This window comes from Orcinus orca, chromosome 19 (genome assembly GCF_937001465.1).
Source record: "Orcinus orca chromosome 19, mOrcOrc1.1, whole genome shotgun sequence".
Lineage (NCBI taxonomy): Eukaryota > Metazoa > Chordata > Mammalia > Artiodactyla > Delphinidae > Orcinus > Orcinus orca.
The window spans coordinates 19,718,446-19,992,819 of record NC_064577.1 but is presented as its reverse complement, the minus strand read 5'-3'; the positions used below and the strand labels follow the sequence as shown (position 1 = coordinate 19,992,819).

General features: G+C 60.2%; 7 protein-coding genes and 3 long non-coding RNA genes across 47 annotated transcripts in view; 3 read left to right on the top strand and 7 right to left on the bottom strand.

The window, feature by feature from the left end:
* The window catches only part of LOC125962093 (uncharacterized), a 5,489-nt gene extending 3,038 nt beyond the window's left edge, over positions 1-2,451 (bottom strand). Inside the window, exons 1-3 of one of the 3 annotated variants that reach the window (XR_007473500.1) lie at positions 2,364-2,451; positions 1,509-1,638; positions 1,233-1,399 (exon numbers count right to left, since the gene is read on the bottom strand). This is a non-coding gene — a long non-coding RNA (uncharacterized LOC125962093). Of the gene's footprint in view, positions 1-641; positions 668-1,232; positions 1,400-1,508; positions 2,113-2,363 lie in introns of those variants that run through there. The other 2 variants (XR_007473499.1, XR_007473498.1) reach the window with 2 other exon arrangements.
* RAI1 (retinoic acid induced 1) lies at positions 2,329-108,122 on the top strand. Of its 7 annotated transcripts, XM_049701957.1 has the most exons (7): positions 2,329-2,810; positions 35,549-35,691; positions 37,381-37,518; positions 93,862-99,364; positions 103,077-103,170; positions 106,330-106,379; positions 106,702-108,121. In XM_049701957.1, the coding sequence occupies exons 4-7, from the start codon at positions 93,878-93,880 to the stop codon at positions 106,714-106,716; spliced, it is 5,646 nt and encodes a 1,881-aa protein (XP_049557914.1). In that variant the 5' UTR covers positions 2,329-2,810; positions 35,549-35,691; positions 37,381-37,518; positions 93,862-93,877; the 3' UTR covers positions 106,717-108,121. The 7 variants fall into 7 exon arrangements, with proteins under 7 accessions (XP_049557914.1, XP_049557913.1, XP_049557917.1 ...); XM_049701956.1 differs by lacking the exon at positions 35,549-35,691; XM_049701958.1 differs by lacking the exons at positions 2,329-2,810; positions 35,549-35,691 and adding an exon at positions 35,850-35,947.
* LOC105747857 (translation initiation factor IF-2-like) lies at positions 2,874-3,494 on the bottom strand. The gene has a single exon (XM_012531932.1). The coding sequence runs from the start codon at positions 3,492-3,494 to the stop codon at positions 2,874-2,876; it is 621 nt and encodes a 206-aa protein (XP_012387386.1).
* On the bottom strand, positions 54,886-59,374 carry LOC117200305 (uncharacterized). 3 transcript variants are annotated; one of them, XR_007473493.1, is made up of 3 exons: positions 59,212-59,374; positions 57,104-57,223; positions 54,886-56,897 (listed from the first exon to the last, which is right to left on the bottom strand). It is a non-coding gene; the product is annotated as an uncharacterized LOC117200305 (long non-coding RNA). The 3 variants fall into 3 exon arrangements; XR_007473495.1 differs by having other exon boundaries at positions 54,886-56,796; XR_007473494.1 differs by having other exon boundaries at positions 54,886-56,614.
* A 671-nt stretch (positions 108,123-108,793) lies between the features above and the next one.
* On the bottom strand, positions 108,794-125,227 carry SREBF1 (sterol regulatory element binding transcription factor 1). Of its 9 annotated transcripts, XM_049701970.1 has the most exons (21): positions 124,963-125,227; positions 118,369-118,381; positions 117,902-117,945; positions 116,151-116,567; positions 115,598-115,785; positions 115,382-115,519; positions 115,080-115,301; positions 114,224-114,338; positions 113,858-114,078; positions 113,447-113,648; positions 113,148-113,326; positions 112,608-112,869; positions 112,361-112,527; positions 112,040-112,208; positions 111,506-111,614; positions 111,139-111,248; positions 110,891-111,023; positions 110,559-110,724; positions 110,000-110,200; positions 109,788-109,899; positions 108,794-109,423 (listed from the first exon to the last, which is right to left on the bottom strand). In XM_049701970.1, the coding sequence occupies exons 1-21, from the start codon at positions 125,096-125,098 to the stop codon at positions 109,194-109,196; spliced, it is 3,534 nt and encodes a 1,177-aa protein (XP_049557927.1). In that variant the 5' UTR covers positions 125,099-125,227; the 3' UTR covers positions 108,794-109,193. The 9 variants fall into 9 exon arrangements, with proteins under 9 accessions (XP_049557927.1, XP_049557921.1, XP_049557924.1 ...); XM_049701964.1 differs by having other exon boundaries at positions 117,902-123,333; positions 124,234-125,150; XM_049701967.1 differs by lacking the exons at positions 117,902-117,945; positions 118,369-118,381 and adding an exon at positions 124,234-124,410 and having other exon boundaries at positions 116,151-116,355; positions 125,008-125,147.
* A 5,378-nt stretch (positions 125,228-130,605) lies between these two features.
* On the bottom strand, positions 130,606-213,688 carry TOM1L2 (target of myb1 like 2 membrane trafficking protein). Of its 7 annotated transcripts, none has more exons than XM_049701990.1 (16): positions 213,529-213,687; positions 170,182-170,266; positions 164,478-164,556; positions 160,704-160,853; positions 156,281-156,415; positions 154,992-155,132; positions 153,210-153,326; positions 148,362-148,495; positions 146,409-146,457; positions 145,985-146,108; positions 144,509-144,626; positions 143,111-143,186; positions 141,026-141,091; positions 136,480-136,539; positions 134,904-134,940; positions 130,606-134,264 (listed from the first exon to the last, which is right to left on the bottom strand). In XM_049701990.1, the coding sequence occupies exons 1-16, from the start codon at positions 213,578-213,580 to the stop codon at positions 134,116-134,118; spliced, it is 1,572 nt and encodes a 523-aa protein (XP_049557947.1). In that variant the 5' UTR covers positions 213,581-213,687; the 3' UTR covers positions 130,606-134,115. The 7 variants fall into 7 exon arrangements, with proteins under 7 accessions (XP_049557947.1, XP_033278581.1, XP_004266822.1 ...); XM_033422690.2 differs by having other exon boundaries at positions 141,026-141,115; positions 143,114-143,186; XM_004266774.4 differs by lacking the exon at positions 141,026-141,091.
* Positions 213,689-214,123: 435 nt separating this feature from the next.
* DRC3 (dynein regulatory complex subunit 3) lies at positions 214,124-237,132 on the top strand. 4 transcript variants are annotated; one of them, XM_049701994.1, is made up of 13 exons: positions 214,125-214,441; positions 214,822-217,693; positions 220,251-220,367; positions 222,629-222,795; positions 225,307-225,453; positions 228,010-228,129; positions 228,676-228,788; positions 229,783-229,957; positions 230,752-230,883; positions 232,542-232,612; positions 233,668-233,791; positions 236,639-236,770; positions 236,943-237,132. In XM_049701994.1, exons 2-13 carry the CDS (start codon positions 217,537-217,539, stop codon positions 237,054-237,056), a joined length of 1,569 nt encoding a protein of 522 aa, XP_049557951.1. In that variant the 5' UTR covers positions 214,125-214,441; positions 214,822-217,536; the 3' UTR covers positions 237,057-237,132. The 4 variants fall into 4 exon arrangements, with proteins under 4 accessions (XP_049557950.1, XP_049557949.1, XP_033278582.2 ...); XM_049701993.1 differs by lacking the exons at positions 233,668-233,791; positions 236,639-236,770; positions 236,943-237,132 and having other exon boundaries at positions 214,124-214,441; positions 214,822-214,905; positions 217,536-217,693; positions 232,542-233,652; XM_049701992.1 differs by lacking the exons at positions 233,668-233,791; positions 236,639-236,770; positions 236,943-237,132 and having other exon boundaries at positions 214,124-214,441; positions 214,791-214,905; positions 217,536-217,693; positions 232,542-233,652.
* Positions 222,789-229,918, bottom strand: LOC125962091 (uncharacterized). Its single transcript, XR_007473496.1, has 3 exons — positions 229,783-229,918; positions 223,856-228,114; positions 222,789-223,710 (listed from the first exon to the last, which is right to left on the bottom strand). It is a non-coding gene; the product is annotated as an uncharacterized LOC125962091 (long non-coding RNA).
* Positions 237,133-237,272: 140 nt separating the features above from the next.
* On the bottom strand, positions 237,273-250,994 carry ATPAF2 (ATP synthase mitochondrial F1 complex assembly factor 2). Of its 9 annotated transcripts, none has more exons than XM_049702001.1 (9): positions 250,580-250,914; positions 244,924-244,971; positions 244,537-244,682; positions 243,444-243,541; positions 241,959-242,039; positions 240,325-240,437; positions 239,865-239,980; positions 238,336-238,469; positions 237,273-237,935 (listed from the first exon to the last, which is right to left on the bottom strand). In XM_049702001.1, the coding sequence occupies exons 1-9, from the start codon at positions 250,710-250,712 to the stop codon at positions 237,845-237,847; spliced, it is 960 nt and encodes a 319-aa protein (XP_049557958.1). In that variant the 5' UTR covers positions 250,713-250,914; the 3' UTR covers positions 237,273-237,844. The 9 variants fall into 9 exon arrangements, with proteins under 9 accessions (XP_049557958.1, XP_049557959.1, XP_049557961.1 ...); XM_049702002.1 differs by having other exon boundaries at positions 244,924-244,968; positions 250,580-250,912; XM_049702004.1 differs by lacking the exon at positions 239,865-239,980 and having other exon boundaries at positions 250,580-250,943.
* Positions 250,995-251,097: 103 nt separating this feature from the next.
* GID4 (GID complex subunit 4 homolog) lies at positions 251,098-269,625 on the top strand. Of its 3 annotated transcripts, none has more exons than XR_004481787.2 (6): positions 251,098-251,515; positions 255,550-255,609; positions 260,791-260,898; positions 262,968-263,069; positions 264,319-264,518; positions 266,775-269,625. XR_004481787.2 is itself a non-coding variant. In XM_033422704.2 (6 exons), exons 1-6 carry the CDS (start codon positions 251,327-251,329, stop codon positions 266,836-266,838), a joined length of 654 nt encoding a protein of 217 aa, XP_033278595.1. In that variant the 5' UTR covers positions 251,098-251,326; the 3' UTR covers positions 266,839-269,625. The 3 variants fall into 3 exon arrangements, 2 of the variants coding, with proteins under 2 accessions (XP_033278595.1, XP_033278596.1); XM_033422704.2 differs by having other exon boundaries at positions 264,319-264,449; XM_033422705.2 differs by lacking the exons at positions 264,319-264,518; positions 266,775-269,625 and adding an exon at positions 263,179-263,969 and having other exon boundaries at positions 262,968-263,118.
* Positions 269,626-274,374: the final 4,749 nt, after the last annotated feature.

The window sequence follows — 274,374 nt, the reverse complement described above, 5'->3', positions numbered from 1 at the left end:
CTCACAGGTCACCTCCTCCAGGAAGCCTTCCCTGAATTCCTCAACAGGACCAGGTCACGACACTTTGTGCCTGGGCTCCACAGCACGTTTTTCACAGGTAGCTCTTACATGGCAACCCAGAACCTAACCCAGTGTCTGACCCACGGTGGGCACTCAATGAATATGCATGGGAGAGGTGAAAAAGCTTGCCTGCTGTGTGACCTGGGATGAGGGACTGACCTCTCTGAGCCTCAATTCTTTCATCTGTAAAATGAGTTGTGATGAGGGAGCACTGAGAGGATGCATGGAGTGTGAGGCTGAATAACAGCTCACAAAGATATCTGGGTCCTGATCCCCAGATCCTGTGAATGTTCCCTTATGTGGTAAAAAAAAACAGGGGGTGGAGGGTCCTTGTAGGTGTGCTTAAATTAGGGTCTTGAGATGGGAGAGCCTCCTGGATTATCCAGGCGGCCCGAATGGAATCGCAAGGGTCTTATAAGAGGAGGCAAGAAGGTCAAGGGAGGAAGCAGGAGCTGTGACAACAGAAGCGATTATTTCCTGCCTTTTCTGGTTCCTGGAGGTCACCAAGGGGGCACGAGCCATGACATGCACGTGGCCTCCAGAAGCTAGAAAAGGCAGGGAACAGACTCTCCTGTTGAGGCTGATTCCGGACATCTGCCCTGCAGAACTGCAGAGAATAAAGTTGGGTTGTTTTAAGCCACTCAACGTGTGGTCATTTGTCGCAGCAGCCCTAGGAAACTCACACCCACGGAAAGCATCTGGTGCACAACGGGCCCTCAGAAAGGCAGTGGTTAGTGCCTAGACCACGCCATCTCCTTCTCCCCCGGGACACCCCCTCTTCTCACCGCCCACCGAGGTCCCTGGTGCCAGGCCTTCCCTGGGTTCTTCCCAGAGCAGGGGAGGGCAGGGAGGGCAGGAGGCTGGACACGGCAGGGGGTAGAAGCCCCTGGATGTATGGAAGCCCCGTTCCCCCTCCTCTACCTCGTGACCTAAAGCACTAACAGTGTTCATGGCCTCCAGGCTCCGAGCTCGACGCTCCACACTCCCACCTCCTTTAGTCCTCAGGAGCCCGGGAAGTAGGTGCTACTCTTACCCCCATTTTACAGATGAGGAAACCGCGACTCAGCATGTCAACTGGTTTTTCCAAAGCCTCCCAGCTGGGCCCAGAGAAGCCAGACTTAGAGACGAGGTCTGTCTCCCCCAGAACCTGTGCTTAAAGCCACGCTGCGCACCCTCTTATCCCGCTGCTGTCCGGCTCTCAAGCTCGCCCTCGGGGGTGGTGGCTGAGTTGGGTGCAGGTCTTGGGTCTCGCTTGTCACCTTAGCTTGAGACCCTGGACAGATGACTTCACTGCTCTGTGCCTCAGTTTCCTCATGAACAAAAGCGGTGGGTTTGCCTCCTGGGGGGCGAGGGGGCCGTGGGTGTCAGGATCGGATGAGAGGACGTGTAAACAGGGGGACAGTCCTCTGTCACAGAGTAAGAGCACCGTACCCACCACCTGGCCTTACCTACAGGTGAGGAGGCTGGCGTTCCCGGGACCCTGGCTCCTTGACAGCCCTCCCCTGCTCGTGGGACCAACAGACCCCAGAGGCTGGGTGGGAGCAGGAGGCCTTCTGCCTCGGCTGTGGCGAGTGGAGGCTTTGGGGCAGGAAGTCAGGCAGTCTGTAAGCTCATAATAGGTTCACTCACCCATTCATTCAGCATTCCTCTGCCCAAGCTCTGCCGATGGCACTAGAATTGCATCCAAGGTCCCCACCAGGCCCTGGTAGTGCTGAAGACCCGGGTCCTCCCTACGGCTCTGCCTGTCCCCCTGCTCTCTCCTGCCTCGGGGCCTTTGCACTTGCTCCTCCCCCTGCCAGGAACGGTCAGTTCCGTGCTCACACCCAGCTAAGTAGCCCCTGTTCTTCACTTCACTAATGACTAGCGCTCATTTGTCCCTGGAACGATCTTCCTCACGTGTGGAAGCATTTGTTTGCTGTCTGTCTCTGCCCACCAGGGTGCCAGCCCCATGACGACAGGACCACTTGTCTCTGCTGATTTTGCGTCCAGCGAGGTGCCAGTAAGTGAAGAAATCCATGCTCGGCGGCCTACTGAGCTTAGAGGTCGGAACGTTTCCCAGACTGTGAAGGGGAGGTCACGGGAGGGCTGTGGGGGGTGAGGGCGGGAGCCTGGCCCAGGGACCCGGCCAGAGCCTGGGAGCAGTTGAAGACCGGTGCCGGTCCACGTCCTCCGCCCGAGGTTCCGGCCCCGACCCCGGCCCGCGAGTGCTTGAGGGCCCCCCGGGTCCCCCCGCCAAGCCTCCTCCCCCCAGGCCCGCGGCGGGCGCTGGCCGCCAGGGGGTGCTGTCGGGGCGCGCGGCCCACCTGGCTCCCGGGCGGCGAGCGAGCGCAGCCAGGCGGCCGGGAACTTTTCTCCTCGCGCTCTCGCCGCCTTCTCCCCCCGCGCGCCGCCCGCCGCCGGCTCTTCCTGCGCGGAGGGGACCGCATTTCCCCGCGGCCCTGCGACGCCAGCAGGCCCGGCGGTGCGCAGCCAGGGCCCGGTCCCCGCGCCCCGGGCGCCGCCCCTGCCCGCGGCTGCGCTCGGAAGGCGAGGTGCGGAGCGAGGCGCGGCCGGAGCGAGAGCGCGCCGAGCAGGCCGCCCAGCCCGCAGCCCGAGCGCCGGCTCGAGGAGGGGGCGCCGAGGCCCACCCTCTTTCCTGCCTGGCTGCTGGCCGGCCGGGCCGCCGCGCCCCGACCCCCATGGCCGCCCGAGTCTCCGGGCAGCGAAGTCGCAGCGCCAGAACCCGGGCCCCCGAGTGAGCGCGCGCTGAGGTGAGCACCAAGCGGCGGGGCGGGGGGCCGCGGGGAAGTGCTTTGTGTGCGGGGGGCGCGAGGTCACCGGATGGCCGTCCGGGGAGCTGCGGGGTGCGGGCGCGAGGAACGAGGGTCGCGGGTGCGGGGGTTGTGCGCGCGGTGGCGCCGGGGGTCAGCCGAGTGCGGGTGGGGACCGGGGCGTTCGCGCGGCGCCGGGGCCGGAGGCGAGCTTTGTGAGTGCGTCCGGGTGGGGGGTGGGGAGCCGACTTCTCCGGGGGGACTCGGGGCCTGGTGGGGCCACGGCGTGGGAGCCAGGGCCTCGAGGGACGGCGAGGGCCGTGGTGGGGAGGGGTGGCGCGCGGGGCTCTCAGCGGAGCCCGCGGCGGTGCCCCCTCGCGGGCGGCGGCGCCCGGGCCTGTGCGCAGGCCGCGCGACCCGGCAGGAAGCGGCCCCGGAGGCCGGGGAGCTCCGACGCGGGCAGGCCCGGGGCGCGCGGGCCTTTCGGGGTGACGTCACAGTGGGGGCTCCGGCCACGCGAGTCCCGTGTTCCCGGACGGACGGCTGCGCACCGGCCGTGTCCCTGGCCCCGCGGCTCCGCGCCTGGGAGGCAGGGGACCCGGGAGGAGGACGCGGGGACCGGGCGCAAGGCAGTGTCGCCGAGCGCGGCGGGTGGGGGGGTGTTGCAGGACGCGGGGTTGACATTTGGAGCCTTGGTCGCCGGGGGCGGCCGAAGAGGGGCGGAGGGGAAGCGAAACACCAGACAGGCCCGAGGCCGCGGCGGCCCCAGCTTCCTGGGGCGCCCGTTTTCCCAGCGAGCTGTTTCCCTTCTTGGGTTCTGGGTCGGCCTCAAATCCACGCCAGGGGCCGGAGTGCGGCCCGAGCCGTGCCCTGGTTCGGGGAGCCCCCGACGGGCGCGGCGCTGGGGCTCCGGGCCTGAATGGAAACGGCTGTCGAGAGTAACAATGCGCTACTGGGGGGCTGGGGGAGGGGAGGCAGCGCGCCTGAATGGCGACCCGGGCCCCGGGCTTCCCAGGGTTTCCGCAGGCTCCGATCCGGGACCCGTGCGGGACCCTCACGGTTCCCTCCACCCAGAGTGCCCCCCCCCATTTGTCTTCCAACGCAGCGGCGTGTTGAGGATTCAAGGGCATTACATCTGGTTGCAATCCAGTTTCATGCCGCTGTTGGGCTGTTAAGACCTCGCGCTGACGTCAGAGCAGGGGAATTACTTCTTTTTATTTTATCTTTTTTTAGTTGTCTGCTGCCCGGGGAGGGGAGGCGGGGTGGGTTAGGCGAGTTCTGATGTGGAGGCGCCAGCGCCGTGGGAGCCCCAGGCTGGGGGCTCTGCCTCTCTCCCCACACCGCATCCTCCATTCAGACCTGGCTCTGCCTGGGGTCAGGCGCACCCTGGGTGGGGGCAGCCCTCGCTGCAGACTCAGTGGAGGCCCCTCCCGACTGACCACACAGCTGCATTTCCAGAGGCTTCCCTGGGACGTGGCCTCAGGATCTGGAAGCTGGAAAGGAATCTTCTAGTTTCCCACCCCTCCCCCTTGACAGTGAGGGCCTCAGGAGTGTCCAGAAGGGAGTCCTTAGGAAAAGTGGCCTTCTGGGTAACACAGAGGAGTGGACACAGACATTCTGGTTTGGGGGAGGCTCAGCCCCAAAACTGTGGCAAAGGCAAGAGGCTTGGAAAGGAGAATGTGTCCAGGGTTGATCCCGGCCCCAGAAGCCGAGTCTGGAGTGGGCTGAGTGTGACCTTTCCCAACAGCCAGAAGCTTCAGTAGCTTCCTAAACAGAGGGGGGGGGTCACCTGCCCCGTAACGGTCTTTCTCTCCCCGTTGACCAGGAGGCCCCTGCAGGCAGGGGCCCTGCTTATCCCTCCTTAGACTCTTTAGTCTGGACTGTGGCTTCCAAACTCTCCGCTGTGACCTATAGTAAGAAATGCATTTTAGGTCACAATTCCATTCACGCCCACTGTGTGTAACTGGAAAAAAAAGTTCAGTGACATAGCTCTTTACTCTGTTATGTACCCTGGTCTGATACTTTCTGTTCTAGTCTATTTGGTTTTTGTTGTTTTTTTAAATTGCTCTCTGTGACCCACTAAATTGATTTCACGATCCACTAATGGGTCCTACCCAGAGTTTGAAAAAACAGGCCTGGGAAATGAGTCTGCCTTCTATTCATTCAACAAACATTAACTGAGGCCCTGACAGTTTCTCTCAATTTCTTCTTTTTGAATTTCTCAGGTAAGACATGGATTTGTTCTCATTGTGAACAATGTAAATAACCCGGAAGTACGCAGAGTACAAGGGCCCCCCAGGTAACCGCAGTTAACACCTCGAATGTGGTTCGCTCTTCTCTCATGCATACGTGTATCACGTACACAAATACAGAGTTTTCTCTTACCCCGAACGAGACCGCCCCTCAGGCTCTTAGTGTCAGCTCCCTTTTCCCTCCTGTTGTCTTGGCGGGGTCACAGGTGGGGTGCTCCAGGGCAAGACTTTGGGTGACTCCTGGCTCCACCACGTCCTGAATGAGTTGTTCACCTCTCTGTGCCTCTGTGTCCCCATCTGTGCAACGGGGGTAATAACAGTACCAGCCTCAGAGGACTGTGGTGAAGCTTTGACAAGTGAGTGAGTCCACGTCAACCTGTGAAGCTGAGAACAGTACTTGTCCCGATGAATGTTAGCTGCCACTGTCACCGTTACGATCACCACCGTCTTCCCATGGCCGTCCACGTTTGCACCTCGCTGCTTTAGTAGCGCCTGTGGCTGGGCACGGATGTCCCGCCAGCGACGTGTGACTCCGCAGGCAGGCCCAGGCGGGGCCCTGCACGCCGGGCAGCGTTCCCTCGGGAGAGGCACCGGGGCTCACTGGCCCACCAGGTATTTTCCAAGGGCCCACGGTTTCGAAGTTCTGTGCTTAATGCACCTGCCTCCAAGGTCACAGCCCAGGGGTGAGAACCAGATGGTACCCAAGGGGACAAGTGGGAGCTCGCGCCAGGTCTTGGCAGGAAGCAGGGCCTCGCGTGGAAGCACTGACAGGTGTTCTGGGGACAACGTGGGAAGGAGTGGGTTGGTGTCTTTGGCGGGACTTGGTCACACGGGGAGGGGCAGAGGGGACCACGGAAGCCAGTTCCAGGATGGTGGGCAGGTAGCCTGAGTTTAGGATCCAAGGATGAGTATGTCCCAACTTGACCAGGGTTGGGGCTTTGTGGAGGTGCGGCTTCATGGCAGAGGGGGCTTGGAGCAGGTGCTTGGAGCACAGGTAGGTGATGAGGGGGCGTTCCTGGCAAAGGGAACACACCAGCGATTCTTCGGCAGCTGCAGTGGACATGGCCGGTGTCCTATGGCCAGGAGGGAGGACTTGGCTCAGAAAGAACGTGGTGGGAGAGGCTAGCTGTTGCCGCGGCCTCCTCACCGGCCTCCCTGCCTCCATCCTGCCCCCTCCCAGCATGGGCCACACTGCAGAGTGACCTTTCTCAACCACGGCAGTGACTCCCCGGGGCTCCGGCTGCGCTCTGAATCAAGGTCTGCTCCGGAGTCCCTCCCGCACCGTGCGGGCCTTTCTGGTCCTCGCCTGCTCTGGTCCCACTCAGGCCCCGTCCCCTCCTGCCACAGCCGAGCCCCCTCCCAGGACGCAACCCTGGCATGACTGCCTCTGTACGTTGGCCCAGGCTGTTCCTTCCACCTGGGCTGCCCTTCACCTTCCTCCCTGCGTCCCGAGACCCAAACAGACGTCCTGTCCCCTCCTTCTCTGACCTCCACGGCAGAACTGAGTCATCTCCCTTTGTCTACGGCTGAGGCATAGCGTTTATCACAGAATTATCGGTAATTCTGTCGGTGTCTGTCCTCCCCAGGAGGCCGGGGCATCCAGGCCCAGAGCTCGGCTGCCTCGTCGGTGCGGCCCCAGCTCCAAGGGTGAGGCCGGGGGCGCGGGGCGCTCAGAAGTCTTCCCGGCAGGAAGGGCCGGGCGAGGTGGGGTGGGGGAGCCCAGCATTGTTTCGGGGGCCCCTGTGGGATCTTGGGGCGCCAGTCAGGGGATTCTATTCATCACCCTCAGAGGAGACCGGCAAGGCCAGAGAGGGGCCCCTGCTCCTTCTGGGGGGCTGAGGAGAAACTGGCTCGTCCTGTTTCCCGGGATTGAGGCAGAGCCGTGCCCCGTGCCTGGGTGGGTCACCGGGATCCGAGACTGGAATGTGACACCAGGGTGGGTGCCAGCAGCTGGAGGTGCAGATGGGGCTCGGCTGCCAGAGGAGAGCTTTTGCTCTACTGGTTCTCGAATCTGTGTGGATAGCGTGTGTGGTGGTGGGACACCGGTGGGGCTGGTGGGAAGGAGGAGCGGGCGACGTGGGAAGGACGCCTAGTCAGGAAGGACAGAAGGACAGGCCAGGAGCACCGGGGCTCTGCTGTGACCACCCGATCGTCGCTCACCCAGCAGACACCCCCTCCCCGCCACGTTTCTTCCCCTTGGCCCTGGGCTCGCCGGCCCCGGAGATGAGATGCTCAGGGCCAGTGGACAGCAGGCGTCCAGTTTCTGCATGGTGATCGGCCTCAGGAGGAGGGGGTCCCGCAAGCCCGGAGAGGAGCCGTCAGGAGGTTTAGGGGCCCAGTGCGGGGGCTGGGGCCCCCTCAGGGTGAGGACGGGCCCCAGGCTGGGGGTCCCAAGGGAGCTGGTGCAGACTACGCCGCATTTGGCCCCCTCTCCTCCCGTCCCCTCCCTGGAGACATGCCTCAGTCCAGTCTGGGCAGCACGGCTGAGCAGGGGAGCGGCCCTGGGTTTGGAATCGGGACAGGGTTTGAGTTCCAGCTGCTGCTTCAGGAAAGTCACGCCCTCTCCGTCCCCCCTTCCCCCGTCCCCCCCCCCCACCCCAGCACATTTCCCCTCCTGTCCGAGAGGGGGCGGTAACTGCTGCATTCAGTGTGCTCTGTGATCCGGAAAGCATGGGGTCAGAAACACAGGCCAGCCCGGGTTCACATCCAGGTGCGACCGTCCTTTCAGGGGCTCCGTCTCCCCACCTTTGAAACGGGCACAGTCACAGGCCCCGAGTCGCTGGCTGCTGGCCCGTGGACACGGCAGGGACCAGTACTCCTTCTGCTGAAGGACTTTGGGGGAAGAGGTCGCTGTTATCACTCCTCCCCTAGCCTTCCCTGCGGTGACGTTGGCCAAAACCAGGAGTTTGATGCCTGTTCCTTCCCCAGCCAGGCTGAGGTGGATGGATTGCGTGTCTCTGTCACCCGGTGGGGCAGGTGAGAATTACAGTTTTCCGGCCAGTTTCTGTTTGCAAAGAGGCTTTGCCCCGGTGCTATAGGTGGACTTGGGCAGCAGTGGTGCTATAGGTGGACTTGGGCAGCAGTGTGACCACAAACTCATTCATTTCTTTGTGCATTCATTCATAAATCACATACTGAGTATCTCCCGCACACCAGGGTGCTGGGAACACAGCCGTAAACACAGACTTTTTGGCCGTGAACACCTTTCAGAGTTCAGCTGCCTGGGTTCACATTCCGGCTCTGCCGCTTGCAAACTCAGACAAGTTACTTCTTTGCCTTACTCATCTGTAAAATGGGGGAAATGGCAGAGCTTGCCTCAGGGTTGTTGGGAGAACTAGTGAGCTGTTGCAGATAAAATTCTTAAGACAGGGCCTGTTTTAATACATAGAAATACACAGAAGGTGCTCGAGGATGGTTGTTTTTTATTCCTGCCCTGAAGAATCTCAGCGCCCGCTCAGCACTGAGGGAAGACGGTCCAGCCAGGGCCTTCCGGAGACGGGTGACACCTGGGAAGGGGGTGGCAGCCCTCCAAGCCCCGCCCTCAAGCCCCGGCCCAGGCAGGCCACTGCCCCAGGTACCTCTGCAGTCAGACCTTCCGTGCGGCCCTGGGGCCAGGTATCTGCAGCAGGACCCCAGTGGGTGAGGCCTGTCCACCTGGGAAGGTCTAACTCTGCCTGCACCGGGCGGGCTTCAGACTTCGAAAAGTAATTTCAGTATCAAGGGTTGAAGCTGAACGGGTTTTCTGATTGGCATCCTCGGTTGCCAGAGGCCAGCAGACCACCTCTGGATGTGCTCAGGCAGGTTCCCCCAGCTCCCTGGGCCTCTCTTTCCTCCTTTATAGACAGCAGAAACAATAGTACCGACGTCATCGTTTCCCTTTGAAGAGGATTGAATGAGATGATGCCTGTGAAGCGCTCAGCTGTTCTTGGCACATAGCAAAGTGCTTAATGATGTTGCCTATTAGTAATAATAATTCTCAGAAAATGTAAATTAAAAACCATCTGAAAGATTTCTTCTTGGGCACTACAGCTCCTTGGAGGTGTGACGTTGTCACCCTCCCACTAGCTAATAGGACAAAGAATTGTTACAGTGATGCAGAGACGTTGAGGCCCAGACAAGCTTAGCTGCTGACGCAAAGTCACACAGGAGCCCGGGGCAGGGTGTGGAAGGGGGAGCAGAACTGGGTTTTAGTCGGGTGCTCTCTGATGCTCTGAGAGTTATTCCTGCAGCAAAATGGTAACCGGTGATCAGCTCTGATATACAGCTGAGGTCAAATGGGCCTGTATTCTGGAAGCTTCCAGTCTGATAGGGAAGATGAAATTTGTACATGATTATAAGAGGAAAAGAGGTAAAATGAAAATCACCTGTTCTGTTGGGGGCAGAAGGGAGAGTCGTGCATTCACTCATTTTGGGGGGCGGGGTGCCAGGCCTCAGAGCAGTGGTTCTCAGTTGTGGGTAATTTTGTCCCTCAGGGGACGTTAGGCACTGTCTGAAGGCATTTTTGGTTGTCTTCACTGGGTGGGGGATGCTGGCATCTAGTGGGTCGAGGCCGGGGACACCCCCCCCAACAAATTACCGGGCCCCAAATGTCAACAGTGCTGATGGGGTTTGAGCAGCCTTGCCCTGGAGAAATGGGTGACTACATGACGGCCGCCCCTCCCCTTTTGAAGCCCACAGTCGGGTAGGGGAGCGGACCTGAAAGACATGATTCATAGATGTGGATTCAGATGTGGTCGTGTTGCAGCTAAGAGGGTGCTCCTCGCAGGGGAGGCCTTGGGGGAGGGCTTCCAGGCTGGGGGCGCGGGTGCAGCCCAAGCAGAGGCAGAGAAGCAGAAAGGCAAAGGTGTGTGGTGGGAGGGGCAGACGCCTGGTGTGTGTCTGGGGTGGCAGCAGACAATGACCCGGCCTCAGGGCTTCCAGAACCGGAAGGCCGAGGACTTCTCCGCTTTGCCTGGTTTGAAGCAACTTTGTCTCCTAGCCTGCTGTGTTCTGGGGGACTGGTTGTGGGGGGGAGGAATGCTGCCCTCCGAGGGGTCCCAGCTCTGCCCCTTCTCTCATTTGCATCCATCTGATAGGTGGGAAAGAGAAGCAGGATAAAAAGAAGAGGAAGAACGATACTTTCATTTCAAACAGGGATGGGGAGATGGGAAGGAATTCGGTTTAGGGTACCTTTGAGAGGAGCACAGAAAATCCCCACCATGGCCCAAAATAGCACTAAAAACAGACGTTTTGCCAGGTCAGACTTAACCGAGTGGCTCTCTCTTGTCGAGTCCAGCAGGACGTGGACGGAGCTGGCTTTGTTCCCTTGGGGTGACATTGACCCCTGGGGCCCCCTCCCTGGCAGATTAAACAGAGAGGCCCTGGTCTCCTGGACAGGACAGGAGCCTGGGGAGCTCAGCTTGAGCGTTCCAGAGGGCCAGAGATGGTGACAGGGGGCACGCCCGGCAGCAGGGCCAGATGGGGGATGGTTCCTCTATTAAGTGTATGCCTGGCTCTCTGGCTGCCGAGAGGGATCATGGAGCAAAGCCGTCATTTAATGAGTGCCTGCTTTTGTGCTTGGCACTGGGTGGTCCTCTGTAAGCCTTATTAACCGCCTCATACAGATTATCAAGGAAACCGAAGCTCAGAGAGGTTAAGTGACCTGCATGAGGTCACACAGCGACCAAATGCGATTGGAAACCACATCTCTTGGGCGCCAAAGCCAGGCCCTGCCTGCTCCTTGCTCACTTCCTCATGGTGGTCGCTCATCCAGTCAGCAGATAATCTCTGACTGTGAAATAGTACTGTGACCTGGTGGGAAATTTTAGAGTCAGAAGTGGGCTTGAATTCTGACCGGAGCAGTTTTAGTGTCTGGAAGTTGGAGCCTCCTTTCATCTGTCAAGCGGGCGTAACCATACCTTTATCCTGGAGTTGCTGTAAGGGTTAAACTCTGCATGGAAGGGGACAGGAAGGGGAAGAGGGAGGCCCGGGGAGGTTAGGACCTGCCCTGGGCCACCCAGCGTGGCAGGGCGCAATAAAAGAGCCCTGGGTAGAAGGAACCAGGCGAGATTGTGGTATCTCTGTGCATCGGTGTTGGGTTTCTTTATTTGAACCAGGAGAGAGGGCAGCCCCACTCTGCAGGTAGAAAAGGTGGTGTGGAATGCGGGTGTTTATTTTTCTTTGCCTGTGAAAGCCTTGTTTCAGCTCAGGCCGATAGGGCTTCCCAAGACACTGCAGAGGGTGCCTGCCATGCTGAGGGGTCTGCTCAGGTGCCTGCCTAGGGTGGGCACTGAGGGGGCACCTACCAAGCCAGGCTCCCAGTGCAGCCTGTGGACCCCCAGAAAGAGTGAGGGTGGGTGAAGACCGTGAAACCGGGGCGTCGCTCTGCCTCCTTGAATTTGGCCTTCCTGGTCCCATTCATCTCCTTATCTCTGGCAGCCCCCTTGGGTTGCTGGGAAGTCAGGGGCAGCCTTCCTGATTGACAAACAAAACAGGCCTTGCTCACAAAAGGAGAGGGGAGGTTGGCTGGACCGCTCTGGCTCCCCTCCCCCTGTCCCAGCCCCTGGCTGCAGGCATCTCTCCTGCTCCACCCAGAAGACACCCTACATTCTGAGAGGCAGTGAGGGGGCTGCAAAGCCATTTTCAGTCAGATCGCCCTGGCTGGTCCCCAGTCTCCAGCAGTAAGGAGGTGGATTCTCGGAACGATGGGGTGGCCACGAGGCAGGGCTTGCTGTATGGTCGGCGCCTCCTTCCCTTCAGCAGGCTGGGAAGGCAGCTTGGAGAGGAAGCCAGGCCGGCAGGTAGCAGAGAAAGACATCGGATCCAGGGGGAGCAGCAGAGAAAGCAAACAAACAGGGCTTTGTGTGGTTGTAGATCGGCGGCTCAGAAGGGAAGCCGGCTGGTGGGAGGGGGAGGGGGAGGAGAGGAGTGCAGGCCGGGCCAGTGCTCTGGGCAGATAGGTGGCCGGACCAGCCCAGGCTGGGTGGCCACGGAGCAGGGAGTGCCACTGTGTGTGGACAGGCGTCTGGAGTCAGCCTGGCCGAGTCCCAGCCCTGCCACTTCCCTCCTTAACAGATCTGGGCTTGTTTGCCCACCTACCCGGGCAGAGCCACTCACACAGGACTGGGGAGATAAGTCATCCGGCCCGACTGGCCTGGCCTGTCGTGTGAGCCCCCACCCTATGGGGATGCAGGCCAAGAAGGGGTCAGGGTCTGCCTGGCGGGCTGCCAGCTTGGCTGGGTCTCCTGGGAGGGCACTGCGGGGGCCTGGACGGCAGCCGAGCAGAGGAGTTTGCACTGTCCAGCAGCAGATGCCTGGCGTGTGGGTGGGCAGAGGCCAGCATCTCGGGCCCCCGGCCCTGGCGCGGAACGTCTGCACTGTGGTGGAGGGGCCATCTCGGGGCCAAACCCTGGATCCTAGCGGGGCTGGCCCGCCTGTCCAGGAGCGCGCAGCTCCGCCTCGGGGAGGGCTTGGCAGGAGCGGGCAGGCCAGACACGCAGGCAGCTGCATTATCGCCTCCGGGGCCATGTCCTCTCCTCCCTGACCTCGGGAGGGCAAACGCCCGCGTTTTCTGGCCTCCCTTCGCTCCCGGCGGCGCCCCCACCGCGGCCGCGCCGGAGCCTCCGCGCGTCCGAGCGGATGAGCCCCGCTGGGGCCGAGAGCGCGACACGGGGAGGGCGGGGCGGGGCGGCCGTTGCGTCGCCATGGCAGCGACCCTCCCGGCGTGCCCCGCGCCGCCGCGGGGCGGGGCTTCCAGGCCCTGCCCCTCACCTCGCCAACCCGCGGCTTCCGGGAACCCGGGGCTGGGGGCGGGGCTTCCATGCCCCGCCCCTCATTGCCCGCGGCTTCCGGGAACCGGGGCGCGGGGCGGGGCTTCCGGGCGGTCCGCCTTCGGCCGGGTTCTGCTACCGCGTCCGGTACCGGTTGCCGGGGAGCTGCGGCCGTGAGTCCCGCGCTGCTCTGCGGGGCGGGCCTGGGGTTACCTCTGCCCCTCCCCCGCCAGCCGCCGCTCCTGTTTGGCGCCCCTTCGGTGGCCCGCTAGTCACTCCCGGGCTGCCTTCTCTCCCGGGGCACTCGCTGAGCTCTGCCCGCCCCCACCTGGCTTGGGCAGGCCGCCGGACGTGGTGCAGCCTTGGGCCTTGGAAGGAAGGGGGGCTCTGGGCGGGGGCAGTCGTCCTTGGCCTTTCCCGAGCCTCGCCCGGGGCACGCGCACCGGGAGGGTGAGAATGGGCTTCAGCAGCTGCGGGAGGGACTTGATACGGAAAAGAACTTCTCAGGCCTGAGCATTTTGTTAATAAAACCAGCAGATTATAAGCATGTTGATTTTAGAAAAACCTAAAAATACCGTAAGACAAGTAAAAATCTCCTATAATTCTACCCCCAGGACACACCATTGTCAACATTTTTTCTCTAGGCATGTGATAAACAACATATGATAAATGTAATAAATATAAAATGTGGAATCATGCAATATATTTGGTTTTCTAAGGCACTTGGTGGTTTAATACCTTTTTTTAAATCACTATACAGGGAGGACAGGTTTATTGTAGACTTTTGGAAAATAAGGCAAGTTAAAAAAAAGAAAAGCAGTTCACCCAAAGCTCCCAGTCTCCAAAGGCAGGTGCATTTGACTTTTCTTCGCACCCACCCCCACCCCCGTTCACGGGGTCTCTGTTTAAGTATGCTGCCACTCTTCCCCTGTGTCCGTCTGACATCCTGCTTTTCTCCCCTCCTGTTGTGGGACCTGCTCCTTTTTATTGAGTCTGTGAGTCTGCAGGGAACTGCAACCAGGTCTTGGGAGAGCTTCAGACAAGAGTCGGGCTGGGGGGCTGCTTCCTGACTTAGTTCGTCCTCTCCCCACCTGCCGACCCCAGGAGCCCTTCCCCACAGCCACTCACTCTGATCGGCAGCTTGGGCAGGGGCCACCCAGCCTGAACAGGTACGTTGAAGACTTGTGGCCCTCTCTGGGACCCAGGCTCCAGCCGCAAGGCCACACCGAGGTCTCAGACCTCAGCCTCATCCGGGGCCTCCTTTGCTCAGCACACTCGGACTCAAAGACCCCTTGTTGGTCCTGTGGCCCACCTTCTGCTCCCTCTCTGCCTCCTAGGGGCAGGTTTCTGCGGCCCTGGGCTCCTTAGCCTCTCCCCGGGGGTGTGTGGGCCTGGCACCAGGCACAGCCTCCCTCTGCCCAGCTGCCTCTCGAGCTACAAGCTGCCCTTGCCCCTATCCGTCCCTCCTGCCAGGCCTTCTCTTCCCCATTCCTCAACAGTTCGATTCTAACACATCCCAGCCGTGTGTGAAACAGACCTTGGAAAATCAGAGTTGCCAAAGATGGATTGGCATTTAAAAGGCATCCAAGGGTTGGGGGGAAAAGCCGGAGAGGCAAGAGAGCACAGGGCCGTGTCCCTGAGCAGTAGCAGGATTTAGTGGATGGAAAATCACAGAACACTCCCTTCCCTGGAATAACAGCCTAGGCAGAGGGGCGGCGGGTAGGGTACCAGACAGCATGCCCCACTGGCCACCACCTGCCGTCACTGCCGTGTGCTCTCCGAAGTGAAAAGATGCGGGAGGGATGTTGGGAGCCTGCAGCCAGTGGCCCTGTAAATTGTATTCTTTTAGCAAGTTTATTCATGTATAAAATATGTAAGGCCTGCTTCACCTCACCTGTAGCAAGGAGGCGGCCGGGTTGGGGCTGAGATTGATGCACTGAGCGGTTTACTTATCTGGAGCTGCCCTTCTGGGCTGGGCACTGCCTGCCATGTGGAATTTAACCAAGTGGCAAGATGGGTGTGTGTCTGTTCCTGGGCTTGGGGGCTGTGTGTATGTGGCGTGTGTCTGTCAGTCTTTGGGGGGCTCTGTACATGGAGGGTGATGGTTCTCGAGCGGTTGCTGCATCCAGGCATGTGTGTGAGTCTGTGTGTGTCGCATTGCCGAGCGTGAGCTCGTATGTGTGATGTGTGTGTGTGCCTGTGCGTGTGCGTCTCCGTTGGGAAACGAGTTAAGGGGACAGGTTTTGTGAGCGTGTCTTGGGCGCTTACATGTGCGGTGGTGTCCACGACGTGGGGGGAGGACACGTGCTCCTCTGTGTGTCTGCATTTGTGAGTGGGGCCCCACGTGTGGCTGAGTCTGTCGCGTGTATGTGCGTCCTGTTTCTGTGTGCACGTGCGGTGTGGTGCAGGACTGTACGTCAAAGGCAGAGGCAGTGCCGCCGGCTGGGTTGTGGAGCACCGGCTTACAGCCCTGGGCACTGGGAGGGATTGATGCCTGGCGCACCTGTGTTCTGTGACCCCTGTGTGGCTGGGCCTCAGGCTCCAGGAAGGACTGGCCTCGGGGACTCAAGGGAGGCTGACGCCCCTGGGCCTCTTCCAGCAGAACCGGGCCTTCCCTGCCCTGTGACTCAGAAACCAGAGGGAACTCCAGGGTCAAGGTGGTCTGGGCCCACGTTTGACTGATGGGGAAACCGAGGTCCAAGGGCACACAGCCTGTGGTGGCCATGGCATCCCGTAATGCCGGGCATGGCTCCGGCAGCACACCCCCACCCCCCACCCCCCCACCCCTCCAGGCTTAAGCTTCCGCTTCTGTGCCTGGGGGCTTGGTTCCCAGCCATGGTCCTCTTGCACAGAGGCCAAGGCACAGAGCAGGCAGGGGTTCGTCGGGGTTCACTCGGCAAGTCAAGTCCAACCTGGAGGCAGGCAGCGAGAACAGCAAGGAATGATGGGGAGACCCGGCTCTGGGGGCGACTCTGCACCGAGGCGGCGTCGCTGTCCCTCCCCTAGCTGCAGCTCCCGGCCCAGACGCGGCCCAGTGGCATTCTCCTCAGCCTCGTGACAGCCCACAGCTTCCCCCACCTCAGCAGCTAACGCGTCTGTCACTACTTTCCTAATGAGGCTGCCGAGGGCCCCCCGGGACTGATGATACCTTTGCAGGCCAGCCGGCAGCTGAGAGGGTGGGCCGGCCTCGGGTCAGGCTCGGGAGGGGCAAGCCCCTTTCCTGCCTTCAGCCCCAGCCACGAGGGCATCGAGGTCCGTCCAGGCCCCTGAGCCTGCTGCTTGGGGGCGGGGGGTGCCCGAAGGCTCTGGGGAGGCAGGAAAGCCCACACCGGCCACATTTTTCTTTGGCGCCGTGACCGTTTATAGTCACAATACTTCATCCGGCCGGTAGGTGTGTTTGCGGGCCTACTGTGTGCCGGGGCTAAAATCATCCGTCATCTGGCTGTTCGTAAGCCCTGCCCTTGGGGAGCTGTGGCCAAAGCAGGAAAGACAGTAATCAACTGAGTTGTTTGCATCGTTACGCATTCCCGTGTGGGGATGCGCCTTTGTCACGAGCCAAGACAGAGGCATGGACCAAACTTGCAGAGTTTTTCTAACAGAGAGCAGGAGTCCTGTGCCTAGGCTGGGCCACACCGGCCCCTGAAAGGCTCAGCTAGGACTTGAATGAGTCAGGGGACCGAGACCCTTGCTGTGTGGCCCCAGGCCACTGCCCACCTTCTCTGGGCTCCCTAGGGGCTAGAAGTTCCCTTACGGCTCCATCACCTCTGACTGGAACTCAGGCAGCGGTGTCTCTTTGCCCTCCCCACCAGGGCCCTCAAGACATCTAAGCCACAGCCTTGACTTGGGAATGCCAGAGGCACTGCCCCAGGGGACCCGGGAGCCTGTCTTCAGGCCCCACCTCCTTTTGCTCTCACAGAGGCTGTCCCTGGGCTGAAGGAAGCTGGGAAGAGACGCCCGAGTGTCAGGCCCAGCCCCTCTGCAGCAGAGGGAGGTATTTGTTCATTCATTCACCTGCCCACGAGTGCCTTTTTTTATTTTTGAAAATTTATTATTTTTATTTTTGGCTGCGTTGGGTGTTCGTTGCTGTGCACGGGCTCTCTCTAGTTGCAGCGAGCGGGGTGGGGCTACTCTTCGTTGCGGTGCGTGGGCTTCTTATTGCGGTGGCTTCTCTTGTTGTGGAGCACGGGCTCTAAGCGTGCGGGCTTCAGCAGTTGTGGCTCACGGGCTCAGTAGATGTGGCGCACTGGCTTAGTTGCTCCGCGGCATGTGGGATCCTCCCGGACCAGGGCTTGAACCCGTGTCCCCTGCATTGCCAGGCGGATTCCTAACGACTGCGCCACCCTGGAAGCCCCTGGACGCCTTTAATTGCCGGGCACTGTGCTGTGCATGAGACCAGATGCCACACTGGTTGTCGTCTTGCCACTTCTGGCCCCCAGACCCACGTTGAAGGCCCACCAGTGTTTGGCGGGGGAAAAAGCAAATGAGTTGCCAGGGAGCAGCCCTTGGGAGATGTGACGTCCAATCCCAGCTTACAGCTCACCTGGATCATTGCATTCTGCTTCCCTCAGGACCACGCTTGGTGGCCCTCCTCCAGCCTGACACCCAGGAGGGGTGGGATGGTACACCTCCTCCTAGCCGCGGCCCCCCCGCCTCCCTGGCGTCCTGGCTGTGTTGCCCGTGGTGATGCAGCTTCCTGGTTACGAGCCCAGCCTCAGGAGCCAGACCGCCTTGTAAATCAAGTCCCTGTCTAAGCCTCAGTTTCCTTCTCTGTCAAGTGGGGTCACAACAGTAAGGACCCACGAGCTCCTGGAGTCACAGGAGGGATTAAAGGAGAGAATTTTTAAGTGCTTAGAACTGGCTTCAGTGTTGGCTGCTGCCCTTGTGTTGAATTAATGAGCCACCTGCAGGCTGAGACCTGGGTTCCAGCTCCCTTGCTGGGGACCCTGTGTGGCACGCGCACCTCCAGGCTTGTTTCCCCAGGTGTTTCTTTGGGAGAGAGACACCTGCCGTCCCCGTTGGACCTCATCCCTCACCGTCCAAAGACCTAGTCTTGGGACCTGGACTGGGCCCCTGGGGACCTGGACCCCCACCCCGTCCCAGGCGGGGCCCCCGTGGGTGGGGCTTCACTTGGGACTCAGGTCCCGGCAGCCCTGGGGTCCCGTGGCCCGTGGAGGGTCTTCTCGTTCTTCTGCTAATGAGCTGCATTAATGCTTCGTGGCCTCGAGCACGGGTTTAATTGCTCCTGTCCGGTTGCCGGCCCGCGTGGCCTTCATTACCTGGAAGGTGCGCGGGGTCGGGGGTGGGGGGGAGGCTGGGGAGTGGGCTGGACCAAGGTGGGCTCAGGCTGCGTGCGGGTTCATGTAATTGATTCGCTGCCACCCGCCCACCCTTCCAGCGCCCGGCCAGCTCTGGCTTGGCGTTCGAGGCCCTGCGGGACCGGCTGCTGCCTGTGGCCTGGCCTCACCCTCTGGCACCCACAGTAACAACAGTGGTCGCTCACTGCATGCCAGGCACCCGGCGGGCAGTCCGTGTCACCTCTCGGAGGCCCGACACCTCCCTCTCCCACCCTCCCTGACCATCCCTGCCCCTCCCAGGCGAGCCTCTGCGCCCCAGGGGTGGTCTGGTCCCCCTGCTGGGGGTGGGGCAGCCCAGGGGGAGGGGAGTCAGTTCCTTGAGGCCGCCTGGTCTGGCTGTCCTGCCCCCGCATGGCACCTGGGGGTGGCACAGGGCTTGTGGCTGTGGTGTTGCCCTAAGCCCTCTGCCCGGGCTAGGGGCCCCGGGGTCGTGGGAGCAATGGAAACCTCCCAAAGCCTTGAGGCTTAAGGGGGTCCCTGTGGGACCTGCCTCTGCTCCTCCGCAGCCCGCCAGCTGAGCTTCGGGGGTGCGCCCCAGTTCAGGGCAGCTCACGTCCCCTTCTCCCGCTGGGTCCTTCCCTCCCACCCTCTCCTCTCCCTCGGGGGGAGGGCGAGAAGGGAAGTGGGAGCGGGAGAACTGGTCAGCGGTTTCCCCAAGCTGGCCTTCTCCTCCCTGCCCCTCCCCTTCCCTGCACCCCAGCCCCTCCGCTAGGCCCCCTCCAGCCCACCCCCTCTGGTCTGCACCACCCGTGTCTCCCGAGTGGGCTCCTGCGCCCCTCCCCCCGTGCCACCTGAGAGACAGAAGCATAAAGGGTCACGCGGTGCCCCTCTGTGGACACCGACCCCGGCCCTGGCAGGTTGGGGCTCTGCCTGCCAAGAATCCCTGTTTGGGCGGGTGGCCTTAGGAGGGAATCCCTGTACTGCAATGTGAAAAGGACCAAGTTGGGGGAAGCAGAGAGCGTCTTTGAGCCCAGACCTGGAAGGTCAGGGGAGGCTGCTAAGCCCGGCCTGGAAGGATGAGTGTGAGCTCCTCAGAGAGGCTGGGAATAGCCCTCTAGGAAGGGGGCAGTTGGAGCAAAGCCTGGTGGACGGTTCGGGGCGGGGGGTAAGGGATGAGCACGCGAAGCCCGAGCGCACAGATGGAGGTGAGGCCCGAGTCTGGAGATGTGGGCAGAGGTCTCTTTGCCACTCGACACTCTTAGTGGCTCCCTGCTGCCCAGGGGGCCAGATGTGTCCCTCTGAACTCGGGCCACCTCATCTCAGGACACAGCCTGGCCTCAGCCTGGTTCCTTCCACCAGCACAGTCCTTGGTGTTTATTGTGGGCCGACTGTGTGTGTGCAGGTGGTGGTGGGAGTGGGATGTTGGCAGTGGCTCTGTGGCTCTGGGGGCAGTTGGGCCTGCTGGGTGGGCCTCTTCTGTTTTCCTGGGGTCCTGGCACAGCTGGCCTGCAGCCAGGACTTGGCCTGCTCCATCCTGGCCCTGTGTCCTTGCAGACAGGATGGAGGTGAACGGGCAGGCTGCCAGGGGCGTCAGGTGGCATCCCAGCCGGGCGGACAGTCCTCCCTGTTTAATGAGGCGGTGGAAAGCCGGAGGGCGGTCTCCATTGGCTCTGCCCTGGCCTGTCTAGGGGAGACATGAGGCCTACACGGGTTGAGCACCTACTGTGTGCCAGGCTCTGCTTGAGGCTCGGTACCACCCACGCGGCAGATCATACTCCTGTCTCCTGGTGCAGATGGAGGCGCTGAGGCTGGCGCGGTGAGACAGCGGCCAGAGGCACTTAGCTGGGGGGCAGGTCTGTGCGCCTTCAAGCCCGTGTGTGTTTCCACGGGTCTGTGCAGCTGGACCGTGGGCTGGCGGGGAATGGGCCTGGCCGTTCGCAGCCCTGCCTCTCAGGGTGGACGGCACGTAGCAGATGCTGCACAGATGCTGTGGGCTGAGGATCGGGCTGGGGAGCTAGGCGTAGGGTTCCTAGGTGCTGGAAGGTTCTGCCGCCCCCCGCCACCCCAGCAGCTGGCGGGGCGGGGGCTTAGTGGGTAAGGGGACTCGGAGACTCCAGTCTTCCGGGCAGAGGAGGAGGCTGAGCTGAGTGAGGGCTGGCCTCACTGAGCCAGTGGCACTGCTTGGGGCGTGGATGCCGGGCGGGGTTTGGGTACGGGTGGGGGCTCTTTCTGACCTAGCTCCTGGGCACGGAACCTTTGGGAGGGACCAGGTGAGAGGAGCGCGTTCTAGTGGCAGCCAGGGCGAGAGTCTGCACCCGTAATCTTTCTGGTGTGGGACCCCTGTAGTTCAAGAAATAAGTGAATCAAGGTCTGGGGCTCAGGTTGATGGGGGGCGTGGTGGGCAAAAAAATACTAGTAACAACCATAATGGCCACAGCGTTTGTATCAGGTATCGGGTACGTCATCTGTACTCCTGCTCACAACCCCATTTTACAGATGAGGAAACGGAGGCTTGGGGAGGTTCAGGTCACAGAGCAGAGCTGGGATCTGACTCCAGGTGGGTCTTTTCTCAAACTCCACTGCTCCCTTTTCTTTTGTTCCTTGCCACTCTGCACAACCCCCACCCCCACCCCAATGTAGCTTTCTGAAGGTCACCGGCCTTGTTTTCAGAAGTCCTGACACCTTGGAGGAGAGACTTACCTCCGTCCGTCCCTCTTTGGCCTCCGCTATGGGACTGTCCCTGGGAGCAGGTGCCGACTGCTCAGCCCAGCTCCTCAGAGAGCGGCCCAGGTGGTCAGGGCTACAGGCTTGCTGGCCTGGAACTGGGGACACTACCTTAGTGGACCTGCCTGCAGGAAGGTGGAGTGTGTATCACCACCCTCACTTCTGAGGGTCCCTGGTTGAGGCTGTGGGTGCCCGCGGGCACCCAGTGCTGTCAGGGCAGTTGGGACAGTCAGGCCACAGTGGTCAGGGACTTGCAGCCTCGTCTCTGCCATGCATAGCCCCACGGGGTGACCTTGGCCCGGTCACCCCTCCCTCTGGGCCTCCATTTCTATCCGTGAAATTTGCGACCAGCATCGGGAATGTCTGGATATGGGACACGGCAGGGCAAGGAGGCTCTTTCTGGTGGGGACAGTCATCCGACCAGTGCAGTCCTTGCCCCCAGCTGGCCTTGGTGGAGGAAGCTGAGAGCCTGTGCCCAGCAGTGGGCTCCATGGGGGAGTTCGTGAGGTCCTGGAATTACCAACGTGAGTTCTGACCTCGGGGTCCCCATGTCCAAGCTGGGTGATCTCGGTGAGTCAGTCACTTCAGTGTCTGGGCTTCAGTGATCTCATCAGGAAAATGGGGCTCTTCATGGCACTGGCCTCAGAATAACGTGTGAGCATTAAGGGAAATTCCACTTTGGCCCTCAGACCAGCGTCCAGGGCACAGGAAGTACTGGATGAGTGGCCTCTGCTGTTGGTATTGGTGGTGGTGTCATCAGAGGTGTCAGTCGAGCTTTTGGTCCAAACTCCTAGTTCCCCATCCTCCCGAGCCCATGGTAGGATGAGCTTCTGGGACGGCTTGTGGTTGGTTGGGGTCATGTGACCAGGTCTGGCCAATGAGACATGTGTCCCTCCCTGGCTGGGTGTGTCACTGCCAGGGCCACCAGCCAGGCCTCTTTCCCTTGGCCCAGGTGTGACGACTTGGTGAGCAGGAACCTCCCTGCCACCCTGCCGGACCTGCAGTGTGAACGAGAAGTAAACCTTTGTTTTTTGTTGTTGTTGTTTTGTTTTAAGCCCTTGAGCTTTGGGGCTTTTGTTACAGCAACGTAGCCTAGCCCGTTCTGACTGATGCACCGTGACTGTCGTCAGCATCGTGTCCAAGCGTGCCCCCTGCCAGGTCTGTACCGGAGAACTGTGCGCCGTGGAGGAGACCTGGCAGAAAGTAGAACGTGATTGCTGACCTGTTGCCAGAGCCCTTCCACTCAGACTCTCACTCATTTATTTACCTTCTCGCTAATTGGTTCACATCATTCATTCATTTATTCAGCAGGTGTCCCTTGAGCACCTGTTCACTGGCCTGAGGGAGCCCATAGGACGGTGGGGAGCTGGAGATCGTTGTGCAGAGTGACGGTGCCCGGCCCAGAGAGGGCCAGGTCCCCTAAGGGGCTAGTGGTGGGGGCACCCTGAAAGGGCGGCGGGCAGCAGACTTGCTGAGCCGGGCAGCGGGCGCTGCTCCAGCAAAGGCTGAGGGGTGACAAGAGACCTGGGCGGTTGGGTGTGGCCAGCAGGGCTGGGGCCAGGGCACGGCCAGGCTGGAGGGAGACTTTGGCCTTTGGTGCAGTGCTCTGGGCTGAAAGATGAGGCTGAATCACGGGTAAGACAGAAGGCCAGCACTTGGAGAGGGAGACCAGGTAGGAGCCAGGCCGTGGATCTGGGTGGGCAAGGGCCGGACAGGGGTCTGAAGAGGAGAGGCAGGCACAGGGAGAGCCTGGAGGACGGCCAGTATTCCCGGGGGAGTGGTGGGTGGGTAGGGGCGCCCTGCACAGGGATGGGGAAGGTTTGGGGGGTCAATGCGGCCAGTGCCTGAGCAACACCCAGGGGTGACATCTAGGATGCAGGGTGGTCAGCGGACTGAAGGAAAAGGATGACCACCCTTCCTGCCCCAGATCCAACCACTGCTTTGGGGGTGGGCCTGGGCTGGGAGGGGTGGCACGTGTGTCTTCTCTGTGCCGTCTCAGGAGAAAAGAGAATTGAAACTGCGACAGGGGGAACGTTATAAAGATTTCACCATTCAAGTGGAGGCTCTCCTGTCTCAGAGAACAGGGTGTTGTACCCATTCCCACGCATTTACTGAGCCCCTGCCCTGTGCCGGGCGCTGTTCTGGGTGCACGTGGATGAACAGAGCAGAGATCCTGCCCTGCTGGAGCGTCTGCCCTAATGGGAGACGGTACCACAGAGGATATTAGAAGGCGATAAATGCAGCGAGGAAAAAATAGCGCAGGAGTCGGGGAGCCGTTCACAGCTTTAAATTGGGGAGTCAGGAAAGGCCTCCTGAGCAGGCGACTTGAGGGAGGTCGGTGAACCTGGGGGACATCTGGGGGGGATGGCCGTGCAAAGGCCCTGAGGCAGGAGCGTGCTGCACATGTTGCAAAAACAAGCGAAGGGACCAGTGTGACGGGTGGAGTGGGGGAGGGATTGGGAAAGGCCTCTGACCACGGCCGGACTTGGCTTTCACCCCAAGAGAGCTGCCCTGAGCTGATCTAGGAGCTCACAGGCTCCCTGGGGACTTGAGGGGCCAGCAGAGCTCAGAGAGCAGGAGAAGCTTCCCGGAGTCCTCAGGCCCTGCAACCTGATGGGCCTCAGAGGCTACTGCCCACCCCATCTCCCAGAAATGGAGGAGTGGGTACCCCGCCACCCTCGTCCCCCTCCCCCTCCAGCTTCCCTGCACCCCACTCTCTGCTCCCTTTGCCCTCCAGGATCGCTCAGCCTGCAGGCCCGGGCCCTCTCCCAGTGTATGTGACCTGGAGGAAGCAGCAGGAGTGGGGGCTGCCCTCCAGGGGGGGACCCCTTGGTGGATGTGCGTGCCCGCGGCCCGGATCGAGGGCTTGGCTCCCACGTCCTCCCGCCCGCCCCTCTGGCTGCTCTTCCTCCCGGGTGAGGCTGGGGGACCAGGTGGAATCCTGAGGTCTCGGTGCTCCTGGGCGGGATCGGCCTCGGTGGGTCACGACCTCCTACATCTTGCACGCCTGCTGTGACGTCCCCAGACAGTGCATCGTTTGTCATGCTTGAGACCCAGGGAGACTCTGTGTCCCCGTGTCCCTGAGCCCCCATCCTTCAGCGGTGGCCGTCTCTACCCACACTCTCCTTCTTGTAACCGAGGGGTTCCAGACAAGGTGAGGGACACAGAGCAATGGCCCAGAGTCTGGAGACCAGGTCCCTGTCCTGGGCTGGGCACCAGCACACTGCCCCAAGCCTGTCCTGTACGTGCTGAAATCCTCTAGCCCGGGTGGAAGCGCCCACAGCATCCCAGCTTGGCAACTGCGGGGAGCTGGGGGGTGAGTCCCGTGCCCCGCCCCCAGCTCCAGGCACAGAGGGGAGCGCACTCAGGGGCAGGGTGGGCCGGGGTGCCCCTTTTACAGGCGGGGAGACTGAGGCCCAGGGAGAAGCATCTTACAGTGGGAGCGGGGCTGCAACCCGGGGGTCTCCTGCATGGTCGGGCAGCAGCCCGGGAACCACTGCAGTGCCAACCCCTGGCCTCCACCTGTGAGGAGGACGGTCCACGTCCCAGCCTGGGTCGGGGCAGAGCTGGGAGCCCCCGTCTTGTCCTGTGTGGCTGTTCGTCTCGGTGCCCCCCATTTGGTCTCTCCCACACGCTCAGAAACCCCCCTTCTCCGCCCATAGCCTCCACTTCCCCCTCATCACCCCGGCCTCCGGGGGCCCTGCTGGTCTCCTGGCTTCCGGCTCTCGTTACCCCTGTTCCGTTGTGCCTATAGGCTGACCCTCCCTTGTCCCAGCTGGGAGCAGTGGCTGAGCACCCCTGGCTGCCCCCCAGGGTCTCTGTCCCGCACAGCCCTGGGTCTGCTCCCTGCCCCCCGTGCCCTTGCAGGCCGCTGACCTCCCTCCTCTGGGCCAGGATGTGGCCTCGAGGCCTGACCCAGGACCTGCTGGGCCTTGGGAAGGTGGGCGGGCCCCTGCCCGGGCTCCTTGCACCCTAATACCGGGTCCAGAGTCCGTGCACAGTGCCCAGGCACGTGGCCGGCAGCATTCCTCTGAGTGTCAAGGGGCCCCCAGATATGAGCCCCGGGCCGGGGCGCATGCGTGGGTGCAGCTGCGGGGGTTGGAAGCTGCTTGCTCTGGAGCCGGAGAGCAGGAGCCTCGAGGGGCAGTCCCTGGAGTCGTGCCTCGGGAGGGGGTCCTCCAGCTGGATGCTCACCCTGGACGCCAGCCCCCACGCTGTGGGCACGCTCGTGGGTGCTCCCAGCCCTTCCACGGCCCGCACAGCCTGCGTCTCACACACACACACACACAGGCGTGCCAGCTGGCCTCGGACCAGCCGGACCCCGAGGCACAGATGGACATGTGGACGAGGGCGTCGGGCTCCTGCACGTGCTTCGGTCAGAACTGGTGGCCGCAGTGAGGGCGACTCAGAGGCCAGCTTCTCACTGAGAAACAGCCACTGACTCCGGGGGGAGTCGCTCTACTGACACGCACACGCGTGCACGCACACGGAATGACGCACACAGACGCAGCCAGAGACTCACTTCCCGCTGCTGCTGTGGGGACTTTTCCTCCTGGCTTAGGCGGTGTCCCATCCCCCACCCCAGAGCTGGGCTCTGCCCAGAGACCCCCCCTCTCTCCTGGCGCCGCGGGGGAGGCCTGCCCAGCGCCCTTGGTGCAGGGGATGGGCCTTCCGCTGGAGGCCCCGCTGGTCCCGCGGCGGGCGGGCGAGGCAGGCCTGAGCCCTGTGACTGGCACAAGCTGCTCTGCCAGCTCCTCGGCCCCCGGCCTACTGAGGCTTTGCCCTCCTCGCTGTAGAGGTGGGGAGACAGAAAAGGAAGTGGAAAGAGCCTCATTGGGGACCCTGGGCACACCTCCCTCACACCCTGCCTCCTTTGTGACAGACAGCCCCCGCGGAAGCCCGTGCATCCTATAGCTGGGGACCTTCAGGGCTATCTTCTCCAGAGGCCCAGAGAGGGCAAGGGTCTTGCCCAAGGTCACACAGCAACTCCACGGCACAGCTGACCAGACTTACTCCAGAGCTCTCCTGGGGGCCCCACATGTGCATCGGAGGGGATGTGGAGGGGGAGTGGGTGGGAGGCAGAGCTGGGTTCACATGGAGCCTCTCCTCTTACCCTCCCCTGCTCCCTTCTCTTCCTCAAACGGGTTTGTTTGGAGAATGACTCACAGGAATGCAGCAAAATCCTGATGGATGAGAAGGCAGGGCCGCAGTACCCGGAAAACCTCTCCGGGGAGGCGGGACTGAGCCGTGGGGCCAGGGAGCCTGGCAATCCAGGGAGCCCTGCATGCAGTGGGGGGGAGACCGAGGCCCTGGGAGAACTCCAGGCTCTGCCCACTGTGGAGCCTGCTATCGTCAGCGTGAACGCGCACACACACATGTGCGGGCCCTACTGCAGCGGCGCATCTGGGTTCCAGCTCTCCCACCTCTTCTCTGTACCTGACCCCCTACCCCCACCCCCACCCTCCAGGGCTGTCCTGGGTTTTCCATCGCTGTGTCTCCTGCCAGCGCACAGTAGGTGGTTGGCAAGTGTGGGCACTGAGCGTGACCCCAGCCGGACTTTTCTAGGTGCGTGCACATTCCAGTAGATCCCTCAGGGCGAGGGCCGTTCACTCAGCCCCTTAACGCAGCTTCCTGCCTCCTATGTGCCCTACTGTATGCTGGGCACAGCCAGGGCCAGGGGAGGCTGGGAGGGAGAGGGTGCCCCCTAGCTCAGTCAGAGGGGGAGGTGGGGGACACCCGAGGGGGCAAGTGAGGCGGGGTCCCTTAGCAGGTGTGGGACCACGGCGAGAGCAGGCACCGGCTGCAGCAGCTGCTAGGGTGGTGGGAGCTCCGGTGCCTGGGGAGGGGCCGGGCTGTAGCTGGGATTGGGCGGGGTCGGCTGGGCCTTTGTGGGAGCCTCACCGCCTGCTGACGTCGTCGTGCGGCTGTGCGGCATGGATGACCAGATCCGAGTTTTCAGAACTCCCCTGGCAAGGTCTGGAGAGGCGCCGTGTGGCTTGCACCTCGCATGCCCACAGGCAGAGGGGCAGCTGGTTACAACGGCTCCGTAGGCGCATGGGTTTTGCGTGTGCTCCTTTACATTGCTTGTTCTATTGGAAACAACCCAAATATTCACTGAACTGCAACTCAGTGCTAGGTGCGAGCTGCCATTTTAGTGGAGAAGATGGGACAGAAAGAATGTCAGGTGATGTGTCCTGAAGAAGAAAGCAGAATTACAGGGAGTGGTGGGGAAAGTTGAGCCTAGCAGAAGCGTGTTCCAGGTGAGAGGAACAGCTGGTGCAAAGGCCCTGGGGCAGGACCATGCTTGATGGAGGCCAGCGTGCCTAGAGCAGAGGGAGCGAAGGGGAGGGTGGGAGGAGGTGAGGCAGCAGAGGTCCAATTGCACGGGACTGTGGGCCGAGGTGTAAGTGAGGTTGTAGCTCGGGTGAGGTGGGAGCCGCCACGGAGGGTTCTGAGGGCGGGTGGGCAGGTTATGATCTGACCTGAGTTTCAGCAGGCTCCCTCGGCTGCCAGAGTGCTGAAGGGGGCCGGGGTGGGCACAGGGAGGCCGGGAAGAGGTGCTGCCCTGGCCCCTAAAGACGGAGAGCAGATGAGCGGTTGACAGGGGCTGTGGTGTGGGGGAGACTGGGGTGACTGCTCATGGGTACAGGTTTCTTTCTGATGAAAATGTTCTGGAAATAAATAGTGGTGATGGTTACACAACTCTGTGCATACACCAAAAACTGCTTTAAAAGGGTGATTTTTATAGTATGTGAATCGTATCTTAATTATTTAAACTTTAGAGCACACGAGGATTTCTAACCAAAACTGATGTGTGTAGAGAAGATTGGAAGGAAGTATTAGTGGTAACTGTCCCAGGGCGAGGGGAACCTTGGCTTTTTTTCCTCTCTACTTTTGTATACTTTCCAACTTCTAAAATCAAAAGTAGGCATTTCCCTCTAAAAGTTAAGTGCCTCGTGATGTGGGGGGTGGGGGGGGCAGGTAGGGAATCGATCGGAGGGCTGGGCCCCTTCCTCCAGCCCGTTTCCGATGCCGTCGGTGGGTCTGCGGGCTTTCACGTGGCAGCTCTGGCCCCCAGCTCTGACCTTCTGGAATTCCGTGCCTGCTCACGTGGCCTCGGGCAAGTCACAGGACCAGAGGTCCCCGCGGCCCTCCCCTGGCCCTGCGTGCGAGTCGCCTGTGCGGGGCCCCCGCCCGGAGACCCCCTCGTCTGCTTGCTCGCCGTCAGCCACAGGCCGCTCACCACCTCCCCGGGCGGCAGGCTCATTCCATTCCTGGGCAGCTCTTGCCTGTGAGCAAGTTCTTCCTTATATGGAGGCGAAAGCTGTCTCTCTGTTGCTTCTCCTTCTCCTCACCTCCCTCTCTGGGCCCTGGTTTCTGGGTGCGCGGCGCGGGGCTCCCGGCGCCTCCTTGCCCTGCGCCTGGCTGCTGGGAGGCTGTGGAGGGATCTGGGGATTAGCAGCCCAGGGCGGTGTCGGTGGCCGTGCGGTTCTGGGACGAAGCGGGTCTGGGCCTCTGCCCCAGGAGCACGGCTGAGTAGGGTGACCACATGCAACATTCAGACCATCGCCATGGAACTGGAATTTGATACTCATCCCAGAGGCTGAAAACTCAGCTCTCTCCGTAGACCAGAGGGAATAACCCTCCTCAGAGATACAGCAGGCAGATCGCGCAGTGACTTCCACGTGCTAATTTCCATTCATCAACACCCCCTATTAAAGGTGAAAAAACTGAGGCTGAGAAATGCGATGGGGAGCCGCTGAGTAAGTTCTGTTGCCTCAGGTCCCGGGAGCGTGTGGACCGTGCAGGAAGCTGACCAGCAGTCGGCCTCTCCGCCCAAAGCGCAGGGGAGCAGCTGGAAACGCTGCTAGTTGTGGCTGGTTGGACTTGGCTCTCGGCCCTGTCAGCTTGTCCAGTGAAGGGTCCTCACGTCGGTTTTGGTCCTAGGTTTGGGAGGAGTCTCCTGGTCGCACACTGTGAGCTTCTTGCTAACTTTGGGAGAGACCTATTACAGCCTGGAAGCCTGCTGTCCAGCCCGTGTCCGCCCCACTCCCATCCCCCACCACTGTCATGCACAAGCCGGAGCAGACGCGTTATCCCTCTTCTCAGCTGTGGAAACCGGGCCCAGAGAGGGTGTGGCGCTGCCCAGGGACACACAGCCGGGATATGGCAGAGCTGGACTTGCTCGGGGGGCAGGTGGGGGCCTGCCTTTCCTGGTTCAGGGTGTCTGGGAGTGTGGTGACCTCAGCTCCCACTAACTCTCCTGGAGAGCCCAGCAGGGCGTCTGAAGCCAGGGTTGGACCCTTTCTTCCACACATGTGCCGGGTGGGCTGCGCTGGGCCGGGGCCTGGGCGTAACAGGTGCATAAGAGTGGCCCCTCGAGAAGCTCTGGGGACGGCGCAGCGGTTCGGGCTGGACCTGAAATCACCCAGGCCTGAACCTTGCTCCTCTGCTCCCCCAGCCCGTTTTCGCGTCTCTAAGGTGGGTTGAAGACTCCTACCTCCAAGGCTGCTGGGACGGTTCCCCGGGGAGCGCTTGGTGGAGTTGACGCCATCTCCACCCGCCACCCCTGCCCCCACCCATCACCTGGTTTCCACCGGGGAATTTGGGATGGAGCCAGACTAGGAGGCGGGGCACGAGAACCGTGATTTCCCCTCCCCTCCCCCTCCCCCATCCTCGCACACTCACACTCACGCAGCTCCCCAAACGGCCCCCGCCCACACCCTCCAGCAGTTTCTTCTCCATCCTTCCAGAGGACATTCTCTGCAGATCCAGGAGGCCCTGAATTCAGGCTTTCGATGTGAATGTCCTCGGGATTCACCTGCCCCTGGAGAAACTGGGCCCGGGCCTCCCTCATCCTGCCAGCTGGGTCAGGGGACTGGGTCCCCCTTAGGAAGAGCGCACCACAAGCAGCCTGGGGCCAGGCGGGACAAGGTCAGGAGGACTCTGGGTCCTCAGGTGCCGGGGGCTGTGGGCCAGGAGAGTCCCTGGGGGCCGCATCCCTGGAGCCACCAAGTCGAGGGAGGGCAGAGGCCCCAGGAGCTCTGAGCGGAGCTGGGAAGGGGCTGGAGGGGTCACGTGAGCCACCAGAGGTAGGGGCACCACGAGCGCTGGGGTCGGGGAGGCAGGTGTGTGTGTGTGTGTGTGTGGCGCTGTCACAGAGGAGTCTCTGCGTGTCCTCACCCTGTGCCCCTTGCACGTGCATACACGCCCTGTGTGCATCTCCTCGCCTGCATATGAGTACGTGTGTGTCTAATCAGGGGAGTGTGTGTGTGCACGTCCTGACCGCCTTGATCTGCTGTGTGAAGTGGGGGGAGTTTGGGGGAGGGAGCAACGCTCGCCCTCTTGCTGGGCTCCCTCCCAGGCGGGCAGAGGAAGCCACGGGGCCCACGGAGGGGCCGTGAGGAAGTGGAGGGCTGTCTGTTGTCGCTCCCATTGTCTGATGCCTGGGGAGCCCCTGGGCCTGGGCCGGAGGGGCTGTGTGGCCCAGCGAGAAGGGGCCGGGGGCAGGGGGCACAGTCTGCGTGTGCACACGTCTGTGTGCTGTGCCCTGGGGCCTGGCTGCGTGTGTGCGTCCAGCCTCCCCAGTCACCGCAGGCCTGAGGCCTCTGTGGCCACTGCGGGCTTCATGGTGCTTCTTCCCTGGGGGGTGAGTGGCCCTGAACTGGGCCTTTTCCCTTCTTCCTACGTGGTCCCCAGAGGAACATGTCCACAGGATGGTCACCACAGTAGGCCTCTGCCAGCATCAGGGTTGAGGCTGGGGCCGGGGTCAGAGGTCAGCCTGTGGCTAGAGACTATGGCTGGGGTCAGAAGTCCATCCCCGGCAGAGGGCAGGGGTCTGTCTGTGGCTGGGGTCGGGTCGGGATGCTGGCGCACTGACTGGGATCAAGGGTCAGTCTGTGGCTGGGCCCAGGGGTTCATCCGCACTGGTGCAGTGGACTGGTTAGGCCTCAGCCCCACTGTGGCCCCCAGCCCCTTGGTGGGCCCTGCTGGGCCCCAAGCAGGCATGTGGCTGCCAGGAGCTGCTCCCAGGGCCAAGTCAGGATCGCAGCCAGGCCAGAAGTGCTGGGAGTGGGTGGCCTTGGTCATAGCCAGGAACCGAGGTGTGCCCTCTGGTCCCAGGAGCTTTCCAGAGAACGCAGAGCGGGAGAGGCACCGGGAGACCCCTGCCCACCCTCTCCTCCAGGCTCCCTTCTTTCCTCCATTCTGCTCCCATCTCTCACCTCCTTCCTTCCCCCCTGCCCTTCATCTGCACTTCCCGTCTGTCCATCTGTCTTCCTTCCCTCTTCTTTTCCCCCCACTGATCCGCTCTCCGAATCCGGAGCCTTGCAGTCTCCAAGCTCAGGGACAGAATCCAGCATCTTCAGGTGCGCTGGGACGCTGAGAGAGGGAGGTGATGGCGGGGGCAGGGTGATGGGGCTGCACTGGCCTGGATCCCCCAGCAGAGGGAGGCTGCAGAGGCTACTGGCAGGGTGAGTGTGTGAGAGAGAGAAAGTTTGGGACCTCCAGGCCAGGTCCCACACCCAGGGAAGAGGGTCCCCTAGGAGGTGGGTGTGCCCTATCTGAGTATGAGTTATATGACCTCATCTGGTGGCCTCCCACCAGTCTAGAAAGGAAGGATGGACAGACAGATGGCAGAGGTCAAAGGTCTTACAGACCAAAGGCACAGGGAAGAAGGACTGGTCTTGGCCCGACGTTCAGCAGGCACTGTGAGTGGACCCCAGTGCAGCCAGCCCTAGGGCCACAGGCCAGCCCCGGGCAGGAGAGGTGGGCGCCACGCAGCCCTGCTCCTGCCTGGACTCCGGCAGAACCTAAATGAGGAGACCCCACACCTTCCTGCAACCTCTCCTGCTGGCCCCTGGGATGCGGGGGAGATGAACAAACTGAAAATGTGCCCACAACTTAAGGGAACTTGGGCATTTATACTCCTGATTCCCCGCCCCTGCCCCCAGCAAAAACATCAGGTTCTTTGCCCTGAGTGCACATTGTGGCCCAGTTCTCAGGAAGTGCTGGGCGTGAGGGGGTTTGGGGAGAAAAAGGAGGCGGGCGGGAGCTGTTTGCTGTCCACGTTGGCCCGCGAGGGCAGGGTGCGGGTCTGCCTTGTCCTCTGCTGTCTCCCCGGCTCCCTGACAACACCTGGCACCCGGTGGGCACTCCAGAAACGTTGGGCCAAGGAGCGATCCGTGGGGCAGGCTTGCCTGCTGGTCTGTGAGGTGGACGGGAGCCGCAGGGAGGGAGGTACGTGGGCCTCGGCTGCTGACCTGGACCCACAAGTGCGTAAAAAGGGGAAACTGAGGCTCGGAGTGGACTCAACTTGTCAGGTCACCAGAGCTGACCCAGGCGGGCACGGCTCCTGGCACATCTGCTAACAGTGGAGGCATCTGAGCGGACAGAGTGGACGTGAAGGTCACAGACCTGTCACAGGCGCAGGAGGGCTGGGGGAGCCCGCCCCACGTGCCCACCTGGCTGCCCGCAGCGGCTAATCCTGTCAGCCCCGCCTCCAAAACAAACCCAGAATTGGACGCCCTCTCGGCTCTCCCTGGTCCCCGTCCTGGCCAGGCCACCTCCCTGGCCTCCCTGTTCCTGCCCTGGCCTCACCCCTGTGAGGACCCATGGAGGTCCCTGGCCTCCTTGGCTCAGAGCGCTGCAGGGACACCTCATCTCGTGCCCCGCGAGAGCTGCAGGCCTCACAGACGTGCACAAGGGCCTGTGGGTGGCTCCTGTCCCTTCTCTGTCCCTGTTCCCTCCCACGTGCCCCATCGCACCTCCACTCCGGCCTCTGGGCCTCCTCCGCCCTCGCCGTCCCCTGTGTCTGCACAGCTCTGCCCCCGGTAGCTGCCTGCCTCACCGCCTTCATGTTTCAGGTCTGTTCTCACCTGTTTCAAGTGCCGGTTCCCTGGCCAGTGACAGGAAGACAGCATCCCCGCCCCGGGCTCCCAGCCCACTCCCCAGCTTCATTTATTTGTCACAGCACACCTCCCCTAAATGTCACAGACCACGGAACTCGCTCACTCATGCAGTTTCTTGACAGTGTCCTGATGAGGACGAAGGGGAGCTTTGTCTTGTTCCTTGCTCTGAATCCTCACGTGCAGAACGGTCCTGGAACATAGTAGGTGCTCAGTAAACATGGGCCAAGCAGTTGGGTGACGTGGGCCAGTCAGCCATCTGGACCTCAGGGACCCTGTCTCCGAAATGGGGAGGGTGGCCGAGATGAGGGAAAGATGGAAACTTGAAACTGCTGGTGCACCTCTGACCCCAGGCCTGCGCCCCTGCAGGCCAGATACCTGGTGCTGCATCCTCTCCTCGGCGAGCTGCAGCCGCCCTGAGGCCAGGAGGCCTGGGGGTCACCAGAGCAGGGCTGAGCTGGAACGAGACTTCTGGGTCTCGGTAGCACCTGCCTGGCCTGGTGTCTGGAGCGCACGTCCCTTTTCTCTGCCTCTCGTGCCCACCAGGGTGGTGCCTGGCTCACCCCTTCCCTGATGGCCTGTCAGTGAGCCCAACATCTGGCAGCCCCGCTGACCGCATTGCCTGCCTGGGGTCCCTGTTTATTATTTCACCCTGGATAGCATTTGGACACAGGCTTTGCAGGAAGGCGGCTTTGCAGACAGTGCTGGGAGAGTGAAGGGCCGCCAGTCCAAGCCCTGGCTCTCAGACTGCAGCCACGCCTCCCCAGGAAGCAGCGGCCCTTTGAGACCGTGAACACCCCACCCTGGCCCACGGGACTCTCCTGCCAGCCACGTGAGGGCATCCCCTGTTCCCGCCGAGCCTGGAGCAGGACGCACGTGGTGAGCCGTGGACTTAGACCCCTGGCCGGAGCAGGGAGCTAGCCAGCCTGGCAGCCTCCCCTCAGTGTGGACAGAAGACCCGCCGTGTGCTGGGCACGGCTGCCACAGTCCCGTGAATCCTGCTAGTAGGGTCTGATGGGACAGGCGAGGGGTTGGGGGCTGTGCAGACCTAAGTCTGGATCTTGGCACCGTCACTTCATTCATTCCTTTGCTAAGTGCACACTGAGTGCGCGCTCTGGAGACTTACAGTCAGGTGGGGATCAGCTTGTCCTGCTGTGTGTCCTTGACGAGTCCTCTGATGGCTCTGAGCCTGGCTTCTCTCAGAGATTGGCAGATCCCTTCCATGACAACACTGGTGGGAGGACCCTGGCCAGGTAGGGGGTCTCTGTCCTTTTTGGCGGGTGTGAATCTGGACCCTCAGCCACGCCCTTGTCCTCCTTTGGGATGAGCCATGGCTCACCATCTCATTCCTCCAGACTCTCAGGGCTCGTGCTGGGAATCCAGAATCCATGAAGGGCCCTAGAGTGACCTTGGATGAGTCATACCATCTGTCCTTGCCCCGCTGTTTTCTGTCCCCTCCCATTGTTCTCCAGAGGGGCCCTGTGTTCAAAGAGAAAGCCCTGGGCTGGGTCAGGCTCAGTCACCAAATACTTACTGAATGTGTGCCAAGCACCATTCCAGGCACGGAGGATACACCAGTGAGCAGACAGAAAAAATTCCTACAAAATACATATGTCAGTGAACTGTATGGTACAGTAGAAGGTGGGGAGGAGCATTCCAGGCGGAAGGACCAGCAAGTGCAAAGGCCCTGAGGTGAGAACGTGCCTGGTGAATTCAAGGAACCGCAAGGAGACAGGGGTGAGGGGCAGGGGGCGCTGATTGTGTGGGAGCTTCAGCCACTGTGAGGACTTTTTCTTCTGATCACTCTGAAACCAGGAAGGGGAGGGAGCCTGTGCCTGCCCCCCAGGGGAAGGGGGCATCCACTACCAACCTCATTCTCCCACCTGCCGCGTAGCCCGTGGGTGGCTGGAGGAGGTAGCTGAGTCAGAATGTGACAGGGACAGTCTGAGGCTGTGGGTCAGGTGGCACTAAGGCTGGGGCGGGGGTCCCAGCAGGGATTGGGACTCTTTTGTCTCATGGTGCACACAGTGGGCCTCTCCTGGCTCGCTGAGCGGCCTCGGGACTGAGTGAGCCTGGTTCCCAGGCCAGATAATTGAAGATGGAGATTAAGCAGTCTGCATGTTAGAGGTGGGGGGTGGGGCTAGAGCCCAGAGCAGGGAGAGGCTGCTCAGGGCCTGCTGGTGGGATCAGGTGCCTGCAGTCGGCATCTCTTTTTTCGGTGCGTCCTTCCCAGGTGAGTCTGGGGTCAGCCTAGAGGGTCCATTTCTGGGAGCAAAAAGGGCTGCTCTTAGCGCCGGGCGGCTGCACTCAGGACTGGGCAGGCTGTAAGATGTTCCAGGACAGTGGTTCCCAAGCCTGGCTGTGAGATGCTGATTCCCAGGCAGAGGGAACAGCCTATGAAGAGGCTTTGGGCACTTGGGTTGATGAGGTCTGGGCTAGAGACCAGGAACCTGTTTTTTTCATCCCCAGTTGACACACTACAAATGACTGTTGTGGTCACTGGGGTCCACATGGCCCCTGTGCCACCAGGACCTGGGGGCAGAGCAATCCTTCATAAGCCCCCCCCTCGAGTGCCCCCATCCCCAGCCCAGAGAAGGCCGGGCTGAGGAGGCCCTCCGGCAGTGGTGTGATGAGCTGCTGGCTACTGCCCTCACCAGGTCTCGGGGAGGGCGGGGAGAAGGCAGGGGTGGGTGTAGGATGTATGAATCCGTTAGTGGGGGGGGGGTTAGTAGGCGGGGACAGGGTTCCCCTGAATCACTGAAAAGCAAAGCCCGAGTGTGACAGGGCGTGGGGTGCACTCCTCCCTCCTGCCAGGCAAGGTGGCGGCCGAGGAGAACGGCACGGACAGATTGGCGAGCAGGAGAAAGTGGAGAGAGCCAGCTCTGACGCGTCAGGGTGATCCCTGGCGCGATAATCGGGCGGACGGACGATAGGCCGGACACGTGTATGGATGGAAGGTGGGTGGATGGAGAGAGGATGGATGAATGAATGAATGGCTGCGTGGGCGGTGCGCTGCCGGGCGAGGGGCGGGCTGCCGAGCGCTCAATCACGGCCCCGGGGCGCGGCGCCCGCCTGCTACGCTCACCCCCGCCCCCCACCTTGGCCCCGCCCGGGGCGCGTAGTTCCGCGTCCCTGGGGCTCTGGGGCCGCTGCGGCGGCGGCCCCGGGACTGGAGCGAGGAGGGGCCGCCCCTCGGCCGCGGGGGAACCGGAGGTACGGTCCCGCCTCGAGGCCCCGGCCCCGCTCTTCTTTGTCTGGGCCTGGTCCTCCGCCGTCTCCGGACCGCGACCCGCCTCTGCGGGCAGCCCTCGCCGCGCGCTTCTGGGCTGCTCCCGGCTTGGGTCCCCGCTAACCCCCAGCCCGTAGGCGTCTTCCCGGGCCGGTAGGGTCCTCCAAACCCGGTGCCTCTAGGACCGCGGGGCTGGCCAGGGCCAGGATCTCCAAGCTGCGTCTCTGGTGCGGACGGGGGTGTGGGGTGGGGGCGGGATGCGGGCCCCCGGGTCTCCGCCTTCTCTTTTCCGCCACCACTCGTCTCGCTTCGCCCCGACCCCAGCGCGGCCTGTTCGTGCCTCAAGCGCCTCTTCTGCGGCGGTGCGGTCCCCGACGCCACGCGGACCCCCCCCACCCCCTCACAAGCCAGGCCTCGGCCCTGCGCGCAGAACACTGCCCCGCCAGCCCCACACAAGGCCGCCTGCGGGCGCACCCCAGCCGTGCACGGTCCCTACAACCGCAGCCCCACGCAAACAAGCCCCCACGGAGACACGACACCCCTGAGACACACTCGAGCCCACGCAGACACAAGCCCATAAACACACAACCTCACGCAGACACGGCCCACACAGGCGCAGTCCCGCAACCGTCGATAAACAATCGCACACAAACAACCCCACGCAGGCACCGCATCACTCCGTGCCCCCGAGACCCAGAAGCACATTCGCAAGCTCGCCGCAGGCCCCCAAGCCCCGTGATATTCACACGGAAGACAGACCAGAAACACACAGCCACACTGATACACACACGGGCCCAAGCGCGCAGCCAGGAGCTCATCCACGGGCTCGTAAGTCACTGGGAAAATATTAAAGCGTTCCCTCCCTCTCTCCCTCCCCTTCCATGTCTTCGTGCGCGCGCGCGGGCGCGCGCGCACGAAGACACTTACCCCCACCCCCACCCCCCGCCCGGTCTCTAATCGCCTCGGAGCCTCCTAGCCGTTGACCCCGAGCCCCTGCGGTGAGAGCCGCGGGAGCGTCTCCCCGGCGCCCCCTCCTCCCGCTCGCTTCACCAGCTCCCGCTCCTCCCCCGCCTCCTCCTTCCCTGCCCCCTCCGCCTCCTCCCCTCCCCCGCGTCTGGGGCGCGGGCTGCGCGCAGCCAAGCCCCCTCATCGCGCGCCCCTCCTCGCGCGCGCCCCGTGCCCGCATCGCGCTCGCCGAGTGGATGCGGCCACTGGGCTGTCTCTACCTCCTGCCCCCGGTGGCCCGTGAATAATGGCTACTGAGGGCGCTCGCAGGGTCTGCTGAGAAGGAAACGCGGGGCGCTAGAGGCGCGGCGCGCGCGGGAGCGCGAGGGAGAAAGGAGCGAGCCCCGGGCCGCCGCGAGCGGCGGGCGGAGAGAAAGGAACCGTGCGAGCGCTCACATTTTTTTCTCCCAAGGATCTCATCCGGCCGCCGCGTTCTGGAAGAGACGAAGGGAGAGCGCGCGCGAGCTGAGGAGGAGGAGAGGCGGCGCGGGGAAGGGAGGCGGCGAGACGCGCAGCGCTGGCGCCCGGGAGACCCAGGAGGAACCCGCAGGTATTGTTGGCGGCGGAGCTTTGTGTCTTCGGGGGGCCGATCCGGGCGCGAGGGCTCTCGGGGCTGCCGGCGGGGGTCGCCTCCCGCCCCCGGCACCCCTCCCGCCGCGCCGCGATCTTGGCTAGAGTTGCAGATCTGCCTGTTTGGGGTTTTCCACACCGGTTGAGGAAATCGGGCTCAGAAGGAATTTCTTTTTTCTTTTTTTTGGCCGCAGTTTGGTTGTGCTGGGGATTCCTCCCTCCCCTTTTCTCCACCATACATAGGTGAGGGTCTTGGCGACAGCGCCACTGGCCTAAGGCTGGGGTCTGAGATGGCGGGGCTGGTGGCCGCGGACGGGAGGGGAGGGACGCGGGGAAGGAAGGAGTTTGCTCAAGTTCGCAATCTGCGCCCGGGAGCTGGTCAGGCGGGGAGGGGTGTCTGCGCTCCCAGTCCTGCTCCGGGCCACTGGTGGGAAACTTCCCGAGAGCGCAGCCTCCCGGGGGACTCGGCGCCCCCGACGCCTCGGGCGCTTCCTCCGGCCGCCGCGGCCCCTCCTTGCAGCCCGCGAGCGCGGAGGTCGCGCACTCCCCGCCCCCGCCTTCCTTCTCCCCCGGCGGCTTCCGGATCTGGACAGAGCGAGAGGAGCTGCTCTAAACACTTCCCCTGGAGACCCCTCCCCACTGGCCGCGATAGCTCCCCTGCCCTGCACCGCCGCCTCGCGCGCGCCCCAGTGGCCAGGTTGACAATGAAACCTCGCGCCTGTGCGGTTGCGGGGGGAGGTGGGGGGGGTCGAAGCTCGGTCTCTCCGGGGGCTGCTGACCCTGGCCAGGGAAAGGGGGAGGGGGACTCCTTAGGGGGAGGGGCTTGTTTGGGTTAGAGATGTTGACGTCGGATGGGTCGGGCGGGGTGGGGTGCGCAGTGGAGGCCCGAGGCTTGGGTTCGGGGCCCGGGTCGTGGGTTCCAGCCTCTCTCGGGCTTGGTGATTGGCTGGTGACTCCAGGCACGTCGAGGCCCCCCACCACCAGCCTCCTCCCCTCCTGTACAATGCGGGCTTCAGAGGTGAGCCCGAGGGTGGTGTGTATGTGTGTGTGTGTGTGTGTGTGTGTGTGTGTGACGGAGTGTGTGTCTCCTGCGATCCACAGCAGACGCTGCTCCTTGACCCGGAGATCCGGACCCTCGCCCCTCCCCTAGGGGCTGGGGGAGGGGAGAAGAGGGGTGGGAACTTCTCCTTTCCCGCCTGGGCCCTGCGAAGGGAGCGCTGGCCCGGAGAATTTCTGGGGACCGCAGTCCTGAAGGGGGGCTCGACTCAAAGTGGCGGCCGCAGGGTCAGCTAAGCGCTCGGATTCCTTTGCTCCTTGGGGGCGGAGGGGAGGGGTGAAAGGGGTCGGGGCTAGTTGGAATGGGAGAGGGGGTGAAGGAGAGTCCGTGGAAATCTGCCTTCGTTGGGTTCCAGGCAGCGGCGCAGGGCGCTAAGGGGGGCTCTCCCCTTTTTCTCCCGAGGGTTGGGCCCAGCAAACCCGGTCAGGGGAAGGAAATCCTTCTACTTAAGAAGGCGTTCCTGCGGGAGGGGGGCAGCTGTTCTGTGGCTCCGTCCAGGTGTGGGAAGAGTTAACCCTCCCGGGAAACCTGTCAGCCCCAACCTGGCAGGTCGCAGTGTGGACCTTTGACGTGCTGTGCTCCCGCCTGGTGGGGTGGTGCTTTACTCAGGGACCCTGGGGAGGTGGGAATCTGAGCCCAGAGAAGGTGCCCGCAGCCAGATAGCAGCTGTGTGGCCTCAAGGGAAAAGGGGTTATGCCTACTGCCTTGGGACTGTTGCTGTGGACGTGGGGTGGACGCGTTCCCCCGGTCCCCATTCCCCGGCGTTAAGCGTGGGTTTCTGACCCATAGGCTAGACTGTGAGGCCCTGGCAGCTGAGGGCAGGCCTGCCGAGGCTGCAGGAAGGCAGGACCTGGCAGGATCGATTTCTGCTCACCCGAGGGCCAGATACAGCACAGGCTCCTGGTGTAGATCCTGGGGTAGGGGCGGGGTAGGGGGGCGCGTCTTCCCTCCCCCACTGGTTTCCCTTTCCTGTAAGTGAGAGCCCATCCTGGCCATGATGAGCCGTGGGCTTTGGCCGATGGACACAGGGGTGAATGCATCAGTCATGAATGAATGAATAAATGAACGGTAGGGGAAAGTTTCTCAATTGGAGGCGTTCAGTCCTTGTTTTTTTTTTAAACGGTATCTTCAATGTATATATTTTAAAATACGACTAATAGAAAAATGTGAAAAATAGAGAAAAATAAAAAAGGTTACAGACAGCCTCGGTGGGCTGTGACAATTTTAGTATTTTGTGGTCTTTTTCCACGGTCTTCTTGACTCGGCGGTTGGTTTGTTTTTTAGAGACTTGTCGGCATTCTTTATGTTCAGACGTATATCCTGCACTTCGTTGGCGCTAACGGGAGCCTTTTCCTGTTTTGTAACCAGCTCTTCATAAACAGCGCAGCTAACATCTTCAGGCTTTTCCAATTGGATGGATGTGCCACCGTTCACTTAATATTCCCCTTTTGTTCCACGTTCTGGATGCCCCGATGAATGAGGTAGTGGATTTATTTGTGTGGAGAGCTTTTTTTGACGTTGAAAATGATTTCCTCAAAATGACACTGCTCCCACCTGCAGCGGGAGAAACGGGCTCCTCGTTTTTTCCCTGATAAGTGGAACCCTCTTCTCCTTCCTCCCCACTATCTAGAACCTTCTCTCAGAGCCGAAAGAGCCTGGGCAGTGAATCGCCTGTCTGACCTCCTTCCTTTGACACAGGAGGAAGCGTGAGCCCAGAGAGGGGAAGTGAATTCCAAGGCCACACAGCAGCCGCTGGGCCTCGTAGTGGCCGCGAATGGGCCACTGACCTGCCTTTTGGTTTCCGCATCTGGGAAGAGCCCCGAGGGGTCTTCTAGGCTGACCTTAGCCATTTCGCAGATGGGGGCACTGAGACCACAAGAGAGGAGAGGCACCTGGCTGGCCTATCATGTTGGCGGCTGGAGCACCAGACAGGCTGCCCAGACCGTGTGTGTCATGCACACTGGCTGTGGCCACGATGTCCACGGCACCTGGGGCCACCCAAGGGACCGGCCTGCCACTGGCCCGCCGTGGATTCCCTGTGGCCCCTCCACACGGCTCCCCCTTCCTCCTTGCCATCCCATTTTCCAGGAGGAAAAGCCGAGGACCCAAAGCAAGTGCAGAGAGACGGTGGGACTGCAGATGTCAGGGGACCCCAGGGGTCATGCCCCTTCCCCCAGGCCTCCGTTTACCTATCTGGAGACCTAGCTCGGGGTCTTTTCAGTGGCTGGGAGTGGGTATTGGCACAGACGGCCACTGCGGGGCAGTGGGGAAGGACCAGTGACATCTCACCCACTCCCTCTGGCTCAGCTTGACCCCAGGAGGCCCCTGGGGAGGAAGGGGAAAGAGGGAGGGGAAGAAGGAGGAGGCAGGGAGGGAAGGCTGGGAGCAAAGGCACACGGAGAAAAAGGGATTAGAAGGGGGGTAGAGGCAGAAAATGGGGAAGGAAAGGACCTGTTTAAAGTGAAAAAAGGAGAGAGGACGCCCCCGGCCCCCAGCCTCATTGGGCACCCAAAGGAGCGGCTGGGGGCAAGGCTCCCAGTGCGGGCGGGGGCTGGCCAGACCTGCATGGCCCGGAAAGGCTGGACCTTGGGGTGGGCTCGCTCAGGGCAGAGTGGGACAGCTGTTCAGGGGGCTCTGGAGATCAGGAGGACCCAGACCAGGTGGGTGGCAGGGAGGCAAGACCTGGGCGGTGGCTTCTCTGTTCGTGGGTCCCTGTGGGGCCCCCTCAGGTCCGAGGTCAGGGCCGGGGTGCATGCGGGGGCGAGGCGATTGTGGCTCGAACTCCCCACTGCAGGACAGGGGCCTTCTATCCCCCCTGTGCGCAGCCCTCCCACGAGTGTGGGTATTTGGGCCTTTCTGTGGTGTCTCTGGGCTTGGACGCCTTCTCGTGTGCTTGCATGTGCATATGTCTGTGTGTCTGATCCTGTTTGTGTGTTCTTGGGGGTCGGCGTGCCTGCCAGCCTGGGTGTGTGTGCCCATGTCTGCGTGCCTCGGGCCGTTTGTACATTCTTGGGCACGTGTGCGTGTGTGCATACCTGTGTGTGTGTGTGTGTGTGAATCTGTGTGTGTCCCCACGTGTACCGTGTCTGTGGGTCTCTGATCCCATTCGCGCATTTCCAGGGGGAGAGCGCGCCCTGGAGCTTGGGCACGTGCGTGTTTATCTGTGTGTGAGCACACACTTTCCTCCTAATGGCCCCAAGAGGGATCTAGGCACCAGGCTTTTGTGCTGCTTTCAAGGTTGCGGCTGGGGGGGTGAAGGGGGGCGGCCTTCGACTGGGAGGGGGAGGTGGGGGGAGGCAAAAGAAAATCTTAAAAGACCGTCTTCCCTCTGGTCTCCAAGGAGATCAGCCTGTGAAATGATCTGCACGTTAATTAAAAACGATTATATCCTGATTGAGCCATTTCTGCTCACATCCCCCAGCCGGAGAGAGGATGGGGCTGCGGCCAGAGATGTAGGATGGGGCGGGGTTCCACTGCAGGGCAGGGCCAACTCGAGACCCGGCCCCCAGAGTGGAGCGGACCTGGAGGTGGGGGCAGGTGGCGAGGTGTTGGGGGTACGTGTCCACGGTAGATTTGAGCTTCTCCTTTGAGTTTTGAAGGTGCCCCACTCCCAGGTGTGTTCTCTGAGGTACAAACAGCTCCATCTGGGAGGTCGAGGTTAAGAGCCACCCTCCCTCGAGTGTGGGCATTTGGGCACTTCTGTGCTGTGTCTTTGTGCTTGGGTGTGTGCCTGGGTGTCGGAGTGGCAGCCACCAGGCCCCATAGATGCCCACTCATATGCAGGGCACTGGGCCTGTTTGCGCACATCCTGCGAGTCAGCGTTTGTGGTTCCAGTTTTATAGAGAATTGGCATGCTTGAGGCCACGGAGTCAGAGGTTGGGGACCCCGTCCTCTGATCCCGAGGCCCAGACTCCCACGATGAGGGGTCCTCCCTCTGCAGGACCCCTGGGAAGCTGGGGTGCGCAAGGGCAAGCCTTGTCACGCTCACAGCACTTCTGAGCTTGTTCAGCTCTGAGGTCCGAGCTGCATGGGGTGTAGGGCTATGGTGCCCGCTCACGTGGGGAGCAGATGGCTCGCCAGCCCGGAGCAGCTCCGGTCTCAATCGTGTTGTGTTCACCAGCCTGGGCAGGGCCTGGCCAGGAACCGCTGGCCACCGAGGAACTGCACTCCTGGGTCCATTGCCACCAAGACCTTTCTGGAGAAGTCTGGGCCAGGTCACACTCTGCCTGGCCTGGTTGTCTGGCCCCCAGTCAGCCCTGTAAGCCCTGCAGTCATGGAACAAGTAGCCGTAATAACAAGAAGCCAGGAGACCCTCAGCCTGCATCCCAGAATCAGGTGTTGTCGCGGTCTGTAACTGGGAGGCGCTCGGGCGAACCGGTTCACCTCCCATTTGTGGGGACCCGACTGTCCAGAAGGTGGCCCACTGCCCTGCCCCTTGCACTGCACGCACTCGGCACCGGCCACGAGCATGGGCCTTTCATGCTTCCTCCAGCCTCAGTTGCCCCTTTGTGCTGTGGGGAGCACAGCTTTTTCCTGACTGGACTGTCGGGAAGGTAAGGAAAACCAGGTCAAGTTTGTTCAAGGGCCCGTTGCATCCGGACGCACAGAAGCTCGTTAAGCGTTTGCCTGCGCGTCTGTCCAACCAGGGCACCTGTGCGTTGCCACGGCAGGGGCCCTGGGTTTGCTGGCTTCTGGGAGGGAGATGCGCTGTTACTCCTTCGGTGCTTCCGGGGGACATTCTGGGGTTGAGGTGGCTGTCGTCTCGGTAGGAGCCTCCAGGGGACTAAGGAGTTCACTGGGCCCACCTGAAACTACATTATCAAAGGTAGAGTGTCTGGAAAAAGGGAGGGGATGTACCTGCTGGACCAGATCCCACATTCCTAGGGGGAGCTTGACCCAGGGGAGGGTTCTGGGGCCAGAAATGGTGTCATGAGGAACTAGAGGTGTCGATGGGACCAGAAAGGTCCTCTGTCCATTCCCAAGGGCAGCGCTGGGAGAGAGACAGGCAGATGTTGGCTTCTCCCACGAAAAGCCCTTCGCACTGAAGCAGGCAGAGACCCTGCCCACCCGGGCCTGCAGGGTGCCACCTTCCAGGAGCACCTTGACCCACACGGTATTGGCCTTCTTGCCTTTCCCAGGGCCAGAGAGGCCTCCTCTCTCCTCCCACAGTATCCTGCTTACACAAAGGCGTGTGGCCCAGGAGTGACCCGGGATGAGCTCGTGTCTGCACAGCGCAGGGCCCTCCAACCTGCAGGACCCACATGGCCAGCAGGCATATCTACCGAGGGTAGGGGGGCCGCGTGGTCCTCGTGGGGGGCAGCAGCTCAGCTCTGCTGGGTGGCATTTGGGGATGTGGCCCAGGTGCCGTTACCCGCCTTCTTAGGAACTGGTACTCAGGTGTTTACGTGACATCTTCTGGTTAGGGTACGTTGTCACCTAATCCGGCAACTCGCCTGTGGCCAGATTGAGACCCCAGGCCGCAATTTGCAGCCTCCTGGCTAAGTGGCTGTTCCTCAGGGGTCACTGTAACCACCCTCTGTGTCCAGCCTTGAACCTCAGTCTACCAGCCTCATGCATGTCTGCACTGTCCCCAGCCCTGTTCGCCGTCTTGGAGGTGAGGCTGTGGGAGCAGAGGGCACACCCGGGGCTGCCGGGACCCACCTGAGCGCCAGCCTGCCCCGTCCCCCTGTGTGCACAGCCGGGCGGGGCGGGCATCTGATGGGCACCGGGGTCATAGGTCAGGCTCATTTCCTTCAGATGTTTGCCGACAGCACCCTGTCCCTGTCCCAGGGGAGTCAGGGTGGGCCTCCCAGAGGAAGAAGGGCACGGGCACACCTTACAGCAAGCCTGGAGGCGGGAGAGAACCTGCAGGGCTCTGGAGGTCAGACGGTGGGAGCAGGAGAGGTAGAGGCAGGGGTGGAGGCTGAATGGAGTCTGGGCCATGACTGCTGTGAAGGCAGTGGGAAAAGAAGGGTGCTCTGGGCGGGGAGCGTGGCTGGAGCTGCGGCTTGGAGGTGGGTGCACTGGGGCTGACGAGGGAGAAGTGGGAGGACCCGGTGGGGCAGCGTGACCCTTCGGGGCCTGAGTTTGCTCCCTGAGAACGCCCGCCTCCTCTGATTGTCATTGGTGGCACGTGGACTGGACAGAACTCAGACCTGGGGTGCCACTCCAGGGCGAGGCAGGGGCCTGCGGGGCCTGCAACTGAGCCCAGCCCCCAGCCAGAGGGATTATGACATCTTGGCTGGGGAGAGAGATGGCGGGCCACGGGGACCAGTAATTAAAGCCCAGCAGATTGTAATTCCCCAGAAGGAAGTTCAGCATGGAGAGGAAGGACACCCAGGGAGGGCAGGAGGAGGGGCGGTAGGGATGGGGCAGGAGCGGGGGCAGTGGGGATGGCAGGGGGCAGAGGACTGGTACCTGGAGTCCTACTGTTCAGAGCATCCTCTCTGCAAGACCTCCTGCTGCTGGGCCCCTCAGCACTTATTTCCTGTCTTCAGACCCCCTGTGAAGGAAAGTCTCCTGTTGTCCCCATTTTACAGATGGAAAAACTGAGGCTTGGAGGAGTCAGGCACCTGTGGGTCAAGGTCCTCGGGGACAGTAAGACGCTCAGCTGGGGCGACCCAGGGCGGGCGGCGTCCCAGGCAGGGCAGGCCTTCCCACACCATCCCTCTGTCTGGGGAGGGGGCAAGGGGAGCTGGCATCGCGGCTCGCATTGCGGTGACTGGAGGAGGCCGGCCACGCAGGGCATCACCTGCTGTGACACGAGGCAGGGGCGGCCCCTCCCAGGTGTCTCCGCACCTGCCCGGGGCTCCAGTTATCTTGGGGTTTCTTGTAGCCTGAGCAGCGGGGGTGACCGATAGGGCAGAGACCCTGCCGGTGAAGGGAGCTGACCTCTGGGACTTCCTCCTCCTTCCCCGCCCCATCCTACGGGTCCCTCTGAGCCTCTCGCACTGGGGGCTTCGGCCATCACCTCCGTCTGACAGAAGAGCACCCGAGCCATCACCTAGAGAATTAAAACACTTTCTGCAGTCCTGCCCTCTCCCACTCCCCCACTTCACTCGGGGGAGAAACTTCTGTCGTGTCTGCCCTTGGCTCCCTTGTCTGAGCAGACCACCCTCCCAGGAGGGGCCAGAGACTGGGCGGGAGACCTCAGGCCAGAGGTTGTCCACTGATGATGCCTTCGGATGGGCGCTGTGTGGCCCACACAGGGTTTAAGAAATAGCAGATTTCACATAAAATTCCCACTTTTTGCTTCTCTTACAACTGGCAGGTCCTAGCACTGCAGGCAGAGCCGGGATCAGGCTGCCCACCACCTGGGCCTCTGCAGTCCCTGCTCAGTCTAGTCTCCCCCCCATGCCCCAGCTTACGCCTGAGTTCCCATCCCGGCACCCCAGCTTTCGGCACCCCAGCCTTTGCTGATCTTGGGCAGATTACGTCTTTGACGCTCATCTGTAAAACGTCACAACTGAGGAACCGATTCAAACTGGGTCTTGAAGAAATTCTCCAGCCCAAAGTAAATAAAATAAAAGGAAGGAGGGGGCTGCGTGGAGAAGAGAAGAGGTGTGGGAAGGGGCCCGGGGTGCCTGGGGAGCATTGCCGAGCTCTCCTGCCCTCACGCCTGCTGGGCAGCACCTGGACACTGCCCCCAGCCGGGCTCTGCTGGTTCCACATGTGACCGTGACTGCGACTGCTGGGTCCAGCCTCACATCCACCGTCCCGGCCTCTCTGATCGAGGGAAGAGGGTGCAGAGAGGTGAGGGACTGCCGGGTGCCACCCAGTCCAACACCCGTTCTCATCTCAGATACTGTAAAATTGGCCGCGTTTTCCCTGTGCATTTAAAAAAACGCTCTTTTGGTTAATATGTGGGAAGGATTTTGATGTTCTCGCACACAACCTTTTGCTGAAGCGACAACGTGCAATGAAAGGGTCCCGGGAGAGTCGGTGTAATTTGGGCTATGAGGGACGGAGAATACCAATGCAGATGCCTCCAGAAAGTCTGCGGCCCCGGAGCTGAGAGCCCGGGGGACACCCCACCCGCCGTCCCACGCGAGACCTCCCCCCCTGCTCTCCGTCCTGGCCCCGCAGACCACGGTCCATTCAGATTCGGCTTTTCTCTCTCCCGTTCTTTGAGTGGGGACGTGAATTCCCAGAGCGGGAGGTCTCCATGGAGAGAGGATGACTCTCTGGGACGAGAGAGATTGAGGGGGACAGATGTGGAAGCCCCCTTTCTGGGCAGGAGCTGGCCAGTGTGGTGGCAGACAAAGGGGCCTACGCCGAGGGAAATTGAAGGGCACCTCGAAGGTGTGTCGTGTCTGCCCTTGGCCCCAAAGGATCAGAAAAGGGGGCTCGGGAGGTTCCAGTTAATTGAAGCTGAGTCTAAATCGGGAGGCCTAATAAATGGTAATTATCCTCCCGTGGGAGCAGACCAGAGCTAACCGATGCCCGCAGGAGCGGAGACCGTGGATCGGGCCCCCTTCACCTCCTGCCCACCTGGAGGCTCTAAGAACGGCCGCCCCGAGGTCTGAGGGACCACCTCCTCCCTTCCCGGCTGCGGGTCCAGGGCCTGGAGGTGTACTGCATGCCTGCCTGTGTATCTGCACGTGAGGACACACGCGTGCACCTGCCGGCACGCCCGCCCTCCACCCAGATGTCTCCAGGCCCCTTCCTGCAGAACAGCTGACCCCTTACCTCTCCACGCTGTCTGGGGACAGGGAGGGGGGGCATCTCCTTGTGAAGTCTCGGTGGGACACAGGCTTCGCAACTCCAGACAGCAGTGCCGGGCCATGTGGGCAGAGGTGACTTCGTGGAGTTTCAGTTCCACCCAGAGAGGAACTTGCTGTCATTTCCCGTGGCCCGGAAGCAGCCATCCTAGTAGGTGTGCGAGCAGGTCAGGAATGCACACCCTCATCTCCCTTCTGAGCCCAGAGTCCCGGGCCGTGAATTTCCCCCGATGACACATAGCAGTTACTGAGGCCGCCCTGTCTGGTTGGAGGGCCCCAGCAGCGGCCTTCTGCCCTTCGGGGTCCCCAGACCTGCCCAGAGAGGCGGGGAGCGTGGAGGAGGGTGGGGAACGTGTGTTCTGTGCGCTTGCCCGGGTGGGGCTGCACGCGTGTGTGATTCTGAGGGGTGGGAGGGGGGGCTGTGAGTGCGGGCACCGGGGCCAGTGGACGCGTTTGTGGTGGTGGGGGGGTGCCAAGGCCCCGCCCACCCTTCCTGGGCCAGACCTTCCCACCCGGGCCCCTCACTGCCCCTGCCCCCGGGTCAGACCTGAGAGGGTCCGTGCTCCCCGCTTCCAGGGACCTCGACACCTGCCAGCCCACCTCTTACTTTATCCTTGCTCCTGGGATATGAGCAGGCCCTGCAGGTGGCCGAGAGATCCCCGGGAGATCCTGAAGGAAGTGGGTTCCTGAGTTTCTGCAGCATCTGGGCCAGAGGGGGAGACCCTTGTGGACACACCGTGAGCGTTTCCAGATGCAGACGGAATATTTCCAGCAATGGAGTGTTTTTAGAAATGAGACATGGCGTTTCTGGAGAGAGGATGAGGACGTTTCTAGAGACGATGCAAAGTTTTTCTGGAGGAGGGGCATGAAGATGGAAGGTGAAATGGGGGCATTTTGGGAACTAGAGGGCATTTTCTGGGGTGAAGATGAGGCCTTTCTGGATTCCAAACATTGTTAGAGGCGAAACATCTCTGGAAATGGACTATTTCTAGAGACAAACTATGGTACTTCTGGAAATGTGGAATGTTTTTGAAGATGATGCTGGAGTATTTCTGGACATAAAATAGGGCACTTCTGGATTTGAGGTATTTTGGAAGCTGAAATGAAACATCTCTGGAGACGGGGTGTGATATTTCTGGAAATGGAGCATTTTTGGAGCTAAGATGGAGCCTTTTTAGAGAGCGCTGGCATTTCTGGAGATGGGCTATATTTGAAGATGAGAAAGGATATTTCTGGAAATAAGATGGAACATTTCTGGAGATGGAACATTCTGGATTAAACAGAGGGTTTCTGGAGAGGAAATGGGTCATTCTCAGAGCGGGGACGTGTCTGGAGAGGGAGTTTTCTGGAGATGAGGGTGGCGTAGTTAAGGCTGGCTGTGAATGCTTCTTGAGGCGTAGATGGGGGATGGCCTTGGGGGCCCAGGAACAGCCCCACCTGCGACCCTTGCTTTGTGGGGTGGGCCCAAGGCCTGGAGGGGCGGTTCCTGCCTAGGCCCACCCCTCCCCGAGGGAGGCCGGAGCCTTCTGGTCCTGCTCCTGGGGTCCCCAGCCCCTGCCTGTGGGACCCTGGCCGCCTTGGGGCTCACTGCAGGAACAGGCAGAGGCTGAATGGTTAATTTCCCTTGATGCAGCTCCCCGGAGCCATCGGAGGCTCACTCCCCAGCCCCCCTGACAGGAGCTCCCACCCTCTCGAGCCCCCCAGCACCCCCTACTTTTGAGCAGCCCTGAGGTTGGTCTCGGTTCAGCAGAAGGGTTGCGGGGTTCAAGGCCAAAAGTGGGGGAAGGCCAGGTGCCTGCTCGGGCCCAGGCTGACCTCGGGGTCCCGGGCCACCTCCCCCCCACTCCAGGGAAGCAAATTTTGAGGACTGTCACCATTTGAGCTGGCCTGGAGCCCCGGAGTAATTATTTCTCGTCCTTAATTGAAATTTCAGCCTCAGTGATCCTGCCTCGGGAGCACGGGGCCGGCAGAGACCCCGCACCTGGTGGGGTGGGAGAGGGCAGGGAGCCCCCCCACCCCGGAAGAAGGGAGCTAAGGGGGTGCCCCACGCCCCGCATGCTGGCGGCGGGCATGGGGTGGAGGGCTGCGGTTCAGGGAGATGGGGGTCTCGGGCAATTGTGGGGACACTGCAGTTAAGGGACGGACCCTTCACCCCTCACGGTTTGGGGAAAGGTCGAGAGCTGGAGGGGGGCTGGCCTGAAGCAGGTGTGGATCCGGGGCAGCCTGTGTTGGGGGCTTCTCAGCCAGGATACCAGGGGGGCGGCCAGGGGCTCTGGTTCAGGCCGAGGCGACCACGGCCGTGGGCCCAGTTCCTGGTTCAGGGCCCGGTGAGGCTCTGGCCGGGTGGGCTGGGGCTGGGGCTGGGCAGGGGGGCGGGGCGGGCAGCGGGGGCTGGGAGCCTGTTTTCCCAGCTGCGGTCAGCTGGGCGGAGCGTCCGGTGGGCTGGGTCACCGCACACACACACATTCGCTCACTCTCCCGCTCTCTCTGCCTGGGTGGTCCCTGCCGCCCCATGGGGCCGGGGGGGCCTGTCTGCTGAAGGGGACAGAGGACCCCAGGGGCAGCAGGAAATGGGGAGAAGGGTGGGCTCCAGCAGGCCTCCTCAGGCTGGGGGCGGGGAGCGGCTCTGAGGTTCGGGGATGCAGGGGGCCCCTGGGGGTCTCAGTCTTCCCCATCTGGGAAGTGGGGTTTGTGGGTGTTCTCAGGTTGGGCTGTTAGCGTGCCGGCTTGGTGCTAGGGGTGTTTTCCTGGCACCCAGAAACGCCTGTGTGGGGGGCCCTGCACCCGGGGCGCAGGCTACGACAAGGGACGGTGGGGCCGTCCGGGGCGAGGGCGGAGGGCGCTGTGTCCTCTACGCACCCTGGAAAACCATTACGATGAGAACTGCGCGCGGCAAGGCTCACTGGAGCCCCGGCTCTAGGAGCGCACAGCCCACCTTTGGAGGCGGGTGGGTGGGCTATGGCTGCCCTCCAAGGGTGAGGGGCCAGAGATGGACGGGAAAGGACAGGCCAGCCCTGGGCGCCGGGGAAGCAAAGACGGGGGTGTTTTCGGGGCGGGGATGCGGGTGCAGACAGAACCAGGCAGCAGGGGGCCGGGCCTGGGGCCCCTCCACCTGCAGAGCTGGGCGGGCGCGCTGCCCTCTCTCAGCCCCAGACCGTCCTGCGCCTGCCCCCTCCCCTGACCTCCAGCCGCCCCCCACTGGCCTCCCCTTGCTTGGGGATTTTGAGGCTTAAGCCACCACCTGCCCTGAGCTGGGCCCCATCCTCCCTCGGGTCGGGGGCCTGGAGCCCCAGAGGCTGCCTGTGGGCTGGGTCCCAGGCGCCAGCCCAGCCAGCCGGTCTGCTGCTGGGCTGACCTCCTCACCTTGGGCCCAGAAGCAGCGCCTCCCCCGAGCTGGCGGGCTGACTCACCTCACCGCCAAGGGGGAAGGGAGCCTCCTGATGCTGCAGCCTCCCCCCCCGCCCCCCCGCAGGGATTCAGAGGCCAGGCTGAATCCCCTTCTAAGCACGTGGCCCGGGGTCCAGGCATCAGTGCTCCAGAGCACATGGGGGTTGCTCATCTACGCGGGCCAGGCCCCATGCTGCAGCCTCAGGCTTGGTGCCCTCCTGGAGCCTTGGGACCTCGACGTTGCGGGGAGTGGTGCACACACGGAATGCAGATCTTTGGCACCTGGGCCACGGCCCCTGCCTGCCCCTAGCTGCTGCCATGGCCTCCTTTTGGGAGGACCCTGGCCAGGGATCCCAGCGCCTCCTCCACCCAGAGAAACCCTGGGTACCAGGGTCAGGGACATGCCCTCTTCCTCTGAAACCTCCCAGAGGCTCTGGACCCCGCACAGCCACCCCTCCCCAGGGGAACTGGTGTCACTGTCACTCCTGTTTCTTTCCACACTCCCTCCCCGCCCCATGGGAAAGTGACTCCTCCCATCAGCCCAAGAGCTGGCCAGGTCGGGGGAGAGACCTGACACTGTGCCAGGGACTTCCTATGGTTGTCATGAAAGGCCAGCAAGCCAGGCGCGGAGAGCGAAAGAATTTGCCCCAGGCCACGGGGCAAATGTGGTCACTAGGCTGGGATCCGACCGGACTCTGCTGACAAGAGCCCTTTTAGTGGTGCTTCCCTGGACCACGCGTCTCAGGCAAGAGGTCCAGGCGGCGCGGACCTGTGGGACGCTGCTGCTGCTTTTCGTGTTCCTTTCTGACCCCCACCCTGGCGGGCCCTGGGACAGACCTCCGTCTTGGTTTTCCCCAGAACAAAGCGGTTTTGCTAGACATGCCACAGCAGAGGCTTCAGTCAGAGCAGGTGGAAGGGGACTCCATCTGCCTTTTGTTACTCAAGGAGGGAGTGAGGGGACGGATTTGCCCTTGAACAGGGAGCAGAGTGGGGAGGGGTGGGGACGTGTGGGGAGGGGGCCGGGGGCAGACGTACCTGAGACAGACACCCTGCCCCCTACTCCCACCCCCGTTGGCACCCCAAGAGTGTGGTCACCATTTTTGCATTCAGCGCACACGCCTGCGCACACACGCGCGCTCACACACACACACACAGGCGCACACGCGCGTGCGCGAGCTCTCACATGCGCACGCACACGCGCTCACACACACGTCACTCCCAGCTTTCTCCACCCAGCTCTGAGGTTCCCTGTAAACCAGGGAGGTAACCTCTGACCGGCAGAGAAAAAAGAAAAGGAAAGAGGAAGGGAGATGAGTGGAAGAAAAACCCGATCCCGGAGTTCCCTAGTTCCCAGCTCTACAGACTCGTGGGGCGGCGCGGCCACCTTCCTGTGCGGGAGGACCACCCCCGGCCCCCATTGCCCCATTAATGAGAGTTCTGCGGCAGAAGGGAAGAATCAGGGCTTTTCAGAAAGAGAGAGCCCCCTGGCGGCTTTTCGCGTGGCCGCGAGGGGCAGTCCTCGCCTCGCCTCGCCTCTGCCCTGGCTTCCTCCTGCTGTCTGGAGCTGCCACTCCTGGGTCTCCAGATGGACGAGCTCCTCTCTCAGGAGCCCAGTCCTTTATTGTTCCTGCCTTTCCCTCCAGACACCCTCAGCTTCGCGGAGGCCACGGGCGCCTTTGCATCTCAGGAAAGCAAGAGAATCCCTGAGATGATTCTCAAAAGGCTGGCACCTGGGGAGTGGGGCTCCTGCCCTGTGCCAGGGGCCAGAGGCGAGCCCCCCACCCCGTGCCCAGGTGCTGGACCTGCGGGGCCCAGGCCAAGCCATGGAAGGGGTGGGACTGGAGGGAGGGTGGGCCCAGGGGAGGTGATGGTGGGAAAGGAGGCAGACAAGCAAATCTGTTTCATTAGATGCTGCATATCTTAGGAAAGCACGTTTCAGCTCTTCTGGCTTTTGGCAAGCTGGCCCCAGCCTTTAATTTTCTAATAAAAAGGAATTATGTTTGCTGAAAAGGCAGTAACCAGCTCATGCCCGTGTCTCTCCCAGAGACCGAAGTTCCATCTTGGGCGCCTGCCGGCTTGGGGGTGGGGGGGGTGGGGGCTGGGCTCCCGTGGCCGCAGGTGACGCCGTACAGGGGCCAAGGGGCGGGGATGCAGGGGGCACACGGCAGGAGGCAGGCAGGGGCCTGTGCACCCCAGCCCGGCCCCAGGCCACAGCGCCAGGCCTACCACAGAGGCCCGGAGACTCACGGCAGACACGTGATAAATATCTGTGAATGAATCAGTGAATGAATGAATGAATGGCTGCTTACTGCCAAGGCCTGGGGTAGCTGGCAGGCAGCTCGGAGGGGCAGGTCTTTGCCTCCTGAATTAATGCCTGTGCGCACACGTGTTCCCCAGTCTGAAGTCGCCTACCCTGGAGGGCCTGCCAGGCCCACAACCCCCCACCCCGGGCACCGATTCACTGGCAACTTTGCCAAAAGTCATATCCTTTAAAAAAATAACATGCATTCATTGTTTGAAAAAAAAAAAAGACAAAACAGAAGCGTGTGAACTCATAAGTTCATGTTCCCAGAGCTCCAGGCCCAAGCCGCTGCCACCCCCCACCCGCTGACCCCGGGTCGCATCCCGTCGCCGGGAATTCTGTGCGTTTCTCATGCCTCTGGGGTTATACTCCATGGGACCCTTCCGCACGCAGTGCTCTGCAGCCCCGCGTGCCCCTGCAGTGTCCCCTGCCTACCACGTGAACGGCTTTTCTGCTGTTACAAATTCCTTCATTCCAGTCCCAGTTTTATTATTTATTATTATTATTATTGGCCTCGCTGCTCAGCTTGTGGGATCTTAGTTCCCCAACCAGGGATTGAACCCGGGTTCTCAGCAATGAAAGTGCAGAGTCCTAACCATGGGACTGCCAGGGAATTCTCCCAGTCTGGGTTTTAAACAAGGTCATATAGGCAGAACGCTCGATAAACGGTAGCCTTTGCGATTTGGAAGGAATCTGTACTCACTTCCATGCCCGAGACATTTCTCGTGTCTCTTCTGTGTGCCGGGCCCCCGGCCGACGGGGAGGCCCCTGAGCAGCGTCCAGGGGCGCAGCTGCCCCCCACCCCTTGCAGTTCATCACCGTCGGCGCCCAGGCACCACCGGCCTGGGTTATGGTACCGGCAGTGCTAGGGCAGGTGGGCGGCACATCTCACACTCGGCATTCTCTCTGGGGCCGCCCCGCATGCCGCTCGGGGCGCCAGGCTGCTGCTCGTCGGCTGGCACACTTGGGAGCAGCCTGGGGCTCGTCTGGTCGGGCGTCTGGTCAGCACACCGTCCCTGACCTTGGCCTGCCTGAACCACAGTTCCCGGGGTGGCCCTCAGGTGCCGCTGATGCCAGCCAGGGCCCCGTCCGCTCAGGAGTGCCCTGGCTGGGCAGCAGGGCAGCCAGCGGGCTTGGGGCGGGGAGGGGACATACGAATGGGAACGGGCGGTGGGACCAGTTACCCGTGTCCCCTGCACAGTTCTGGGCACACGGGGCCTAAGAGATGGCTCGCCCACGTGAGTGACCGCGCAGAGGGTGGCATTTGGACACGCCCACTGTGGGGTCCCACGTGCTGCCCGCACCCGCCCCTCCTTCTCACTGAACCAGCTTGGCTGGGGGAGACCCTGGGGCCGTTGCACACACCCCTTCATTGAGCACCTACTGTGCAGGGAACCCTCATCCTGCTGGGGAGACTGGCTGGGGCCGGAAGGGCGCCGCCTGTAGGTGCTGGGGAGGCGTCACGGGGAAGGGCCTGCTGGGAGACAGGTCGGGGCATTGTGGGGCTCAGGAAGGGCCCACGGGTCCCCTCGGGCACGTACAGACTTCAGAAGTGCAGAGGGGAGGAAGCACGGAGGGCACCTGGACCTGGATCCAGTTTGGGACCCGTGGCCCCTGGGTCCCCGCGGTTCTGCCGGGTCAGGCCCTCTGCGAGCAGCCCCTGGGAGGACAGGCGGGTGGCCTCGGGCCCTGCTCTGTTCTGAGCGACAGGAGCCACGACGGCCCGAGTGGGCCAAGCTCCGGTCCCCTGTGGGTGGGAGCCGACCTCCAGTACAGCTGTGGGCCGGCAGGCGGGTGGCCGGGGGCGGGGGGGGGCGTGGAGGTCTGGCCTCCATCCCAGGCCCCACTGCCCGGCCCCCATCCTGGGCGGGATGCCCCCTGCCAGCACCTGTCACATCTCGCGGCAGACAGCAGTAGGCGATGACCGAGCGCCAGGTGCCCCGCTGGTGCCCCTGCCCCCGCCCGCCACCCTCTGCTGCTCCCCAGAAAGACAGACCTTGGCACAAAGCGGGAAAGGGAGCGGACGCGGCCCATGGCCCATCTGGGAGCCGACGTTATTTTCTGATCCAAGGAAACATGTGTTCCTGCTTCTCCTTTCAGAGCAGAGCGGGCAGCAGCCCCAGGACCGGGAGCCCCGCCCTGCACTGGGCAGGGAGGTAGGGACCTGGGCTGAGCCCAGAGCCCCTGTTCTCTGCCCTACTCCCCCCGCCCCCCTACCGCCTGTTCTGTCTCTCCAGGGACTCCTGGCCAGGTGCTCCCGCGTCACGCCCCCCCCACCCCCCGCCAGAAGATGCCCGAGGCTGTCACTGCCGACCCCCAGGTACAGGGGCTCCTGGGGCAAACATGGTAGCCTCCCCTGGAGTGCCATATGTGTTTACTGAGGGACCCCCCTCCGCTATTTCTCACACACAGGAGCCGTGTTTTTGAAAGATATGGCTGCCAAACAAGCTGCATTTATTACATAATGATTAATTCATTGCCCCCATTTCTTATTAATCAAAGACATCCATAACTGCCTCCCCGAGCTTTGGGTGGGGGGAGATAGCCAGCGGGGCTGTGAGCTGACAGCTTCTGGCCCAGAGCAGGGCCCTGCTGGATTTGTGTCAGCGTGGCCTCGTCTGGGATAAATGCGTAGTACCCCTGAGCTTCCTAGAAGAAATGGAGACAGCTCGGGGACCCCCACCCGTTGCTTCCCTAAGCTCCTGGGGCCACCCGGGATGTTTCATCACCCCTTCTCCAGCCAGCCCTGAGCTCAGGCTGGCCACTTGGCCACCGGCTGACCTGCAGCATGGCAGAGGATGAGGGAGCGGAGTGGGCCCATCCCCATCTCTGGGAGCTGCCATCAGCGGCTGCCTGGGGAGGAGAGTGGGGGCCTGGGCCGAGGTCAGGACTGCTCCGAGCAGAGATGGACAGCAGCCTGGCAAGCTGGTCCCGAGCACGGAGGCCGAGAATCCTGGGGTCCAGGGGCATCTGAGATGCCTGTCCTCTCACCTACCAGGGGCCAGACAGAGGAGGAGGCTGAGGTTGGGCCTGTGCCATTCACCCCTTCTTGCAACTTCTTTGTCTGACACTGACTGTGGGGCCTGGCACCCACCAGGAAAGTCACAGTCATTGCTGCCCTGTGTGGTGCCGTGCCAGGGGTTGCCCAGGGAGGGAGGGACCAACAAGAAGGCACTTAAGCCAGACCAGGGGGTGTGGTCAGGGAAGGCTTCCCGGAGGAGGTGCTGCTGCAAGAAGTTGGTTGGTGTTTTTTGAGGTGGGGGGGGCTACTTTTTAAATAACTACTTCGTGCTGTTTGCCATCAGGTGCTTTTCACAGACGCTGTCGTGTTTAATTTGCACCAACAATCCTGTGAGGTAAGAAATAGCTTCCACATGTTCTCAATGAGTAAGCTACGGCTTGGAGGGGAAGTTGCTTGGCCACCTCACTCAGCCAGGTTTAGAACTCCAAGGGGTTCTTAAAAAGATGATAGAAAAGATGTAAGGGGATGGGAGGTGAGTCTGGCACGCCTGGCGGAAGAAACAGTGGATGCAGAAGCATGGCAGTGGGAGCAGCTGTGGTGCAGAGGTGTGCTGGGGTCTGGAGGAGCCTTGATGCTCTCAGCAGACAGCTGGGGAGCCGAGGCAGGTATATGAGGGCGGGAGTGACGTGGTCCCACTGCAAGTCCCTGGGGGCTCCAGCTCCTGGTCGGACCTCCCCTGGCCAGCAACCTCCTGCTTGCCCGGTGCCCGGCACGCCTCCCAGATCTGCTGTGTCTTTTTCTGCTCCTTATCTCAGGAGACAGCAGCCAGGCTGGCATGGGGCATCAGCGAAGTGCTCAACGCATCAGCCCCCAGGGACCTCCCAGACCTGCCCCCAGATCCTCCGCTGCCCGTTTCCCTGTCCAGAGGAGACTGAATAGCAGACAGCATCTGCCTGTCAGCAGAGAGTTCCCGCTCAGCCCACCCCCCCCCCCCCCACAGCCGCCTCCCCAGAGAGCCAGCAGCTCTCTTCCGCTGCTGCCTAATAGCTCTCCCGGCTGGAGACAATCCTTGATGTGCAGCCTGCGTGCACGAGCCTGAAGAGCAGCCGCCAGCCCTCCCTGCCCAGCCCTGCTCACCTCCTGAACCGACGTCCCCCACCTGCACCGCACAGGCGGCCGGCAGAGGCCTTGGCTCCCACTCTGGGTGATGTCGGGATGAAAGGGCATCCAGGAGCGTCGCAAGTGGCGTTCTCTCCCCTGCGATCCAGAGATGCCCCGAGAGGCAGTGTTATTAGTGTCGCCTTCGTTTCAAAGAGAAAACGGAGGCTCAGAACGGGGAGGTGATGAAGTCGGGCCACTTCGGCTGCATCTTTCCACCTCTGGGTTCCAGGAGTGGACCGTGTTCCCTCAGGCCGAAGGACCTCCACCCCTGCGGCCTCTCCCCTTCTCTGCCCTCTCTTTGAGACCCCATCTCAGGGAGGCCTTTCTGCCCCAGTCCCCTGCCCTGAGCACTTACTGAGGATGGCCTTTGTTGACACCTAAGCTCCAGGAGGGCATCCCCAGAGCCCCTCATGAGTATTTATTGAAGTGGTAAACGAGGAAATGGGTAAGTGGATCCCTGAGCTAGTTAGGGTAAGGCTGGTTGCAGTAACAGACAAACGCTAACGTTTCCAGAAGTTCATTCTTCACACATGAGGGCAGCAAGAGTTTCTGGCCGATGGGTTGTTTCTCCTGTGTCGAGGCCCTGCCTTCCCTTGCGGCCTGGGCTTGGTCCCCATGCCTGGGCGGGGCACCTCACCTGCCCTCACATGCCACTGGCTGGAACTCAGTTATGTGACTGTCCCCAGTTGCAGGAGAGGCTGGGAGATACAGTCCAGCTGCGGCTCCAGGGAGAGGACGTGGGTTTTGTCAACTTCATCAATGTAGTTTTCATTGCGGCCCCGTAAGACGGGGATTACTCTCAGCCCCTTTTGCACACGAGGAGACTGAGGCTCAGATGACATGTTCCGGCCAGAGCCGGCCCGAGGACCCGTGTTGTCAAGTGCTGCCCTGCCCTGCTTCCTAAAGACCACCTGTCCAGAGTGTCCTGCTGACACTCTCACCCTGTCTCAACACACCAAATGCGTGGGCATTTAAGGAGGCGGCCAGTGTGCAGAGCCGCAGGGGCTGGCTCCCCCTTTTCCTCGTCTTATGAGGGTTTGTTCTCGCCTGGGGGCGGGGTATGTCTCTCCATCATTTTAGCTGTCCATGTTTGTTGGACGGCTTCTGTTTGTTCCTAAGTCACCAGCTCTGGGCCCCTGCGGGGCTCCTGTGCACGGAGGCTAAGGCAGGACTCACCCTCCCGCACCGGGGGCAGTAGTTAGTGGTTGGTAGGCTCACGCGTGCCCACTAACCACTGGCCATCGACTTCAGGTTCTGTCTTCCCCGTCCCCTGTGATTGACAAGTGCTCTCCTGCTGGCCTTTCTGCCCCTTGGCAGCTGGCCCCTGCCTGTCACCCACGCAGAGGAAGGACAGATGCCCCCGGAGGGAAAGCTGCAGGAGGGTAATGGTCAGTGCTGTGATAGCGTCTGGATGGAGGGTAGTTCCAGGAGTGGTGCCTCACCAAGCCTGGCTTCCGGGAGGAGGTGACACTTGACACGTTGACAGGTGGGAAGGGCGTGCCAGGCACAGGGAACAGCTTAGCAGAGGCTGGCAGAGCCTGGCTCCTGGCTCTGCCTCAGCCCCAGAGCCTGGTCTGCTGCCCAGACCAGTAACCCAGGTCCTTCCCATCTGAGCTGAGGGAGTAGTCTAGTTCTAGTTGTGGAGGAGAGAAGACCTGGGAAGAGAAGAGGAAGGAGGAAGGACAGCAGGAAAGGAAGAAGAGGGGGACCTGCCGAGGTCCTGTGCTGTCACCTCTCAGGCCTGGTCGCCTCTGCTCCCTGTTCTCAGCTACACACGCGGGGCCGCCTTGCTCCCCGCCCCGTCGCACTGGCTCTTCCTCTGGCTCCAACGCCACACAGCTGATTCCTCTCCCTTTAGCCTTCCCTCGGTGTCACCTCTTGAGGAGGCCGCCAGATCACCCCGTGTAAGGCTGCGGACCCTGACATTTCCCATTCTGCTCACTCCAATCTGTGTTTTCCCCGAAGCGGCGCTTAGTCACCTCGCCCTGTAATTTGCTTACGTTTATGCTCGTTGGTTGCGTCCCTTCCGCACCCTGCCTCCCGGTATAAGCCACCCGAGGGCAGGATTTTGTTTGGAGTCTGACCTGTTCGGTGGCGGATCTCTAGCCTCTGGACACAGCAGGCTTTCAGTAAATGTTGAATTAAGGAGCGAATTCAGCCCTGGGCAAAATGTGACCCTATTTCTCGGTGGACGAGGGCGGGAGGCCGAGCGCACCGCGGGCGAGACCCCCCCACCGGCCCCCACCCCCGGCCCGCGGGCGCGTCCCCGGCTGCGTCCGGGGCGGTGCGAGGGCGCCGGTAGTCATGGTTACAGCGCCGGAGACTGTGTGGGTTTCTGGCCTTTTGTGTTCGCACGGGCCCCGCCCCCGCCTGGCCGCCGCCCCTGATTGGCCGACACGCTGCGGAGAGGCGGGGTATCCCGGGCAGGAAGTGGGCGGGGCGTGTCTCTGGCGCGCGCGGCCGGGATTAACCAGGCGCGCGCGCGCGCGCGCGCGTGTGTGTGCGCGCGGCTGGAAGGGGCGGGGCTTCCGGGACGGCCTCCGAGGGGCGTGGTTGGGGGAGTGCGCGTGGATGGCGCCCAGAACAAAGGCTGCCTCGACCTGGCTCCGTCTCTGGTCGTTTCTTCTGGTCCCCGGGGTCTGGCAGTGAGAGGCCCGACGTGGCCAGTGCCTCCTAATCCTGGTACGCGCACTTTGTGGTCCACCTCGCCAATCTGTCCCCGACCGGCCCCTTCCTGCCACAGGGCCTTTGCACGTGCATTGCCTGTTCCTGGTCTCCAAGTCCCTTATCCTGGCCAGTTCCTCACCCTTCCTCTGGAAGCTTTCCTAACAGACCACGTGCCTGCACCGCTTAGGCCGTGTCTCCCGTGTGGTTGAACCTTTAATCGTGCATCCCCCTCCCACACCAGATTGCCGTTCAGGCAGGGTCCTGCCCATGGCCTGGCACACAGTAGGTGCTCAGTTTATATTGTTGAATGAATCCATTCATTTGGCTGCCTCCAAGGCCTCCTTGGCAGGCGGAGGGCTGGACGCTGGGGCTTGGGAGAAAGGGAGACAGATGTCCCTTCACTCCCAGACACAGAAGAGCTTATGTCCAAGGCCAGACCATGGGGTGAGCATCTGGCCTGGATGCCAAGCTGGAGGAGCCTGGCTTGGCGTGTGCCCGTGGTGAATGGCCCCCTGTTCTGGCAACATGGGGAGCCGTGGGGTGGCCCCGCCTAGGAGGCACACATGGTACAGAAATGGGCTGGTGAGGGCTGTTCAGCACACCTTGGGGACAGAGACCCTGGGAGGCCCAGTGGCCCACTCACTGTGCCTGGAGTGGGAGTGACAAAACTCCACAGCCCCTGCCCCCATGGCACTCCCTGTTACACACAGATGCAGCTTTCGGGGTTTGAATGGGCTCTGGGGTACATACGTTGTTCCCCACCAACACCAAAAGCGGAAATACAATGCGAGGCAAAGCCAGCAGTAACTGTGCATAACATCAGAACTTCTGGAGCTCTGGCCGGTTTGATCGAAATCCCAGAGTTTGTACCACCAAGGATTTCTGGGCTCAGGCCACCCGCAAACTACAGATCTCAAGGGAAACAACCCAGGAATCTGCCTTTTTTCAAGCCTGTGTGGTGTTGATACTCAGAACCTTCAGTGTTTGAGAAACAGAATATCAAAGGTTTGCGTCCCCAGGCTCTACTAAGACCTGTCTAGCCCTCTCCATCCCAGACCCTGGGGCCAGATCCAGGTCTAGACTGCAGGGACTCTGCACCCTATGGGAATTGGATAAAAGCTCTGCACTCGCTTTAGAAAAACGTGCTTGTGCGTGTGTGTGCACGCACGTGCACACACACACACTTTGCATTTGATTTCAGGCTGCTCTCACACCTGAGTTCAGTGGTCTGAAAGGCTTGGGAGACCTGTTTGGGGAACCGCCTCCATGCTGACACTCACCTAAACCTAGGGCCCAAATGTACAGTTGTATAGGTTGTATACTGCACAAGAGTTCCTGGCAGAAGTCCAGCCTACACTCCACTGGACACGTTGTACAGCCTTGCACCTGGGGTATCTTTTCCTGTCTTATGCATAAGCATCATATGGCCTGCCCACAACCCCTAGCCACACTCCTGCCTCTTATATGATAACTCGGGTTAGCAGCACTAACGAAGTTGCAGAAATCATGTGTGCTATCACTGATCAGCTGGCCTTCCAGCCTTTAATAAATTCCCTTATTAAAGGCATGATGGACGACTTGACAGCCCTCATCCGCTAACGCTTGGTTCCTGGTGCTCCCAGAGTCCTGGGATTGTGTTGGGCAGTGGCTGGGGGCTGCCCACAGGCCTTGCTTGGGATAGGAAGATGGTCCAAGAAGCTGGTCTCTCAGCGGAGAGTGGGGAGAAGATGAGTATTTATTTGGTTGACATGAGTGATTCACTGGGCCCATTTTATAGATCAGGAAAACTGAGGCTTGGAGGGCTGGGCATTTGGAGTGGAGAAGCCCTGCCTGTCTGGGAAGACTTGATGAACAGAAGCTTTGCAGTGGGACAGGGAGGAGGGCAAAGACCAGGAGAGGAAGTAGCCAAAGCCACACCCCACAGCACCTCACATCACGCAGCTGATGAGTCTAAGTGACGCCACCTCGTGGAAGCCTCCTCTGATCTTTGGGCTGGTTAGAGGCTTCTGGGCTCACACAGCCTGGGCTTTTCTGTCACAGCGCTGCCACCCTGGTGTATGCACCGTATCTCCACAGCCTGGCAGCATCCAGCGCTGGGCAGTGAGCCCTAGACACGGGGCCTGGCACCTGGTGTGAAATACAGCGTTGTTGAATGAATGAGGGATCAGTGGCTGGTTAAGTGGGCTCTCGGCTCCAAGCTTTGCCTTTGGACCACCACGGGCAGAGACCTGAAGTGGGGTTGGTGAGGCTGGGAGTCCCGGGCCACAGCAGACAGGAGGGGTGCAGGCCTGGGGTGGACCTAGAGGCCAAGGGGAGTCGGCACTGGAGCCAACTCAAGGGTGAGCTGGCATTTCCTGTTTGCCGAGGCCTGGCCTGCCGGCCACCCTCACTGCCCTCCCGTCCAGCTCAGCCAGGCTGAAGGGTGGCAGGGCCTGGACAGTGACGCTCCAGGGGACAGAGGCTGCCGGACGCTGGGGCAGGGCTCTCCACCCGGGGGGTCTCTCTCCACCGGAGATCCTCAGACCCTCAGACCCTCAAGAGCGATGTCCGTCCCACGCGCAGGCTGGACACAGCCCCCTGAGGGACCCCTGCCTCTGTGGAACGAGGACCCTGAAGACATCGGGGCGCCACGACCCTTTAAGCCCCCTCCCCAGGCAGCACTCTCAGTCACCATCAGCCGGGGTCCCCCCCGCCGGGGGTGTTTCTCTGAGCCAGAAGAGGGGACGTCCCCCCGACCCTCGGCCCTGGCTCAGCCCCCCGGCCTGGGCCTGGCCTCACTGTCTCCGATCCCTGCACCCTCAGGTGTGACTGAGCCGCCGTGGCACCCGGCGCCCCGCAGAGCTGCTCCCCACACTCTTGTGTAGATAATTAGTGTGTCTCCTGGGGTGCCCCCCAGGTGGGGACCAGGTCGGATTCCCAAATGTCCCCAGCGTGTCTCCACAGGGCGTGGCTCAGAGGAGGGCCTTGCAGAGTATCTGGTGACTGAATGGCTGAGTGAACGAGCGATTCTCGCAGTTCCTGCAGGAGCCCCCCCGAGGCAGGACTTCTCTCCCAGTGGGCAGGGGGCCTGACCCCCAAAGGCCTCCTTCTTGATTTAAGTGCCCAGGGCCCTGGCAGTACCGGCAGGGGCTCTGCAGGCCCAGGGCGGCAGCCCTCCATCTGTGGCTCAGGGGGTATTCAGGGGCCTGCTGGTGGGTGTGTGTGTCCTGGTCCCATAAGTGCCCGGCTTGGGCCTGGCATAGGAGTTCCGGAATGCCCGGGCCCGGCAGTGGACAGCGGTGGGGGGGGGGGGGCGAGCCATGATTACATCCAGCACCGGCCCCTGCCTGCAGGCCGGTCAGGAGGGGCTCGGAGCACACCTGGAGAGGGGACTCACCACTTCATGCCTTTATCCACGCAACCTGCCACAAACACCCATTGAACCCCTACCGTGTGCTCTGGGCAGGGCGGTGATCAAGACAGACAAAGACCTGGTAATGAGGCAGGCGGGAGGGGGCCGGGGGGGCTACTGTGGGGTCGGAGCTGTCCTCCCAAGGCCACGGTTCTCCTGCCTGTTCGTGGGGGCGTTGTGCCCACCCGGTGAGAATGGTCCTAACTATTGTGTCATCGCCACTAGCGGCGTGCCCACAGCCCTTTAGAGTTTGTGGGCCCTCACGAGCAGCCCCAGAGGGCGGTGGCTGCGGGGCAGCGCCGGTGAGTCCACAGCAGGCTGGTGTGGAATGCTGGGCCCTGGGGCCTGGGTACACTTTGCCTGATCCCCGAAGCAGGAGATGAGGGCCCAAGGGGGGCAGGGCTCTCCCATGTGTTTGGAGCAGGGGTCGCCAGGGCTCTTGGGTGTGCAGGGCCCAAGGAGGGAGGCAAGAGGACCCTGAGCCCGACACACCCCCGTTCGTAAGTGGGAGATGCCGTGACTTATGGGGACAGCTGTCAAGGTAAGGGGTTGCGGTCTGGATATTGGGGTGCCCGGCCCAGGGTCCCGTTTCTTTGGCCCAAAGACTGGGGTCTTGGGGATCCAGGGAGGTACAGGCCTGTCTGAAGACCTCTTGGCCTGGATGGAGAGGCTGAGGAGGGTTGGGGGAGGCCGGGTGGGAAGGTCAGGGAGGGCACCCTCCTGAGGAGGGCCCCAGGGGAGGCCTCTCCTGCTTTCCTCCGCGTCCAGGCCAGCCCCTCGCGGAGGCGGTGGGACCCGGCCAGCAGCCCTGCTTCCTGCCCACACGGCCTGCTCCCCACGGAGGACTTTCCGCGCCTCGACAGCGGTGGTGCTTGCAGCCGAAGGGAAGTTGGGACTTGCATTTGTCTCCGTGGAGCCTGTAATCAGCCCTGCGCAGCCCCCCACGGGCACCACCAGCGCCGCTTCCCAGAGTCTACTTGAGATACACCTGCTCGCGCTAAGAGGAGAAGCAGGGATCCATCAGAACAACCCAGGGCGGGCGGGAGGGGCCGAGACCCTGCCTCCCCTCCTGAGGATGGGGCAGCCCCTGGGGTCCTGGCATCGGAGCCATGTGGCTCCGCCGCTTGGCCTCTGTTTCCCCGTCTGGCCAGGGTGGCGGGGGATAGGCTCCCAGCTCGTGCCTCTGGGCCTCCTCCCTTGCCCGCACCCTCTTCCCTCCCTTTCCAGAGACATTATAAATCAAACGGCTCAGAACGTAAGGCATCAAAAATTCTGAAACCTTCATCTATTATTAACGCTGACAGTAAATTCCCCCTCCAAGCGTTTTACATAGCAACTGTTACCAAGACTCGCTGGTGGGCTGCAGCTCCAGCCCACCGCATCCCACGGCTCTAGGCGGGATGACAGGATGGCGGCCGGTGCCGAGCCTCTACCCGGCCAGGCTGCCACCTGGGCATCCGCCTGGCTCTCCCCAGCGGTGGAGGGTAGGGAGCCCTTTTGGCAGGGGAAACAGTCGGCTTCCTGCTGAAAAGGGGTCCAAGCCGCTCTTGGTGAGCCTGCCAGAGGCTCCCGGCGAAGCTCAGCTCCCGACCAGGCAGAGGGAAAGGACCCCAGGCCCTTCGGAGGTGGCGCCTGTCGTCAGGGATGGGGTCCGGGGCCTTTGCTCCCCGCTGCCCTGTGGAGGAGCCCAGTGAGACAGAGGACGGGAAAAGGCTTCGGAAACTGTAAAGGGCCGTGCAGATGTTGTTTACCGACTCACCCACCTGTCAGCTAGACGTTCCTGAGTGCCTGTTTATCTGCAGGCGGTATCTGGGCACTAGGGATTTAAAACAAAGACAAAAGGCCCGGTCCCTGTCGCGTCCGGTTTGGTAGGAGACAGACGCGTCAACCCCTAATTGCATCGAGTGCAGTGATCAATGTGTGTACAGACAGACTCAGGAGGGAGCCGGGGCGTAACGGGCCTGGGGGAGGGGCCGGGATCAGGGAGCCTCTTCACAGGGTTTTGAAGGATGAATAGGGGCAGGTCTGCCTGTTCTGGACAGAGGGACCGGCGTGTGCAAAGGCCCAGGGCTGTGAGGCAGCCCCGTTGGCAGCTGGGCTGTAGGCTGATCTGTTTTGGTCGGGGAGGGGACCTGCAGGAGGGAACAGGGGTCAGAGGGTACAAGACCTTGGATACGAAGCTGGCGGTGGCGGGGGGGGAGGGCAGTGATTTCGGGACACTGAGGGGGCTGTGGAAGGTTTTAAACTGGGGAGGAGCAAAGTTGGATTTGAGTTTGCAGAAGCGCCACAGATGTTGTCTCTGGTGGCAGTGTTTCGGGACCCTGGGCTGCGGGATAGCAAACACCTATAAGCACTGGTATCAGCCCCCCTTGGCCTGGAGCGGGGAGAGCACCTGCATGGTAGAAGGCAGGGGAGGCGGCCGCTCTCTGTGAGCTATTATTATGCACTTGCTGTATGCGCAGCCCCACGCTGCACCCGTGGTCCCTTCCCTGGCGACTTTGCCATCACAGTGAGGGCCAGACCAGTACAGACCCCACGGGGGACAGCATGGGCAGGGTGGGGCCAGCAAGGGCCCAGGTGGGGGTCTGGAGAAGCGATGGGGTCACAGGGCCCACCCACGAGGAGTCGTATCACTTGCTCTCCGCTGCCTGGCAGGCAGGACACAAACGAGGACACAGACCAGGGCTCAGCCTAGCAAAGGCGTCGATTGGCAGACTTTCCCCCCTTGTGACGAATAATACATGTTCGCTGTGGGAAATTCAGCAAATAGATAGCGGCCCCAGGAGGATGACCCCGCCCCGCCCGGGATCACACCACCCAACAGCGACCTGGCCACATCTTAGGTCCAGTTGCTCCAGAACCGGGCATGGTCATACGTTTTTTAAAAACAAACGTGGTGTCCTCTTTTTCTGCATCCCCGGTGACCTGCTGTTACTGCTGAGCGAGTTGGGAACAGCTCCCCATCTCCCCATGTATCCGGGGGGAGTTTGCCAAGAGCTGAGGTCCCTGGAGCAGGCCTGGCTGATGTAGAACGGCCAGCTCTTCTTTGGGGGCTGCAGGCTGGGACTGTCCTGCTCCTGCACCCAGCGCCCAGCACGGAGGCTCGCACCTAGTAGGTGCTGTGGGAAGTGAGCCCTCCGTCCCCAAAGGTGAGTGAGCGGAAGTTGGTTGGAGCCCACAGGGATGCTGTGATTTGGATCTGGGGTTAAACTGAGCCTTGGGGTGAGATCTCTGCTTAATTACTAAGGGTGCCCAGTGACCACAGTGGAGGGAGCAGGGTGTTCAGGGTGTCCTTCCTGGAGGAGGTGGGCCGTGGGACGTTATGGAAGGACAGTAAAGCATAGGATCTGTTTGCTCGCCTAACGGATATCCACTGAGGGCCCCTTCCTGGTCAGAGCCCTGTGTGGACAGGGCTGGGGGCCCACTCAGGGTTGTGGACCCCCAGGGCTGCCAGAAACTTGGGAGAGACAGACAAGTGCCCAGGACGTGTGGGTGTGTGTTCAGAGCTATGATGGTGGAAAGGGGGACAGGGAGGGCCCAGTGACCCAGGGGGGGCTTGGCGTCTGGGCCAGAGTCACACTGACTGTCACCCAAAAGGTTGGCCCAGTCCCGTGTCCCCTGGCCTTCCAGGAGCTCCTGGATGCTGGTGCTGATGGCAGCTCAGTTGGTGCCCTGGCCCCAGGTTCCCCTGCTTTGGAGGGTGCCCCTGAGCCCAGGGCCCACTCCCAGAGTCCCACACCAACATGGGCCCCCAGCAGCCACGCAGCTTCTCAGAGTAGAGCTGGGACGCAGCTGGGGCCTGGGGACGTCCCCCAACCTGGCCGAGCCTGGGTCTCCTCAGCTATCCATGGTGGTGCAGCCCACTGGGCCCACCCTGCCTGGCCCGGGCCACCCAAGCCAGGCTGGGAAATGCTCCCGGGAGGGCCGCCACCTCCCAGCCAGAGGATTTGGGGATGGACTCAGGAAGGAGCAGTCTGGCAACAAGGCCAGGCTCTAGATGGGTGGCGATGGGGGAGTTTGGGAGGGACGCCTGGCAGACGGCCCCCTCTCTGCGGCCCCCCAGAGCCTCCTGGAACTGCGTGCTCCGGGGACCACAGCTCCTCTACTTCCTGGCTGTGTGACATTGCGCTAGTTCCTTGTCCTCTCTGTGCTCAGTCCTCATCTGTACTTTGAAAGGTTGTCTTGGGGCTGGAAGAGGTGATCCATGTGTGAACTCCTGGCGCACAGCGAGCGGATGAAAGCGGCTGCTGTCGTCCTGGCGCCCTGGGGACGGGTGGCAGAGCCCCCGCTGGTCTCTTAGAGGCTCGTGTTCAGCCTACAGCTTCGGCCTCTGGAATCACACGGCCCTGGTCCGTCCGGCAGCCACATCGCTCGCTTTCTCTGAGCACCAGCTATGTGCTGGGCACTGGGGCACCCTGGGAGGCAGACCCACAGCACGGTGGGCAGTGAGGGTGGGGGCAGGGAGGGAAACCAGGACAAACGACTGTTGGGACATCACACGAGAGCCGAGAGGAGGTGACCCTGAACGTCTGCGAGGCGAACTAGGGAGAGGCGTACCCTAAGGTGATCGCACCCAGTATGTGCAAGGGGCGGCACGAGAGAGCTGGTAGGTACAGGTAGCACTCTGTGGTTTAGCGTTGCTGGGCGTGAGGTCTGGGAGCTGGGAAGGTGGGTGGGGGTCACCCCTGGATGCCAGCCTGGAGAGATGGACCGGGAGGGGTCCGAGCAGGGGGCAGGGCTGGCAGTGAGGGAGTGGGCTCTGGAGGAGGGCCAGCAGATGCAGAGTGAGGGGAGGGAGTGCGGCCTGCGGCTGTGAGGACAGCCTGGAACCTGGAAGCAGCCGCAGCCTGGCCATTCAGCATGACAGACGGGACCCAGTGCTTACAGCTCACCGCCCATGGGGCAGACAGACGGAAGGGAGTCAACAAGTACACGAAGGATGTGACTGCAGAGGGCGGTGAGAGCTGTGGGGACCAGGAACTGGTGATCCAGGAGGAGGGAACGGCGTGCGCAAAGGCCCAGAGGTGAGGGCCCAGCACGTCCGAGGGGCCAGTGTGGCTGGAGAACGTACAGGGGAGAGGGGTGGGAATTGAAACTGGAGAGCAGTGCAGGCCGATCTCAGGGACTCGGTCTGAACCAAGGGGGAGGTCTACCCCGTGGCAGTGAGGGGGCCCCCAGCAGTCAGGAGAGCGAGCCCCCAGCACTCGCTGCCCTGTGTGGCCTTGAGCAAGTCGCCCGCCCTCTCGGAACTTCCGAATTCTCCTGTGTGGTGCTCAGAGGTCTCCATGCTGTGGCCGCTGCCATCACTTTTGCTCCCACGGACCCCTGCTCTGGGTGGGGAACTTGCAGGGCGCAGGTGGGACGGCTCGGGGGAACCAAGAGCCCCGTGGACACGGGGTCCCTGGGGCCTGTGCCTAGGCGGCCAGTGTGCACCTTGATGCGCCCAGAGTCCTGCCCACACCACCCCACCTTCGGCGCTCCTGCCACCACGACTGGAGAGTCAGCTGAGGCCCCTCTGAAACCGTGCAGCTCCGGGAGGGTCCCTGGCCACTGCTGGGAACTTGTAGCTGGGAATCCAAGGCCGTGCCGAGCTGAGATCATTTCTCACATGGCCTTAAACGGAGGCCTTTCTGGAAGAGAGATTCTTTTCCTGAGACTCCAACCAGTATCGTCTAAGATAGGCTAATGGGTGGTGCCGCCTCCCCCTGAGTGCCCCCAGATCCTGCCTTGCACCCCAATTTTCCCCAGCCACTGAGAGGCCCTCAGGGTGGCGTGGCAGCTCTTAGACACCAGAGGAGGGAGGGTGGGTTTAAGACAAGCCGTGTTCTGAGCACGCCAGCCAGCTCTGCAGGTCTGGGAGGGTCCTAGAGCTTGGCCGGGGTGTCCACAGCCTCCTGGGCCGCCCTTGGCTTTGTGATCAAGGGCAGGGGCCACCTTTGAAGTCCCACCGCAGCAGCTGGAGGCCAAGCCTGTGTGCCTTTACCCCCTGCTGGTCCTGTAGGGGACAACGGTTGCCTGACTACATGCCTGCCCTCACGGGGCCTCTGAGAGGAGCAGGCAAGGGCGGTACGGGCTGGGCTGCGTGGTCCAGAAGAGGGAGCGGCCAGCTCCACCCGAGTGCCTAGGCAGCAGGTGGCAGTCCTCCTGGGAGATGGATGGAGGCACAAAGGCCCAGGACAGGAAGGAACCAGCTGGGTCTGAACAGCTGAGATCCCAGCGTGCCTGGGGCAGAGACCCCATGGGGCTCAGGGCCAGAGTGTTTCTGTTTTGCAGAGCCAGAGAGCTCGTCAAGGACCAGGCCACAGAGAGCCTTGGAAGCCTGGTGTACAAGTCAGGACGGACAGGGTTGCTGCATAACAAGCATCCCCCAAAGCTCAGCCCCTTAAAAACAGGGTTTATCCCTCCCTGGTGCTGTGTGTTGTGACTGGACAGCGGAGGGACTGCTCACTGCAGCCACTCAAGGACCCAGGCTGACAGCAGCAGCCTTCTGAGGGCTGCACATCCCGGGGTGTGGGGGTCGGGGGAAGACAGAGGCACCTGGGCTCATGGAGCTTCTGAAAGCAACACGTCACTTTCACTCAAATTCCGTTGAGCAAGGCGGGAGCCATCCTTCCTCCTTGCGGGGGAAGCGCACACTACTATTGACCGAGGAGCAAAGCGAGTATCTGGAGGTGGGCTGACCTTGACCCAACGGGCTGATGTGGTTCCCATCCTTCATTCCGAGCAAAGTGAGGAGCCTCAGGAGGCCTTGAGTAGAGAAGGCTGAAGTCTCGATGGCTTTACTTTTTAACTGTTTATTGATCCCATGCAGAGAAGGGCATGAATCCTGAGTGAACAGCCAATGAATTGCTGCCAACTGGACACTCGTGTCTGACCAGCACGCAGGTCAGGAGAAGGCATTACCGGCCGCATGTCCCCATGTCCCCCCCAGGCCTGGCCTGCCCAGGGTCCGAGCGTCAACTTGTGAACTGCATCCGTGTGGTCTCTCGGGTCCAGCTCTCTAACTTGCGCAGGCCGCATGCAGCCGGTGTGGGTGTTTCCATCGTGCTGTCCATCCGTGCCGCCTCTGAGAACATCCCGTCCGTGTACAGCTGGAGGCTTCTATGACTGAGCCTGCGGGGAACGTTCAGGAGCACAGGGTCTGGTGCCAGTGCGTGGCACTCGCGTTGGCTGTGTGTCTCGAGGTGGGGTTGCCGTGGTCTCATGGTGTTTAAGAAGGCCCCCCTGGACTCGGCGGGGGAGGGGAGACCAAGGGAGCAACCCTGGCCAGGGCCAGGGGTCAGGCCCTCGGAATCCAGAAATGTCCCTAGCGCAGTCTTATCTCCCATGGGACTTGGAAGGTGAAGGTCACACAGAATCAGTGCCCCCCAAAATTCCGTAAAGCAAGACCAAGACGTGGGGCTGCGTGTTCAGCCCCAAATGGTGACAGCATGTGCTCACGCGCGGGCAGGGAAGGTCGGGTATCTTAACGCCTAGAACTCACCGGTGCCCGGCACACGTGTGGGGAGCGCTCCCGAGCCCGTCTGACATTCGGGGAGACCGAGACCCGCCAGGGGGTCGGCACAGGGTTTCCCGGGGCAACTGTGCTTGGCCGAGCCCCACTCTGGGCGCATGGGACGAAAGTCAGGGATCATGGCTCACAGGGTCACCTCTCGGGGTGTCATTTCTTAATAGAGGGGCCAAGGGAGGGTGATTCTTTGCCCAAACCGAAGCCACGAGTACAGGGGTTGGGCCTCGGCTGTTGGAAGACGGGACTCTTTGGGAACCTCACCTGGAGCCACCCCGGCTCTCGAGGCTGGGGGCACTGCAGCGGGGGCCATGTGCTGGGCCCGGGCGGGGAGGCCTGGCTCCCAGGCCCGGTCTGCAGCGCTGGTAGACTTGCTCGGTGGGTCCAGGGTGCTCATGCGGCCGCTGCGTGCCTAGCCCCTGTCCTGCCGTCTGAGGCCAGAGCCAGGCTCCGCTGAGATCCTCAGACCTCTGGGCCCAGGCACGGCCCTACCCCCGGGCCCTTCAGGGTTGGTTGTTTTTAGTTTTTATTTTAATAGGCGTGGCTTGGTTGTCCCTTCGGCTGGCCTCCCCCAGCCCTGTGTCTGGGTGACCCAGGTACAGGGTGGTCCCTGAGACCCCTGCTCTTGCGGAAGCGGGCCAGGCACCAGTGGGGGCATCTGGGGAAGCCGGGTGGGCCGGGGGCCGTGGCCAGTCACGAGAAGAAATGCATCTTTGTTGCGAGACACATGTAGGCCTCACAGGAAGAAGAAAAATGGGGCTTTGATGTGGGCTGCCTCTCGGCCAGCCGGGCTGGTGCGATGTCACGATGTCACTCAGGCGCGTCTGTGGCAGCTTTTATTAAGGAGCTGTCAGCTCTTCTCAGGCCGGAGACCCAGGGGGATCTCGTGGCAGGAGAAGGCTCCAAGCTGTCTGCCCAAGGCCCAGCATCCACCTCCGCGGGGCAGAGGGGGCCCAGGCGGATTCCCTGGGTACCGTGCCAGGCCCGGTGGGCTCAGTGGGGGTGACCCAGTGAGATGTGGTCCACCGCGTGGCAGGGAACTGGGAGCGGCCCCTGCTCGGGACTGGGGGGCAGGTAGAGGCGGTGCTCTGGGCAGGGTCTGCGCAGGCATCCAGCACTGTCCGGCCCCGGGCGATGAGGCTAGAAAGCGTAGCAGGGGCCACATTCGGGGCGGGGGGGAGTCTGGTCTTGTGGGTACTGCAGCGGTGGGGATCCACTGGGCTGTGAGCAGGAGAGGGTGGGGTGGTGTGCGTTCCAGGGGGGCCTCGGGGATGTGGGGGGACAGAGGGAGGTGGGGACCAGCGAGGGCCAGAGGGGAGGTCCAGCAGAGGACAGCACTGCCAGTGAACACCAGACCTGCCTCCTGACCAGCCAGGGGGGACAGCAAGACTTGCAGCGCCCGGAAGCCCTCCCGGGGCCCACGGCATCCTGAGCACTGGGACTTCCCCAGAGAGCCAGGCAGGACCCAAAGCTCTGGGTCTTGGGAAGCGTGTAAACCCCGCTCCGTATCCGTGGCAACTCTTTTAACCAGGGCTCGGTTCCACAAACCCCCTTCCTCATTCATTCCAGAAACTCCGAGCTGTTGGTCTTTTTAAAAATCTCAGCTCACTGGAGAAAATACAAAAAATAACCAAGAGTGTAGAGAAGAGAAGTCACCGCCTGGCCCTCTGATGAGTAGATGCTGATGTGGGCATCTGTGTGTCTCCCGTCGCGTTTGCGTCCTGCCCTGCACCAGATCGTGAGCGTTTGCCTGCGTCTTTGGAAACAGGCCTGTTGAGGACCGGGATCGGGTCCTGCTATGCTGTGTGATCTTGCAGGAGTCGGACATCCTCTCTGAGCCTTAGTTTCTGCATCTCTGTGGGGAGAGTTTAGGGTGGGTTCTCAAGGCTCCATTCAGAGCCGACATCAGGGGTCTCGGCGTTTCAGCGGCGTGTGGTTCGGTCAGGAGCCCTGACACCCCAGCCCCTGGAGTCTGGGCTCATCCTGTCTCCAGCAAGGGACCCTGGGCAAATCACATTGCCTCTGAACACCACCGCCCCCCACCCCACCCCCGCCCGCCGTAAGCTGTAGAGTCCATGATGGTTTTCTGACTTAATATGTACAGAACTCTTAGCACAAAGCAAGTGCTTGGTCGATAGGAACTGTCGTTACGGGTGTGACCGCTTGCCGCGGGGTGTGGCGGCTGGCCCGCTGACCTCCTCTGGGCTGCGCCGGCTTTGTGGGCCTGTGGCCCTGCGGCCAGGCGGGGTCTGCACTCAGAATGTCCCGTGCTTGGTCTCGTGCTGCTCTGTTGCCATCCGGAGATGAAGGCCTTCTGAGCAGGGTTCCCCATTTTCATTTTGCGCTGGGCCCCTCAGATTACAAAGCTTGTGCTGCTCTTAACGATAGGGTTGCTGGAAACGGGGCATAGGATGGCCTGGCCGGCACCCCGCGCGGTGCTCCGGGGCTGTGTGTCAGGCGGGGGCGGGCCAGGACGCCCCCTGCCCGGGTCACGCGGAGGCTCAGGCCGGGGGCTGCCCGCGCGGCCGTGGAACCTGCCAAGGGCAGGAGGTCTGGGTGGGAGGCGGGCGGGCCCGGGCAGGGGGGCCTGCCGAGCTGTGGCCAGACACCCTGGGAGGCGGTGGGCGACGAGGTCGGAATCGACTGAAACTGAGCCGAGCGCCCGTGAAGAGGAGGACGGGGTGCAGCGCTGGCACCCTCGCCCCGTGGTCCCCTCCCCCCCCTCCGGACGAAGGGAAGGCCCGTGCATCCCCTAGCACCCACCATGGGGTAGGGGCGGGGCCCCCGCCACCTGGCATCCGGAGGCTGGTGACAGTGCCGGGGCGCAGTCTCGGCCACCCGCACGTGAAGCACGGAAAGGAAAAGCGGAAATTAAAGGGCCGAGAAGAAATGACTGCCTGGGGCGGCGCACGTCTCCCCGGAGGAGCCGGGCATGGGGGGGTATGGGAGGGGTAGTCACTCCTTCCGCTGCCTCACCCCCGGAGGGCCGTGTGCCCAGAAAGAAAGGGGATTCGGGGGAGGCTCTGCCTTCCGACATCCCAGGTTGGCCTCTGTGAGGTGACTCTGGCCTAGTGTGGGCCCCAGGGGGACACTGCCCCATGCTGTGGTGGGGAAACGGACTCCAAGGGGCACCTCTCTGCCCCGGGGCACCCAGGAAGCCAGGGGTCCAGGCTGGGGCGACCGGGGACTCCAGGAGCTGTAGGAGCCATGGGAGGGGACCGTGGCACCCAGAGTCAAGGGAAGGGCTGCTTCCCGCTGAGGAAGTCCTTCTGCCTTGTGTTTGGGCTGCAGAGGGGGGGACGGGCGCCCCGGCAGGTGTGAGCAGGCCTGCTGGCGGGGCAGCCCCTGCTGGGGACACCCGAGGTCTGATCTCAGTGGAAGAGGGCAGGGCGTCGGCAGCCGGCTCTCCCCAGGACGCGGGGGCTGCAGAGTTCAGAGCAGCCGCTGAGGATGGGGACCCAGGTAGGTGAAGGTGATGGGGAGCCACTGAAGGCTTTGCAGCAGAGGGAGAGCGCCCTGAGCCCAGCTGGAGAGAGGCCACATGGGACAGAGGCTAGATCTGGGCTGTGGTCGTGAGGAAGGGAAGGGGGGTGCCCTGAGGACTCGGGGGCCTCCTCAGAGACAGCCCGTGGGGAGACTGGGGCAGAGGACAAGGTCTGTGGAGTGGTGCGGGGGGGCCTCGGTGCCCTGCATGCGCTGGATCTGGGGGTCTGGAGCAGAGGGAGTGGGGGGGGCGGGCTTTGTTCTCAGGAACAGCCGAGCCTGTGGGAGGGGCAAAGTTCACCGGGGAAGAGAAGCCAAAGGTTGGGCCCAAGGGAGGGCGGGCTGTGCCAGGCGCTCCAGGACCCCGGAGGGTCCCGTCTCCCAAGACCTGTGCCGAGAGGACGAGGGAGCTGGAGCCGTGGGGGGGGGGGGGGGAGGCGGCATCCAGAGGGGCTCGGCCGAGGTCCTCGTCCACCTGCCGGCGGAGGACAGCCCTTCTCCCAAAGGGCGGTGGGGCTGCCAGGCCTCAAGGACAGAGGCAGGCGGGGGCCGGGGAAGAGCTTGTGGCTGGGAGCTTAATGGCCCCGAAAAAGCCCCCATAAAACTGGAGAATTATGGGGAGACATAAACAGAGCTCTCAGGCATTAGCTGCAGGGAGACGGCTCAGCCCGGGAAGAGATGCCGGCGGCGGGGTGGATTCTCGCGTGTGCACAAAAAAGACGGAAGTTATCAAAGGAGGGAGATTAAGAAGCTGCCGCCTCCGTGCTCTGGCCGGATCTTTTCTCACGCCCCGGCTAAGGCCCCAGCCACATGCTGACCCTGGGGGCCGGCCCACGTGGCCGGGGGGCAGGGGTGGGGCCTGCCGGTGGGGCGGGGGCCCGGCCCGAGCTCGGAGGCGGCGCCAGCCCCACACCCGGTGGCGCTCACACGCCCGCCATCTTCATTTTCACCGTTGCTGCTGCTGTCTTTAGCCAGGCTCTAATGGGCTTAAATTTCACCTTAAACCATCCTCACTGTCCCCACAGATGACAGACGTCCTGCTCGCTCCGGCTCTGCAAAGCTGCCGGGCGGGTTCACCCCTCCCTCGTGTGCCCTTCGGGCCCCAGCTCGAGGCTCCCAGGGACCCTGGCCCTGTGGACGCTTACAGGTCAGGGGGACTCCCAGGGGCCTCTGGGACAGGGCCCAGGAAGGGGGGCTTCTGGGTGAGCTTTGGAGGCCCTGAGATGACACAGCACGGGGAAGCAGGGGCCCAGGATCCAGGGCCCCTCCCTGTGCCCCTCCATTTCCCAGCCCAGGCGTCATGATGTGTGGTTGCGTGGTTGCAGAGGGGACCCCGGGACCTTGGGAATGGCCTGCCATGTTTGTTTGTTCTCTAATTTTGTTTATTTTTTGCTGCGTTGGGTCTTCATTGCTGCGCGTGGGGTTTCTCTAGTTGCGGCGAGCGGGGGCTACTCTTTGTTGTGGTGTGTGCACTTCTCGTTGCGGTGGCTTCTCTTGCTGCGGAGCACGGGCTCTAGGCGCGCGGGCTTCAGTAGTTGTGGCACGCGGGCTCTAGAGCACAGGCTCAGTAGTTGTGGCGCATGGGCTTAGTTGCTCCGCGGCAGGTGGGATCTTCCCGGACCGGGGCTCGAACCCGCGTCCCTTACATTGGCAGGGGGATTCTTAATCGCTGCGCCACCAGGGAAGTCCCGCCTGCCATGTTCTTAAAAGCCTTGAGGAAATCTTATTTTGCTCAGGCTAAAAAAAAGTAGCAGTGGCTTTGCTTGGGGCTGGAATTCCACCCACCCACCCGTCTTTCCACCCACCCATCCATCCGTCCATTCACTCACTCATTCATTCAACAGGCACAAGGCCCACGACCCCCGGCTTGCTCGTGTCCATCAAAGTCCTAATTTGCCGTCCTTTTGCACCCATGAGAGAGAACACAGGGTGATCTCTAAATGCAGTTTATTTGGGAGACAATCTTTATGGCGCTGGCCTTGTGGGTAAAGGGGTAGTGGCAGGGGAGCTCTGGGGCTGTGGGGTGTTGTGTGGACCTGCGGGCCCATCCAGTTCTCGAGGGTCAGGTTTGCCTGAAAAGGAGGGGAAAGGAATAAAGATGGAGCCGCAGCAGAAGGAAGGCCAGGACGGGCTGCCTGGGGTTCCCTCTCACGTTTGCACGTGTCCTGGCCTCTGCCCCGCAGCCTTTGTCTCCGCGAGGGGCAGGTGCCCGAGGAGCCGGCTGGAGCTTATCCACCAGCCGAGCCAGCCTGAAGGGGCTGCTGCTGGAACCACCCCTTTCCCATGGGAATCTCACGCCCTTCTGGGTACCAGTGGCCCTTCCTCATATGCTGGGAGCTGCGTGCCTCCCACACCCAGACAGCAGCGCCAGGGAGGCCTCAGCCAGAGGGAGGCCGCTGCCCCCCAGGCCTCAGAATCACACGGCCTCGGCAGTGGGACAGGGAGGGAGAAGAGGCTGGTGCAGGCCTGCAGGGGAGGGGGGGGCGGAGATGGGGGTGCGGCTCTGAGCCCCTGTGCTGCGCGGCCCCCTGCGCTCGCTGGGCCTCGACGTGCGATCTGCCGCTGAAGGGCGCTGACCCGCTGGCCACTGTGAGCCAGACAGGAGCTGGTGGATGCGCGCGGGAGGGGTGGGCGCGGCAGCCCTGGGGGGCTCTGGGGAACCCCGAGTCTGTCACCCATTCTCCCCACCAGCGTTTGGAACTGCCTGCTGAGCTCTGTGGGCGCTTGTGCCTGACACTTCCAGACCCCACCACGGCCCGCAAGGTCTCACGCCACTCGGACCCGGTGAGGGCGAGCCTCCGGGAAGCCCCCTCTGAGCCCCTGCTCCCGCTCGGGTGTGATGTAGGGCCCTTCTGCCCCGCACGTGACCCCTCTGGGCTGGCCAGCGCTGCCTCGGGAACAGCCTGAAGCTTGCCCCTCCTTGGCCTGACCCACAGCCGTGAATTATAATAATAATATCATCCCTCACGGTACTTTCCTGTCACGGTGCTTCTGCCCCTCACAAGCTGTGCGACTCTGGACAAGTGCCCTAACCTCTCTGTGCCTCTGTTGCCTCATCTGTAAGAGGAGTTAAAAATACGTTGACTGCTTCCTAGAACAGGGCTCTGCACACGTAAGCATCATGTTAGAATTAGCTACGAGGGTGATGATGACAAAGCACTTTTATGTCCGTTTTCTCATTGGGTCTTTGCTCAACCCTGTGAGGTGGGCACTTATCACTTGCCCTGTCTTACGAGCGAGGAAATGGAAGCCCAGAGAGGTGGGGTGACTCACCTGAGGTCACACAGTGAGTCAGCGGCAACCTTGGGCACTCGATGCTCTTTCCAAAGACACGGGAGGCTCTGGTCTGGAAAAAACAGCCTAGAGAAGGGCGGACACAGGGGCCTTTCTGAGACCTCTTTCCATGGGCCTGGGGCTGCAGGGGCTTCCAGCCAGCCGGCCAAGTCTGTTCTGCCCAACGTGCCAGCTTGGGAACCCAGACGGCCGGGCCCTGCTCCGGCTGGCCACTGCCCGCCGGGCCTCTGCCGGCATGGCAGGCACCGCTGCTCTTGTCACCCCGAGGAGCTCCCCACCTTCTTGGCCCCAGCTCTGTAGCCAGCACTAGGACCAGTCAGGGATTTTCCTGAACTTTCCCTCTGTTACATAAAATTATAGAAATGTTTACCTTTCAGAAGTAGCAGTTTGCTTGTTGGGCCCTGCTCTGCCAGGCCCTGTCCCTTGACACATCGCCCTCTGAGGGACGGACCCCCACTCTTCCTCACAGCCGGGGAAACAGAGGCCCAGCCCCACGGCACACGGGTGGCTCAGCCGGGAACTGGCCCAGCGTTCCTGGACTGGGTCCCCATGAGCCATGCCCTCACAGCCCACAGTCGCAGGGCCCCCGGAGCCAGAGTGGCCTTTGCCTCTAAGTGTTTTGATGATCGAAGGGAAGCGCGGTGCTGGGAGAAATGGAGTGGGAAGTTCGGTGACCCACTGACCAGGAGCGGCCCCCGTGAGCCCCGGGCCCCGTTTATAAGGGCCCTGGTGGCGGCAGCTGCCTCCGCAGCTCAGGGCTTGACCCAGTCCTGGCTTGTGTGTCCCCAAGGCCGTGCACCAGGAAGCGGGAGGACGTGGCCTCTATGGGGGGTTCAGGTGGGACCTCGGTTTTCTCATCTGTAGGATGAGGGGATGACCCCTCTGCTGTCCACTTCAGGATGTGGACATCGGCTGCTGGGTTCCTCCCCTCCTGCTGCTGGCCCCTGGGCTTCTGCAGTCCAGCAGCTGGAAAGCGGCCATGCCAGATGGGAGCCCGACACCAGGCATGCTCTCCAGCCATCCTGCAGAGCCAGCCCGGAGAGCAGATATGTATCCATAGCATAAGTTTTAAATTCTCTCTCGCTCTTTTTTTTTTTTGGCTGCTTCGGGTCTTAGTTGCGGCACGCAGGATCTTTCGTTGTGGCGCGTGGGCTTAGTTGCCCCGCGGCATGTGGGATCTTAGTTCCCTGACCAGGGCTGTAACCCGTGTCCCCCTGCATTGGAAGGCGGATTCTTGACCACTGGACCACCAGGGAAGTCCCAAGTTTTAAATTCTTAAGTTGGTGTCACATGCTAACGGTAAAAAAAGAAAACTCAAATCCACTCTCCTCTTTTGTACAAATGGGGCATCTCTGCACACTTTCTACGCTGCGCTTTTCTCGCCCGACTTGAAGGCGGCACCCTATTCACACACGAAGCCCTTCCTCACTCGTATCCACTGTATGGAATTCCCCACGTGTGTTTCCCTCAGCCCCTTCACAGGGACATTTAGGGGATCTCCGGTCTTTGGCCTTTACAAACGATGCTGCAGTTAACCTGTGCAGATGACTCTGGGCCTGGCTGTAGGCAGGACTGCTGGGTCAGGAGGCACGTCTAGCTTCCATTTGGGTCCAGATTGCCAAAAAGCTCTCTAAGAGACCGTACCAGCTTACCCACACATCCCTAACTAGAGCAGGGGCAGCTGCTGGCCAGGGGAGATGCAGACGCCGCATGCATACCTGTGCTGGTGGGGCCGAAACAGGTGGTTTCCCCAGAAGAAATCCTCCAAGGTCTGGCGCGTCTGGGGGCCAGGCCGGGGAGAGCCAGAGTCCAGCCCCTGCAGGCCTGTTCCCTCCTGCGGGGTATGGTCTCTGGGCTCAGTGCTGTCATCTGTGAAACAAGAACGATCATGCGACCCAGCCCGCGGGACTGGCGTGAGGATGAAGTTTGTTGGTGAAAGTGCTTATTAGGTCAGCGCCGGGCCCGTGGGGCGGTGAGAACAGTGTGGGTGAGCCCTGTACTCCCAGGACTGCAGCCCCTGGGGTCTATGCTGGGGTCCAGATATCTTGGCCCCTCGGAAGGGGTCAGGGAAGGGGAGAGTGTTCGGGAACCATCAGGGGAAAGGGTGGGATCAGGCCTGGACTTGAAGTGACGGTGGGTTCAGCAGTGTGAGCTGCCCTTTCATCGCTGCGTCGCTGCCAGGAAACAGGGCTGAATTCAGAGCCCCGGGCTTGCCCAGGCCGCTGCAGGACCCCGGCTCTGAGACGGAGGGCTCGGGAACGCCGAGCCACAGCCTGGTCCCTGGTCCTGGACGGCCCTCCTCGGACAGGACGGGACCCGGAGCCCCTGGCTGAGCCCAGCCTCCCGGCCTCCCAGGCCGGCAGACACACTCGCCTGGGAGTTTGTTAGAATCACTCTGGACCCAGCTCAGCAGACGCCATCTCGCTAAGACACGCCCTGCAGCGTAGGACACACATGGGGACTCCAGCCAGGAAACAGTCTGTGGGCAGACCTTAACCCTCAGTCCCGGAGGCCCTCCCTCACTCTGGGGCGTTAGCCCTCCCCGGGCCCTTCCCGAGGACCCGCTCTGGCCCCCCACTTTGCTCCCCGGGAGGTAGAGATAGAGCAAGGTCCGGCCCTCGCCCCGTGGATGGCGCTGGGGCGCTGGAAGCTGCTGCCCCTCGTGAAACCTCCACCGGGCACCAAGCACAGCGTCTCCGCCAGCCTTGCGGCCCGTCCCCCCCATCAGGTGGGGTCAGAGCAGCTCCAGCTGAGGAGCCTGAGGCTCAGAGAGGTGAAGTGAGCTGCCCAAGGCCACCCAGCAGACAGTGTGCAGAGCTGTGTGGCATCAGGGCCTAGGTGTTGAGAGTCAGGGTGCGGATGGAGCGGGGGCAGTGCCCCAAGGCCACACAGCCAGCCACCTGTGAGCCATCACCATTGGCTGGCCTGGCCAGGGTGAATGTGACATCTCTCTGGAGCTCTGGTCTGGTCTTGGGAGGCGACTGCCACTCTTCCACCGCAGAGCCAGCCAGGAGGGATTCTCCTGCAGCTTTCCAGAACCAGGCTCTCTGGGTCGGGCCGAGTTAGCTGTGTATAGCTGGGAGAGGCACTTTCCCCCAGATGCTGAGGGACCCGGAAGCTGGGGTGGGGAGGGAGATCTGGAAGGGTCTGGTTTAGTTGGAGGTGAGGCCCGAGGGGGCTGGGCCTGGGAAGAGGGAAACTAGCCTTTAGCTGCAACCAGCGTGCAGAAAACGGGCAGAAAGTATGAGAAAAACAGAGTGCTGTTCAGAACGGCTGGATGCTGGACTCAGATAGCTGCCCTCACCTCATTTCTACCCTCCAGCACCTCCACGTTTCAGGGCTGTGTGGAGGAAAGTCAGCCAGGACGAGGCGGCAGCCGAAAACCAAAGGCAAATATTTTCCATCCTGAGAAGAGCGGTCCCGGGCCACCTCCAGATCAGCGCTGGTGGTGTGTTCTCCCCAAAGGCCAGTGCTTCTGGTCACCAGGCGACGTGTCTGGGGGCGCTGCCCAGGATCCACCCCGACCCTGGGAGAGGGATGTGTGCAGCAGGCCATCCATCCAAGCCACGCCTGGAAATGGAAGCTCCTTTCCCAGCAGAGGGGGCGGCGGGGAAGTCCAGAGCACAAGGTGGCCCCAGCTGTTCATCTGGCAGGGCTCCCCCCACCCAGAAGCCAGTCTGGAGATGGAGACCCCCTTTCATATCAAAATCGGAGCTGTCCGTTGTTTGGGCAACGCAAAGCTGCCAGGCCCTGCATGGAGTTGTAGTGTGTTTGTCGTAACTACAGCTACACACGTGTAAAGAGCAGTGGTACACGGCCTTGTGACGTTTATATTTGGGCGGCAGATGAGGCCCTGCCTGAGCCCATCAGTAGGGCCTGGTGCCTTGGTGGCTGGTTCTGCGGGGGAAGGGGGGGGACGTGGGTGGGGAGAAGGCAGTGTGACTTCTCTACAGCGCTTCACCACACCAAGCCCCCTGCCCCTTCTTTCTCCCAAGAAAACCAGTTTTCTGAAATTTCCGAAGGAGTGAACCAGTGCTTCACTGTCATACTTGCGCCCTGGAACAGGGAGGGGAGGGCCCCCCCTCACCCCGCCACGGCCCCTGTCCCGCTCTGCGGCTCAGTCTCCACATCTGTGAAATGAGAGGTCACGTTGCCTCCTAGAAGGGCAGTTTGAGGGTCAGAAGTACAGTCTACGAAGGCCACAGGAGGGGGCCAGGCACGCCGTGCCGCCGCTGCTGTTACACCCACTTCCACCGTCTGAGGGTTACCGAGAACTTCCAAGATCTGAGGGAGGCCCCGGGCCCTGTGTCCAGGCTGGTTGAGGGGAGAAGCCCCTGGAGAACCCCCCTCTGCCCTGCCAGGCCCTGCGTGTGCTCAGCGGGCCCCGCTCTACCCACAGACTGCCTCCCCTGCAGGCCAGGCTGGGCCTCCCAGCTGGCCCTAGGGTGTCACCAGACCAGCTGTCCTCACATCTGGATTCCACAGGCATCCCCCTGCCTCCACCCCGGCTGGCCAGGCTTCCCTCTCTGCAGCAACCCTGGCCACTGGCTGCTTCCTCGGGGTGGGGGTCTTGGGCTCCCCCACCCTTCAGCTAATCCGGGGAGAAACCTGGCCCCCGTTCCCAGATAGGCCCTTTTCTTTGCTGCCACTGGGCCAGGCAGCTCCCTCTCTTCCCAGCCCCTGCCCTCCAGTCCCCACCTCTGTTCTGCAGCGGTTTTCTCTCGCCCCCCACCTCGTTCAGGAGGGAGGTGGTCGGGGGTGGTCTGTGCCTGGGGGTCTCCCAGGATTGGGCCTGAGCAGAGTCTGCAAAATGTCAAGTGACTGAGCCAGTGGAAGCCCTCAGGGGTTCCTGGGTTCAGACGGCTCCTTTGGGGCTAAGGACAGGCTGGGGTTTGGATTGGGTGGCCTTTCGGAGAGCAGGGTAATGGGAGTGGACGTGAACTTCCTGTGCCTCAGGCCTCTGAGTTAGGGGTCGGGGTCTGAGCTGCTGGGCCTCCTGGGGAAGGGGCCGGGAGGGAGGGGCGAGGCGAGGGTGGGCCTGAGGGAGGGCAAGCCCGGGAGGAGGCCTCGGTGCGCCTTGGCCCGGCCGGCGGATCTGACTTGAAGGTGTGGGTGTGCAAGGCCGCTGCTGTGTCAACGGTGTGTGTGTTTGGAGCGGCTTAGGGAGGGGGCTGGAGATGGGGCAGGCGGCGCACCACTTGGCGCCGCCGCTGCCCGAGGGTCCGCGGGTTAGAAGCGCCAGCTTCCTCGATGACTGAAGAAGGGTGGGCGTTAAGGAGAGAAGGGCGAAATCCAGAGGGGGCTCGGCGCCCCGGCCCGGCCGCCCCGCATCTGCGGAGGGAGAGCCGAGCCGCCGAGCCGCCCAGGCGAGCGCGGAGGGAGGCGAGAGGACTAGCGCGCCGGGCTCCCCGCCCCCAGCCCAGCCGGTTCCAATATTTCGCAGAAAGGCACGCGGCTGCTAATCGGTCCTTTCCAGGCTGAGATTCCGCCGCGCTATGCCCGCGCAGAGGCGGGGGCCGCGGGCCGGGGGAGGCGCTCGGAGTCCGGAGCCGCTGAGCGAGGTGAGGAGCCCGCGTCCTCGGCTGCTGGGGGGGCGGGGGGGGTGGGAGGCGGGCGCGCAAACCCGAGAGGCTGGAATGGAAAGGGGAACAGGTTAAAAATAACCCTCTCCGGCTGGGAAGCTCGCGCGCGCTCTCTCGCCTCGTTCGGTGCCAGAGGACTCCAGGGGAGGTGGCGGCGTTGGGGAGGGCAGAGCGGGATTCCCCCTCCTCGGCGGGCGGGGTGCCCGCCTGCGCGCCGCGGCTGCACGTGTGCGGGGCCGCGCGCCCGAGCCCCCGCGCCCGGCCGGGGCGCCCCTCCCCGGGACCGGGCGCAGCTGGCGGCGGCGGCCCCGCCCGCAGCCTCGCGCGGCCGAGGGAAGCTTCGCTCCATTATTCATTATTTACGAGCGTTAATCGGTTTGAGGCGCGGGGGTGGGGGCGAGGGCGCGGTGGGGACCGAGGCACCGGGGGCCGGGGTGCGAAGGGGTGGCCGGGCGGCGGCGCCACCGTGAGAAGGGGGTCTCCGCCTGGGCCGCGGCGCTCGGGGTGCACCTCTCCGCCCGGCTTCTCTTCGCCGGCGCCGGGGCAGCGCGGGGCGCCGGGAGGGGAGTGCGGGCCTTTGATTTTGCACGTCGCCGTCTGTCCTTCGCGTCCTCGCCCTTCCCGGAGCGTGGGGAGGGGGTGCGGGTCGTACGCCCCGCCCTGCGCGCCCCTCGCGGCGGCCGCCGCGTCCCCGACGCGGCCCGGGCCTCATTTATCATCATCTTTGGTCAAGTGGAGTGTGCAAGGAACAGCTGCTTCACTCGGCTGACTTCCGAGGGCGGCTACAGCGGGAATCAGGGAGATGAATGATGGGGGCTGGAGGGGCGCAGCCCCCGGGGGTCCCAGCGCGGGCAGGAGGGAGGCGCGCGGCGTCCACCTCGCCTCCGCCTCGTGGCGAGAAGAGCGCCCCTTCCTTGCTCCCGGCGCCTACGATCGCGGGACCGCGGCCGGGGGCGCCCCAGGAGGGGCCCGCGCGCGTCTGGCGGAGCCCGAGGTCGCCGTGACCTTGCTGGGGTCAGCGGGTTGGGCGGCGGAGGCGGCGGCGCGGCGTCTTTGGTGGCGCTTTCCGGATTGGCGCAGAGGCCGGGAAACCGGGCGGGGGCGGGCGGGGGGAACACAAATAGAAGGTGAAATTTTACCTGCCCCTGAGGGAGTCCTGCGGATTTTCTCCCGGCAGCGGCAGGCGCTCTGCCTTTGTCTTACACGCCTGAAACATCTGTTGCAGGGGGGCGGCGAGGCCGCAGACGCCCCCGCACACCCCGCGCGGCTCCCCATCCTCGTTCCCATCCCCCGCTCGGCCGGCGCCCGGCTCTCGAGCCGCGTTAACCCTGCCGGCGCTGGGGCACACGCCGGCCGCCCGCGCTCCCGGGGTGCGTGGGAGCCGCGAGGGCGGGGGCGGAAGGGTTAACGGCCGAGGCGCAGACCCTGTCAGACCCGGGCCCCGCTTCGTTTCAATTACCCTAAGTAGAGGCTGAATGCGCAATTAACGGAGTCAGCTTGCCAACTGGAAAGCCGGCCCGCTTCCACGTTGAGAATACTCCACCAGCTGACTCGGACTAAGCAATTTCCTTTCCTCACTCCCTTCCTCTCTGTCTCTCCTATAACCCCCTCCCTCTTTTTCTCTCTCCTTAATAATAAAATTATACCAGGCAGTTTGCGGTGTGGCAGGCGGCCAGAAAAGCGTTTCTTTAAACGCCGCCTTCTCACAATTAGGCAGCGAGAGGATTTGACACGCCGTGGCGGCCTGACAGGCCGCTTCCTCCCCTGGGGGCTGGGAGTGGGAGGGGGCGCCGATTCCCCAGCTCCCCCAGGTGGAGGGGGGATGGGAGGGGCTGTCAGCATGCTGCAGAGAGGGAGGGGGTGTCAGAGGCAGGGAAGGGGGAGGGGAGGTTCCCGCCCGGGCTGAGGAAGGGGGCCGTTCCCTGGCCCCTGGGAAACTGGGTGTCCAGGAAGAGGATCTGGGCCCCCACTTTTGGCCTCCAGCTCAGAGTTCATTTTCTGGTGGACAGAGGGGCCATTCTGGGGCACAGAGCACAGATCTCAGCCCTGCTGGGCCTTCCGGACAAGTCACTGCCCCTCTATGGGCTTCCAGTAACCCTCTGCAAAACGAGGGGGGAGGTTTGACCTCCAATATGCTCTGCAGAAAGTGGCTGCTGGTGGCTCACTGCTCTTAGCGGCTGGCCCTGTCGGCCGGGCGGTAGGGGGGCATGCAGGCACCCCTGTCGGAAACAGGTCGGAGAGCCCACTCCAGCTCCAGCCACAGACCAGTGAGCCTCCCAGAGTGGGGGAGAGTGGCCCTTCCCCGGGAGCAGTGATGCAGGCAGCTGACAAATGGGGGTGACTTTGCAGGATTGCCAGGGGTTGGTACCATGAGGACAGTGGGCATCTGACCATTGGCTGCAGCAGCCAGGCCACCTGAGGTGGGGGAGGGGCGGTAACTGCAGCCACCGCACCTGCTCAGTCCCCCGCCCCACCTCACTCAGGCCGGTCCTCCCATGGGGCGGGCCCCCTCCTTCCAGCCTGCCCTGACCACCTCCGCTCCCGGCCCCCAGAGCCTCGTCTGTGTCTGTCTGCCTCGGGAGGGCTGGAGCCATTGCATTTTCCTGTGTCTCCTCAGCGCCCAGGTTGGCCCCTGTGCACACGTAGGCTAAGTGGAGACGGGCTTGACGAGCGAGTGGGCTCGGGCACGGAGGGCTGTGACCCGGGGGCTGTGGAGGGCAGAACATAAGCGCCATCTTCCCTTCCTGGTTGGCTGTTGGGCGTGTCCTGGCCTCCAGGCCTGCCGTCAGGGCTGTGGTGAGGGTCAGGTAACGCACCCTCACCCATCTGTTCCTCCACCCACCCATCCAGGCAGCATTTAATAGGCAGCTACTTGGGGCAGTTTCTAGGCTTCGAGCCTAGGACCCAACAGCTGAAGCCCCTGCCCTCATCAGGCTGCTTTCCAGCGAGGGATGCACAGGTGAACCGGCTCATTAGACCATTCATTACGTAATTACCACTGATGAGGGCCACCAGGGACCCAGCAACGTGGAAGGTGGGGCGGAGCTCTCAAGGAGGCTGCGGGCTCCTCTGTGGGCCTCGGGCCTTCGGCCGCCCAGCCTTTGCAGCCCCCATCGCTCTGGCCCCATGGGACCGCCGCTGCCCAGCGCCGCCCTCCCGCAGGCCCCCAGTGCTTCCCCTTTGGTTCCATCCAGAGCTTAACTGGTTCGTGCTGACCTCAGGGCTTCTCCCAGAGGCCAGGGAGAGTTCGGGGGAGGGGGCTCCTGCTGTCACTCCTTCACACCAGGCATCCCCCAGGTGCCCAACAAGGCCCTGCCTCACTGGGGCCAAGTGGCATCTGCATTTGACACCAGGAGCTTGTGAGCAAGTACAGCCAGTTCTCTTGATCTCCGGGGTGTTAAAGTTTTTACTTGGTTGATAACATTTTTTTTTAAATTTTATTGAAGTCTAGTTGATTTACAATGTTGTATTAATTTCTTTTGTACAGCAAAGTGATTCGATTATACCTATATATATTTTTCATATTCTTTTCCTTTATGGTTTATCAAGGATATGGAATCTAGTTCTCTGTGCTATACAGTAGGACCTTGTTGTTTATCCATCCTATGTATACTAGTTTGCATCTGCTAATCCCAAACTCCCACTCCATCCCTCCCCCATCTGCACTTACCCTTTGGCAACCACAAGTCTGTTCTCTACGTCTGTGAGTCTGTTTCTGTTTTGTGGACATGTTTTTTTTTTTTTTTTTTTTTTTTTTTTTTGCGGTACACGGACCTCTCACTGTTGTGGCCTCTCCCGTTGCGGAGCACAGGCTCCGGACGCGCAGGCTCAGTGGCCATGGCTCACGGGCCCAGCCGCTCCGCGGCATGTAGGATCTTCCCGGAGCGGGGCACAAACCCGTGTCCCCTGCATCGGCAGGCGGACTCTCAACCGCTGCGCCACCAGGGAAGCCCCTGTGGACATGTTCATTTGTGTCATACTGTAGATTCCACATATAAGTGATACCGTATGCTGTTCGTCTTTCTCTTTCTTGCTTAGTGTGATCATCTCTGGGTCCATCCATGTTGCTGCAGATGGCATTGTTTCATTCTTTTTCATGGCTGAGTAGTATTCCTTTGTATACATGGACCGCATCTTCTTTATTTACGTTGTTTCCATGTCTTGGCTATTGTGAATAGCGCCGCTGTGAACATAGGGGTGCGTGTGTCTTTTCGAATTATAGTTTTGTCCGGATACATGCCCAGGAGTGGGCTTGCTGGATCATATGGTAGTTCTATTTTTAGTTTTTTGAGGAACCTCCATACTGTTCGCCATAGTGGCTGCACCAACTTACATTCCCACCAACAGTGCAGGAGGGTTCCCTTTTCTCCACATCCTCTCCAGCATTTGTTATTTGTAGACTTTTTAATGGTGGCCTTTCTGACTGGTGTGAGGTGGTACCTTGTTGTTTTGATTTGCGTTTCTCTAATAACTAGTGACGTTGAGCGTCCTTTCATGTGCCTATTGGCCATCTAGCTGTATGTCTTCTTTGGAGAAATGTCTGTTTAGCTCTTCTGCCCAGATAACATTTTTTAAAGTGAGAGATTCCTCTTTCTATAAAACACGTGGAGGCTGTGGCACCCTGGGCCCCCCTTCCCACCGGCAGCAATCGGCTGGAGCACTTTACCTCCTTTCTCACCCTTCATGGGGGCGTTACCTGCCAGGCCCGAGGGAGATCATCTTTGTCAAGTGACTGAGGAGGAGCTGTGGCCACAAGCCCCTCACCCCCACCCAGATGTGCTCTGCACCTCCACTCGACCTTGTTCTGGGGATTTTCATAATGTGACATTTTATTTATTTATTTTTCAACAATTAGACTTTGGATTTTATTTATTTATTTATTGGCTGCACCGCGCAGCATGGAGGATCTTACTTAGTTCCCCGACCACGGATTGAACCTGTGCCCCCCTGCAGTGGAAGCGTGGCGTCTTAAGCACTAGACCACCAGGGAAGTCCCACGTGACATTTTTATTTATTTATTTATTTTTGGCTGCATTGGGTCTTCGCTGCTGTGCGCGGGCTCTCTCTAGTTGCGGCGCACAGGCTTCTCATTGCAGTGGCTTCTCTTGTTGCAGAGCAGGGGCTCTAGGTGCGTGGGCTTCAGGACTTGTGGCTCACGGGCTCTAGAGCGCAGGCTCGGTAGTTGTGGCGCACGGGCTTAGCTGCTCCGCGGCATGTGGGATCTTCCCGGACCAGGGATCGAACCTGTGTCCCCTGCATTGGCAGGCGGATTCTTAACCACTGCGCCACCAGGGAAGTCCCCCATGTGACATTTTAAACAATATACATTCAACAAACAGTTATTGTTCAGGGACTTGGGGATATGGCTGTGAACAAAACAGGCAAAATCCCTGCTCTTGTGGAACTTACTTCCTGAAGAGGAGAGGCAGTAATAAAGCCAGCCGGCCAGCCAGCCATATGACTTGTTACCTTGGAGAAGTGGGGGGCACGGGGGGGCGGTGGAGTGTGGGTTTCCAACAGTGTTTAGGGTCAGCCACCTGAGGTGACGTGAGCAAAGGCTTGCAGCCCAGGGGGCCAGAGGAGCCGCGTGGTACCTGAGAATGGCATTCCCAGCAGAGGAAAAGGCGGTGTAAAGGCCCTGAGGCCCCGGGAGGTGCCACACTGACCACCAGCTGGGCACCTTGGTACCTCCTCTTCCCCGGGAAGTCACGGTGGGTGGGGCACGTGGGGTGTCCAGGACAAGACTGGGGTGAGAGGTTAGGCTCTCTCCTTGCCTTCTCTGCCTCCCCTGAAAACCAGCAAACAGATCCTCTGTCACCTGCACTGTGCAGTCACCCGCGAGACCAGCGGGGCATGGGGCAGCTCCCCATGCCAGCCTCTGGACCAGCTCCTTCACCTTGAAACTGGGGGCCGCTGACCCCAGCCCTCTTAGCTGTGTGCATCCAGGACCAGCCCCATTTTCTTTTCCGCATTTGACAGAGTTGGGGAGTGGTGGATAAAATGACGTAAAAGCAACCACTGTCCACAAGAGACTGATGAGCGTGGAGCCGATAGCAGGGTGGGCCCCCCCACCCGCTAGCCTCCCCCGGAGGGCTCGTGAGTGCCAACAGCTCGGCTGCGCCGAATCCTTGCTGCCCCACACCTCACGGCGGGCAGGGGTCCGGCTGGCCATCTGCCCTCACCCCTTGGGCCGTGGGCCCCTCCGGCTCAGCTGACCCTCACATCCCAGAAACTGCACTATGGGGCAGGGGGGAGGCGGCCGGGCTGAGAGCTCTGCAGGCGGCGCCCGGATGGTGCCCAGGACAGCGGTGATGCCCGGGGCGGGGCAGCGCGTCCTCCTGGTGGGTTGACCCTGAGGGGAGGCTCTCTTTCTGGGGGCTTAGTAGGTCTTGGCTGTCTCCACCCCTGGGTCCTTGGAAGAGGCAGCGTTGGTGGGCTTCGAGGGGAGGCTTTCCAGACCCCTGGAGAGACCAGAAGCCTCTGCCCCCCCATTCACACGTCCTCCAAAGAGCCCCGGACCTCCCCCTGCCCCGCGGTCCCTAGCCTCAGCTAAGGAGCCCGGCTGTCTTCCTGCTTCTCCCCCTCTCACCCCATAACTTTTCTGAACATTCAGGACCTCCAGCCCTGCAGAGAGGGGTGTAATGGATCCTTGTGGGGTTCTCCCGTGGGTGCCCGTGAACGAGGATGGTTGTTGCCCACAGAGGGTGGTCTTGAGACGCCGTACTTTGGGGTGGGGGCTGCCTTGTTCTCTGGGATTCCTTATGCCCGGGATGGGCCCCCTCTGCCCCAAGCTGACCTCTCCTGGTGCCTGTCCCAGAGGCCTGGGGGCCCTGGGCTCTCTTGTCTTGGGGAGTCCTTGGAAACACCCCCTTCCCCCCATTTAGGCCAGGCTCTTGGGATTCAATAGCCCCCACAGAACAGCAGTAGGCCTGACTAATCGATCGTTTTCATCAAGGTGTCCCATTTAGTATTCGTCACCCACAGCACATGGGGAGCACAAGGTGGTCCCACCATTCCGTTCCTCCCGGGACACCCCATCCCCGGCCTCCTGACTCAGGTAACTTTCCCCTCCTTCCTCGTTCCCAGGCCTTGAGTGGGTTGGGTTTTAAAGTTTTTTCCCTGCAGCTGCAAATCAGAAAACCAGGTCATAAAAGAACCTTGGGTGAGTGAGTGGGATGGCCCCAGGGCCCCCGCTGGGGAACAGAAGCTTCCTCCTCGCCCCTCCCTCCCAGGTCCCTGCGGGAGCTACAGCTCCGGCCCACGCTGGGCCACTTCCCTGACCGGGGCCTGACCCTGGGGGCTAGAGAGGCTGTGGGCCCAGGGAGTTGTCTCTGAGGCTGCCCAGGGCACAGCAGGCAGCCGGGGGCCACCACTGCCCACTAGTAGATTCCCTACAGTTGGGTGGGGGCGACCCGGCTTCTGGGGCCACGCAGGTTGCAGAGGGGGCCTGGGCACCCCCATTTCCTTATCGTGCCCCAAGGGGCCTTCCTCTAAACTGGGAATTCTTGGCGAGGGCCGTCCATGCCGCTGCGGCATCCGTCACGAGGAACTGCCCTGTGGGGGGCTCACACTCAGGTCCTCGCTCCTCTGTAAAAGGGCAGAACAGTCAAAGCAGTGAGTGTGCAGACACGGGGTGGGCAGGCACCGCAGGCAAGGCTGCCCCTGCCCCCCACCCCAGCGGGTCCCGCAGTGCCTGTGCGGGGACCGCAGAGCCGTGCTCTTTGCCTGAAAACACGGCTGAGCCCTGGTTGCCCTGCTGCCGAAGGCCTTCGGGGGCTGATGGCCTCGTGCCTGGGGCCTGAGGGTGTCTGTGGGGCTCGTCACGCCCCCTTTCACGGCGTGGGGAGCAGGGAGACCCGTCGCTGAGCTAGAGGAGTACCGGGGCACGGGCGGGCCCTGCGGCCCGGCCCAGCTTTGCGCTGTTTCTGCCTGGGCCAGGGGCCCGGGCAGGCCGGCTCACAGGAGTCGCCACAGAAGCACTGACGGATCTGGAGCTCAGGACTGACTTCCTCCTCCCTTCCTTCTTTCCTCTTTTTCCTTCTTCCTTCCCTCCCAGTTTGGCTAGAACCTGAGATGTGGCCTTGACCAAGTGTCTGGGGGCGGGGGGGGGGGGGGGGGGGAGGCGGGTCTGGACCAGGAGTCGTCCTGTGAAGGTATGTTACTGGGTGCCCTCCCCTGACCCCCACCCCTTCTCCCTCTAGCAGAACAGAGGCCAGACCCCCAGCCTGCACCCCTCCGCTGCCACCTCTCCTCCCGGGTTCAGAGGTCACCATCTCTGCCCAGCGAACCTCTTTCCGCCCCCTCCTGATGCCGCCCACCCCAGCTCTCAGCCTGCCTCTCTCCTGCCTGTCCTTTTCTAGTGCTCTTGAAAACTAATCATAATCATAATAATTAATAACAACAGAGCCTGTGGCAGGCCTGAGGCAGCTTTTAAAGAGGCCGAGCCCCATCTTCTCCCGGCAGAGCTGGCGGGGGCCGGGGACCTGGTGGCTCTGAGAGGTGGCCTTTGCTCCTGCGCTCCCCTCCCCTCCCTGGGCCTGGGGTCGGAGGTGGTGCTGGGAGGCAGTTTTGCCTGCCTTCTCCACCAGCCACTGGGCTTCGCGTGTTTTAATTGAACTGTCTTGTCTTAGAGATAGATGCTTTCGCCGCGTCCAGCTGCTCCTGTGCGTTGGAAAACCCGCTGTAATACGGCTCTGCGAAATTCAAAGACGCAGCAGCTGGACTGATTAAACAGGGAAGGGGACACTGGCCAGAGCACTCTTTTTAAATAACGTTTCTGGTAACGCATTTGTAGAGAATGCAAAAAAATATTAAAAAAAAAAAAAAAGCTGTAGAAATGTTAACGATAGCCACAAGACGCTCAGCGGGAAATGAGAGCGATCTGGGTAATAAAAGCCGAAATGTAATTTGTGCGGATATGCGACGCGCAGCCTTCAGAGTGGGCCTCGGTTTGCGAATTCCGGGCTCATCAGCGAGGCCAGGGAGGGCAGAGCGCGGGGACTGCAGAGGACACTGAGCAGAGGCCTCCACCTGCCAGCTCAGGCCTGGGCCAGAGGGAGTGCCCGTGTGCACTGCCCAAGGGCAGAAGGAGCCTCCCCTCCCCCGCCGGCACCCCCCTCCCGGAGCCCCATGGGGGAGGTGCGGGCTGCCCACCTGGCGGGGAGCCGCCGCGGAACCGAGGCTGGGTCACGGCAGGCACCTCCTGTCGTGTTTGATTGCAGCTACCAGGATGGACTAAACTGGGTCAGAAGGGGGTCTCCTCCGTGTCGGGGCGCCTGTGATGAGCCAGGGAGAGTACATGGCATGGGGCTGTGACCCGTCCTGTGGGCAGGGGCCGAGCCCTCTCCAGGGTCATGGCTTCAGTCCCTGAGTCCGGGCAGCCGACTGCCAAGGGCAGGGAGGTTGGCCTGGGCTGTGCTGACAGGGTTTCTGGGGTTGCCCGGCCGCCCCAGGCTTGACCCCTCCCTGGTCAGCACCCCGCCCCACCCCCCGGCCACCGCATGAGGAGAGCATGGAGGTGGGATCTGGGTGAAGAAGGGGTGAGCTGCACCTCTTGGGGGAGGTGTGCCTGTCCCCCACCCCGTTCTCTGTGCTCCCCCCGCAGAGCCCTGGAGGCTCGTAGCCCATGGCGAGCCACCCCTTCCTCTTTGGGGTTGGGAACAGGCACTGCGAGGTTCCCTGTGCCCTCCTGGGGGCCTGGGCTGTGCAGGCGAGCATGGTGTGTGTAAACGCCGTGCCCAGGGACGCAGGCTACCGCCAGCCCTCGCCATGAGGACTCCTGAGCCTGGGGCATCCTTTCTCCTTCCTCCCTCCTCCGAGGGTCTTGGGTGGCGGCAGGACCACCATTAGCCTGGACGCTGCAGCTGGCCTGTTATGTGAATCCAGTTGTTCTGCCCTGAAGGCCCCCCCACCCCCACTCCAGGGTCACTTTCTGACCCCCGATCCTGCTTTGGGGCAGGTCGGACCCTGTGCGCGCCGGCCCCTAAAATCATAAACAGATGGGCTCTCGGCCTGGCCCTGACCCCGTGCAGGCCCCGCCCACCCAGGAGGCCCAGGGCTGCCTCTCACGTGGAGGGACCGCAGCCCTGTCCCCCATCAGCATGTGCTGCCTCTCTCCGGGCCACGTAATCTGTTTACGTGCCTACGGTATGAAAAATAGGAGGCAGGTGCCGCCGTCCTGCGTTCCTGGGAGTCGAGGAGGGGACATTTTATGCCTACAGTGGCTCGGCAGCCCCTAATCAGCGTCTGCTGGAAGGAACAGACAGATTCCAGATGGCATGGCAGTGATGGAGGAGGTGTGTGTGTGTGTGTGCGTGTGCGCGCGTGCGCGCACGCCAGGCCTCGGTGAGTGGCTTCTGGGGCAGGGCAAGCTGTCCCCAGCCCCCCGCACGCTGGGTCACGCCTGAACACTGCTGCACTGGGGCTAGCTTACCGGATCCAGCAGCCCCAGGGGACAGGGGAGCGGGAATTGCCCTGCTAAATGATTCTGAAATGGCAGGGAAGGGCTGTGGGGGAGGGAGGGGGGAGCCGGCTGGGGGAGGGGGCAGCTCCCCAGTGACCTGGCGCTGGGCAGCCGGGGCGCACCTCCCTCCTCGGTGGCCTCCCTGTACCCATCCCTGTCGGAGCGGGAATTACAGAGCACACGTCCCTGACACAGAAGTTGTCAATATGTGCACAGCTGGTGGGGAGGCTGCGGGAGAGGGCAGGGCCGGGAGGGGGGCCGGCTCTCCGAGGGAGAGGAAATGGCTCGTCTGAATCGCTCTCCCTCTGCCCCTCCCCGCCCTCCCTCTCGCCCTTTCTCTTTTCACAGATAACCAGCCCGAGTCATGCAGTCTTTTCGAGAAAGGTGTGGTTTCCATGGCAAACAACAGACCTACCAGCAGACCTCACAGGAGACATCTCGCCTGGAGAATTACCGGCAGCCGAGTCAGGCTGGGCTGAGCTGCGACCGGCAGCGTCTGCTGACCAAGGACTATTACGGCCCGCAGCCCTTCCCCAGCTACGAGGGCGGCGCCGGCACGCCCGCCACGGCGGCGCGCGCCAGCAAAGGCCTGTCCTCGCCGCAGGCCGCGCAGGGGAGGCCGTCCTTCGCGGGCTACGCCGTCCAGGACGGCAGCCCCTACCCCGGCCGCTACTCGGGGGAGGAGGGCCTGCAGGCCTGGGGGGCGCCGCAGCCACCACCCCCGCAGCCGCAACCCCTGCCAGGGGCGGTGGGCAAATATGACGAGAACCTGATGAAGAAGACAGCAGCGCCCCCCGCCCGGCAGTACCCAGAGCAGGGCGCCCAGCTGCCCTTTCGGACTCACACCCTCCACGTCCAGCAGCAGCTGTCGCAGCCCCTGGCTTACCCCAAGCTCCAAAGGCAGAAACCCCAGAACGACCTCGCCTCGCCCCTGCCCTTCCCCCCGGGCAGCCACTTCCCCCAGCAGTCCCAGTCCTTCCCCGTCTCCTCCACCTACTCCTCCACCGGCCAGGGTGGCGGGCAGGGGGCCCACTCCTACAAGAGCTGCACGGCCCCGTCCACCCAGCCCCACGACAGGCCTCTGACCGCCAACGCCGGCCTGGCCCCAGGCCAGCGGGTCCCGAGCCTTCACGCCTACCAGCCTGGGCGCCTCAGCTACGAGCCACAGAAGCAGCAGCAGCAGCAAGCCCTCCAGAGCCGCCACCACGCCCAGGAGACCCTCCACTACCAGAGCCTCACCAAGTACCAACACTACGGGCAGCAGGGCCCCGGCTACTGCCAGCCGGACGCGGCCGTCAGGACCCCGGAGCAGTACTACCAGACCTTCAGCCCCGGCTCCAGCCACTCGCCCGCTCGCTCCGTGGGCCGCTCCCCTTCCTACAGCTCCACCCCGTCGCCGCTGATGCCCAACCTGGAGAACTTTCCCTACAACCAGCAGCCGCTTGGCCCTGGAGCCTTCCCCGCCGGTCTCGCGGACCACAGCCACTTCCTGCCCCTGCTCAACCCCTCCCCGACGGACGCCGCCGGCTCCGTGGATGCCCAGGCCGCCAACTGCAAGGCCCTACAGAAGGACAAGCTTCCCGAGAGCCTGCTGTCAGACCTGAGCCTGCACAGCCTCACGGCGCTGACCTCGCAGGTGGAGAACATCTCCAACACTGTGCAGCAGCTGCTGCTCTCCAAGGCGGCCATGCCCCAGAAGAAGGGCGTCAAGAGCCTGGCGGCCCGGACCCCGGAGCAGCACAAGAGCCAGCACTGCAGCCCCGAGGGCAGCGGCTACTCGGCCGAGCCGGCGGGCACGCCGCTGTCGGAGCCGCTGAGCAGCACCCCGCAGTCCACGCACGCCGAGCCGCCCGAGGCCGACTACCTGAGCGGCTCCGAGGACCCGCTGGAGCGCAGCTTCCTCTACTGCAGCCAGGCCCGCGGCAGCCCCGCCAGGGTCCACGGCAGCTCCAAGGCCAAGCCCGAGTCCGTGTCCACCTGCTCTGTGACTTCGCCCGACGACATGTCCACCAAGTCCGATGACTCCTTCCAGAGCCTGCACGGCAGCCTGCCGCTCGACAGCTTCTCCAAGCTCGTGGCTGGCGAGCGGGACTGCCCGCGCCTGCTGCTCAGCGCCCTGGCACAGGAGGACCTGGCCTCCGAGATCCTGGGGCTGCAGGAGGCCATCAGCGAGAAGGCCGACAAGGTCTGGGCCGAGGCGCCCGGCCTGGCCAAGGACACCGGCAAGCCGCCCTTCTCGCTGGAGAACCACAGCGCCTGCTTGGACCCCATGGCCAAGGGTGCGTGGCCGCGGCCGGGGGAGCAGGACGCCCTGCCCGAGGCCCTACAGCTGGAGAAGGGCAGCGGCACCAAGGACTTCGGCCCAGGGCTGTTCGAAGATCCCTCCGTGGGCTTCGCCACCCCTGACCCCAAGAAGACAACTGGTCCCCTCTCCTTTGGTGCCAAGCCCACGCTGGGGGCCGCCGCCTCGGACCCCGCCACGGCGGCTTTCGACTGCTTTCCAGACACAACCGCCGCCAGCTCGGCGGACAGCGCCAACCCCTTCGCCTGGCCCGAGGAGAACCTGGGGGACGCCTGTCCCCGGTGGGGGCTGCACCCCAGCGAGCTCGCCAAGGGCCTGGAGCAGGGCGGGAAGGCCACCGACAGCGTTGGCCAGGAGGACGCCCGCGAGGCTTCGGCCTGCCTGGGCTTCCAGGAGGAGCAGCCCTCGGCGGAGAAGGCCGTGGTGCCCCGGGACTCCCAGCAGGAGGAGGGGGGAGGGGTGAAGGAGGAGGCGGGCGGGCTGCTGCAGTGTCCCGAGGTGGGCAAGGCCGACCGGTGGCTGGAGGACAGCCGGCACTGCTGCTCCGCCGCTGACTTCGGAGACCTCCCGTTGCTGCCGCCCGCCGGCAGGAAGGGGGACTTGGAGGCGGAGGAGTACTCGTCTCTGTGCGAGCTCCTGGGCAGCCCCGAGCAGAGGCCGGGCCTGCAGGACCCGCTGTCGCCCAAGGCCCCACTGCTGTGTGGCAAGGAGGAGGTGGAGGAGGTGCTGGACCCCAAGGCCGGCTGGGGCTCCCCGTGTGCCCTGTCTGGCGAGTCCGTCATCTTGCTGGGCCCCACCGTGGGCACCGAGTCCAAGGTGCAGAGCTGGTTCGAGTCCTCCCTCTCCCACATGAAGCCAGGGGAAGAGGGGCCCGAGGGGGCGCTGGCCCCAGGGCATTCCACCGCCCTGGCCCCGGAAGCCTCCCTGACCCAGAAGCCGAACAAGCCCGCTGTGCCCGAGGCGCCCATCGCCAAGAAGGAGCCCGTGCCTCGCGGCAAAAGCTTACGGAGCCGGCGGGTGCACCGGGGGCTGCCCGAGGCCGAGGATTCCCCGTGCAGGGCCCCGGCGCTGCCCAAAGACCTGCTGCTCCCTGAATCGTGCACGGGCCCCCCCCAGGGACAGATGGAAGGGGCGGGGGCCCCAGGCCGGGGGACCTCGGAAGGGCTCCCCAGGATGTGCACCCGCTCCTTCACGGCCCTGAGTGAGCCCCGCACGCCCGGACCCCCAGGCCTTCCCACCACCCCTGCCCCCCCAGACAAGCTGGGGGGCAAGCAGCGAGCTGCCTTCAAGTCGGGCAAGCGGGTGGGGAAGCCCTCCCCCAAGGCCGCATCCAGCCCCAGCAACCCGGCTGCCCTGCCTGTGGCCTCCGACAGCAGCCCCATGGGCTCCAAGACCAAGGAGACAGACTCGCCGGATGCACCAGGCAAAGACCAGCGCTCCATGATCCTCCGGTCCCGCACCAGGACCCAGGAGGCCTTCCACTGCAAGCGGCGGCGGGCCTCGGAGAGCCGGCTCCCCAACTGCCGCGCCGCCAAGAAGCTCCTCGCCAACAACCACCTGCCCGCCACGTTCAAGGTCGCCGGTAGCCCCCAGAAGGAGGGCAGGGCGGGCCAGCGGGCAAGGGTCCCCAAGCCTGGTGCAGGCGGCAAGCTCTCCGATCGGCCCCTCCACACCCTCAAGAGGAAGTCGGCCTTCATGGCACCTGTCCCCACCAAGAAGCGCAACCTGGTCTTACGCAGCGGCAGCACCAGCGGGGACACGAAGGAGGAGGGGGCCGAGGGCCCTCCCACCCTCTTCAAGAGGATGACGTCTCCCAAGAAGGCCAAGCCCACCAAGGGCAACGGTGAGCCCACGGCAAAGCCGCCGCCCCCGGAGACCCCTGACGCCAGCCTGAAGCTGGCCTCACGGGCGTCCGTCCAGGGGGCCATGAAGACCAAGGTGCTGCCCCCCCGGAAAGGCCGGGGCCTGAAGCTGGAGGCCATCGTGCAGAAGATCACCTCGCCCAGCCTGAAAAAGTTCGCGTGCAGAGCACCGGGGGCCCCTCCCGGGAATCCTCTGAGCCCATCCCTCCCCGAGAAGGACCGCGGGCTCAAGAGCGCAGGGGGCAGCCCGCTGGGGGCAGAAGAAGGTCTCTTAAACGTGAGCACTGGGCAGAAGTTCCCAGCAGCCTTGGGGGCCGATCCGTTATGCAGAAATCCGACCAACAGATCCTTAAAAGGCAAACTCGTGAACAATAAGAAACTGTCCTCGACCGACGGTTTCAAAACTGAGGCCTTCACATCCCCAGAGGCCCTACTGCCCGGGGGCACTGCCCTGGCACCTAAGAAGAGAAGCCGGAAAGGCAGGGCTGGAGCCCTCGGACTCCCCAAAGGCTCCCTGGAGAAGAGGCCTCATCTCGGCCCAGCTCTGCTCCTGACGGCCAGCAGCACGCAGGGGGGCAGCGAGGACAGCCCTGGCGGAGGAGGCAAGAAGCCAAAGATGGAGGAGCTGGGGCTGGCCTCCCAGCCCCCTGAGGGCCGGCCCTGCCAGCCCCAGGTGAGGGCACAGAAGCAGCCTGGCCATGCCAACTACAGCAGCTATTCCAAGCGGAAGCGCCTGACGCGGGGCCGGGCCAAGAACGCCACCACCTCACCCTGTAAGGGGCGTGCCAAGCGGCGGCGGCAGCAGCAGGTGCTGCCCCTGGATCCCGCAGAGCCTGAAATCCGCCTCAAATACATTTCCTCCTGCAAGCGGCTGCGAGCAGACAGCCGCACCCCCGCCTTCTCGCCCTTCGTGCGGGTGGAGAAGCGGGATGCGTTCACCACCGTATGCACTGTTGTCAACTCCCCCGGAGACGAGCCCAAGCCCCACAGGAAGCCTTCCTCCTCTTCATCCTCTTGCTCCTCCTCCTTGGACGCGGCCGGGGCCTCCCTAGCCACGCTCCCTGGAGGCTCCGTCCTGCAGCCTCGGCCCTCCCTGCCCCTCTCCTCCACCATGCATCTGGGGCCCGTGGTCTCCAAGGCCCTGAGTACCTCTTGCCTTGTTTGCTGCCTCTGCCAAAACCCAGCCAACTTCAAGGACCTCGGGGACCTCTGTGGGCCCTACTACCCCGGACACTGCCTCCCCAAAAAGAAGCCAAAACTCAAGGAGAAGGTGCGGCCAGAGAGCACCTACGAGGAGGCCTCGCTGCCTCTTGAGAGGACACTCAAAGGCCTCGAGTGCCCAGCTGCCGCTGCCGCCACCACCACCGCCACCACCGGGAAGCCCCCCAGGCCTGACGGCCCAGCCGATCCAGCCAAGCAGGGCTCCCTGCGCACCAGCGCCCGGGGCCTGTCCCGGCGGCTGCAGAGTTGCTACTGCTGTGACGGTCGGGGGGAAGGTGGTGAAGAGACAGCCCCAGCTGACAGGAGCCGCAAGCACGAGTGCAGCAAGGAGCCGCCGGCAGAGCCTGGCGGGGACGCACAGGAGCACTGGGTGCACGAGGCCTGCGCCGTGTGGACGGGCGGGGTCTACCTGGTGGCCGGGAAGCTCTTTGGGCTGCAGGAGGCCATGAAGGTGGCCATGGACATGGTAAGAGGCCAGCCCAGCCGGTGGGGACCTCGGGTTCTGCAGGCAGGCAGGCCATCTCTCTAATGCTACAATTTGGCCCAAACACACCACAATCACAAATGAATACGCGGGGAGCCTAGCCACAACATGGAGGCACGCTCCAGGCTGAGGCAGGACACATCTGCCCAGCCCTGCCCCAGACCTCCCACTGTGGCCCCTTACTGCCTGCTCAGCCCTGTACCCACCACGCACGCACTCGGCCCCTTCCGGCTGCAGCACGCCCCCACCCAAGCCCCCAAGCACCCTGCTCACCTCATCAGCTGAGATGCTCAGGCCCCAGAACTGCACGTCAGGGGGTTGCCTCCGTGGCCTCAGGGGCAGCGGGACCTGCGGGGAAAGAGCCTCTCCAGCACCAGGTGGCTGGACTGTGAGCCCTTAGGGGCAGGTGGTCCAGGAACCTTTCCTGCGAGGCCCTAAAACGTCCCCTGAGGAACTGCAGTCGCTGAGGGCTTGGTTTAGGGCCCAGCGCTGCCCCTTGCTGTGTGTCTCCAAGAATATAACCTAACCTCTCTGTGCCTCCGTTTCCTTATCTCTAAAGTGGGCATGATAGTCCCCTGTGGTAGGGGCCCTGAGGATTATGTGAGTTCACACCCATAAAGCTATTACAGCCATGCCTGGCCTGTCCACGTGCTCCGTGACTATCTCCTGGGGCCAGTGACAGTGGCAGCCACCTGGATGACACTAGCATGTTGTCTCAGCAGTGTGACCATTACTCCGATCACCGAGGGGACCCCCGATCCCCTCACTCCCGGGGATGGGGTGGGACTCGGCACTCTCTCCTGCAGCCTGTGCTCCTGCCCCCCTCCCCAGCCCTCGGGGCCCCACCGCCCTGTGCCCACCCCACCTGCCCACCTGTTCCCTCTGGGTACCCCCACCCCGGCACCAGCCACGCGGACAGCCCTATGCTGGGCAGGGGGGCGTTACTGGGCTGCCCACACCTCCCTGTTTCTGGCGCCTGACCCTGTCCGTGCGGGGTCCTCTAGCCCGACAGCAGCCCCAAGACCTGGAGCCCTCACCCTTCCTGCCTCCGGTCTCCTCCCCTCCCTCCTGTGTGTCTGCTTCTCTCCCTCCTCACTGCCTCCTTCCCAGCAGCCCTGAAATAGGTTCAGGTGTCTCCCGCCATTAAAAGATAATACCAAACGCTCCGATCACCAGGCCAGCTAGCGGCCACCTGTGGCCTCCTGAAAGTCTCCCCGGCTTGCTCCGCCCCACTGGGCTGCGCTGCTTCTGCACCTTGTCCAAGCACAGGGGCCAACCCCCCCTTTCCCAGGTCACCTGTTCCAGGCGCTTTGGTCTCACCTCACTGCACCAACCTCCTGTTGGCCTGGGGAGGAAGCCGGGGGGCCAAGTGGCCTTGCGGTTTCCTGGCATCACGCGGCTGTTACGTCACAGAGCCGGAGCTTGGCCCGGTCGCCCCATCTCTGCCCGCTGTGCCATCCTCCAGTAATGGTCCAGCGGCCTCCCACCCTGGGAGCATCCCTGGGAAGGTCAGAACAGGGGTGGTCACCGGCCGCCCTGCCAGAGAGGAGATCCCGGGCCAGGCGGAGCTCATTAAAGCAGCGCCCGCACCTGGAGGACACCCTGCCTGCAAAGACGGGCGGGGTCTGGGGTTTCCCAGGTCATGGTTCAGCCCCCTGCCCACTGACAAGCCCAGACCTCCGTGGGCCGCCCGTCCCCCCAAGACCCTTTCTGCCTCGGAGCTCCGTGGTAGCGTGCAGCCTTGGCGTCGGGCAGACCCCGGTTCCAATCCCAGCTCTGCCCCAAGAGCCAGTCTGTGACCCCAGCAAGTCACCGTCCTCTGTGAGCCTCGGGGCGCCGAAGCCCGTCAGCAGGGTGGGGCTGCGGGGACAGCCGGACCCCGGCCTTCACACCCATCAGCACCCTGGCTCTGCGGGAACAGAACTTCTGCACAGGCCCGGGGGCACCCCTCTTCCGTGTCCCTTCCTGGGGGCCCCTATACACCTACCCGCCCTGAGCCGTGCTGTGCCCACCTCCAGGGACCTCAGTTTCCTAGTCTGCCCAGAGGCTGCCTCTCCCCACAAACTCCCAGGCCCCCCATCACCCACCCAGGAGAACAGCTCAGAACGTGGGCGCTGGGGTCGGAAGGGCCCGAGGCCTCTCCGTACCTCCATTTCTCCACATCTAAGATGCCTGTCTCAAGGGTTTGGGGGCCTCAGTGCAGGCGGGGTGGCATGAGGCCGTCACCAGAGGAGCCCACTGTCGCTGTTTAGCCATGAAGGGCCACTTGGGCCCGGTCTGGGGGCCCACTCCTGCTCCGTCACACCTTCGCCACAGAGCCCTAGGAGGCTCAGTCCTGAGCAGAAGGAGACTGCCGTCCCGAGGCAATGGATGTTCCAGACCGACCCCCAGCCCCCACCCCAGCTCGGCTCCAGGACGCGCATGCCCAGGCACTTCTCAGGCTAGGCCCAGGGAGGGCGTGAGAAGACTCATTCCTGGCCTCCCACCTGCTGGGTGTGGGGTCCCCATCAGTCCCTGGCATGGGAAGGAGCCCACCCCTGCCCCCCACCCCGAGCAGTGAGGCACCATGACCGCCAGCCTGTGCTCCAGCAGGGTTGCTGGGCTCAAAGCCCGTCCAGCTGCTCTTGAGCTGTGTGCCCTTGGGCAAGTTACTCGGCTTTTCTGAGATCTCATCCCTCACCTGTATAAAATAAAGCGATGCTGATGCCATCGGGGTGTTCTCAAGAGGCGGCCTCCACGTGTGCCTGGTGTGTCACGAACTGCAGTTACTGGTTTCAGTGGCTTAGCCTCCGAGCGGGGGCCTGCCCCCTCCCCCTCCCAAACCTCACTCCCCTGCTGCACAGGGGGTCTGCAGGATCTGGGGACCAGCCTGTCCCTCCCCAGGCCTCAGGTTTTGCTTCCAAGGGGCTTCCTGGCATCGCCATCCTGTCCTGGCACGTCCCCCTGCAGGCAGCTGGGCCCAACCTGGGGCAGCCCCCAAGCTCAGACCACGGTTTTGGCTTTTGAGAGGCCGAGTGGGCCAGCTGCCGTGCCGGCCGGCGTAGGGTTTACATGAACCCCGCGTTCAGGCAGTGGCTGTTTCCTCCTCGTGGGTCCTGGGCAGGGTGAGCAGCCTCTCTGAGTAGAGCACCGACTCGGTCCAGTGCTTGTTCTGACCCCGGAAAGGGTAGGAAATGATACTTACCACCTCCGCCTGGAGCGGGGGCCTCAGCTTCACTGTCTGTGAAGTGGCGTCCGTGAAGCTGCCCACCCGGAGGCTGTGGGGAGGAGCTGGCGGGCGAGGGCACAGCCGGGCGGTGACTGGCCCTGTGCGTTGTCATCCGCTGGGCACACGGAGTTGCTCATTTCATCTTCACGACTGTCCCGTAAGGCAGGCGCTGTCCCCCTGTATGGAGGAGGCGGGAGGAGCGGAGTTGCTTGGCTGAGGTCGCGCGGTGCAGGGGCTGTGCAGGGGCTGAGCCGGGGCTCGCCCGGGCCTGCGGGACGCCGAGGCTTATCCACAAGATGGTTGCTTTCCCGCCCTGAGAGCTCCCCCCACCCAAGGTGCCAGGCCGGCGGCTGCCACAAAACCAACCCTGTGGACGTCCATTCTGAGCCTCCCTCCAAGCTGCCTTTCCAGGGCCCCCTGGGAGGAAGGGGTGGGGGCCAGGCCCCTCGACTGCAGACTCACCTGTCTTCCCTCTCTCCTCGCCAGACTTGTTCCAGCTGCCAGGAAGCCGGGGCCACCATCGGGTGCTGCCACAAAGGATGCATCCACACCTACCATTACCCATGTGCCAGCGATGCGGGTAAGAGCCAGCCCAAGGGGACCGAAGGTCGGGGGACGCAGGCACAGCTCCTCGAGCTGACCCCACTTGACCCGTCGGCTTCCCCCTTCTCCTGCCCCAGCAATTCTTTACCTTCTCATGTCTCTCGGCTGGGCCCTGAGCTGGGCAGTGCTGGTGACAAGGAGACACGTCCGTCCCCAGCCACCTGCTGGAGGAGGGCCCAGAAGCACAAAGTGGAAAGCTGTATGTGAGCTGCCGTTGCCGAGGGGCGCCTACAGCTCGGGAGGGTCTCGGGCCTCCAAGAGCAGGGCTACTGGGCTGGGCCTTGGGAAAAGGCTGAATAGGAGTTCACTGGGTTGGAGAAAAACGAGAAAAGATAGTTCAGTAACAAAAATTGAGTGAGATGGAAGAAGAGGAAGCTCAAGACAGACTCCCCCTGGCTCCACGGCACAGCTGTGGAAGGTTTAAGCAGGACAGTGGGCCCTGGAGTCAGGACCAGGCTCCCCTGCACCTGCCCCATTCTCTCCACTCCCCCACTCACTTGACCCGCGGGCATTTATCGAGCACCTACCATCACCAGGCAGGTGGCATACTGATGGCCTGGGCCAGAGAGCCCGGAGCCCCCAGTCCTGGTGGCATGCTTCAGGTGTGGACTGGGTGAGTCCACCACTGTCTCTGCACTCGGCTCCCCATCTATAAAGCTGAAGTTAGAGTCATTTCTTCTTTCTGCAGCCGTCTGGAGCAGGGAGTGAGATCACAAGCACGACCCGGAAAGGGCAGCCCCGGTCCGATTTGGGGGCCAGCCCCTGCAATCTCTGTCCCCCGCCCCCTGCTGCCCTGGAAGAGGGTGAGGTTATCGTGACCCTGTCGCACGACGGCAGGGCAGAGGCATCTCCTGGCAGGACCCTCGCTGCTCCCACAGCCCAGGGACCCCTCTTCCCACCTGAATGCCACTTCCTGGCATCAGCCCGCACCGAGCCGCCCCCAGGAGCACACACGGGACTGAGCAGTGACGGTTCCTTGGTGAGGGCTGAGGCGCTAGCACCTCAGGGAGGGAACGCGCTGGAGCGGGACATGGGGCCCGCTCTGGCTCCACACCCTGCCCTGAGGGCCGCGGGAACCAGATTGTAATGTGGACTCCGCCACTTCACCAGACCCCGGGCCTGACCTCCAGGAACAGGTGCCGCGGGCTGCAGCTCTTCTCCCGCAGTGATTAGGTTTGCGCCTGCGCTCTGCCAGCCCCGTGCCAGGCCTTGCACTGTCTCCAGCGGCACCTTCACAGACAGGCTGTCTTACCCGTGGCCACAGCACTGCAGGAATAGGACCAGGGGGTGACTCACTGTCTGGCCGGCTCCACGTCCTGCGCGCTGTCCTCTCCGGTGTTGCAGCTTCCCAGCCTCCTTGGGGGCTCACGTCTCAGTGGGACAGACAGGAAAACCGTGATCCTTGCCTAAAGTTACGGAGACCAGACAAGGAGAGACTGTGCTGAGAGATCCATCCTGAGTTGGGAGGGAATCCAGGAGGGCTTCTAGGAGGAGGTGACATTGAAGCCAGTCCTCAAGAGGTCAAGGGAGATGGGCAGGAGCTGGCTTGTGGTGGGACATATATACCAGGCTTAGAGCGATACAAACTGTTTCCAGTGATGTTTTTGAGGGATTCCCCATCTAGTAGGGCTCTCTGTAGGGCCGCAGAGGGCAGATGAGATGCTGGCCTGAGCAGACCTGTGACGGAGCCCTGCATTCCGGAGAGCGGGGCTGCAGGTGCAGATGGAGCCTGCGCCTCAGAGGCTTTGCACGCACAGGAAGCCGGGCCATGCTGGGAGGAGGGGGGAGAGGAAGGTGGCCAGCGTCCCCAGGTCAGTGAGCAGGCCCAAGGCAGGGCAGGCTGTGCCACTGGTGTATCAGCCACCGGACCTTCCAGGCCCAGCCTCCAGCACATCTCAGGAGGGTGTGTGTGGGCAGGCGGGCCCTGCCGCATGCCAGATTGAGCTCACCCAGGTGGCCGGCCGTACTCAGCCGGCAGCTCAGCTGAGGCTGGTGGACCCAGATGAGCTGGGGCCCCAGCTGGGCCAGCTCCTCTCTGCTCTGCATGGCCTCCCCGCTCCACCAGGTCCAGCTGGGCAGCCCCCTCTCTCCTTCACAGAGGGGCTGTGCAAGGCCGGGTGGGGGGGGCGGTTAATCCCCGCACATGCAGCTCCCTTTGGGGTTGAACTTGAGGCATCTGCCTAAAGGTTGGAGAGTTTGGCAGAGCCCGGAGGGGGTGGTGTGAGGGGAGGGGCGTGGAGGGGGTACAGTGGCCAGAGAAGGGGGCAGGACTAGTGAGCCTAGCAGCCAGAGGGGAGGGGGGCCCGGCTCCAGGCAGCAGGGGGGCACGGGGGGAACCCAGGGAGTGAGCTGGGCAGGCAGGAGCCCCCGGCAGTTACCCAGCCCCTGGTCAGCACCTTGCACCTGCCCGACCCGGGTCTGGAAGTACGGTCCTCCGTGGGGCTCTCCAGGGGTCTGGGCCGGACCCTCAGACCGCGGGACACCAGAGCTGCCCCGGCCCACTGACCCTGCACCCTTTGTTAGGCAGCCGACATTGGAGCTAGCAGAGCGAGCACCAGGCCCCAGCCCACTCTGTCAGCGGGGCCCTGGCTCCCCAAGTGCAGACACCAGGAGAGGGGCTGGGGATGGGTGACTGGCCCTGCCTCCCCACGTCCAGAGTGGCTGCTGGGGGCGGCTGAGCGTGGTGCCTCCGGAAGTGCCACCCCAGCCCCAGGTGGTCAACACACGCTCACTGCGCCCCCTGGGCGTCAAGGCCTACCTAGGGGCTGGGCCCGGACCACAGGAGGGAGTGACCAGTGCGGCCCAGCAAAGCACAGCGGGGGAGTGCGAGGGGGAGAGGGGGGAGGGCGAGGGGGAGAGGGGGGAGGGCGAGGGGGAGAGGGGGGAGGGCGAGGGGGAGAGTGGGGAGGCCTCCCCATGACCAAAGGGGGTTCCAGAGGGAGGGGAAAGGAGAGTAAAGGACAGATAGGCCAGCGGGGCTGGAGGGCTGACCGAGTTCGGACTGGGTCGGATTTCTAGCAGAGGCTGACTTATTCTTTGAAAAAAAAACCTGCAGCTGAGGGCGTTCGGGGCGGTGGGCCCCCCTCCCGGCCAGACAAGACGCCGTTCTGACCGCACGAACTTCTCTTGCTCACAGGTTGCATATTCATCGAAGAGAACTTTTCTTTGAAATGCCCCAAACATAAGGTGGGTGACCGCGAGCCTCCCCTGGAGGGGCCCAGGCTGGAGAGGAGCCCCGGCGCGGGAACGCCGGCTCCGGGCGGACCAGGCGGGGGCGGATCAGCACGGGTGGGCCCCGGGCCATTTATACAGCCCTCACGTGCGGGAGGCGGGGCCAGCCCGGGGCGGGGCGGGGCGGGGCGCGGGGACTGGCCTACGGGCAAAGCTGCAGGTGGGGCCTCGCTCTGGAGGAGCGGGCGGGGTCGGGGCCGAGGGGCGGGTCTGGAGGAGTTGACTGCTCGGCAGGTGCCCCGCAGTCAGTAACTAGCCGCGCGTCTCTTCCCCGCAGAGGCTGCCATTGTAATCCACCCCCGGCCGGAGGAGCCGCCTGATCCCGCCCGCCCGCCAGCCCGCCCGCCCGCCCGCCCGCCGACGCCGCCGACGCCGAGGAGAGGAGCCGCCGGCGCAGCCCCCGCGCCTTCGCGCTGCTTCCGGCGCGGGTCCAGAGCCGATCCTTGATCCGGAACCCGGATCTTGGATCTGGCCTCCTCGGGCGGAAACTAGTGGTCCCCGGTCGGGAAGAAAACAGGTTCTGGATCCGTCTGCTCCCGGAACCGGACGGCACAGGGCCTTCTCGCCCCCATCCCCCGGCCAGGCTTGGAGAGGGGGAGCCCGCGGAGCGGCCAGACTCCTTGGAACACCCAGGCTCCGGCGTGGGTGGGAGGCCTTTAGCCTGGGGATACGCTTCTCCCCCTGGAAGTTTCAGGACGACGTGGCACACATTCTACGTGGGTCGGTAGTGGCACGCAGCTGGGCACCCTGGGAGTGGGGTGGGGTCCGAAGAGGCCGAGGCTGGCTTCCCTCCAGGACGTGTCTCCTGGAACGAGGCTGGGGGCGGGGGGAGCCGAAGCCTGTCCGGCGCAGGAGGGGCCGTAGGCTGTGCGCCCTTCCTTCCCAGCCTTGGCCAAAACCTTTGTGCGGGTCGGGAGGGCCGGGGGCCTGGGGCCCGTGCTCAGGGGATGCGGGCTCCCCGGGCGTGGGCCGGACTGGCTCCCGCTGGCTTCTGCTCGTCTCCCTTCCAGTCCGCCCCGTCCCCGGAGCCCAGCCTGGGAGCGCAAAACTAAAAGTCGCGACCAGAGTGCACCCCCGGCAGACGCATGACCGACCCTCTGCACGACCACCGTCTCCGGGGGCCGCAGCGCCACTCGCACGGGAGCGGAGACAGCGCTAGATCCATGTACACACCTGTGTGCCCCTCTATATATATGTCACATAGAATGTATATATGTTGGGAACATGCTCGCTTCTCCCGTGTGTCGCCGCCGTGCATCGTGTGCCCCTCAGCACGGGGCCCTTGCTGGGAAGGGGGCTCCGGCGCTGCCTCCTTCCCCAAGCAGCCACCACCGCCCGGGCCAGTGCCCGCCAGTTCGTCCGCCTGTCTGTCCGTGTCCTCAGCTCTGTCCACGCTTCGATAGGCCTGATGCAGCCCCAGCCCGGGGCCGCCCTAGAAACTTCCTGTACATATGACTGTAAAACGGTGAACGTGTGTATTATATCCGGCCTCGTTATATAGTGTATATATATGTATACATATACATATATATAATATATATGAAGACTGTAAATGTTAAGACGACTAGTGTTCTTATTAGTATATTGCTTCACACTGAAGATTGTGTGTATCGAGCTGTTTCTAAAAGATGTTTATTTTCCTTAAGAGTAAAAAAAAACAGTCATTGCATTCAGAAAAAAAAAAAAGTCAATAAAGATACAACGATTGTTTTGGAATTCTGCAGCCCGTGGATTCTGACCAGATTCTGCTGGGAGAGGGGCCAGGCTCTGGGGGAGAGGTTGGAATGGAGGGGAGGGGAGGGGAGGGCTCTGGGGACCTTACTGCAGGTACAGGAAAGAAGCCCTTGCTGCCCAGCCACACCCACGTGACCTCCGGGAAGGGGACAGGGGTCAGGCAGGTGAGGCTGACACCCAGACACACAGGGAGACCCAGGTTGTAGCTCCTGCTGTCCCAACAGATCCCCAAAGACATGGAGCTGTCCTCCCATGTCATCCCGGGACCTGAAGGGGGCAGAAGCTGGGAGAGAAGCAAGGAGGCACAGCTGAGGCCATATGGACCCTAAGGGTTAGGAGATGATATAGCCCAAACGTGCGGCCCCGTGATCAGTGGGACCCAAGTCAGCTGGAGGGAATAAAGCCGGGCCTCCCAAACCGAAGGGCAGGTAGGGATGGGAAGCATTTGCCTGGGTGCTGGGGGGACTGATGGCCCAAAGGATCCCCTCTGGTTAGCACACACACCCCTCCCCAAAGGAGCAAAACCCAGATTATAAATAAGTTCATTTTTTATTCTCTGTATAAAACTTCTCAACCTATGAAAATAAAGTTTGCAAAAGGCAAAGTAACACTTGGAACCTCAGAGGCCAGGAGGCTGGCGCACCACGATCTACACTATGCACAGGTCTCCCCAGATGGGAGGGAGGCGCCGGGGGCAGGGCCCTTCGGCTCAGTGAGACGCACCCCTCTTCCCTCTGGACGGAGAGGGAAAGCCCAGGATCGGCGGCGGCGCGCGTAACAGTTGACCCCCGGCGGCGGCCAGGCCCCGGCAATCCCCCGGCCGGCCACCAGGGGCCAGCACCATCCCGGCCGCCGCTCATCGAGGGCTGGAGCGGGCTGGGGAGGCCCCAAGGTCAAGTGCGGAAGTCCCCGAGGGTCTCCAGCCCTCCAGGGACAGTGCACTCCGTGGGCGAGCCTCGGACCCCGGGTCTCCGGCGCTGCCCTCGGCCGTCGAGACAGAAACAGGGGCGCTGAGGCTGGGCCGCCAGCGGGGGTCTAGCTGGAGGTTACGGTGGTCCCGCCGCCCAGGCGCATGAGCATCTGCTGGCAGTCATGCAGCAGCCGGCGGTCACCGAGCTTCTCGAGCGTGCGTGCCGCCTCGGCCAGCATGCCCACTCGCTGCCCAGGCGCCGACAGGAAGCCGGGCGGCAGGTAGCAGGAAGCCAGGAGCAACGCCTCCGCGTGCTCCCGCCTCGTGGGCCGCGGCTCCAGCTCCGCCGCCGTGCCTGCACACATGCACAGTGGCATGTCAGGGGCGGGGCCGCGCCGGGGGTGGGGCTCGGATCCTTGCCCCGCCCCCCTGGACAACCGGCCCCACCCCAGGCTAGTCAGCACCCGCCCCCACCCGCCCCCCTCGGTCTCGGAGGAGCACGGAGCCTCGCCCCTTCCGCGCCTGCCCCTGGAGCACAGACCGCGTACCCAGTCGCGTGTCCCACAAAGGACAGTTGTCCCCACTGACTCTCAGGTTAGGCCTCCCATCAGGAAGCCACCACCAAGTCCCTCGGCCTCTGTGTGTCTCACACACAGCCTCCCTCTGCAGCCTCCACCTGGCGTGTGGCCCTTCCCACCTGGGCCAGCTGTCCTTCTCACCTCCTTTGCCGCAGGGGCCGGCCCTCCTCCTCAGGCTGCGGTCCAGGAGCTGGTGTGTCCGCGCCGGGCTGGCCCCTGCCATCAGCCGGGCAGTGGCTTCATGCAGGAACACCTGGGCAGGAGGGGCCAGGAGAGGTTCCAGCCAGGCCCCCGCTCCCTCCCGACACCTCACATACATCCCCATTGCAAGCCAGGGCCCCACGGGCACTCACCCTCCGCATGGCAGGCCGGAAACTCTGTGCCAGACGCCTCAGGCCACTCAGGTCCCTCTGGAAGCCACGGAGTTCGAGGGCAGAGGCCTGGGCCCCACTGCCCGGGCCCGGTGAGGCCTGGGAGGGTGCCGGCGGCTTCTGCCGCTGCCACAGGCTGGTGCGCGCCCCAAGGAGCAGGTCACACAAGAGCAGCTGCATGACCTGGGGTGGTGGGCAGGGCAGGGCAGGGGTCAGGGGGCTCTGGCTCTGGGAGGGAAGAGTGGGGGCCCATGGTGCCAGGGGCCGGCTCCGGGCTGCACTGCCGAGGCACTGCACCCGCCTCACACGTGCAATGCAACAGCAATGCACCGCGGGGCCGCCCGCTCTCCAGGCCCTGCCACACCGCTCACCCCAGCCGTCCTCCGGGGGTGGGGACACTGAGGCCAGAGGGGGGCAGCCACTCTCCCCTGGACCCAAACCTTAGCCCCCAGTCCTGTATCTGCAGCCCAAGGGGGACCGTCCGGGGAGTGGAAAGGCCAAGGCCCCCAAGATCCGCCAGGCCCCTGGCCCCAGCCCTCACCTTGTCAATGGAGCTGCCGGCTGGTGTAACGGCCAGGCTGTCCTGAAGGTACCCACTGGCCTTCTCACACATGGCCAGGCTGGCCGGGCCAGACTCTGCCTTCCCACGGCCCAGCAGGGCCCGGGCAGCCTTGAAGGTGTGCAGAGCCGCCCTGGGCAGGGGTCGCCTGTTGGGGCCAAGGCAGAGGTGTGACGGTCAGACCAGGCCTCAGGCCCTCGCCGAGCTTCCCCTGCCCTGGTTCTGGCTTCCCGGGAAAGAAATGACGGGACCCTAACCGCACAGAACAAAGCTGGGGGTCGGGGTGGGGGCACGAGCACGCAGCCTGCGCTCACTCGGACTCCTGCAGGGCGCGGGGCAGGTGCTCCACCAGTGGATACAGCCGCTCGGCCGCCGCCTCATCCCGCCGGAGCCAGTGGGTCACCACAGCCGTCAGCGAGGCCCACCACTTGGCCACCGGGTCTGTGCCTGCAGGAAGCAGGGCCAGAGGGGTCCCTGAAACTCAGCCACACCACACCCAAGGCCGAGCTGCTGTGGCGCTGAGCCCGAGGGCGTCACGGGGCGGGGAGGCCTGGGGGCTCACCGGCGGTGGCAGCCATGCCGGAGCCGATGGAAAAGCTGCAGGCAGGAGCCCCGGCCACGTCAGAACAGCTGTTCAGCAGCTGCAGGTACCCGAGGGCGTCGGAGAATTCCCTGTGGCAGGAGAGGACTGGCCGTCGGGACAGGTGGCAGGGGTCCTGAAGCGGACGGCCCTCCTCACCTGCCCCCACAGCACAGCCTGGCTTCCTGGCTCCTCAAAGCGCGGCCGGCCCCTGCCGGGCTGGTGGGGAAACTGAGGCCACGGTGACCCGGCTCTGGCCACCGACACGGGTCCCTGGACGTAGCCTTTCCCAAGCTCCACTGGCCGGGGGTGGGGGACCTGGCCCGCTGAGCCGCAGAGGGACACTCACCTGTCCCCATCGGCTGATCCGGGGCCGGGGCTGGGCTGGGCCAGGCAATGCAGTGCTCGCTCCAAGAGATGTTCACGGAACAGCTGAGCCACGTGGGCCAGGGGGTCCACTGTGGGGAGGAGTGGGTGAGTGGGGTGGGGGGGAAGGGCCCCACCTCCCCGCGCACAGGCGCTTCCCTGCACCTAGGACTCTTCCCTGGGCACGGGGGGGCCTGGCTCTGAGACGGATGAAAGCTGGGCGATAAATATTCTGCCTCCCCCACCCCGTGGACAGGATAACCTAGCTTGGGCACACGCCCTTCCTGACCTCCTCACAGCACAGCGGTGTTGCCTGGGAGCACCTCCCAAATCAACCACCTGCCCCCAAATCCCTCTTCCTGTTTGCCTCTGAAGAGCCCCAACTGAGACAGAGCCAGCCTGGCCTCCCCGTTCCTGCAGCCCCCGTGGCGACAATGGATGGTGGGGCAACAGACCAGGGTGGGCAGGGACAGCAGAGAGGCAGCGGACAGGGGACAGGCACAGGGTGAGAAGGCACCTGGGTCCCCGGCCACGCTGTACAGGCTGTGCCGCGGAGCGCTGCACACGGCCCAGTCACCATCCACGAAGAAACGGTGGCCCGCAGGGTGGCAGAGCCACTGCATGGCAAGAGGCACTGAGCCGCTCTGTGCCAGGGAGGCCTGGCGGGCGCTGCTCAGGAAGAAGCGCTGTGGGCGAGAGGGGCGGGCTGTCACCCCAGACCCTGGGCTGAGACCCCAGAGGGCCTGGAGCCCACCGCATAACCAGCTGCCTCTCCCGGGCAGCCCTCAGCCCAGGGAGACCTGAGCCCCGTCCCCCACCAAGCCCACCACCTACTCACTGTCAGGAAATGCAAGGCCCGGGGGAGACTGGTCTTGACCCTGAGCGCGGTGGCCACATAGATCTCAGCCAGCGTGGCCACGGACATGGCCTCCCCCGCGCACTCGGCCAGGTTCAGGGCACTCAGTGCCAGGTTGGCGGCAGCCAGGTGCCCACCCGAGTACTTCCCTGGAAAATGGGAGGGCATGAGGCTGGGCATGGCGCAGAGGTGGCGGGACGCCCTCAGGCCCAGCCCTCGCCCGCCATACCCATGGTGTGCAGCTGGTGCAGCTTGTGGTAGACGAGGGCCGCGTCGCGGGCACTGGTGCGGGCGTCCACCTGCAGGGCACCATCCCTCCGCAGGCCCCCCGCCCGGCCTGCCAGCCAGCGGCCCACCCAGAGATGCTGCAGCAGGTGGCGGATGAGGCCCCAGAGCAGGCTGCAGGCCAGGTCCAGATGGGAGGTGGGCAGGGGTCGGCCCAGGGCCCGCAGGGCCAGCCACAGCTGCTGGGCAGCCTGGGCGAAGTCCCCCTGCGGAGGAAGGTTTTCCAGGTGAGAAAGGCGGGGTCCGAGCATCCCCGGCACGTGCCACCCCTCGAGCCCCGGAGAGCCCTCCATCTTGGGCTCCCCGCCACGACCCCACCAACCCCAGCAGTGCCGGCTGGGCCCCCGGGGCTCCGTGGGGGTCTGAGGGGGAGACAGGAGTGGAGAGAACAGGGGAGATTCACGGTGTGCCCGGCACCTTCCCAGGTGCTGCTGAGGGTCCCAGCCCTGCCCGCCCTCCACACCCCCGGGGTCCGGCCGCTTACCCGGGCCAAGTCCAGGTCGGCCTGCTTGCGATGCCTCCAGAAGTGCACGGCGGGGCCCGAGTGGGGCCGCGTGACCGGCTCTCCGTAGACAAAGAGCAGCGCCAAGGAGGACAGCACCAGCAGCCCGTTCATCAGCCAGACCAGTGGGGGCAGCAGCCACGGGGCCCAGCCAAGGCCGTCTGGGGGCAGACACAGGCTGGGGACATGCCACCCAGGAAGTCCAGAGCCCCAAGCCCACTGGCCCGGGACCTACGTCCCCAAGAGTCCCCCCTCGCACTGCCCAGGCTGGCCTGTCCTACCTCTGCCCTCAGCACCCAGCATGCTGCGCCCAGGACCGTGGTAGACACTGGCGGCATCGGAGGGGCCAGCGGGACCCCGGCTGCCCAGCAGGGAGGCCAAGGGGTTGCAGGAGACACAGAGGAAGACAAGCACACACAGGGCCAGGCGGGAGCGGTCCAGCATGCCCCGGCTGTGGGGGGGCGGCAGCTGCTCTGGCTTCACCTGGCGGGGTGGGCGGGGCGGTGAGAACGGGGTGAGCACAGCCCAGAGAGCTCAGCTCAGAGGAGGAGGGATCAGCTCTGCCCCCAGCCTTACTGCGGGACTCCCGCCCAGCTCCGCGTCTCTAAAACGGGAGGTAGGACACACCCCAGTCCCGGAACTCAGAGGATGTCGCTGGATGACAGGGAGGGGACAACGACGTGCGACCCAACCTGGCTGTCCTCAAAGACTGGGCTGTCAGGCTCCGAGTCACTGCCGCTGCCACCACTGCTACTGCCCCTGCTGCCAAGGGACAGTGGGCTGCTCTGGAAGGGCGAGCCGGCGTCCGAGGGTGGCGGGCTCAGGGTGTCCACCACCTCTGGCTTCTCGCCCTCCATGGGCACGTCTGTGTGGCCTCCACTGCTGCAGGCTGACACCAGGTCCTTCAAAGATTCTGTGGGCCAGAGAGGAGCTGGGCTGGGGTGAGGGCTACACACCCTACCTCGCCCCAAATCGGAGCTGAGGGCCACGGGAAGGCCGACGAGAGGGTGAAGGGCCCTCGCAGGGTGAGCAGGCGTGGAGGGGAGGAAAGGACTCACTGCTTTTGTGGGCAGCGGTGCGCAGATTCAGGTTCTCCTGCTTGAGTCTCTGGTTGCCCTGCTGAAGGAAGCGGATGTAGTCGATGGCCTTGCGCAAGACAGCAGATTTATTCAGCTGCAGGCGGTAGGGAGGAGACACAGCACAGGTGGCCGGTCAGGCCAGACAAGTGGGCAGCTAAGCGCAAGGGGTGGGACTGCTCTGCTACACAGTTGCCTCAGGGCCTTTGCACCTGCTGTTCCTCCCTAGTAGAACCTTCCTCCCAAGTAAAATGCATACAACAGCTTACGGCTAACCGCTGTCACCATCGTTCCATCTCCATGCCTTGCCCCCTCGCCTCCTCCAGGCCTCTGTTCACATACGGCATCACCTTTGCGAGGCCTCCCCGACCACCCGATTCAGATCTGCGACTCCCACCGTCCCTCTTCCCGCCCCGTTTTCTTTCATGCCACCTGGCAAACCCCAGCACAGATCTGTCCTGTCTGCTGGCGCCCCGACACCCCGCCAGCAAACCCCAACACGGATCTGTCCTGTCTGCCGGCGCCCGGACACCCCGCCAGCAAACCCCAACACGGATCTGTCCTGTCTGCCGGCATCCCGACACCCCACCAGAACGTCAGCTGCTCAACAGAACAGCAGTCTGTCTGTTCACTGCTGAATCCCCAACACCTAAAAGAGCCCCCACCGCATGGGGCCTCCATGAAGCTCAGCTAAACAGAGCCACCAGGCCCGAGGAGTCTGGAGCCCCAGGCCTGTCTGTCCAGGTTCAGCCCCATCCTCCTCTTCCCCCCAGGTGCCTCCTCTTCCCCCCAGGTGCCTCCTTCCCCAGGGCCACCCCATCGGGGCCTCTGCCCGCACCTTGGCCTCTGTGCCCACCACCAGGTCCTTGAGCTCGACGATCTTGTCATTGATGGAAGAGCGGTAGCGTTTCTCAATGGCATTGTGGGCCGTACGCTTCTCACCTCGGCTCTGGGCCGAGCCCGGGGCCTTGCCGCCAGCTGCCAGCCGGTTGATGGGCAGCTTGTCAGCATCCACTACCAGCGGCACAGTCGCCAGGATGGTTCCGCCACTCACCAGGGTCTGTGGGGCCAGGCACGGTTAGCAGGTGGACATGCATGCATACAATACCCCCGCCCCCCCGCCCTGCCTAAGCCGCCCACCTGCAAGGGCGCTGCCTGCACAGCCATGCCAGGGGCCAGGGAGCTGATGCCTGCCGCCTTCATGGGGGCTCCCACGTCTGTTTTCACAGTCGTCAGGAGCAGCGAGTCTGCCTTGATGAAGTGGGGCTGCAGCAGGACCTAAGGACGGGAGGGGGCTCAGCTGTGGGCTGTGGGTCGGGGCCACCACCTCCCTGAGGCCGGGCCAGACCCTCTCACCGGGACCTGCTGGACCTGTGAGGTCACAGTGGTTGTTCCAGGGGCCACCGTCGGGGTGGCTGTGGCCGTCAACAGCTGCTGGGGAGCCGCACTCTGGACCTGGTTGTGCAAGGAGACGGGCGGGACCCCTGGAAGGGCAGCCAGTGGCAGGCCAGGCAGAGACTGCGCGGTGCTCCCCGGGTGGGTCCCTGCAGAGATAAAGGCAGGAGCTGCGGACACAGGCTGCCCTAACCCACTTCCAACCCGCCCTGCAGGTATTTATCACCCTGTGACCTTGAATGAGTCGTTACCCTCATGGCCTCAGGTTACTATCGGGACAGTCCCTGCCTGGAGCTCTGATGCAAGCCTGCTCGCTTCCCAGCCCAGCACCTATCTGCTGCGGACGCTGGGAGGCTGGGAAGCGGTGCTTCCTGAGAGCTGCTGGTGACGGGAGCACCTCCAGCAGCACAGCAGGGACCCGACTTCTAGAGCCTGCAAATTCCTCTACTGAGACCACAGCAGACCCTCCTCCTGGTGCTCCTGCTGTGCTCCTCCCTCCACACGCCCCCCTTACCTGTGGAGAAGCCTCCAGGAGGGCTGGGATAGCCCAACACAGGGGCAGAGCTGAACTGCGGTGGGGCTGGGGCCGGAAGACGCTGGGGCAGGAGGGCCCCCGGCAGCGGCTGGAGGGTGGTCTGGGGTGCTGGTTCCTCCTTGATAGCAGGCCCCGCGGAGAAGGCAGGCACGGAAGGGTACATCTTCAGGGGGGTGGGTGCAGGCTGGGGAGGGGACAAGGGTGGGGTTGTCGCCTTGGTCCCCCCCAGGAAGCCTTCAAGTGGGGAGCTCATCGTGGAAGGAGGTGGGGACAGGCTGCCTGGGGAGCTGGCATATGGACTGGCGGGCTCTGTGCCCCCTGCTCCACCCCCAGCGTAGGGCGGGTCGAACAGGCCCGGGAAGTCGCTGTCTTGGTTGTTGATGAGCTGAAGCATGTCTGCGGTAAGGAGGAGAAGCTGTGTGAGCAACAGGGGGCAGGTGTCACGGATTTGCACGCTCCCCCCCACCCCCACCCCACAGCGTACCTGTGGGACCAACGCCACGGAAACAGAAAGCCACCCCCAGGAGCCCCCACTCACAGACACCTGTGACATCTGGAGCTCTGCCAGGTGCGTCAAATGGCCTTGCAACACCGGACGAGCCCAGCGCCCCCCTGAGGCCCACCGACTTGCCCCAGGACCAGGCGAAGGCAGAACTGAGGCCTGGGCCCACCACTCCCGACTTCAGAGCTGCCTTCGCCAGCCCACTCCTCTGTGGGACAGACCGAGGCTTCGGGCAGAGCCAGCCGCTGGCCAAGTGTGTGCCAACCCGAGTGTCCCTGTGTGTTCTGGGCACAAGCCCAGACCCCGTCTGCAGCCAAGCAGCCTCGGGACCGGCCATTCAGGCTTCAGTCTCCCCTCGACAAAAGCAAACGCCGTCTGTCCTCTTTCCTCCTCACACAGACTGGACACACTGCCTGCCGCGGCCCCAGCCTGGCCACAGGCCCTCTTCCCCAGCTGGCGATCAGCAGCCTGGCTGGGTCAGCCTAGGGCCTTCTAACCCACTGGGGGAGCCACCCACTGGGTCAGAGTGCTCTGCAGGATCCATGTGCAAACCCTGGGAGCCCGAGGTGTACCCCAGGTCCCCAGCCTGCTAGGGCTTCCTCTCACTGGGCCTCGGTTTCCTCATCTGCACAAGACAGACGAGACCCTTTGTGGCAGGATGGCCGCACGGAGGGGAGAGTCAACGTCGCCTGAGTCCCTCCTACTGACAGGTGCCAGGCAGGAAAGTGACTGCAAGGGACCCTCCCTACGGCCTCCAGGAGAGCGAGACGGGGGTGCCAGGCTCAGCCTCCTGGTCCTCAAACAGAAACACGGGGCGGGCCCTCCAGGTTTGCGCAGGTCATGGGGCATAGAGACCTTTCACCTTCAGGACCTGCTCGCTCCCCAGGCTTCATGAGCCCCTTTGACAGATGGGGAAACTGAGGGCCAGAAAGAAAAACTGGCTGAACCCAGGGGGCCACTGTCTAGCAAGTTCAAGAAGCCCTCCAAACTAGGAGCCCCAGGAGACGGAAGGACAACCGGCCCTCCTCCCTGCGGAGCAGAGGATGTGGGAAGGCCACCCTCTCGCGCCAGACGTGGGGGTGGGGGTGACTACTGAGGTGGCGGGGGGGGGTCCGCCAGCTCCCCTGAGAGCCGGGAGCGCATATACCTCCCCTCAGGGCACCGGGGATGAGGACCCCGCGATGCAGATGGAAACTGTGATAAAGAGGTGGGGTCCTCCAAAAAATACCTTCGAACGTGCAGTCCATGGCTCCGCGGCCTGCGCCCACCGCCCTTCGGGGGGTCCAGGCGGCTGGCCTGCCGGTGTCCGCGCGCTGACTTCACCTGCGTGGCCGGCCGCGCTTTAAAGCTGCCGAGCGCGCCGCCGGTCCCGCCCCCGCTGGCTCCGCCCCCGCCGAATGGCCACGCCCCACCGAATGGCCACGCCCTCCCGGGGCCGCGGCCCGGGCATGGGGTGAGCGCGCGCGGCCAATCAGCGGCCGCGCCACCGCCTCCTGGGGCCCCGCCCCACCCCCGCGGCGCGCGGCTCGGTTTGAGCCCCGCAGGGCCGGATGGGGCCGGGGTTACTCGCGGACGCCGTCCCTCAACCCGCTCGGCGCCGACGTCCGCAGGGGTTACTGGTAATCACGTCCCCTGCTCCCACCACCTCCGAGAGCGCGGCGGAGCGGGCGTGGGGCCGGCCAGGGGTGCCCCAACTCCGCATCCAAGCCTCTGCCGCACCCAACCGCATGGACCCCTGACAACAGGTCACTGTTGGGAAACGGAGGAAGGGAAACCCCTACCCCAAAGTGCCCAGCCAGTAACAACCAGAGCTGACGCCCCACACAGACATCCCTTTGCAGAGGGGCCTGGGTCTGGGATGGGGGTCGGTGAAGGTCTCACCCCCTCCCCCACCCGACTAGCAGTCTCTGGGTGAAGCCTGATTCACTCACTTATTCACTGTAGGGCCGGGGAGTCCAAGAGGCAGCCCAATCCCTGGGACAGAAGGTGAGGAAGTCGTAGGGTGACAGGCTCTGGGGGTCTTTGGAGGGGTACCTGGGCCTATCTCCCCTTCTGTGTAAGGTCAGAGTTCCACACACACACATGAACATAGCCTGGCCAGCAGCCCAGGTTGCCAGCTCCGGCTTTTGTGGCCAAGCAGACCCCGGGCTCAGGCCAGCCTCCCAACTGTGGCCGGGCCCACCCCGGTACCCTCTCCTGGTCTCCTGCAGCCTCCGAGGGTGTTGGGGTACTGGAGAACCCCCGGCCCGGATGGCCCTCCCTCTCCAGGAGGCTAGCCGAGGTAACGCCCCCCCATCCTCCTTTGTCCGGGTCCTTCCATGGCCTTGCAGGGGGTGCCAAGGGCAACAGAATTCTCTAGCATCCTCAGCTCCGTCTCTCCTCAGCCGGTGGCTCTCACACCCTCCCTCACCCCCAAAAATCAAACAAGACACTGCCGTTGGGAAGGCTCCTCCCTCACCTCAGTACCTTGAGACTGGAAGACACTGAGGCCTGAATTCCAAGGCCCACACGCAGACACTCGCCTGTGACTCCGAAGGGCCGGGGCCAGGGCCGACCGCCCTGAGGGGTCCAGTCCTCCCAGCTCCTGACCCATCCTTCTGCCCTTCTCCCTTCTCACTCCCCTTCTCTGAGCCTTCACTCCTGGCCTCAGAGTAGGGGATTCCAGGAGGCAAGAGAGGTCCCCAGCGTGCACAATTTAAGGAAGCGCCCCCGCAGCGGGTCTGAAAGGCTGGCCCCTCCTTGGGTGAGCTGAGCACTCGGCTTCCCGCATGAGGGAAGACTCAAGGCCCACGTGGCTTCTGCATGCACTGTCTGCACACTGCACATCGGGAGACCGGAGGCTCGGGCTCGGCCTCAGTGGGCCCACCTGCCCGCCCCCAAGCCTGGCTCCTTTTGCTCTCCTTCCTCCTAGCCTGCCCTGATCCTATCAGGACCCAACAGGAAACCTGAAACCACCTCCCCCCTCCCTGGCTTGCCTTCAAACCTCCCTCTGGAGGCAGATGTGGGGCAGCCTTTTATTCTCCTGCGTGTTTATTCGGTGAGGCCATGATGCAAATCCTGGAGGGGCCCTGCACCACGAACCTACAGGAGCCCAGCTCTGACCGTCACGGGAGCCTCCGGCCCATCCAAACTGCACGAGGCCTTGCACCCTGAAGAAACCCTGCTTGCACGCTTCCTGGGACAGGGAGCTCACCACCTCCCCTACACAGCCTGGCCCACGAAGCCCAGATCTGCTTCTGTGGCAATACCTACTGCCCTTTCCTAAGTGTCTACTAAGTGTACCAGGCACTAGGGTGCTGGAACACAGCACGAAGACGTCCCTCGTGGAGCTTCTGTTCCATCTGTAACCAACTGTCTGCAAATCCAGGGAGGAACAGGGGTATGGGTGGTGATGAGCACCATGAACACACGGAGGCGGTCAGGGCAGGCCTCTCTGAGGAGGTGACATCAAGACAGCGAGGAGGCCGGTGTGGCTGGAGCAGAGGGAGTCAAGGGGGTGGGGGTCAGGGAGACAGTCAAGAGCTGGAGTTCCAACCCACGTTCGTCTCTCATCTGAGCCAAGGAGACCGTTTCTCAGGGAACGGGCAGGAAAGGGATTTGCAAGCAGGTCACAAAGTCTGCACAGCTGTGAAGAATGGCAAACGGTGCAAAGCAGCAGCCCCGTCCCAGCTCCGCCCGCTCGATGGAGGGCGCAGGGCAGTGGTGGGGAGGGGGGCTGCACCCTGCCTGCCACCCACCCTGCTGCTCTCTGAGGAGCCCGGTTGGCAGGCTCACATGTCCACAGCCGGTGAGTGTGCAGCAGGGGCACAGGCTGCCCTTTGTGTGCGCAGGGCTGCCCGGGGGTGCAAGTGGGTGCCGGCTCTTCCTGGAGTGGGACGGGCCCGGGGCTGGAGCCCCAGGGGAAGCTGGGCGTGAGCCCTCTAGACGGACGAGGTCACTAAGCCTCAGAGGGAAGCCACAGGCCCCAGGTCCCCTGGCTGCCAAGTGGACAATCTGGGACGCAAACCCAGGCCTGCCAACCCCCAAGCCCACAGCCCTCAGCCCAGCCTGCCAGGGGCAGGTGTGAGCCCCAGGGCCAGCCTGGCTCTGTCCCACCTCGCTGCCACCACTCACCCCAGGTCAGGACGTGTGTGCCGCATGGGACACGGAGGCGAGGCAGCGCGAAGGTGCAAGGAGGAGCCCCAGCACCACCTCCGCTGCGAGGCCTTCCTAACTGCCCTTAGAGGAGCCCCTAGGGCGGGGTCAAGGCCTGAGCCAGCTGGGACACGCAATCACTCAGCAAGGGGCTGAGCCAGAGGAGACCAGATCGAGGGGCGTGTGCACTGCCAGCCCCACCCCTGCTGGTCCCTGGCTGTCTGAGTCCGGTGAGCCTCACTCTCCTTGTCTGCTTTCAGAAGGCTGTGCGCTGGCCCAGCCCGTTCCCTCTGCCCCAAAGGCCCTTCCCACTATCCTGTGTCCACCTGCAAACTCCTCCTCCTCTCAAAACCTGCTCTGAGGTCACCACCTCGCACTCTCCTCTCATCAGTGCCGCTCCACATGCCGCTCCCAGTTACATGGACCAAGTGACCCTGAGCACGGCCACTGGACAGATTGGCCAGCACCAATTCCAACATCCTGTCCTGGGGTAGAGACTCCTTCCAGCAGCTGGGAAACAACCCATGGGCCTGACGCAGCGGCAATGCAGGGGGCGGTCCCGTCCTGCTGAGCAACGTTCCAGTCTAAATAGTGCTATCCACTCCTTTACATTAATTACATTTCCCCCTTCGCGGTTGCCTCACTGCAGCTGTTTTAAACCTGCAGTGGGTGTGTTGTTTCAAAGGCAGCGTGCTGCTTCAGAGCTGCCAGGCTGCTTTCTGGAAGGATAAACCCGTCTGCACTCTCCCCTGCGATGCTTCCCATTTCCTCGGAGCAGCCCCAGCACCGGGCTTTGTCGTTTTACCTACTTTTGGTCGCTTTCCTTAGTCCCCACAACTGTGTGACTGGAATCTCCCAAGTGCTTCAGTTTGCATCCCCAAGGCTGCCTGGAGGTGCTCTGCCCAGCAAAGCATCAACTATGGCTGGAGACTCGGAAACACCTGCTGTGCTCTGGCCCTCCTCCGCCAGCTAGAAATGGTCTCCAACAGGTGCTTGGCCTGGGAAGCAAGCACCGCGGGGCCTGGCCTTCCTGCTGCTGCTAACCCCCTCGGCTGCCGTACAGGCTGGGCAGCTGGGGGGCAGTGGAGGCGTCTGCTCCTTGTCTACACACTGGGTGAAGAGGTGACCATGGCATTTCTGAGGCTCTCCCCTCTCCCAACACATGTGCAGATGGGCAGCCCCACTCAGGTCCCGGGGTCAAAGGGCACATCCACAGGGCCTGCGGCTGGCAAGACACAAGGACAGAGACGCTTCCTCTGGCCGGCGCAGTCATTCTCACCTGGCCTGCGCTTATCAGCTGGGCAAAGTCCGGATCCCAGGCCCCTGCCTGGGGCTGACCAGGTCACTCAGGATGTTTGTGTCCAGTGACCATCGGGAAAGAGGGAGCTCCCGGCACGCTTCTCTCCGTGCCCCTCAGAGGCGCGAGGGCTGGAACCACCCCCATCTACAGCCTCACCTCCTGCTTTCCAGGGGAGCCGCTGCAGCCGAGAGGGCAGCAGATGGCCACGCTGGGGGGTGCCTTCTGCTTCCGGTCACCAGGCCGGGTACCAAAGGCAGGAAGAGGGATGGAGAGCGGGTCGTGTCTGGTGGAAGAGGCCTCTCCCAGGCTCTGCCGTGGGGACGAGGCGGGGGCACCGCACGGGGGCAGAACATGGCAGCGGCGTGGGGGCCTGAGGGGTGGGACCTGGAGGGACGGGAATCATCACGGAGGGCAGGCTTGGCCCACCGTACAGGTCTCGAACGCCATGCTGGGACAAGGGGACTTAGCTCGGGGCACTGGGGAGCCATGGTTGTTAGGGAGCTGAGGAGGTGTGCGCCGGGGCCAGGAGCTGGGCTGTAAGCCACCGTGAGCTTGTTTCCTAAGGAGGGCCCGTGCTTGGTGGGGCCAGGCAGACAACCGGGCATGAGAGACCGTGGGGAGAGGCCTGGGGGCAGGGTGGCCCCCGTGTGTCCTCTCCACCAGGCTGGCCTGGACCCCAGGAGGCCTGGCCCGTGCAGTTGATTCAGGTACTGGGCAGAGTGGTGGGCAAGATGCCGTAAGGCAGACACCTGGGGTGCAAAGACAGAGTGAACTTGGGGAGCCCAGCCAGAGATGACTACAGGCTGTGCGCGGGAGCCCCAGGCGCACCCGCGGGAGATGCGCGGGCCCCGACAAGCAGTCATCTCCACTGCCTCTTCTGCACTAAGCACACGTTCCAGGCCCGGTGAATTAACCAGCAGGGAGGTGAGGACTGCCCCGGAACCCACAACGATCCCAACGCTCGCGCGGGACAGCTCTCACGTGCCCTCTGCCCACGGCCACAAAGGACCCCAAAGCAAGAACCACAAGAGGAGGCCGGGAGCAGACTGACTCACCAGGAGCCACGGCGCACTGTGGCGGGGGCAGTGCCTTCGGCACAGAACCTGAGACTCCTGGTGAGAGCGCCACGCCAAGAGCTGGTCACACGACAGAGTCTGGTCGAGGCAGATGCCCGGCTGGGCGGGGCGCAAGGCCGGTCCTCAGTCTCATGAGTCAAAGGCTCTCGCCTGGGATGGGGAGGTGGCTGTGTGACCTATGACCCCTCCCCGACCCCCAGCATACCTCCATGTGGAGTAGCCTCCTGGGTCCCCTGCTCTATTGCCCACCCCCACACACACATGCACACACTTTTAGGAGCCCAGCGGTTAAGACCTTGGGCTCTGGAGCCCACAGCTTGGGTTTGAATTCTGGCTCTGCCATGCTCTGGCTGTGTGACCTGGGACAAGTCACTTAACCTCTCTGTGCCTCAAGGCCCTCATTGGGGCTGTTGGGAGGACTCAGTGGTCAGCACAGTGCCTGGCATACAGTAAGTGCTGAATGAGTCTTCTCTACTCGTTCTGTGATCATCCACTCCAACAGCTAGAGGGAACTTCCCGCACAGAACCCAAGCATGGCATTGCCCTGCCCCAACCCCTCCCCCAAGACTCCCCACTGCCTCTGGGATCCAGTCCAGCTCCCCATCCTGGACTCGAGGGCTGCCTGGCCCTCCTCTCAACCCTCGTTCCTCTCAGGGGACCTGGCGACTCTTGGGCCCTGCCAGCTGGGTTCATCTGCAAGGCTGCAGTAAGGCAGGAGTGGGTGTCCGTTTTGCTAACCCCAGAGTGGCCACAGGCACCATGGACGTGTCTATCCAGGTTGTGGGAGGTTTGGGTCCTGTGCTCTTGGCCTGTTTCCCCATCAGCCAAGTGCAACACAGCAACCTCGGAGGCAACTCAGGGCGGCTGGGATTTGCTGTCTGCACAGTGGGCAACAGCCTCCTAACTGGCCCCTGCTTCAGCGTCTCCCCCAACCCCTTCTCTGTAGAACAATCAGAGCGGTGCTTCCACAGGTGTAAGCGAGCCGGCGCAGCTGCTCCCTCCTTTCCCTGCCGACAAGGGTCCTCGGTCTGCCAACCTGCCCAGCCTCACCTGTGAATCTCCAACTCCTCGCCGTGCCCTCTGCGGCGAAGACATCCTTCCCAGCGGGTCCTGGGGCTGACTTTCAGGTCTCACCCCACCGCTCTACCGGAAGCTGTCGCCCTGCCCCGGCTCGACCACAAGGTGTAACTAAATATCCGTTTGTGGGTTTCCTTGGCGATTTTTGTGCTTCCAAGAAAAGGGGAGCCCAGGTCTGTCTGTGAACCCCTGGTGCCTAGGACGGGGCCTAGTAGATGCTCAGTAAATGTGTGCCGAACCGATGCCCGGCGCCGGCTAGGAGAACCGGACCCTGGGGGGCAGGGGCTGGAGGCGCCCGCGCGCCTGCGCAAGAGCTCCTGCGCCGAGCTGAACTCTCGGGCCGGAGGGAATGACCGAGAATAACCTCCCGCTGACGTCAAGGCCGGAGCGGGGGCGGGGCCTCGGCGATGCCCGGGTCCCAGGCTCTCGCCGCAGCCGCCTAGGGGCTGAGGACTCACTGGCCGCGGGGGGCGGACCGGGACGCCCAGAGGCGCACGTGCCCAGCGCCGAGCCTCCAAGGACCCGGAGCGGCGTGAACAGCCAGGGCGGGCGCGGGAGGCTCCGCGCGGACAGGACAGCGAGGCCCGCAGCGCTCGGCGCAGAGACGCGGGGCGCCCCGCGCGCCCCGCACGGAGCCAGCGCCAGCGCCGCGCCCCGCCCCGCTCCGCGCCCCCCGCCGCCCCGGAAGACAAAGGCCGGCGCCTCCTGCGCGCCCCACTCGCGCGGAGCCCAGTGGCCCTGACGCACCTTCGATGTCGGTCAGCAGCGCCGCGTCCAGCTCGCTCGGCTCAGCCAGCGCCTGCTCCAAGGCCGCTTCGCTGAAGTGTGGCTCCTCCATGGCGCAGTCGCCTCCTCCCAGCGGCCCGCTCGGCCCGCCGCCGCTCCGCGAGTTCGCGTCACGCCCTGGCCTCAGTGGGGCTCGGCGCCCGCGAAAAGTTCCTCGGCAACTGGGCTCCCCGGCAGCGGCTCTGCGGGGTGGGCGGGGGCGGGGAGGAGCCTTGCGGGGAGCCCCGCCCCCGGTGGACGGTCCCGCCCCACCTGGAGAGCGCGGGGCCGGCTCGGGTCTGGCCTGCACACCTACCCGGCCGGCCCCTCCATCCAAGTGACGACTGCTGCGGGGCTTCGGCAGGCCCTGGCCTCTCCAGCACCAAGCAAGGGGGCCGAGTGGAAGACCCGGACTGGGTCCGTCTCAGGTCTCTGGACTTGGGGAGGGAGGTGACCCGACAAACACTGTTCCGAGAGTTGGGTCTTTAGGAGACAGACCCGTCCAAGACCTGCTGTGTGGCCTCGGGCCAGGCAGCGGGCCCCACTCTGTGCCTCATTTACCTCAGCTGCAACGGGACTTGATGATGCCTCCGCATAGGTGGCCCGGACGTTAGTGACCATGGCTGGCTGGGCCTGTGAGATGAGCCTGACCCTCCTCAGTGTCCAGATCAGATGGGCCTCTTGAAGAGCCTGGAAGAGGCTGGAATTTCCCACCCTGACTTAATCTGGTTTGCTCCCAGATGCAGCTGTGGGAATGACAGAAGGGTTGGCCTCCACACCCAGGAGGACAGGAAGAGCCACAGAGTTCAGGAGCTAACCTGCACAAGGCCACACAGCTACTTGGGGCGGCAACAGGGCTGGGCCCCAAGGCCATCTGACTCCCATCTCCCATCCAGCTGATCCTAGGGAGAGACTCACATCTCGGTGTCTGTCCCTAGGAGCAGCTGGGATGAAGGAGCAGACTGTGCTTTAGACCTGGGCCACCTTGCCCTGGATCATGACAGGCTGGGGCCAGGTCAGAGGAGGCAACTAGGCTGGGGAGAGGGCTGGACCCTGGACCCTGCGTCCTGTGGATTGGAGGCAGAGATAGGTGGCAAGGGAGGGGTCTAATGAGGTGGATTGAGATAAACCAGAACTAACATCAGGTACTGAAAGTGGGAAAGCAGTGAGCTCCCTGTCCCTGGAGGTATGCAAGCAGAGAGGCACCCTTGGTAGGGGCAGCCAAGGAGACTTATCAAAGGCCTGGATCCCCAGGCCTCCCTAGCCCCCTGCCTCAGTGGATCCAGCCATCCCGAGTACTGCTTTGCTCAGGCTCCAGATATAGCCTGTCTGGCCACACCCTCTGACAGAGTGAAATTAGTGGCGCACTTTGGAAGGGGGTTGCCCAGGCCAAGAGAGCCCTTGGAGGCCCAAGTCCCTGAGGCTCAGCCCGGACACGCAGGGCTCTTTGTTCCCCTCCCGGAAGTGGCTGCTGTGGAAAATTACCCAGAACAGGGGTGGCCAGGACCCGGGGGCCTCCAAACCACATCTGTTCCCCAAGTGGCCCTGCTCAAAGACACCCCCCCCCACTCAGGGCCTGGCCCTCCGGATGAACTTCTGCTGGGGAACAGAGGGATCCCCTTTCTCAGCCCCCTGCATCCTGACGCCATAGACCCCTCCACCCCCCAAGTAGGAGCCAAGCACCCAGGGGGCCTTGGGAATCTGGTGGCTTCCCTGAAAATTCCAACAGCTCCTCCCGGGGAGAGGAGGGGGTGCTAAGTGAAGACTGAAGACCACCTTCTCAGAGTCAGGAAGCAGGTCAGGATTTTTGCCCACTTGCTGTGTGACCTGGAACCATTTACTTCACCTTTCTGAGTCTCTGTAAAATAAGAACACCCCTTCCTGCTGTGGGAAGGTGTATTGGAGTCACGGTCACGACAGACCTGCCTGACTGTCCTTTAGACGCGTTTACCGCATATGTAAAGAGCACACTCAGTCAATATGCACACAGAACTGCAGCAGCTCAGGAGAGAAGGTGAGGCAAGGCCCACGGAGACCTGCAGCCTGGACTCGAGCCGCCAGTTGCAGTGAAGCCTGGCTGAAGCCTCCTGTAGGGTCCAGTCGTGGGAGGGGGTAAGGATCTGCCACCAAATAGACCACACTTCGCTGCGCAGCCTGAGACCAGCCGGGCAAGCGTCCAGGGGAGGGCTGGGAAAGCAGGCTGGGGCTGCGGCTCTTTGGGGAACCTGCTCCTCTGCGAGCCCCTACCCCGACCCTCCTGGGGGCTCTGCGCTCGCACCGCGCCGCATGCCGGGGCTGCGCGCGTCCGCGTTAACTCCTTACTCCCCGGTAGGACGGCATCCCATTTCACAGGTGAGGAGAGCGAGGCCGCGGGGACGCGCGCCGGGAGCGCCGGGGGCGCCGGCCGGACGAGCCCCGCCCCGGCCCGCGGCGCAGCCAATGGGCGCGCGGCCTCGGGTGGGGTGACGCGGCGTCAGCGCCCGGCTCCCGGCGGCCGGGTCACGTGCGCCGCCTGACCGACCCGGGCGCCCCGCCCCGCCCTGTGGCCCGGCCCGGCCCAGAGCCGGCGTCCCGCCCGGTCCCCGGTCCGCGGCCCACCCGGCCCCGTGTGCCAGCTGTGAGGCCGGGCTCACTTCTGCCCTGGGCGTCCGAGAGGCGCAGGGGCATCTTCTGTGGGTTCAGAGCCGTTTGGGCAGGTGTCCAGCGCGGGCAGGGCCAAGCCATGTCCTCGCTGCCCGAGCTCAGGGATGGGTGGCGGGGCAGGCACGGGAGTTGCCAGGGCTGCCGGCACTGGGCGTAGCTTCACAGGCTACCGAGACCCCTCCCCACTCCTGGAGCCCCCTTGCCACCCACCTGCCCGTTTGTCCTTCATTCTGCAGCAGCCGAGCTGGGACCTGCCCAGCCGTGGCCGAGGCTGCACAGAGCCAGCAGGGAGCCTTGGGTTCCCCCCACCCCCGCATCAGACATAATGGAACCACATGGCCCTTGACATGGATGATTCTGGTCCTAGATGACCTTGTGTTCTCATGCCAGCTTGCCCTCTACTGTGCGCTGTGCAAGTCATTTCTAGCTCTCTCTGAGCCTCTCTGGCAGTAAACCCTCCACAGAAGAGCTGCTTGAACCCCGAGGTCTGCAGCACAGTGAGGGGTGGGCCTTACAGACATGGAGAGTGAGGCATCAGCTGACACCCATGGGCCACGTCCAAGTATACACGGGTTCTGATTTTGAGTCCACTGTCAAATGTACATTTCATCTGAAGGCTGGATCCCTGGCTTTTCTTGAAAAATGGGACAATCTGGCAACAGCAGACTACAATGGCCTGTGAGCTTCCCCAGTCCCCTCCATCCCTGGGGTCCACCCAGGCAGGGCCCTGGAGGCATTGGGTTAACTAACCACGACCCCATTTCTCATCATCCAGAGCTCAGGGACCTGCCCCAGGCCTGCAGCCCCAGGCGGGGGTGGGGAGGGAATGGCACGTCCCATGGACTCCCTGGTGCTGAGGGCCTGGACCCCCTGCACAGACCCTCTGAAGTCCACCCAGCAAGAGCTGGCAGGGGCTCCTCTGCAGCAAACGGTATTTCTGGGTGAGTCGTGCCTGTTCAAGTCCTCTTGTCTGCCCACCCAGCCCCTCAGGACCCCAAAGAGAACCTTTCCTTGCAAGAGGGGTGGTTGTAGAAAGACTACACAGGGGACATGCCTTCCATTCACAGGGATGGGGGCCCACACTTCAGAAGCCGCTCCCAGACTCCCCGGGCGCAGGGCCTCTCTCTCACTCCAACTGAGGCCCACCTGAGCTGGCGGAGGTCTGAACGTGGCCCCAGTCTCCTATCAGCAGGCATGGCAGCCCCCTCCTGAGCTGCCCTCCCAGAAGGCCTGGTGTGGGGGGCAGGGGGCGGTTCCCTTGCTGGCCATGGCGACGGAGACAGTGCTCTCCCTGCCCGCTCCTCCGCAGCCCTGGTCTGGGAGGTCCAAGGGCTGAGCTTGAGGGGGTTCTGCTGCTGATCCCAGGCAAAACGTCCGGGCCTCGGTCTTGTCACCTGCATGAGACGCGGGCAGATGTCTCCGCATTTATTCCAGGCTCACCTGGGGGCTTGATGAGTCCATCCCACTTGAGATGCATCCTTGAACCCTGGGAGGTGAAGGGATTAAAGGGCTCCCCACCTCCCCTAAGCCACCTGGAGAAGGCATAGGCCCCCCACGGCCCCTGAGCCTCAGGGAGAGGCCTGCTTCCCAGAGGACCACTGCCTGCAGCAGTGCCCAGCTCCCAGCACAGGAGAGGAGACGCGAACCCTTTTTAAAAGGGATAGGGGGCTGAGGGGGGTAACTGCTAAAGAGTAGGGGGTTCTTTTGGGGGTGATGAAGATGGTCTAAAATTGTGGTGAGGGTCGCACAACTCTGAATGTGCTAAAAACTACCTGATCATACTTTATTATTTTATTTTTTTTATAAATTTATTCATTTTTGGCTGCGTTGGGCCTTCGCTGCTGCATGTGGGCTTTTCTCTGGTTGTGGCGAGCGGGGGCGGGCTACTCTTCGTTGCAGTGCACGGGCTTCTCATGGCGGTGGCTTCTCTTATTTATTTATTTATTTATTTATTGGCTGCGTTGGGTCTTCGTTGGTGCACGCAGGCTTTTCTCTGGTTGTGGCGAGCAGGGGGCTACTCTGCTGCGGTGCGCGGGCTTCTCATGGCGGTGGCTTTTCTATTTTATTTTATTTTATTAATTAATTTATTTATTTACTGGCTGCGTTGGGTTTTCATTGCTGCACGCGGGCTTTTCTCTGGTTGTGGCGAGTGGGGGCTACTCTTTGTTGCGGTGTGCGGGCTTCTCATGGCGATGGCTTCTCTTGTTGCAGAGCACGGGCGCTAGGTGCAAGGGCTTCAGTAGTTGTGACACGTGGGCTCAGTAGTTGTGGCTTGTGGGCTCAGCAGTTGTGGCACGAGGGCTTCAGTAGTTGTGGCACACAGACTCAGTAGTTGCAGCTCACGGGCTCTAGAGCGCAGGCTCAGTAGTTGTGGCGCACGGGCTTCGTTGCTCCGCGGCATGTGGAATCTTCCCGGACCAGGGCTCCAACCCGTGTCCCCTGCATTGGCAGGCAGATTCTTAATCACTGTGCCACCAGGGAAGTCCCTAATCATACACTTTAAATGGGTGAAGCTGTCCCAGAAAAGGGGAGGAGTGGCTCTCCAATCCAGCAGCCAGCCACGCTCGGGGAGCCCAGCGGAGGGCGCTGAGGAGGTGGCTCAGGCCTGGATGCTCCTGGGACCCAGTAAGAGATGGAGGAAGAACCCCGGCCCCTGGTCTGAGCTGTCAGGCAGGCTGTGGCGGGTTTACAGCCGCTCCAACCGAAAGCCCCAAAGCAGGCGGTGCCCCAGGGTGGCCAAGCAGGGACAGGCAAGGGGTGGGAGGGGCCTTCCAGGGTAGGGGCTGCTCGAGGCCCGGGGCCGAGTGTGGTGGCGAGCTTCCCTGCCTGCTCCCTCCAGCAGGGCCCACTCCGCCGCTGCCTAGAGAAAGCAGGTGGTCGGATCTGGCTGGCCCTCCGGACAGTCACCGCCGACTTGACAGAGATCACACAGCAACAGTCTGTTTATTGTGGAGTATTTTACATGCAAGATCCCAAACTAGACAGACATGTCTGGAAGGAGAGCCAGTGGGTGGACAGACGCTCTGGTGTCGCTGACTCCCCTCTAGACGGACCGCCAGGCTGGGGGACGCCGGACCACAAACCTGAGAACCCTCACAAGTCAAGTGCAAACTCGAGGAAATAAATATCCCCCCCACCCCCCCCTTCCTCCAGGAGTGCCTGGAGAGACGCAGCGAGACTCCGGGATTGACAGCTGTTCCCAGGGTGCCCCAGGGACAGCACGGGCTGCAGCAGGGCACTGGGAGAGGCGGGGGCCCCCGGGCGTCTTCTGGGTGCACACGCTCAGCCCGGGTGGTGAAGCCGGCTCTGCCCAGGTCGGGGACGGGGGAGGGGCCCGGACCTGGCGGCAGCCAGTGCAAAGCACCGCCGCCCTCCACGGTGCTTCCCCTTCGCCAGCCCACAGCCCCCTCGGACCCTCCGGAAGGCTGGGCTGGACTGAGTTAGAAGCGTGCGGAGGCAAGCGGGGCTGTGGCAGCAGGAAGGGACGGGAAGAGCCGAGTCTGGGCGCCTGCTGCCACCAGTCCCCTCTCCCCACTGGGGCCTTGAGGGAAGGCCCAGGCCTCACGCCTCCCCAGGCCCCTTGCCCTGGACCCTGGGTAAGGAGGGGGAGGGCAGCGAGCCAAGGCAGCGTGGCCCAGGGCAGACAGCACGGTCGCTCACACTGAGGGGGCTGACAGAGAGACAGGAGGACAGACGGCCACCTTGCCCTCTGGCCCGGCCAGCAACGAGCTGCTGCAGCTCTGCGGCCCTTGTCCCGCGCGTGCTGATAAGCCAGTTGCTCACGTGTCCCCTGGGCCAGTCGGCCTGCACGGTGCCTGGGGGTCCCGGGCAGAGGCTGCTCTGGGGCAGGCTGGCCAAAGGCCCGCCGGTGCCCGGGTCGCACTGCACTTAGTGCCATTAGCTGCTGCCCACTGGCCAGAAAGGCAGGAGCAGAGGGTTAGTTTTCACATCTCAGCACACAACACAGAAAAGGTTACACACATCCCCAAGAAAATATCTTGACAAAATAAATATTTTAACCTATAATCAGGTATAATTAGTGCTTATAAGGAATCCCAGCAATAATGTAGTGTAATTAAGTACATACTGTATCTGTGATGTCTAACACTGGTGGAGAGGCTGCTGGCTCGGGGGGTCCCACTCCCCAGGGCGGAAGGCTCTGGCCAGCTTCCCTTCCCGAGCGCCGTGCCCCCCAGGCGGAAGGGAGCCAGTGGGAGGGGCCCAGGGCGCCTAGGGCTCAGGACAGGAAGGGTAGAGCAGCACCGCCCCGGGCACCTGCTTCCCAGGCCGGCCTACGGCTGGGGCAGCCTGCTGTGACCTGATGGGTGAGCAGAGGGTCAGCTCCAGCTGGGACGGCCAGCGAGGCCACCACCACCCGCCGCCCCGGCGGCCCCACCTCTCTCAGCTGTGCCTGGCTGAGCAGCTGGGGCTGGGGGGCGGCTTTGCGGGGCCTCCCTGGGCAGGTACGTCTCCACTTCACCCTCCATCGGGAGACCCCTGGGCTCCCTGCTTCGCCGGGTGGAAGGCCGGCTCCTCCCTCAGCGGACGCTGGGCCTGGCTGCTGCAGCTCCCGTTGGACTGGCCACCCGAGGCCCACTGTCCCCCGCCCCCACACAGACATGCTCCCCAGGCTGCGCCCAAGGCCCGGGGATACCAGCTAGGGTCGCCAGGGACAACCAGGCCACCCAGCCACCTTCTGTGCAGCTCAAGTCGGCCAACTTCACACGCTCAGCATCCACGCCGGCCTCGGGGCCTCGCCCTTGGAAACGCCGAGGAGAGGGGTGCAGCTGTCTGAGGGTCGGGGCTGGGCGGGGTGCAGGCAGGCTGGCCCAGCTCTGTGGTGGGGACTTCCTGAGAGCCCTCTGAGGAACTGGAGTGTGACAGCCCCAGCCGGACCCCAGGCCTCCTCTCCAGAGGAAGCTGCAGGGTGCCAAGCTGGGTGAGGGTGCCAGGCTGGGTGTGGGTCCCAGACGGGCAGCACCCCGCTTTCCCCCACACCTGCTCCTGCTGGTGCCCCGCACAGCCCTCCAGCCCCGTCCTAAACGCTCCCGCTGGAGCCCACGGCAGCACTGATCCCGGCCTGTGTCAGGCCCAGCCTCTTCTCCCTGCTTGGGCTGCCAGGTGGGAAGGGCTGACCACACCACGGGCCAGGCCCACCAGGTGGCCCTGCCAGGCCTTGCCCCGACGCCCAGGCCGCGCGTGCTGGAACGCTGATCTGGACCAGGGCTCACAGGCTGGTGGAAGCCGCGGCAGCAGTGTGTTCGCTCTTCTGGGCCACAGCACAGGGCGGCTCAGGCTGGACCGGGCTTGGGCCGAGCGGCTAGTGCCCTGCCCATGGCCCGAGATACCAGCAAGGACCCAAGACAGGAGTGGGTGTCACCAGCCCCTCCTAGGTTGGTTGGGCGCCGGGTCTGGGGTGGGAGGAGGTCAGGCTTCAGGACAGTCTGCAGGGAAGGCTGAGGCCCTGCCCAGTAGAGTGCAGGGGCCTTCGGCCACTGGGATCTCGCCTGGGATGCAACACCGCCTGCTGCTGGGCCCTGGAGGCGGAGGCGTGGAGGCTGCCGCAGACCAGGCCGAAGCACATTCACCAACGTGCAGAGCTCTCCCCAGCTGGCCAGAGCCAGCCCGCACTGTGCAGGCCCCCCCACAGGTGGGGCGGCCACAGGGCCCGTGGTGCACAGGGGCAGCTTGGAGACAGTAGAGTTATCTCTGCAAGAGCTGACCGGCCAGGGCTGCGAGCTGCCCTCCTGACAGCCCATGGCTCTGCCCACACCAGGAGCATGCAGGCCCGCGGGGGAGCCCTTGGTCCCAGGCTCGGCTGCTGAGCCAGCTTGGACGTGGGTCTGGGCGAGCAGCTGAGTATGAAGAAAGGGTCAAGCAGATGGCGGGTGAGAGACACCACCCGTGGGCATCCACAGAGCCTTCTAAGGTGCCGACACTCATCAGGCAGCAACGGTCCAGGAGGGCGACCAAGCCCGCAGGTGCAGACCTGCCCTCTCTGGGGCACAGGGGGTCACGGGAGGGCAGGAGAGGCCCGCTGAGCTGGGCAGGGGCACGCCGGGCAAGGGGCTGGGGCCTGAGCCCCTTCTCTGTGTGCAGGTGACCAGAGGAACCGCTCAGGACCAGACCCAAAGGGACTGCCCTGCCCGGTGCTGGACCAGCTGTGGGCTCTTCCTGGGAAGGAACAGGCAGAGGGAGCTGGTGGGCAGGAAGAGCAGAAGTTGAGGGGCTGTGGCTACAGCAACGCTGTCCCGCCGCCCACAGAGAGGGTGGCTAAAGCTGGTCCTGACTAGCGGGAGGCCTGGGAGCAAACACAGTGGCGTTTCCATGGAGACACAGCAGCGCAGGACCAGGTGAGGGCTGGGGATGGGAAGAGTGGCCAGTGCCTGGTGTGGATGGGGGGAGCTAGAGGTGACCTGCCGTGGGGGGGCCCAACCACAGGACAGCTCACAGGGCAAAGAGGGCGTCCTCCGACTGCTCCGGCTTCTTCCGGCTGGAGGGATTTGAGGCCGGGGCCGGAGCCTCCGCTGGGGGAGAGGGGAGGTTGGGAACCATTTCGGCAGCTTTGGCCCTTTCTTCAAGGAATTTATCGAACTCTACAACACAAAACAAGGCCGGCCGGGACTGGTAAGGGCTCAGCTGTATTGAGGCTCCAACAGCCACGCCCACCTGCTCCCCACAGAGCACCGCCCCCTTTCCTCCTCCGCCATCACCAGGGCAAGCGGGAAGCCTGCCACAAGCCGGCGGGGTGGGGGCGTGGGGGGCTGGGGGGTGCCAGTTAGGATTCCTGCCCCACCACTGACTTGGAGCTTTTCCATCATGCAGATCAGCATAGAAGGCAGGGCAGGGGGAGCTGGAGGGGAGAGTTCCTCCTTGAACTTGGCAGGGAAACCCCCCCCACACCCACCAAGCAGGGCTCTGTGCCTGCAGAGGGGCCCAGCTGTGCGGCCACAGGGTGCCAGGCCCAGGGGTTCCCTGCGTGCCCTGCTGACTGCATGGCATGTGTCTTGCTTCAGCTGCACTGAGCATCTGGCGGGGGCAAACTGGTCAGCAGTGCAGGCAACTGTGCCTACTGTTCACCAGCTGCAGCACCTCCCTCATCAGCACAAGGCCTGGGTGGGACACAGCCCAGGAGCCCGCAGGGGAGGCCCGCCCAGGCGGCATGGCGGAGGGCGGGGGGGCTCCCAGAGCCTGGGGCGGGCACAGCAGCAGCGGGTTGTGGGGGGCAGGCCTACCTTCGCTCGTGACGCCCTCCTCCAGGTCGTCGCCCTTCTGTGGGAGAGCAGAGAGAGGGCATTAGGACCCGCCCACCCTGCTGCCGCTCCCCGCCCTCGGCCACCCCAGGGCGGCACCCGAGCAAAACTTCCTACTTCCCGTCCCCCCAAGTTCTGTAAGAGCAAAGCACTGCTCTCGTCTTAATCACAGACGCAGAAACTTTGTTTTTAAAAAGTAAAAACAAAAATAGTAGGTTCTAGGTTTTGATCCCCCAGAAGGGTCAGAAAGCAAAAATTCTAAAAGGTGCAGGTTCGTTCTCCGGCTGAGCCGCGGGGCAGGCCTGCAGGGCGGCCAGGAGGAGGCTGCGCCTCAGGCAGCCAGGGCCCCGGGCACTCCTCCACTGGGCGTCCCCTCGCGGGCAGCCACAGGGCGCTGGGAGGTCACGGCCACGCCAGCAGCTGGGAACCGCGTGAGGCCTGGAAGCACGGGGCCGGACCCTGCGGCGCTCTGGCAGCGTCCTCCTGCGCCCCGATGCTGTCACTGGGGAGGCTCTGGGGGGTCAATTCTGTGCGGAACGTGGGGGCCACTGGGAACTCTGCACAGTGATGGGGAAGCAGACACGGCCCGGGCTTCCTTCCTGGCTCTGCCCCTGACCTGCTGCGCGGCTGGCTGGGAGGTCCCTGGCCCTCGAGCGCGGGTGCCCCCCGTGAGGTGGGGGCCCCAGCCTGCCTGCTCTGCGATGGGAGCTGTTGCTTTCCGGGCATTCCCTGGGAAAGGCGTAATGGGGGGGCCCCTCCTCCCCTGGCATGGCACCCGAGTCTCCGGGAAGCCCGGCTTTGGTGGGGGGGTTGGGGGCTGGCCCGGAGCGGCAGGAGGCCCGTCCTGGGGGCTGAGGTCTGCCGTCCTAGGTGGGGGGGTGTCCTGAGGGGAGGCAGCGAGAAGCAAGAACGAGTTGTCCTCAGGTCATGGGGAGAGTCCCACCAGCCATGACCATGGACAAACACCTCCCCTCCCAGGGTGCATTTCTTCACCAGCCCCGGGGGTGGGGGGCTGGGGGTGGTGGTGAGAGTGCTTGGCGGGGGGCAGCGGGGGACCAGCCAGCACAGCCCTCCCCTCTCGGACCGGCTGCCCTTGCCAGCTGCACGATGTCCTAACCTTCCTGCCCATCTCTGGGGATAAAGACAATGGTCCCTGGAACCATTAAATCCAAGATACCAGGAGATGCTGGGGAAGGGGGATGAGAGTGAATTAAAAAACAAACACCAACTCATGTCTGTGTAAATTTCACAATTAAAAGAAAAAAATGAAAACCAAAAAAAAAATAAATAAAAATATAAATTAAAAAGCGTACAAAAACCCCAAACCAAAAGAACCCAAGCACACACACACCTGAAACCGCAGTAACTGGGAAAAGTCAGTGTGCGTCTTGGGGGCGGCGTGGCCCGCCGAGCAGGTGCGGACCCTGGGGGGCGCCTGCCCAGCCTCCCCTCCTCCACCTCCCCAGGGAGCGGCCCCGCGCCGGCCCCCAGGCCTCCTGTCCTCAGAGGCGCCTGGGCCTCGCCACTCCCCACACGAGATAGAAAAGTCGAGTCTCACCAGGTCGGTCCTGAGCCACACCTCAATGTCGTCCATGACAGACGGCTGCACCACGGGGATCTATGGAAGCGGCAGGCAGCGGCCAGGCAGCCCGCGGCCAGGCAGGGGAGACAGAACAGCGGACACGTCAACCCAAGCAGCCCGACGGAGCCAGACGTACACAGAGCAGAACACGTTGGCGCAGCAGGCGGGCGGGCACGCAGGCAGCCACGTGGGAAACGGCAGGTGAGGGAAGCAGCAGCTCTAGGAAGCAGGGCTAGCGACGGGACGGGACGGGACGCGGTGGGGAGGGAGGCGCAGTACGCGTTCTTCAGTGGATAACTTTTTGACTAGCGTGTCTGCCTCTCAGCCCTGGGGCGCCGGCCTGCAGGCCGGTGTGGAGCCCCTCCGCCTGCGACAGTCCCGGCCCCGACAGGACGGGGAGGCCATGTGGCCGTCCGCCCAGGGCGGGGCAGGGGGCAGGTGGTCCAGGCTCGCTCACTGAAAGGATGGTGTCCTGGGGCATTTCTGAGTGGGAAGGGCACCCAGGCCTGGGTGTGGCCTGGCCCACAGCAGCCCCGCACATTCCTCCACCAGCAGACACAGGCCAAAGCAAGGGCTTTGAGGACAAAAGGGACCGCAGGCTTTGGTTGTCTTTGTGTCCCTTTGGTGGAAAAATCAGGAAGCGGCCTGAATGCCGCAGCCTCCTCCCATCCCACCCTTTCCTCCCAGCTTCCAATGGCTGTCTGTGGCCCCAGCAACAAAGAAAAGAAGTGCAACTGAAAGCAGGGGAGTCGGGGGGGGGGACGGGGGGAGCAGGGGAGCGGTTGGGAAGGGGGACCAGGGTCCCGAGCAAAGGAGGGCACCCCTCTGGTGCCTGGGCCCTGTCCACGCCTGGGCCACCCATGCCAAGGGCCTGAAAATCTATCTGGCTAGAAATACTTAAGCTGCTGTCAGACATAATCAAATGATCGTATGATAAGAAGGAAAAGGAACCTTTAACCCCTTCGAAGCCACGTTAATGAAATGTTGGCTCCCAGACTAGATAAACGAGAGGATGGCCCTTGACCGAGGTGACCTGCATCCTCACCTTGGCTGGGTCTGGGAGGTACCTCCTAGAACTCACTCACAAGCTCGCTATTTCTAGAAAAACTGCGGGCACTGTGTCTGTAGCTGGGTTCGCCCCAACGTCACACAGCCGGGCCGGCAGACCCTCCTCTGGCTTCCACATGTGTCTCAGAGCGGCTCAGGCCAACCTCGATCAGATGAGGGAGATTCTGCCTATGTTGCCATTTAATTTCTTTGACCTACTGGGGACTTAAGAATGTTGAAATGAAAAAATACCAAGGAGTTCAAACCACCCTGAAATGACTCATGGTGACAAGGAACACATGGTCCTCCCTCCGGGCAGGACGCCAAGGGGCTGCTGGCAGCACCTGGAGCCGACTTCCCTCCCCACGGAGCAGGGACCAGCGGCGTCCAGGGTGCGACCGGCCAGTCTTACGCCTGCTGACGGGGCTTCTGCCCGACACGTTCCCATGACAGGAGATGCCAATTTTCGTTATCATGATGCTTCTAAGCCAGGACGCCCAGCCTCGGGGAGGACTCGTGCCACACCGCCAAATCCCCAGGACCAAGCGTGGGAAGTCAGTGTGTCTCCAGGGAGAAACCCGCCAACCCACCAGCCTCGGCCCGCCCAGGAGGAGTGGGGATTCCTCGGGTCGCAAAGCTTGAAAAAAGACATTAAGTTGTCATGCGCCTTAGGCCTTCAGGTTTTGCTCGTAACTTTTTTGTTACTGTTCAGAATTGGTCCCTCGGGGGCAGGGATAGCGCCTCAGTTTTCTCCTCTGGACCGATCTTGAGAGCCAGCACGCTCAGAAAATAAACACTGACACATGAGAAGCTCCTCACCCCTCAAAACAAGCCTGCCACCCACAAGTCAGGGGTGGACTTGCTCCCTTCCAGGAGCTCCCCACCTCCGGGGCCCCAAGAAGCCCCAGGTCTGGGGCCTCAGCCTCGTCTGTGAAATGGGGCGACGTCTTCCGCCACTCACGACCCCAGAGCCCTTCAGTTCTAGTCGGGTGCTTCCGTTTCTAACTCAGAAACCCAGGGATGCCGGAGCCGTGGGGCCTGAGCCCTGACTGAGAGGCGCTGGCCGAGGGCATGCATCACGTGGAGTTGGGTGTGGGTGACAGGATAGCTCACGTGACGGGGGGATGGGCCGCCCTGCCAGGCTGGATGCAGCCTGGGCTCACGAGCCGCCTGCCTGGGAATCGATGGGGGAGCACGGCGCCAGGAGCGCGGCAAAGCTGCCCCAAAACCAGGTGCTTCAGACACAGTAGACACTTGCGCTGCCCTGCAAACAGGAGCTGCTCTGTCACCGCTCCAGCTGCGGGCACATCCCCAGGCCAGAGAGGCCTCAGCGTTCTCACCCTGAGCGACCTGGGCTCTCACACGCCCTGGGGTGAGCACCTCCCGGGCAAGGGGGCTGCCAGAGTGTGAGTTGGAGGAAGGAGACAGAAAGGGAAACAGATGCAACGAGAAAAAAATAAAGGGAGCGCGTGTGGGTACACCCTTGGATACAGACCGGCCGCCCAAACTCCCTAGCTCCGAGGATGGCCGGACGGGGCTGGCTGGCTGAGGCGCTGGATGCGGAGGGCAGCCGTGGACGTGGCAGGGGTGGGCCAGCCTGGGCTCAGACGGGCAGCCCTGCGTGTGGGCGGGAGGGTCACCGGCTCAAAGGGGAAAGGCACTGCCCGGTCTGCGTAGGGGGCCCCGCCCCAAGCCTGGGCCTGGGCAGCGGCAGACTTTTCTCTAACCTCTTTGGGTTCCTGCTGCGACTCCTACTCTTTCACCTATCCTGGCTGCACCCTGCGTGTGGGTGACAGGCCTCCGACTGCCGCCGGGAGAGGCAAGAGCACCGCCGTCCCCGGGCAGGCTGCTCGAGAAGGTTCTTGGGGCTCTCCTCCACGGTAACGGACCTGGTGCTGGACCTGGATGCCCGACACGCCTCCCCGCAAGGAAACCAGCACCACTTCCAACGCGGCCGGACCAAGTGCTGCGCTCGGGTGCAATGCTTCCAGGGGCTCTTGCCCCCCGACAGTCCTCCTGCCACCTCCCCAACCTGAGGCTCAGTCTACAGGCCCTTTGGTCTCGCTCAATAGTACAAAAAGTTTCCAAGTAAAGAATTTGTACTTGGCAGGTTTGGAAAGACTCAGGGTTTCTATGCTATGGGAAATGAGGCAAAGCAATTAATATACGCTGTTTAAAAGAAAACAAAACAAAACACTGCAGTCGGGCAGGTGAGACACAGGGTTAGCTGTTAGTCGGGCTTGTTTCTGAAGTCGGAGACTGGAGCTCTAGGTGGGGCCGGGCAGGGGTGGGTGCCACCACCGGCTACCAAGCCACACGCGGGGCGGCTGTGTGGGCAGTATCATTTTTTGCAGGACTAATAGGCACAAGGACACACAGCTGGATCCTCCCAATTTGGACAGTGGAGTGGACGTGGTCTCCAGGAGTGCTGCTCTAAGGCCACCCGCACGTGTGGGCCAGAGCCCCTGCTTGTCCCCACAGAAGCAAACAAGGGGCCGGGCTAGCCCATGTCCCTAAGAAGGGCCTCGGGGGCTGGTGCAGCAAGCAGGACGGGCTGCCGGCAGGTGGAGGGAGACGGCCCCCCGAGCGCGGCTGTGCTGGGTCGCCAGCTCCCAGCTGGGCGGGCAGACAGCCTGGCCCCCGGCTCTCACAGCCCTTTGGCCCGTGTCCTCGAGAGCTAGTCACACTTGCTTAGCAGGTGACCCTGTGCTGCCCGCAGGCTCGGGCATGCTGGCCCAGCCTGAAGAGCCCTCCCCGGGCCCCAGGCTGGCCCGGCCCCAAGGGGTCAGTTCGGCTTCCTCCCGGTGTGTCTAGGTCTCCCGCTCAGGCTCCACCATGCACAGACCCCGGTCTCAGAGGTGAAATCGTCCCTGCACCGCAGGCAGCCTGCAGCAAGTGACCTCTCTGTGCACAGACTCGGGGCCACCTGATCACGAGGCAGGAGGGATCCTGCCGGGTCTTGGAGCCATGGACACCCTACTTCCTGAGGCTGACTGCGTGTATGATCCCCACATCTTCTTATTCCGTTCCAGTAGCGTTTGTGTTTCTTTAGGAGGTCTCAGATCCTTCCGGGGGCACAGTGGGCACAAACAATTACAGGACGAAACCCCATCGGCCTAGACTGCCACATTCACAGGCTGGGCGGCGTTCTCTGCCCAGTCAGATGCTTTGAGCCTGTCCTCTCAGAAACATCCCCTCCCAAGCAGAGGCCACAGTAACTTGTGCTCATCCTGGAAAAGTGAATACTGCCCAGAGCTCCAGAAACGGTAGAAGGAGGGAAAGGGCCCTCCCCTCACTCCTGCAAACGCCCGGACCTCCACAGAAAACCAGAGATGGAGTTTCTGGGGCTGGAAGTCTGCAGCTTAAGGAGACAGACAGGAGGGGAAGACTGGGCACCCGCGAGAAGACAGAGGGAAGCGCCGAGGGTGGTGGTGGTGGGGGGACAAGGGGCTCAGCGCGGCTGGTGACCTCTCACCATTCCTTGGGCTATGAGCCAGCTGTCTATGGGCTCCAGGTCAGAGTCCCCACCTTTACCTCTCTTCTGGGCCGAGGACAGAAAAGTCCCAGAAAGGAAAGTCACAGCAAGACCCGTGGTAAAGAAGCCAATAGCACATGTCATGGAAACAGAAAAGCCACTGTCAGAGCTGGTGCCCCGTCACCTGAGGAGCTGGGACCCAGCGGCCCACCCCCCAAACATGCCCTTACCTCCTGGATAAAAGAAGAGGCGTTTAGTAACAGGCACCCCAAGAGGGTAACACGCACTTGAACCCCTGTTCCCACGCCCCTGGGGCCGCAGAAGGCCGGCCGGGGCTGCCCTCCGCCTAGGCTCTCAGGGTCACTGAGGGGTGGCTTCACAGAACCAGCTTTTGCACAATCATCTCTACTTTCGTTATCTTTTTCCTCCTCAGTTACCTGCGGCGTTCTTTTTCCAAACTCTGAATGTGAATGATGAATTTGGGGATATTGCCTTTTCTAAGTGATGAAAGTATTTAAAGTTAGAACTACTGGTGTGGCTGTACCGTGAAGGTGTGGCTACACAGTTTTTTCTCCGTTACCGTGTTCTCAATTTCTCCCATGGCCCAGGTTTCATTTCCAGGGCAGCACTGTTTAGGATATGGAACACCATGACCCGAAGTACAGGCCTGAAGATGCATATAAGTGTGTGTGCACAGATACAAAGACACACCCACAGACAGGCGCGTGCACACACACACACACACACACACACACACACACACGGCCCACACGAACCCTGCTCCCTGCATCACCCCATCGAGCAGGGCACACGAGGAGCAGCCTGCCTGCTGCAGGTGGAAATGTTGAAAACAGGAGGCAGGCCAGGCACCCGGGGTGAAAGGCAGGGAGCTGGCTGCATTCCTGTGCTTGGACCCCGGGCACTGGCAGAGGCAGTGGCAGAAGGGCACTCCTGGCCTTGGCGGGGCAGGCCCTGGAGGCAGAGTGGAGAGCTGACCGGGCCGGCCTGGCCAGCTGGGCCAGGAGGATGGGCCGGCCTTACTGGCTCCCTGGTGCCCTGAGTTGGGGTGGGGGCCGTCCTCAGCAACAGGACCACTGGGCCACGGCACAGTCCCGGCCTCAGGGGTTCTGCGGGGGGCGGGGCACTGAGAGCCGCAGCCTGGGTGGCTCTTCTGCGCCCCCTGGTGGCTGGTGCAGAGGGACGCACGGCCCTCAACAAGCTGGCTGAGCCGGGAGGGACATGGGGACCAGGCTATGAGCTTTCTTGGGGACGCCAGGCCTCAGCACTGCCGCCTGCCCGGGCCACTTGGACAGGGGCTGCGGGAGGCCAAGGGCTGGTGTTTGGGAAGCCAGGCTCCCCTCCAGTGGACAGATGAGCGCTGCCCCTTTGTAGCCCGGGATGGGGCGGGCCAGGGGGCGGCTGTTCTGGGGCCACTGTCCCCCCAACGCCACCCCCCACACACACACACATTCATTCGCTCGTGGCCACACACATTTCTCAGGCGAGAAGGGAACCACCTCACGAGAAGCATGGAGGCACAAACCTTTTCCTTCCGGGCACTGCGATCTCCCAGAAATCACAGAAGCCCCTCCTTCACCTCCGAGCACCTCTGCCCTCAGCGCTGCTCCCCCACTCCAGCCCCCTCCCCAAGCCAGCCCCACCAGCCACCTTCTGAGGGCAGGCCTGCAGGGACAGGCCCAGGCCTCCACTTCCCTTCTGTCAGAGAGCCGCCCACCCCAGGGCACTGCAACCTTTGGGGAGAGACCCTCTCTGGCCACAGGAGCCCTGCGCCCTGAGAGCTTAGAGCCACCATGGGGGACAGCAGAGGCTCCCCATCAGACCCCACCGGGGTGCAGCCCCGCCCAAGGTGGCTCGCGGAGTGCCCTCCGCACATCTCTGCCTCTCTGGGCCTGTCTCCTCCTGGGTGTCCAGATATGGGCGTCCCCACGGGTGGGGGGCACTCAGGAGCTGACATGGCTCACCCCAGTCTGCCCTCCGCGCCGCCAGCTCTGCCTAACTCTCCAGCTGGCTTTACCAGACAGCCCTGCTTTTCCCCCAGGCAGAAAAACAGGGCGAGAGACCTACCACTTCGGGGTTCTGTTTCCGACCGTCTACCGCAGAAGCAATTACTCCGACGGCCTGGGGGTCCTCGTAGGTGGCCCTGGGGACGAAGCAGCACAAGCAGAGTGGTCACGGGGGACGGGGGGGTGGTGACCTGCAATCACCCTCCATCTTCGGCACCTTCCTCACGAGTACTCAGAGGCCTCGGCTTTAGGTCGTGGTCTGGCCGCAGCTGAAGCCAGGAGGCCTGGGTTCAAGCACAGCCCAGCCACTCGCTCCCTCTGGGTCTGGGACTCTGCACCACCTCCATTTCCCTCTGTTAAGTAACACTAGAGGCATCTGCAAAGCTCAAGGACAGGGTGCCAGAGGGCCCGGAACTGCTTAGAGGGAGAGGCTGGATACAAGCAAAGGGGTCACAATTCTCATTTTAAAAGCAGCGGCCTTGGCTTCCCTGCTGGCGCAGCGGTTAAGAATCCTCCTGCCAATGCAGAGAACATGGGTTCGAGTCCTGGTCCGGGAAGATCCCACATGCCGTGAAGCAACTAAGCCCGTGCGCCACAACTACTGAGCCTGCGCTCTAGAGCCTGCGAGCCACAGCTACTGAGCCTGCGCGCCTAGAGCCCGTGCTTCACAGCAAGAGAAGCACCGCAACGAGAAACCCGTGCACCGCAACGAAGAGTAGCCCCCGCTCGCTGCAACTAGAGAAAGTCCACGCACATCAACGAAGACCCAACACAGCCTAAATAAATAAATAAATAAAATAATATTAATAAAAAAGCAGCAGCCTCAGTGGCATCTGACAAGGAAGGTGGTCTCCCGGTCTGGGGTGAGGGTCTGTCACTCATTGCGGGGTTGTCTTCTTCTGCTCCCCGACTTCTTTTGCTGTATCCATTTTGAAAGCAGCTAAAAGGTGCCTGGGGCCCTGGGCTTCTGGTCAACCTGCTGAGTCCTGAGTACGGGACTCAAAGAGCTGGATGCGTCAAGATGCTGGGTCCCGGGGGAGGTGGTCAAAGGCTGAACAGAAAGCTCAAAGCAGGTTCCAGGGAGATGCAGGGGGCTGTGTGTTTTGGAATCAACTCCCCTAATTCCACAGGGCTCATCTTGGCCAAAGCCGCTGTCAGGAAAGACGCTGCTCGCACCCCAGGGGCGAGGAACCAACTCGGTGCCTGCCTGCCCCACCCTGTGCCCCCAGCTCCTCCTACAGATGAAGTTTCTGAGGCGGCAGCAGCGCGGGGGCAGGGAGAGCAGGGGAGCAGGTGGCAGGAACCCGCATGGCCGCCCGGCTCAGGGTGCTGGCCTCCACTCAACAGCTGTGTCTACTGCCAGGTCCCGGCAACCGAACCCCAGTGAATAAAAGGCCCCTTTGTGCTGGCCGCGGGCCCAGGCCAGGGTCTGAGAGCCCCCGGGAGGGTCCCCACATACGTCTTGCGCTGCTCAGCCGAGGAGCTCCCTCTGGTCTGGGCGAACATGTCAAAGCCGTCCCGGGGATGACACTGCTGGAGCGAGCTCAGGGTGCCACTGACGCTCTCCGCGCCCAGGTCTGTGCAACAGAACAGAGGAGGGGTGGGCGACAGCAAATGTGGGCCTGACCTTGGGAAGAAGTCACCTGGCGGGCTGAAGTCCTGCGGGGGCAGAAGGGAGCGAGGACAGCCCCCGAGCCCCCCAAGTCGCTCCTGAATGAGGGCGAGCAGCGAGCAGGCGGGCCGTGCAGGCTCCTGCCCGCACCAAGGCGCCCCTGGGAGCCGGTCACAGAGGCCACAGGCCAAGATCACTCATGTGACAAGTACTTCGTAGGCGCGCGCACGGCCAGAGCTCGACCCTGACTGGACCACAGTGACTCTGGCGCGGTTCCCGGCCTCAAGGGGGTACACAGAGTAGGCGGACAGACAGCAGCACAGAATTAGGTGGAGATATGGGCGGGGGACCGGAAACTGCTACAGGAGCGGGAGGGGGGCTGGGCGGCGGGCAGAGGGAGTGACGCGGGAAGGGTGCCGGCGGCGGAGAGACGAGGCTGCTGAAGAGGTCACACGCCGGCAAAGGAGTCGATGGGGAAACACTAGAGCTTTTTAAAGCAGGGGCAGCGGAATCCAATCTGAATTTTAGGTATTAAGCCTGGTGGCCACATGCTGGGTAGACTGAAGGCAGAGAAAGAGAAACAGTGGCTACGGATACGTGAGAGGTCGAGAAGCCACTACAGCAACTGCCAGGGCACTGAGTGAAAGCTTGATTCAACCAAAATGAGACGAAGGTACAAAGACAAATACTAAGGAAACAGGAGCGCAGGGTGGAAGATGGCATTTTGAGAGGGCCGTGCTGAGTGGTAATGTAACACTGTGACCTCCTCTGTCCCAGACTGGGCTCATCCAGCCCGGGTGGGACATCCAGCGTCACGGACACACATTAAACTGAACAAACTGCGAGAAAATGGCATCTTTTGTTTTAGGTTTCAGAGGATGGCGCACTCTCACTGATATTAGCGCAAGGAGAGCAAACCCCTTCCTGTTGACAAGCCCAGGGCAGACGTCACCGATCAGCCATGGACTCTTCCAAGCCCCGACGTGGCCTCAGCATCCTTCCTGGGCCCACGTGCCAAGCACCCAAGCAGCTGACACCTATTTGCCACCCTTGGCCTGGTTGACGTTGAGAAGGAAATCACTCCAGCCATAGAGAATAAGCCACGTACAACACAGCAGCCACCTTTCTTCAAAAAGCCAACAGCTTCCAGTCCCTTGGACCACCTCGCACCCCTGCTTTCCAAGCTGGGTTCAAACTCTAAGTTTAGGGAACAAGCCTTCAGCTGAAATGGCACAGCAGGACTCAGGCACACGCTGTCCCACGGGTCCCCCACAAGGCCGGCGCGGGGCGGGGGGGGGCGGGAGGCAGTTCCGGGACACTCACCCAAGCCCGCAAGCTGGGAGGAGAGGGAAGACGGGGGCACCGTGCCCCCCACGGTCGGGCTCACCACGGCTGGAGACCCCGGGCCCAGGTCGATGAGGTTGTCCTCTGTCACTTCGCTCAGCACCTGCTGGGCAGGAGGTGGGCTGAGCCCCGGCCCATGTGCTCGGCCCCGAGGGGAAAGCTGGCAGGCACCACCCAGGGTCCCGGGTGGGCTGTTGTGAGTTACCCCCTGCCCCTCCCCCATCTAAGGGACAGCGAGGTCCCAGGGGCTTCTTTGCCCCCTCCCGCCAGGGATGTGCCCTGCCGGCACCTCCTCAGAGCCCACCCACCAGAGCTTGCTCTCCCATCGCCCGGATATTTTAACCCCAGGAGACCCCAGGTTTCCCGGCCTCCAGAAAGGCGAGAATTCTGAAGGAATACTCACTCCATTACTGGCATTTTGAACGGATCGGCCTGACCTGTATCGTTCAAACCTAATGGGGAAAGGAAAGTGGAGTAAGGAGAGGGAGTGCCCGGGACACGGCATCGCGAAGCCCACTGGCCTGGGAAGCTCCCGGGGCCCGTGGGCCGGGAGGCCAGCAGAGACCCAGGCTCTGGGGAAGGAGAACCACCGGGCCCATTTGGGGGGCCAGGGAGTGGACAACCCCCAACACACAACTTCGCCCTTCCTGCTGCTGCATGGGGCTCCCCCGAGTGGGGATCAGCCTCCCAGCCTCCCCAAGGGCACTGCAGGTGCGGGCTAGCACATGCAGGAGGCCATCATAAGCACCCCCAGGGCCAGCCACCTTCCCTGGGGGCGCCCCAGATCCAGAGGAGAACAGCAGCCCCTCCCTGTTGGACAGCTCTGTGGCGGAGTGACGAGCTGAAGGGCTAACTTGCTAGGGGAAGGGGTGGGACCCAGGGCCAGGCGTGTGGAGCAGGAGGGCAGGCACAGGCCCCAGCAGCTGCGGGAGGGTCGGTGAGCCAGGGCCCCCGCCTGCTGGCCGCAGCCTGGCCGAGGACAGACTCTCCTCTCCAGCACCCAGGTCATTCTCTATCAGGTGGGGACCAGCATGGCAGCCCCAGACGCCACAGGCTAAGAGGCCGCCAAGAGACCTCTCCAGCTGGGGATCTGCTGAGATTCCCTGCTCCACACTGTTCTCCCCATGTGCTGGGGTCAGCCCCTGGTGAGCAGGGATCCCCGGGGGGACAACTGGTCAGGCCACCCGTGGGACGCAGTTTATCCTCGGTGGTCGACAAGGACAGAAATATGACCCCCCCTGAGGTTCTCCTGCGGGAGCACCTTCCCACGCCCTTGCTGACCGTCAGTCTTAGCAAAGGCTCTCTGGCCGGAAGGGCACCTCAGGGCTGCCGGCCCCGGGCTTTGCCTCTGGATCGCTGTCACCCTGTGCCAGAAAGGGCTGAGACGGGTTTAATAGGTGAAAAGCTCAGCCTGTTTACAGTGGAGACCCTGGCACCACAGGGCAGGAACCCGGGGCTCTGGGGCCGGGAGTTGAGGCCCCCGGCTCTGTTCCTGCGCTCCCGTGGCACAGGGGGCCCCAGACGGGCCCCCATTCCTCCTGTGGAGGGCTCGTCATCTGTCGGGTGGACACAGGGCCACCCACCGCTGCCACCGTGGTCGAAGCTGAGACACAGCCCAGAGCTGTGGCAACCCCAGCAAAATCACCCTCTAAGGCCCAGATGCGAGCATCTGTCACCCGGACCCTGCGTGATGCCAGGTCATCAGGCCACGAGTCAGCGGCCCGGGGCCCAGGCCTCATCCTTAGGAGCAGAAGGCTGGCCAGGCCAAGGCGCTTTCTGGGGCAGCCCCGTCAGAGCCACGGATGGGAGCCCGCTCGCCACTTCCCTGCTTGCTGAGCACTGCCTGGATCACTCACCTTTCTCCCTGAGGGACGGCTCTGGGAAGGCAAAAGAATATGCACGTTTGTTACCTCAAACCCGAAAATGATTTGGAAGAACGGAAATGCGTGTCTCTCCCAGCACTCACACCTGCCTGCTTCCGCGCCCCACACATGCTGGCGGTGGCAAAGGAAGGGAAAATCTCTCTTTCTCTTTTTTTAAAAATGGGCAAGAGGAAATCTTTTTTTCCCTGATAGAGATTTCTCCCCCTTAATCCTTTTCAGATTCAGAGGATCTTCAAAGGAGCAGGTGCAGGAGCGCAGGGTCCCCTAGCCCCATCCTCCCTCCTGGGCTGGGGTGACAGGGGCCAGCCCGAGGCTCATGAAGGGCAGCGCCTGACTCTGCGGCACGTTCCTGCTGCTGGCTCCCAGGAGAACAAGAAGCACTTCCCCGTCATGGGAACAGGTCAGCATCTCCGAGGAGTATTTTCCGCCTCTACTCTGCACGCCCCAACCCCCACCCCCGCGCCGGCTCCCACCTCTCGTATCGGAGGAAGACGTTGTTGAGGTCATCGTTGACGTGCAGCAGCTCCTCGGTGACCTCCTCGTTGCACACGCGGGAGATGAGCTCCACAACGCGCTGCTGCATGGCGCGGCAGGTCCTGTGCAGCTCCTGCGGACACAGGTCTGGCTACCGCGGGTGCCCCTTGTTCACACTCTACTTGCTTTGCAAATACATGTGCCAGTTCGTAAAGCCACACGGGCCCAGGCTTGTCCACAAAGCCGGGCGTGTGCGGGAGGCCAGGTGGACCCCCACCCCACCCACCAGGCGGCGCCTCTTGATGGACAAGCGTCCTAGCGCACACTCTGCTGTGCGCAGAGTACGGGTTTGCACAAACCGTCTGGAAAATCTAAAAACGTGATTCTCTGCAGTTGCTTGTTCTCTTCAACAGACCGTGCCAGACGCCACTCTACCACTTGGGACAGGACGCCCCAGCCTCTGTGTATCATCGTGCATCTCACCCGCCAAGACTCCCTGTGTGCTATGAACACGCCCTGAGCCCGCACTGCCGCCCCAGACTGCCTAGAGCGCCCTGGGCTCCCCTTCACCTCCAGTAGGTGCAGACTGGCTCCCAACCACCCCAGAGGGCGAACCCCCCCAGAGGAGGCTTCACGGAGGCGCCGCCAGCCCTCAGTAGGCTGCAGGGAGCATCTCAAGCACCTGGCACACACGCCCGAAGCACCAGTAGCACCCGCAGGGAGAGGCCAGGGCTGGATTCAATCTCCCCCCAGAGCCCAGTCCCTGCCGGGTGTGGCGGCCAAGGCAGCAGCAAGCAGCCCTGACCACCCGCTGTCCGGGGATCCAGCGCCCTGGGCTCCACCTGCTGTCCGGGGGTCCAGCGCCCTGGGCTCCACCCGCTGTCCGGGGGTCCAGCTCCCTGGGCTCCACCCGCTGTCCGGGGGTCCAGCGCCCTGGGCTCCACCCGCTGTCCGAGGGTCCAGCGCCCTGGGCTCCACCCGCTGTCTGGGGGTCCAGTGCCCTGGGCTCGGCCCTCCTAGGGTGGGATGGGGGCGCCGGGCACCACCACGGCAGCCAGGGTGGCTATGCTCTCATCTGTTCGGACACTGATAGGTCTCTGTAGAGTTTCACTCGTGGAGGAGGTGTTCCATCACTTTGCAGAACGTTTGGGAAGCGCTAGGTGGTTTCTGGGGCCTCGCCTGGAGGAAGGATGAGACCCGAGGCCGTGCACTGGGGTCTGGCTCCCGTGGCCTTCAGCTGGGGCAGAGGCGGGCAGGACATCCCCCACCCGCTGGCAGGGCCTCGCGTGCTCTACGCCTGGGCTGGCACCCAGGGACCCCCCACGGAGCTTTGCCTAAACACGGCCCGGATCAGGGGTCTCCAGGGGTCTCTGCAGAGAGAAAGTTTCACCTTCTCCTTGCTTCAACCTTTTAAGTTACTGTCTTAAAAAAATTAAACAGGAAGAAACGAGAAGAGATTGCACGGGAGAGGAGGACCAGAGCATGAAGATCTGTGCCACCACAGACACCCGCTGGCTGCCTGCGGGCCCTCCACGCCGTCACCAGCAGGCAGACCCTACCTGCCTCCAAACCACCCGGACAGGCACCTTCTCCTGGTCCTGAGCCACAGACAGCCAGAGCCTGCCCGGCTTGCCCTTCCCGCCTGGCAACAGCTGGGACAGGAACTTCCTAAACGCAGACGGTCTCATTCTGGCCTCTGGGGTCTGGTTCTCAACAGAAGGGAGGGCGGCTGGTCACTGCTCTTGGTGCAAAAGCCCTCCATCCACCAGAAGGCTTTGTAAAATGTCCCTTTTCTGTCTAATTCATCCCAATGCCTGTATCTTTTCTTCAAGGGACATTCTCCTCCCCACCTTGCAAAACCATCTTTTAATCATCTTCTGGGTCTCCTCTGAACCCACAGGGAATAAGGCCCTGAAGATCTGCTTTCTACAGCTGCAAAGGAGACAGGAGGGAGACACAGTCTTTGTTGAAGAGAAAGGGGGAAATAATGAAGCTGAACACATAGAATAAACTAGATTTCTCTAGAGAAGATGGTCCTGGCCCCCCTGGTTTTTGTTGAAATGAGAGGCAAGAAGCGAGAGGGGATAAACCATCTGCTACTTGAAGACACAATGTGGGATGGGCCTCCTTCGTCAGCTGAGGGATGGCCGTGAGGGATGCCCATCCTGGGCGTCACTGGATTAATCATGCGTTATCACTAACTGCACACAGAGCTGGAGAGGCTGATCTGGGGGCGGTGGGGGCACGGCCGCCGGCATCGGGATCTTTAGAGATTCCCAAGGCCGGACTCCCAGGCGCAGCCAAGGGCATAAGGTCCAGCAGACAGAGATGTAGAGTCTCAGGACAGGGAAGACGTGGCTGGACAGCCCGTGAGGGAGGGAGACGGAGGCGGCAGGTTCCCCAGCGCTGCCCCCTGCTCAGAGCCACCGGGCCACCCGAGGGAGGGCGGCCGACAGCCTGCAAGCATGGAAGGACCTGCTACGTGAGGGAGGAACTTGTGTCTGCTCCAGCGGGTGGAGCAGACATACCGGGGCTGCAGGCACGGTGTGGACGGGCTTCAATCAGCCGCTTCCCAGCCGGCCAACGGGGGGAGATTACTCCAGGCCCTAAGTCACCTGGCTCATCAGCGGCCAGGCCCAGAGTGAAGCCGGGGATCCCTAGGCCGCAGCTCTTCCTGCCCTGTCGTGCTGCTTCCCAAAGTCTATCCAGGTCATGTGTTTGGAGGCGGAAGTGCCTCCCTAGCCTGTCGCTGAGGATGTTCAGAAACAAGGCAGCACCAGGCATGCTGCCGGCATGGGGAATCAGCACAGGGTGGGGCTGGACAAGCCGCCTCCCAGGTCTCTCCCAGCCCAGAGGGGGACGCTGCTGTGCTCCCTCCGGGGTCCCGCCTCCCCTCGCCCACGCTGCCTGAGTTCCTGCCAAGCTGCGAGCCGCGGGTGAGGCCACACCTGCAAGTCCTGTGCGAAGCACAGGAAGCCGTCCGGACGGACGCAGCCGGCCAGGATGCTGGTCGGCTGCAGCGGCGCGCCCTCGCCGACACCTCCCATTTCCCTCTTCCCATTTCCTCCCAGCAGTTTACACTCAAATCCGCAGCAGCTTCTGTGGGCATGAACACTTGGGCTGGTGACAAATGCATTTATTTCCACTTTGAGCTCTGGGTAGCTTCTGCCCTGAGCAATCTGGCCACCCTCCAGCTCGAGTGAGGGGTCCCAGGGCACAGTCTGATCCCATCCCTTTCCAAGCAGACCGTAGCACTTTCCCACATGCAGCCCCAACCCCTGGGAGATCCTGCTCGGCTGGCTCGAGGAGTGAGGCCAGCGGCCAGGACGGCCGTGTCTGCTTACAGAGCTGCCGGCTCCCGAGTCTCTCGTGCCGAAAGGACAGCCTCCCACTGACACCCAGAACCGTCCTCTCTGTTTGACTTATAAGACAGCAGCGACGTCGGCAGGCTTGGAGTTGGAACAAGACAGAGGGAAGGGAAACGTCATGGGAAGCAACCTATTTTTGAAAACTGAGCTGACGCCAGGAGATCAGGTTCTGTTTGTCTTGGCTGACGGGCTCGTTTAAACACACACGCACACGCAGAGGTGTGTGCTGTCTGGTTGGCCCTGGCTGTCCGCAGGGCTGGCTTTGTTCTGCTGCGCCTGCTACCAGGAACTCAGCTCTGTCCACTGCAAACCCCTGTCAGCAAGAATTCTGGTGCTGACACAGCACAGAGCTGCCTCGAGAGGCCCCTCAGTTCCTGCACTGTTCCTGGACTGATCTCAGTTTCCTGTGCCTGGGGTAACGCCTGGAAGAACCCTGCAGACCGCAGATGGAGGCTGACGCGGCACTGATGGCACACCTGAAGCTGGGCTGCTGCGGGATCTGGTCGCTCGGCGTCCAGAGCAGCCGGAGGGCCCGGACCCAGGTAGGTAGGCTGCCCGCTGTGAGATCCTCCAGAGCAGGGACCACAGCCCACACCCTGGGCAGGTCTCCCCCACCCACACCCTCACCCCCTTAGGGGCTGGAAGGGGGCACGGCAAGCAGCTGCTTGGGCCAGGCCACCCGGGAAGCATGCCCTCCTGGAGGACAGCAGCCAGTGTGGCCCTCAGGGGACCAAGACCGGCTGCCCCGAGGGGCAGGCGTGGGAGGTGCTCCCCGCTGGCCCTCACATTTCACAGCGTCCTCTCCACCCTCCAGGAGGTGCTGCTTCTGCGGGCGGGGCCGCTGCCACTTTCCACCGATGCCAGAGTCTCTGAGACGGTGTCAGGAGAGCTGGGCGCCAGCTCTGGGCATGGCGGACCTGGGGTAGGAACCCTGCAGGCCAGCTCTTTCCGCCTGGCTCCCAGACCTGCAGGTGGCCAGTGAGCCACAGAGCCTCCGGAGCCAGGACGTGGGCCACCCTGGCCGGGGACCCTCAGCTTCACCCCAGAAGTCTCAGAAGTGGCTCCCACGAGCAGGAACAGCTAGCAGTCCCTGCACGTTTGTGGCGTCATGTTGGGTGAACAAAGCAACACATAAAATCATACACCTGATATCATCTCAACCCCCTGTGAAATAAACATGGAAAAATGTCTGGAAGAAAATACATCAGAACAGCGACAGTGCTTATCTGCGGACGCTGGGGTTAAGGAAAACGATTTTCTTCTTTGTACTTCCTTCCTCTTTCAATGGGCACGTATTTTGCAACTGGCATCTTACAATGAGGAAAAAGCGTTTTTAAGGATAAAGAAGAGAGCACCTGGGACTGGCCTCTGACCGCCTCCGGGATGCGTGGGCTGGACGCGGGCCTCCTCGGACTCGGTCCCTCTAGAGGACAGGCCCCAAACCCCATCCTGCCCAACCCCCGGCCCGGAGGCCCTCACCTGCAGCAGCTCCAGATCGGACGAGTCCTCCTGCCCAGGAACCATCTCCGTTAGCATCTCGGACATGACCTTTGTGTTTCCCCGAACGACGTCCAGTTCGCTCCGCAGCCTGGCGATCTGTGGGGGCCGGGGGAAGTGTGGGGACGGGGTCAGTGAGCCTGCACCAGGTGGACGCGGGCCAGCTCCGTCTGCGTCTGCGCACGGGGGGCGCCGGCAGCTGGCAGCTGGGAGCCCCAGGAAGCGCGGGCAGTGCTGGGTTGGAGCGCGGGGGGAGGGGGCCGAGCGGGGCCTGCAGGGGAAGTGAGCCTCTCAGGCCCCGTTTCTGCTCCTTCACGTGGTGGAGAGCGTGGCCCCCGAGGTCCCTGCAGGTCTGGAGTCCTCGACTAGGAACCTCACAGTTGCAGGCTCTGGCCCGGAATCGAGGCTCCAAGCACAGTGACCTCTGAGCCGTGCCTTCCCCACCGGCTCCCCATCCAGGGGTGCCTGTCCCCACTGCCAGCTCCACAGAGCTCCCCAGAGCCGGGACCCGGGCTGCCTCTCCCACAGCAGGGACAGCTCTCTGAGCCTGTGTCCTCACCTGTGCAAAGGTGACCTCACAGGCCAGCCGTGGCCATCCAGGGGCACACCCCGCACTGCCCAGTCGGGTCTGCTGTCTCTCTTCACCGCATTCAGCCCCCTCTCGTCCTGCCCATGTCCCCTCGCCCATCCCAGACCCTCCTTCCAACCGCTCCCGAGCTCCCCCCGGGCGCAGACGGCCAATCAGGGGAGGGTCTCGGTGGCCGTCCAACTGCAAACGCGTCTGCCTTCCCTCTTCCCAGGGCCACCTGGGAGGCCTGGTGCCGGCTGTGGCGGGGGCCCAGGAGGGGCAGCGGTAGTTTCAGCTGCGGCCTCCACCTCCTCCCTGCTCTGGGGATCCCAGGGGGCTTCCTGCCACTGCCCAGCCAGCCCATGACGCCCGGTGGGCAGGAGAGAAGGACCGCCGCCCGGTCTACTGACAGGAGACCGAGGTTAAGCGACCCGGCTGAAGCCTCACCAGGAGCAGCGGGCTGAGCCCAGGCCTGTCCGATCCCAGCCCACCACCTGCCCGGCCGCCCCATCCTCGGGGCCCACAGAGCAGAAATGTGCGCACACTCCGCTAACCGGACACAAGCGCTTGAGCCCTCTGTTTAAATGAGGTTCCATAATAATGAAACTGTCGCAAATAGTAAATGAGAATTTAAAAAACAGAAACAGTGGATGGATTTTCTTTCACGTCTGACCAATCCTCACTTTTTAACTAATGGAAGTTCTATAGATTCGTCTAAGGACTCGTCTCCAGACTCCTCCAAAAGAATCCAGGTTGGCATTGAGGCAGCATTAGCTCCGCAGGAAATAACTCGGGGAGACTGGGCGTTGCTTGGGATGCAGCAGGACTTGGTCCTTCCTGCAGGCTCCGCCCTGGCCCAGGCTGCCTTCTCTCAGGATAAGTCTAAACCTCTCTGTGGACACCCGAGGCCCTTCACAACTCCGCTGGCTCCCGGGCTTTTGGCCTCACCTCCTGCTGTGATTCTTGCCAGCCCCGCCCCCGCCCCGTCCTCCAAACCACCCACCTGCTGTGCCCGGAGCCCCCCACCTCCCACCTCGAGTGACCACCGCCCTGGACAGCGCGCCCTCAGGAGGGCCGGGCACTTGCACCCGTGTCGCCGACACCCTTCACAGGGCCCGTCTGGGGAGGCCTCCTCTGTCTCCTGGGAGACCGAGGGCAGCGGCAGGCTGGCCTGTGGCCCCTAAGCGTGCACGTACCTGCTCTGAATTGGCCGTGATGGGGCCCGCAGCGCTCAGAGCCGGGGCCTGCGGCACCAAGGAGGAGCCGCTGCTCGTCCTCGGCTGCAGCTGCGACTGGGACTTGGGCATGCTGGTGGCTGGGTCCACCTCCGGGACGCTCTGCACGGCAACGACAAAGCCTTCTGTCCGCCTGGGCCCCCCCACCCCTCCTCCCTCCAAGAACCTCACAGACACCGAGGCGGGCCACAGAGGCAGCCCCCAGCGCAGCCTGTGCGGGCTCTGGCCACCCTCCCACCGTCAGGACCACCTCGGGATCGGAGGGGAGGGCCTGCTGGTAAGTTTTCTAATCAGGAGCCCCCGTTTGGCACCAGAAGGTTACTTTTTGGCCTTTACAAGCGGATTAATAGAAACAGTAATTATGCAATTTACTGAACGTTCTCTGTAACTACAGGAACCGCCACGCTGCTCTGCGTCATGATTCGAAGAATAAAACAGGTTTACTACACAAAGTGCAGCAAGTGGCCTGGAGGGATCATGTGAGAGAAACGCTAGGAAAGCCCAAGTCCTCGTGCTTCCCTCTGGGCCCCTCGTGACCCCTTGAACGTGAGCCGTGCCCACGCGGGAGGCCTGCACGGCACCGTCCCTCAGAGATGGACAAACGGGGCCGTGGCAGAGGGAGCTGGGGTGGGTGCCTCTCCCAGATCCTGAGCCTCCCGGGGCTCTCCCGGGGCAGAAGAGGGCCTGGCTGCCCCCGAAAAGGAAGGATGGCGTTGCCTGGGCACCTTCCCTCCTGAAGCTGCTAGCATGTGGGAGCTGCCCTCAGCGGGCCCTCCCGGGGCTTTGCATCCCAAGGCTGGCGGGAGTCAAGGGTGACCACTCATAGCCCAAAGTAAATTTTAGATCCATGTGACTTGTCCAGTTCAAAAACCCATGAACAGGGACCTCGCCAGCCCCTCGGCGTTGCCGATGTGGAGGTGGGGCTCCTCCGGCCGCCCTGGGAGACGCGGTCCCCACACCAGACGCCTGGGCTCGGGAGAGCAGGTGCCGCGCCCCTCCCAGGATGGCTCCACCTGAGCGGCCATCTCCATGACAGCGTCCACACGGCTCCTTTGTCACCTTCTCCCACAGTTGGGGTGAAAACCGGGGCGGGTGGGGGGTCCCTGAGCCACCAGCCACCAGCCGTCTCTCTCCCGCACCCACTCGTTATCAACAAGAAACGCCCTGGAGCCCTAAGGAGGCTGGTGACAAGCTGCATAATTCAGAGGCTGTCCCTGCAACAGGCCCTTGGGGACGCGGCCGAGGCTCACCCGCTGGGGTGTGTGTATGGGGGACAGCGCGTCCAGGTCGGCCATGGGGAACTCCATGCCCTTCCTCTTCAGCTCTTCGTAAGCGTGCACGACGCCCGTGAGGTCAGGGCTGCTCCGGAAGGCGTCGGCCCACGCCTGGAGGGGAGGAGGGGGCCTGTTAGGGGCGACGGGGAGCTCAGGGCTGCGGCCCAGCCACCCTGCTCCTTCTGCCAGTGCCACCAGGCTGAGCACGAATGAAAGCAAAGCACAGAACTCAGTCCAGCGTGGGGCACAGCCTAGAGCAGAGACGGAGCGACCACACCGAAGCATGGGGCTGAGCCCAGGAGATGTGCCTGGCAACGTGCGGCTGGAGCGGCCACGCCCGCAGGATGCGCGGGCACAGCAGCGTGGCCTCCACGCTCTGCGCATGAAAGTCCAGGCTGACCCTAGTAGGTCAGGGAGCCGGAGTCCACACTGCCTGGCCGCCCATCCGACGGCCGAGGTGACTGCGGCCGGGGCAGGTGCACCCGCGCTACTCACAGCGCTGGCACCAGGCGCCCGTGTGCGACAGTCCGCTGGGAAGCTCGGCCACTAGCTTCCGTTATGTAAGACACAACACGGGGAGGAAGGAACACATATTTCAAAAGGCTGCCGCTCCTCTCTGATTCAAGGAACTGTCAAAATTTATCTTTAAATTCTGTTCTTTGGAAGTTATAGAAGGTATCAAAAAAGGAAGTTCCTCCAAAGGGCAGCCCCCAAGAGGGGCCCAGAGGACGAGGAACGCCGTCCTGCCTGCAGCTCTGTCGCTGCCACAGGGCCCAGCTGCTTCCCCCCATCTCTGACCAAGAGGGCAGTTTCCAAAAAGCCTCGGTCAGTTTGGCTGCTGCATCTCACTGACCACAAACCCTGCCGTGAGCCTGGCCTCCCGGGGCCTGCTCATCCAACCTGCACACGCAGGGACTTAACGCCCACGTCAGGACAGCCCCTCGTGGTCACACTTCCTCCTGGACGCTGGTGGGGGGCGCGTTTCACTGCCCACGGGGAGGCGGGGAGAAGCAGGCGGCAGTCAGCTCCTCCTGGAGCCGCCTCCGGCCTTCGTTGTTGCAGAAAGACAACAGCTCCACGGGAGCCCTTTTAACTTATGCTGCCTTCCACCCCCAGCAGACAGACATAAGAAGACCACGACTGTTCTCTCCAGTCGGCGGACACTTCTTGGGGCACCTGTCCAGCAGCGATCAGCAGGCCCCATGGATGGCCCCGCAGGGGGTACACGTGCCCAGCTGAGCAGCTACGGCCTCCTGCTTCAGGAGCCTGGCCCTGGGCCCTCGGAGGGCTGGGCTGCTGTATGGGTAGATGTGGGCCCTGGGTCGCACCCACATGCCAGCCCGGACCAGGGAGCAGGGAGAACCTGCCTGCTGGGACGGCGCGGACACTCAGAAGGTCTGTCCCCTCCCTGGCCGTCACCCCGGGGCTCTGGGTAGCCTGCCTTGTCATGACCAGCACTGCTCGGCGTGGACACTCAGGAGAAGGTCTGTCCCCTCCCTGGCCGTCACCCCGGGGCTCTGGGCGGCCTGCCTTGCCATGACCAGCATGTCCCCTCCCTGGCCGTCACCCCGGGGCTCTGGGTAGCCTGCCTTGTCATGACCAGCACTGCTCGGCGCGGACACTCAGGAGAAGGTCTGTCCCCTCCCTGGCCGTCACCCCGGGGCTCTGGGCGGCCTGCCTTGCCATGACCAGCATGTCCCCTCCCTGGCCGTCACCCCGGGGCTCTGGGTAGCCTTGCCATGACCAGCTCTGCTCTTTGCCCAGGCAGCTGGGGTTGGCATCGCTATCTAAGCAGCCAAGCAGTCCCGGCTAATCGCCCCCGTCCTGCGCGGGACCCCTGTGCAGTCTGGGTGCGGGGCTGCTAGCAGAGTGTGTGTCCACGGCAGTGCTCTCTACTGACCACACCCCTGACGCCAGCACCTTGGGGGGAAGCACAGGGCGGGAGATGCCGTGTGCCTTGGGCACCTTCCGGGCCGGTGCCCACACCTGTGCCCCCCAGCTGCCGAGTCTCCTGGGGGCACAGAGAAGGCAGTCAGACAGCATTTGTCAAGTCAGAGCGAACACGGCCTCACCGATGCGAAGATTCCTGCTGCAGGGACAGGGGAGCATGGCCACGCAGGCGGCCAGCGGACTGGGGTGACGGTGACAGCGCAGGAGCCCCTCTAGACAGCTGGCCCCGCTGAGAATCACGACCCTGCCTCAGGGGCCGTGGCCTCGGGAGGTCTGCTTCCCCACAAGAAGCCAGGGAGCGGCAGGGCGGTTGCTGTCAGAGCAGAAGGCCTGTCCTGGGAGCTGTGGGTCAGCATCACAGCGCCCGCTCACTGCCCTACGCCCTGCCCCGCCCACCCGTGCCCACATGTCAGGGGTTGGAAGGCCCAGAGGGAGTTCCGATCTCCTTTCCCCTGGGTCGCACACCAAAGAAAGGACTAAAACCTTATGTAAACATGAGCCATTTGCTCCAGACCCCTCAAGCCTCTCACTGCTGTGGTCTCTCCCGCTGCGGAGCACAGGCTCCGGACACACAGGCTCCGGATGCGCAGGCCCAGCGGCCATGGCTCATGGGCCCAGCCGCTCCGCGGCATGTGGGATCCTCCCAGACCGGGGCACGAACCCACGTGCCCTGCATCGGCAGGCGGACTCTCAACTGCTGCGCCACCAGGGAAGCACTCGACAAAGTTTTAAATCATCCAATTTCAGATCAATAAACAATTGCTGATTTAAACAATGGGTTCCGTTCCCTGGACAAAAGGAAGCTGCTGTGCCGTCCTGCTCGTGCTCCTGGGGTTCTCACTCACAGGGACAGGGTTTCGGGAGCTGCCCATCCACAGAATCTACTGCAAGCCTGGCCCCCGGCTCCCCCTGCCCCTCCCACCCCCCGCCATCAGCTCCCCTCTTCAGTGGAAAGAAAGAGAATTTTTAGACACTACTCTGGGGGGAGTGCGGGAGGCAGGGATGAGGTTCCTTCACCAGAACCATGTCCTTTCTGTTCTGGAACAACCCCAGGAAGAGGCTGAGGGTGGCGTAGAGCGGGGGGATGTCCCACAAAGGGGACGTCACGGGAGGCCCGCCCTCTGGACAGGCCCCCTCCTCCCGGGCCACCGGGAGCCCTGTCCCTTCCAGAAGGGCCTGCTGCATCTGGCACGCTGTCCTCCTGAAGGGCAGTGTCCCTTGAGCACACGAGCCCGAGGGGGTGTCTTTCCGTGCGGCCCAGGGAGGTGGGGTGGCAGGAGGGCAGCCAGAGGACACGGCTGCCTGGCTGAATGGAGGGATTAGGGGTGGAGGGGAGCGGGGAGGGACGGGCATCCTGACTTCACAGTGGACCAGACGGTGGCAAACGTACACTGGAAACGCCAGCTCTGTGGGCCACCCTGGGACCACGATGCCTGGGATCGGCGTTCTAGGAAGGTGTCAGAGGGACGGTGGGTGGGGAGCGAGGGGGCCGTGCAAAGAGAGACTTTCTGAAGTCTCCCGTGCCTGTGGGGACACAGGTGCTGGAGACTTCAGAAAAGCTGCAGCCCTCGCCCTCCCAGGGGACCATCAGACCTTAACTTCTCATTTTAAAAGCATATTCAACATGGAAATAACATCACCTTCTTTCCAAGACGGGTTTAAAAAGGCCAACGGGATGCAAAACCTCTGTGCACCCGTCAGACGGGCTATGAGGAAGACGATGGCGAGGACGTGGGACACTAGGACACCTGCTGCAGGCGGGGTGGGGGGGGGCCGCTGGCGGGGGCGCCGCGTGGGAGCAGCCTGGAGGCAGCTCCTCCAGCCCCAGCCGAGCCTTCGGAGGAGGTGGCCCTGGCCGACACCCGGACGGCACCCTCCCGAGAACCGCCCAGCTAAGCTGTTCCCGAAGCCCTGGCCCACAGAAATCAGGAGGCAATAAACGTCTGTTGCTCTAAGCTGCTAAGTCTGGGCTAATTTGTTACCGGACAATGAATAACGAACACGTCCCAAAGTGTCACCTGTGCTCTCGATGCTCCAGGCCTTTGCACACACTGCTCTCTACCTGCCATACCCCTTGCACTCTGACCTTTCCACCCAGCTTGTCACCCCTCAGGGTTCAACAGAATTGTCACGTCCTCAGTGAATCCTGAACACCACCCCCACGACCCCAGAGTTGGCCCCGCCCTGTGGCACGTGGACCCGGCACGTGGCTCCGGTAGGCTCCAGGCCTGTCCCCCACGGGCAGCCGAGGGCCAGGCACCCGGACACAGCCAGCAACGGCCAGGAGAGCCACCGCTGAGGGTGTCATCTCAGCGGGATGAGGGTAAAAAACAAGTGTTTCTCAACCAATATTTAAACCCAGAAGCACCCATCCTTTCCTCCAAATGATGGGGAAGCGTGAGGACTTGCTGCTGGGAGGCCCCGCCTTCCTCTCTCCCCGCCGACCCACCTGGATGAGAGCCAGCACCTTGTCCTGCACGATGGTTGGGGGGTTGCTCTTGGGAGAGATGATTTTGACCAGGACGCCGTCGATGAAATCCCGGTTGGCCACGAGGACGTGGAAGCGGTGGCCACAGTTCTTCACGCACGTCTCCAGCACCTGATGCGGGCGGGATGGAAACAGAGGTCACCCCCAGGGGCCAAGGAGACGCGGCCCCCTCTCCCCACTGCCGACCATCCTGCCGATGGGCTCCTCCAGAGGCAAACCCTTCTGCAGGACACAGGTGGCCCCTTGCTGGCTGGGGTCTCTGGGCCTGCACAGCAGTCGGGCGGCACTGGATCCGCACGAGAAGGGTACTGGGGTCTCAGCGGGGTCAAAACGACCAAGCATCCCTGGAAACGAGCCTCTGGGCTGGTGGCAACAGCCGGTGGATGCGGGCCCTCCCGGGCGGAGCCCACTGGAGCAGCCTGCGCTGCTGGTGAGTTACTGGACCTGGTCGTGAAGAGGCGAATGCCCCACACGGCCGCACAACCCTGCTTCCACAACTGAGACCGGCCGTGACCCGGGTCTCTCACCCCCATATGCGGTTTGTGGCCTTGGCCACATTCGAATCAACTCTGCCCCTCCTTCCTCGTCCGGAAAAGTAAGTTACACAGGCCTCGGCCACTAGAAGAGCACAGCGCTTGTGGGCTCTGAGCAATGGCCAGCGCGGGCTTGACTCTCAGGTCCACTTTCAGGGCCAGTCTGTCTGAGCTCGGCTTCCCTGCCTGCAAAGTGGGCGCGAGTGCCCTGCTGCAGGACTGCAGTTAGGGTGAGCGTGTCTGAAGCGCAGACCTGCCTGGCGGGCCAGTGCAGGAGGACGTGTCACAGGGTTACTGTCCTGGGCCCCCACCGCACGAGCGAGGGGCCTTGAGCTCACAGCACCCACTGGAGGGTCCCTCCAGCCTCGCAGGCAGCTCTCTGGACCCCTTCGCTCTCTGGAAACCCCCTGACCCGGACGATGACCCGGCCCCTCCCACGCCGGCACCCAGGCCACAGCTGGCTGGTGGGGACTGCCTCCACGGAAGGACGTCACCAGCATCAGGGGACACTGCTGGCCGCCTTGCTTGTCCTCATTCGCCTAAACTAACTGACCACTGGTGACCCCAGGCAGCCACTCCCCGGGGCTAGGGTCGGACAACGGGGCTTTCCCTGGACAAAGCTTGGTCATGGAGAAAGTTCCTAACACTGATGTTAGGAATGTGACTGCATGGCTGACCCAGGGGAGACCCTTTCATGTTGTATGTCATTTCACTCCATCCTCACAACTCATTCACCCTTTTTAAGTGGAGGCTGTTATCCCCTTTTTTTCCCAGAGTTAAAAGGCTTAGAAGGTGAAGAAAGTGGTGTAGGTACAAATTGCTGGTCAGGCCAGAAGCAGGACAGGATCCCCTGCAGCCTCCTCTGAGCCTCCGCCCGCCCTGAGGCACAGGGCCACCCTCCTCCAAGATCAGTGAGTGCCTCAGACGACAGGCAACCACTGCCACACTCTCGTTCCCTCATTCGGTCCTTAAAATGCCCTGGACAGAGGCGGTGGGGCCGCCCGGCAGAGCAGGAGCTGTGGAAGTGCTCCCGGCTGGCAAGCCCACTGCAGGCTGCTCTACCAAAAAGGCAAATCTGTCGCTGTGGGTTGTTGGTCCTGAAACACGGTGGGAACTTTCCTGAATGCAGCTAAGGCCCGCGGAGTAGGCAAACAGCGCCTCCAAGCAGTCAGAGCCGCACTGATGACTGAGCAGGAAGCCCCAGACCTCTGACCAACTCCTATTTGGGGTACATCCTGCAACCTTGGTGGGGGCAGATATGAAGTTAAAAGGCCCTCAGGAAGCAGGAGGACTGTGATGGACGAACAGGGTTAGTTCAAGGACAAGACAGAGAAGCCACGAGAGCAGACGTGAGCCCAGGCAGTGTGTGCCAGGCTGGGCCTCCAGCGGACGAAAGATGGGTCTGCACCTTTCACAAATCTCCCAAAGGCATTACGGGATTTGCAGCAAAGGCCTGACCACATCAAAATAAATAAATACTTAGGAATAAATCTAACCAAGGAGGTGAAGGATCTGTGCCCTGAAAATTACAAGACATTGGTAAGAGAAAGTAAAGACACAAGTAAATGGAAAGGTATCCCATGTTCTCGGATCAGAAGAATTAATACTGTTAAAATGTCCACAGTACCCAAAGCCATCTACAGATTTCACAGAAACAAAAAAAACAATCCTAAAATTCATATGGAACCATAAACGACCCTGAACAGCCAAAACAATCCTGAGAAAGAAGACCACAGTGGGAGACATCACATTTCCTGATTTCAAACTATATTATAAAGCTATAGTAAGCAAAACAGTGTGGTATTAGCATAAAAATAGACACACAGACCAATGGAACAGACCTGAGAGCCCAGAAATAAACCCTCACATATACTGTCAACTAACATTTGACAAGGGAGCCAAGAATACTCAACGGGGAAAGGACAGTCTCTTCAATAAATGATGTTGGGAAAACTAGATATTCACATGCAGAAGAATGAAACTGGACCTCTAACTTACACCAGTCACAAAAATTAATTTGAAACGGTCTAAAGACTTAAATGTAAGACTTAAGGAAACACTAAATGGTGGCCCTCATGCTCTACTACAGGAAGGAAGGAATGGCAGGGCCCACGGTGGAGAGATCTCCATCCCAGGCAGCTACCACGATGCTGGGCATGGAGTGGGAGGTGTTTAGATGCCAGGAAAATGGCCTGCGTGCTAAGAGTTCGTGAGTTTTGCCTGTCCCTGGTGATTTCTGTTTCTGAAAACAGTTCATTTTGGGCATCACTGTGGGTTTAGTGAAAGCTGCAGTTGAAATTCTGAGGAAAAAACAAAAGCTTTCAACTCCCTGTTTCTCAACTGGTCTTTTTCTCATTATTCAAACGCCAATTCCCTGGCAGAGAACTCTAATAAGTCTTGGGTTTTCACTTGGGCAAGAAATCCAAACAGTTTCTCTGCTTTAAAAGGAACATGTTATGGCTGTTTTGGATAAACAACCCACTACTCAACCCTACAGGGAGGTCCACATGCTGACCTGTTACAGTTTCTATTAGAGGAACATGTTGTGGCCTGGTTTTTGCCACATTTGAAAAAATGTTAGCTTTCAAGACAGAAATAATACCTGAAGTTGTCCCTTTCAATTTTCTGACATCTGAAAGACGGGCAAAAACCTGGTCTGTTCCTTCCTGAAAGGAGTCACTTGCTGACTTTCCCTAGAACCTCTGCGGCGATGTTCAGTTTTTATCCCATGATCCAGTTGGCACCTCACTAGCTGTGAAGTCTGGGCAAACTTCTGGGCCTCTCCGAGCCTCAGTTTCTGCATCCGTAAAAGCGGACGATGAAACCTATTTAGGAAGGTTTCTGGAAGCATTTGAGTTAACATCTGAAGAGCTAGCCTAGTCTCGGGCAGGTGCTCGGTGGAAGTTGGCACTTTTACAAGGAGGAAGCTGACCCCTAGAGAAGCAGCTGGCCTCAGTGCCTCACAGCAGGCTGCTGGCCCCCGGGGACCCACGCCCAGGCCTGTGGCTTCTCTGCTCTGGGCTTCTGCACCGGACAACACTGCCCGTGCCGCGTACCTGCTGGCTCACCCGTCTCAAAGGGTGGACACACTGGGGCGGCAGCAGGAGGCACAGCTACCCCTAGCAGCGCTCACTCCAGGCTGTCCCCCAGCTGCGGCTCCCGGACGTTCTCCCGCCCTGGGGGAGGGCAGGGGGGCACTCACCGTCAGTGCCAGCATCACCTCTCGGTAGTTCCGGTTCCCGTTGAGCCGCTTCTTCAGGGCTCGAATGGCATCCTTTGGCCTGGAGAATAGACATATGCAGATCCTGCCAATCCCACCGGAGCCCCAGCCTACAGAGTCAGGGCCACTCGTGCCAACTAGCACGTACACGAGGTTACTTGCTACCGCCTGTTTGTAAATGTGAAAGACTGGAAACAAACGAAATGTCTATCAATGTGAATCAGGTTGAATTAAATTGTGCTTATCCATACAACGGAGTACTGTGCAGCTGCACAGAAGAATAAACACTCTTAACGCACCAAAAATACAGACTAGTGTCATCTGCAGAGCAGGGCAGAGGGGACGCAGCCATGTGAGCTACAAAAGGACAAGGAATGCCCAGCGCACACACCTCTGCCAGGAGGGGACCCTGGAGGGAGCCGCCCCTGGGGAGGGCGCCAGGGCCGAGGAGGAGGGGCTGTTCCCCAGGTCGCAGGCTGCAGCCCTCTTGAATTCCACATCACGTGCAAGTATGATTTACCCAGAACAATAACCAGCCTGCCACTGGTGGGTTCACTGAAGGGACCCCGCCAGAGACACACAGGCGAGAACGGCCAGGTCCCTGTGCAGAGCTGGATGTCCAGGTTCCAGGCTCTGTGGAACTCCTTTTTCCCTGAGAAAACTGAAGTCTGCTCAAAACCCTGGGAGTTGTGTGTTTTGGTACCAGATCTGACCCGGCTTCCCGGGGGCCCTGTAGGCAGAGCTGCAGGGTCCTCCAGCTGACAACAGCTCTGTCATATGCCAACTGTCTGCTCTCAGTACACACTCCTCCTGAAACCACAGCCACGCTGGGAGGCGGGTCTCCAGCCAGCCCCTGAGGGCATCTACCTGGCGCAGTGCCCGTGTCTAAGGGTCCCCCGGTGCCCATGGCCCGCTCTGGGGAACCCCGCCCTCTGCTATCACAAGTGGGCTCCTGCCGCCCACCCATCAGCAGGCCAGCATAATCTGGGTCTTTCCTAAAGTGAAGGTTCGTAAATCGGGGCCTCCTATTCCGACAGTTTGGAAATACAATCTATTTACCAGACTTCCCTGGTGGTGCAGTGGTTAAGAACCCGCCTGCCAATGCAGGGGACACGGGTTCGAGCCCTGGTCTGGGAAGAACCCACATGCTGCAGAGCAACGAAGCCCATGCACCACAGCTACTGAGCCTGCACTCTAGAGTCGGCGAGCCACAACTACTGAGCCTGCGCGCCTAGAGCCCGTGCTTCACAACAAGAGAAGCCACCGCAATGAGAAGCCCGTGCGCCGCAAAGGAGAGTAGCCCCCTCCCGCCGTGACTAGAGAAAGCCTGCGCCCAGAAACAAAGACAAAAAAAAAAAAAATACTCTCAAGAAGTGTGTGAGGGAGCTGGGGAAGGAGAGGGGAGCAGCTCTGCCAATCAGCCCAATTTCAACAGAAACACACAGAAGCAAGGCGAGGCTTCTAGAAGGAATAAACAGACCCGAGTCACCTGAAGCATGGCTTCCCCGCGGAACTTCTCGGCTCCCTGGGGAGGGGTCCCTGCCAGGTGTGTTTGCAGTGTGGCTGCAGTTCCCAAACAGGGGTGCTGATTTCTGCAAACATGGGGCTCGACAGGCTCTCGGCTTTGAGGACTTGGTGGCCTGGGGCTGCTGAAGGTCAGCAGCCGCCGGCCAGGAGCGGGGACTGATTTCCTGTCTCAAAGGCCCCGCCGGGCACGCTCTCATCCCTCCTCTTGAACTTCCACGGGGCACTACATGGGAAGAGCCTCCCAGGGCTCTGCTCACTTGTGACTCATGGAGCTCCTGGGCTGGGGGGGCACGCGGTGGCGGGAAATCAGAGAGGCGGCGGCTCCCGGGTTAGAGAGGAAGTGAAAATCCACCGAATCCATGGGGGACGTGCTGCTTGAGAGGCCCTGGGGGCGCCAAAGCAAGGACTTCGCCCCCCCCCCCCCCCCCCCGGGGAAGCAGCCTCGCAGACAGAGTCGAAGTCCTGCCAGAGCAACCGCACAGCAGTCCATCAGACGCAGAGCAGGAAACTGGGAGAGGGGAGTGGGGTGCTGGAGCCCAGCAGAGCAGGAAAGGGCCCCGAGCAGGGGGAGAGGTCGGGGCTGCGGGAGCTGGACCCCAGACCCAGAAGAGACCTTCTCTCTGGTCATGCTGAGCCCACCTTGTCCTTCGGCTCCAGAACTGCCACCTCTGAGCTGCTTCCCACTTACCCCGCGGGGGGGCGATGCCCCGCCCCGCCCACCCTGGACACCTCCTCTCCTCCTGGCCGCCCCCTCCCAGCTGTTCCCTTGCTCCATTGCATTTATCCGGGGCTACTCCAGTTTAGAGGCTGGGGCACAAAGAGTCCATGAGCTGGGGACGGTCCAAGATGGTCATGGAAACGACCAGGTCAGGGGATCCTCACCAGAGCCGCATGTCAGAATTGCCTGAAGGGCATTTACTAAATCCACAGGCCTGCTGCATCTAACTTGGCGGGTCTGGGGGAGGCCTGGTAAACAGGGTCTAAAACATCCCGGGGAGGTCATCTAGCCAGGGCACTCCTGCCTAGTGACCAAGGGTCCAGGGCACGAGGGACAGCCACACAAGGCCCCAGGCTGGAGGTGACCTCAGCCTGGGTGTTAGGGCAAGCCCAGGGAGGGGCCTGCAGGACAGCTCACCAAATCGGTGCCCAGCAGGACCGTCTCCCAGAGGTGAGCTCCGAATAAATAAAGGAAGCACAGACAGAGCTCCCATGCTAGAGCCTGAGCCCCTCATCATTAAAATGGTCTGGCCCTGCCCTGTCGGGCTGGAGGGTGCTGCCTGAGCTGGTGTGGGCCGGGGCTTCGCATGGGCCGGGCACAGGGCGGGGCAGTGAAGCCACGAGCGGCCACTGCTGGGGCCCACTTTATACCCGAGCGGACCGAGACGGGAGGGGAACCCACCCAGGGTCACCCAGGCCCCTGGTCCCTCTCTCCTGCCCTGCCATCCACCCACCTTGCCCGCTGACCCCTGGGCGGCTGCTGGACCCCACCTGGATGCCCCTCCCCAGGTGCCTGGCACTGGTCTCCCTCGTGGAGCCCATGTCGCCCTGGGTCACGACCCCCTTCGTCCTCAGGCCCTGAGTCCCCAGGGACTTTATCCACTTACTCTCTTACCTCACGAATGTGTCCAGGTGGTGGAGATGTGGCCGTAAGGAAGACAGATGTCTGCCTTAGGGAGCTCGGGGCCCAGGGCTTTGGGGGCGAGACAGACACTCCCTCCCACACACATCAGAACACACGAGTTTGAGCTGTGGCGAGCCCAAGTACAATACGGGCTGTGAGGGGATCACACAATGGGGGCTTATCCGCGGGGCGTTGGGACAGGGAGAGGGCAGGCTTCCCCTCATTCAGGAAGAGGCCAACAGCAGGGCCAGGACCCTCCCTCGACAAGGCAGGGGGAGGGGCTGCGCTCCAGCCCCCATGGGACGAGGACGCTCCGTTCCAACACGTGTGCATGTTCCACGCTTCCTGGGGACCCGCAAGCTGGGCATGAGAGTGGGAGGTTCACGGAACCAAAAGACCAGCGGGGCCAGAGAGACGTCAGGAAGGCCCGTGGGTGAGGGAGGAGCTCGGTGTGGCAGACGGAGGGGCGGGCGACATGGGCAAAGGGAGCTAGAGTGCCCGCGGCCTGAGCCCCCTTCCGGCCTCTGGTCCAGATGCCCATCCCACCCCCTCGCACTTCCCACTTCCTCCCCTCTGCACCCACGGCCTCGGCCACCCGTCCAGCACCCGCCTCGGCCTCCAGAGGCCACGCCCCACCCGTGGGCTCAATAAACGTGGACAGGCCGGGGGCGGGGTGGGCAGGAAGGAGGCCAGGGGCTGCGGGGTTAAAATGCCTTCTCCTCAACACATCCTGTCTCCTGCCAGGACCGAGCTGGTCGCCTGCAGCTCCCCTCCCAGAGGGCTCCCAACCTGCTGCCCCTAGGGCGGCCAAGCCCTCCACCCCTCCCGCCAGCGCCGCCTGGGAAGGGCTTGAACCTTAGCTGAACCTCCAACCCGGCCTGCTGGGCCTCGGGATGCAGCTGCCCCGAACCTCGGATTATCTATCCTGTCTCTCTTCTCAGGCCCACGGCACAAATTCCACCGGCTCCGCCTTCAGAAATGCTCAGACTCTCATGGCTTTTCACCCCCTCTACTGCCACCCCAGTCAAAGCTGCCATCGCTTCACACCAGGGTGATTGTGACAGCCCCAGCCCAGCCGTCCTGGGCATGGCAGCCAGCGTGGTCCCTAAAATGAACCTCAGGGACTTCCCTGGTGGTCCGGTGGCTAAGACTCCATGCTCCCAATGCAGGGGACCCGGGTTCAATCCCTCGTCAGGGAACTAGATCCTGCATGCCGCAACTAAGAGTCCACATGCTGCAGCTAAAGATCCCAAGTGCTGCAATTAAGACCTGGTGGAGCCAGATAAATTTAAACACAAAAAAAACTATAAAAAAAAAATAAAATGGGGACTTCCCCAGTGGTCCAGGGGTAAAGAATCCACCTTACAATGCAGGGGACGTGGGTTCGATCCCTGGTCAGGGAGCTAAGATCCCACATGCCGCGGAGCAACTAAGCCCGCATGCCACAAACTACAGAGCCCACACCACAACTACAGGAGAGAAAACCCACGCGCCACAACTAGAGAGAAGCCCGCGCGCCACAAGGAAAGATCCCGCATGCCTCAATTGAGACTTGATGCAGCCAAAAATAAATTAAATAAATAAATCTTAAAAAATAAATAAATAAGATGAACGTCAGACCAAGTGGAAGACAGGGTCCCTGCCTGGATCCCGGCCCCCCGGCCCCAGTGCTGTCCCTCAGACGCAACAGAGCCCCTCTGTCCTGGGACCGTGCGCTGGGAAGCCCTTCCCTGGCCTGGTGCTCACACCTCCGCCCCTCGAGCCACCTGGGCCAGGCCCTCCTGGGTGACTTGTTCGCAAGCACTCACCCCCAGCTCTTCCTCCCCAGCCATGTCACCAGCTGACCTGGGTGCGTGGTAACTGTCCTGCTCGTGGCGCAGGGGAGGGACTCCGTCTGTCCCGTCCCTGCTGTGCCCTCAGTACTCACTCTGGGACCCGGCATGAGGTGGTCACTCAGGACATGTTTGTTGAATGAAGGCAGGGCCAACCGTCAGAGGCTGGTCCCCAGCCTCCACGTGGCAAGGCCAGTAAGGACAGCGCCAAGGCCAGGGCTGCCCAGGTCTGGAGAGGGTTTAAGAGGGCGTGGCTACCGTAAATTCCATTTTTACAGTGTGGACAGAGGGCCACATACCGACTAATTTGGAAGCAGTACACATGGAATGTACCTGTGATGCAGAAGAGGACGTAAATACAGCAGCAAGAACAGACCCGGCAGCGCAGGGGTGGGGGGGCCTGGGCCTCACAAGTCTTCCCCGCGCCCCGCCTTCCACTACCCCACAGACCCCGGGGCCTCTCCCTCCTGGGACTCCAGCCAGTCCCCAGGGCTGCGGAAGGCGGGAGGAGGTGGGGATCGTGCTGCAGGGGACCCCAAAGCCAAGCAACGTCATTCCCCTTGTGATTAAGAGGCGGTCACTGCTCTGACTGCGGGCGGGGGGAGGACGGTGAGGAAAACCACTTGTCAGACGTCAGGGCAGCGGGCTGCACACAGACCGACTCGAGCGGCCCGCCGCCCGCCTGCCCTGGGTGGGGGACACGCACCCTTCCTCCGTCTCATTGATGATGTCGCAGATCTCCATGTTCAGCGTCCAGTCCTCGCTCTGCAGGGAGCCGTCTGTAGCCTTTTCTGCAAATTCAGAAAGAAAACTGGCTTACACTTCTCCTGGAATAAGGACCCCGGCGGGGAAGAGGAGGGACCCGGACCCACCCCACTCTCCCACCAGGCAGATGGGCTGAGCCGACAGCACCTCTGGGTGCTGCTCCCACGAGAATACCTGGGAGGGGGGCCGGGGGCTGACTCCTAAGCCTGCCCTTCATTCACCAAACTCCCATGAGCTAGAACCAGAACTCTCAGAAGAGAACGCAGGGGAAAGGCTTCATGACATCGGGTGTGGCAATGATTCTACTCATGGATGTGACAACAAAAGCACAGGCAACGGAAGAAAAAATAGATAAACCGGACTGCACAAAAATTTAAAACTTTCTGTGCATTAAAAGACACAACCAACAGAGTAAAAACGGAGCAACCTACGGAATGTTAGAAAATATCTGCAAATCTGAGAAGGAGTTAGTATCCTTTAGAATAAATAAAGAAGACCTGAACAGACATTTCTCCAAAAAAGATATACAAATGGCCAATAAGTCCATGAAAAAAAAAGTGTTAAAAATCACTAGTCATTAGGGAAATGCAAATCAAAACAACGAGATACCACCTCACACCCACTAGGACGGCTGCTATCAAAAAAAACAGAAAATAGGGACTCCCCTGGTGGTCCAGTGGCTAAGACTCTGCACTCCCAATGCAGGGGCCCCAGGTTCGATCCCTGGTGGGGGAACTAGATCCCACATGCGTGACACAACTAAGAAGCCCGCATGCCGCAACTAAAAGACCCCTTGTGCCACAATGAAGATCCAGTTACATAAAACAGCCATAAATAAAATATATATTAAAAAAAACAGAAAATAACAAGTGCCGGAGAGGATGTGGAGAAACGGCTTGTGCACTGTTGGTGGGAATGGAAAATGATATAGCCCTTATGAAAAATATGGTAGGGGGCTTCCCTGGTGGCGCAGTGGTTGAGAGTCCGCCTGCCGATGCAGGGGACACGGGTTCATGCCCCGGTCCGGGAAGATCCCACATGCCGCGGAGCGGCTGGGCCCGTGAGCCATGGCCACTGAGCCTGCGCGTCCGGAGCCTGTGCTCTGCAGCGGGAGAGGCCACAACAGTGAGAGGCCCGCGTACTGCAAAAAAAAAAGAAAAAAAAATATGGCAGGTCCTCAAATTATCAAAAAGAGAACTACCATATGATCCAGAAATTCCACTTTTGGGTACACACCCAAAAAGAGTTTCAAAAGAGTTGAAAGTAGGATCTCAAAGAGGTATTTTCACATTCATGTTCACAGCAGCATTATTCACAATAGCCAGGAAGCAACCCAGGTGTCTAGACACAGATGATGGATAAACAAAATGTGGTAGGTTCACACAGTGGAATATTATTCAGCCTTAAAAGGGAAGGAAATTCTGACACCTGCTCCAACATGAATAGAACCTCAAGGATATTGTGCTGAGTGAAACAAGCCACATACAGAAAGATAAATACTGTGTGATTCCACTTATTTGAGCATCCTGAAGCAGCCGAATTCACAGAGAGAAAGTAGAATGGTGGGCGCCAGAGGCTGGGGGAGGGGGGGGTGAGTTGCTGCTGAATGCGGACGGAGCTTCGGTTTTGCAGGACGAGAAAGGTCTAGAGAGCGGTTGCACGACAATGTGAATGTATTTAACACTTGAAAATGGTGAAGATGGCCAATCTTGTTATGTGTATTTTAACACAATTAAAAATTAAAAAAAAAAAATCCCCCTAAGGTAGGCATGATTCTCTCCCACATTTAGAAAGAAGGAAGTGAGGCTCAGAGGTTGGGTCCTTGGCCGGGATCACGTAGCTGAGTTGGTGGCACTGACATCCGGTCTCAGGTCTGTCTGTCTCTAACGCCTAGGCATTTGCTGATATGGCCTCAGCAGTTAGCACAGGCGAGTTTGGACCCAACGTTGGGATCTTAGCTGAATTCCAAGCCTGCCCCATCCTAACTGCACAATTCTCGAGAGGGAGACCGTCACCCCCCTTTCAACAAAAGCTTCAAACAACCTGCACTTCCACTGACGCTCCATAAAAACCCCGCGACCTCTGTACGTGTTGGAAGTGGCCTTGTTTTACCGGAGGCAGCTGCGGAGAAGGGACGCTTGTTTTGTACACAACACCCTGGAACTCACACGCCCAAACGAAGGCTGTCCTTACAAGCGGTGAGCACACACTCCAAACAGCTACTGCTACTGCTCCAAACATCTGTGCAACAGCCTTCAGGCTGCATGGAAAAAGCCTCACTGCTTTAATTTTTACCGAAAAGGCTATATCCCCCAAATTTTCACCCCCTTTATTCGTCACCCTGGGCACCCAGACTCCCTACCCGCGAATGAGCAAACCTGCCCCCAAGCGGTGAGTCACCCCTGATGAGCCCATGCGTGCGGTGGGCTGGGCGGGGGGCGGGGGTCTCAACCACCAGAGCCCACGGTGCCACTTGGCAGGAGCATTTGATCGGGGGAGAGCAGGGGCAGGCACGCAGGAGGAATGGCCAAAGCACCATCCAGTCTAGAGAAGGGAAGACCGAGGGCAGAGGCTGCTCGAGGTGAGGGCAGAACGAGGCAGCGTCGGGACGACCCTTGCCCCCACACCCCACCCCACACCCCACACCCCACACCCCCGCTCGCCTAGCCACTCGGCTCCCTGAAGGGCCCTCCCCTTCAAGGTGTCCACGCCCAGAGGAGGGGACTCCCCCCAGGGGTCACACAGCAGGGGTGTCTGCGGCCACAAACCCAGTGGCCTCCTAATAAAGCCATCCTGCCTGCGACCCTACGGAGCCAGCGAAGGGACAGGCCAGCTGGCCAAAGGGCCGCCCTCCGCCGGTGGTCTGGCCAGTCACAGCACGGGCCACGGCACAGACTCGGGAAGAGAGAGCGGCAGTGGCACCGTGGCAGGGCCACTGTCTTGGAGGCTTAACAGAGGAAACGTTCAATCAATGAACCTCACATCCAAGTTAGGGGTAGCAGCAGAGTCCATGAACCTCCCCCTCCCCCGGCACCGGGAAGGGGGTCAAAGGCATGAGAACCCATCCTCGGGGTCAGCGCTTTCTATCCAATTACCGGCGTTCTGAGTTTTCAAGCTAAAAGATAGATACTCCTTTTGATTGTAAAGAACCAACCCCCAAAGAATGCTGCTTTCTTTTCATTTTGCTGGATATGCCACAGAAATGCAGCTGTGGGTATTTGGCTCGGCTGAGACAGATGAAGGAGGTACGGCTGACAAAGGAGCTCAAATCAGTTCTCGTTTTCCTCTCCTCATAAAAGAATTCCCCCAGCAACAGAACTGAGTTGGATCTGATTGCCCTGCAACTGTGGCCACTCCCACGGGCTCCCTCCCTCCGTCCTGTCCCCAGGCCAGAGGACGCAAAGTTCAGGCTCATTTCTTTTATCACGTAAATTGTCAAAACAGAAGATAAATCCTGGTGCAACAGCAGAAACACAATGCTCCAGGGGAAGAGGGCCAAGTCATTCCCGCCAGCTAGCCCTTGGGATGGAGAAAGATCAAAGCACCAGTGACCCGGGCTGCAAAGGGCTGACCTTTTAGAGGTCCCCGGTGATATGCTAATGACCAGGGGCTGAGCAGGCCTGGGCAGGGAAGGGCTGGACAGGGCTGTGAAGGGCAGGGCTGTGAAGGGGCAGACACAGCTCCCATTAAACCTTCAGCGTAAAGGAGTATGTCATCCTGATGATGTTGCCATGGCATTTTCTCCATTCAGAAAAGGCTGCCTCCTGCCTGGTGCGGGCTGGGGGCCAGGGCGCCTTGAAGGTCGACCCTGGGACTTCCCTAGCGGTCCAGTGGTTAAGGCTCCGCGCTTCCACTGCAGGGGGGACGGGTTTGATACCTGGTCGGGGGCCGCTCGACCCTGCCAGCCATGACAGTGCCCTCTCCCAGCCGGGCTTTTCTCCAGCAGCCCACCCCTCACCCCTCCCACGCAGGGGGAAATCCCAGGCGGTCCTGCTGGGAGGAGCCTCGAGACCCAGTGGCTTGGTTTCTTGGCTGCGGACGTCCACACTCTGCTGTGAAATGGAGCAACTTCAGAAACAGCCAGCCCCAGAAGGCGGAAGAGGCTGGATTAGCATTTTTGCATTCAGCAACATCCTTCTGGTGAGAATGGAGGAAAAAACAGCCAAATTTTCTACCTCCCCAACAATCAAGAGTGTGAGAAGGAGCCCAGAGGTGCCGGCGCAAAGAAACAGCGTTCCGGCTTGCTTCGTGCCCGGTGTGGAGAACGGAGGAAAGGGGGTCCGGATGGGCAAGAAGCTCATCTGATGATACGCACCAATGACGGAAGCAGCCATCTGGATTCCGCATTGCTACATGCTAGTGGGGCAGGTGGGCACAGACCAGCCAGGGGGAAAGAAAAATCAACCCCAACACTGTACTCAGAGCCATGGTGGCCGCTTGCTCCAGATTCCTAACCTGCTCTGTGAATGTTAATTGCAGCTGGCCCTCCTCCACTGGAGAGCCTCGCCCCTGCTTTATGGGATGTCCTTTTCTACGCCAGCAGGCCCCACTCCTCCTTCACCCCTCTTAAAAGGCAGATAAAGTACATCTGAACAGCCCGCAGACTACAGAGGCAGCTTCCTCTGGAACTTTAAGGCAAAATAAAACCCCGTGGTCCCCATGCCATGTACTTGACATTAGCAGCCTGAGAAGTGCCCTGCACCGTCCTTGACCTGCGGGCAGGGAGAGGGAGACGGCCAGTCGTGACCCAGTCAAACCACAGCACTGGGGCCCCGATCCCTGGGCCCTAGTGCCACGGGGCCATGGGGAAGTGAGTGGCAACCCCGCCCCTGCCCACCAACTGTGACAGACCACGGCAAGCCCCTGTAAGCAGGGCACATAGGACAAGACAAGCCAGGAAGAACCAGCCAGAGCTGGTGTGAAGTCCTCAGGGACCGGGTAAGCCCCTCTCCCCCACCCCGCAGCTGGAGAGGGCAGCGGGGTGGGTGGTGATGGAGAACTTGCTTCCAACCTTGGCTGCAGGTGAGACACCCCTGCCTGGGTCCCGCCCTGTGCCTTCCCACCAGAACCTGTGGGCACGAGGCAGGGACAGACAGACGTGTTCCAACAGCGCCAGGGGGCTGGGGGTCCCGCCCCGGGGAAGGAACGGGACACAGTCCTCCAGCTAACAGCCACTGAGGGCTGGGCATGGGGAAACAGCAGGAGGCAAGACAGACCGAGTCCCTGCCCTGCAGCTCGAGGACCCTGGCTCCAGTCCTGGCTCTGCCTGAGCTCCTGGACTCTGCTTCCCTTTTCTTCTCTGGTTCCTTCTCTAGGTGTTGTTTCCTGCCAAATGAGGCAACAGGTCTCAGTGATCTCTGATCCCCCCAGTCCCCTACCCCACTCTGACAGTACATTGGCCTATGATTTCTTTTCTTTTTTTGGTGATTTTTAAAATAATATTTATTTGGCTGTGCCGGGTCTTAGTTGCGGCACGTGGGATCTTTAGTTGCGGCACGCGGACTCTTAGTTGCGGCATGTGGAATCTAGTTCCCCGACCAGGGATTGAACCCGCGCCCCCTGCATTGGGAGCTCAGTGTCTTAACTACTGGACCACCAGGGAAGTCCCCATGATTTTTTTTTTGTGTTGGGGGGTAAATACATAACATAAAATTTACCACCTTAACCATTTCTAAATGCACAGCTCAGTGGCATTCCGTACATGCATATTGTTGTGCAACCGTCATCACCATCATCTCCAGAAATTATTCATCTTCCCAAACTGAAACTCTGTCTCCATTAAACCCTCACTCCCATCCCCCTCCCCCAGCTGCTGGCACTCACCCTTCTGCTTTCTGTCTTTAGGAAGTGACCCCTCTAAGTACCTCACATAAGTGGATTCATACAATATTTGTCCTTTTTGTGACTGGCTTACTTCACGAAGCATAATTTTCTCAAGATTCATCCATGTTGGAGCAAGTGTCAGGATTTTCTTCTTTTCTAAGGCTGAATAACACTCCATTGCGCGTAGAGACCACACTTTGTTTACTCATCTGTATGGGCTGTTTCCACCTTTTGGCTACAGTGAATGATGCTGCTATGAACATTGGTGTGCAAATACCGGTTTGAGTCCCTGCCTTCCGTTCTTTTGGGTGTATACCTAGAAGTGGGATTGGTGGTCATACGGTGATTCTATGTTTAACTTTTTGAGGAACTGCCAGACTGTTTCCCACAGCGGCTGCACCATTTTATGCTCCCAGCAGAAGTGCACAAGCATTCCAATTTCTCCACACCCTCGTCTCCTCGTCTCCTTGTTAGTCTTGATTTGCATTTCCTAATGACTTAGTGATGTTGAGCACCTTTTCACATGCTTATTGGCCAACTGTATATCTTCTTTGGGTAAATGTCTATTCAAGTCCATTTTTAAATTGGGTAGTTTGGTTTTTTTGTTGTTGAGTTGTAGAAGTTATTTAATTTTTATTTATTTATTCATTTTTGGCTGTGTTGGGTCTTCGTTGCTGTGTGCGGGCTTTCTCTAGTTGTGGTGAGCGGGGCCTGCTCTTTGTTGAGGAGCACGGGCTCTAGGCACGCGGGCTCCAGTAGTTGTGGCACACACGCTCAGTAGTTGTGGCACACAGGCTCTAGAGCACAGGCTCAGTAGTTGTGGCACACGGGCTTAGTTGCTCCGTGGCATGTGGGACCTTCCCGGACCAGGGCTCGAACCTGTCCGTGTCCCCGGCACTGGCAGGCAGATTCTTAACCACTGCGCCACCAGGGAAGTCCCTAGAAGTTATTTATATATTCTAGAAATTAATCCTTTATCAGATACATGCTTTGCAAATATTTTCTCCCATTTTGTGGGCTGTGTTTTCCTCTTTTGATAACGTCCTTTCATGCACAAAAGTTTCCAATTTTGATTAAGTCTGGTTTATCTATTTTTTTCTTTTGGTGTCATATCCAAGAAATCATTGCTAAATCCAGCGTCATGAAGCTATCCCCCTGTTTTCTCCTAAAACGTTTATAGTTTTAGCTCTTATGTTTAGGTCTTTGCCCTATTTTGAGTTAAGTTTTCTATATGGTATAAGGTATGGGTCCCACTTCATTCTTTTACATGGGGATATCCAGTTTTCCCAGCACCATCTGTTGGAAAGACTGTCTTTTTCCCACTAAACGGTCTTGGCACCCATGTCAAAAATCAGTCGAGCATATATGGGAAGATTTACTTCCAGGCTCTCTATTCTATCCCATTGGTGTACATCTGTCCTTATGCCAGAGCCACGCTGTTCTGATTGCTGTAAATTCTGAATCAGGAAAGCTGAGTCCTCTAACTTTGTGCTTCTTTTTCAAGGTTGTTTTGGCTATTTGGAGTCCCCGAGGTTCCATCTGAATTTTCGGATGGAGTTTTTTATTTCTGCAAAAAATGCTGGTGGGCTTTCGATGCGGGTTTCATTGAATCTGCAGATCACTTCGGGTAGTATTGTCATCTTAAAAGTACTAAGTCTTCAACCCATGAATATGGGTTGTCTTTCCATGTATTTATCTTCTTTCCTTCCTTTCAGCAATGTTTTGTAGTTTTCAGTGTATAAGTCTCTTACCTCCTTGGTTAATTCCTAGGGATTCTATTCTTTTTCATGCTATTCTAAATGAAATTGTTTTCTCAATTTCCTTTTCAGATTGTTCAGTGTTAGTGTATAGAAATACAGCTGATTCTTGAGTGTTGATTTTTTTATCCTGAAGCTTTGCTGAATCTATTAATTCTAACACGGTTTTTTTTTTTCATGAAATCTTTAGGTTTTCTACATACAAGGTTATGTCATCTGTGAACAGAGATAATTTTACTTCTTTCTTTCCCATTTGGATGTCCTTTATTTCTTTTCTGCTGTAATTGCTCCAGCAAGGACTCCCAGTACCATGTTGAATAGAAGTGGTGAAAGTTAGCATTCCTGGGCTTACATAGAACTTCACCAAACCCGATCATCACTGTGAGAGCAAATGAAGGGAAGAGGAGACCCATCGGAGCTGAGCCCTCATTTCAGGAAAAGGTAGGTTACCTGCCCGAGTGTGAAAGCGGGAGCCACATCCGGGTCCAGAGGACTCTGCCAGCCAAGGGGCCTTGTATTTGCGTCCCGCCCCCAGGAGGTTACTTGGACTTCTCCGGCCTGGAAAGCCTTCGCCCCCGCCAGCCTGCCCATGTCTAGTGTTGACCGCCACGTCCTCCCCCGAGCCTCCTTAGATACCATCCCTAGGGATGCTTCTGACAGGCGCCAGCACCTGACGGTACAGTCCATGCAAGGGCCAAGTTCTCAAGGCCGTTCCAACTCTGTTCTGGGAGGTTCTCCCAATGTGACGGCCGTAACAAACCGTGGGGGTACCTGGCTTCCCGTCTAAACCTGCAGCTGCACAAAGGCAGCACGTCTCCGCATCCGCGGCAGGGCCTGGCCTGGCCTGTGATGCCAAGCAGTGATGACCGCACACCCTCTGCGGCCCTGGGCGCTGGGCCCTGGGTGGCCTGGGGAGATCAGCGCTGGGCGCCAGCTGTCCCCAGGGTCTCCCTCTGGGCTCAGAAGCACGAGAAACAGGCGTGACTGTGGAGTCTGAGCAGGGAGTTGGAACCCACGCTTTGGTGGCTTCAAACTTCAGCCAATTACTGTGTGACCCCCGGAACGCAACCTCTTTAAGGCTTTCCGTCATCTCTAAGATGCGATAATCACAGCGGGTTTTCTCACGTGGCAGCTGTGAAATGAACTAAGCACGAAACAGGAAGCACTGCAGAGCCCATGACTCAGTGGCCTCCCCCCGCCCCGCCCCCGTGCCATGGCCCCCCACACCCTTCCCTCGCATTCCCATGTCACCACTGCCACCTACAGGTAAACAGCCGCCCACCAGCCACCCCGGCCGCTTGATGCCCAGGAGCCTGCAGATACCCAGCTTCCTGATTTCTGGGTTTCTGCGCCACAGGGGCTCCCCTTCCGGAAGGAAGCGCCCAACGGCCCGGCCCACCTGCGAGGCAGAGGCACCGTTTCCTCAGGGATCCAAACGCTGAAGCTCCCAGGTCTCAGAGCCCAGCCGGTAAGATTGCCTACGAGTCATTCACGACACACGTCACATCTCCCGACTCTGGACATGGACCCTGGGCCCTGGGCAGGCTGCCCGTGCCCCGCCGGCCATGTCTCACCCTCAGAGCTGCCACCTCTGACCTCGCGTCGTCAAGGCGCCGCTGCGCACTCCTCTTGCACAGCAGGAGCGCAAGGGGAGGGAATCCGGTGTCCAGCGAGCACACCTTCTGTTGGGCCGGGCTCTTCACAGACTCGTCTTATGTACCCCAGACCCGCCCCCATGGAGGGCAGCCCGTCTCAGAGGGGAAGACAGTGAGGCCGAGGGGTGATCAGCCCGATGGCGACAGCGCACCGCCTGCAGGGAGCAGCGACCAAGGTCACCCTGGCGCACGCAGCCTGGGACCCCGACACCCACAGACAAGGCTGGGGCCTCGAGAGCAGCCAGGGCCCCAGTCCCCGGCCACAGCCTGCCCTCCTGATTTCCCAGGTGGAGCTGAGAAGGCCTGGGCCGAGAAGTGAACAGGCAGCAGGGGTGAGGGATCAAGTGCAATCGGCTGCCAGGTCAACTCTCTCCCTGTTCTTCCTTTTTTCGTTAATAAACTTTTAATATTGGAATAATTTCAGATTTCCTGAGAAGTCGCAGAGATTGTGTAAGGGTCCCTATGTGCCCTTCTCCCGGTTTCTGCTAATGTTAACATCTTACAGAACCGCTGCTCACGTGTCAAAACTGAAAAATTAACATCGGCAGAGAACTACTAACTAAACTCCAGGCTTTATTCGGATTTCTCCGTTTTTCCACTAAAATGCCCTTTTTGTCCAGGATCCAATCCAGAATACCACACTGCATTTAGTCTTCTCTTTTTAATCTCCTATTTTCTTTAAAGACTGACAAATTCACAAAATCACTAACTTACTCTCCCACCTGGAGAGCTCGGTTCCAAGGGGCAGCTCTGTCCGAGCCCCAACTCCACGACGGCCTAATTAGGACACCACACGCTCCCCTCCCGCAACAAAGAGGCCCTTCAGGCCAGCCCGCAGCAGAGAGGAGACGCCTGTCAGCCTCACAGGCCCCAGGCTGCTGACCCAAGTTCTTTTTAACTGGGACCCCCCCCCTTGGGGGTCCCCAGCTTAGGTGCACGTGGGTGTGTCCTCTAGAGGCAGAGACACGGGGCACCCGATGGAGCATTTCCAGAGTAGGTACAGGCGGGTGCGGGACGGGGGCTGGGGGCGCCGACTTAGGGCCGGGTGGGCAGCTGGGGGCGCAGGGCTCTGCAGGAGCCGGGCCAGGCCGCGAGCGCGGGGCCGCCGGGGTCTCCGGCTGTTATCCGACAGCCAGGCCGCTGGGCCAGTTGACGGGAAGAGAAAGGTCCGGTGGGGGGCTGGTGCTCAGGTCAGAGCTGCAGGAAATCGAGCTGACCTGCGGCTCTGGGGCTGCTGGCCTCGCCCATGCGCACCCCCAGGGCAGAGGCGAGGGCAAGGGGCCGAGCCACGGAAGGCTTCCCAGTTCAAGCCCAAACTGCCTGAGGGGCCTCCGCGCCAGGGCACTGGCAGGCACAGTACAGAAGCAGGCAGGAGGCACGCACACCGTGACCCAGCGAGTGCAGGGGAGCGCCATGCGGAGGGAGGCCCACAGAGGCCCCGCCCCCCCTCACCCCCGGGCCTGCAGGAGGAGGGGCCGCGGCTGGGAACAGCCCCCTGTCCTCTGAGAGGCAGGCTTCCTGCAAGAGCAGCGACAGCGTGTGGTGGAGACAGATCACGGTGACCCCGAGGGCCCAAGCCGGAGCACACAGCCAGCTGACTGCTCGGGGAAGAGGGAGCGAGCACGGGGCCCAGGCCGGCCCTGGGCATCTGACCGTGGCCACATTCCTCCAGCTCTCTCAGCTGCAGCTTAGTCATCCATAAAAACGGGCACACAACAGTCCCTTCCCCTCACAGGGGGTGAGTATTAAGTGAGTTAGTGAGTGTGCAACAGACAGGACCTACCTCAAGCCTTCTGTGGACGGGAGCTCAGGAAGGCAGAGGAGCCGCCTCCACGGCTTTTAGGGTGCTCCTAGTGTGTGGACGGACAGGACCACGACCAGGACAGGCTGCACCCCGCCGGCCAGGCACCCATCAGCCAACGAGACTAGCCAGGGACCACAGCCGTCACCATGAACGACACCAAAAAGGAAGGTCTCCTTCCAGCCTCAAAGACCAATTACAAAACTCCCAGCCTGGAGGAAGCCTCCCCCAAGTTCCCCAGGGCTCACCCTGGCTGTGCTCGGTGAAGCCTGAGTGTGTGGCCCCATTCCTGCAAAGAGCTGGCCCCCGGAACCAGGTCCAGAGGAACAGGCTCCTGGCCACCCGCTCACAGCTTCTGTGGGGACCAGGCGAAAACAACCCCTCGAATGGGGCTCACATGTTAGCAGATGTTTCCCACCTGGAGGTCTAGCCCGAGGAGGAAGAGCAGCTGATAAGAACAAATACCGCGTCGGAGCAACGAAGCGAAATTCCTACTCCTGAATCAACACACACTTTTAAAAGAACGATGCCCACTGCTGGGACGGCTATCGGGAGACCAGGGCATCACCTCCCTGGCGGCCACACACCTTTAAGAACCTTCTGGAAAAACAACAGACATCCAGGGGCATGCTGTAAAAGATTCTTGTCCTTTGACCTAACAATCTTTTTAGGACTCTTAGCTTAAAGGGATATTTCAAATAAAAAAGCTACCCAGCCCAGCAATTGCACCCCTGGGTCACCCAAGAGACATGAAGACATCTTTCCACATGAACACCTGCACCTGAACGTCATGGCAGCACTATTCATAACAGCCAAAACGCTGAAATAACCCATGTCCATCAACTGAAGAACAGATGAAGATCCATACAATGGAATAATACTTGGCAGTAAAAAGGAAAGAAATGCAGATGTGTGTTCCAACATGGATGGACCCTGAGGCACTGTGCCAACTGAAAGAAGCCAGACGGGGCTCCCTGGGGGCGCAGGGGTCAGGAACCCGCCACCAGCGCAGGGGACACGGGCTCCAGCCCTGCGCCGGGAAGATCCCACATGCCGCGGAGCAACTAAGCCCGTGCGCCACAACTACTGAGCCTGCGCTCTAGAGTCCGTGAGCCGCAACTACTGAGCCCGCGTGCCACAACTACTGAAGCCCGCGTGCCTAGAGCCCATGCTCCGCAACAGGAGAGGCCACCGCAATGAGAAGCCCGCGCACCGCAACGAAGAGCAGCCCCCACTCACTGCAACTAGAGAAAGCCCGCGCGCAGCAACAAAGACCCAACGCAGCCAAAAATAAATAAATTTATTTAAAGAAAAAAAGAAAGAAGTCAGACACAGAAGGACACGTACTGCATGATACCACTTACAGGAGAGATCTCGAGGGGACAAATCCATAGAGACAGGAAGTAGAAGGGTGGGGGCCGAGGCCTAGGGGAGGGGTGGGGAGTGAGGGTTTAATGGGGTAGCATGTCAGTTTGGGAAAATGAAAATGTTCTGGAGATGATGGTGGTGGCGGTTGCACACAATATGAATGTACTTAATGCCACTTAAAAATTTATATTTTTTCACAATTTTTCAAATGGGAAAAAAGACCCCAGGTTGGATAAGTCCATTTACATGAAACGTCCAGAATAGGCAAATCTATAGAGATGGAAAGTAGATTGGTGGTTGCCTAGGGTTGGGGGAAATGAGGGGTGACTGCTGATGGACATGGGAGGATGGAAATGATCTAAAACTGATTGTGGTGACAGCTTCGCAATGCTGCGAACATACCAACAACCACTGGACTGTACACTTTAAAGGGTGAGTCGTATGGTATGGGAATTAGATCTTGATAAAGCTGTAAAAAAAGGAAAAAAGCTACACACGGGGATGCATTCAATATAGTCTTATTTAAAATCCTTTTTTTTTTTTTTTTTTTTTTGGCCACACTGCAAGGCATGCCGAACTTCCCTAACCACGGATCAAACCTGCGCCCCCAGCAGTGGAAGCATGGAGTCTTAACCACTGGACGGCCAGGGAAGTCCCTATTTAAAATTCTTAAAACTTCTCAAATATGAAGTAACAAAGTGGTGGCTAAGTAAATGATGGTATCTATATCAACTTAACTAAATACCATATAGCCATTATAAGTAATCGCTATTAAAACCATACAGAAACATTTTGTAATGATGTAAAGAACACAAGACACAATTTTTTTTTTTAAAAGGGATGCGTATGGATTGTGCCGGGAAGAGAAACAGAAAGAAGTGAAAATAATCAGTGTGGCTTAGAGGCAAATCTTTAAAATTTCTTTCTGTTATTATACTGTTTTACAAAGAAGGGGCTATTGTACTGCAAAAGACTAAGAATAAAATGGCAAACTTGTGACCAAAACTAAAATCCAGTCATTTAATTCTTTTTTTTTAAAAAATAAATTTATTAAAAAAAATTAAAAAATAAATAAATTTATTCATTTATTTTTTGGCTATAATGGGTCTTCGTTGCTGCGCGTGGGCTTTCTCTAGCTGCAGCGAGCGGGGGCTACTCTTCATTGTGGTGTGCAGGCTTCTCATTGCAGTGGCTTCTCTTGTTGCAGAACACGGGCTCTAGGTGCACAGGCTTCAGTAGTTATGGTGCATGGGCTCAGTAGTTGTGGCTCATGGGCTCTAGAGCGCAGGCTCAGTAGTTGTGGCACACAGGCTTAGCTGCTCCGTGGCACATGGGATCTTCCTGGATCAGGGCTCGAACCCATGTCCCCTGCATTGGCAGGCAGATTCTTAACCATTGCGCCACCATGGAAGCCCAACTTATTTAATTCTTCCATCAAAAATAGCTGGGCCCAGGATGCAATTCTGTCCCGAGCATGAGAAAACCTCTCCATGGACTATAAAGGCATCTTCATCCTGACCAGGTCTCCCCAGTAACAGCTCCTGTCCCACAGCGGGTGACCCATGACTTGGTTTTTCTGCCACCTGGTGGGGCACCCGGACAGTCAGGGAGGACCAAAGGCAGAGCCAGTCTGGGCAGCACGGGAGATACAGGCACGACACACGTGTGATTTGCATTCCAAGGCCAACCCAATAAGGCTCTGAATCACCTGGGAAATCGTGCCTATCTATCGACATAAAAAAATCAGGAATACCAACACTGAAAATAAACAGGGAGATTACATGGAAACGTAGCCATAATTCTTTTTTTTTTTTGGCTGTGTTGTGTCTTTGTTGCTGGGCGGGGACTTTCCCTACTTGCGGCGAGCGGGGGCTACCCTTCGTTGTGGTGCGCGGGCTTCTCATTATGGTGGCTTCTCTTGTTGCGGAGCACGGGCTCTAGGCGTGCAGGCTTCAGTATAATACACAAGCCCTAGGTGTGTATTTCTGAAGGATAGGAATCTTGGGCTTCCCTGGTGGCGCAGTGGTTAAGAATCGCCTGCCAAGGCAGGGGACACGGGTTCGAGCCCTGGTCTGGGAAGATCCCACATGCCGCGGAGCAACCAAGCCTGTGCGCCACAACTACTGAGCCTGTGCTCTAGAGCCCGCGCGCCACAACTACTGAAGCCCATGCGCCTAGAGCCCGTGCTGCACAACAAGAGAAGCCCCCGCTCACCGCAACTATAGAAAGCCCGCGCACTGCAACGAAGACCCAACGCAGCCAAAAATAAATAAATTTATTTAAAAAAAAAAAGAAATACACACCTAGGTATTTATAGATGAAATTATGTGATGTCTGGGATTTGGATTTGTTGCACAGCAATCAGGGCAGGAAAAGTCTGTGGGGCTGTAGGTGACCCCAAGCGCCCTGACTTGATCACTGTTGAAACACACCAGTAAATACACGGGAGGGCCTCTTCTTTTCATATGTTTGAAATTTTCCATAATAATAAGAAAAAATTCAGTAGGAAAGGCATAAAACTATTCATAACTTTGGCTCAGCAAGACACCCCTCAGGAAATAAGTTAGGGGGCGGGGGGGAGCTGATTCTGCAAGGATGCCTAATTGAGAAAGTCCCTGTTGTTCTCAGCAAATGAGAGGATGGCTGCTCCACGAGGCTCCAACAATAAGGCAGAAGATGTACATGGCTTTTAAAAATGATAAATACCTCAGCCTCGCTGCTAAGTGGAAATCAGTGCAGGAATGCTAAGTGAAAATCGGGGAGCCAAAGTATCAGATGCATACTAATCACCACAAGGTAAAAATGCGCGCTCACATACGAGAAGGGTTGGGAGAGAACACAGAGCCGCATCCTCTCACAGAGGCCTGGCCGCTGCTGCTGACTTGATAGCTCGGGGCCCCGCAGCCTCCCTCCCTGGTTCCCCGCAGCCTCCCTCCCTGGTTCCCCGCAGCCCTGGGGCTGGGGCCGTGTGGTGGCTACTCCCGAACCTCCCTGCCCCAGGAGACCAGGGATTCCACAGCACACGGTAAGGACGCGGCAGATGCTCCCCAAGCGAAACAGAATCTAAACGGCTGCGGTCCAGTCTGAGGTTTGGCCTGGTTTGTTCTGCAGAGCTGTTCCGCCCACAGGAACCCTTCGGAAAAGGCATCTTTAGTAAGGACAATGCTTCCTTTCTGTGCACAAAGCACCCTGCAGCCCTGGGCTTGGGAAGAGCGCAGGCAAAACCAAACCACACTGGACACAGGCAAAGCCGTGCTGCGTTTCTGCGAGCCTGCCCTGGGTCTCCCCTGCCCGGGTTCCCGACACACACGGCCCAGCACAATTCGGCGGCAGGGGCTGGGGGAGGGGGACTGCCCTCCATGCCACGTCCCCAGTGCTGGCTTTGTGCCTCCATGGCCCGGATGGCCCCCCACCCCTCTGCCTACAGCTGCTCTGAGCAGCATGCTTTGGGGGAAGTGGTTTGATATGGATATTCAAGAAGGTCAGGAAGAAAACCAGAGGCCGTTTTTCAGAGCAGTGGTTGCGGAGCACAGGCTCCGGATGCGCAGGCTCAGCGGCCATGGCTCACAGGCCCAGCCGTTCCGCGGCATGTGGGATCCTCCCGGACCAGGGCACGAACCTGTGTCCCCTGCATCAGCAGGCGGACTCTCAACCACTGCGCCACCAGGGAAGCCCCAGAGCAGTGGTTCTTAACTCTTTCTGGATGGAATGTTAAAGGAAGCATACATTCCCTGTGAGCATCTGGGAAGACCTTTCCAGAAAAATGCATCCAAACCCAACTCGGCACACACTCTGGACAGGCTGGTCCGAGAGCCCGACCCCGGTGGGAGAGCCTCCTGCGCCGAGCATCCCAGGTGCTTTAGCTGCGCTGTTCATAGGAACACCTGAGAAGCTAAACAGAACATGAATTTCCATGGCACCCGGGCGGCCGCAGCACTCTCTGCGGAGGCCCCTCCGGAGAATGAGCAGACTCTGCACTCAGGGTCTGCAGCCTCTCTCTGTGGGCCTGGGACGCTGATGTTAACTGTGCAGAGTCATCTCCCAGAGGATTTCCCTAAAGGCTCCGGGAAGCGGTTACGGAGAATTGCCGACACACGACCTAGTCCATTCTCCCAGTAAGAGCCAAAAAACTGGTCCAGGGGGTTCTAGGGAATGAGCGGATCACAGCCAAGTGTGAAGACAGAAGGAAAGAGAGGCGAGCGGGGCTGCAGAGCCCAGGGGGCACACGCCTGCAGCCGGCTCCCCGGACTCGGCGCCTCCGCGGTTCCCAGGGACGGGCTCTTTCCCTCCCTTGGCCAGGACGTAGAGCGCCCTTCGCGGAAGCCTCTGGCTGGCAGTCCATTAACCCGAGAGAACGCTTTCATCCACCACTGCCCGGGCCTGGCCCTTCACGGCTGCTCCTATGACCATGCGAGGAAGTCAGTCCCGGTTTCTTCTTACCAAGAGTTAGAATATATTTAAAGGATACACCCTGCCTACTTCCAAAAGGAACTTATGGTCATCTTTAATAATAATTTATACTCAAAGCAAATAAAATAAAATGAAATGACGACTAGAAAACACATGGAATAAAAGATGAACCTTTTTACCAAGAACCAGAGAGGTATGAGAGTTATTACAGTCAGATACCAAATCAGGCCTGGCCTTCCTGGCTGCCTGGGCAGAAAGGCAAAGACAACAAGCCCACAGTCTCACTTTCTGATTAAAGGCAGAGTAAACGGTGCTCCACTGGGAGGGGGGGACTGTTTTCTCCTGGCGCTAAGTGAGTGACTTCAAGATGAACTTACTGCAGTCATTCTTGTGTTAAGGAATGATGGGCAGCATAATATAAAACATCTTGAAAACAGCTTCACATGAAACACAAAACGTTCTTCCCCCAACTTCCCGGTGCCTCGCACCCTCGCTGACTTGACCCGTCACCTTCCCAGCCTCACGTCCTCCTCTGGCCTCCCCAGGTCCCCGGGGGATGGCACAGTTCGTCCAGCCGGGCTCCTCCTGATTCCCAGAACACACTGCGACCTTCCCAAGTTTACCTGGAATTACCCTACACTCTAGATCCTGCCTCTGCTCCAAAGGCCTCCCAGATTCCCAGTCAAAAGAGGCCTCGTCCAGCATGCTTCCCGGGCCCCTGCCGCCGCCCAACACAAGCACCGGCACCACGGAGCCAGGGTCACACAGCCTGCAGTCGGGCTGACCTGAGCCCAAGTCTGATTCTGCTGCTTATCTGCTGTGTGATCCTGAGCAAGTAACTAGACCTCTCTGAGCCTCAGTTTCCTTACCTAGGGATCGGGAAGAGTAATACCTACACCTTGCAAAGCTTTTGTGAGAACTGAATGAACATCTGTAAAGGCCTGGCACAGAGCAGCCCTCAGGAGAAGTATGGGTGGCCACAGCTGCTACCATAGAGACCCCCCCAGCAAAGGAGGTCCCCGAAGGCGACGTAGGAAAGCATCTCGAGCGTGCCCCGTGCCCAAGGGACCTCAGGAACAGTGCTGTCTGAGAGTCTGACCATGTGGAATTAGTCAGAGATCCGACACACGGTGGGCTAGAACAAGGAGCTCCTGCCCCCAGGCCACGCTGGGTCCACAGGACGCGCTCAGCCCCCCTGAGGGGCTCCAGGGCACTGACCCCCTGCTTCTCGCAGCAAAGACCCTCTTCACCATCAGAAGAGCATTCTCGTCATACAAGTCTCCAAATCCCAGGCAAATCGCTCTATTACAACCTGAGGTGGCCACCTTACCCAGAGTTAACCTCTCTGAGGGAGCTGGTGTGTATTTAACCGTTATGAATGTACAGCGCTGACCAAGCCTTGCTGAACTACAGATAAAATCTATCAGCTCGTGATGGCTAATTTGGTAGAACATGAATCCTGCAAGTTCTAATAACTCACAGGAGACTCCTCAAGCACTTACAAGCTATACGTCTTCCACACTCATAAAACAACCGTAATTACCTTTCACGGGTGAGATGGTCTAGTAATTCTTAAGTGACTTAACCAGAGAAAGTCTGTGGAAAAAACTAATTTCAAAGAAGTTTTGTTTCAAAAGCAGAAGACACGACCAAGAATTGATGAGTCCACTTTTTAACCAACACACCAGAAAACCATACTTGGCTTCCTCTCCTGGGGACATGTGCATTGCAGGGATACTGCCCCGGACAGCAGTGCAAAACCGTGTCCAAAACAGTTTTGAATCTTCCAGTTTGGAAGTTCCCTCCAGAAGTAGTGTGACAGTGAGGTGGAGGGGAAGCCAGGCCTCCCTGGGTGAGCAGGGCTTGGGGGCGCACTCTGGAACCAGACAGTGCTGGACACAAGTCTCACTTAAAAATACTGGGAGAATAACCTAAATGGGAGAAGAACTTGAAAAAGAATACATACATGTATATGTATAACTGAATCACTTTGCTGTACACCTGAAACTAACACAGCATTGTTAATCAACTATACTCTGATATTAAAAAAAAAAAAAAACTGGGATAAGTCATTTAAGCTCCTTGGGCCTCAATGTTTTCATGTATAAAATGGGAACAGTATTAATGAATATGGAAATGATTTATTTTACAACAGATCATTGGAGAGTTTGTTAAAAATACAGATACGTGAGTCCCATCCCCAAAGATTCTGTTTCAGTGTGTCTTTTGTGGGCCCAGAAATCTGTGGGGATTTAAATTATTTTTCATTTTTAATTACACAATATGTAAATACATTTCTCCCTTGTAAAATATTAAAACATTACCTTATCAGGTATGATTGCATTCAGCTGCAAGCAATTAAAAACGAACTAACAAGTCGCTTAAACAGATGGTGGGTTATTTTCCTCACGGAACCAGAACTCTGGAAGCAGGAGGCTCGGGGCGGGAGCAGCCCCTCCAGGCCCTCATGCAGGACCGGGATCTGTTTGTCTTCTTGCTCCGCCGGCCCTGGCCTGTGTTTCCGTCCCTGTACCTGCGAGACAGCCGCTGCCCAAGCAGGCAGAGTCCGTGAAACAGGAAGGAAGAAGGCGCGTGGGCCAGAGGGCTTTGCCATTTTACTGCTGAAGGGGTACTGTCCCTCTCGGAGGCCAAAACCGTGCCCTACGGCCACGCGTAGCTGCAAGGGAAACTGCGTAAAAGAATGGTCCAGCTGGGCCCAGAGCCACCCCAAGACAGGGGGAAACGAGGAGTGTCCACCGCAGCCACAGGCAAGGTTCACATCCCTCTGGCCCTCTCCCCCGGGCCGTCCATCCCGTCCTCGTGGGCGCATTGCCAAGCTCCCCGGGTCTGAGCACGACGCTCATGCCCGGCTCAGAGCTGGCTTCCAAGGCCCCGGCCCGGCGGGGCGCCCCAGGTGCCTGAGGGCTGCACCCTCTCATCCTTTCCGCTCCCCTGCAGGTCACCCAGGAAGTGTGCTCTCCTTGGCAGCAGCCAAGTCTCAGGTTCAGCCTCGCCCAGCACAGGACGCTGGGCCGTGGAAAATGACTAATTTGCTTTAAAAATCGAAGCCATCCTGAAAGGATGATGATCTGACGGCATTTGAAGAATGCGACGGGACCCAAACCTGGCTGAAGCCACAAGGCCCTGACCGAGATGACAGCATGTCCCTTGAGGTAACTCACGGCCTGGGAAGGCTCGCCTGAGCCCCCAGGCACACGCGGCTGCTGGTGGGGAGGAAATGGGACGCTGGTCAAGCGGTGCCCACACGTCAAGCGGGAGAACGTCAAGGCAAAGATCGTACACGCAGGTTTACGTTAAACAGCGCGCACCTGTGGACGGAGGAAGGCCTGCAGACCCAGGCCAGGCCGTAACTGGGCAACACTGCGGTGCGAGAGCAACCACGTGTGTGTCTGCTTCGGCTTTGTGGGGGAGGAGGTTAACTTTCCACACTTTTCTATAAAAACTGTGTATTTCTTTTCAACCAGGACTCATCAGGACTCTGGAATAGTTTCGGGAAGGCCTCCGGTCGGTCAGCTCATCCAACTCTCTGCCATGCCTTATCTGATCTGGCCTTGGTGTAAAATTTTTTTTTTCATTAATTTATTTATTTTTGGCTGCGTTGGGTCTTCGTTGCTGGGCGCGGGCTTTCTCTAGTTGCGGCGAGCGGGGGCTACTCTTTGTTGCGGTGCGCGGGCTTCTCACTGCGGTGGCTTCTCTTGTCGCGGAGCACGGGCTCTAGAGCGCAGGCTCAGTAGTTGTGGCTCAGGGGCTTAGTTGCTCTGCAGCATGTGGGGTCTTCCCGGACCAGGGCTCGGACCCGTGTCCCCTGCATTGGCAGGCGGATTCTCAACCACTGCGCCACCAGGGAAGTCCCTGGTCTTGGTGTAAAATTAAATGTCAAAGTGGGGGGACTCCAGCCACAGTGAGGGCACGACCGCGACAAGGCCCGGCCATAACAGTGGCCTTTTAACAATCTGACACCGTTCAGATTTAACCGGGAAACGCTCCAGGATGAGACGCGGCTCAAGGTCCCTGGGTTTCCTAATCCAGAAGCTGCAAAGAGAACGCGGATCATTACTCAGCCACCCCGCCGCCATTCGCACCGCGACTCAGCGACCCCGCGACAGCGACCAGGGTGGAGCTGGGGTGAACATACTGCACACAGAGCCAGCCACCCCTCAGGGGGGACCAAATGCAAGAGACCCTGCCGTCTGGCAAGCAGCCAGCTAGGAAGCAACGTTTTCCAATCAGGGTTCGCTCGGCCAGCCCCTGCCTGTGATTTCCTCAGGAAGCTTCTGGGGCTATCAGAAAAGCCAGCGACAAATACGTTAACAGGCAAGGTCTCCAAGCTGGCTGCCGTTAACTCTGGGTCGGGGCTGGGAGGTAACCTCGTCCCCAGGGCCCTGTTCTCACTCACCTTCTCCGCTCCAGCGAGTGCGCACGGCCTGCTGGTAGGACCCAGCCTGGACTGGGCTTCTCCTCCAGCACAGCTGACCCCGCTCGCTAGGGACCCCCTGACTTAGGCTGACTTGGCTGCATCCTGAGCCTCTTCCTCAAATCTGATGGCAGAGGAGCGACCTCCAGGGCCACTTTTTTTTTTTTTTGATGTGGACCATTTCCAAAGTCTTTATTGAATTTGTCACAATGTTGCTTCTGTTCTATGTTTTGGTTTTTTGGCCACGAGGCATGTGGGATCTTAGCTCCCCGACCGAGGATCGAACCTGCACGCCCTGCATTGGAAAGCGAAGTCTTAACCACTGGACCGCCAGGGAAGTCCCTCCACGGCCACTTTTACTACTCTCTTGGTCAGTAGACTCTGCGCTTGCCGCGCCATGCTTTCCAAGGCCCTGGTCACGGTGCCAGCTTGAGGAGAACGGGACCCAGGCACCACCTCCCCTCGCTGGGTCTCCAAGGGCTCCGTTGCAAAGCTGGACCACGCGTCTGGCCACACCTAACATCTGCAGCGACGGCGCCTCTGGGACCCATCAGGACACATGGAGTCAAGTCACAAATGATGAAATACAGTTGGCGAATCAACATAAAAATGTCCAACCTCAGCAGGAATTGAAGAAATGTAAATTTAAACGAAATGCACTGTCTCCTATCCATGTAGCCAAGTCTGCGAGGAACCCCTCTCACCCAACGGTCCTAACTGGCGGCATCCCTTCCCGCCCTGTCCTGTCCACCCTCCACCCGGCAGCCAGGTGACCCAGCACGCACGCCTCCTCACGTCACCTGCCTGCTCAAAGCCCCTCCCTGGTTTCCCCCTTCCATATGGCCAAGTCCACGCTCTGTTCCCAGGCCTTGCTCGCGCCCCCCGACTCCCGCCCCACCCTCTCCCGTCCCCCCTCCTCTGGCCCCAGCTCTCCCAGGTGCACACTCACTAGCAGCCCTGGGCATCTGAGTCTCCTGCTCTGCCTGGGTGCCTAGGACAGTCTCCCCACCCTCCCCACCTGCGTCTACCCTCAGGAACGACCAACCCCTTCGGAACGTGGCCTAAAAGCCCTCTTCCACGAAGCCTTCCCCAGCCCCGTTCCACACACTAACCCACCACCTGAACCCACGCTGGATCCCAAAACAGGCTGAGAAAATAAAAGGCAGTAAAGTTTTTAGAGAGTGATGACCTCGAAAAGGAGCATCCCCTCTGACAGGGTGATTCCAGTGACAGGAATTCATTATCATAATCTAAGACACAGACAAAGACTTAAGCCCTACCAGGGCTTATTGCTGCATTAATTATAACGGCAAGGAAAAAATAAAAGAAACAATCTGAATGCCTAACATTTAGGGAATGGTACAGTAAACCACGATATACCCACATGATGGAACATGATGTAGTCATTTAAACATGATATTTATAAGCTGTTTTTAATTTAAAATGCTTATTATGGTAAGAAGAAGGACACAAAACAGGACACAAAATTGTATTTACAGTATAATCTCTGTAAAGAAAAATACATTAACAGCACAGGAAGGAAACAGGCCGAAACGTCCAGAGCAGTGGCCTCTGGGTAGTAGGATAATGACTATTTCTCTCTACTTCTCTACGTTCCTTCACGCTTTCAAATTCTGCGGAAGAAAAAGGCTCCAGGGCCGAAACCGCCCCCTCCCATCATCCCGCCCTGCTCTCCAGCGGCCACGTCTGTGGGGTCAGACGGGGTGAGCACACCTCCCGTGACCCTTCCCCTCAGGGTCTCCAGACCCATGGCGCATAGTGACAAGTGTCGGGGGGAGCAGAAGAGGGAGCCGGGCCCATCTGTCCCTGCACCCAAATATAAAAGCAGGCAAAGCTGGGCAGGCTGTCCCCACCGTGGTTCGTGTCCCCAGAGCTCTCTGGGTACCTCCAGGGAACCCCTTGGTCTGACCCCGTGTCCCCGAAATGCCATAAAAGCCCAACTGACTACTCCCCTGGGTTTGGAACAGGCGTCCTGCTCTAATCCCACCCGAGGAACACTAGACCTTTCACTTCCATCTTTACGGGGGCCGAGCGACAAGGAAATGACCGCGTTCCTGAGGCAGAACCAGAGTGTTCAAGGCCCCACGGGGTTCAGAATCGGGGGGCTCGCGGGCATGGGCTCAAAGGCCGAGGCCTCCAGAAGGTGGGGGCTGGGACCACCGAGCAGGTGAAACGAGGCTCGTCTCCCGCGCTCCCAGGGGTGGCGCTGTGCACGGGTTCTGACCCCTGGGCTCGCAGCAGCTTCCCGGGCCCTGGAGCCACCTTCTCTAGGCTCAGCTCAAGGCCCACCACGGGGGCCATAGACTCGCCGTGACTCACGTGGTCCACACGATAAACGGTGGCCAGGAGGGACCCAAGACGCCAGGTGGCCGCGAACCTCTCCAGATCTGCCCCTGCCCAGGGCAGGGCCTCGTCCTGGGGACAGGCCATCGGGAGAGCCACCACCCCGGGCGCCGAGGCCCCTGCCTGGTCCCTGAGTGGAACCCCGGCCGGGACCCTAAGGGAGCTGCCCCTGCGCCCCTGTCCACACACCCAGGGCGACTCGCCCAGACCCGCAGGGCAGCGGGCTCACCGGGGTCGGCTCTGGCTTCTGATCCCAAGAGCCTTGCCAGGCAGTACAATGCAGCTCCCTGGGAGTGGGGTGACCCCGACCTGTGGACATCCGCTAAAGGACTTGTCTACAGTCCTTTACTCCCAGTACACAAGGGTCTGCCAACTGAACTAAACCTCTCCCCGGGCCTGCAGAGGGAGGCCAGCCCTCTCCTCCCAGACACTGCCCATCTTTTGGTGTTGAGACTAACGCCAGGCCAAGCGGGCAGCGGCTTTCAGAGCCGAGAAGAACTGAGCTCTCGCTGGTACCCGGGGGGCCCCACGCGAGGCCGCCCCTGCTGCCCCAGCGCTCTTCCCCAGGGGCCGCCAAGCGCCCTCCAATGCCGAGGGTGGAAGGGAAAAAGCACAAGGACATGAGCGGGGGTGGGTGAGGGGAGCGTCGAGTCAAAGGGACAATTTCATTCCTCTCCCGGGGAGGCCCATTTCCTAGCGATCGATTGGTCAGTGAGCAGGAATGCTGAAGAGAAGCCAGAGGGCAGAACTGGTAGCGAGTCTGAGTCTTACGAAGCCTTCTTTGTGCCTGGCCCTGGGACAGGCACCTTGAGGAACAGGTCCTCGAGGGAATAAAACCCAGTTTGGAAACCATTTACAATCCCTAAAGACACAGTGGATCTAGGCCCTGGTCATCAGTGGTTGTGAACAGTGCAAAGAGACAGCAGAGGTCCTTGCCTCCTGAGAGGGAGTCCTGTCAGGAAATTAAACCTGAACTTGGTCAGACTGTAGCTTACGGGAAACAGAGGAACACGTGAGCATGTCAGATGACACCACGGAGATACAATCAGCACAATCCAAACCACGGGAAACTCAATAGGACAAGTGACCTGGTTTCTTCAACAAATACCCTGCAGTAAAGGAAATATGGAGGCGGAGCCTACAGATTAAAAGAGGCAGAAGAGACACATCAACCAGCCGCAATGCAGACCTTATCAGAGCCCATTCAAACAGACTGTAAAGAGACATCAGAAAACAAATAAGCATATTAACGTATATACGTGGAATCTAGAAAAATGGTACAGATAAACCTGTTTGCAAGGCAGAAATAGAGACACAGATGTAGAGAACAAACGCATGGATGCCAAGGGGGGAACGGGAGTGGGGTGGGATAAATTGGGCGATTGGGATTGACATATGTACACTAATATGTATATAATAGATAACTAATGAGAACCTGCTGTATAGCACAGGAAACTCTACTCAGTGCTCTGTGGTGACCTAAATGGGAAGGAAATCCAAAAAAGAGGGGATATATATATACATATGGCTGATTCACTTTGCCGTACAGTAGAAACTAACACAACATTGTAAAGCAACTATATCCCAATTTAAAAAAAAAAGAGACAACTAGAAACTTGAATGCCAACTGAATATGCAATATTAGGGAATTATTGTTCATTCTTTTTTTTTTGCGGTACGCGGGCCTCTCACTGTTGTGGCCTCTTCCGTTGAGGAGCACAGGCTCCGGACGCGCAGGCTCAGCGGCCATGGCTCACGGGCCCAGCCGCTCCGCGGCATGTGGGATCTTCCCGGACCAGGGCACAAACCCATATCCCCTGCATCGGCAGGCGGACCCTCAACCACTGCGCCAACCAGGGAAACCCTACTGTTCATTCTTGAAGCACAATAATGGTATTATGGTTGTTTTTAAAAGAGTTTATTTTCTTATAGAGATACACACTGAAAATATATGGCTGAAATACTATGATTTGGGGGATTTACTTCAAAATAATACAGGCCAGGAGAGCGAGTAGATGGGCATATTGACAAAATATGCCGTGAGTCGATAACTGCTGAAGTTATATAAAGGGTTAAGTGGAGCTTCATTATACTATTCTCTTTTTTTGCACATGCTTAAATTTTTCCATAACACAAAGTTTAAAAAGTAAACCCAGATTTGAAGATAAGATTGATACATTCAATATTCTCAGAGAAAAGTTAAAGTAAAACCTAGAGGGCAGAGGGAATTCCCTAGCGGTCCAGTATTTAAGACTCTGTACTCTCACCGCCGGGGCCTGGGTTCGATCCCTGGTCTGGGAACTAAGGTTGCACAAGCTGCACAGTGCGGCCAAAACAAAAACAACAAACAAACAAAACAACTGGAGGGCAGATGATAAACGTCAGGGACGTTTAGGCGCGGAAGATGCACGGCTCGATAAACTTCCACTGAGTGCTGCGGTGTGCTAGGCTCCGCAGGGGGCACGTCACTAACCAGCTGCGTCACCTCTGCCCCTCAGCATCCTCACCTGTGAAACCGGATGTTTCAGATTCTGCTTCACCTGCTTGTCACTGAGATGAGATGCGCTTACACGTGCAGAGCACTTGCAGTAGCACGTGGCTGCAACAAAGGCGCTCCAGACTCGGCAGCTTTACCCAACTTCATGCAACAAACGCACGCAGGCCTCATGCGGACCCTGGGCTCCAGAAGCAGCCCCCCAGCTTGTGCAGGCAGAGGGGCCGGGGCTGCTAACAGTGTGTGGAATGGAGCGTCGGGGAAGAAACAAGCTCTGACCCTGGATGAAGACTGGGCCTAAGGCGAGGCTGGAAGAAGCCAGGAAGGAAAACAATGGAGGCCCTCAGAAATGCCATTCTGATGAAGTTCAGGGCAAATTCTTCTCCTAATTAAAGACTGGGCTCCACAGCTGTCATTGGAGCGACCTCGCTAATCAAATAAACAGCCACTGGGTTTCAGAGGGAACAATTTTAACTCCACTTCCCATAATAAGAATTCTGGATTTCAGCCCAAAGCTTTAGCTGGTTAAGCATAGGGGTCAGTCTCATAAATTGTTTTCTTGGCTGGACCCCAAGAAAGCCAGGCTGTCATTCCAGCAGTGAAGTAACCGGTTTTGCTTTCCTACCCAAAGGGCAGGCTCCTCCACGGGGCTTGCAAGTCATACCTGTAAGATCTGTACCACTGGGACTCTCCACCTTCCCCTAAAATCTGTTCTAGCGTTTGATTTGGGGAAACTACACCACTGAAGGTTGGTGTTCCAGATGTGACACCCCAGAACGCACTCACACCCACAGAGAAGATCATTTCTCCAGTGAGAGGCCGTCCTCCACCTTTGCTAACTGCCACTTCTTCCCCGGGCAGGCTGAGCACCTGGGAGGAGCCACGGGTCCCCGGCGATTCTGCTGCTCACTGACGGAGGCCCAGCGGCCACGGTGGACGCGCAGGAAGAGGCCTGGCCGTGGCCTAAACATGCCCAAGTCCGCGCTCTGCCCTCCGACAGCTACAGACAACTCGCTCATCTGCCTGGCTTGCGCGTTTGGGTAACGGAGAACCTCACTGAACAGGTGTGGAGAGCCAGACAGGAAGCTGAGTCCTGGCCCAGTGACGCTGACTCCCATTAAGCCAGAACTGGACCGGATCTTCCAGAGGAGGGTTCCGAGCCAGTGGGTCACCTGTCGGCAGTGTTTCTCACCTGCCCCCAGGGTCTCTGCCTGCGTGGCCCGAGGCACCGTGGACCGAAGAGACCGGCCGGGCCTGAGTTTGATGTCCAGCTCTGCCACATTTACTTCACATTTTCCGTTCCCATCAGTTTTACAGTTGAAACGGATAAATCTGTCCTGTCCGCCCCTCACTATCTCGGCGGACTGGAAAACAAACATCTGCAGGTGACCAACGACCCTCACTGCCCTTTAAAGCTTGCCTCTTTCCACTAAAACTCAGCACAAAAGAGCTGACGTGCCCGTGTTTGACCTGAACTGTCTTCCCTGGCCCGCCCCGTTTCTCTGCACTGCGGGGCTGACTGGCGCTAACAACGGAGAAGCGGGAAGAAGGCGGAGGATACGGGCGAGGGGTCTGGGGAGAACCTGCATGTGCTGTCAGGTGCTAGGAGACTGCGCTGGCTGGAACATCAGACAGAGGCAGGACCGCATGACCTTGGTCTGCTGATCCAAGACCAGCACGTTCTTTTCCTCGAGGCCGCCGAGCACGGTTCAATAAAGAATTAGCCATAACAAAGGGGGGCCGTGGGGGAGTCAGACCTGGGCTCAGACCCCTGGCTCTATAATTCACTCGCCCCAGGAGCGCAGGCACGTGACTTAATCTTGGTGTTAAGGTTCCGTTGCTTCATTTGTAAAACAGGGATAGCGGCTAATATGCTGCAGGGTGTATTACCGAAAGAATGTTTACAATACAAGCTACCGTGTACTGAGCTTATCATGGACGGACACATAACACATTGTCTCCTTTAAACCTTAAACCCAGCCTATGAGGGAGCTCCGACTGCCCCATTTTTAAAGATGAGGACACAGAGGCCCAGCCTAAGCCACTGCCCCAAGCACGGTGGTGAGCGCTGGGGCCGAGAACAGGCCCGGGTCTCGCCCGCCCCCAGGCTGTGATGGTGCCGGGTGCGAAGCAGGTCGTGGAGAAAAGGAGCTGTATGGGTTCTGGCAAAGGCCTCCCGAGCGACCCCGTGCCCAGCAGCCCTGGGCGAGGCGTCCTCACCCACCGGGCAGGCAAGAAGGCCGGGCTCAGGGAGTCCAGGCTCCCGGGCTTCAGCCAAAAGCCCTGACCTTTCAGAGACGCGCACGGTCACAATGACAGGAGACATGGAATCTGCTTCCACATAATGAGGCGAGCCGAGTCCATGAGACTAGGTCGGCTCAGCCAGACGCCGAGGACTTGGGGAAGCTGAGTCATGGGGAACGTAGAAGCTCATTACACTGTTTTCCCTATTTTTATGTTTGAAATCTTCCCCAGGAAAAAGTAAACACCAAAAAGATCGCCTCATCTCCTGGAGAATGTGTAAGGCGGAGGAGGCTCTCAAACTGAGGTGTGCTGTCCCCCAGTTCTGAGTCCCCTCAGATCCGCTGTGATAATTGCTCTGTAGCCCCCGCCCCCTCTTCTACCCACAGGGCCCAGCCCCAGGGGACTGCCCATGCCCGAACCGGGGAGTCGAGAGCAAGGTGGTCTCCACTGAGGGTCCCGTGGTGGAAGCCCAGGCTGCTGTAGGGGGGCTGGGGAAGGGTGAGCCCCTGCCCCAGGGGTCCCGGGAGGTGTCAGAAGGGAAGCAGGACTACTGGGGTGTGGAGAGGCTCTGGGTGACGGGAAGGAGGATGGAGTCATGAGAGACGGAAGGAGGAGAAGGCAGTGAGAGCCGGAGCGGGACAGGGGCTCTCGGCCCTCGCTGGCGTCACCCCTGCAGCCCTCTTCCCACAGCCCACCCTCCACATCGCCCAGGATGCTCTTCCCCAAACAGAAGCCTGGCCACGTGGTCCCCCCACGCATTCAAAACCACCCCAAGCCCCCCCCACCACTTTTTAAAAAATTTTTTATTGGAGTACAGTTAATGTACAATGTTGTGTTAGTTTCAGGGGTACAGCAAAGTGGATCAGTTACACACATGCATGTATCCACTCTTGTTTAGATTCTTTTCCTATCTAGGTCATTACAGAGTATTGAGTAGAGCTCCCTGTACTCTACGGCAGGTCCTTATTAGTTACCTATTTTATATACAGTAGTGTGTACATGTCAATCCCAATCTCCCAGCTTATCCCCCCGCCCCTCCCCCTCCCCCTCCCCCTCCCCGTAACCATAAGTTTGTTTTCTACCTCTGTGACTCTATTTCTATTTTGTAGTAAGTTCATTTGCCAGGCTTCCCCCTTGACTCCAGACGAGGTCCACGCCCTCCAGCCCGACACCCAGGGTGACTGTCCGCCCCCGAACCAGGCCCCCGCGGACACCCAGAACTGTGTCCTCCCCCAGCACCCCCCTCAATCCATACAACCCTGCGGGGGACCAGCTCTGGGAGCACCTCCTGTTGAGCCCAGCACAGCGCACACTCCTCTTGTCAGGACCCCCCAGACTGCTCTTATTTCTGGTCTGCCTCCTGCGAGAATGCGGGTTCTGGGGCAGGGCGAGGCCACCCCTGATGGCCCCCCCCAATACAATGGGCGATCAAGATGAGGTGGCCGTTATCACGATTAGTGACTTTAAAAACGCGGCTCTGGGCTTCCCTGGTGGCGCAGTGGTTGAGAGTCCGCCTGCCCATGCAGGGGAGACGGGTTTGTGTCCCGGTCCGGGAAGATCTCACATGCCGTGGAGCGGCTAGGCCTGTGAGCCATGGCCGCTGAGCCTGTGCATCTGGAGCCTGTGCTCCGCAACGGGAGAGGCCACAACGGTGAGAGGCCCGCGTACTGCAAAAAAAAAAAAAACCGCGGCCCTGGGTAGATGGGCGGGCGCTGTGCCGGCTGCTGGGAGGGCTGCCCAGTGAGTGGAGAGGTGAGGACGGCAGGACGCTGAGCAGAGGGCTCCTTCCCGACCTTGGCTGAGACAGCCTGGCTGCAGCGCCCTTCACGTGTCCGTAAAGCCCATGGCTGCAGCAGGCTTACGCGGGGCCTAAACATGCTGTAATGAGTTCCTTCCAAAGGTGCCAGACAAATGGAAAACGATAGCGACAGCTTGCTGCTCCCCTTACCTCCGTGCCTGCAAACCTAAAGAATATTTATGATCCGTGGGATCAGAGATTTGGTGTCTTAGAAGCAAAGAAAGGTCACAAAATGAACTGACGCAGACCATCTGCTCCTGGGAGAGGGTAGAGACGCCGTATTCATTACTCTCCCAACGCACAGCACCTGCTTCTCCCGCGAAAATCTAGGCGCCAACATGATGATTTTTATTTAACTTAGAATAAAGCCGACATCCCCCACGGGGGCGAACGCTGAACGCAAACAGGCTGATGCGCGGGCAGCCTCTCAGGACGGGGGCACTCGTGCCCCCCGTACTTGATTCTCAGCCACAAGGTTTAACGGAGGAGAACAAATGCTCAGAGGTGTCCGCGTGGTTGCAAGCGGAGAGGAGCTTCCCTCTTCCTGCATTTTTCATGCGCCTGCTGCTCCTGCCATTCCCATCGCCGCGCTCCTGACATTACAGCAGATGCCTCGGCCACCGCAGTAATCCCTCATCCTCAGAGGCCAATGGGAACGTACGGTTTCCCATTCATCAGGGCCACGGACGCCAGAATCGCTCATCTGACCTTTGCAAATACCAAAGGGTGGATTTAAAGGAGAAAAAGGTAATGCAAGAGTCTTTAGCTTTCCTTTCAAAGATGACTTTATCTCGTTAGCCAAGAAACAGTGCCCATAGGATGAACACAGTTAAAAACTGGGTAGAAAGAGTCAAATTGTAAGGGAGGTGGCTACCAATGTTTCAGCATACACACGTTCCCTGATGAATGATTTAACATATATTAAAAATATAGGGCTTCCCTGGTGGCGCAGTGGTTGAGAGTCCGCCTGCCGATGCAGGGGACACGGGTTCGTGCCCTGGTCCGGGAAGATACTACATGCTGCGGAGCGGCTGGGCCCGTGAGCCATGGCCACTGAGCCTGCGCGTCCGGAGCCTGTGCTCCGCAACGGGAGAGGCCACAACAGTGAGAGGCCCGTGTACCGCAAAAAATACATATATATAAATTTTAAAAATATATATATATATATATATATACATTTATATATATATGTATACATGGCTCAGAAATCTCTGGGCACAGGATAGAAAACAGTGTCAAGCTGGGAATGAACAGCTCTCTGAAAGGACACACACACACACACGAACGTAAATAAACATGGATTTCAATGCCCAACACCAGTTGGACTCCACTAGACAATAAAGAGCTAATTCTGCCGCAAACCACGGACGTGCGCTGAGAAGGGGACAGGCCCACATCACAGCAGAGCAAACTCATTATCAAGCTTCAGCACACACTCGCCCATTTTCCCTCTATTTTTAAAAAAAAATTTTTTAATTAATTAATTAATTTTTATTTTTGGCTGTGTCAGGTCTTAGTTGCGGCACATGGGCTCAGCTGCCCCCCGGCACGCGGGATCTTAGTTCCCTGACCAGGGCTCGAACCCGCATCTCCTGCACCGGAAGGCGGATTCTCAACCACTGGACCACCAGGGAAGTCCCTCCCTCTTCTTTTAGCCTGTAAACCTTAGTCAATGTTGATATTTTAGGAGCAAAAGTGACCCCTTAATAGTCCACGGAGATTTTCTGTGGCTCTGATTCGGCACCGCACAAAACTAGATCCCAAGTAATCTTCACGAAATGGAGGACTCTGGGTTTTTCCACTTAAAAAAATTAATTACAGAGAACTTGGAGGACAGAGAAGAGAAGGAAAGCCACGCACATTATCATGCCAGCAGGATGGACACCAGGATGGATGCCCCCAGCCCTTACCTAGGGGGTGGGTGTGGGCCACGGCTCTCCAGCCAGCCCACGGGGAGTGCTGAGCAAATTACAAAAAAGTGCCCCTTTTGCAGAGCGGGCGCAGCCCCAGGGCACAGCCCCGGACTTTCCGCTTGGTCCATGTGCCCCTGCCGAGAGTGGGCTGGGCGCAGGGCCTGGTCCCCCCCAGCAGCTACATCTCCCCGCATAACCTGCCGCCCACACCAGCCAGGCCATGAGATGCGGTCACGCTGATCCTGGGGAGGGGGTGGGAGGACAGAGCCAGGCCTGTCCTCCCACCCCCTGTGGCAATGCCACGCAGGGGTGGAAATGCCGGGCGGGGCGGGGGCGGGGGGGCCGTGAGGGTGGACTGTCCCAAAGAGCAGGTGAAGCCTAAGCAGGCGGAAGCCGAGGGGCATGTGCAGAGGTCCTTGCTCAGATGCTGTCAGGGCACACTCCAGCCCGCCCCTCGGGGCCCCACCTGCCTCTCCCAGCGCCGGGAGGGGCGGTGCGGCCTGCCCGCCAGCAGGGCCCAGTGCACTGGCCATGCTTCCCAGCACCCGGCCCGGCAGGACCAGGAGGGAGGGCTGGGTGCAGGTGGGGGGAACGGCCCGGCCCTCGGGGGCTCCCGGGGGACTTGGGGAACCAGCGCCACGAGGCGCCCTTCTCTCACGCAAATTCATCTGGCATTAATCCGAAGTAACATAAAAATAACGAAAATAAACAAGGACAGTGAAATCAAAGCCAGGTTATTCTAGCTGGATCCTGTTGCCTCCCTAAGGCCCCGGCCGAGGCCCCCCTCACCGAATTAGAACAGGGAGCAGGCAAGCTGGGGCACGAGACCCTCAGAGCACTGACTCAGTGTGACTGCCCGCCAGTCCCCGGTGGTCGGCGGCCCGCTCCCGGGGGAGCGCCCCCAGCTGCCGGGCACACCACCCACCTCTGGGCCTTTCCTCCGCCCTGGCCCCCACGTACGGCTCTCTGCTCTGCCTCTCCAGCTCCTCCCGAGAGGCAGGCTCGATGCCACCTTACTCAGACGCCCCCCGATCCCAGGGCCACCATGGTCCTCGCCGCAGGTGTCCCAATCACTCCCCGGAACTTTCTTCACGTGTCCATCCTGGCACAGATCCGACTGTGGAGGGAGCCTCTGAGCTGAGGGAAGGGCGCCTCGTGGCGCTGGCTCCCCAACTCTCCCGGGAGCTTAATAATACACCCCAAAAAGTATGCAACCTCTTCACACCCTTCAGGATGACTGCTATCAAAAAACCAGAACATAAAGTATCAGCGAGGATGTGGAGAAACTGGAACCCTCGTGCACCGTGAGTGGGGATGGGAAATGGGGCAGCCACTATGGAAACAGTACGGAGGTTCCTAAAAAAATTAAAAATACAACTACCACATGACCATACGAGACAGCAATTCTACTGCTGGGTATATACTCAAAAGAATTGAAAGCAGGATCTTAAAGAGAAATCTGTACATCATGTTCACAGCAGCATTAATCACGACAGCCAAAACGTGGAAGCAACCCAAGTGTCCAAAGATAGATGTGTAGATACACAAAACATGGCCTATACGTACAATGGAGTACTATTCAGCCTTAAAAAGAAAGGAGAGGGCTTCCCTGGTGGCGCAGTGGTTGAGAGTCCGCCTGCTGATGCAGGGGACGCGGATTCGTGCCCTGGTCTGGGAGGATCCCACACCGCGGAGCAGCTGGGCCCGTGAGCCATGGCCGCTGAGCCTGCGCGTCCGGAGCCTGTGCTCTGCAATGGGAGAGGCCACGACAGTGAGAGGCCCGTGTGCCGCAAAAAAAAAGAAGAAAGATTCTTTTCACCTGCTCCAACATGGGTGAATCTTAAAGACATTCTGCTGAGTAAAATTAGCAAGTCACAAAAAGACAAATACTGTCTGATTCCACCTATATGAGGTTCCTGGAGTCGTCAAATTCATAGAGACAGAAAGTAGAAGGGGGGTGCCAGGGGCTGGGGGAGGGAGAATAGGAGTTACTGTTTAATGGGGACAGTGTCGGATTTACAAGATGTAAAGAGTTCTAGAGATGATGGTGGTGATGGCTGAACAACCAGGTGAATGGACTTAATGCCACTCAACTGTTCACTGAAAAATGGTGAAGATGGTGAATTTTGTGTTATGTATATTTTACCATAATTTTTTTTTAAGTATGCAGAGAGTTGTTCTGTGCCCTTGAGGCTGAGTTATGGAGGCTAAAGGTCTGAAGAAAAACTGAAAGCTACTTTGATTTAGGCCTTAAGCTTCAGGCGTGGAAATGAACTTGTTCAACTCGCCCTCATCACAGGAGTTAACGGTCGGACGTGACCTTTCCAGAGTCACACAGCAAATCAGCAGCGGGGCGCCGGCCAGCCCCGGCCCTCCTGAGTCCTGTCTGGGAGCAGCTCCTCTGTTCTGGATGGAAGCCAGAGAGAGCAGGAAAAACAGAAGAGCAAAGGGGAGTTTATGAGCTAACTTTATCAACCACCAAACCGGGAACTAAATAGTCCCATGTGATTAGACTAAACGTGGTTAACTTTGAAACAAAACAAAAGTTTTCATCTTCGTGAGCTGGAGTCATTCATGATGTGACGGACTTACCCTGAAAACCAAGTAACGTGTTTTCCCGTGTCTTGTGAGCTAAGCTAGCAAATTCTCAAACCTGAAGAGGGGGTCACAGGAACACCCCCAATTTACAGCCAGCTGGTCAGAGGTGCTGGTGTCTGAAGTGCGGCGGTCTCGTGGGGCTGAGCCGTTTCCCTGCGGTCCTGCAACAACCCCAGGCAGGCAGGCAGGTCGAAGTGAATCGAATCGGATTGGATTGGGGATGCCAGTTGGTGTCAGAATTGGCTAGCATCCAGAAAAAACCCACACATTTGGTGTCAGAAGTGTTGTTGGGGTAGGGACTGCCCTGGCAGTCCAGTGGTTAGGGCTCCGTGCTTCCACTGCAGGGGGCACGGGTTCCATCCCTGGTCGGGGAACTAAGATCCCGCATGCTGCGCTGTGTAGCCAAAAAAAAAACCCCCAAAACAAAACAAAAAACAAAAAGAATTGTTGGGGTAGAAACAGCACAGACCTAGCCTATCTGGGCCTCAGTTTCCTCAACGGTAGTGGTGAGGGGTTTGGATCAAATGCCACGAAGGCCCTTCCAGCCAGAATTCAGTGGTTCCTGGAATCGCTGGTTGAAGTTTCCGGAGTTAACTCCGCCTTCCGACACCAGGCAGCACCCTCCCCAGGCCGTGTTTCCCACAGTGACAACGCCACGCCGGGAGCCCGTGTGTAGCGGCAGAGAACGTAGCAGCATCGCTTCCGGGCCCTGGCCTTGTTCCCAGCTCTCAGAGGCCCAGTTCCCTGAGAGGAGGGACCAGGCTCTCTCCATCAACCTCCACTTTAAACCAAAACCTCAAACAGAATTTTGGACGTGCCCCCCAGACTACAAGGCCTGCGCTTCAATCCTGATTAAAACAGCAGCTGGTGATGCCTGAAAAGAAAGCTGGCCACTGGAGAACCTGGCATCTATTCATCCCTCTTCCTCCTCCTGACACTGTGGATCCAAAGCACATCCGAAGAGAAAGGAAAATCCACAGTGAGAGTCTTGGTGCACTGCCTCTCACCGAACTCTCTGGAAACAGGGGTGACAAGGACACTCTGCACCGACTCGCACTGGAACCGGGTGAACAGCGAGTAATGCTAAGGCCGATCTGAACTTGAGACGACTATTTCCAGATTTTCAGCCCTAAGTGCATCTACTCAACCCCACAGACAACTCCGGTTGAGTGGGTAAGGGCCCTGGCTCTGGAGCCCACAGGCCTGGTGCAAGTCCCTGCGCTGCCCCTTGTTACCCCAGGCCTCCGGGAGGGACTCGCCTGCTGAGCCTGTCTCCTTCTCTACCAGACGTGAGTGACTGCGCCTGCCTCGCGGGGCTGCTGCCTGTGGGGCCCTCAGCCGGCACCTGGTGAGGAGTGAGGCCGACCAGCACAGCCCGCGTCACCCTGCCTGTCCTCAGGGCACGTGTCAGACTCTTCTGAGAATCAGGGCAGGACACCAGAGGCACAGGCAACAAGAGAAAAAACAGATACGCTGGGTTTCATCAAAGGACCCAAGCAACAGAGTAAAGAGGCAATATTTTCTCCCCCTGGGGAGAAAATCTAATATCTAATAAGAGGTCAATATCCAACATATAGAGAGAATTCCTAAAACTCAACAACAAAACCAACCTGATTAAAAAATGTGCAAAGGATGTGAGTAGACATTTCTCCAAAGATACACAAATGGCCAATCAGCACATGAAAAGATGCTCGGTATCAACTCAAAACTACAGTGAGAAAACACTTCACAGCCATTAGGATGGCTACTTAAAAAAATAAATAAATGACAAGTTTTGGGGAGAATGTGAAGAAACTGGAACCCTATGCACAGCTAGTGGGGATGTAAAACGGTACAGCTGCTGTGGAAAAGAGCATGGCGGTTCTCCCTCCAAATATTGAAAACAGAATGACCACATGACCCAGCAATTCCACCTCTGGGTTTATATCCAAAAGAATTGAATGCAAGGACACGAACACAAACATGGGATATTTGCACACCCATGTTCACAGCAGCAGTATTCACGACCGCCCAAAGGTAGAAGCAACTCAAAGGTGGATGAATAGATACACAAAATGTGTTCTATACACACAATGGAGTATTACTCAGCCTTCAAAAGAAAGAAGGGCTTCCCTGGTGGCGCAGTGGTTGAGAGTCCGCCTGCCGATGCAGGGGACACGGGTTCGTGCCCCAGTCCGGGAGGATCCCACATGCCGCGGAGCAGCTGGGCCCGTGAGCCATGGCCGCTGAGCCTGCGCGTCCGGGGCCTGTGCTCCGCAACGGGAGAGGCCACAGCAGTGAGAGGCCCGTGTGCCACAAAAAAAAAAAAGAAAGAAAGGAAAGGAAACTCTGACACCTGCTCCAACATGGGTGAATCTTGCTGAGTAAACAAGCCAGGCATAGGACAAGCACTGCATGACTCCATTCACGTGAGGCCCCTGGAGTCGTGAGATTCATGCGAAGTGGAAGGGTCGGGGGCATCAGGGCCTGGGGGGAGAGGAGGGGAGTTGGTGCTTAATGGGGACAGAGCTTCAGTTGGGCAAGATGAGAAAAGCTCTGGAAATGGATGCTGGTGATGGCTGCACAACAAAGTGAATGTACTGAATGCCACTGAACATTCTGAAACGGTCAGAATGGTAAATTTTCTGCTATGTGTGTTTTTCTACAATTTTTAAAAAGTAAATAAACAGCTACAAATAAAAACGAGTGCCCTCATGGAAGACGAGTCTAGAAGGTGTGTGGGAAATACTATAACATAGTAACACATTTTGCTTTTACATACAGTGTCTCAGTGATCGCCTTAAGGACCCTGTGAGAAGCGACGGAGCAGCATTTTTGTCACACACACCCTTCCCCGTGTCCAGTCAGTGGACCCACACGCAGGCAGCTGCTCACAGAGGCAGAGACGGGGCTGTCTCCAGCCAAAACACAGTGCCCGTGGTGGAAGAGAACAAGCAGGCAAAGGGCACCTAGAAGGCTCTGGAACTCACAGTGGATCAGCGAAGGCCACCTCTTGTCTACAGGCTCCAGGCCAGGCTTGCCGTCTACGGGGCAACAGGACGAAGCCCTGGAGCTCAGGCCCTGGGTGTGGAGCACGGCTCAGCCCTGGGCAAGTTGCTTAACTCCTCTAAGCCTCCGGTCCTCACCTGTAAAATGGACATGACACCCCTGACTTCATGGAGTTTCCTGAGAAAAAAATGTTGAATGAGATAGCGTTTGTACAGCACTTCGCAGGGTGCCTGGCACGTGGTGAAGGGCCAGTAAATGATGGCTACTATTTTTAGCTTTGAAAGATGCTAAAAAAATAATAATAATAACATTGATAGAAAGGAACCTTTGGAGTGAGTAACTGTGCAGAGCAGACTGTACCACGTGCTGTGAAGGTCACGGGGAAACAGAAGGTACACATCCTGCCCTGAAGAAGATAAGGCAATAAACAGGACAGGACGCAAGACAAACAACAGGAAACAGCACAGCAGGAGGAGGCAAGAGTATGTTAGCTGTGCTGGGGACCCACACACGTTCTCTCCGCTAGTCTTCACAAACCCTGGAGGGTGAGGGCAGAGCCAAGTGAATGCCTCGGATAACACACACGGTGAGTTCAGAGAAGAGACAGCACCACAAACAGGCTGGTCTAGGAAGGCTGCCTGGAGGAGGAGGCAAGTGCTGACAGCCAGGACTGGATGGAGGAGATCGGAAATTCTTCTAGGTCAGGAGGGTTGGAGGGAGCACTGAAATACGCACCAAGTCTGAGGCTGGTTTTTAACAGGCCCTTCTCCTGGCCATAACAAGCTGAGTCACCAAAAAAAAGTCTGAACGTTCTTTCTTTCTTTTCAGACTAGTAGGTTAGCCTAAAAATTCTGAGTGACTTATCTGCTAGGTCAAGAGCAACAGTGCTTAACCGATGCCCCTCTGGGCACTGTGTTTATACCCCCTTCATCAGCTGACATCCACCCCACAAAAAAGCAGGCGTACCGCCCAGAAATATGCTAAGAGCACTTACACAACACTGCATCTCCAAGGCTTGAGAAAATAGAGGGTCAAATACACAAGCACTCTGCTTATTTTACTTATTCTGTGAAATGAGAAGAGTCTCAAAGAGTTTGTAAGAAAGCACAGGATGGTGATTTTTCCCCCTTTGCATTTGCGTGTATGTTTCAAGCTTTCTACACGGGTCTGCACTGTTTCTTAACAGCACAGTTCTATGGGGCCTGTTAACAGCCCCATAGCGCCCCCTAAGCAGGGCAGCCCTCCCGCCAAGCCCTACGAGCCATCCTCTCAGCTCCTGTCCTCCTGAGCGGGAAGCAGGGGGGCAGGGAGCGGGCCGGCGCTCTATAACCATCCAGGCAGTTAAGAACAGATGCTCTCAGAACCCCACACTTCTTCCCGTGCTCCGTCCACCCACCTCAGCACCCCTCATCTCTACCGGGGGCTTCCAGGAAGGGCCCAACCCCGGACCTCGGGGAACTGGCATGGTGTGTGCTGATTCCCCCATCGGACCCCTGCTCTGCACACACGGGGGCTCTGATGGTCAGAGAGGAATGGCCTTTTGGGGGCTGCCAAGGGGAAATGTTCCCAGCTCTGTAATGACAGCTGTGCCACTCCCCTCCCTACAAATCACCCATGGCTCCCCAGTGCCACCAATGAAAGAGGCCAAACCACACGGCCTACATTCGAAGCCTCGTCAGTCAGGCCTGATGTCTGTCCACCTGGCCCACCACCGCTCCCCAGGCTGGCGTTACCACCACCCCTCCACACCCAGCCTTCGCTCAGAGCACCCTCCGAGCCTCCTCTCCTCTCCTACGTGAGCCGAATCCCACCCCCTGAGGGCTGGGTTCCTCCTGCCCCCGAGGTGCCCCTCCTCACCTGCCCCCCAGGGCAGCAGCTCCAGAGCCAGAATGCTGGGACGCTGGGTTGCAACTCCAGCTCCCTCGCTGCTAGCTGTGTGACCCTCTCACTGCCTCCGGGTCCCTGTCCGCAAAGTGGAAATAATAACAGTACCTCACTCACGGTGTTGTTCTAAGAATTAAAGGACTGCAAGATACACAAAGCACCTACTGCAGTCTCCGGCACACGGTAACAGTACGCAATTTTAAAAAAGCAAAACCTTTAACTAGGGACTTCCCTGGTGGCGCATTGGTTAAGAATCTGCCTGCCAATGCAGGGGACACGGGTTCGGTCGCTGGTCCAGGAAGATCCCACATGCCGCGGAGCAACTAAGCCCGCGCACCACAACTACTGAGTCTACGCTCTAGAGCCCGCGAGCCACAACTACTGAAGCCCGCGCGCAACAACTAGTGAAGCCCGTGCGCCAAGAGCCCGTGCTCCGCAACAAGAGAAGCCACTGCAATGAGAAGCCCGCGCACTGCAACAAAGAGTAGCCCCCGCTCGCTGCAGCTAGAGAAAGCCCACGTGCAGCAATGAAGACCCAACGCAGCCAAAAATAATAAATAAATAAAATAAAATTTTTTAAAAAAACAAAAAACCTTTAACCGTTATTACTGCTGCTGGAGGTGACCCCTCTGTCCTCCATTACCTTACTTTGTTTATCTGTCCAATCTTGTGCCAACGCTTTCTGTCTTACCTGATTTAGGTCCCTGTCTTAGCTCCTTTACTGGACTGAACGTCCTGGTAAGCGTTTCGCTTGGTATACAAGAGAGGCGATACAGAGCCCCTGAATGCATGAAGCTCCAGGAGGCAGTTCAGACCCCACATCACCCAATCCACGGCACAAGCCCTGCAGCAGAGAAACGCTGGTCCTCCTGCTACCAGCCTGCCCCCAATACTCTGGGTGCAATTAACGAACTACTCACCAATCTTTTCATCTAAATGAATCCAAACTTCACTCCTGGAAAAGGACGATCTGAAAACGTTTTCCGGCCAACACAAGGAGAACCGTGCACGTCTGCAGAGCACCATAGACCTGGCTCGGGGACTCCGCATATGCGACAGCCATTAGGACAGGACCATTTGAAACTTGTTTCAGAGGAGAGAGTCGGACGGCACGAGGAAGCACTCCGCCTTCTTCCACGCTTCTCGGCCCTCACACTGCGGCCCGTCCTAGCTCTGACCAGTGCCCTCCACTCGGGAGCCACCTTCCAGGACCACGGGCAGCGTGGATGCAGGGAAGGCACGTAACCACATCAGATGGAGCTTAGCCGCCGCCTTGCGACGGGCAGACCACGCGTTTGACCGAACATGGCCAGGGAGCTCGAGTGAGGCCAGGCACGAGGCGGGGTAATCGCGGCTCTACGGACCCCCGGACGGTGAGCCTGAGGCTCTGCAGCTCAGGACACCTTGGTGGGTGCGTTACCGCTACAGAAGGGCCCCTCCGAGCAGCTTTTTAATATCTGTATCCTGGGGCCTGGTACCCAATACGCACTCAAAACGCCTGCTGAAATGGACTGAGGGAATGGTTTAGGTAGAAGCCGCAGCGGCTGCTGAGTGAGGAAAATGAAGTCCAGAGAGACTAACAGTTGTGGTCAGCTACAGAATGTGGCCTTTGATGCCACCCACCCAGGACAGGGCTCCATCCTGGGCCCAAACCCAACTTGCCCCTGTTCCCCACAGCCACCTCTGCTCCACGCGGACTGGGGACCACTGAAGTGCTCACGCCCCCTGCCCGCCTCCTCCACCTGTCCCCAGGCACAGGGGGCCTCTTCTCTGCCGGTGCAGTTCCCACCCATCCTCACCAACGGCCCTCTGACTCCAAGACGCCAGGCGCAGGCCGCAGCTCCTCTGGGCGCAGTGGCGTCCTGACAGCACTCACGGTGCCCACGAGCACCGGCACTGCGTGGCCTCCTGTCGGTCGACATTGTCCCACGCATCTCTGTTCCCTCTCCTGACCCCCTCAACCCCTTGAGCACCGGGACGGCTATGAAATCCCAGCTCCCTCTGACCGGCTGAGCCATCCTTCCACCTCGCTGAGCCTCAGTTTCCTCATCTCTAAAGTGGGAAGGACAATAAAGCTTACTTTGCAGCGCAGCCGTAAGGAGCAAGTGATGGCTGTGGAACTGCTTCGCGTGAGGTATACCTCTGCTCGTGATCATTAGCTTTGTCGCTGTTGTTTTATTTCTGCACCCCCTCCCTCCCACCAACCCCCTAGCACATACCTTTAAAAGAACACTAACAGCACTAAATGCCGTGAGGGTCGCTTTTACACCGTCACAACAGCACAGAAGACACGTTAGATACTCACTCTGGCCTCTAGTCATTTATCTGAACTGAGCTGTGAAATTACCGAGGTCTGGCCTGCTGGCCAACTGGCAATGAGGAGGCTCCATCCTCTTCATGGTCAAGTGTTTTGTCCACAGGACGGTGGACGCGGGGCCTGATCACAGATGGGCCCGCTGTCCCACACAGCCTCTCCAGTGTGGGGATGAATCAATCTCCGCCCCCCACCAAGCAAACTAAGGCTCAGAAGGGCCGCACAATTTTCTCGGGTCCCACAGTTGAATCGGGCGAAGCAAAATTCAACTCAGGTCTTCCTGAGAGAAGCATCATGCTCTTTCCCCTTGCTATACACCTGTACATCCCTTACGTTTGTATGTTTTAAAGTCTCCTTTAACTTATACCCCTCATCAACTACCTTGGCATTTCAAAGGTAGTAACAGAGTCTCCTACTGTAAAGCAGACAGAAAAGAAAAAGAAAAAAAAATTCCCCAAGTTTACTGGCTCCCTCTCATAGCTGACTGGAATTCAATACCCAACTGAGAAAGGAGTTTCTGGAACATGGATGCAGTGAAAGAGCAGCTGAGGAAGAAGAACGGGGGTGGGAGCCTCGAGAAAGGTGGGGAAACACTCTCCAGGGCCCATCACCCCTCATCAGAGACGCTACACTACAGAGAAAAGAAAGGCTCCCAAATGCCAGTTAGCCAACGCGAGAGGCCTCAATAATTTCACAGGCCCCACTAAAGGCTGAAAAGTAAGCTGGACATTTATAAGTAAAGCAGGAAATAAACAAATCACTACAGCCTAATCCAGCCAAGCCCATAAGGACTCCAAAGGTCCGTGCTCATGAAAGACCTGTCACCAGTCCTTCCACCAACCAGGAGGAACCCAGTTTTAAAAGAAACCAATCAACATTCTAGACTGATCACACTTGGCATGAGCGCCCACCTTGGGTGAAAAGGCACGTTGCTTTTTCAGTAAGGAAATTCCATAGGGCGGGCCCTCTGGTGGTCCTTCACCTGCACCTCGGGCTTTCCGAGCCCCCCACAGGATTAGAACTGCCGAGTAACCCTCTACCTGCCACCGAAGGGTTCACCGCTGGCAGACTCAAGAGCGCAGGGGAGCGACAGTCACCGTGCAGACAGCAGCACCACGGACATCAGGACCCCCGCCTCTGACAGACGGAACTCCAGACCCGACAGGGCAGCGACTCGCACAAGGTCACGGGGAGAGTCGGCGGCAAGGCTCCCCGGCCGGGGCTCCGGTCGTTAGCCGGCACGGCCGCCCCCGCCCCCGATAGCCTCCCCAGGAGCGCGCCCGGCCTCCCGCTCCCCGCCGAGGGCGGCTCCGCCGGGCGGGCCCAGGGCAGGGAGCCCGCTGGGAAAGCGGCGGCCGGGCCGGGGCGGAGGACTGGGCCCCGCAGCGCAGGGACGCGCGGAGCACCGCCCAGGCCTCGGGGCGCCGCCGTGGGGGCCTTACCGAGGCACTGCCCCACCGGCGTGCTGAACGGGTTCCCCAGGAGGAACTCCATCTTGGGCGGACGGCTCGGTAGCAGCCCGCGCGCGTCAGCCGCCGGGTCTCCGCGTCCCCAGCGGCGTTCCCTGCCTGACTGACACTTGCCTCGGCCCCACCCTCGGGAACGCCGGTGCCTGCCCCTGGCCCCGCCCCTCCGGCGTCTATTGGGCGATGGCTGCCATGCCCTCTTCCGATTGGCCCCTACAGCTCCTTCCGCGAAGTCACGCCCATCCCGCGGCGTCCGATTGGGCGGGGCGGTGACCTAGGTCACAGGAATCTCCGTCACCTCCCCTGGCCCGCCTCCCAACGCGAGTCTGTGTATTTTGATTCATTTATGTATTGGTCAATCCAGGGAGTCCTTAATATTATTGGACAAGAGTCGAGTCAGTCACTCAAGAGGGGGCGGGGGCAGGGCGGAGCTAGTAAGTTCCTCTCCCTTAGAAAGTGCTGATTGGACAAGCATTTGTTTTCCCTACGGCTAGTTGGTTCTGGAAGGCTTTCCCCGCCCAGAAATGTGATCACGTGGTCGTCAACTTTAACCCAGGATGTCTACTCCCTGACTTCCCCCTAGCAAAGGAGCGCGGCGCTTGGTTCCCCTAGCAACCGGGCTCAGCGAGGAGGCGCAGGCGGCGGACAGAGCCGGCGACTCTGAGAGCCTGTGGCCGAGAGGCTGCGGGAGGAGCCTTTTTTCCCGGAGGAGTCCGCCGGCCGCCCCACCTAGAGGAGAGCGCGCAGGCCCCTGGCAGCCCCTGCCGGCCGCACGCCGATCCGGGGCCTTCAGGCCTTGTGGGGAGAGAAGCTGAGAAAGCCTTCCCTCCGGGCGCATGCCCCCAAGAGACCTTTGAGGTCCCACCCCCGGCCTCCGGGCCAGAGAGAGGTACCCGGCCCAGCGATAGAAGCTTCTTCAGGAGGGCATTACTGACCCTCTGTCCGACCTCTCAATGCTGCTAACTTGTTCCTCTTCCTTAGACCTAGACTTCCTCTTGGTGAAGGCTTTTGACTCGGAATGTGGATGCCCGGGTCCATGTCTGTCCCTTGTCAGCAGCTTCCTTCCCGGGCCTCAGTTTCCCTGTCTGGGAAATCAGGGCATTAGGGCTCCCTTCTCTAATGGCTCCCAGAGCTGACCTGTAATTTGATCATGAACGTGCTCTAGCTCGGAGTGAGCACTCAGTAAAGGGTGGGGTTTCTCTTATTAATTCACGGCCAATAGGCGCTCTATTTTCCAGGTCCAGTTGATCCCAAGGTCTTGTTTCGCAGGACAATTCAGGATCTGTTTCTCTGTGAGGAGGTGTAAGGTTCTCTGCTGCTTTCCCCGCCCACCACAACGCTATTGTCAGGCAAGTCAACAGCAACCCGGGCTGGGTGGTGAATTACTGATAAAACCCCCTTGGGAAGGAATGTTGGGGTTTTGGCCCCGACCCCGAACAGCTGTGAGAAACTGTGTGAACTGTGACAATGATCCGCAGTGTGCCTGGGCACAGTTGAGTCGTGATTAAGAAAATGGGCCCTGGAGGCCTGTCCTCTTGCCTCTGCCATGTACTAGATGTATCCACGTGGGCATGTAACTTGACGTTTCTAACCTGCTTCCATTTTCTTACCTGAAAACTGCGGAGAATCAGTCCTTCATGTAAACTAAGTTCCTAGAGGTCTCTAAAATCCACATCTTACCTCCACCCCCGCCACCTCTCGCCTCACGACTCTTGCTGTTCTTGGTACTACAAGCCAGAATGAGCTTCTTAAAACGAAAGTCTGATCATGTCACTGCCCTTAGTAAGCCCCAGGAGCTTCCCGGGGATCCTAAGATAACCGCCACACTCCTGCAGGCCTCTCCAGGCTTGCATCGCTTCAGCCACAGTGGAACCTGTCTCCTCCTCTCCCACCTCAGGACCCTCACCACGCAGACCCCTTTTCCTTCTTTCCTGCTCATCCTCCAGGTCTCAGCGGGGTCTCCCCTGGCCAGCACAGGTCCCTGCATGTATGCTGTCACAGTCCCCTACACCTACAAACTTGTCATGGTTTGTAATTAAAGATTTGTATAATTGTCTGATTCAGGTCTGAAACAGAGGTAAGGAGATCGGTTTTATTCACAGCATGTAGTGACTACTCATTACACGTATGTGGACTAAATGAATGATCTTAAACAAATGTAGGAGGGAAGAGTTACCCATCTTTTACAGGTGGGAGGTCAAAGGCTTGGAAGGCGAAGTTAGTTGCCAAAGGATGCAAGTCCTGCCCTTGTGTGTGTAACAAACACAACCATTCCACATCACTCGGTGATTGTTGGGCCTGATGGAAAGCAGGCTTGACCTGTCACAGGGGCCAGACCCTGGTGGGGTGGGAGTGAAGAGAAGTCAGCCAAAGTTTTGAAATCAGAGTTAAGCATCCTTTCCCAAAGTACAGCACTTTTCTTTAAAAAAAAAAAAAGCACAAACACTTTCAGGTAACATCTGCTAAATGCAGCACGTTAAAATTTCCCCAAAGACAAGTTGGTGTCAAGTTATGTGAAATCTCAGAAAAAATTGTTTCAGAGGACGGGGAGCTGGAGGACTGGAAACGTCCTCGGGAATTGAGTCAGTCACCCTAAGGGGATGGAGCAGAGACTGGGAGGCAGGAAGGAACCAGAGGAGAAGGGGGCGGGGGGCGGAGGTGGGGGCAGGAGGAAAGGCCCCGTGAAAGTTAAAGGCCCTGGGACCATGGGTCATGGACACTACAGAAACAGGAGATGCACATTTGCATAAGCTGCACGGCACGGGAAGGGGAGGTGGGCAGTCTTGGAGACCAGGTGCAGGATGGCTAGGCCCACCCTGGCTCGCCCAACGTCAGGAGTGTCCCCAGTAGCGCTCGGTGGAATGAAAGGCAGAATGTGGGGCTGCCCAGCATCAGGGACCAGTGGGGCAGGGAGGCCTGGCTGTGGGGACGCAGGGGCCAAGGCAGAAGGTGAAGCCAGCAGGGAGGTGAGAACGGGGTGGAAAGTAGGGGGAGAACTGAGTTTGCAGAGGGTTCGGAGGCAGAATTGGGGAGTTTCCGGTGGCGCGCGCCCTCCTGCAGGGTCCAGCCCTTCTGGGTGTTCTCACTAAGACGGCTGGCAACGATGAAGTGAGGTCAGGCTGCCCAGGGCCACGGCTCTGTCTGGCCACGAACAGCAGCCCAGGTCTGCCCGTGACCGACCCACCCCACAGACCCCCCGTAGCGTCTCAGCCAAATCCCTTTGGACCATTAGCAACAGACACCTCCTGGGGTTAGTTTAACGAAAAGAGGATTTAATGTGCGAAGTCAGGACACTCCCGGGGCCTGGGGTCGGGACAGGAGGGGCCCGGAAGCCAGCGAGGAGGAGGCAGCCTCTGTGTCAGTCTGTCCATCCTTTCACCTTTATTGCTGGATCAGATTCTCATCTCTGCTTCTGTCTGTCCATCTGCCCCAGGCCCTCTCACTCTCTCACTCACCATGCACCTGGCCAGCTCTGATGGGCACTTTGTCCTCCGGCCGCAGCTCACGTCTCTCGGGGGGGAGGGGGACACGAATGACCAGCTTGGGTTGGTGTCCACCAGTGGCCACACGCTGGGCAGCTGCGGTTGAGGGCGGGGAGCTTACAGACATGGCCACCCGGGGGGCCTCCGAGGATTGTGGTCGGTGGTTGGTGCCAAGAAACCCGACGAGGGCGGGCGCAGAAAGCCAGAGGCCTGAGGTGGCCACGGCTGTGCGCGCAGCTGAGCTCCACAGGCTGAAGAGAGCCGCGTGGACACCGGGGCCGGGGTGGTGACACAGCCTGCTCGTGGGGCCAGGCGGGCGGGGGTCCAGAGAGGCCCCGGAGCAGCCCGGGTACAGCAGCCGAGGGCGGGAGGGGGCCGCCTTCAGAGTGCCGTGGCCGCCACGCTGCCCCACGATGCCGTGGAAGGACCCCAGCCAGACCCCGCCCTCAAAGGGAGGCAGGAGCAGCGGCCTGGGCGAGGGACGTGGTGTTTTCCAGGGAGGATGAAACGGCTGTGCGACGTGGAGCCCAGGGTGATGGATGATGAGATGCTCAAGCTGGCCGTTGGGGAGCAGGGCCCGCGAGACGAGGCTGGGCAGCTGGCCAAGCAGGAGGGCATCCTCTTCAAGGACGTCCTGTCCCTGCAGCTGGACTTCCAGAGTGCGTATCCTGGGTGGGGCGGGGCAGGCGCAGGGCTCCCCGATTCCATGCGTGGGCCGCGGCCCGCGGTCGCATTCGGGCTGCCTGGGTCGGAAGGTGCGGTACCAGCACGGGCGGTTTTAGAGCCTGATACCGAGTGTGGGTAGCACTTGAACAGCCACAACACTCCCAATTCTGAGTAAGAACAAAGCAAGGTAACATCCTCCCGTTCCAAGTCTTAAGTGACCCCCAGAGGCCACGCTGGTCCCCAAAGGTGGGGGGGACCTAGGAGGGTGGTCCACGTGGCCAGGAAGGTGCGGGGTCGGGGGAGGGCCATGTGCTGGGGGAGCAGCTTCAGAGGAGGGACTGGAAACAGAAGGGGGGGTCCCCTCCAGGTAGCAGGACAGCCTGGGGGGAGATGTGGCTTGGGATCAGGCAGGACCTCAGCACCCCACCTGTGAACCGGGGTGACCGGAATCCGTGTCTCAGGCGCTGGCTGGGAAGACGAGACCAGACAGCACAGGCCCAGTGCCCGGCTCACTAAAGGAGGCCCGCGAGTCTGGCGGAGGGTATAGGTGAGGAAGCAGGATGGGTGGGCGGGGGTCCCGTGACCCCTCATGTCCGGCGCAGGCCGGTCACAGCAGACGGACCGGGCTGATTCACGCTCCTGCTGTGTCCTGGGCCTCCACGCTGGCCTGCCGGGTCACCCAGTGACCACGAGGAGCTACTGAGTCAGCCCTGGGATGTGGTGCGCACGGCAGGCCCGGCCTGGCCTCATGGAGCCAGCAGGCCGCCCAGAGCAGGGAGGGCCCTGAGGCTCTCGGCGGGAAAGGGCTAAAGGGGAGGCGGAGTGGTCTTCAGACCTCCTTCTGCTGCCCCTCCCCCACTGCGTAGCGGATGCCTGTCCCGTGCAGGGCGCTGCTCTGCGCACCAGGGACTCGTGGAGCTGACCTTCGAGGGAGGGGGACACGTATGCTGTTGAGAGAAGTAGAGGCAAGAGAGGAGAGAAGGGGAGTGGGGTGCAGTGTGGTCAGGCAGGGATCAGCTAGCATCAGCCTCGGGGGCCGAAAGGCGGCATCTGGCTCTGAGTGAGTGAGGCAGGAGCCCAGGGAGGTCCTGAGCAGAGGAGGGACAGGGAGCCGTGACAACAGGCTGCACCAAGCCAGTGGCAGCAGAGGCAGATCCCGTGTCTGTGTTGAAGATTGAATGGGCTTTTTGGGCAGCCCTGTCATGCTGTCAGGTACATCTGGCTCTTTCGTGTCGTTCGGGCTTTTCCACGTGAACTGCTGAGGCCTAGAGCAGAGCCAGCACACAGGTGCGCCAGGCAGGGCGCCCAGGAGTGGGGGAGCCGCCCAGGGCTGGTGTCTGCACGGTCAATCACAGCCAAGGCCATCGGTCTAAGGCCAGGGCCAGAGAAGGAAAATCCAGACCAGGAGATCCGGGGGCGGGGCTGGGCCTTGCCCCAGAAGCACAGGTGGGGCTGGTGTCATTCCAGGAAATGTGACACAGAGCTGGGGAACAAACTCCATCCCAGGCAGCCCTGGGGACCGGGAGGGACAGGGCCCTGGGTCAGAGAAATGCTGCCCACCCCCCCCCCACCGAGACCCAGCTTGGGGTGGGCAGCTGGGAGGGGTGCCTGCCTGTCTGAATAAATGTTGAAACGGCTGCCCCGAATGTGTGGCTATTAAGGGCTTTTTTCTTTTTTTTTCCTACTCCTTTTACTTCTATATTATTTCAGTTCTTTTAATGGGCATACTCTAACTTTATGTTTTGGGAATCATTATAGAAGCAAACGTAGAAAAAGGGGCATGTAAACAACAGATCTCTGTGGTTTCTAAGAGAACCGGGGACAAGGTCAGGCCTCTAGAGTTTTACACACACAGTGTGTGCTTGTCACACTAAGCATTACTCAGAGCTCCTGGCAGCCAAGACAGAGACCAAGCTCCGCCTGGCTCAGGAGCAAGGGGATGGGTCGGCTGCCTGACCAGGGGGGTGGTCTTCAGCGGCCGTGGGGTCAGGCACTTGAGTGACGTCAGGATCTGCCTCTGTGGGGCGATTCATCCCCTCCCCGTATATGGACATTCGGGGCCTCATCCTCGGGCACTGGCACAGCGTGTGATTCCAGGTAGAGACACTGCAGGGTCAGTGGGCACAGACATTAACTATTTCCGTGCATGTGGCCAGAGCACCCTCCAAACGGCTCCACTAGTTGACTGGCCACCCCTGCAGCCTCAGTTCTATTTGTCACCCTGGGGGGCCCTGCCCGTGCCCTGTGTCCTGAGCCCAGGTGTTCCGAGGGGGAGCCCTGTGAGTTCCCGCCCTGGAGGGCCTGCCCCCCTCCACCCTGCGCGGGCCCACCGGTCCCTGTGGTGGCCCCGGACGGCAGCACCAACAGGGACCCCGAGCTCCGCGGAGCTGGGCCCACACCTCCAGGGCTCCCTGCGCTCCGGGGAAGGCAGCGGGGCTCTGGGGCCTCTCCCATGGTCAGCATCAGTCATCCGGCCCCCAAGACCCTGGAACTATACCCTAACCCTGACCCGGGCCAGAACCAGCCAAAGCGTGTCCAACATCGTTTCAGATATCCTCCGCATCGACAACCTCTGGCAGTTTGAGAACCTGCGGAAACTGCAGCTGGACAACAACATCATCGAGAAGATCGAGGGCCTGGAGAACCTCACACACCTGGTCTGGCTGGGTGAGCCCCCGCGCGTCCCCCAGCCCCCAGTGATGCCTGCCGAGTCTGCCCCCCAGGTAAACTTCCCTGCCAGCCCCGTGGCGGCCCTGGTGCAGCAGGAGCTCCATCTGCTGGGAGGAAGGAAGCCTGGGCCTGCGCTGGGCAAAGCTCAGCATGTATGTGCTTGGACACCACAGGGCAGAACATGTGCCCCAGCTGTCAAACCTCCCAGTCCGGAGGGCTCATGGCAGCAGCCTGGACTCCGTCTAGGTACTCTAGACTCAGGGTGACAGATAACTGAGGCCCCTGCTATTTGGGGGGCCCAGATCAAACCAGAACTAACCATCCCCATGCTAGCGTGCGCTGAGCACTTTCTACCTGCTAGGCACGGCCCGTGCGCTTTCCGTGTGAGGCCTTCTAACCGCACAGCGACCCCACTGTAGACGGGAGCAAACTGAGGTCACAGCGAGCAGGGGGATCGCCTGACTCCAGGGGTCCAGCCCTCACTGCCAAGGCAGCAGGGGCTTTGCCGAACTGCGTCCACCTGCCGGCCTCGGGCAGCACCCTCACGTCTGGCAGTGGGCACCTAACTAGGGGTGGGGCCGGCTGGGAGCTCCCGAGCCCACTGAGAGGGCTTCTTTGGCCCTCCCAGTCACCCTAGGGGCTCCAGAGGCCGGGGCACCGCCCAGAGCTCTGTGACCAAGATGCAGCAGAGCTGGGACGAGACCCACGCCTGTCTGATCCCAAAGCCACGTCCCCTCCATCCTGTCAGGCTGCTTCCCAATACAGGCAGCCTGGGGCATCGAGGCCCCTCCCAGCTTGCAGGACACGCAGCTGTGGTTGTGAGGACGGCCGCCAGACCACAGCACCCCCCCGGGGCAGGATTACAGTGTCATCTCACGGGTGCAGAGGCTGAGGGGCTGGTGGACTTGGAGCTGCACGTACCGGCAGCAGAGCAGCCCAGAGCCAGGTCTCCTGACTGCCGGGCCCAGGTCTCACCCAGACAAGCCCTCCTGGCAGCCCAGCACCCGTTAATGCTGAGTCCCGGGCTCGGCGGCCCACCTGCACCACCAGGAGCTGGAGGAGGAGAGGTGACGGGTCAGCCTAGACCCTGAGCCTCACCCCCTCTGAAGGCCCTGCTTTTAGGCAAGAGCTCCCAGGCCCTGCAGTCTCGCAGACATAAAACAAGGGTCACGGGTCCCCGTGAGATGCCCCCGTGATGCCCAGTGTTCTGTGGGGGGGGGGGGGGGGGCGAGAGAGCCGGAGGGGAAAGTTCTGGCAAGAGGTCAGGTGCCCCTCAGAGAGTCAGAAGCCTGCCTTTGTCCAGCCACGTGCGCTGCCCCCACCTGCCAGCACAGGCCCGGCTGGTGGCCTGGTCAGCTGTCCCAGCGCCGGGGGCGAGCGGGAGCCGGCTGGCACTGCCCCCAGAAGCTGACTGTCCACATCTTGTCCCAGCTTTACACTCAGGCCCGTCCTGTTGGTAGCTTGAAATTGGCCACAGTGGGAGCATTTACACCACCGAAGTCAGCAAGAGCTACAGATCAGGGCTGCCCGCGCCCACCCCCTTGTTAAACGTTTACCAGCTCGCCTGCAAAGAGCAGAGCCCGGCTGCAGGAGCGAAAGAAAGCAGGCTGACCCAGTTCAGGTCCCGCTCTGCCAGCGTGCTAGCCGGTTCTGTGCGTTCCCTCCGCCCCCTGCACCCGACCTTCCTTACGTGCACTTGATCGTGAGCACGTGACCACCAGGCCCCTTTGAATCTCGGCTCCCTCAGCCCTAAGATGCAGGCGATGACAAACGAGGAAACGCCCGGGGAGGGCCTGGCGTAGGGAGAGTGTCCCGGGTGAGTGTCCCCTGAGGTGCCAGGGAGGCCAAACCGACTTCCTGAGCCCCCTTTACACTGAGGGCTTTAGCTGAAGCTCTTGAAAAGTTCCCAGTTTGGGCCTCTGGGCCAACGGTGTTCAAGGACACCAACCCCAACCAAACCCCCAAACCCGTGGTGGCAGAAAAGCAGTTTTATTCCCAAAGATGAGAAACTTGGGCTAGAGGGGCTCCTAAGGTCTCAGCCGGGGCTGGGCCTGGAGTTTGGGGCAGCCCGGCCCGCGCGGGTCTCCCCCACCCCAAGGTGCGCTGCCCCGACCCACCAGGGAGCTTCCATCCCAGAACGAGGGCCGCACAGACGCAAGCCTTCGCCCAAGTCCGGGGCCGGGAAGGTGGCAGCAGAGCCGGGGGGGCGGGGGGGGTTGGATTCAGGACAGTCACCCTAACCCGGAGCCGTCCTCCAGACCTGTCCTTCAACAACATTGAGGCCATCGAGGGGCTGGACACGCTGGTGAACCTGGAAGACCTGAGCCTGTTCAACAACCGGATCTCCAAGATCGACTCGCTGGACGCGCTGGTCAAGCTGCAGGTGCTGTCGCTGGGCAACAACCAGATCGGCAACATGACGAACGTGAGCGAGGGTGCCGGGGGGGCCACGGGCTGAGCCTCCGACCTTCGCCTTGTCCCAGAAAGGCCAGAATTCCAGACTGGATGATGTTCACACACCAGCCTAGGCCACGAGAGCCCACGTGCGGGTCCGTTTGTGCCCCTGCCCCGGTGGGATCTTTCCTTCCCTGTCCCCGCACTCGCTCAGCAGACATTTGCTGGGGTGGGGCCCCCTCGGCCGTGGGGCCTCTGGCTCTTGCTCACTGGGGACAGAGACCAACAACAGCCCCGGGTCACTGGAAGGGTCGGGGTGTGGGTGCAGGGCGGTGCCCAGGGCCAGGCAGCCAGAGCGGCAGAGGAGAGCCGTGGGGGGCTCTACGCCGTGTGTGCCCAGGGCAGGCCTGCGTTTCAGAAGGAACACCCACCCCCTCACCCCTGCACGAATGAGTGTAGCAGGGATGGAGGTTTGCCTGCAGACCAGAGATGCTCGCTCTGCCAACACTCCCTGTGAGCTGGCAGCAGGGCCGGGGCAGGGCCCTGGGTGCCACGGGGTGACCTCAGGAAGCTGGGTGACCCCGGGGCAACCACAGCCACCGTGCAGGTGTGTGACAGAGACTGCCGCCGTGCGCGATGGGGGCTCCGTGCCACTGGGCGGGCGTGCAGAAGTGAACACCTGAGTGCCGGGGCCCAAGCCCCAGCCCCAGTCCTGTCCCCGCGGCTGAGCCACGTCCCGGCATTAACTCCCTCCCGGCCTCGCTGCAGGTGGGGCTCGGAGAGCAGGGGAGAGATGGGCGCTGCAGCCACGGCCGAGGCTGGAGCAGGGGGCTGCGTGGAGGGGGCCGACCCACCTCTCGGCTCAGCCGCCCTTAGCGTCGCCCTGGGCTGATGCTCCTTGTGGCTGTGACCCAGCAGTCCAGGCCGCAGTCTTCCTCGTCCACAGCTAGCAGGACAGAGAGCAGGAGAAATCTCTCCCACGGTGCCCCTCGGTGTGACGCGCCCTCAGCCACCCGACCAAGCCCAGAGGGGCGGGCGGGCCAGGCGGTTTAGGTGAAAGGCCTGGGGCGGGTCAGGTGCCGGCTGCTCACCTGTGTTTGAGGGCCGGACCCCGGAGGCCGTGTGGTCTGGGAGGTTTGCCCTGCACGCCCCTGGGAGGTGGTAAACCCAGCCCACCTCTTGCCAGTGTTCAAGACCTGATTGCTCAGCTGCCCTCTGCCCTGCGGGGCGGGGGCACACAGGACAGCTGAGGGAGGTGTAAGTGGAGAGCTGAGGTTTAACGGGCTCCTGGCCGCCTGGTCTTGGGCCAGGGACTCAGCACCCGGGGCCCGCGTGCCCATCTGTACGGGACAGCGGTGGCCTGCGGGGCAGGCCGGTGTGAGGGCTGAGTCAGTTAGGGCTGAGTGGCTGCTACAGGACTGGGCACAGGAGAACTCTGCAGGAAATGATGCTTATTCAGGAATTTTCAGATTAAGGGCACACCCAATAGCCCCAAATCTTGCTTGTGAAAACCTTTCTGAGTGTCTTGAGCTGTTCCTGCCTGGGTTGGTCCAGTACCCAGGGCCACAGTGAGCAGATCCCCTCTGGCTTGCTGCCCCTCGGACACTGCAGAGTCTAATGGACGCAGGTCCAGGCCTGGGCGTGGAGGGGACACTGGCTCTCAGGCCACGCCCCGCCCTGCTGTGGACGCTCCGTTCCCTCCCCTGGCCTCGCTGAGTGCCTGGTACAGGACGCTCTTTCCTGCCTCAGGGCCTTTGCTTGTGCTGGTTTTGCTTCTGGGAATGCACTGGCCCCTGCTCTTCCCTGGCTGCTCCCTCAGGCCTCAGAGGCCTCAGTCCTAACTGAAACCCCCCCGTCATGGTCCCTAAGGCCCCCTCTCCACCCCCTCCCCCTTTGAGTTCTTCTAGCACTTACACCAAACAGCAATGATTCTACTTACTTTTAAAACATTCTTGTCCCCTGCCTTACAGTGCCAGCTCCTGCTATAAAGGCTTTGTTCCCACTGTGTCCCTAAGGCCTGGCACGTACCTGAGGCCTGGTAGGTGCTTAGTGATCTTTGTTGAACAAATAAACCAAATGACAAAGACGCTCCTTCAGGAAAGCACAGGAGTTGCGGTCAGATGAGGTACGGGCATCTCGCTGACTTTCCCCCGGTTACTAACAATAGGAAGAATAAACGGCCGCCAGTGGACATCCCACTAGCTGCCACCCAGTTGGTCCAGGCCAACTGTAAATCAGGTTCCGTTGAAGTTAGGAGCGCTGGGCCTTGCACAGCACTTTACAGTTGGAAAAGGCCGCCCGTTCTGAGAGCAGCAGCGATGGGCACAGCCAGGGCATCACGGGAGCAGGTGGAGGCCCTCACAGCGTGTGGCATTTGGTCCTCTCAACACCTATGCACCACATCCCTGCACCCACCTTAAGAAGAGGAGATGGGGACCCAGGTCCACGGGTCCTGGGCAAAGCCCATGGCTCCTCCCTCGTGGCTCCGCCCAGTGCGGGCAGAGGATGGAGAGAGGACCCAGGCGACCCCCCTCTCCCCCAGATCATCTACCTGCGGCGGTTCAAGGACCTGCGGACGCTCAGCCTCTCGGGGAACCCGGTCGCCGAGGCCGAGGACTACAGGACGTTCATCTGTGCCTACCTCCCCGACCTGGTGTACCTGGACTTCCAGCGCATTGACGACCACATGGTAGCGTGGCCCTCGTGCGTCCAGCTCCGCGGGTCAGCGTGCAGGCCCCGGCGTCTGGGGAGGGGCGCGTCCACAGGAGGAGCGCAGGGCGGCCCTCCTCGCGGTGCCTTTACTGCCCCCGTTACTGTCGTGCCACCTCCCACCTCGAGGCCGCCGTCTGCTTTTCTGGGTGAACAAGTCGGGGGACCAAGTGAGGGTAGGCGATTAGCGGGGTCAGCAGCTCAGGGCAGAGTCAGGACTCGCCTCCATGCCACGACAGCTCATGGTAGCGCCCTCTGAGCCGAGGGCACCGGCCCCAGAGAGAGGCCCCCCGTGGCCGGGGTGCTGAGTGGGGAGCTGGGCCCGGCGGTCTGGCAGCAGGGCCGGGAGGAAGCCCCCCTCCCCAGTGCACTGCCCAGCCTGGCCTGACCGCCCCTGCCTCTATCCTACTCCCCTGCTGTGAGCTTCCCGTCCTTTGCAGCATGACGTTTGTGGGTGCTTTGCCCCCTGGAGAAAAGAACCCCACCCGACACGAGGCCTTTGGCGGCAGGACCGGGATATCCCTGCGTGCTGAGCGTGGGCAGTGGGGGACAGGGACCTGCCCACCCTTCTCCCTGGGAGCTGGTGCCCTTCCTGGGAGAAAGGAGCCTGTGCCTGGGTGGGGCCTGAGGTGATGTGGGGCTCAGGGAGAGCCCAGTGGAAGCAGGGAGGGCGGCTGGGCCCCGGGTCTCGGTGCTGACACTGCCGTCCTGGCTGCCACACCGCCTGCCAAGCGTGGAGCCCTCCACTCACGGGTGTCTTCCTGGGGGGTCCACGGAGAACAGCCGGGGTCGGGGTGCCCAGAGAGTTGCCCCTCGTCCGACCATGGCCTTCTCTTGTCCCAGAACAGGACAAGAATCTGAAATCTTGAATTCCAAGACTCTCAAGTCTTTTTTTTTTTTTTTTTTAATATTTATTTACTTTTTTTGGCTGCTCCGGGTCTTAGCTGCGGCACGTGGGATCTAGTTCCCTGACCAGGGATCGAGCCCGGGTCCCCTGCAGTGGGAGCGCAGAGTCTTAACTGCTGGACCACCAGGGAAGTCCCAAGACGCTCAAGTCTTACTTTTTGCATTTAGACAATAATTTGAAAGGCAGCGTGGGCTCAAATGCTTGGAATAGCTGAAGAGCTGCTGGGGTGTATTTCGCTCATCATAAGAGCGTACACAGGGATTTCCCTGGTGGCACAGTGGTTAAGACTCCGAGCTCCCAATGCAGGGGGCCCAGGTTCGATCCCGGGTCAGGGAACTAGCTCCCATGTGCATGTCGCCACCAAGAGTTTGCACGCCACAACTAAGGAGCACACGTACTGCAATTAAGGAGCCAGCATAACCAAATAAATACAATAAATATTTTTTAAAACCCCAAAAAACAAAAAACCATGCACAGCCGGACACCGCACGGTTCCCGAGCCCCTCCCCAGCCAGTTTCTCCTCTTCCCCAGAAGATTCCACAGGGGGCAGGCCGCCCAGCCTGGCCCCCCGCTGTGCTGCGGGAAACAAAGCCTCCTTCCGCATCTCAGAGGCTTTGCCTAGAAGCACCAAGATCAGTAATAAGGGAAAGGTTGTAAGAGCAGAGCCCCGCAAAGCAGGGGCACCGGGAACCCCCGTCCATGCTGCTGCCTGCCCCCAGGCTAGCCCCAAGCCTCTCACCTGCTGGTGCTGCCAGGCTCGGGCAGCAGGACAGCCGGGCCCAGCCGAGGCCGACCAGGGCTGAGGGCAGGCTCTTGCGGTGCCTCCCCATTTCCATCGGGCCTGAAGGCTGGCGCAGCCCTGAGGAACGGTGGACAGTCTCAGCAGAGCACACGAACGGGTGAGGGCTGTGAGCTTGGGGAGCTTTCTGTGTTGGGGGGGAGACAGGCAGGAGGGCGACGCTGGGGTTCAGGGCTTGTCCTGCTGAGACGGAGGCCCGTGGAGAAGAACCCTGTGGTTTTCAGCAGAGTTCATGATGTGATGAGCATTCAGGGACCTGGAAGCTGGCATGGGGCTTACAGCATAAGAGGGAGAGGGCAGGGCGTGCAGGCCACGGTCCTGAGAGAGAGGAGGGGGCGGGGGTGGGGGGAGCAGATACTGGAGCACAGAGAGTCGGCGGTGCTTGTACCTGAAGCCTTAGCACAGGCGATGTCACCTGGGGCTCCAGCAGCCCCCAGCGCAGGCAGGGGGATACGCAGGACGGGTGGAGGAGGGCCGGAGGGGGCAGGGCCCAGAGCCGAGGGCTGAGACCTCGTGCCCAGGCCTGTGGCTCGGGCACCCACTGCACCTCTCCCTTGTGCAGCCCTACAAGAGGGCCAGAGCCTGGTCAGGGAGGCCTGGGGGAGCGGCCGAGTCTTCGCTGGGCGCCTCCACCCCAGGGATGTCCCACGGACCCTCGGCCTGCCCGTGCTGCTTCCCCCACTGATTTCCCTGAGGCTCAGAATACTTGGCAAGGGCTGCGGGGAGGGGATCCCCGCCCACGCTGAAGAGGCCACAGCACGGCAGAGGCCAGCGGCTAGGAGGGACCCCATGACCCTGGTGACGATGCCGCTTCCCGATCCTCCAACAGAAAGAGCTGGCAGAGATGAAGCACCAGTGCAGCGTGGACGAGCTGAAGCACCAGGAGAGCCTGATGCAGGCCCAGCTGGAGGAAGAGCAGGCCCGGTGGGAGGAGCTGGAGGGGCACAAGGTAGGAGACCGGTGGGAGGACCTGCCCCGCCCCGCCCCGCCCCCGCCCCAGGATGCTGCCGCCACCGGTCATGGGCCAGTGCCATGAAGGTCAGCAGGGCCCAGGCCCCCAGAGCCTGTCCTTTGATTGAGAATAGCTGGTGCCCAGGGCTGCTGGGCTGCCAGAACCTCAGTCAGGGCAGCACGCGGACCTGCCCCTCCTCATCCCACGGCCCCCAGGCGCCCCTCCAGCACAAGGGCCGGGGACTCTGTGCCAGAACCATCTCTCAGAGCAGCCCCTGTCCTTAAGACCCCTGGCTGGTTCCTGGCGGCGGGGGTGGGGTGGTGGGGGTAGGGGGGCAGCCAGAAAAGCTCATTCCTCCCCGTGGTGCCTCTCCTCCGGCCGGACCGAGCTGGGCACCCTTCAGTTTTCTGCCTCTGGACCCCCGCCTGTGCCGGGCCCATCGCCTGCCCTTCCCCAGCCTGCCTTCCCGAGGGCCGGGCGACCTTGGCCCCGGTGCCCAGCGCAGGGCCCTGCCCAGGGAGCCCACCGTGTCTCTGACCGCAGGCGGCCTTCGTGGAGCACCTGAACGGCCCCTTCCTGTTTGACAGCATGTACGCCGAGGACGTGGAGGGTAGCCAGCTGTCCCACCTGCCCGGCGTGGGCGAGCTCGTGCAGACATACCCTTCCGGGTCACGGCCGCCCCCGGGGCCTGGGCGCGGGAGTCCGGGGGGCTCCCTTTCCACCCAGGGCCTCGAGAACCAGGTTGGCTGTGAGCGCAGGGACACACGGGTATCTGGTCAGCAGGGCCCAGGCTGGCAGAGATGGAGGCTGGCTGACCATGTCTGTGACTCTGACCCTCATTACCTTGTTTGTGGGCTCCTGCTGTGCGCTTTGCATGCAGCATTTAAAACTGTTTCAACCACCCCATGGGGTGGGTGCTATACTGGACCCGAACTACCTTCTCATAGCTGGGGAAGCTGAGCTTGGAAAGGGTGAATTGTCCAGGCTGTGCAGTTAGGAGCTGTGGGCTGAGCCTGCATCCCATCCCCCAGATGATGTGATGGGCACTTGTCACCGTGGCTGAGGGACGCAGGGGCCGCGAGTCACAGAGAGAAACCTGCCCCTGAACACCCACCGCTCAGCAGAGTGCGGGGGGTCAGCTCTCCGCCCAGCCCGGCCCTAGGCTGCAGCCCCGCCTGACCTCAGCACCTAAGCGCCCCTCGTGTGGCAGGCGCTGCAGATGTGGGACCCTCAGCCCAGAGCAGCGAGGAGGCCATAGAAGCAGCTGCAGGGCCAGGCCTTGAACCTGGGGCTCTCTGCCCCGAGCCTGTGGTCCCCTGACCTCCGCAGCCTCCCTGTGCACCTGTGGCCGCCGAGCAACAAAGACGGCCTGGACAACAGGGCCCCAGAGACAAAAACACACACTGCTCAGCTCCCTGGCTGCTCCCCCTTCTCCGGGTTCCTGACCCCTTCAGGTCCCCCGGGGGGGGGTCTCTCCTCTGTCGCCCCACCCCCACCACGCAGGACCCTCCCTGAATCCCTCAGGCTGAGGCTGGAGATGCCCAACCACCAATTCATACTCCAAATCCCAACTGCAGCTCTGCTACGGGAGCTGCTTCCACCCCATGTGCGCCCCCCAGGCAGCCGTGAGCTTCCTTAACGGCCACTCACCTACAAGGACAAGTTCGTCGTCATCTGCCTGAACATCTTCAAGTTCGGCATGAAGCAGCAGGAGAAGCGGAAGGCGGAGCTCGACACCTTCATGGGGTGTGTCCAGGAGGCCATCCAGGAAAAGCAGGAGCAGGGCAAGCATGAAATCGCCAAGTTCGAGGAGAAGCACCTGCTGGTAGGCCCCGCCCCCAGCCCCTCCCCCCTCCTCCAGGTGCCCACCCGCCAGAGGCCCGGCCCCTCTGCCTCTGACGACCCGAGACGCATGGGGCAAGCCGCTTGCTTTCAGGTCAGGCTTGATACCGGCAAGGGGCCTGATCTTCCTCCAGATGGGGTGGCCATGACCACAAATACCCTTTGCCCCCCAGTGATGCCTGGTCACTCCGCTGACACTGCGTCTGCCGGCCAAGCCTCCAGGTCCCTCGTCAGTGAACAGCTGGTACTGGGTGCGGCTCGGACCCCCGCGCTCTCCAGCCCACGAGCACCTCTCATTGCAGACGGACCTGACAGCTACTTGCACACGGGGTGCTGCGGGGGTCCAGCTGGCTTCCCCCAAGACAGGGCCCACCTTGTGTTCCAACCTCCCCCGCAGAGCCCCGCTGGGCTGGGAGTCAGCCCATGGTGAGCCAGGGCCTCACAGACAGCGCCCCATCCCCAGGCTTCGTGAAGCTCAGGCTCTCTGCCCCTGCACCCGAGGAGACGGGAGTCACTCGAGGTCCCACGGTGACCCAGTCGGGTCCCAGTTCAGGTCCACGTGACTCTGAAGCCATCGCTCCTTCCACGCCTAATAACTCACCAGCTGGTGGAGCCTCTGCTCTGACAGCCTCCGCCGTGGAGGGGGTGGAGCTGACGCTCGGACTTGGGCAGTCCGACCCCATAATCCAAGTTCCGACCCACAAAACCAAACTGCCGCCTGTCACTTCAGGAATTACACTTAATTGTGGATTCCTAAAGCACAGGTTTTGTTTCCAGACTTTAAGCTCCATCCGAGACGAGTCTGAACTGACCAACTTCGAGATAAAGATGGCGGAGCACAGCGAGAACATCACTGAGCTGGTCAACGTGCTCATGACGCTGGAGATGCAGCTGGTGGAGCAGCTGGAGGTGAGGTGGGGCCCAGGGGACACACGTGACGCGACGGCCCTGCCCGGTTCCTGTGCAAGAACCTGGTGAGGGAACACCTTCCCGGGAGCTACTCGGCGGGTCACACGAAGCTTTCTGTGCTTCTGGTGCTTTTCAGTCGTTGAGATGACAGGTGGCCCTCGTGCCGCATGAGAGATGAGCTCGTTCCTCTGGAACAGTCTCCCCATCTAGGAAGAGTGCAGAACCGCGGCAGGGAGAGTCCTTTATTAGACCCAAGGAGCTGTCGAGAAACAAAATGCACCCTGCTCTTCACACCCCACTCCGGGATAGAACGAAGGCTCCCGGCACTGCAGCCTGTAGTCGCTGCATCTCGGGGCGAGCGAGGAGCCTAACGAAGTGCTGCTACGTGAAACCCGGGGCGGCCAGACCGACCTGCGCGTTTGTTTACCAGGCAGCTGGCGGAGGAGGCTGGGGCCTGCAGAGCAGTGACCAACAGAACCTCCCGCCTGCTGCCGTGGCCCGCCCCCGCCAGCGCCTCCCCGATGCCTGCCTCATCCAGGTTCCCAGCACATCACAGAGCAGACGCTCGCTCCCCACATCTCTGGGGCATCGGGAAGCTCAGGCAGCGGCCCCCAGCCTTTCCGACCGGGAGGACCCCCTTGTCAGCATCTCGCAATTCACCAGAGCCTGTGCGTGACTTACTAGCCGCCAAAAGGCTACTAAGTGGAGCCGCACTTTCCAGTGGCCCGATTTTTTGGAGCCGCACTTTCCAGTGGCCCGATTTTTTGGAGCCGCACTTTCCAGTGGCCCGATTTTTTTTCATTACAAGAGGGTTTACACACATTTGAAAAATGTATAATTAGCTCAGTCTATAGATAGTCCTCGGATTCAGGTGCATTCCCTGCGCCGTCGGCCCACCCTGCAGCCCCTGGAGTCTAGAGTAGGTCAGGGGCGTGACCCACCCTGTGGGCTCAGTGGGTAGCAGCCCTCCCCAGGGCCTCTGGGTGAGGCCCGGGCGCCTTGCTCAGCACTAGATGCAGCAATACAGGGGTGCCCTCAGGGAGGGAGGCGGGAGACTTGCAGGTGAGAGGCCTGGGGTAACAGCCGGCATTCCCGAGGGTTTCCTCTCTGCCAGGCACCTTGCAAAGCATTTTGTGTGAAGAAACCCGTTTCTGCTTCACCACAACCTTGTGAGACACATACTATGCGAAGGGAACCCATTTCATAGGTGGGAAGTTGAGGCCCAGGGAAGTTAACAATGTTCCGAGTTACACCCAGTAGTGGAGCTGGCAGGCAGCCTGGCTCCTGGCGACCCTCCCGTTTCTCTGGAGGTGGCGGAGGCAGATGCCACCGAGAACCCCAAGGACGGGGTGAGCTCTGTGTGTGCCTGTTGGTGGGGGGCTCCTGGCAGAGAGACCAGCACAGGCAAAGGCCTGGAGAAGGTGTCACACTAAAGCCCCGGGGGGTGACCGAGGCAAAGTGGCTGGAGGGTGACGGCTGGGGGCAGCCGTCGGGAGAGGGGCAGGGTCGGCTCACAGCGCCACCTGGGGAAGGTCAGGTGGTTGGTCTTCACCCTCCAGGTCTGCGGTCACTGCCCGCTGAGTGGTAAGGAGAACTTCTGCTCTGGTGCAGTTCGCTGGAGTTCATGTCTGAATATGCACGTTCTTTATCATTTCCAGGAGACTATTAACATGTTTGAAAGGAACATCATCGACTTGGTTGGACTCTTTGTCGAAAACGTCCAAAGCCTATATCCTTTCCTTGATGGCCCTCTGCGGGGAGGTGCTGCGGGCCGCGGGGCTCTCAGGGCTCGCACCACCGCTCCCCGCCTGCAGGGGGCTGGGGGGAGGCGCCTGCATTTTAAACAAAAGGCACAGAGGGGCACAGCTTCTTTACAGCTAAGCAGGATGCAACTAAGTGGGGTCCCTTACAGGTGGCTCCCTGTGGGGTCACATGCCTGCCCCCTCCCACTGCCACCAAGGAAAAAAGCCCACCTTCAAAGGATGGAGATTTGCCAACCACTTGGAATGTTCGAGGAATACCTCCTGACCCTCAGCACAAAGGGGCCTTATTAGAGTAGAAGTCTGGATGCCCACTGGGTGGCTCTGCAGGCCACCGCTTGCGGCACAAGTCGTGGCCCGTCTGTTCTCTAATGAGTGACTTCACCAGGAGACCACACCCCCAGATCCACCCTCCCCGCCCCCCCCACTGCAGGTGCACATGCCCTGGGGGTGGGGCGACCTCTATGCTGAAGCCACTGACAAATACATCATCTATCAGGAGATGGGTTAAATGTCAGGTCAGGAACCAACACTGGGGGCACGCCTGACCTTTTGCCACCTGAACTCTGGGCCCTGAAGTCCACCCCAGAAGTCCCCCCAGTCCTGCCCTCCTGGGCCCATGGTCCCGCTGGGTGACAGGGCTATATAAGCTCCCTGAAGGAGGGTCCACTCAGTGAGGGCCTGAGGGTGGGCCAGAGGGACGGGCTGGAACGGTGGGGAGGGCGTCCCAGGCAGGCTCAGGAGGCAGCCTGTGCAAAGGCCCAGAGGACGGGGAGAGGACGTTCCAAGAGGAGGCCTTTAGGTCACCACAGAGTGTGAGAGCCGCCAGCACAGCAGGGGCGGGTGGGACTCCGGCTGCCGCAGCAGGGAGAAAGGGCTGGAGGGGAGCGGGCCAGGAGGGACCCCGAGGGGGTGCGTGGCGGGCGAGTCGGAGGGCCCTGAAGGCGGGGCTACACGGGGCCCAGCGCAGGGGAGGGCGCGCCCGGCCTGCTCCAGCCCGGCCTTGGCTTAACTCGCGCTGCACGATGGCTCAGTGCCGGGACCTGGAGAACCACCACCACGAGAAGCTCCTGGAGATCGCCATCAGCACCCGGGAGAAGATAGTCAAGGGCGAGCTGGACGAGGACCTGCCGGACGCCGTGCGTGCGGTGAGCGCGGGGGCGGGGGCGGGGGCGGGGCGGCCCCGGCGCCAGGCAGACGCAGCCCCGCCCCGCAGCCCCCGTAAAGCCTGAAAAACCTGCCAGAGCCTCAGTCTCCTCATCTGCAAGAGGGGCGGTGGGCAGGCGAGATGGGCAAGAAAGGCAGCTGGTGGGCACCCAGTGCAGCCCAGCTACAGAGGAGCTTGTGATAATTCAGTGCTTTCAACGTACCGAGAGGTTGCTTTCCCAAAGCTCGTTTCTGTGGGGCTTCTGGCACCTTCTAAGAGAGGCAGCGACAAATAGAGGTTGAGGTCCGAGATTTCCCCGGAAGGTCGTCTCAGCCCCGAGTCTCTATGGCGGGAAGCACTGCTGGGGTCTCTGCCCGCTCGCGGGGCTCCAGGTTTCCTGCGCTGGGGGCCGGCAACAGGTGGGCTGTGTCTCTGCGAAGGGCACCCATTTTCCTTCTTTCACCATTCACTGCCCCCCTCATCTCTCTCCTCCTCCGCGTTCCACCAAGGCAAGCTACCACCGCCCTTTGCGGGACCCTGGCCTTACCGCTCTTCTCCACGCAGCAGCCAGAGACCAGGGACTCCTTCCCCCTAGTGAGTCCTGGAGCAAGGTCTCCGCTGAGCCCCGCCCCGACACACCCTTCCCCCAGGCCTCCGTGCACCCGGCTCCTCCCCGTGTTTCAGATCTCAGCTCACACCCAGCTCCTTGGAGAGGCCCCCATCACCTTCCCAAAGGCCCACTGTCTCTCCGTCACAGCCGTTCATCCTTGTCAGAGCCGCTGTCACGGTTCCAAGCTATCGTGTTCGCGTCGACTTGCTTAGGTTACTCTTCACACTACATACAGGCCCCCCGGGGAAGGCAGGAGTGGCCTCTTCCCCACCGCGGTCAGCCCCCACCCGGGGTGCCGGGTTCACCACGCCCGCTGTCAGGTGCTGGCGGAGTCCTGCAGGCAGGGACCAGCAGTTCCGACTCCGCAGCCTGTCAGGGGCCGAGACAGTCGCCAGGGCAGTGGAAAGGTGGCAGGGCCTCCTCAAACACCCAGACACAGGGAGAGGTCACCTTCCCGAGCCTGAAGGCTGACCCCAAGAGCCCACCCGGGAGCCGCCTGACAGACCACCTAGCGGTCGTGGAGTTTTTGACGCAAGGCTCCGGGGTCTGTGACACCTCTCTCAGGACTGGGACATGCAGAAAAGGAGGCCCCGATGTCAACGGGAGGTGAGCAGCCTGGGCGGGTGCTTCCAGGGTGGCTGTGCACGGCGCCATCTGACACCTGTTCCCGCGCCCCCGGACACTCAGGCTGCTGACTGGGTGGGGCTCGCATGGGCTTAGTTAACTCACCAAAGGACCCCTGAAAGTGGCATTCCCACCCAGTCTACAGATGGGAAAGCTGGGGAGACAGGGTCTCAGAGAAGTTCGGTAAACACCCAGGATGTGTTGTGAGGACACCTCGTCTTGTGAGGATGAGTCTGGATTCAAACCTTAGTCTGAGATGCCGAGCCCGGGCACTGAGCCCTCACTGCAAAGTGGGCGTTCTGGGTCTGCCCCTGGCCCCAGGCCCCAGGGTAATGGGCTCTGCCTCTGGGCTAAGGGGCTGCCTTGGGTTCCCGGGCGGCACTGGTATCGGGTGCCACCCTGGAGGCCTCACGGGGCAGCCGGCAGAGCCCGCTGGACACCCCTCCCTCTGCGGGCCCATCAGCTCTGTCCTTTAGGAACACCTGTAGCAGGAGATGCTACACCGTCTCCTTACGCTTAAGCAACAAAACGTGGGGTAGCAAGCCCTGACTAGAGCGGAATCACCACGAGGAGCTGACAGGGACCGAGGGCCTCCCGAGGGCCAGCTGCCTGAGCAGCTCTGCACGTGTATTTGCCCTTTTAATCTCCAAGCCGACACAGTGACATAGGTGCCAGTGTGGTTCCCTTTCACAGGCGAGGAAACCGAGGCTCAGAGATGACAGGGAGCGTGTGGGTGGTGGACACGGGCAGGACAGGGGCTTTCAGATGAGGCCCTCGGCGATAAAAGTCTGGTTTCTGTTTCTAACCATCAGCGAGCGTATTAGTAGCAGGGTCTCAGAACACTCTTTTTGCAGAGACACTAACATTTCAAGATCCATAGACTGTATTCTGGAGACCATTAGGTTAACCACTCCCGAAGGAGAGAAAAAACCCACGTGTACACACCTGCCCGTGCCCTCTACAACACAGAGCTTTCAGGTCCCTCGCCGTCGTTGGCGACATGAAGCGCCTCTGCTTAAAGCTGAAGCAGCCGCCAGTGACGGCCTCCCCGCTCTGGGAAGCGACCATGTGGACCCGCAGCTGTGCTGGGCGCACGTGGCCAGTTCACGTGTGAACGCCTGGAACCAGCCGGGCCTGGCGGGGCCTGCGTCCCACAGCGTCGTCCACGGCGGGGAAGCGGGTGGGAACAAGGCAGGAGCCCAGGTGGGACCCCAGGTCCGACTGGGTTGACGTGAGGGGCAGCAGAGTCCCATCGATTTGTGGGACCTTCTGTCGTCAGTGGAGCCCTGTGCCCCTCGGCCGGCCTCGTGCTGCCCACTCGACAGGCAGGTTTCAGGCAAGTCAGACTGGAGACGCTTGGCGAGGTGGCCAGGGCTGCCCTGCCTTCTCTTGGGGAGGGCATGCTCCCCCCAGGCACTGCCCTGCTGCCCGGGGGCCCCTTCCGGGCACTGGTGCCACCAGGCCGACGGCGTGGTCGCCTGAGACGGGCGGAGGAAGCAGGATGCGGGCTGGGCACGGCCTCCGCTTGCGGGGAGCTGGGCCCGTCCCCTCTGGTTCCACCGCCTCTGCGCTCGCGCGGGTCCAGGCCCTCACCTGCGCTTCCTTGCTCCCCAGCTCTTCGTTGACAAAGACACGATCGTTAACGCGGTCGGGGCCTCACACGACATCCACCTCCTGAAGATCGACAATCGGGAGGACGAGCTGGTGACCAAGGTCAACTCCTGGCGCGCACACCTGGTGGACAAGGTGAGCGCAGCTGAGGGCAGGCGTCTCCCGGCAGCAGGACCCCACGCTGGAGGCCCGCCCCGGGGCAGACGCGCACACCAGACACACATGCAGGGCTGGAGCAGGGAGGAACGGAGTCAGAAAGGCAGGCTCAGGATCCCGCCTGACCGGCCAGCCGCCGTATGCTCCACAGATTCACAAGGACGAGATCATGAGGAACCGCAGGCGCATGAAGGAGATCAACCAGTACGTCGACCATGTGCAGAGCGAGCTGGACAGCCTGGAGTACAGCGACCTCCTGGACTAGGGCTGCGGCCCAGCCCTCCCCCCGACCCCCGAACTTCACAGGTAGAGAAATAAAGGACTTTGGTTACCTTTCTCCATCCTCTGTGTCCGCGTCTGGGCAGTTGGCATCTGCTGAGAGCGACTCCTAGGCTCTCGGCCGCCCCTCCGCGGGGCCCAGGGCAGACCCTTCCCCAGGTACAGCTCCCAGCACAGCCTGGGGGCCCGGCAGCCCACCTTGGCGGAGGCTGCAGGAACCCAAGGACCCTCCACAGCTGAGAGCACAGCTGGGCGTCACCCGTGAGGTGGGGATGTGACAGTACCCCTGGCGAGCACACTCAGGGTGCGAGGTGGGGGCCTGCGGGGAGCTGGCCAGTGCCCCCGGCATGGGGGAGAGCAAGGCCTGGCAGCTCCGAGGCCTTTGTGCCCCAAACTCACACACTCTTCCTGCTCCCTGACCTGGGCCCAGGCACCCAGAGACCCCACCTGCAGTCTGGAGCCCTGTGAGTGGCCCTGTTAGGAGGACCTTGGGATCCCTGAGCAGGTCACGTGCACATCAGGTGGCCTCGCCCAGGCTTTTATCCCAGAAACAACGAACACCGTTTACTTTGTTTTTTAAAATATATATTTTAAAATTTATTTATATATTTTTTTGGCTGTGTTGGGTCTTTGTTGCTGTGCGCGGGCTTTCTCTAGTTGTGGCGAGCAGGGCTACTCTTTGTTGTGGTGCGTGGGCTTCTCATTGCCATGGCTTCTCTTGTTGCGGAGCATGGGCTCTAGGTGCGAGGGCTCAGTAGTTGTGGCTCGCAGGCTCTAGAGCGTAGACTCAGTAGTTGTGGCGCACGGGCTTAGTTGCTCCGTGGCATGTGGGATCTTCCCGGACCAGGGCTCGAACCCATGTCCCCTGCATTGGCAGGCGGATTCGTAACCACTGCGCCACCAGGGAAACCCTACTTTTTATTTTTAAGAGTAAATCATTTTTGCTAAAACAGTAGGAACAAACAAGCAGAAACAGATGGCTCGGACCAAGAGGGACTCAGTTTTAAAAGACTGTTTGATTAAAAACCGGAAAACAAAGCCTTGGGGCTAAGGGCCACTGAGAGCTCCCCAGTGGGAGGGTCCGGCCCAGCAGCACGTGCCCTGTGGGTGGGCAGGGTGGCCTCGGGGACCACGGGAGGAGCAACGAGTGGAGGCTCCACGCGTTTCGAGGCAAAGAATCGTTCAATATAATCACTCGTACCCACGCCCCCTGCCTCGGCCCAAGCTGGCCTCCACCAGCCGCGTGGCTTGGGGCCCGGCCTCACCCCTGCAGCAGCTTGTGCTTGACGGCCGAGCTCTCGGAGCAGAGTTGCACGAAGAGGGCGCCGGCGGCCGTGCGCGCCCGCAGGTCCCGCAGCTCGTAGTCGTGGGCCCACTCGACGTTGCCCCACTTCTGGATCTGAGGGGAGGACGGGACAGGCCACTGGGTGACTGGCCAGAGCCACGACGTCCCATAGCTGAGGAGAGTCGGCTCTGATCCCACCCGAACATGAGAGACACGCAGGGGGAGCGACAGGTGAGAAAACGCGGTGGGGGGGCGGGCAGAGCAGGCACCGTGCTCACGGGTACGGCCACACGTGCATCTCCCCCAGGGGCCTGACCTTCCCACGGGGAGGCTGGCGTGAGGCAGTCTGCAAAGTGTCACCCTCCATGAGCTGCCTCGCTGGGCAGGGCTGTAAGTGCCCCGGTGGGGGCGGGGGGATGAATAAGCCAGCCAGGGCCACAAGGTCACTGCAGCTGGGCTCCTGGGGGAGGCCGGGACAGCAGAGGCCGGCATGTCTGTACTGGGCAGGGCTGCAGACTCTCTCTCCAGGAGGAGCCCTGTCCTGAGCATGGCTGTCAGTGCGACTCCAGCCCACCCTGTGGGCCCCTCCCTGGCCAGGGGCCCAGAGGCGTGGGCCCCCCACCCAGGAACTCGAGATCTACCTGCATTTCAGGTGGCCCAGAACATATGAAGGGCGTTTTATACTCTCAGAGAACTGTTTTGCGGTGGGTGGAATGTGAGGTTCAGGGAACGATGGCCCCGCTCGGACCCCGCAGCCAAAAGTAGAGCCCGGACTGGAAACCAGGCTTCCTGGCTGCCGCCTCCAGGCCCAGATCACCCTCTTCCCATCCAACCCTTTCTCACACCAGACAGTAGCCGGCCTCTCACAACACAGAAGCAGTTTCATCCCCTGGCATTTTCCTGAACGATGACTAGACGAACTTGGGAAATACTGTCATTACAAAAGGGTTTTCATCATGCTAGGAGCCAATTTGTAACAGCAGTTAACCTTCTGAGGCTGGAGAAATGACAAGGGCACTGCAGAGAACACCATCATTCTGAGTTAAAAAACGCAAACGGCAGTGCAGCAAAGCCTTATTAATTCTGAGCCCCCTGAACCAAACGTGCACGAGCAGCAGCCCCGAGGGCCCGCCGTGCGCACGTCCGGGTGTGCAGGCTCAGCCTCCTTCTAGAAGCACCCACGTGGCCCCTGCTCATCTTGAGGGGCCCAGCCTGCAGCTGTGCCTGAACCGGCCTGAACCTCCACCCACAGAGGAGGGCTCCAAGACCCGCCTCTGGCATCATCTCAGGGGGCGCCCACGCCTCGGATTCCTCCTGTGCAAGATGGGAAACGAGCCCTCACCCGACACGGTGCTGAGAAGAGGCGGCGAGGCGGTGAGGGAGGGCTGAGCAGCACCGCCGTGGTTTGCTACCATTGTGACGCGACACCTCTATGGGCCTTAGCGTCCGGGCTCCGCGTGTACACGGCGGGGTGCCCTTCGGGGAGTCTGCCTTGGGGCTGGGCCTCACCTGGAAGGCCTCCTCCAGGCGCGACAGCAGCACAGCCTGCTCCACCGTCAGGTGCAAGTCGATCAGGCCCAAGGTCAGCACCATGGACTTGAGCTGGCTCACCACAAACTCAATCCCTGCAGGGACACAGCCAGGTCAGGATCTGAGGCCCCCATCCCACACAGGGCAGTCGCCAGGCGGGGGACAGAGCCTTCGCCACACTTCTCAAGGAGCGCTCTGCTCTCCCTCAGGGATCCCTGCTCTGCTCCTGCCTGGGGCGGGCCCCGGCCCATCAAAGCGAGCACTCCACCCCGTGACCCGAGCCAGGCCAGGGAGACCTGAATGGAGATTCCTGAAGAGGGGAGAGCCACGTCCCCCAGGAAGGGTGTGAAACTGCTGGCCCGTGGAACAGGGGACAGGTTAGCATGACAGCCCTCCACCCCCAGCCCGTCCTCCCTGGCCGACAGGAAGCACCACGTACCTTGTAGGGCCCACATGTTGTAAGAGGCCAGGTGGCTGACCAGCACCTCCCGAGTCCGGGCTGGGATGCTGGGCCCCATGATGCTGGTGGAGGAGCCGATCTTCACGCCGTATCTAAAAGGAAGAGGCTGCATGTCTGTCTGTCCTGCTGTGCAGCCCAGCTTCTGCCCAGAAGCAGAGCCCCAGCCTGCTGAGCACATGTGTGCCCCTTCAGGGGCCCGCTGGGAATACGGACAGCACCTGCCGCTGCAGTCCGTAGCCTCCTGACCTAGTAACCTCTGTCACCAAGAGCAGAGGGCAAGAAACAGCTCTGGATGGAGACACAGCTGGCAAGTCAGGAAGCACGGGGTCACTTACAGCTCCTGAGATTCGAATTCATTGGCCTGAACGTCCATCAGAACTATGGGCTGCCTGTGTTTCAAACCTTTGCAGAAAAGTCCTCACATATGAGCCATAAAAGTCTTCTTTTAAATATTGTTTTCTTTACAATAGTTGTGTATGTCCCGTATCAGGCAATCATTTTTTCACACATTTATTAAGCCTCTACCATACACAAGGCACTGTTTTTAGTCTGGGACACAAGCTAGCTTCAAGAACGATACATTTTCAAGAACAATCTTAACTACATAAAATGCAGGAAAAAACAATGGAATAAAAGCAATTTTTGTAATTTCCTCTCACATATCACTGATTTTCCCCATTGCTTTAGAAACAGTCTTTCCGAAATTTCCAATAGTACAAATGGAACACAGGAAGTGGCCACGTTTTCCTGTAATCTGCTACGTGTGAGAAATTTCAACTGCCACAAAAAGCTGACAATTCTGTACCACAGCAAAGGCCTGCAGGCACCAAACTACTGCTCCATTTCACTGGACTCCAAAATGGCATCGCATCTTTGCGGTTCTCACGTGGCATCTAGTCGTTCAGTTTTATCTGACCCTTCAGCACACTGGCTATGCCTCTTACTACAAAACCCAAGGATGCCGACACATCGTGGGTGCTCTGTAAACGTGTACAGATAAAAAACGCTATGCCAAAACCACTCCATGTACGCACACTTACAAAATACCGTGGTCAAGGGAGCACAGGGTCAGAGCCCGTTGCGAATCCCCTGGGAATGAAATGAAACTGAATCAACTGTGCCATATCAATGGCCTGTTCAATTCCGCACAAGAGTCTTCCTGCTAAGGAAAAGCACTGGGCATCATCAATCCCTGGAAACCTCCCACCCACAGGTTCACCTGTCCAGACTTTTCTCCATGTGTCAGGATCACACACGCTGCTTTGTGACTGTGTATACGACTGCACAGCAACTGTGACAACGAGCAGGGCGGTATCTGCCAATGCGAGCATTCAGTGTGTGCCAAGCAGGGTGCATCACTTCGCGTACACCTCCCGACACCCTGGGAGGTAGGGATTATGAGCCCCACTCACAAACAAGGGAGCTCAGAGAGATCAAGTCACTAGCCCAAGGTCACACAGCCAATGGGGGAAGAAGCACTGAACAGCATTTTCCCCCAAGGTGGCCCTGTCCTGAGTCCCCTGGGTGCTCTGAACTCAGAACGCTGACCAGCTCAGGGCCTCGGCTGTCCAGCATGGCCTGGACCATGGCCTGCCCAGCGCTGAGCGGCTCACCTCCTCTCGGCCCAGCCTATGACTGGGTCCCACTCGTTCCTCTGCAGCTCCACCAGCGTCTCTGGTTCTTCCACCCTGCAGCTAATTCAGTGCAAAAGCACCTCCATTAATAAAAAAAGTACAATTCTTTCATCCAGCGACAGACACAGATACACAAAACGCAACAGCAGACCTCTCCACCCCCTACCCCCGCCCCCAAGCCTTTCCCCTAAAGCAGTGGTTCTCAAAGTGTGGCCCAGGGCTCACCCTGGACCTTGCTGGAAATGCACATCCTCAGGCCCCGCCCTCTGGGGGTGGACCAGCAACCTGCAGCTTCACAAGCCCTCCAGGGGTTCTGCGTAAGTTTGACTTTGAGACCCACTGTCCCGAACACCCCCAGTTATCGACAGGTCACTGCCTGCAGTGCTGCCCTGGTGCTGCCCTCAACACTAACACTGTCCCCAGACCCACACCCCCTTGGTCCCAGGATGCTGCGCCAGAAGCTCAGTCACTCGTCCTGCCTGCCAGCCCCTCCCAAGAGGCGGCACCCCGGCCACGGGCCAGCTGCCTGTCTGCCCACGTGCCTCCCAGCCACAGATGCGGCCGCCAGCGGCCCTGCCCGGCACCACCGATGCCAGGCCACACCACTGTTCTGACCGAGAGACAGAGATGAGGTCAGCTGAGGGGAGCTGAGCTGCAAGGCCTCCTGGGACAGAAGCCTTGGGGGTGCCGGGGAGGCCAGGCTGGTGTGAGCAGAAGTGGCAGGGAGGTCACGAGGGTGCGGGGAGGCGGCTGCCCAGGGGAGAGGAGTGGCCCCCAGGGCAGAGAGGGCTCCCACCCGCATCTGCTCTCAGTACTGGGATGGTCTCCAAGAAAACCCCCTTCTCTGAGCTGGGCTGGAAGGGTGCTCTTCCCTGTAACCAAACGGTCCCTAATGCAAACCGCGCGGACTTTCCACCAGCAGTGCCAGCGGCCTCTGCAGGGACACCTCTGTCCCCTCGCCCCAGTGCCGATTTCACGTGCCATCCTGGAGGTACCCGGGTGTCGGAGCATTCGGGCGGCAGACATGGGGCTGCTCAATTGTTCCTTCCACTTCCTGTCAACATCCCCAACCCACCCGTGAGAGAACCCGGGCGCAGGGAGGATGCAGACGAGGAGGCCGGCCGCTGGATGCCAAGGTTGGGCCATCCGTGACCCAGCGGACAAGTGAGGAGCAGGCGACCTACATGAGAACGTGCGGTGGCCGGACATGACCCCCTGGGTCCTGGAGCCTGAGAGAGCTGCAGAGGCCACCAGCCTATCCCGCCCCAGGCCAGGGGACAGCTGCTGGCTGTGGGAGAGGGCCGGCCCGACGCTGGGGCAGCCCGTGCCCTCCCGCCTGGGGTCTGCAGAGCAGCTGACTGCTGAGGAGGTAAGGGCCTGCCCTCTCCTCCACTGAGAAGGCTCCAGGCAAACAGCCTGAGGAACTCGCTCAGGCCCCAGGGAGGCTGCCCGCACGTCCATTACCAGACGGTGTCAGTGTCCAGGAACTTTGCGGCTGCCCAGATGAGCTGGTCCTTGTCTCGCTGGGTCGGGTTGTCTAGAGACGTGTTGCACAGTGTGGTCTGGATCAAAGGCAGAGAGAGAGCCCGTCAGCACAGCCAGTCCCGAGGACACTGCCCAGGCCCCAGGAACAATGAACTCCCCCAAGGTCTCAGTCTCTGTACTACCAGGCTCTGCAGTGTTTAATTCAATCCTCACCACAACCCTTTCCAGGAGGTACTATCACTGTAACCATTACAGAGACGTGGGAAGCCAGGCCCAGGGAGATCAGGTCCAGCGAAGGCGACGTGGAGGCATTCCTGGATCCGGCTGAGAAGCTCACCCGCCAACTCCCCAACGCCTCAGAAAGCAGGGGACAAGCCAGCCAACCCAGGGGCAGGACAGTTTTTCCAGATCTGCCTTGTGGCCCACAGGCTGCTGAGCTACCCGAAGGCTCCGTCTGCAGCCCGTGTCCCCTGTTCCCTGGACACTCCAGGGGAGCTGGCACGCGGGCAGAGAGGCTGAGAAGCCTGCCTGGGGCTTGGGTCCATGTGCCGGGAAGCACAGACTCTCGACGCATCGTCTGGTCCCATCCTGACCACCACCCACTTTTCAGGGTGGGGACCTTGCCCGAGGGGCGGCAAGTTGCCCAAGGTGACCGAGTGGGCCTCTCCCCCAGCTGCTCCTCTAGGGCCTCAGGGAGGCCAGCTTCTCAGGGAGGGTCTGCACCGCCACCAACCCTGCTGAGTGCGAACTGAGCTGAGGCCAGGCTGGCTACGTGCTGCTGAGATGGACAGCAGGCGTGACCAGCATGTCCCTGACCAGCACATGACCCAGACCATCACAGACCCTCAGAGCCGACAAAGCAAAGGAACGGCTGCCCCAGAGGGAAATAAGAGAGCTGGCGGCCAGGGAAGGATTGTGTCCCGAGACCCAGGGAGGAACCAGGCCCTGGGGGTGGGGGTGGGGTGGGTGCCCACAGCCTCAGGGCCTTATCGAAATCGGGAGAGGATCCCTAATTCTGCCCGGTGCCCCACGAAGCCCGTGGCAGCCTCGGGCACGGGCTGCGACCTATTACCAGGTGCATGGTGTATGTCTTGATGGTGTCCTGCTGAGAGTCCCACTCAGTGGCCACAGCGACAGCCAGGGCCTCGCTGGGGACGGTGAAGAGCTTGGCTTGGGGAGTCCTCAGCTTCCTGTGGTCCAGATTGATCTCAAAGCCAGCTTGAAAGAACAGATGAAAACCTCTCAGGGGTTAATAAGCAGAATGGAGTGACCACCCCTATATTTAGCTACTTGATTCGGTGCAAAGACGCCCCGAGATCCTTCTGGGGGGTGGGTGGCTTACAGAAACACACCCGACGAGAGCGCCAAGGTCAAGCTCACCGAGGAGCTGGCTGGAGGTGAAAAGTGTTTCCACCCGTTCACAGAAACAAAAGAGGCAGTGAAAATTCCAGACACTCACCTTCACCCTGTGTGATGCTGACATTCCGATAGAACCTCTTCCTTTCTGCTGGGAAGATTTTTCAAAAGCGCAGTTTAAAATGCTGTGGAGACTCAGGAGGAGCCTGTACCACCACTGCTGATTCTGACTGACCACCCCGACTTCCACACAGCACCCAAGGGTCTCCCCACTCCACATGGATCAGTGGCTTCTGAGTAAGAAGCTAGGGGCAGCAGCCCCGCCGACACGAGACTGGAGGCCCCTGCATCTGTCTGGAGGCCTCGGTCGGGGTGCCCAGACGATGTCCAGCATGTTCTCCAGTGCCTGGCTGGGCAGCAAGTCCAAAGCCTGACCAGGCAGGAAGTGGGGGGTGGGGGGATCTGAAGGCTGACTCATCCCTGGGGGAGGGACCCACCCTGCCGGTACGGCACAGCATTCTACCACACGCCCCACACGGCCATGGGAAATGGGCCCAAGAGACCTGGCGGTCAAAGAAAGGATGGAGCAGAGACTGACGGCACAGGCTGAACCTCCCAAAGCTGCCGGGACAGCGATGTCTCCCACGAGGGGGTCTTCTTACCTCTGCCCCCCTCCTCTGTCCTGGCCAATTCCACCTCTGTGCTGATCAGAGGCCGGCCAGGTGGGTTCAGGGCTGCGCTGAGGGGAGGGCAAACTCCAGTCCTGGAGCAAACTTGGTGACGACTAACCCCCTTCCAGGGCAGGACTCAAAGCTACCCTGCCCTCGAGGCACGCACTGTCTCGTGGGTAGACGGACACTAAACCCAAGAAGACTCATCTCTTCTGGGCCAAAGGAAGACCTCCAAGCAGCCAGATGGCACCTGAGAGCTGCAGAAGAGCAGGGCAGGCCCAACCGTGCTGATGGCTTTCAGAGTGTGTGTGTGTGTCTGTGTGTGTGTGTGTCTGTGTGTGTGTCTGTGTGCCCACGATGGCTGCAGAGGCCCACATCTGGGGAGGAGGTGGAGGGAGGAGGCCAGCAGGTCCCAGCGAGGAGGGTGGGGGAGCCAAGTAGGGGGTTCACACAGGCAACGAGACCAGGATCTGGAAAATTCACTTGACGGGATCCATGCTCCCCAACAATGTCAAAAGATGGAGGTTTTCTCCCTGGACCCTCCAAGGTCTTGGGTCTCATAAGACAAGTCGTGAGATTAGGAGCCTGTGAAGCACCCACATCCTCAGTGACAGAGGGCGAGCTACCAGCAACGGAAACCCCATCCTTACAGGCAGGAGACAGGCTAGTCTTGCAGGATCACACAGAACAGGTCTATTTTGAGTACGAATCACTCCCTTTACAGAACGTCTGTTTCTGTAGCAAAACCACACTTGGTGCCTTTTAAGTGACAATTTTAAGGACTATGTAGATACAAAGAAATGGGTATGTGAAAAAGCATTGAATTTTAAAAGCTGCCTCAAGAAACCAGCCTATATAAGTGGGAACATTAACAAGCTGCTCCTGTGAAGAGTGCTGAACTGGAAATCAATGTCCACTGGCTCCCTTTCTCCTGCGAGGCTGCTTCAATACGTATAAAGAAACAGGCGATTTTCTGTGTCACTTCCCCAGACACTCCTCCTCCTGTCCCAGGCTTCACAGACCAGTGAGTGATCCTTCTACCAGCCTCAATTTCCGGGCTGGCCTTTGCTTTGGAAAGACTCAAAGCCTCAGAACTGCAACCACCACGGTGCACCAGGAACAGAGGACGTGCCTTCCCAGAGCTGCCTCAATACCTTTCTCTTTCTAAACAGTGCCACCTGGCGGGCCTTAAGCCTTAAAGTTAGATTCTGACTCGGGGTCCCTCTACCCATAATCCTGGGGCGGCTGTGACAGAGCGTTTTCAAGTTTCAGAATTCTTCGGGCCAGCTATATAAAGAACTCTTGCAATTCAATAATAAAAAGACAAATAACCCAACTAAGAAATGGTCAAAGGATCTGAATAGACATTTCTCCAAAGAAAATGTACAAGTGTCCAAAAAGCACACGAAAAGATGTTTGACATCATTCATCATCAGGGGAATGCAAAGCAAAGCCCCGAGACACCACTTCACACCCACTAGGATGGCTATGACCAAAAAGACAGATGTTGGGAAGGAGGATGAGAAACTGGGACCTTCATACATTGCTGGTGGAAATGCCACCTTGGAAAGCAGGGTGGCAGTTCCTCAGAAAGTTAGGTACCATTTGATCCAGCAATTCTACTCTTAGATACCTGCCTGTGAGAAACGAAAACATATGCCCACACAAAAACCTGTACTCAAGTGTTTACAGAGGCATTCAGAACACCAAAAGATGGAAACCACCCAAACGTTCACCAATGGATGACTGCATAAATAAGACATGGTGTGTCCCTACAATGGAATGTTATCAGCTGTGAGAGAGAATGGAGTACTGACACATGTTACCCCTGGGATAAACCTTGAAAACATGCTGAATGAAAAAAAGCCAGTCCAAAAAAACCACATTCCATTTATATGAAATATCCAAACTAGGGAAATCTACAGACACAGAGAATAAAGCAGTGGCTGTCTAGGCCTGGAGGGATTGAGGGGGTACTCGGAGAGCGGTAGCTAAAGGGTACAGGGATTCTTTGGGGTGATAAGAATGTTCTAGAATCGATGGCTGCACAATCCCTTGGAGTATACTAAAAACCACTGAGTTGTACACTTTAAGTGAGTGAACTGTAAGTGCGTCACATCTCGATAAAGCTGTTAAAAAATCCTTCAACGCACCTCTTTTCCAAATCGCTCTAGCATCCAGAGCAGGGGCTGGCACACTTCTGCCGAGAGCCAAATAAAGTATTTCAGGCTTTGCAGGCCATCCAGTCTCTGTGCAGCCAGCCAACCCTGCACTGTGGTGAAAGCAGCCCTAGATGCATGTCAGTGAATGAGCAGGGCTGGGTTCCAATAAACCTTTATTAACAAAAACAGGTGGCAGGCCGGCCTCCTTATCTACAGCATCTGCCTCCACCCAGCACAAGCAGCCTCTGAAGACGGGGCAGAGACTGAGAAGCTAAACCACTTGTGCAGGCGACAGACAACTTGTAAACAGAGGAGACCCCCAGCCTTGCCCTCACCGGTGTCCTCAGCTGGACAGGCAGCCTCTCCGAACACCTTCCCCTCTAAGCGGCTGACGGCTCCAACGGCTGGTACGGGGCTGGACGCCACACAGCCCGGTGACCCTCTCCTAACCCCCTCCTCGCCTTCCAACAACCTTCAATGGCACAGCTGTCCCTAAGGAGCCAAGTTCAATCTACTTGCCTCTCCAAGTCTTCACGGAGAAGCCACCACTTGGGTTTAACCTTCCACTCCTCCAAAGACGCACCGACGCTCAGGTCGGAAAAGCAGAGCGCTCAGGTCGGTGCGAGACGCTCCGTCCCACTGCTCAGCACTCTTTCACCCACTCTTATCTTCCTCCACGTTTGACTACCTACCAAGAGCCGAAGCTAGCAAGTCTGCAGTAGAAAGGAACAGGGGCAGGTCAGTGCCACCATGACGGCAAGTGGCACCCACCAACTGGATGAACCCTCTGATTGAGGAAACTTAAGGGAATTCCTGAACGTGTCCCCTTCGCTCGTGTGCTGCCTCCCTGGGGTGCTGTAAAGGAAAAACAACGCTCCCGTTTTCCTTTACACACTCACACAGATACTATGCTCCAAACGTGGAGGGGGGGCGGTTAGGGTTAGGGATCCCTACCGATCGGATACCACTGATCAACTGAGACACCAGCTGAGTGTCCTACAATTGACTCAATTCTGACACGACCCGCCTGGAGACAGCACTGGATCCCATAGATTAAGGACTCAGTCTTACAAGAGTTATGTCCTGCATGATAGCTTGCTAGAGCAGTTGACGGAACTTAGGAGAACAGTTTACTTACTAGAGTACCAGTTTACTACAAAAGGATACAACTCGGGGACAGGCAAATGGAGGAGATGCATGGGGCACGGTATGGAGGAAAGGGTGCCGAATTTCCATGCTCTCTCTGGGCACCCTCCCTGCATCTCCACGTGTTCCCCAACCTTGAAGCTCTCCAAACCCCATAGTTCAGGGGTTTTATGGAGGCTTCATTACACAGGCATGATTAAATCACAGGTAATTAGTGATCAACCTCCATTCAATCTCCAGTCCCTCTCCCTTTCCCAGAGGTCAGCGGGGTGGGGCTGAAACTTCCAACCCTCTAATCAAGTGTGTTTGGTTCCCCTGGCAATCAGCCGCCATCCTTAGGGGCTTTCCCTAAGGAAAAAGTCACCTTGTTAACATACACTCAGGTGTGGTTGAAAGGGGCTTGTTATGAGTAATAAGACCCTCCTTTCACCTTTATCACTCTGGAGCTCTTTTAGGACAGAAGACCGACTATTTTAACAAAAGATTCTCCCATAACTCTCATTACTTAGTAAGCTACAAAGGTTTTAGGAGACGTATGCCAGTACAAGAAAATGACCAAATGTGTACATTTCTTATCATAAATCACACGGTCACAGATGCCCTTCCTTCTTCCCCTTTACTGGCTCTTCATGGATCACCTCCAGGCCCTTCACCTGGGCCCTGACAGGTGAGATCTCTGCTCCCTGCTACATCCATTCCTCTTCCCTATTTGTATAAAATTATGGAACAGAAGGGCTCTCAGAGACAACCTAGCCCTTCAACTCACAGACGAAAATGATGTCCAAACGAAGCAGTCACATGCCTAAGATCACACAGCTCCTGGTTCAGCAGCATCAGACCCCAGGTATGTGCTTCTGCCACGATGCCAAGCTGCCTGTGGAGCTCTAGATTTCCTAAAGCAGGCAGTGTCACAGCGAGCTCCCTCACCCGCTGCCACCTCTGGACGTGTTCCAGCCGCCCACGTTCCACCCTCCCTGCTCCTCTACACCGAGCTCCTTCTCGTCTGTCAAGACTCAGCTTAAATGTCCTTTCACCCAAGACCCTTTCTAGACCCTCAAAACCCCCAAGGTGGGAATAGGTGCTTCTTTGTACCTTCCTCACGCAGGATATAGGCTATTGTTTAACCAGGGTGTTATAACCTTCTGCACTCGACACTGAACATCACCTAGGTAGAGGCTACGTCTCTCTTGAAGACAACGGTGCCTCCCGCCCTCAGCACATCAACACTGAGTGACTGGAAGGAGAGCTTTACTATCTTCACTCAAAGGAGTCACTCCCACTCTTACCCCTAAAACCTCTCCCCAGAAGCAACGAAAGAGCCACTACCTTCTCCTAAGCCTCATCTGAGTTGGAAGGGGAGGAAGAGGCACGGGGTGTTAACTCCTTAGCAGATGGCAAGGGTCGTGGGAAGGCAGTAGGAGGAAGGGTCAGGACAGCTGCGGAGACAGCAGCCGGGATGAAAGACTGAAAGCCCGGGCTCCAGGTCCCTTCGGTGCCGGGTCGCGGGGACACAGAAAGCAGCCCGGCAGACCGGCCTTTACCCCGCAAACCTCTCAGAGTTTGCTCTTCTCCCTTGGGGCAATCCCGACCCAGAACCCGAATTTCCCCGCCTGAAAACAAGGATGACTTCTGCTTTCCTAACGGAAGAGAAAAAAGCCACACGTGCTAAAGAAAACGACGCGCGTGCGCCCTGGGGCGGTCCCTGCTCTTGCCGGGGCTTCCCTTCCGACCTGTGACCCTGTACGGCCAACTCAGCCTGCTCCGCCCTGGCCTCCCTCACCTGCTGGGGGCGCGTAGGCCCGGGCGTGGGCCGGGAGTTTTGGCCCGGGCCCCCTGGAGGCGGTGAGGCCACCCCGGGGGCAGTTCAGGAGGTGGCGACCCCCGCCCCGCAGCCGGAGGCAGCTCCTCCACATCGCGCGGGGGCCTGGGAGAACGAACGCGCGAGATCTGAGCGCGGGGAACACTGAGCGGAGGGACCGCACGCTGCGCACTCGGGCCGCACGAAGCTTCTCACCGGCGACCGGAACTTCTCACCGGCCGCCGGCATCCTCAGCCTCCCTGGGCGCCGCCATGTTGCGCACGACACTCGCGGCGCGCCGTCGCCGCGCGCCTCAGCGCACGCCGCAGCCAATCAGTATCACAAACGCCCAGGCCCCGCCCCCGCGCCGCGCCTCGGGAAGAAGACTACAAGTCCCAGAGGGCCTCGGTGCCCGCCACGTGCTGTCTCCGCCCGCCAATAGGCAGAAGCGCCGCGCTAGCCTGCTCCCGCCCCCCGGCGCGCCGGAGCCAATCGGAAGGGGTGTGTGTGCGAGCGCAGGCGGGGAGGGGGCTCGCTTAGCACCCGGAGGCCCTGCTCGCAGGTCCCGGGGTCCCGGTGGCGGCCGGAGCGCTCAGTCCGCAGGCGGCCGGCGGGTAGACCCCCTCCCGCCCCACGCGCGCGCCGGCCTTACCCCCGGCCACCCTCCTCGGCTCCCGCGCGGCGGTGGTTCCTCCCCCTCCCCCAGCCCTGGCTCCGGGGGACCCCGCGATGCCGGTCCGCACCGAGTGTCCCCCGCCGGCCGGTGCCTCGGCCACCTCCGCCGCCTCGCTCATCCCGCCGCCGCCCATCAACACGCAGCAGCCCGGCGTGGCCACCAGCCTGCTCTACAGCGGCTCTAAGTTCCGCGGCCACCAGAAGAGCAAGGGTAACTCGTACGACGTGGAGGTGGTGCTGCAGGTGAGCCGGGTGCCGGGCCTCTCGCGGCGCCCACTGGCCGGGCCGCGCCGCCGCCCCCTCGAGCCCGCGGCCGCGGACGGGCCTCCTGCCCGGGCCTGCCGGGAGACTCCGGCGCACCCCAACTCTGCGGGCCAGAGCCGGGGACCGGCGGCCTCAGACCCGGCCCTATCTCCCCGTGGCCTGTCGCCCCAGGAACAGCCCTCCTTCTAGCCTTTCTCGGACCCCGAAGAGCTCTCCAGTGGTTCCCCCTGACTCGGGACCCTCCCAGGCCTGAGACGTGCCTGCTGCTCCCTACGTTTTCCTCGGTCCCAGGAAGCCCAGGCTCTGGGGCCCGCCTCCTTCTCCTGGGGTTTCCTCCTTGGGGGACTTCCTCAGCCCCCTCCCTCCATTAGCCCCTGAGCTTGAGAGTGCCCAGCCTACCCTGATTCCTGCCCCACCCCCCAGACCGGGCCCTCATCCTGGGTGGGCTCCTCATCGTCTGTTAAGAAGCTGGCTTCCTAGCCCCCCAACCCCTAGTCTCTTCCTGGCCCAGGCTTCTCGTACTCCCTACCCCTGCCCTCTGGCCACTTCCAGGCTACTCCCGGTCTCCCTGGCCTGTCTGCCCAGATCTCCCTGTCTTACACCTCTGTTCTCCTCCTTCCGGGCTCCAGGGGACCCTCTTTCGTGTTCTTAACTTTGATCGACAGGGCCAGGGCTTCCTCCCAGTCTCTGATACCCATGTACTGGGAAATGTAACTCACTTGCTTTATTTCTCATACGGTATTTCCTTCCCGTGTCCACCCACCTCCCCCCCATTTGACCTGGATTTCTGAGAACCTGCTGCCAGCCCCTAATGGCTTTGGAACTGCAGCTTCACCTGTCCCGGCCCTTTCCTGCACCTCACCCCTCTCATGCAAATGGGAGCACACTTGACATTTCTTCCCAGCCCAAGGAGATTGGCAGTGGTTGATACTCCTTTTTCTCTCCCTCCTAGAAAACTGTTCCTTCTCTCTAGCTGCCCAGACCTGCATCAGGACCCACCTCCTCCTCCCTTTGCCCCTTTGTCCTTAGTCTGATAGCTCACCTCCTAAGCTGTTCCCAGAAGCCCCCCCAAACATCTGTCCTCTTGAAAGGCTTTCCAGAAGCTTTGAGGTCTTGTGTGAGGACAGAACGTAGTAAGTGTCTTTTCCTTATGCTTGCCCTTTGCCCTTTAATAATTTTAAATCTTAAACAGCCTCTTTTCTGAGCAAGTAGTTCTCCCACCCAAAAAACAGTTGTGGATGTGTTTTCTTTCCACTCACTGCAGAGCGTTCATCAGCCTCTTTTTTCTTACTGCTTTGTGGGAATAGATAATTTCTTTTGATTGGGAGAACTCCATTTCCGTGTTGTGTCTTTGGTCTATAAACTTAAATATCTATCATGAGCCACGATATTTATTGTAATTGAAAATAGTAGGAGTTCCCTCGCGGTCCAGTGGTTAGGATTCAGTGCTTTCACGGTCATGGTCCAGGTTCAGTCCCTGGTCAGGGAACTGAGATCCGGCAAGCTGCAAGGTGCGGCCAAAAAAAAAAAAGTACCGTGGCTGAGTTATTTCAGTCTTCATGGTGAGATGCCTAATGTGGTAATCCCCCTTCTCTTTTGCTTCAAATGTGAGAGTTTAGTAGGAAGTTACAGGCCTTTTTACTTTTTGCAGCTAATCATAGAATTCTAGAAGTGAGATCCCCGGTGAGGATCATGTTTTCAATGACCTTGAACTTGTGCCCCTTGTTGAGTTTGATGGTTTAGGATGGGGTCGGAGACAAGTGGCAGGGTAGCCAAGTGTCAGAAGAGAAGTTCGCCTTGGTTACTGCAGCAGCTCCCCTCCCTTTCCTTAGTGTGTTGTTTCTGAATTCCTGTCAGGTGCCAACTTCCTCGTGAACCGCTGGGAGTGGGGATTGAGTTGGTGCACGACTGGTAGGTCCCAGGGCGGCTCGAGTGGAGGACCTGGCCGGTGGCTGGAGGCCCCTTGGAGTGGTGGTGGGGGCAGTGGTCTCACCCAGGAATGCTGCCCTGTATCCGGACTGGTGAGCGGCTTGTCCATCGTGGAGACAGTCAGTGGCGTGTGAATAGCTCCATCATCTGGTTTTTCAGCCAGGACTGGGTTCTCGGGCTCAGCCTTCTTAGAATACTTATGCTTTTTGTAACTTCATTTATTTCCTGTTTTCTTTCTGTTTTTCGTAACAGCTTTACTGAGATACGATGCACCTATTAACACAATTCGCACGTGTAAGGTGTACAATTCAGTTGTTTTTTAATGTAGTCACAAGTTGTGTAACCGTCACTGCAATCTAATTTTACAACGTTTTCATCATCCCCAAAAGAACCCTTAGCTGTCACGCCCCTCCAACCCTAGGCAACCCCTTTTTTTTTTCCACCTGAGATTTGCTCCTTCTGGACTTTTGGTGTAAATGGAGTCATACAATAACGTGACCTTTCTTGTCTAGCTTCTTCCATTGAGCACAGTGTTTCGAGGTTCACCCACATCATAGCAGGTGGCAGTGCTTCCTGACTTTTTACTGTTGCCTAATAGTCCCCTGTGTGGATCTACAGCATTTTGTTTATCCATTGATCCGTCCACGGGTGTTTGGATTTTTTTCCACTCTGGGGCTGTTATGAACACGCTGCTGTGAGCATTCACGTACAAGTTCTTATGTGAACATACGTCTTCCTTTCTCCTGACGTCTCCCTACCAGTGGAATACTGGGTCATATGGTAATTATTTGTTTAACATTTGAGGAACTGCCAGACTGATTTCCAAAGTGGCTGCATCATTTTGCATTCCCACCAGCAGTGTCTGAGGCTCCAGTTTATCCACATCCTCGTCAACACTTGTTATTGTCCCTCTTTTTGATTGTAGCCATCCTAGTGGGTGTGAGGTGGTATCTCATTGTGGTTTTGATTTGAACTTCCGGGACGGCTAACAATGTTGGGCCTCTTTTCATGTGCTTCTGGAGTGCCTTTTTTTTTTTTGGAAATTCCAGTTTAAAGAGTTCCTCAAACGTTTGTAAGATTCTGACTGCTCTTTTTGTGGTTGTTGTTTTGTCACTGTGATTGCTTTCTTTCTCCTCTGCCATCCAAGAAGCTAAGAGTGAAGTGAAGGCCAGGTCACTGTGGAAGGAATATTAAAAAGAGCAGCTGTTGGACACAGCTGTGCTGCAAGACCTTCTTGCTGAGCACTTGCCTTGTTATCTTTCTCGTTGAGATGCTGGCCCGTCGTTCGGTTGAAGCTCTCTGCGCTGTGGTGGGTTTGAGTTCATCAAGATCAATTTGGGCAGAAAGGGAGAGACACATGCTTGGATGGAGGCCAGGATGAAATTCTGATTCTTGAGCAGGTGGTAATCCATGCAAAGTGTTAGCCAATTTACAGTGCAGTTTTTAATCTTATTAGCAAGTATCCTTGCCACCTGATACCCTTTCTGGCAGCTGTGAGACCCCAAACTATATTGAAATTCAGTGAGAATTGCATCCTTGAAACTTAAGGCCTTGGGTTAGAGCTGTGTGTCCTTTAACACAACTTCCTGACTGACCCCTGTGAGTTCGGATCAGCTGCTCGGTGCTGTCCGATGCCCAGGTCAGCAGGTGAGGACGTTTGCAGGGCTGTGGTGGTTTTCGGGTGGAGACCGTTGTCCCCAGCAGCGGGTGGTGGGACCGCCCCAGCTTCGTTGAAGCCCTCTTGCTTTGGTGCTGACTTCGTCTGGCTGGCTGAGTTCACTGCAGCTTTTAAGCACTGCCTTGGTGTTTGACTCATGGTGTATTGGAAGTAGTTGGGTCCCCAGATCTGGTAAATGCCACAAAATGTTCCTAGTTTCTTAAATGAGGCCTCACTCAATGTTGAACACTCAGCGTGCCACAGGACCTGTGAGCCCCGGGCTGCACTGGGCGAGCCGGCCTCCAGGCTCCCTCGCCCCCCACCCGCCTGCTGCCCTGGCCTCGAAGGGGCCTCTGCCTGCCGGACGTGATCCTGCTGTCTCCTGCTGGACCCTCCATTGGTAACGAGGCTGTGTGTGTCTTTTCAGCACGTGGACACGGGGAACTCGTACCTCTGTGGGTATCTGAAGATCAAAGGCCTTACTGAGGTAAGTGCCCCTCCCACGGGCAGGAGCCGGAGGGGGCCTCGGTGCTGAAGGGCCAGCAACCTCGACTCCTCAGGCCTGATTCAGGAGCCCCATTTCTAAGTGTGGTTTTGCAGGGGGAGCGTAGAGCAGGCAGTTTGGATGTGTCCTGTTGGAAAGCACGCAGACTCACAGACCGCTGACGTTTATAAACAGGTCACCATGTGCCCAACGCTACTGATTTTACTTTAATCCTTTTTTTTTTTTTTAAAGAAGATGTTGGGGGTAGGAGTTTACTACTTAATTTATTTTTGCTGTGTTGGGTCTTCGTTTCTGTGTGAGGGCTTTCTCTAGTTGTGGCAAGCGGGGGCCACTGTTTGTTATTTTTGTTTGTTTGTTTTGTTTTGTTTTGTTTTGTGGTACGCAGGCCTCTCACTGCTGTGGCCCCTCCCGTTGCGGAGCTCCGGACGCTCAGGCTCAGCGGCCATGGCGCACGGGCCCAGCTGCTCCGCGGCATGCGGGATCCTCCCGGACCAGGGCACGAACCCGCGCCCCCTGCATCGGCAGGCGGACTCCCAACCACTGTGCCACCAGGGAAGCCCGGGGGCCACTCTTCATCATGGTACGCGGGCCTCTGACTGTTGCGGCCTCTCTTGTTGCGGAGCACAGGCTCCAGACGTGCAGGCTCAGTAGTTGTGGCTCACGGGCCCAGTTGCTCTGTGGCAGGTGGGATCCTCCCAGACCAGGGCTTGAACCCATGTTCCTTGCATTGGCAGGCAGATTCTCAACCACTGCGCCACCAGGGAAGCCCCTTTAATCCTTTTTGAGGAAAACAAACATAGTAAGAACATAGCTGCCACCGTCATGGGTCAGTTTCAGCCTCTGGGCGAGCATCATTCCTCCGAGGACTGAGGTCTTCGCAGTTCGGAAACGTAGGTGTTTTCCTTTCTTTGAACCACCTTAAACCTCAGAATTCCTGGGAATATCGGAGGCAAGAGAGAGTGTGCTTTCTTTTCCTGCTGGTGAGCGGGCAGCAGGAGGGCCTGGCGCCGCCCGGCCGAGGGTTGGGGGCCGCGGCGTTCGGCGGCACTGGCGGGCATCCTCGCGCCGCCTCTGCTGGCCCCACGACTGTCACCTCCGTCCATTCCAGTTTCCTCATCTGCGAGGTGAGAGCTCCAGGAGCCTGCTCTGTCTCCCGGGGAAGACGCAGGGTCAGTGAGTGGGAGGCTCCGAGGGACCTGACAAGGCTGGTCCTCCTCGGTCTGGAAACACTTGTTTGCGTCGCCCCCGTTCCTCCTGTTCTCCTGCTTCCCCACCGGGAGTCTGGGAATCTGTGAAATTTGTTGTTGAGACAAAAAGGTATCTCTTCCCTCCTCTAGAAAACATCCAATCAAGTCGGGGTAGAAAATGACAGCAAAAAGAAGGGTTCTTACCCGGGGGTTTGTGCTAGTAGAAGACACACAGGAGGGCTTCCCTGGTGGCGCAGTGGTTGAGAGTCCGCCTGCCAATGCAGGGGACACGGGTTCGTGCTCCGGTCCGGGAAGATCCCACATGCCACGGAGCAACTAAGCCTGTGCGCCACAACTACTGAGCCTGCGCTCTAGAGCCCACGAGCCACAGCTACTGAGCCCGTGAGCCACAACTACTGAAGCCCTTGCGCCTAGAGCCCATGCTCCGCAACAAGAGAAGCCACCGCCATGAGAAGCCCGCGCACCGCAACAAAGAGTAGCCCCCGCGGGCTTCCCTGGTGGCGCAGTGGTTGAGAGTCCGCCTGCCGATGCAGGGGACACGGGTTCGTGCCCCGGTCTGGGAAGATCCCACGTGCTGCGGAGCGGCTGGGCCCATGAGCCATGGCTGTTGGGCCTGTGCGTCCGGAGCCTGTGCTCCGCAACAGGAGAGGCCACAGCAGTGAGAGGCCCACGTACCGCAAAAAAAAAAAAAAAAAAAAAAACCAAGAAGACACACAGGAAACAGAATATGCTCAACTCTTAGGTGGCCAAACACATTTGTTGAGCGCAGAACATAGACATTTAACTCCATAAGGAAACCAGCAAAATCTGTAACGTGGGATGTGGACACCAATTCCAAATGGTCACAGGAAGCTTTGTACGAATGGTTAAGTAGGATTAAAAATCCACAAACCGTGTACGGAAATGCTGTGGACGTCCCACCAGGAGCAGGTGGCGCTAATGAAGGGAAGCACCCCCGAGCCACCTACAGCCAGCCTCCTCTGAGGGGATGGGGTGCTGGCTTGGCCCTTCCCTGGGCCCGGCCCTTCCCGCCTGAAGCCGCCTTTTACTAGAGGAGGGCTGTGTTTCCTGAGGCCCTTCGTCCTGCCCGAGCGTCAGGAGTCTGTGAATTCATCTTTTTTAATAACTTTTTTTAGTCCTTTTGCTGAGATATAATTCACATAGCGTACATTCACCCATTGACAGTGTGCAGTCTAGGACCTCCCTGGCAGTCCAGTGGTTAGGGCTCTGCACTTCCACTGCAGGGGGCACGGGTTCCATCCCTGGTTGGGGAACTAGTATCCCGCAACACGCGGCCAAAAAAAAAAAAAGCGTACAGTCTGTTGGCTTTCAGTATAGTCACAGCATTGTACAACTGTCTAACAGTTTTTTAAGTTACAAATCTAGTACATGGTCACTGTGGATAATTGGTAAAGGCAGAAAAGGGTGGTGACTCTTTGGTTTTACACCTGTTATAAGACACAGCTAACCATTTTGGTTTGCTTTTCCATTTATAGTTGTTGAACAATCAAATATGTGATTTGCTTTAATGTAACCGAACGGTTTGGGTCATAGTCACGGTCTTCCTCGGCTGTACGGAAATAGGGAAAATTCACTGTTACATTGGACATAAATTGCCTCTCATCTGCCTTACATTCACAAATAAGTACAGTTTTTGAAGTCTGTGTGCCTCGTGGAAATTAAATCCCAGAATTGTGAGAATGGGTGTCAAATAACATTCTCTTTGCCGTCCCAAGCCAGCCACCCGCGGGGAGAGGGGCGTCCCCGGGGAGGCCCGGCGGAGGCGGCTGGCACCCGGCCTGGGAGCCCAGCCTGGGGGTGTCATGGTCAGGCCTGCCACGCACTCTCCAGGCAGTTCTGGACGCTCCCGAGGCTGAACCAGGGAGCCGGTCACACTGTCCGGAGCCCCAGGTGCTCGTTTACTGCTGGTTTCAGAAGTTCTCGCTGACTTACTGGCCAGTCAAACGTGGACCCCCCGGAAGGCAGGTCTTCACGGAAAGCTGGAGCCACCTCCAGGCAGGGAGCCTGGAATCAGTGAGGGGAGTGGGACCTGGCACAGGGAGCCCACCCCCGGGGGGTGCTGGCCACCCCCCGCCCCCTTTGTGACTCCCCCGCCAGCTGTAGTCAGGGCTCGAATGTCCTCGCCTGCCCTGTGAGAGGCTTTGTCTTTTTGGTTCCTTCTGTGCACATGACTCTCATTCATTAGGTGTTTATTTTATTTAATTTTGGAAGTTTGTGGGTACCTTGTGGTCACCCTGGTAGATTGCCTGAAACATTTGAGAGAGAAGTCGGCGCAGAATCACTTATTAGGAAAACTCGTGACTTGAACATAAGTATGTTCTTTGTGTTATGATAGGAGGACTTGACCATTTATCCTTCTATTTTAGGGAAGTCTTGATAAAACTCAGGAAGTCAATATACTGTCTATAGCTTTTTATTTAGCGCCTCAAGTCCGCTGTCAGCTTACACAGAACTTTTTCCCTTAGCAGTCCTTCCTAAAACGGATGAGTATAGATTGGCTTATACCTTTAAAAATCAGGTTTCCGGGCTTCCCTGGTGGCGCAGTGGTTGAGAGTCCGCCTGCCGATGCAGGGGACACGGGTTTGTGCCCCGGTCCGGGAAGATCCCACATGCCGCGGAGCGGCTGGGCCCGTGAGCCATGGCCGCTGAGCCTGCGCGTCCGGAGCCTGTGCTCCGCAACGGGAGAGGCCACAACAGTGAGAGGCCCACGTAACTCAAAAAAAAAAAAAAAAATCAGGTTTCCACTTAGGAACTTATCTCCTCTTTAATCTCTTCACTCTGTATCTATAAATATCTGTTTGAGGAACCCAGCACCAGTGTTGGGGTGAGGGCTGCGGTTTCGGGGGGTGGCAAATCTGTAGTGTTTCGAGCTCACTGCTACGAGGACAGGCTGCCTGGACGTGTGCGGTAAAGCAGCCACGGCCTTTCTGGAAGCCCCGGTCCACGTGGCAGGCGAGCCGGAGAAGTGGCAAAGCCATGAGAACAGATTTATTTTAAACGGGTAGTTAAGTCTGATGCCGATCGAGAGGGGCTTACGTGGGGTGGGAAGAAAGCGGGACCTCTATGGTCCTAGGATTTTAGGGCGGTGACCCTTGCTGTGCCAGGCGGCGGGTCATCACCGCACCCTCGGGAGGTACCCGGGCGGGTGGGTGGTGCTGAGGGGCCACCTGGCAGGTGGGTTGGCTGGTTTCTAGAAATGCAGAGAAACGGCACACTTTCTTACGATGTTGACTTGTTCTTTCATTAAGTTTTTCAAAATCTTTAGTGCCTCCTTACTATCAGAGGAACAAGTAGCAAGGTTGCCCGGAGTAGTCCAAGCACCCAATCAGGATGACGGCTTATTTGTTTTTGCAGCCGTTGTGACTTCCCAGGGCCGCCGTGATTTATCAATGTTTCCCGTCGCATAAGCTGTCTTAGCTCGTGCGATAGAATTATACGAATGCCTAATACAGGAAGGTATTCTACCAGCCTCCCCCCGCCCCCCGAAGCTGAAGAGTCGGCGTAAAAGGGACAGGCTGAGCCAGTCTGAGAAGCAGTGGCTGAGCCGCGGCACGAGGGAGACGGAGCTCGATTTCGGAGCCTCTCTGGGTATTCGCCTTGGAAAGTAAAACCTATCGAGTTACCATCTGCTTTGTATTCAGAAATAACCTGTCCAAATATCTTCTCTGAGCCATCAGCCCTTAACAAGTGCGCCAAAGAAGGGTTCTCTAATTCTGGCAAAGGCCCCGGAATCCAACAGACCCCCTCCCCCAGCCCCTTCACGTCAGGCTCCCTCCACGGCCGCGGGCGTCGCTGGGCTGGGTGGTTGCTCAGCAGTGTGGCGGTCATTTCTGCAAAGTTTTGGGGAGAAATTACAGCGAGGTTGGTTTTTTCCTTTGTGAAAGGTTACAACTGCTGTTTGACGTCATGTTTGACATTTGGGTTCTTACCATAGGAGTATCCAACCCTCACGACCTTCTTTGAAGGAGAAATAATCAGCAAAAAGCACCCTTTCTTAACCCGGAAGTGGGATGCAGACGAGGATGTTGACCGCAAGCACTGGGTGAGTGCCCCTCTGCTCTGGGCCCCCGGGGGCTCGTGGCACCGTCCCTCTCCAGCCCCTGTTCCTTTCTCGCTGCCTCTGCTCTGGGGAAGCCTGCGAACGGCCTCTGCCTTTAGGGTGGGCCGGGGCGGAGGCGCGGTTCCCCCTCACGAGCAGGACCTCAGGGCCGCTCCGCCCCTGGAAACGCCCGCACCTGTCAAGCACGGGTGTGTGCTCGCAGCCGTGAGCTCCTCAAGACAGCTCAGAGCTCCTCCTCGGGCCTTTTCGCCAGGGCCACGCGAGTCTTGTGTCTTTAAAAACCCATTTCTCAGCTGGTCGTTAGAGTCTTTTGGCTTAGCTGGCTGTGGCGAGGATGAACTTTGGTTTCACACCGAGGAAGTCCAGTGCACTCACCCCTAAAGCACCCAGGATGAGGTGTCAGTAGTGGAGATTCCAGAGCAACTCACTGTCCCCGCCAGCACTCCTGGCTGTGTACACGCTCTCCTGCTTCCGGGCCCACGGTCTCCTGGGGGGCCCCTCCTGCAGACACTCTGAGTCAGCGTCCTTGTAGGTGAGCTGCTTTCTCATACTTGAGTTAGGAAAGAAACATCTATCAAATGCTGAGTTTCGATTGAATTTAAACTTGAGCTTTTAAATGGAGCAAGCAGACGCTGAGATAGATGGCCACCTGTGTTTCTAACAGAGTACGAACGGGGCCGAGCGTCTGGAAGTTGGGGAGCCTGGAAGGTGCCGCTGTCGGGGAGCACCCCTGGGAGCTGTCAGGCCCCGCCCTGGCTGGCTCTCCCCGCCTGGCACCTACGTCTCCTGCACAGCCCAGCGAGCACACGGCCTGTCTTCCTTCCAACTTTGTTTTCCATTTCAAATTGGTCCTGCAAAAAGGAAGGTCTTTGAGGCCCAATGAAAACTCAGTTTGAGGCTGGTTGGCTGCAGGTGAAGAACCTGGAGAGCAGCTCGAACTTCCCGTTGCCTTTCGTTAGAGCTGGAGACACCCGGACTCCAGCCTTCCTAGGCTGGGTTGAACTATTTTGAGTGAAAGAGGGGCCGGGAAGGCCACCCTGGGCCCCGGCCTGCTGGGCGTGCGAGGTCGGGCATGTGGACGGTTTCCCTCCAGGAGCGCTGGCTGCCTTCGCAGGACTCAGGGTTTCCCGATGCCCTCTCCCCACGTGGGATTCCCAGACTCCCACGTGGGCCCCAGGAGCTCTGAGTGCCCCGCTGTCTGTTGGGGAGCCACGATGTCTACTGCACACTGTGGTCAGGACACTGTAGTTGACCCTCGAGTTTTCCTGAATGAGATTTGAAGTGGGTATTATGATAAAGGGATAAAAGATTATGGTGATTACCATTATCACGATAAAGATTCCTCACACGTAATCTACTTAGAATAAAAATATCTGTGTGACAGATTCTATGACTTAATACCTCTCTGTCTTAACTTTTTATTCAGGAGTTTTTTTTTATAGAATTAATACATACTTATTTTTAAATATTTGGAGGAAACAAAAGCAAAACATCTATAATGCCGAATACCTAAAGCTAAAACAGGGGTTGACCTTTTCCTAAATCTCTTTTGAGTATATGGACTTTTTTTTTTTTTTTTTAACAAAAACATGATCATAAAGGTACAGCTTTGTTGCCGTAACCAAGTGTTACTTGTTTCTGGTCTCAGCTAGCTGGCCCCAAGCCGCCAGGCCACTGCGTTGTCAGGGGACCCCACTTTACTAACTCCCCCCAACCCCCGCACTACAGGCTGGTTCAGCCTGAGTTTTTGCCCCCGTTGGTTGATGTACGGAGACCCCGTCCCTCATCGTCCGGCTGCGTCTGTCTGGGGTGAGGTGTGAGAGAAGGCCCGGGGGTGCATCCAACCCCATTCAGCGGCCTTTCCTGGGCGCGTTAGCTAGGCAGGCGTAGGGCCCGGGCGTCTGCCCCGGGGTCCAGGCCCCAGTGCATGGGGTGACCAGACGCTCCCTGCCCGCCAGCCGCCGCCTCGCCCTGGAGGGACCACTGCACCGGCCCAGCACACTTGCCACCCCCTCTGTCCCTCATTCTCATACTCTGCTTTTGGCTTTCAGGGCAAGTTTCTGGCTTTTTATCAGTATGCAAAATCGTTTAATTCAGACGACTTTGATTACGAAGAGCTGAAGAGTGGGGACTATGTCTTCATGAGGTGGAAGGTAAGGCTGCCCGGCTGTGCCGACCTGTGGTGTGGCCCCTGGGTCCCAGGCCCCTCAGGCCCATTCTCACTCTCCGTGGGGAGCAGGCACGGCTCCGGGCGGGACCCAGGCCTGGGGCGGCACCCTCCACGCTCTTGTGTCCTCTCCCTTTGTTCTCTCCGGCGACCCTGCAGACTGGGTCATCCCAAGTGTCCTGTGTACTCAGGAGACCCCCATCGTCTCAGCCCCTAAGTGACCTCGCCCGGGCTGTGGGCCGTCACGGCGCCCCCGGTCCCTCCAGCTCAGGAAACACGGGGCTGGGGACAGAATTTGGGTTTTCCCCCAGCCCCTGAGAACCCCATTGGGCCGGGCTCACTGGATCGGCTCTGCTGCCCCCTCCGGCATTTCCTGGGTTAGAGCCACAGGGTACTGAATTCAGCAGGCGAGTGTGTGAAATCGCTGCGAGAACCTACACCCACCTCCAGCCCCTCACCCCCAAGCTGTAGGAAAAAGCCGCTTTAGGTGAAATCTCGCCAGCTTTCCTGCAGATGAAGCCTGTAGCACCCTCCTTCCCGGTTTGTGTTTCTATGGTGAGAACTGGGGCAGGGGCTTGGCACTGGCGGCAGACAGGCAGGTGCCGGGGGAAAACCTGAGTCCCGCCTCGCCGCCGGCCAGCTAAGCAACCCACTAAAGGAAGTGTCGGGTGAGACTCTACTTCAAAATTAATTTGAAAAACTACAATTTCAGAGACTGGGGAAAGGGAAGGAGAGTTGCTTGGTCTCCAAGAGTTTCTCACGCAGGGAGACTCCCCCGTGGGCCGTCTAGGCCTCCTGCGGGCCCTGACCTCGCCCCCCCAGGGGGCTGGCTCTGCCCAGGGTCTGAGGAGAGCAGCACCATTCTGACCGCTGCTGATGGGGGGGTCCCCAGGGCGAGCGAGCTCCACCTGCCCTCGGGGTGAGGCCCGGGCCATAGAAGTGACCCTCGGCTCTCAAGGTGACCGGGAGCCTAGCGACGGTTCCTGGGGTGCAGCAGAAGCGTGAGTCGGCGGCTCAGGGGTGGGAAGGTTGTGATGTACTCTCGAGGCGTGGGCACCACGGCGCCCACTCTTGGCTCTGACCCCGGTGACCTCGACACGTGGTGGCCGTGTTCGTAGGTTGAACATGCGAGTGGCTCGGGGGTTCACAGTTGCCCACAAGCCACCTGCAGGGGGCAGGGAGGCCTGGGGGGCCGGAGCCCCCGGCGCTGACCCTCCGTCCCCATCCATGTGCAGGAGCAGTTCCTGGTCCCGGACCACACGATCAAGGACATCAGCGGTGCTTCCTTTGCCGGCTTTTACTACATCTGTTTCCAGAAGTCGGCGGCCTCCATAGAGGGCTACTATTACCACAGGAGCTCGGAATGGTAAGGACCGGCCGCCACGGCCTCGTGTCTCGAGGGGCTCGCTTCCGTCCACAGGGCAGTGTAAACAAGGTAAAGAAATGAAGTTCTGGGCACAGGAACTCACAGCTAAACGCTTTCAAGCAGCAAGTATTGTCAGCTATGTTTATCTCAATCTTGCGGGTCTTGTATTTATTCCTCCCCAGTTTACTCAGTAACTGAAGTGTCAGACCCTGCTGTGGACAGCGGGAACTTGGCTGTCAGCGGCCTTTTTAATTTTGTGCTCACGCTCCCACCTGGTGCCGGCCGGTGACCGGTGCCTGCGGGCGTGGTCGGCCCTGCCCTGGGCCTCTGCCCCGGTGACGGCCGCGTGCCACCCGAGGGCTGGTGTTTGCCACCTTTGCGGGCCTTCTCGTGGCTCCTTGAGCTTTTGTGAGTGCCCCGTTATCCCTGAAGGGCAGACGGTATCATGAAATACCTGATTTCCTCTCTGAATGTGGAAATTATTTCCTCGCGACTTTTGCACACTTTGAAGGCTCCTGTGGGACGCTGCGTGGGGCTACCCAGCGACAACCAAGTGCCCGGGGCTCCATGCAGCCCCGGCCTCTGTGGGAGCAGCCGTTGTTGGGGTGTCAACACCTGTTCAGCTTTCAAATGAGTTTTTAAAACTTTTCCTATCCTTTTAAAAATACCCGCTTTACAGAGATACAGTTCACCTGCTGTGCAGTCTCCTCACTGGAAGCGTACAGTCCAGTGGGCTTTCGTGTCGACAGAGTTGCGCAGCCATCACCGCGCTCAATTTCAGAACGTTTTCGTCGGCACGAGAGGGAGCCCTACCCCCTGAGCTGTCACCCCACCTCCCCGCCCCCTCCAGCCCCAGGCAACCACTAAGCTGCGCTCTCTAAGTGCAGGTTTGCCTGTTGGACGTGTCGTGCCAATGGGCCGCGTACCGTGTGCCCTCTGTGTCTGAGCGTCGGCTTTGAAGGGCCCCGGGTTGCGGTGTGTGTCAGTTCTTCGTCTTTATATTGCTGAGTGATTTCCCATCGTGTGGATGGACCACCTTGTCTTTATCTGTTCATCAGTGGGTGGACACGTGGGTCATTCCCACCTTTCGGCTGCTGTGGATGTGGGTGTGCAAGAGCCTGAGTCCCTGCTTTCAGTTCCTCTGGTCACACAGCTGGGGTGAGATTGCCGGGTCACGGGGTATTCTATATTTCACTTTTCAGGGAACTGTTTCCCACAGCAGCCGCACCTTTTCACGTTCCCACCAGTGATGCACAAAGGTTCCGCTTCTCCCGTTTCCCCGTGTCCTTCCCAACATTTAGGATTACAGCCATCCCACTGGGTGCAAAGGCCTAGGGTTAGGGTTCTGATGGCTAATGCATCGTCCTTTCTTTTCCTTTTTTTTTTTTTTTGGCTGTGTTGGGTCTTCGTTGCTGCTCGCGGGCTTTCTCTAGTTGCGGTGAGCAGGGGCTTCTCTTTGTGGCAGTGCACAGGCTTCTCACTGCGGTGGCTTCTATTGTTGCGGAGCACGGGCTCTAGACGCGCGGGCTTCGGTAGTTGCGGCACGTGGGCTCAGTAGTTGTGGCGCACGGGCTTAGTTGCTCCGCGGCATGTGGGATCTTCCGGGACCAGGGCTCGAACCCGTGTCCCCTGCACTGGCAGGCGGATTCTTAACCACTGCGCCACCAGGGAAGCCCCCATCGTCCCTTCTTGTTGATGTTTTGGGTAAGAGAGAAACTGCTCTTCTCTGTGCTGCTCCTCCCTCTTCTGTGGATGGGGTGGGGGGAGCCGACACACTGAGCATCCCCGAGTGGGGACCGTCCCGCCCCATTTATCCTTCATCTGCTTCCCTCCTCGGAGCACCCGTCACGGGGACGCACACCCCGCAGAGCTCTCGGATGCTCTAGCAGCCGCGTCTAGGGAGAAGGAAGATGAAGTCGCTAAGGTTGGGGGGGGTGGCTGTGACGTCATCGATCCCAAGCTCTCCGGATCTCTGCTCTGCAGGTCGCACGGCTTCGGAGGGAAGCAGGGCGGTGGGGAGGGCTGGAGGGCCTGGTCTGCACCCTCCCCCAGAGGACTTGGCCTCTCGTTTCCTGAGACAGGCTGTCGTTGCTTCAGGATTGGAGCGGGGCCCACAAACGGCAGGTCTTCTGCGTAGTCCAGGGGGATTAACCAGAGAAATGGAAACAAGGCCAAGCTCAGCTCCCCTGACGGAGTCTGAGATGAGCCAGCATTTCATGTAGGCATGGGCTCTGCGGGCGCCGGCGGGGCAGGTTCCACAGCCTGTGCTGGTTTTCAGGATGCTCTGACGATCCCCCCCCCGCCACCCTCCTCTCCTCCCCACAGGTATCAGTCGCTCAATCTCACTCATGTTCCAGAACACAGCGCGCCCATCTACGAATTCCGGTGACAGCGGTCCGGGACAGCAACCAGATAAACTGAACTTGGCAAAAAAGAAATTTGCCAAGAAAACTGTGTACCTGCCAGAACCAGGAGAACGTGTGTTCCTGTTTCTTCACGAGCAGACTCGCATCAGAAAGCATGAATGTCAACCCACGGCATCCGAGGCGTGCGGCCGACCGGCGAGGGCAGGTGGAGGGCGGCCTCGGTTCCTCTTCCCTCTCTGTGGCAGTTTGGTCTTAAGCTGTTTTTAAGCTACCGTAAATGCACTTTTCCTCCTGCACAGCTGACTTCTGTATCACTGAGACGCACATCCCTTCCCCCACGCCCCCTCCAGCCCCGGCCCCCCTCGGCCTTGGTGCTCAGTGGGCCCCACCAGGCCCCCCGCCCCCCGGTTGCTCACTCTGGTAGCTCAAGGGACGGCCGAGCCCAGCAGCCGTGTGCCCCCGGAGCCCTGTGCAGGGAGGTGGCCGATCGCTCGGTGGGGTTGGGGCACTGCCAGCCCTGGGATGCTCACGCTGAGCTAGTCAGTGGCCAGCAGCTTCCCCGGGCCTGCTGTCCAGGTCACAGGATTTAAGGCTTCCCGATCCCTGGCAGGGACAGATTCCCGTCCTGCTCACTCAGCACGTTTGCTCCAAACTTTTGAACTTGAGGGCAATACTAAACTTAAAAAAAAAAAAAAAAAAAAAAAGGTTTTTTTATTACAAAATTATTTTTATGGTCCCTTGAACAAGGACCCTATGGCAAATGCACAATTATTCAGAATTACATTTTATCGTTTTCACATTGAAAACAGCAAATGTTGACTTAGTAGTTTTTATACCTATATCTATTTGTAAATGTATATTTAATCAGCCAGCAGTTTGAAACTGGTCATGTGGTACAGAAGTTTTGCAGCATTGCGTCAGTCACAGCGCTAAACGTGAGAGCCGTTTTGGGGGCCGGTTTAGCATTTGTGCGTCCTCCTTTCGCTACTCAGAACAGCAGTGCTTCGTGGCGCCCTGTCCCGTCAGGCAGCTCAGCAGCGTTGGCGTGGGGGAGGGGTGGGAGCATATGAGCACTCCCAAAGAGCTCGAGGCTCACGTGCCAAAGTGTGTGTGTGTCTGTGCGCGTGCGCGTGCAGTTGTGTCGTTTAAATGTTTAGAAAGCCTCATAGCGTGGCATCCGCTGTAGCCCGCAGATGTGGGCAGGGCTTGGGGGATTGGCATTTGCTGGTGCTTTACAAGACTTGCTCAGAATACTGGAGGGAAAGCTTTAACAACGAGGTAGTATTTTAACCCACGGGAGCAAAACAAACGCGAGGTGCATGTCCACGGGCGGAGTAAGAAAGCACAAAGCCCTTCCGTCTAGGTGCGTGGTGGGGCAATCTCTTATTCCCAAGAAGTGACTTTCGTTTATTGACGTACGTACTGTATGTTCCTGAGGTTGAGTCAGGAGAAGCCTTAAAGGAGAAGTGTTGGGGAAGGTGGTGGGTGGGTGTCAGGGCCGCTGGGCTGTGTGGTCCTGAAGCTCCCTGCAGGGATGCACCTGGAAAGGCCAGGGCCTGGGGCCCCTGGAAAGTTGCCTGGTGGCTGCATTGGAGAGATGCTTCACGTCTGTCTCCAGAGATGAGTCAGAAATGTTTCCCAGATTTTAAAACTCCCAAAGGCAGTGGAGTGGCTGGCTCTGGTCAATCCCAGCTGGGGGCACAAGGCCTGGGCCAGCGCCGCAGGGTGTAACCAGCTCCTGGAAGGGTTCAGGTGCCACTCAGAATGCCGCGGGTGAGGTCCGCCTGGAGCCTGTCGGGGCTGCGTGCGCGTCCTCCAGCGGGCAGGGCGGGGTGTCTGCGCGGCGCTGCTGCCCGGGCGGGCCGGGCTTTGTTGTGGGCTGGCTTCCTTGCTGAGCCAGGGGTCAAGTGCAGCGGTGTTCGGGGGTGAAGAAGTGGTACCCTTTGCCAGCTCTTTGGGACACACCTGTGATGAAGATTGGTTCTCGTACAAACCTGTCTGTCGAGGATGCAGAAGGGGTGGTCTCCACATCCCCTGAGTAACTCCCAGACCACCTGCCCTGACTTAGCTCCCGAAGGAGCTCGGGCGGTCATCCCCAGCCCAGGTTATTCTTTCCTGGGCCTTCTCGTAAACCCACATGCCTCTGCTTCTATGTGCAGTGTTTTTGGTTGACCCTTGTATTCATCGTTGAGAAACGAGGGCAGATGCACACTCCCTGCCATCTCCCCTACCCCATCCTCAGGACTCAGCTCCTGCTCTGCTCAGATGCCCTCCACCCCGCACTCTCAGCCTCGCCACTGCTGCTGATGTCGTCCCTTCCCACCCACCCATCCTTTCAGACTCGACGGCATCTCAGCTGCGGTCCCACGGTAACGAAGCGATGCCTCCCGTGAAGCAGACGGTCCATCTGCCTGCTGGCTCTGTGGTGATGTGCACGGCACGAACTGCAGGGGAGCAAAGGGGGCTTTTCAATGTCTTTTGCTTTCAGAAACAGGGAATTTATATTCTAAGGCCTTGAATTGATTTTTTTTTCCTCATAAATAGTCAGATAAGCTAATTTTTAAAAAGAAATGCCATTGAGTATGTGCATTGTGGTTTAAAATTACTAACGAGTTCTGGGAAAGAAAAGTAATATTTGATTTTGAATCTTACATGTTTTTAAAAATTAGATTTGAATGGGCAAAAAGTATTTTGTTTCTTTAGGGAGTACATGTGGAAAGGGTTTGAGGGTTTGGGACGGGAGAAGTATTTTGCAGAGCTATCAATGTCCAAATAATTTTTAAAAAATAATAAAGGTATTTAAGCAGTGAGTCTGTCCTATTTCTAAAGCAAAGCGGTTCTGTTAGAAGAAACCAACCCCCTTTCTGGCCCTGTGGCTGTGGAGGTTTCTGGGCCCCCGCAGGGGATTCCAACACGGGGGGACATCTGCGTGATTAGGGGCGAGGCCTCCAAGCTAGTGAGCTGGCCCGCGGAGCGGGGTTACCTACTGGGTAATGTCGGGGTAGAGATGCCAGCCTGGTGCTTGGCTGGTGTGTGGACGGAGCCGGTGAGACTTCCTCCCCGTCTGGAACCTCAGAGCCTGGGAAGTAAAGAGAAGGGGCGGCGGTAGCCTCTCCCACGTCAGTGCTCACCTCCCCCAGGTGCGCTTGCTGTGTGCTGACCGCCGTCCTGGGTGCTTGTGACACGTCCACACGTGACGGACCCCGAGAATGGCCTATGTCCCAGCAGGGGGATATATGGCAATGACACAGTAAAGAATCCGTGTCTGTTAGATGTTGAGGGACAAGCGTTACAGGGGAAGAGCAGGCAGAGGTGCGGCAGGCTGGGGGCCACTGTGGGTTGCGCTGGTTGAAAAGACGGTCGGGTGACATTGAGCAAAGACCTGGAGGTGGGTGCGAGCCACGCAGACGTGTGGGGGTGAGCCCTCCAGGCAGAGGGGACAGCGGCGTGGGGTGTGTAGGAGCCTCGGGGCCTGTGGGACCTTGTCGGTCGCTGTCGGGATCAGGGCTCTGGCTTTACTCAGAAGGAGGAGAGGCATCGGAGGGTGTGGGCAGAGGTGGGATGGGACCCGATGCAGCTTTTAAAGGATTTTCCCGGGTGGAGGGACTGAAGGGGCCGGTGGAGAGCAGTGGGAGCCCACTGCCGAGCTGGAGGGCGAAGCTGACAGGCTGCCTGGGGAGTGTAACAGCGAGAGCTGTCCGGGGGGTCCGAGGCCTTTGGAAGAACCAGCAGCCTCTGTGTTAGTCGGGGTCACTGTCTGATTTGTTTGCTGCCGACGTTTGATTCATGGAGGTGTTGGAGTGGAGACACGGAGAGATTTGTAAGAGAAGGGAGCACGCCTGCCACGCGGGGCCGCGTGGGGAGCACCAGGTTTTGGGCAGAAGGTGAACAGAAACCGCCGTCTTTGTTGGGCTTTCTGAGGGAAGGGCAGCGGGGGAGGGGGGCAGACCGTGTAGGGCCGGCTAGTTGGAGTGATTCGGGCGGGCCTGGGGCACGAGGCTGCCTGGCCCTGGGACGATCAGGCCACGGGTAGTGGCTAGACCATTGCATGAGAAGGTGTAGCAGCAGTGTGGGCTCCGGGATGGTGGCCTGTGTGGGAGAATCACACAGGGGAGTGGGAGCCTTCGCCTCCCCTGAAAACGGGCCAGCTCTGGGGGGGGCAGCAGGGATGCAGAAAATCAGAAGCTGTAGTTGATGTAATTGGCCCTGTGGTGAGTGGATGCCCAGCCGACGAATCCAGAAACTAAGAAAGCAGCGAGCCGTGATGGAGAGCAGCTCCCGGGAAGATGCACCTGGGCCGCGCGTGCGTCTCCAGTGCACGTGGCACAGGTGGGGGGTTCCGCCCCTCCAGCCGTGGGCACTCGCGGCCACAGGCTGGTCCGGCTCTAACTGGGCCGCCCGTGGTCGCCCTGGGCCCGTGAGGATCGGGCGGTGGGTTTCTGGCGGCCGGGTCTGGGGGGTACGTGTGGCCGCTCCCAGCTGGCTGGTGCCCAGGACAGCGGGTCATCAGGTGCAGCGGCCGACGGTGGAGGGGGTCTGAGGGGAGGGCGTGGAGCTCAGTTTTGGACGCGTTAAGACTGAGGGAAATACAAGTTAGACTCCAAGTGATGGTGGCCGTGCGGCCCTGAAATTCAGGAGGAAGGTCTGGACTGGAGATGAGGATTGGAGAGCTGTCGGCATCTAGACAGGGTGTTTAAAACCATGAGATGGGGCTTCCCTGGTGGCGCAGTGGTTGAGAGTCCGCCTGCCGATGCAGGGGACACGGGTTCGTGCCCCGGTCCGGGAAGATCCCACATACCGCGGAGCGGCTGGGCCCGTGGGCCGTGGCCGCTGAGCCTGCGCGTCCGGAGCCTGTGCTCCGCAACGGGAGAGGCCACAACAGTGAGAGACCCGCGTACCGCAAAAAAAAACAAACAAAAAAAAACCATGAGATGGGGGTGCTCATGGATGGGAGGAGGGATCCGCGGTGGAAGCAGGGTGGCGGGGGAGGCCAGGGATCTGGGGTCCTGCGGGCCGCGGGACGGCAGGGCCTTCAGGAGAAGGAGGGACCCACTGTGTCCGTGGCGCTCAGGGCTGACCATGGGGTCCAGCGCGTGAAGGTCACTTCTAACCTTGAAGGAGTGGCTTGCTCGGACGGGTAGAGGCCAGGGGGAGTCAGAGCAAGTGTGGGAGGGAAGGAAAGTGCTCAGAAGGTTTTGCGGGTGAATTATTTCACACTGTCACACATACTGAGGTTTTTTTTTAATTGTGGTAAAATATTCACAGTGTACATTTACCATTTTAGCCACTTTGAAGTGTACAGTTCAGTGGCTTAAGCACAGTCATCGTGTTGTACACCCATCGCCTCCGTCATCTCTGGAACTTTTCCATCTTCCCAAAGTGGAGCTCAGTCCCCATTAAACACCAACTCCCCACCCTCGGCCCCTGGCACCCACCCTTCTACTTCCCATCTCTATGGACCTGCCGGCTCCAGGGACCTCTTGTAAGTGGGATGGCCAGTGTTTATCCTTTTGTGACTGGCCTGTTTCACTAAACGTGTCAGAACTTCCTTCCTTTTTAAGGCTGAATAATATTCCATTATATGTATAGACCGCCTTTTGTTTATCCGTTCATCCATCAGCAAACACTTGGGTTACTCCCAGTTTGGGGTATTGCGAGTAATGAACACGGGTGTACAAATTCCTCTTCAAGTCTCTGCTTTCACTTTTGGATACGTACTCAGAAGTGGAATTGCCAGATCATGTGGTGGTTCTATTTTTAATTTTTGAGGAACCTGCATACTGTTTTCCATAGTTGGCCGCACCATTTTGTATTCCCAGCAACAGCGCACAAGGGTTCCACTTTCTCCGTGTTCTCACCAACACTTGTTCTCCCCCACTCTCTCTCTCTCACTCTCTCCCTCTCTCTCTCTCTCTCCCTCCCTCCCTCCCTCCCTCTCTCTCTCACTCTCTCTCTCTCCCTCTCCCTCTCTCTCTCTCTCTCTCTCTCTATATATATATATATATATATATATATATATATATAAAAAATACACACAGACACACAAATACACACCCCATCCTCACGGGTGTGAGGCGTTATCTCATTGTGGTTTTGATTTGCATTTCCCTAATGACTAGTGATGTGGAACATCTTTCCACGTGCTGTTGGCCATCCATATATCTTCTCTGGAGAAACGTCTACTCAAGTCCTTCATCCATTTTAAAAATCAGGTTGTGTTGCTGTTGACTAATGACTTCTTTTTTTTTTTTTTTTTTTTTTTGCTGTACGCGGGCCTCTCACTGCTGTGGCCTCTCCCGTTGTGGAGCACAGGCTCCGGACGCGCAGGCTCAGCGGCCATGGCTCATGGGCCCAGCCGCTCCGCGGCACGTGGGATCTTCCCAGAATATATAAAGAAGTCATTAGGGCTTCGCTGGTGGCGCAGTGGTTGAGAGTCCGCCTGCTGATGCAGGGGACACGGGTTCGTGCCCCGGTCCGGGAAGATCCCACATGCCGCGGAGCGGCTGGGCCCGTGAGCCATGGCTGCTGAGCCTGTGCGTCCGGAGCCTGTGCTCCGCAACAGGAGAGGCCACAACGCTGAGAGGCCTGCGTACCGAAAAAAAAAAAAAACATGGAAAGTTGAAAGAATAATTCATATACACAGACACACACACACCCTTCCCCCAGGTTCAACAAGTGTGAACATAATGCCACATTTCCTTCACACTTTCTCTGAATATATATATATATACACACACGTACTTGAAAGTACGGTATAGACATCATGACCTTTTACCCCTGTTGCGGACTGAATGTTTGTGTCACCTCCCCAAATTCATATATTGATGCCCTAGCCCCCAGTGTGATGGTATTTGGAGATGGGCCTTTGGGAGGTTTTGGGGGTCAAGTGAGGTCATAAGAGGGGGCTAAGAAGAATCACCAGCGAGTTCTCTCTCTGTCTCTCTTTCCCACTGCGCACACTCCCCGAGGAAAGGCCACGTAAGGATGTGGCAAGAAGGCGGTGGTCTGTAAGGCAGGAATGGGACTTGCACCAGAACCCAACCATTCTGGCACCCTGATGTGGGACTTGCAGCCTCCAGACTGTGAGCAAATTAAATTCTTTTGTTTAAGTGAGCGGTATTTTGTTATGGAAGCCTGAGCAGACAAAGACAACATCTGAGCACCACCATGTGCATCTGCTAAGAATAAAAAAAATCTCCTACATAATTACACCCAAGAAAATTAGCAATAACTCTGTAATATCTAATATTCTATCCAAAGATTTTTCCCAATTGTCCTAAGGATGTCTTCTCATAACTGCTTTTTAAATTTTCACCCGGACGGGACTTCCCTGGTGGCACAGTGGTTAAGAATCCGCCTGCCAATGCAGGGGACATGGGTTCGAGCCCTGGTCCGGGAAGAGCCCACATGCCACGGAGCAACTAAGCCCGTGCGCCACAACTACTGAGCCTATGCTCTAGAGCCCACGAGGCACAACTACGGAGCCCACGTGCCACAACTACTGAAGCCTGCGCGCCTAGAGCCCGTGCTGTGCAACAAAAGAAGCCACCGCAGTGAGA

Bases quoted from the DNA above. Each gene is read 5' to 3' on its own strand.
- LOC105747857 (XM_012531932.1), bottom strand. From the start codon at position 3,494: ATGTCAACCCCGCGTCCTGCAACACCCCCCCACCCGCCGCGCTCGGCG.
- RAI1 (XM_033422681.2), top strand. From the start codon at position 93,878: ATGCAGTCTTTTCGAGAAAGGTGTGGTTTCCATGGCAAACAACAGACC. The intron at 99,365-103,076 runs GTAAGAGGCCAG...TCTCCTCGCCAG, and splicing joins TGAAGGTGGCCATGGACATG to ACTTGTTCCAGCTGCCAGGA.
- SREBF1 (XM_049701970.1), bottom strand. From the start codon at position 125,098: ATGGAGGAGCCACACTTCAGCGAAGCGGCCTTGGAGCAGGCGCTGGCT. The intron at 115,302-115,381 runs GTGGGCGGCTTA...CTGGCCCCACAG, and splicing joins TGCAGGCAGCGCCCTTGCAG to ACCCTGGTGAGTGGCGGAAC. The intron at 114,339-115,079 runs GTGCGGGCAGAG...TACCGCCTGCAG, and splicing joins TGGTGGGCACAGAGGCCAAG to CTGAATAAATCTGCTGTCTT.
- TOM1L2 (XM_033422683.2), bottom strand. From the start codon at position 213,580: ATGGAGTTCCTCCTGGGGAACCCGTTCAGCACGCCGGTGGGGCAGTGC. The intron at 153,327-154,991 runs GTACGTGCACGC...CGGCCCCCACAG, and splicing joins TCACGGCCAATTCAGAGCAG to ATCGCCAGGCTGCGGAGCGA. The intron at 148,496-153,209 runs GTGAGGGCCTCC...CTGTGTCCGCAG, and splicing joins CCGATCTGGAGCTGCTGCAG to GAGCTGCACAGGACCTGCCG.
- DRC3 (XM_049701994.1), top strand. From the start codon at position 217,537: ATGAAACGGCTGTGCGACGTGGAGCCCAGGGTGATGGATGATGAGATG. The intron at 229,958-230,751 runs GTAGGCCCCGCC...TTTTGTTTCCAG, and splicing joins TCGAGGAGAAGCACCTGCTG to ACTTTAAGCTCCATCCGAGA. The intron at 236,771-236,942 runs GTGAGCGCAGCT...TATGCTCCACAG, and splicing joins GCGCACACCTGGTGGACAAG to ATTCACAAGGACGAGATCAT.
- ATPAF2 (XM_033422697.2), bottom strand. From the start codon at position 250,712: ATGTGGAGGAGCTGCCTCCGGCTGCGGGGCGGGGGTCGCCACCTCCTG. The intron at 243,542-244,536 runs GTAATAGGTCGC...CCTTTGATCCAG, and splicing joins AGACATACACCATGCACCTG to ACCACACTGTGCAACACGTC. The intron at 240,438-241,958 runs GTGAGCCGCTCA...TCTTCCTTTTAG, and splicing joins ATAGGCTGGGCCGAGAGGAG to ATACGGCGTGAAGATCGGCT.
- GID4 (XM_033422704.2), top strand. From the start codon at position 251,327: ATGCCGGTCCGCACCGAGTGTCCCCCGCCGGCCGGTGCCTCGGCCACC. The intron at 251,516-255,549 runs GTGAGCCGGGTG...GTGTCTTTTCAG, and splicing joins ACGTGGAGGTGGTGCTGCAG to CACGTGGACACGGGGAACTC. The intron at 264,450-266,774 runs GTAAGGACCGGC...TCCTCCCCACAG, and splicing joins TACCACAGGAGCTCGGAATG to GTATCAGTCGCTCAATCTCA.